At 46.5% G+C, this 237,214-nt stretch overlaps 7 protein-coding genes and 1 long non-coding RNA gene across 14 annotated transcripts; 4 read left to right on the top strand and 4 right to left on the bottom strand.

The window, feature by feature from the left end:
• The first annotated feature begins 29,632 nt into the window (after nt 1-29,632).
• Nucleotides 29,633-35,424, top strand: LOC130255016 (PHD finger protein 7-like). 3 transcript variants are annotated; one of them, XM_056495263.1, is made up of 13 exons: nt 29,633-29,874; nt 30,126-30,217; nt 30,305-30,394; nt 30,622-30,746; nt 30,975-31,241; nt 31,448-31,561; nt 31,712-31,836; nt 31,995-32,585; nt 32,852-32,943; nt 33,031-33,120; nt 33,348-33,472; nt 34,164-34,261; nt 35,239-35,424. In XM_056495263.1, exons 1-8 carry the CDS (start codon nt 29,841-29,843, stop codon nt 32,426-32,428), a joined length of 1,281 nt encoding a protein of 426 aa, XP_056351238.1. In that variant the 5' UTR covers nt 29,633-29,840; the 3' UTR covers nt 32,429-32,585; nt 32,852-32,943; nt 33,031-33,120; nt 33,348-33,472; nt 34,164-34,261; nt 35,239-35,424. The 3 variants fall into 3 exon arrangements, with proteins under 3 accessions (XP_056351238.1, XP_056351236.1, XP_056351237.1); XM_056495261.1 differs by lacking the exons at nt 34,164-34,261; nt 35,239-35,424 and having other exon boundaries at nt 33,348-33,648; XM_056495262.1 differs by lacking the exons at nt 34,164-34,261; nt 35,239-35,424 and having other exon boundaries at nt 31,995-32,943; nt 33,348-33,654.
• A 4,682-nt stretch (nt 35,425-40,106) lies between these two features.
• On the bottom strand, nt 40,107-51,807 carry OAT (ornithine aminotransferase). Its single transcript, XM_056495264.1, has 10 exons — nt 51,660-51,807; nt 48,338-48,564; nt 47,618-47,842; nt 47,404-47,499; nt 45,748-45,875; nt 44,372-44,494; nt 43,586-43,714; nt 42,818-42,931; nt 41,898-42,042; nt 40,107-41,035 (listed from the first exon to the last, which is right to left on the bottom strand). The coding sequence occupies exons 2-10, from the start codon at nt 48,534-48,536 to the stop codon at nt 40,875-40,877; spliced, it is 1,320 nt and encodes a 439-aa protein (XP_056351239.1). The 5' UTR covers nt 48,537-48,564; nt 51,660-51,807; the 3' UTR covers nt 40,107-40,874.
• An 11,890-nt stretch (nt 51,808-63,697) lies between these two features.
• On the bottom strand, nt 63,698-69,321 carry NKX1-2 (NK1 homeobox 2). Its single transcript, XM_056495659.1, has 4 exons — nt 69,174-69,321; nt 65,077-65,694; nt 64,793-65,035; nt 63,698-64,279 (listed from the first exon to the last, which is right to left on the bottom strand). The coding sequence occupies exons 1-4, from the start codon at nt 69,319-69,321 to the stop codon at nt 63,714-63,716; spliced, it is 1,575 nt and encodes a 524-aa protein (XP_056351634.1). The 3' UTR covers nt 63,698-63,713.
• On the top strand, nt 69,284-141,247 carry LHPP (phospholysine phosphohistidine inorganic pyrophosphate phosphatase). Of its 3 annotated transcripts, XM_056494276.1 has the most exons (8): nt 69,299-69,438; nt 74,162-74,219; nt 80,446-80,633; nt 81,755-81,908; nt 84,160-84,223; nt 85,085-85,177; nt 91,034-91,125; nt 140,528-141,247. In XM_056494276.1, the coding sequence occupies exons 1-8, from the start codon at nt 69,363-69,365 to the stop codon at nt 140,622-140,624; spliced, it is 822 nt and encodes a 273-aa protein (XP_056350251.1). In that variant the 5' UTR covers nt 69,299-69,362; the 3' UTR covers nt 140,625-141,247. The 3 variants fall into 3 exon arrangements, with proteins under 3 accessions (XP_056350252.1, XP_056350254.1, XP_056350251.1); XM_056494277.1 differs by lacking the exon at nt 74,162-74,219 and having other exon boundaries at nt 69,284-69,438; XM_056494279.1 differs by lacking the exons at nt 74,162-74,219; nt 91,034-91,125 and having other exon boundaries at nt 69,293-69,438.
• LOC130254594 (uncharacterized) lies at nt 138,579-140,280 on the top strand. The gene is made up of 2 exons (XR_008840771.1): nt 138,579-140,103; nt 140,136-140,280. It is a non-coding gene; the product is annotated as an uncharacterized LOC130254594 (long non-coding RNA).
• A 1,989-nt stretch (nt 141,248-143,236) lies between the features above and the next one.
• Nucleotides 143,237-187,568, bottom strand: FAM53B (family with sequence similarity 53 member B). 2 transcript variants are annotated; one of them, XM_056494274.1, is made up of 5 exons: nt 187,459-187,568; nt 170,918-171,150; nt 167,854-167,905; nt 160,660-161,300; nt 143,237-146,998 (listed from the first exon to the last, which is right to left on the bottom strand). In XM_056494274.1, exons 2-5 carry the CDS (start codon nt 170,984-170,986, stop codon nt 146,681-146,683), a joined length of 1,080 nt encoding a protein of 359 aa, XP_056350249.1. In that variant the 5' UTR covers nt 170,987-171,150; nt 187,459-187,568; the 3' UTR covers nt 143,237-146,680. The 2 variants fall into 2 exon arrangements, with proteins under 2 accessions (XP_056350249.1, XP_056350250.1); XM_056494275.1 differs by lacking the exon at nt 187,459-187,568 and adding an exon at nt 181,071-181,399.
• A 7,004-nt stretch (nt 187,569-194,572) lies between these two features.
• EEF1AKMT2 (EEF1A lysine methyltransferase 2) lies at nt 194,573-203,296 on the bottom strand. 2 transcript variants are annotated; one of them, XM_056494848.1, is made up of 7 exons: nt 202,947-203,053; nt 202,101-202,166; nt 201,460-201,574; nt 199,185-199,247; nt 198,232-198,339; nt 197,183-197,399; nt 194,573-196,428 (listed from the first exon to the last, which is right to left on the bottom strand). In XM_056494848.1, the coding sequence occupies exons 1-7, from the start codon at nt 203,000-203,002 to the stop codon at nt 196,301-196,303; spliced, it is 753 nt and encodes a 250-aa protein (XP_056350823.1). In that variant the 5' UTR covers nt 203,003-203,053; the 3' UTR covers nt 194,573-196,300. The 2 variants fall into 2 exon arrangements, with proteins under 2 accessions (XP_056350823.1, XP_056350824.1); XM_056494849.1 differs by lacking the exon at nt 199,185-199,247 and having other exon boundaries at nt 202,947-203,296.
• Nucleotides 203,297-204,430: 1,134 nt separating this feature from the next.
• Nucleotides 204,431-220,389, top strand: ABRAXAS2 (abraxas 2, BRISC complex subunit). The gene is made up of 9 exons (XM_056494850.1): nt 204,431-204,539; nt 206,309-206,399; nt 209,278-209,314; nt 211,208-211,274; nt 211,695-211,885; nt 212,413-212,532; nt 213,215-213,299; nt 214,830-214,944; nt 218,178-220,389. Exons 1-9 carry the CDS (start codon nt 204,468-204,470, stop codon nt 218,645-218,647), a joined length of 1,248 nt encoding a protein of 415 aa, XP_056350825.1. The 5' UTR covers nt 204,431-204,467; the 3' UTR covers nt 218,648-220,389.
• Nucleotides 220,390-237,214: the final 16,825 nt, after the last annotated feature.

Raw genomic sequence — 237,214 nt, forward strand, 5'->3', positions numbered from 1 at the left:
CATTGTAACTCCCAGCCCTAATAACTACAAGGTGATTTTTCATAGATTTCTAAAATTGGCAGGCTAATATTTCTTGGATCAGGCAGAAAAGAAATACTGCTCTATCCTTTGCTTATCCTTTCCTCATCAACAAGTGTAATTACAAAACCATATTTCCCCAGCCCAGGATTTCAGGATTCCCTGTCAGAGCCAGCTTCCCATCCTCCAGGAGCCAATCTGAATCCTATTACTCCAGGGGAATGTCAACTGATTCATGTCCCATCCCTGATGGCCCTAACTACCTATCAAATATCTGTCACAGCTGGAATGGATGAAAAGCAGAGATATTCTCACAAACCTAAAACTAAAAGACATTCATAGTGAGGAGAAAAAAGAGGAGTACAGACATTTTCATTCCTCCCAGAGAGAGTGGGACAGAAGAATCTCTGAACTCTGGGGAGGGAACAGAGCATCAGCTCCAGAAAAAAAATAAAAAAAAATAAAAAAAACAACACCTTCTGCTTATGTAGGGATCTGGTACCATTTACTGCTGCCATTTAATCAGCTCAGAGGTTTAACCTGCACTGGGAAACAGCCACCTCTATGGAAGTCATGAGTGCCATGTGGAAGAAAAATGAGATTCCTCAGCCAAAAAGAGGAAGGCCCTTTCCACACAAAGGTTATGGATGCTTTTAATTCCAAAGCCCCATGTGCCAGGGCTGCAATAATTGATGCTGCAACTTGACAAGCCAGATCAATGATTAATGGTGAGTTTGCTGTTTCGAACCAAGAGGTGCAGCAGAAGTTAAATCCATTTGTGCCCTGCCATAGGAGGGGTGTGCTTTTAAAAAGACAGGCAGAAATTGGCAGGATGCTTTACAAGGAGCCTGGTGGAGAGCTGGATTTTCTGCATCCTTTAATAACAGCTTAATTTCATTTAAGGCATGCCATATATTCAGGTTAGCACAAGCACAGGGTGGCTTATCTGACAAGTGGTTGTGATGGATCTCCTCTATGTTAAACACTTTCCTTCAGGAAGTGTCAAAACCATGATTGATTTCCTTTTATCCCTGTGCCGTGGGGAGTTCTGTTGCAATTCCATGAACTTTGTCAGAATTAAAACAAAAATCCAGGCAGGCAGTACTGAGCAAAATGGAATGCAGGAAAGAAGGGGTGGCACAGTTCTCACCTTTTTAAAGATCTTCACCCCCAGGTGAAGCACCCCTTGCCTGAATGCCAAGTGATCTAGGGTTTCCAACCCTGCTCTCCCAATTGTAGGATGTGAAACCAGGATCAACCCTGTGATGTTGTTTATCCCAGGTATAAAGCAATCAAGAGTTAATCTTCAAGTTCTCGCTCAGGGAAATTATCCTGTGTCAGCAGTGGGCTCCTGACTTGTGCACACAGGTCAGGATTTGTCTGATTTGTGATGATTCACACAGATGCAGCAGTGATAAATGTGTCAAATGAATTATGAGCAGCAGCACGGTGCTGGGATGGTGCCCATGGCATGTTCTCCTCTTTTTGGGAGCCCTCTCTGCCCCCCTGTGGGGCAGGACACAGTCTGGGGTGCCACCATGGCATGGCAGCTGTGTTTTAAAGCCAAGACACAAAACTGTCCCACCAAGCAGGAAACTGTCCCACTCACATTTTTACCATGTGAACCCAAAGTCAAGGTAACCAGAGCACAGACTTCTCCTTCCCTGCAGGAATCAGTGCCTGTTGCTGAAATATCTTCAACACAGTAAAAGGTTAATGTATGCATTGCCATGCATGTAATTAACACTTCTTCTCTGGTAGCACATCACCTTTTAAAATTAGCATTGCTTTTGTCCATTTGTGGCAGGAGCTGACATTTCCCTTGTTAATATTTTGTTAATATCTTTAATTTACAGCACTGTTTTCTGTCCTCCACATGTATCTGCAGCCTGTGCCCAAACCTCATGTCTGACCTGAGCTGGTTTCTCAGTGTGTGCTTTGGGGCAGCTGGCAAGGATGCTCTGTCGTGTTCCTCTGCATCCTCAGCTCCCAGAGCCTCCCTTCAGGCTCCTGCCAGTCCATGCCTGCAGCAGGAGATGCAGCAGCTCCTGTCTGTCAGTTCAGCCCCTTGTCACAGCCCTGGGATGCTTTAACCCACCCTGCCCCTCCAGCCCAGCTGCTCTGGTGACATTTTGACATTTTTGGTTCATCTGCCGAGCTGCTCCTGCTGCTGACGTGTGTCAGGGCTCCCAAGGGATCTCAGCTGACTGCTGAGCTGCAGCTTCAGCCTCTTCTGCAATGATCAAGGCTTTATTAGACCCTGACTAGGAGCTGACTCAGTTCGGGGTTGATTGAAGCGTTCAGCCCATTTAATCCCTGACTGCTCCGTGCTGGAAGTGAAGCCATCCCTCGGGATGCTGCCTGCAAGGGTCTCACTGTCCTGGGCCACACTCATCTGGGTCTCCTTCAACCCACCCATTCTGTAAGAATCAAGGACAAGACCATTTCCTGGTTGATGTTTTTTATCTTTTGACAAGTTTTTGATCAGGCTTTCAGGTGTCACCAGCCAAATGGCAGCACATTGTCTTTCCTGAATCGATGCTCATTTCCTCATCAGTTGTCAGTCCTTTCCTTTTTCTGTTCCATCTTTGTCCTTGTGATCCCAGGGCTGCTGGGACAGGGAAAGCACAGCCTGACACAAGTTTTTGTAGCCAGGAATGGAGAGGGGAACACTTGGAAGCTGTTTTATCCCATCCTGCTGTTATTTTTCCCTTCTTCTGGCCCTGCTCCTCCACAAAAACAATCCAGGCTGGGGAAGCTTAACAGCCTTGCCATGGCTTGGTGGTGGAGGTACAAAGGGGACCAGAAATGCCCTCAGGAGAGGGAGGACACCATAAAACTATTCCTTCTCCTGCTATTCCCACCACTGCATTATCCTGCACAATAGGGGCGATGAGAGCCCTGCTGTGGGAGTTCTCTCCCTGCAGACAGCATCCACCACTCCCTTCCAAGCCCCTGAGGTGTTTCAAAGCCAAAACATTGGGAGAAAGAGCAAGGAAAAGGGTCCTCTTCTATTGCAGTTTTCGGAATTATTTTTCACCATTGTAGGAAAAAAAAAAAAAAAAAGCGAAAAACAAGGGAGAAGAAGGCTTTTAAAAGACCAAAAGAAATAAACATCAACTGAAGTTCCTTTGCTCCAGTTGTCAGACTTGGAATTTTTAATACTTTTAGCATATCCAAAATGCCTCTGGAAACCCAAAGGCCTTCTTGGGGTTTTTGTATTTCATTTTAGCTCGATGAAAAATGAGCAAAAGCCCGTGTTTTTGTTTTTCCAGCCTGACACAAAAGTACTCCAAACAAGGAAGAATATCCAGGTCAACAAAGCAGGAACAGGCTGCACCATGGAAAAATAAAACATCAGCTCAGTTTCCAGAGAGGTGAAGAATCAAAGGCCTTGTCCCTGCCAGGAATTCCCATCTCCCAGAGAAACGCAACAAATTCAGAAAGACCAGCAGAAAACTTTCTAAAATAAGGGTTTATTTCTGTTGCCCATGGGAAAAGGGGATTTTACAAAAAACTGACATTTTCCTAACTGAAAGCTGGATACATTTTCAGTGTGCCTTCAGTGCTTTACAAATCATTTTGCACTTTAGACTCCCTTGCTCCCCCGCCACGGGAAGGGCTGAATTTTTGATTTATATTTCATAGGGGTAGGTGATGATACTTTAAGTCATCTTGGAAAGCTGTTAGCACAAGGAGTCCTGCTGGCACATAATCCTCTGCAAAAAGTGCCTCTTCTTGAGAGGCATTTGCAGGCTGGCTCCCACCAGCAGGGCTGGGCTCAATCACAGCCAGTCATAAAATATGACCATAAGGTCTGTTCTTTCTCTAAATTGACTGTCTTGAGGCAAAAATCCTTCAGCAGGTATTTTAGCCAGGGACTAAGGATACTTTATCCCACTTGAGTAATCCCACTCCCACTCATAAAAGTCCACATTAGCTCAAAAGCAGCCCTCTGGATTTAGTTGTGCTTAGTCAGTAAAGCCCAGCTTATTTATTTTTGTTCTTCTCCTGAAAGTATTCAATAAATTCAAACACATCATGAGAATTGCACCAAACCAAAAATATTTTTTAAAAAGTCATAATAATAAAGGGTATGTGGAAGGCTTCCAAGGATTCCTTAGGAAAATTCTTTCAAATTCATGTGCATTAAAAAAAAGTATTATTTAATTCCAGGCACACTGACTAAAAAATGTTAGGAACTAGAGCTGGAGAAAATATTTTGGATTTGGTAAATGGTGGCAGCTTTTCTTTTTTTTTTTTTTTTTTTTAAAACTGCTTCATAAAGACCAACATGTAAAAATCATTTTCATCAACAACCCTGACTGAATTACAGCCACAAAAACCAGGTAAAACAGCATCTTCCTTGGGAATTTGCAGTGAAAATGTCAGGTTAGTTCAGCAAACACATTTATTTATGCTCCACATATTGTTCTAAATTTCAGCAGTGGCCAAGCTGAGCATATTTATCCAAGGAGCTGATTCTATCACCCTTCCTTGGCTGGCATCTAAGAAACTGCACATAATTACAGGAAAATACAAGGTAGGAAGGAACTCTTCTTCCTTGGATTGAAAACCTAAATCATGACATGTCCAAAGAGCCACAGAATCATAAAATTATTTGGGTTGGAATGGACCTTAAAAATAATCTTGTTCCAATTAGGGGCAGGGACACCTTCCACCAAACCAGGCTGCTCCAAGCCCAGCCCAACCTTGGTATTGATCACTGGGAGGACATGCATGTAAACACAAAATTCATGGCTCCAAAAAAGTGTTTTTGCCCTTCTTTGCTCCACTTTGGCTGCCCATGTCCAGCTTTAAGTCCTGCTGCATCCCTCTGTAGCTGCCAAACCTCCCAACTGCATCCTCCACTGATTTCCCTCTGCTGGATCCTATTTTAGCCTGTTTATGATACTGGCAGCTGCAATAAAATATGCAAAGTCATGAAACTCCCAGGGCTGCCTTGAGCTCATGGAGTTTGGCAGAAAGGCCAGCAAAGGGCAGAAGCTTCTCCCTGATGGACAGACAGACAATGTTCCTTTCCAAAGCAGGACAGCCACAAAATGCTGCAGAAAATCCCACCAGGCATCACTGAGGAGCACAGGACAGGGCAGCTCCTCTTGTGGACTAAGAACAGTTGAGGATTGTAAACACAGGAAGATGCAGGAGGTGGGGAAGCTCCAGCCTTTTATAGATGGTCTGTAAAAAAAATATTCCTAAATAAAAAATTGTCTCTGGGTGACCTCATTGGCTGTGCTTTCATCTGTAGACACTGCAAATTGGGAACAAGGAGGCACTTCAGCAAATTGGAAAAGTCACTGAAATAGAAAGAAGAGCCAAACTGTTTCAAGCAGAACATTGTTATTTTTGTCAAGTGTTTACCAAAACACAAGTGGGAAAATTATTTTGAAAATCCATCTAACTCTGACATCACTCAAATCTCTGCGAGGGCAAGGGGGATGTGAAGTAGTTTTTGTGTAGATGTGATTTATTCTGTATTGGAGATGGGTGTAGACTGTCTGACTTCATCAGGTTAATTAATTATACACTAGCCCGAGTCAGATTAGGTAATTGCATTTCTAATTGATCAGCAGTCTTAGCAGAAGGTGGATGCAAGCCAGATATTTTAAAATATCCCCACTACTCCATTTGCTTCCAAATAGACATTTTAGCTTTGAATTTGAAGTCAGAGCAGCCCCTAACAAAGCAACAAGTATCAGTTTCTCAGTGTGGTGATGCCTTCTGGGCTTTTTGAAGTACAGATGCATTACCAGGGTGGAAATTCTGCCTCAGCAAAGAGGAGCATCACTCTGAGGCAATTATAGATACATACCTTGAATGTCAGGGACTTGCCATACCAGATCTGCATTTGAGAGTGGGGTTTTTATAAATATCGTGGCACTTGGCACATCTCCCACTGTAGAGGGAAGGGGGTGTCACACCAACATCCTCAGGGAGCCCTGGAGGATGTGCAGAGCCAGGGGAGCCGCAGGTCCTGCTGCTGGAGATGTGTTAACCAACACCCAACCTGCTGGAAAATACAAGGTGGGAAGGAATTCTTCCTCCTTGGATTGAAAATCTGAATCATGACATGCCCAAAGAACCACAGAACCACAAAATGGCTCTGAGCCTATCCTGGCTTTGCTGTAGCCAGGCAGGAAGAGCTCTGGGTCAGGAGCTGCTGCCTTCCACTTGTACCATATGGGCTCAAGAAGTGCCTGGCATCCTCTGTGGGAAATTCGGGAAAGGAGCTGGGGTGACACTGCCTGCTGCATGCTGCAAGGGCATCACTGAATTCATCACTATTTCCATGCCTCTGTGACAGGGAAACTGATCCAAGGCACTTTGAAAATTCAGCTGATGTGCTCTGAAGGCTGAGACAATGTGGGCTGAGAGCAAAGGCCAAGAGCAAATTCTTTCCGAGGAAGCTGAGCTTGTGTTAGATATGCAGGGACCTTCTAAAGCAGTGGGAAATGCAACTGCTGCAGCAAATTCCCCTTGCACACACTCTCTCCAGCATTAGGTTTTGAAGCTGGCTTTTTTCCAACCTCACCGTTCTCCTCCCCTCTGCATTTCAGCTTCTCCAGCCCTGCAAGAAAAATGGAAGAACGACGTGTTTTTAAAAAGGAAAAAACCAAAAAGAACGGCTGGCAGGAACAAAGGAGATCATCAACTCAGATAGAGAGCAATCCCCTTTAAAATGTCTGCCTTTGATATGCATCCCTCGAGGTATATTTAGGGCAGCTCCGATTGAAATTGGTGGCAATTAGGCACTTAGGTACCTCGGTGGTACCTCAGCCTTCCCACTCCCCAGCAGCCAGAACAAAAGCTTTTGACTTAGAGCCCCTGCAGGAAGAATTAGTTTGGAAAAGGGAAATGGATTTACAAGTTGTGAACTCAGACAAGGACATTCAAACAACAAAAACCTGGCCGACTCCTTTGTTCAGTCACAAAAGCCAACCACCATTTGGCTGAAACCTTTGGTTTTTCCACTGCAGCTCCTTAAATGAGCTTTTGGAAGGTCAATTTGCAAGAAGCAGATAAAACCAGCTGCCAGTAAGGAAATGCCATCTCATAGTGGAGAAAGGATGTGCTGGGAACTGAGTGCAGATGCTGGTGCTTAGCAGGACCAAAAAATGTCCCCATCACCAAGTAGGAGCTGAGTGAAGGCATGAAGCTCCTGCAGCAACTGTTCTATGGGGGAACCTGTGTCAGGGCTCAAAAAAGCACAACAAAACCAAAAAGCTCTTTTCTAAGACAAGCTTTCATTGAAGATACAGCACAGATCACTTCTTGCTGGATGCCTCCCTTCATTTCTCCCACTTTCCCCAAAAAGACACATGGTGTGAGCTTTCTTTTCACTTCACAGCTTCTCCCCCAGACCTTCTCCCTCACCCAAAACCCTGATGAAGATGAGGGAGACAGGACTTGCAGAAGCAGAGGCTTTTGAAAAAAAGTTTAAAAGAAAGTTCTGAATAGCCTGGCTGTTTAAAGGCTGAGAAGAATGTGAGTGTCTGCCTGCCTGTGTCTGAAAAGGGAAAGAATGGGAAGGAACTGTTCAAGGAGTTCCAGGAGGTTATAAAGAAAAATAATGAGATGGGATTTCAGAGAAAAATGTTCGGGCTGAATATCAAGGGGAATTTCCTGACAGTGGGTGCTTCCAGTGGTTCCTGGTGGTTTCTGAAGGAAGATTGATGGATGAGTTGTCACTGAAGGCATGAAATGGAGAAATCACTGGGAAAGGCACATCAGTCAGCACTGGGCAGGGCTGGGCAGACTCAGTCCTCTCCACCTCCCCTAAATCCTTCTTACTAACAGTGATGTTACCCTAATGCAGGTCCCCAGCCAGCCAGAAGCAACCAGATTTTTGTCACAAAATGCAGAAGCTTGTGGAAATCTCACTGAAGTGTGTGATCCATGCTTAGCAAGGTTTCTGCTAAGTTCAGTTTACTAAAGCTCCTGAATGAGGTCATAGAGCTACTCCTTTCCAGATTTCATTTGCATCAGCATATTTAGCTTCTAGTTTGAAAGTCTCACATTACTCAGAAACCATGTTTTTTTGCATAGGTACAGCAGTAAAATCACAGGCCAGCTCTGAACAATTCCAGGGATGGGGCAGCCACAGCTTCTCTGAGCCACCTGTGCCATTTTCCTTCTAAATGCAGCCCAAGGTAGGAGGCAAAGCAGGAAAATTAAAGTTCCTGCACTTGTCACATGCTTTACACACGAGATTTATGAAGCACACCATCTGCACATACACCAGCCCCAACCACATGAGAGCTGGATCCTCTCCAGTAATCTGTTCCTGACTTAGCCAGTGACCTTGAAAATCATCAGTCTGTGCATTAAAATCAATATAATAAATGTTTTTTGGGGTTTTTTAGCACTTTGCTGTCTCTCAAAGCTGTGATGGAGATGTTGGAAACTAAATAAAATTTATAATAGATTTGATTCTGTATCAAACATATCATGTTGAAAGTAATGCCAGGTTCCTGGACTAGGCATGTACCTTCTTGTTCAGAATTTGGGCCTTTACCCATGGACCTGAAATCAGATTTTGTCTCAGTCCTGTTATCAGAAGGGACTATAGCTGGCACCTCCTATTTGTGATGCACTTGTGCTGTAGGATTAGATGATAAATAAGACAGTAAAGCTTTTCTAACCCAAAAAGAGAAGACAGGTGCCCAGAGATGCTTGCAAGCATCCCTGTTCCTTATTTGAATGGTGAAACATCAGTCTCTAAATCAATAGCATTCAACTTGTTCAGAGAAAACTGGGTGCAAAGACAGAGCTGTGTGATAAAGCTGTGTCATGTTGGCTCTCCAAAAGCAAAGGCTTTTTTTTTTTTTTTTTCCCAAAGCTTGTTACAATTGTTCTGGGTATTGCATCTAATCCTGAAAGAATCCAGTGATGAAACAAATTAATATCAAAGGAGGGATTACATTTACAGTAACTTCAGAGTCTTTTCCCTGCTCATTTCAGGTGGATTTAAAAATGCTTGTTTAGGTTTCATTCACTACAGGTTTTAATCTCCCCAGAAAACAAGAGCATGTTACTTAGAAATTACTGAAATGGTGAAAATATTTCTCCTCCACACTGGTCACCAGTGAAATTCTTGACATAAAAGCAAAAGATAGAATAAGGTATTTAAGTCATTTTGCAACAGCAAAATACAAGTCCAATTAACCATATATTTTCCCTTCCTCCAACTGCTAAAAAAATGTATAAAAACGTCAGTGGTGCACAGTAAAAGTTGGGTATTGCAGTAAGCTGGAGTGGCTTGGCTGTACACAGAGTGTAATGACTTGGATAAAGTCAAAGAGAAACCAAAATTGCTCCCAGGACAAGGATGTGGGCATTCACATCTGTCACTGCCCACAGAGGTGATGATGGAAAAGCAAATTCCTGCACCACTTCTTTCTAAAAGTGTCCCAAAAAATCGTCATGCATCACTACTTAACACTTGTCCTATTAGTAAATCCGAATGTCAATGAAATGTTAATGTGACATTTTACCACAGTCAGGGCATTAATTTAATCATGTAAAGATCCTCATTAATTAGATTGTCTAATTGCTAAGTTTTTTGCTTCCTACTCCTGAAATTATTAGTTGGACCTTCATGCAATAGTTTCCATTCCAGTATCTGTGTAAACCCTCTGGACCTTCAACATTCTCCATGACCCATTTAATAAAGTGAATTACTTTCACTGACATCCATGATAGTTTGGGGGTTGGCATTGTGCCTCCTACTTTTGATAAAATAAAAAGAAAAAAAACATCTCTTAATCAGGTAGCCTGAACTAGGGCTATTCCTTGATTTTATAGAACATCTTTATAAAGAGGAAAGATTGCATGCACAACCCAAAATAAACTTGGCAACAGTGTTTTTATCTCTTTCTTGTCCCAAACTGCCTGCCCTGTCTGCTGGGAAGGTGGAACAGAAGATTTTCCCAGCCTGTTTATGGGAAATGTGTTAAAAACAAGTAGATGCTGAACAGATTTCCAGGCTTGGTAGAGGACCATGTATTTTTGTGCTTCAAATTCAGCACTGTGGGGATGTGTTTCTATCCATTAACAGAAGTCAGGTGCATATTCCACACCTAAAGTCCAACTACAGAAGCTCCCATTGCCATCAGTGACAAGGCCACTGTTTGCCTTTCCCAATAAATTCCAAATGTTCTCTATAGCAGCCAAAAGCATCATCCCAGGATAAAATATTATTTTTCTTTCACTTTAGCAGATAGATACCCAGGAGGGTGGAGGGCTGGCTTCCTGTGCCGTCAGAAAAATTCATTTCCAGCTGATGATGACAGGGGCAGAGGACTGTGTGATGCTAAAGCACCCACTTTCCTGCTCTGAGGGGCTCAGCTCCATGGGGAGCTGAGGGAAATTGGGCAGCAGGTGAGGTTTGGAGCTGAGCTTTGGGCTGTGTGTCCTTGGGGTCATCAGGCACACAAGGATCCTCTGCCCCACAGCTCCTTGTCAGACGTGCTCCAGTGCACAGATTACCATGCAGAGAGGGAAGGGACAGCAGGGATTGTCAGGAATTGCTGTTCCTGTCTGTCTGTCTGTCTGTCTGTCTGTCCTGTGGGAGCTGAGGATGTCCATCAGCACGGTGCAGCTCCTTGCAGGGAGCACTGGGGTGCAGTGGGGACACCAGGATCCGCAGGAAGAGACCACAGCCCCACCAGCTCTGCTCCCACCACCTCCTCCTCATGTGTTTTCCCATTTTATTCTTGTTCTTTCAGGTGGAAGTGACTAACTCCTTCCAAAGAACGCTGGAGAACAACTTATTTATAATGTCTCTTGCCCAGCTGGCCAGAGCCTGTGCAGGAAATGCAGGTGATTTATCAGAGGCTGTGCACAGGCACGGAAGATGTGCTTCCTGCACAGCTCAGGGCTCTTCCCCTCTTTTATTTCCTCCTCTTTTTCACTCTTCCCTTTTTATGAAGGTTTGCAAATTCCTCTCCGAGGGTTCCAGCCATTTTGCTGTAAAATTATTGATTCCAGTGACACCTAACATAGTGCTCTCCCCCTTTCAATGAATTTTTTTTCCTGTATCTCTGTTTTTCCTCACATCTCTCCCAGTTCACAGCCTGCATCCTTCATCAGTCACAACCACAGCTTCGAGCTAAATGCAGCAGAAAACCACATGAAGTGTGTGGTGATGAAATGAATTCAGTGCACATCATAAATCTCAAAAAAAGTCCTAAAAGCATCACTCATCACATACTGCACATGCCCTTTGTTACCAGGATCTCACAATTCTGAATTTAAAGGTTTCCCTCTTGAACAAGGAACTGGGTGAATATTTTCCATCAGGCAGCCCTGATGTGTTTGCAGATGACATGGGCAGCCCCAGGCTCAGCACCTGCAGGTATTTCTCACCTCGTGCCATGGCACAAATCAGGGCACAAATGTCTGAGCTCATACCCAGCAGCTCTTGCCCTCCTCAGCAAACCTCACCTTTCCCCTCCCTCCTTTGTCCTCCCACCTGTCCCCCCTCAGCAGCACCCTGCACTTTGTCAAACAAGCTTATGCCCACCCTCATTCTGGCATGCCCTTGAATTGCTAACAGGCCTGCTTCCAAAATCTTATTTTTCATGTTGCAAGAGATTATCCAGTTCCCAGTAGTGTCACATCTCCCAGCACCAGGTGTTATCACAGAGTACAGGATCATTTAGCTTGGAAAAGATCTCTAAGTTCATTCAGCCATTCCCCATGTCCCCAAGTGCCACATCCAAAAGTTTTTTAATCCCTCCAGGGATGGGGACACCACCACTGCCCTGGGCAGCTGTGCCAGGGCTGGAAAAACTTCCTGTGAATAAATTTTAGTGTTTGTTTGGAAATACTTAATTTCTCTGTAGCCATACACCTTTATACCACACAGGCAGTGCTGTCTGCTGTAGACTTGCTTCCTGGCATCCTAACACAAAGGATGCTCATGTTTCAGTGGGACTCCTCCTGTCAGAACAGCTCCCACATGCTCTGGATGGGTTCTGGCTGGTCTGGAAGCAACAGGGCTCTGATGGTGGAGAGGGAAGTGTCATGTAATTTCAGGAGCTCCTGGAGTGGAAGCACAATTCAAAAATCTTTCTCTTATTAATATTTGATGTGTTGTTTTCTTTCATCTGTGCTGGAGAAAGCAGAGGAGTTAAAAGAAGCAAAATTATTTAAACCCCCACTTTCCTGTCCTGAGGGACTATAAACACCATTTTTCTTCCTTGATGTACAGAGTGAAGTCCCTGACAGGTGCTGCATTAGGGAGCAGAAACACCCTGTGCTTTTCAGCCTGTTGTAGAAGAAGGAAATGCAAACCCAGGGTGTGCAGCTGGCTGGTGGCTGCTGTGCCTGCTGGTGACAGCTCACGTGTGAGCCAGGAAACAGCTGCACAGGAACAGGGCAGTGACACTTGTCAGGGTGCTGGTGACACTAAACTTCAGGCACAGCTGACTTGTTATGCTGCTCCCATGTGGTTTCGCTTTTATACTCTCCCTTCTAGAGTTATTTGTTATTTTTTACCAGCTTGTGGCTGAGGAGATCTGTGTGGAGCTGCCAAGGACAAAACCACCTGCACTCTCACTGCTGTGGACCCCTGCAATTCTCCCACTGCAATTCCACACAGGGAAGGACCCAGGGACAAGCCTGGAGTCCTCCTGATCCTTTACACCCCACTTCATGCCCAGACCCACAAGAGAAACACTCACACAGTGATTCCACTGCCCCTGGACTAAGGGGTTTCCAGGAAGCAGCACTGGGAGCACATCCTGCTTGCACTGACATATCTACAGGACATCTTCCCCTCCCTGGAAAAGCTGCTCAGAAAACAGGCTACACACATGGCAAGCTGCTGCTTGGCTGAAATTGTGAGCAGCTAACAGAATTTTTGATGGGACTATCACTGTAAAGTTTGAGCTTTAATTGCATTGGCTAAGTCTTTCTGCTTGCCTTGGAACCAGGTCACAAGGAAGGTGTCTAAGTAACTATGTCAGATAGTGATGAAATTATCACAAAATTCTCCAGTGAGTAGCAATTTACATAATATTACTTTATTCTTAAGGGAAAAAAATAGAAGCTTTGTGCAAAATCATCAATTAGGCCTTGAGCTGACTGTGAATAGTTCCAGTGGGATCACAGGGACTGACACCAGAGCCCACACAGAGGCACAGGATACAAATTTAACTTCTAGCAGCAATTCTATTCATCCAGGTAAATATTTAATAAAACAAGTGAGAGAGAATATTTTCTTAAATGCATTTATCTCCTTATATGGGGGAAAAAAAGGAGGGAGATTAAAAGTCCATGTACTAATGCTAATGTTTTACAATGTGTTTTAGTTTGCCTGTGCCAAAAAAACGTTCATTCAGGGTGGGAAAGCACAGCAAAAGGCAGGAAATATCCAGTGCAAACAAGATGCCAAACACCTCCAGTTTACATCCCCAGCTGCTTTCCGGCCATTTTTGTGGACACAGATCAACTGTGGAAAAATATCCATGAGAGAAATGTCCCTCCTTTCTTCCTTTTCCCTACCTATGAGTGTCTTCATAATTCTGTGTTTCCAGTAAGTGCTGGTGAGTTTTACACCTGAATAAACTCAGGAGTCCCCATAAAATGCTCTTCCCTGGGCTCAGGTCCAGCTACCATGCACACCATGGTCCCAAAGCATTTCCTATCTTTTCCCATCTCCCTTCTCCCAGGAGGAAATTCCATGGATCTATCTCTCTCCTAGCCACAAAAAGCCCAGTTTGCTTTGATCACCAAAACCTGGCTGAGAATCACCCAGGGCTGGGAGAGTTCAGAGTTTTTTTGATTATGTTGGACGTGTTTTTTCTGCATTTGGTACATGATTGTTCATGGGAGAGGAGTGTGGGATCCCTTTGTAGTCTTTAGATAGCCAAAGCTGGACACAGTAGGCAATCCACACTGGATTCCATCCCAGCCCACAGCAGGAGCTTTGCAAGAAAGTCTTATTTCAGAAAATAAGGGATTCATGCTTGACCTTCTCATGGCAGATAAGAGTTCAAATATGAATCCCTCTGCAGATTAAGATAAAAACTTCGTTTAAACTGGTCTAAAGGACACATCCTCCTGCTAGATTTTTCCCAGCAGGAGCAGAGGACTTGCCAGTAGAAAGTCTCCTTTGCCAAGCTTCTTTTTCTTTGGTGACTGAAAGAACAGATTTAGCCATTCTCCATTAATGCAGACCAGCAATTAAAACCATGTGACCCAAGTGTGATTAGAAAAACAAGAACAGTGCTAAGCTTTTATTCTTTATGACAGCAAAACCCTTCACTGAATCATGGGAATAAAGGATCCTCCTGCAAAGCTGGGAGTTAAGTGGGGAAGACTTCAAGAGCAGACAATGAGCTAATAGGATGGAATTATTTTAGATGAGTTGTCTCAGTCCTTCTCCAGGAACCACCTGGAGTGATGCTGCCCAAGCTCAGGTGGTGCTGCTGGACAGACAGACAGACAAAGGATGTGACCCCCACTGGGCTCAGCTGTCCAGCCTCTTACCCACAGAGGGAACAGAATCACTGCAAATCATCATCTTTTCCTTCAAAGGAGTTTTTGGTTTTGGCAGGAAAAGCCATCAAAGTTTTGTTTTGGCTTCCTCTTTCATTAAAAAAAAAAAAAAAAAAAAAATACAGGCAGATGGGAATATGTGTGAGGGCATAAAAAACACTGTCCTGCATGTCCAGAGAGCAAACTTCCAAACCTCAGACCACCCTTTCTTTGGGAATATATCCTTTTTAAAAGAGTAATTAGAGTCTTATCAGAAAATAAGGGATTGTTGCCTGACCTTCTTGTGGCAGCTAGAGTACACACATGAATCTCTCTGAAATTAAGACAAAAACTCAGTTTACACAGGTGTAGCCCAATCCTCTGCCTAAACCCTGCTGAACTTTTAATGGCTCTGACTCCCCAGCCTCCCCCTGTAAAAGCAAGCCTTGGGTGTCTGCCTGCACACAGGACAGGAAAGTGGGACTCCTCCAAGAAATGCTGTTTTCATTCCTCAGAAACAGCCCCAACAACTCCCCTCTGCTGATTTTTGCTCCCTCCACCTTGGGTGCCACCACCTATGGGTGCCTACCAGTGCTGCCAACCTGTCATGTGTCCAACCTTGCACTGGGGCTGTCACCTAAGCACCCAAAAATCCCCTTGACTAGAAACGACAAGAACAAACACTGGAGTGTCATCTCCCCTGCACAAAAGCTCCTCTGCCTTTTTCTTTCCCAAAAAAAAAAAAAAAAAAAAAAAAAAAAAAAAAAAAAAAAAAAGGAGCAGCCGTGCCTTTTTTAAAGCCAAGCTCTCTTCATATGCAATTGCCTCCTGGATCCTGTGGTGTGACTTGCCACATGTGAATTTTTCCCATTGTCCTTGGCAGCTAGAGGAGTCAAATGCCAAGTGGTGGAAGATATTTTCTGTAGCCACAGCATCTGGCTTCCTGGCTGGCTGCTGTGTCAGTCAGGCTGTTGACTGTGCAGCTACCTCTGTTCCTGTTTGCTGTTTAAATCCATGGAGTTGCTTCATCCCCATATGCTGTTTTCCTTTCCCACTTTTCAACTGCTTTGAACATTTTTCCAGAAATTAATACTTCCTTGCATAGTTTCCACATGGGTTCAAGATGAGAGATTTCCCTGGAATGGTTTTTCTCCTCATGTTGGGAAGGTTCTGGAGAAATCCTCCAAGTTCATCCACGGTCACATTTATGATATTGCTGAGAGTTTTCCCATGGCTTTATGACAGATGGTATTTGCTCTAAAAACAACCATATTTTCTGTTAGCTCAGTGCTGCTCTGTACTGGTGCTTGTCTCCTTTGGAAAATTACGTGCCTTCCACCCCAAATCACTTTTTATCTAAAACATTTGGAGTGCTGTTTCGTAGAAAGTGTATTAATTTGGTTTGTTCTAATTACCAGGGGTTACAACAGGCCTCAATGGATGATGGATTTAAAGACAGAGCTTTTCATAAACTGTGGGACACATTTTTTAGACATGAGAGATGCATAAAGCTATTGACAATAAAACTACTTTTTTTCACTGAAGCAACCAAGGATCAGTAGGATCAGACTCAGCAATTTTGGTGGGGTTTAGTTGGTAATAAGTTTTGTATAAAACCAGATTCTCAGCGGCTATAAATCAATATATCTTTATTGAGTCACATGTAACAGCTCAACCAGCCCAGAATCCAGCCCACTGCTTTCATATCTATTTGAAAAATATAGGAAGACAATGCTGGGAACAAAGAAAAGAGGAAAAAAAGTCTTTGGACAACATTAAAGTTCTGCTACCTGCCAAGCAGTTCAAAGGCTGGCATTTTCTGCCATAAAGGAAAGCTGCCCTGCTGCTGCTGAGCTCAGCACTGCAGAGGGCACCCAGGAAAAGTCATTTCCCACTTGCTCCTGATTAAAATGAACATTTCTGTTCCTCTGCAGCTAAAGGTGGCTGCACTCCTGACACCAGCACTGTCAAGCCACTGAAGAAGGGGAAAGATGGGCAGATAGTGACAGGACAAGGGGGAATGGTTTTGAACCAAAGCAGGAGAGATTTCAATTAGATACTGGAAAGAAATTCTCGGCTGTGAGGGTGGTGAGGCCCTGGCACAGGCTGCCCAGAGAAGCTGAGGCTGCCCCATCCCTGAAATCTCCATGACCTGAAAGAAATAAATAAGCAGCTACTACACAGCACAGCTCTTCAGCAGACAGCAATGAGTGCATGTGCATGTGAGGATATAAATTAATAAAAATCACAGTATCTTGTTAATTTTGCCCTAAGTCATGTATACCCCACAAATCAGTAGCTTTACAAACCTGTACAACTCTTCAGCATTGCAGTCTTTTCTGTTTTACACTACAACAGGGAAAACTGGTTTTTAAGGATTTTTCTTAGGTGCTTTTTTTTTTTTTTACATTATGTGGTTATGGGTTACAATACCTAGGAAATTAAGGTTTATGCTACAATGTCAATGTTACTTCAACTACAGAGGAGAAGACTGTACAATCTCAGAAGACCATCTGGCAAGAAATTGTTTTTGAAAGACATAAAAGCCAACAGATAGCACTGTTCATCAGCTTCACACCATCAGAAACCATCGGGTTTATCTTTGCACAGAGACCATCCGTGTCATCAGTCACATAATTTAGAGTGAGAAATAGATAAAGATTCTGTTCAGTGGCAATTACAGTTATAAAGACCAATAGAGAAATCATTTGCTGTGCTGTCAGCTCAGGGATTACAGATTTCATGTGAGGTTTTAGTGACCTTAGGGCATTAAAAGTGATATCCCTCTCAGCACAGTAGATTGAAAAGTATTGATGAGAGAGTCAAGATGAGAGAACAGCAGCTTGCTAAGACATTCCTCTGCCTCTGCCCATTTACTGCTACATTAATCTTTCCTTGATCTATTAAATTCCATTTTCTTGGACATTTATTCTGGGGACATGTAGGAAACGAGCTGAACCTGTATCATCACATCAGCTGGCCCCCTAAAAACTCCAAAGCCATGAACCCAAAAGGACAGGAAATATGTCACTTGGCAGTGCAGGATATGAGCTTTCACCAACAAATGAGTGAGACTGTGACTTCCTTTCCCCCCAGTGGCATTTCAACTAAAACTGAAAGTATTTTCATTCTGCCAAGTTACAGAACCACATCACAACCAACATTATCTCCAAAAATGATTCTGCACAGACTGAGTGGGGAGGTAGATTGATTTCACCAGGGTCAGGAGTCCACCTGCTTGTAGCTACTCTGCACAATGTTTATTCACATGAAATACTGGGCAAGGCATTCAAAATCAGGTGGACTCCCCATCCCTGGAAATGTTCCAGGCCAGGCTGGATGGGGCTTGGAGCAAGCTGAGATAGTGGGAGGGGTCCCTGCCCATGACAGGGATGATCTCTAAGGTCCCTTCCAACCCTCTACTCTCTGCAAGTGTGTGCTGCAAAGGCCTTCAGACAGAGAGTAAAAGTTACCAAAAAAGTAAGGTAGACCATAAGCAGTGCTTTACAAAAAATGAAAGAGTGCTGCAAACAGCTTCTTTCAATGTTTTCTGGAGGAAAAACCAGGAGGGTGATGCTCAAGCTGAGTGTAGTGTGGGTTTACCTGCTCTTGCACTGAAACTCTGATGGAAAATTAATTCACAGCTTTAGAATTGCAGCTTCAGGGTTAATTCTTGAAGAGATATTAATTCTCTTGAGGAGATTCAGTCTGATTCAGTGGTCATAAGCTTCTACCCCTTAATGCCCCTCACTCACAATGTGCTCAAGGCAGTGAGTGAGTCACCTCCTCGCTGAGATGATGAGTTCACAGTGACCAGGGGTGGTCCCTGCAGGACTCAAGGACATTCCTTTCTGTACCTTGGGGAAGTCTTTATCATGTTCCTGGTCAGGAGGAACAGAAACTCTTCTTCTGCTCCTCATTACAGCCCCCAAACCCACATGTGAGCTGTTCAGCCTGCACAGCTGCATTTCAGAGCAGACTGCACCACTTCTTCACCAGGCTGCACAGGAGCTTAGACTCCCCGAGTCACCAAAATTTCTCTGATAAAGCATTAGCAGAGGGAAAGGTGAAAATAAGTACTTGAAAATAAAACAGGTCTCAGCTGGTTAGATTCCTCGGATTTTCATCTTTAACAGAATGAAAATCCTATTTAATCTCTTCTTCAGTGGTGGCCAATGCTCAAAATTGTTCATAACTTTGTTGCTCCCTACTGAATGCTAAAGGGATGGAAAGAGAGGTAGATTTGGCAGTGATGGGTTAATGGCTTCATGCTTTTAAAAGCTTCTTCCAGCCTTAATGACTCTGGTTCCTATCCCTGCTGAGCTTCACTTGCCACCACTGATGCCATCCAACTCTCCAGCTGCACATCTGCAGGCCATTGCAGCAGCCTCTTACTCTGCAGCTCAGGGAAAATTGTTCCAATTTCAGCCAATTTTGAAGAAAAACACTGCAGTGTCCATAAGCAAACTGGGACACTTTGAAGGTGCTACAGGTGCAAATGACAGCAGCCTCAAGCCTGGAGTTACAGCCCTCACCTGTGACTGCAGGTGTGCATGGAACAGGGTGGATGAACACAGCATTTAGGGAACAAGAGGCACCTGCACTCAGCTAAAGTACTCAGTTAAGCAGATTTACCTAGCTGTGCATCTAATTTATTTTTCTTCCTTTGTACTGCCTGATTTGTATTCTCCAGAAATAGTCACTCTTTAGGATTTAGAAAATAATCTGCATGTTCTGGAGAAAATCACATTTTCTTTTCCATCTCTTTGTCTCCCTTGCTGTCAAAATCTTATTTTATGTCTTCCTCTTGCAATCCATTTTAACAATGGCAGTGGCACAGGTAATATTTCTCTGTGCTTGATGAACTGAGGGACACTTGCTTATATAACTGGGGGACAATGATTATGTGTGAGTCTCTGTGAAAGATTTCAGAGCAGAAGGGGGAAATTCTGTATCCCAGCAGCATCTCACTTATCCTCACATATAGAAAACAGCTCTGCAAACTGAAGTGTCTCATCCTTATTCAAAGCTAAAATCAAATAAACCAACACCTCAACAGAGTGAGTCCAGCCAGGGCTGCCTCACCAGGATTACCATCTCTTCAATTTTCTTTATTCCACTTAGGAAGGAGGAAAAAATGATTTCTCACCAGTGTGATATTGGGTTAATGGATGTCTCAGAACCCCTGGCTGTGATTCCTCCTGATCTTTCATGACTTTTTTGGTGTAACACTCATATCTGTGCCAGAAGCAATGGGTCCAGCTGATAAAATACATTCCAAAAAGGAAATGCAGCTTTTCACAATGTGACATCTACCTCAAAATCATTAAACTAAGCAACAAAAGCACATGGTCTAAACACATTTTCCATTATTTCCACACATAATTGTGTTTATCCTCAGAAACCAGCTTGTACAATGTACCTAGCAGAAAGAAAAGCAGAGAAATGTCCATCATACATCACAAATGGAAGGGAGTATATACTTCTACAATTTTCACTAACTGCAGCACTTCAGCTCCAGAAGTTTTCAGCAGATTCCACCACTGGAAGCAGTCATGATGCTGGGGAAATTCCAGAGAAAGGACATGCATAACCATGATTTTTTCCCTATTCACTGCATTTTTGTAAGAGCCTGAGAAGGAGAGAGATTCCAGGAATATTCTTGTGCAGTGAAATTACAGGGCTGGTCCTTGTTAAGGGTAGTGATGGCAGTGGTGAATGAGCACTGATTGTTGTTACCTCCTATAATTTAAAAGATAGTTATTGTAGATGAATAATGCATGAGCTGGGAATCTCTTCCCCAGGCACTTGCAGCCCTGAGTTGAGATGCACAGCACAGGCACATTGCTGATTGCCTTCAGTGTGCTGCCTTATTGTTCTGAAACACAGCATAATGATCCCTCTTAAAACATCAGTTTATAAAACTCACACCCACCAGGAGTGGGGATTTGTAGCAATGAACCTCTCACAGCCTCACCAACACCTCACACCAGGCTGATCAGCGCTACCTGTCAGAACCAGGACACAGAATTTGGGTTTTTAGAGAGAAATCATGCTCCTGCATCACCTCAAAGGCTGCTACGTGTCCTCTCTTTCCAAAGGTGATGGGTTATTGATCGCTGCTGATCAGGCAAATCTGCCTCCTGATGAATATGCAGGCACAACATCAGGAGTGCTCTGAGCATCACAGTGTTATCACAATGGCTGGGATCCTCACCCCAGAACTCTGGGCTTTTATTAAATGGCTCTCTTTGCAATCTCAGTTAAAATGGATTAATTTATACTCTGCAACATCCAAGAAATCACTTAAAGTTCCTTAAAAATGTCATATCAGCCTTGAAGTTTTGCTCTGCCACTGCTCTTCTTGCCAGATCTCTCCTCCAAAGGAGACACAACAGGGAGCCTGGATGATGCCATATTTCAAGGAATTGGGAAATTCAGCATCCCCCCATCTTCCTGCATAAAAATCTGCAAAACAAACAAAATCAAAGTGTCACCTTATTCCACTTTTAAACTTCTGGTCACATGAGTGCTTCTCTGGACAACTCTACCTTCTTTTCTCAGTGTTTCTTATTAAGAGACAGAGTTTTCATGGCTCACAGCAGTGGCACTGAGTGATGCTTCAGGTTTGCACTTAAGTCTTAGGAAAGTGGCTCCTCTTTAAAGAATGGAGAATATTCTCTGACCTCAAAGACCTTTTTCCTATGGGGAAGTATCAGGGAGAACCAGGAAGAATTATGGGACTTAAAGCAACAAGTGCTTTCACTGACAGAGCCCTAAGAACAGCACTGCCAAAATTACCTCTGTAGCTTGTTCAACACACAGGGCATTTTGGATAAGCATGATTTCTATTAGTGTCTCAGTTACAAATAGATGTAAAGTCAGGCAACATTAAAAGCAGTTTCCCAGCTGTTTCAACATAACAATTTCTTCGTAAATAAGGTGGTGTTATGTCAAAACAGCTGTGAAAGTGACTTTATTGAGTCACTGGGCACAGATATCATGTAACTTATCCTTTCATTATTCTGAAACTTTGTAGATTTTGCTAAGAAATAGCATGTGACAGCAGGATATTTATGGATTCCTACAGATCACCGTGTAATTACCCCTAGAGAGCTTTGTGGTGTGTGCACTGTGGAATTGTTATGTCTTTATTTTGGTACGTTGCAGTCTTAAATCTCCAAGGCATCCCCTCATTCAGCAGCATGCCTGGCAGCCTCTTTGCATTCATGTCAAGGGAGGCTGTCAGGGAGCAGACACAAATCCTAACACGTGTCTTCCCTAAAAGAATTCACTTTTGCTGTGTTTCTTATTACTCTTGTCCCTGAAGGGTAGTAGAAGTCTTTTAGATTGAAAACAACATCGTTGTGCCATGTGTGGAGAAAGCAGAGCTGGCTTCAAAAGTGACTTCAGTGCAAACTGTGCTTCTGTTTAGGTGACAACAACAGGCTCCTTATGAGCTCTGTATAAAGGGAGCAGGGATGAGAGTCTGATTTCCACAGCAGTTAAATTGTGCCAATCACAGACCAAAACAAGCAGCTCAAAGCACCAAGGACAAACCCCCTTGGTCTGGGCAGTGATATTTGGTGGGAGCATGCTCAGAAAGTCATAAAAGGGTTTAGGTTCAAAGGGACTTTAAAGCTCATCTCATTTCCACCCTCTGCTATGGGCAGGGACACCTTCCACTAGACCAGGTTGTTCTGAGAGTGGGTGACAGGTGAAGCCATCCCTGGTTTTTGGGGATATGCCAGGACTGAACTCCTCTCCTGCCCTGAGGTGTGTTAGGGGAGCTCCATCTCACCACAAATAAATGATACAAGGTCTCCAGGACTCTGCAGGTCAACAGCAGCTCTGCTGCTTTTAAAGAAGAGTCATCCAGCATTTCTGCTCCCTGATGTGAAGGGTCATGGGACTGATGTGCCTTGTTTGTATCCGTGTCATTTTGATGATAAAAGTTTGGAAGCAGCTGCTGTCAGCACTCCTGAAAAAATGGGGAAATATGGGACCCTGGAGAAAAAGTAGATGGGAAATTATAAATAAACTTGTGAGAAAATTGCAGTGTGAAAGGCATCATGTTGTTCTTTGACCGTCTGGGAACTGACTGAAACTTTAATTAAAGAAATTTCTGTGCCTAATTCTTCACTAGCTCTTCAAAATCAAGCTGTCCTTTGCTGCTGTTTTTTACTTAATATTACTTCTTCATTCATTGCTTAGTGTCATGGCTTCCAGTGAAAATATTTCCCATTAGAAATTTGCTATTAATTTACTGTGGATATTCTTCAATTATTCCTAATAAGATACCCATTCGTTAAACCTTTGAAGAAAATGACCATCATGCATTCAGCTAAGGGAAGAGTCCTGTGAAGTGACACTTGTATTATTTAGTCAAAATAATTACTGACACTCAGAAGGACACTGGGGTGTCAGTAATTATTTTGACTAAATAAACCACACTGTGTAAGGCATAATGTCCTGTAATAATAAAAACATTATTCCTGATAAAATGTTATTTGTCAATCTCCTGATTGTTATCCATGACATTTCTTTTCCAGTCAAACTAGTGACACACAGCTCCAGCTCTGGGTCAGCTTTGCCCAGAAAAAAAATCAGGAAAAAAGAAACAGAAAAAAAGCCTCACTTGCTTTTTAGCCAGCTGCATGTTTCCCAGAAATTCTTAAGGAAATTTTCATGCTGTTTTAGTTCTTTTTATTTACAATGACCTGGTAAAAGAGACCAGAGGAGGTCATGGAGATGCTCCAAAGGATGAAGCATCTCTCCACAAAGGCAGGCTGGGAGGTGTTCACCTGGAAAATGATCCAGGGACACCTGAGTCCCTTCCAGTGCCTGGAGGGGCTCCAAGAGAGCTCAAGAGGGCTTTCAAAACTTTTATGTCACTGGCCTAAACCTGATCCCATCATCAGGTCACTGGCAGCAAAGATCAAACCAAGCATTTTTTATCGAAGTCTCTTCTTGACTGCTCATTTTTACCTCGTCACCCATGAGCAACATTTCTGTTCACAACTGATTACAAGCAAGGCCTGAGCAGAATGAGAGTGGATTTTAAAGAGATCAAGCAACAACTGATAGATCAAGACTGGGAATAAGCCCTCTTTTATCTAGAAAAACTGTAATGGAAATAATTGGAAAAATGTATTTTATTACTTTCCCAGAGGAGATGATTAGGGAACCTGAAGGCAAAGGCTGCTCCATGGAATGAATGATTTGAATTTTAACTGAAAACGCTGAGGCTCAAATGAAAAAGAGAAGAGAGAGAGTTTGCCCATTTTTTTAAACTGTTTTTGTTATTTGTAGTAAATATATTTGCATAATTTGTACATCCAAAGTATCCCAACTGGGACTAATTATCCACTGTGTTAGACAACATACAAACACACAACAGAGCCAACCTCTGATCTGGGAGTCACAATCCAACTCTCAGTTTCAGCAAACAACACTTGATAAGCCAAAGTGTTCATTCTCTTTTCTTTTTTGCCCCCATTTATTAAAAAAGGGCTCTTAGCCAAACCCTCAGTGGCCCTTTCAGAAGGCAGAAGAACAAGGAAATATTGTGCCCTGGTTAGTGCAGAGGGCTGGGGTTTGCAAATCAAAGCCAAGTCTCCATACTCTGGAGCAGACTGTCTTTGTTCAGCTCCTCTGTGCCTCCAACAACCTCTCAGTAAAAGGGTAGCAGCACTCCCCACCCTCTTAGGGGCAAGCTGAAAGGGAAGGCATTAAGATTTGTAAAGAAATTCCTAGAAGAATTTAAGATACTAATATTTTAGGATTTGTCACTCTGGGACTAGAGGGGGTGCAGTTTTGTTTCTTCATGGAAGCAGTAAAATTTATGGTTTCTAGTACTAAAATTTAGCACTTGCAAGGTTGGATGTGTTTTTCCAGCCAATTTTGCTGTTCCTGGTAACACCCCTGTTTATAAATGCCTGTTCCTGCCTTGCCATCAGGTGCACAGTGCCACTCCACTGCCTTTAACCTGACACACACTCATAAAACCTGGGCTGGTGTTCAAATCCAACTCTACATCATAAGCTGAACCATCAAGAGTAAAATGCCAGCTGTAAAACTTGTGGAGTTCCAGCTCTGGGAGGCTGCAACATTCAATGCTCCAACTGCTTGTTGAGGTCAGGAATGAGAAATGAGCCAAGGAGGATTTTTATCACATACACCACCAGTTCTCTGAATGGATTTGTCCTCTTTATTCACAAAGGGCAAAGCCTTGCTGCAGGGGCATTTTCACCCTTTCTATAGCCTCCCGTTTTCTGCTTCTTATCTGGGGATACCAATTCCATATTCTGGTTCTGAACCAACCTCCAGCATTGTAAAATGTGTCCTGTACTTCAGAACAGGCTCCCCAGGGAAGGGTCACAGCCCCAAGGCTGCCAGAGCTCCCAGAGGGTTTGGACAATGCTCTCAAGCACAAGGGGGGATTTGTTGGGGTGTCTTGGGCAGGACCAGGAGTTGGACTGGATGATCCCTGTGGGTCTCTTCCAACTCAGGCTATTCCATGATTCTGTGATCTTTGTATCCTTCCCAAACACCAAATATTTGCAGTGAAATCTGTTTAGCTGATTACACTCAAACTTCTACAGCTCCTCCAGAAACTTATTCTGAAGTCAGGTTACTACTAATGGTAGTTGTGGGGGGAAACACTGAGCAAGAGGAAGGCTGCTGTGGATGGAATCTAGGCACACTGAAAGAAAGAATAATCTCTGTAAACAACAAAAATACTTAGTGCCCATTTAGAGCAGAGCAGCAGAAGAGTAGAGAATAAACCCATTACTTCCAGACCCAGCCAGACCCCTATACATAGTTCAGTTAGAACCTGTTTAATTATAGGAGTGTGGAAAAGTGCTGCCAGCAGTATTAGATTGCCAAGTATTTTCCTTTGTGAAGATATTCATTTGTTGGTTGAGGAGCAGAGCTCTGGAATAGCACATTTCTATCTCCATGAGCCAGAGCCATTTGGGCAGCACCAGTGTGACTGAAGGAAAAACAAGGAGCTGCATTTGCAGAGCCCTGTGCAGTAGGGAGGCTGCCATGGGCAGACATGGTCAGTACCAACAGCTCTGGAAGCAAATCATCTCCTTATTGGCCCAGAACCTCCCTCCAGCTCCTGGTAATTACCTAAAAGGACCTTAAAAACAATTTTTACAAAGATATTTCATCTTATATGGAAAAAAAAAAAAAGGAAAGTAACAGGAATACTGAAAAAAAATTCTGCTTCTATTAAAAGTTTCTGGAGAAAGCAAAATAGTCCTATTCAAGAGTCCCTGAATGTAATAAATTAAATCTCTGGTTTTGTTGAAAATACCACTGGAAAATGAAAGGTTACTCCTTGTGAGGTGCCCCACAAATCAGGTGTTTCAAGGAGGGCAGAAGCAATGGGATATGCAGTATCACTGCAACATTCACATCTGCTGTAAGGTTACAGGGAGGGAGAACCTGCCCCCTGAATTAAAAGTGCTTTAATTATGTGTTTGTGAGGTTGTGCTGGCTCCCAGCTCAGCATGATCTGTGGCTTTGAGCTGTGAGGAAAAGCTGCCCCCTCGCAGAGGAGCCTGCTGTGACAAGCCTCTCCTCTTCCTCAGCCAGGGGAGGATCAGAGGGAGGAATCACACAGCTCTGCACACACACAGGCACTGACATGTGGGGAGTGTTGTTTGGGTAGGTTTTAGAAGAAGCCAACCAGACTGGACTGCAAGACACTACAGCATCAGAGCACTCAGATAATGCACAGACTGGGTGATAAATTGGGAGCGAGGGTAAAAGTGCATTTATCCACTGAAAACTCTTCCCCAAAGAAACAAAACTCAGCATGGTTTCCACAAAACCCCTGCGGAGAAGCTCGTGTCCTTAGAGACAACAATACAGACATAAAGGCAATGAAAAAAATCATAATTTTCTAATTATTTTCTTGGTATCCATCCCTCACCTCTGCTCCATCACAGAGGTTCTCCTTCACCCAGATTTGAGTCCTTCCAAGCTTTGTTCATTCTGTTTCCTTGCCTGGCAATATACCACCTGTGTTATATGTACTGCCTCTTGCTTTCTTTGGGATTAGTAAAGGAAAACCAACAAACTTTAATTTGCAATTAATTTATCACTAGACCTGTTCTCTTCAGATTGCTTCACCATTGCCTCAGTAGCATTTGGCAGCCCATCCTTGGTGAGGACAAGGCTGACATGAGCACATCAATCTCTTTTTCTTTGCCCTGTAGGTCTGGAAATACCAACTACTCCCAGGCAGCTGGTGAGAAAGGAGCTGCTGTGTTGAGTCAGAACCTGCAAGCCCAGGCATTCAGCAGGAATGCTATAAATGTGTGCCATTTACTGAGTTCTGTTTGTCTGAGGGCAGGGAGGGGTACAGCTGGTTACCTGGGACTGGGGCTTTGGGATAGCCCAGATTGTCTCTTTGGGAAGCAGGATGCAGAGAGATTTTGGCCAAGGCAGCTGCAGCACAAAAACCACTCAAGGATTCTGTGAGACCCAGGAACTACTCAAGTAGCACTGAGTTTCACTGTTCATCTGGTCATTTCTTAAAACACATCTAAAACACTCCTACTCCAGATAATAAATTTTTATTATAAGGTTCTCCCCAGAAAAGGAAACCAAAACACATGAGATGTGGGAAATGATAACAGAGGCTGCAGTCACAGTGCATCCTAGGCCTGAGAGGATGCTGGGCTGAGTAATCTGTATATAAAGAAAAGAGGAAAGGTCATTTTGAGGGAAGAGTTGCATGAAAGAAAATGGTTTACAAGTAGTAGAAACAAATAATCCTTGCAAACCATTGGAGGTGATACAAACCAGCTGGGATGAGCAGACAATGGGAAAAAAAGCAGATTTTCCTACGGAGTTCCAAGAAACCATAACCCCCTCCCTGCCATCCTACCCCAGTCCTGTGATTCACACACAACTCTAGCTCAGCAAAAATAAAAGATCTGCTGGGCTATGTCACTCTAGAGTAAAGGCCACATTTTTCCTACACTGAAGAAAAAGGTTTATTTCAAAACCTTTAAGCCTTATGTTGGGGTAAACTTTCCACAGGGCAAGTCATTCTAATCATATTTGAAATAAATTTAGTCTAAAAGAGAAGTTTGACCTGGGGAGAGTGTCAGGCCATGGCATGCAAGTCAGTCTAAGGGACTGCTTCTGATGCCAGGTGGCCTCAAACAGATCAACTTCCCAAGATAACAAAAAAAGCCTGGGATATTCCTTTACCTTGTGTCTTTCACAGATTTGGGGGAGTGGAGTTGAAAACGTACAGAAAAGTGCTCCCTTTGCCCTTGAGAAAACCTGACACCGCTGGGTCTGATGGCAGGAAATACAATGCCAGCCATGTTCACTCAGTATTTTGGGATTTCCCAGACAGAGCTGCACCATCCCTGCTGTGCCCAGGCAAAAACCTGTCATCTGTTCATCTGTAAAAGCAGTCCCCTGGATACTACCCAGACATGGAAAACACACCCAAAACTACTCCCAGAGAGCCTCAAAAATGTCTGAGGTGCCTCTCCCAAGGTATTTAAGGGTATAATTAGACAGACCTTTCAGAAATTAAAGGTGATGAAGTTGTAATAAATTAAGTTTTCTTTTTAGTGACATTTAGAGAATGTAACAGATGAGGCACAGAAAAAGTGGGGAAAGAAAAACATCCTGGAAAAACCAGTCGTCCTGGAGAAAGAAGAAATACAAACAGCAGAACATTCATTCCCAATTTTCTTACAAAAGACATTCTTTCTTACATCTTCTTACAAAACTTGCTGTTGCCTTTTGCTACACAATGAAATGTTTTATTTATACTTTATACTTCCTAGAGGAAAATATGGGGAATTGCACTAGATCTCACTGGGAGGAATGATGTAATTGGATATAACATGAAGGATCACTGTTCCCATTGCTCTTACCTATGACTAAACTATTTAATCATGCCCATTACATCGCCTGTGCTGATGATGAGCTTGCTGTGAAATACAGATTTTAAAACAATTCCTGCCAACAACTTCTCAACCTTTCCTGTATCTTTTTTTCCAGCCATGGAACTGTGTCAGATAGACTCAAAACACAGATTTATTAATCTGTGCTAGGAAAAAACTGGTCACATCCAAATCTGAGTGTGCAGTGCCAGAGTTATAAAGGCATGACTGCAAGGTGGCACATAAATCAGATCACTGCATGCAAAGCCCCTGTTTTCAGCAGACCAGTAAATAGGTCAGCAGCAGTAAACAGGTCAGGAATTCAGGATTTGAGGGGAAAATGAGATTACATAGCAAAGGAATAAAGCTTATCCCCATGGAATGGCCATTGCAAGAAACACAAGATTTAGATTTTTCTAGTTCCACATGCAAGACCACTTTCACAGTAGGGTGAGGAATGGGAAAAAGAAGCTGTTTGGGGATTTCTGTGCATATCTCACATCACAAGCGTGTATGATGGCATTACCCCTTCATGTGACAAAACCTCTTTTCTCACTGGAAATGAACTCTGGCCAGGACACAGGTGCCATCTGGGCACACAGATGCAGCTCCCCACCCAGCACATCCCAGCTGTCCAAAGAGGGAACAAAGCCACTGCCTTCAGGTCTCCTGGGACTGTTGGGACTTTGAAACCAAACTCCACATGTACAATCCCCCAAGATAAAATCACATGAAAGCCAGAGTATGCAAAAATGAGGGCTACAGCTTACCTCCAAGAGTATGGAAGTCACCAGCCAGCAGCAAGTTGCACTGGTGCAGCTCAGCAGACACGCTGTCAGCTGTGGGCTCTCCCTGGCATCCAGGGATCTGCTGTCCCACCTGTGTCCCCTGCCAGCAGCTGCTGCCCCAGCCTGCTCCCTGCTGCTGGGGCTCAGGAGCAGGACATGCTCAGCCATGGCTCTACACAGCACCGTGTCACCCACACTGATTTGCTCACAAATACAAAATTCAGTGACAGAAGTTCATCCCATCCCCTCCAAACCAGCCACTACTGTGACAACATCACTAAGGATGGTTCTGGAGGAGCTCACAGATCGCTGCTGGCCATGGCACAGTGGCCCCAGTGACATCATCACCCCAGACTAAGCCATAAAACGTGGCTGAGCATCAACACAACCCCCAGAGTCGAGGAGAGGATCACAGAGAGGGAGTTTGCCCGAGGCTGCTCAGGGACAAGGGTAAGTCTGAGGGTTCTGGTGCCTCTGACGCAGCTCAGACGCATTTCTCTCTTCACTCAGCCCTGCTGCAGAAGTGTCAGGAGGAGAAATCCCAGCAGTGCTGGGCTACAGACGCTCCAGGCACTCGCCATCAACCTCTTCTGGATCCAACATGGCACAGCCAGAAACTGTCCCCAAGGAGAAAGGTGACAGCAGAAGTCTCCCTCCCCACAGCTCCCCATCACGGGCACAGGGGGTCCAGGGCAGCCAGCGAGGAGGCAAGAACGATACCAGGGCGAGGCAGGGCTGGGCTCTGGGCACTTGCTGGGGCACCTGTGCCTGCCCTGCCCTGCAGCCAGCAGGGCACAGCCCCAGCAGGGCCCTGGCACTGATCCTGCACGGACACTCGCCCAGCCCCACAGCCCTGCTCATCCTGGGCACTGGCTCTCTCCTGCAGCGTGCATGCTGTGCCACCGCACCCAGGCCGACACCGACATCTGTGGGGACAAGACAGTGCAGTGCCAGCTCTGTGTCCACACCTACTGCCAGGTGACTTCTCTGGGGCTGCCCCAGCTTTCTGCCCAGCACCACCCTGCCTTCCTGACCTCACAAACTCTGGCCTTCCCTGCTTTGCAGATCCTCGCCACTGGGCTTTTCCCACAAGAGGACACTGGACACTTCCTCCTCGAGGACACCAGGCACATCATCAGAGAAGCAGCCAAGAAGGTGAGGAGGACCTGGCAGGAGCAGGGAGCTTTGCACCAGGACAGGTTTCAGCAGCTCCTCCTGCTCCCCAGCAACGACGCCCCAGACCCGGCACACGCAGGAGCCTCGTGCACAGACGGCTCTGGGGGATCCGAGCTGGCACTGCCCACATCCCCCTCCCTGTCTGGAGATGCACTCCGGCCTCAAAGCCCCATGCTGACACTCAGGGGCTGCTGTGCTCTTTCCAGAGCTGCTTCATCTGCTGCAAGATGGGGGCCAGCATCACCTGCTGCCACACCAGCTGCCAGCGCACCTTCCACCTGCCCTGCGCCCCGGACGGCGAATGTGTCACCCAGTACTTTGGTGCCTACAGGTAAGGGCAGCCCGTCCTCACCTCAGAGCCCCCTGTTCATCTCCAAGTCCTTTCCACCTGCAGTGGCCACCCAAGGGAGGAGCCCATGGGGACAGCTGCCATCATCCTGACAGAGACAGGGGCAGAACCCACACAGTGGCTGGTGCTCCTGCACCCACATCGCCATCACAGCCAAAGGACTCCGCACTTCCTCCCTTCCCTTGCTCATCTCCCCCACCTTCCTCACAGGTCCTTCTGCTGGGAGCATCGCCCACAGCAGGCACTGCAGCCACGTCCAAGCCAGGACAACACCTGCAGCATCTGCCTGGACACCGTGGATGACAAAATCTCCTACACAACCATGGGGTGCCCCGCGTGCCAGGACGCCCGCTTCCACCGGCACTGCATCCAGAGACTGGCCCTGCACTCGGGCATCGCCTTCCGCTGCCCGTGCTGCCTGAACCAAGAGCTGTTCATGATGGAAATGCTCACCATGGGGATCCGGCTCTCCAAGAGGTTGGGTTCTCTCCTCCCAGCTCACAAGGCATCAGGCACAAGCTCAGTGCCAGCCTCGGGACTGCCCTGCCAGGCCTGGCCACCTTCTGGCCTGTGCCTCTTGTCCTCAGCTCCAGAGAGGAGCTGCAAACGGGACAGGCAGCGGGGCAGCGACTGCCTGATGCTGGCTCAGCTGGGCTCAACCCTTTCCCCTCCTTCTCTGGCAGACCCCCTTCATGGGAGAGTGACCAAGAGGTCGGACCCTCAGATCAGAGGCACGGCCGCTGCGATGCCACAACGTGCCTGTGTCCAGGAGGCAGGGAGCACGCGGAGGCAGACGGGTAAGCTGCCAAAGCAGCAAGGCAGGGATGTGAACAGGACCTGTCTCACCACAGGCTCAGGGATGAAGAACAAAGAACAAAGGCTCTGCCATGGCCATCCCTCGCTCTGGCACTTTGTCCTCACAACCAGTATCTCCTTTGCTCCTCCAGACCCTGGCAGCTGTGGCTGTGCAGCTCCTGTGCTGCCAAGGGCATCCACCGACACTGCCCCTCTCTGGGCAACAGCAGGTACACCTGGGAGTGCAACACCTGTGCTGGCACTGACGCTGACACTGGTAGGCACCAAAGCATTCCGTGCCATGGCACGGGGACGGGCCTGGCAGCAGGACCTCTGGCGCACAGCATGGCTCCAGGAGGGCTCTGGCTACCACAGTGGCCTCTCCTGCCTGCGCCATGCAGCCATCCTGATGATCCTCCTGCTGCCCCTCTGCAGGCTCCACCAGCAAACCAGAACCTGTGAGCCCCACAACTTCCAGACAAGTGCTGTCAACACTGTCCCAGGGCACACTGCCCCTCAAGAGCAGCTCCTCCTCTCGCCCTCGGCAGGCCCTCAAACGGGGCTGCCCAGAGCCGGACAACGACTCAGGGATATCGCACGGCCCACCCGCGAAACGCCGCAGGATCGACACTGGGCCGGCTCGGAGGGCTGGTGACAGCGGCCCCAGCACTTCCACACAGGCTGTGACAGGGCTGTCTGGGGCCACTTTGGTGGCCAACAGCCAAGCTGCACGGCCACCACGTCCATACAGGCCTCCATGGATCTTCCATGCATCCACGACGGATAACCGCTCCCAGCCTGGGCCTGTTCGCATGAGACACGTCCGGCGCCAACGACGGCAGGCAAAGAAGCCCTACAGCCGGCCATGAGAACAGCAGGACACACTGCCGGCCAGCCCACAGCCCCATCACCTTACCCATGAAAGATACAGATAGATATATATGAAAATTTGAAAGAAATAATATTTTTTTACACTAGGAGAATCACCACGCCTTTATCAACCTGAAACTGTCCCCAAGGAGAAAGGTGACAGCAGAAGTCTCCCTCCCCACAGCTCCCCATCACGGGCACAGGGGGGTCCAGGGCAGCCAGCGAGGAGGCAAGAACGATGCCAGGGCGAGGCAGGAGCTCCCCAGCAGGGCTGGGCTCTGGGCACTTGCTGGGGCACCTGTGCCTGCCCTGCCCTGCAGCCAGCAGGGCACAGCCCCAGCAGGGCCCTGGCACTGATCCTGCACGGACACTCGCCCAGCCCCACAGCCCTGCTCATCCTGGGCACTGGCTCTCTCCTGCAGCGTGCATGCTGTGCCACCGCACCCAGGCCAACACCGACATCTGTGGGGACAAGACAGTGCAGTGCCAGCTCTGTGTCCACACCTACTGCCAGGTGACTTCTCTGGGGCTGCCCCAGCTTTCTGCCCAGCACCGCCCTGCCTTCCTGACCTCACAAACTCTGGCCTTCCCTGCTTTGCAGATCCTCGCCACTGGGCTTTTCCCACAAGAGGACACTGGACACTTCCTCCTCGAGGACACCAGGCACATCATCAGAGAAGCAGCCAAGAAGGTGAGGAGGACCTGGCAGGAGCAGGGAGCTTTGCACCAGGACAGGTTTCAGCAGCTCCTCCTGCTCCCCAGCAACGACGCCCCAGACCCGGCACACGCAGGAGCCTCGTGCACAGACGGCTCTGGGGGATCCGAGCTGGCACTGCCCACATCCCCCTCCCTGTCTGGAGATGCACTCCGGCCTCAAAGCCCCATGCTGACACTCAGGGGCTGCTGTGCTCTTTCCAGATCTGCTTCATCTGCTGCAAGATGGGGGCCAGCATCACCTGCTGCCACACCAGCTGCCAGCGCACCTTCCACCTGCCCTGCGCCCCGGACGGCGAATGTGTCACCCAGTACTTTGGTGCCTACAGGTAAGGGCAGCCCGTCCTCACCTCAGAGCCCCCTGTTCATCTCCAAGTCCTTTCCACCTGCAGTGGCCACCCAAGGGAGGAGCCCATGGAAAGACTTGCCAGCAACCTGACGCAGAGTCTTGGTTTAGTTTATTTCCCCAGCAATACACTAATAAATGCTGTAGTTTAAGTTTGCCGATTTTAACATACTCATTTTCTGTTCTGAGATAGAATTAGGAGTAAAGGCAGCACAGGCCTTAAACTTAAAAGAGTAAAAAGAAAAACTTTATTAACAACACAAAGAAAATCATTAATTCAGAATAAATTCAGCTTTTCAGTGTAGCACCACCTCAAAACCCATCAAAGGCACCAGCAGCAGCTGCCCTTGACTGGAAAATGCTCTGGGACTGCATTTGGTATTGTGGGATTGGGGGACAGACACTGCCCTGCTTCTGCTGCACACACTAGTGCTGCCTTGGCCATCTTGGCCACCTGAGCACTGGCTGGCTCATGGATCCTCACACTGGGAAAGCTCTGGCTACTGCTCTCAGACCTAATGTCTGAAAACAAGATCTGCACAGAAACACTACACTGGTGCTGTCACCTTATGTCTTTAATGATGCAGGTATGCTCTGCTCTGAATGCAAGAGCTGCACAGGAACGCCCACCCCACTTGGCTTTAGTCTTGTTTTCATTTTCGTGCTTTCCATAGGTCCAACTGAGCTCTTCAGCTGAGACTGCACTGCATGCAGATACCAGTCCTTTTCTCACACTGCCTTTAGCCTTGATATGAAGTAACTGTTCCTGTAGGTAAGAAGGAAAAATGAAGCATTGGATCAGCAAGGCCACGGCTGTGTTTGACAGCAACTGCCTGGCATCTATTGCAGCCCAGTCAATACAAAATATCCCAATTACACAGCTCTGGTCCATGCACACACAGAGCCTCCCCTATGAACAGCCAGACCGGTTGTAGGGGCACGAAGTCCAGCAGAACTTTCATATAACAGCAATCACTGAATGGGCTTTGTGAATTCCTCAGCTCTCCTGCCTCCTTCAGTGTGGAAATTAATGTTTCTGTTCTAGTAACACATTATTCAGAAATGCTTTCAAAAGACCAAGCAATTAGCATTCAATGATTTTTAAGGGTAAAAGATGAAAAACTATTAAGGAATACTGGAAAAGAGATGTTCTTGTCCCAACACAGGTGCATGTTGGGAAGCACTCCTGGGTATCTTCTCCCTCAGTCTTGCTGTAATTTCTAAAGGGAAATGACTTGAAAACTTCCAAAGCCCTAATGGCCAAATACTTCATTGAGCAGGCATTGGCCATCTTGCAAACAAGAGCCAGATGGAATGTACACCACTGTCATTCCTCCCAGGACAGCCAATCTGAGCCATGGTTTTATTCCTTCACAAAACCAGGCTGTAGCACAGCTCATGTGAGGCAGGGCAGCCTCAGAGTCTGCTGGAAATACCCATGGCAGACAGAGGAACTGAGTGTTTAGGGGGTAATTACTCCCCTTCTCATTACACAGCTCTTCCAAATGACTGCATTATTTTGAGGATCAGGTCTCCCATGTGTCAGACCCAGGGAAGGTCTGGGAGTTCATCCAAGGTCCAGACCGTTGTTTGGTTTGCACATTGTGCCAAGGGTCAGTACTCTCCAGGGGCTTTCTCTGCAGCCTAAATCATCACAGATCACTAGGATGTTATACAGGAACGAGTAGGAGTTGCTTTCTACCCATATTTGTTTGGACTAGTGCCGATAACAGCCTGGGGATTTTCCAGACAGCACAATCTCTGCTCGGGTTTCTCCAAGCAAAACCAAGCAAAGGGACAGAAAGCTTCAAAGGAAATAACAACTAAAGAGGATTCCTGATGGTCACTCTTATCTGCACACCTCAAGGGCTGCCTCAAGGATGAAATCAAAAGCACAACAACTTCAACTGGAAATTAAAAACAAAGGAGCATTTTAACCCGTGGACTAAGTCAGCTGCTCCTCCTTGCCCTGAGCAATCCCACTGCAAGGGCCCCAATAATTCCCCCATGTTTGACAGACAAAGCAGTAAGGCTGGACTTGATGGTCTCAGAGATCTTTAACAACCTTAATGATTCCCTGAAATCTCACCACTTTCAAGCATTTGGTGACTCTCAAGATCCCTTACAAGTGATGCTCAACACAGAAGCTTCATGGGCATCAGGGTACTGTGAGGGATTTTTAACCCAATATCATTTTTTCTTTGTCTGCTTTTTCTGCTGAGGGAATGTTCAGCAGAACATCTCTTTTCACTGCACAAATACAGCAGCTCCAACTGCTTAAGCCTCACACTCAGGATGGAAACATGACAGGGAGGCCCAGGGAAAGCAGTTCCCAAATTGAATTTCATCGTTCCCTACTTAAAATTTTGTCTCAAACCTCCACCTGCTCATTTGCTCTATTTCAGTGACATGAGAAGGAAAACCTCTCTTTTTCCCCTATCAGCTGTCCCTACATCCCTATCAGTCAGAATTGCTGGGTATTTGCCACGTTAGAGGTGCAGGAATTCTTCTAATAATCCCCTTCACTCAAGATTAGCCAAAGGAGTGCACAGCACAAGTTATGCACTGAGACAGCACAGAGCTGAGACTGAAGCTCTTGTCACACCTTGGTGTTAGCAAAATCCAAAAACAAGCCCCCAGGAGTTCCCAAACCCCCAAAACTCTCCACCCAGCAGTAAACTCTCAGTTTAAAGCCGAGCTTCTGGCTCCACCTGCTGCTGGAAGGGTGGAAAAGATGAAGCAGCTGCAGATGAAACAAAACAAAATTAAGAAGAACAAAGAAATAACTAAGGCTTGCTTTTCTACTTAACTCATCCCCCCAACGCTGTTGTTAGAAGACAAACAAAACAGAGATTGTTTCATCATGGAAAATTCTAACAGGTTCAAGATGTGCAGCTCTTTCAACAGTCATGACCACCAGGCACTTGGGTCCTATTAAAAGTTACCAAAATAGATGATTTAACTTTAGAAAATACTGTCTGATGACACAAATTCATGGATTTTGTTGCTGAAAAGAACCCAGGTCAAGAGCAATGTCATACACACGATTCCTAAGACTATCAGAAAGAAGAAGGTAGAGAAGGAAACCCTGCATTTGTTTGCTTTCCCATCTCCCCCTGTTCACTGTGTGGTTCTTGCCTCTCAGTGTTCCACATGGTCCCCTTAAATCTTGGTTTACATTTACCCACAAGCAGTGTCATTTTTTCTTTTTATGCCAGTATATATATTTAACGATTTCATGCCAAAACCCACTTGCTTTTCCCTTGCCAAATTGCACAGGTGCCAGCACAATTGGGCATTATTTCCACAAACAAAGCTCCCAGTGAAGCCAAGGGCTGCCCTGGGTGCCCCAGGAATGCTGGTTTGGCTCTGGGGTGCTTGGATTACCTCTGAGTGTTTGCACAGCACTGGAGGCAGGGTCACTATTCATTTAGAAAAGCATTTCATATTCCTGATTTAAAGAAACATCACAAGCTACTTCACAAAAATACGTGCAAGTGATATGATGGAGACAGATTAAGCCTTTACAGCCAAATTCTTAAAGAAATATTCTGCAGATACATATTTGTGCCTTTAAAAAGTTTTATTGCTGTGCAGCTTTTGCTAAAGAAAACTAAGCCCTTTGGATTGGCAATACAGAGCTCTTTCAAGTGCCATTTTAAAAATAAATTTCAATTACAGCAGAAAAAATTAATGCCATTTCTACACTTTCATCTTTACCTAATTCAAACTTCAAAAAAAAATATACAAGGAAAGTTCAGAAAGGGATTGTACTTTTCTTTTTTTCACTGTCTACAAAGTTATGGTGCAAAAACCAATACATGAAACATGTATTTTCTTTGCACATTTCAGCGTGTGCATTGCACTAATTTGTAAATTATTTTCAGTTTGGCCTCCTTCAAACTAAAATTTGCTCAGCATCAGGCTTTGGCTGAGCTACCTCCACTTGAGCAATCAGTGGAACAAGTACAAACCCCAGAGCACTGGATTTCTGGCACTCAGCGGGTAAGGGCACTTTAGCTGTCTACATATTTTTGGGAATAAAAGCCCTGAAGAAATTTTCTAAGGCTAATTAAGATCCCAGACAACAAAAGCACAGACAGGTTTTACAAGCAGGTTAGTTATACAAGCAGCAGTGTTTGAGTTTGAGAGCTTTAAGCAGTGTCACTGACAACTGGCCAAATCCCACTTTAGGCTTGCCAGAAGACACAAAAACCACTTTCCATGATACAGCAAACCCCCAAAACATCATTCCAAAGGCAGACGAGCTTCCTGATAGTATATCATTTTGTCACTTTGCACAGAAGGAGGAGAGGAGCTTTGACATTCCCTTTGTCCATCCAGCTCCACCTTCTAACTCACAAACAGCTGCCAACACAGTTTTTAGGTTTTTATTGTTTCTGAAGTAGAGCTCAGCTGGTGACAGGCTTTGTGTCTCTGAAGTGATATTCTGTATCTGTCTTCACTTCTGAAATAATACATGTAATTTTGTACTTGTTCTGGCATTGAACTGTAATAAACTAAACCATCAAAATCCTCTGTCTGCTCTAGGTCTGATTCCAGACACACACCCTGGTCCTTGCTTACTTAAGAGGGCCTGAGAGCTTTTAGGTTAAACCAGAAAACTCAATTATCCCATCATTAAATAAGGGCAATTTAGGATGACTTGTCTTGGAAAAGACTACACATACTCTGATTTTCATAAGCTTGCAAAAAAAAAAATTGGACTTGTGAATTAAAACACGAGTTGAAAGTTCAGAGATTCAACAACAGTGTGCTAGAGAAAAAGAAAAAATTCTCAAGTTCTGAAAAGTCTTGGCCTATTAAAACTGCAACCAGAAATTGGGTTGGGTAAAATCTGAGCTCAAATTGATCATCAGCAGAGACTAACATTCTGAGTGAAAATGAGTAAAGCAAGTCTCAGACTTTTACATGCAATTCTTGTTTATTACACAAATAAAAAACTGGGGAGAACAACTTCAAAACTGCACTTCAGAACAGTTTCAACAACAAAAAAAAATCCTCCACGATACTGGACATGAACTACAGGACAGCACCCAAACCATGTGAACTGGTGACAGCAAGGACAAGGAAATACTAAACACAGACTGCAATCTTCTGCCCTACAGCCCCTTTTGGCTACCAGACAAACAGAGACAGAGCTGGGGCAGGGCAACAGACCTGAGCACTTCCTTCATCCCTGCCAGCCTTGAAACTCTAAAAAAAAGTTAACTTTTGTGCTGCCAAGGCTCTTGGAGGTTTATTTCTGAAAGGTATCCAGCAAGTGCTGTGGCTTCTCTCAGGTATTTCCCCCTCCTTGCCCAGCAGGTTACATCAGCCCAGCTTTCAGAAACATCAAATTTCCTCGGCAACACCTCCCTGCATTTCTTGTCTTATTCCTAATGTGCAGAAAGCCACTCTGCCAAACGCCAGTGTCCACAGAGGAGACAGGGAAGCTCTGCAGAAATCAATCCTATTTGAATTCACAGAAACCCCCCAGGCCGGCTGCCTGTGTGGTTTCCGGACGGTTCGGGGCACGCAGCCTCCTTTTATCGCAACCTCCTTTTATCGCAACCTCCTTTTATCGCAACCTCCCAGCCCCTGTCCCTCCTCCTGCCCGCATTGGCTGCGCTGCTGGGCGGGCACAGCCCAAATTCCCCATCCCTGCCCGTCCTGTTACGGGGCTGTTCCTGCCCCAGAGCCTGCCCGCTTTCCCTGGGTTATCCCGGCCTCGGAAAGACAGCTTCATGCAGTGAGGGATGGGAGAACAAATGATGCTGAGCTTTTATAAAAACACAGAGAGTTAGGCTCAATTTGCTGATATGTTTGTGTCTCCTACTAGCCCAATTCTGCCAGCAAACAGTGCCCTGCATCTGCTGCCAAAGATGAGTTCATAAAGCACCAAAAGGTTGTGCCTTAGGTGCTAAATTGCAAAATACATTTCAGAGTCATGACTGCTGAATGAACACACAGTTGTACCCTGCCCAGTTTCTCAAGTCCAGAGGCAGTTATTATCTAGGAGCTATTGAAACTCCTTTATTTCTAGTTGAAGTTATGATTTTTTGTGAAAAGCCTAAAATGTTAAGGCTGAGAATAAGCAATGACCTCTCTGCTCTGAGTATTGCACATTGTCCCAGTTCATTCTGCCTCTCCACTCTGGTGAGATCCCACCTGGACTTCTGCATCCAGTTTGGGGTCCCCAGCATGGGAAGGACAAGAACCTGCTGGAACAAGTGCAGAGAAGGCCACCAAGTTGATCAGATCATTTCTGCTATCCTAAGGATAACAATCCCACTGCCACATTGCCCCTTCTAACAAGCAGGCTTTTCCATTCATTTCCCAAGTGGAATTCAGTCTTACCTCACCCACAGCTGACACAACTTTCTGTCTCACCCAAAGCAAGGAAGGGAAAATGTTTTGTCATCCCAACCACCACACTGGGTCACTGCCATGAACTTAGGTGCCTTCCAAATCCCAAAAGATTATTTACCACTTCACAGTATGAGCATGTGACTGTATTTAACCCCTATGCTCAGCAAAGGGAACATTTTGCACTGTGTTATTAATTGGGATTTAGTTCAGCTAAAACTAGCTAAAAAAAAATTTAAAACTTCAAGTTTCTATGAGGTTTGATCTTTTTGAAGACTCAGTATTTTTATTGCACATAAACGCATTTTTTATTGCAAAATGTGTTTTAATATAAACATCCAGATGATTGAAAGTTTTATAACAGTAAAAACAGATCTGAATGTTCAGATCTATTTTACAAGATTGCAAAGCCAAACACTGAGACCAGGCTTGAAAACAGCATCTCTTGTCATACAATCAAAATATTGTACACACAGAATACAGCTCGATGCTTCTTGAGTTCACCAGCATAACACCCAGTTTGTCAAACCTTCAGCATTCAAATTTTTTTTCAAGCTGCACATGAAAAACACAAATTCTCCCACAATGATAAGTGCTTCCATCCTACAGACATCTTGCTGAGGCAAAAATTGCCAAATGCCATGTTTTGGAGAGTGATATGAGAGTGCAAAGCAACCTAAAATATATGTATATATATATAAATCACACTTTAAACTTTGGCCAAGAGTTATAACAATTTAGCAGATTTCTATAGGTATCTCCCCTCAAATATTCCAACTTAGCTGTTCAGTACATACAGAACTTCATTTCCAAGTATTCCAAGACTGGAAAGTCTTCAAAATCATTCTGTATTTTCTACAGAGCCATTATAATTTAAAGATACAGCTATGTTTTAATAGTCAAGTCCTCTCAGATAAAAGGAATGAGAGATGCTTGCTTCAAGAGCAGGCCTTCATCACCCAGATTCCAACACAGCCCTTGGCCCAGTCAGCAGGCAGCCTGGAAGAGCTGTGTTTTCAGAAGGACAGGATGGTCTTGTGGATGATTTCGATGGACTCTCTGATCTCATCCTCCTTGATGACGAGGGGCGGCGCCAGGCGGATGATGTCACCGTGCGTGGGCTTGGCCAGCAGCCCGTTGTCGCGGAGCCGCAGGCACACCTTCCAGGCATCGTAGTCTGCAAAGGGAGGGAGGGAGAACGTCAGCAGGGCACACGGGCACTCCCAGCACAGCAGAGGAGCTGGCACAGCTGCACACGTGCTGCTGTTCGCCAGCTGGCAGGGGGGTGACGTGGGCTGTTCACAAAGAGGTGACTCGAGCAGCTCTGCACAGTGACACTGCTCCAGAACTGCCCTTTGCCTCAGCACACAGAGTTCTGCTCCTTCACAGCTCACTGCTTCTCTGGTACTCAGACTTTAAAATAAATGGTAAAAGGGGAACCATGTGAAGAGGAAGTAAGGGAACATGTGGACAGGACTTCAGATAAGGTTATGTTTATGTAACCTGGATTCCAGCACATCATCGTGGAAAATGACACCACCTTCCTGCAGCACTTTGTCCTTAGATACTCAGATTTCTGATATAATTCAAGGTATTACACCCTAGAAACTTGTTCTCCATCATTAACTTTTTTCTTCTTGGTACCCTCCTGTATTCATTGCACTCCTCTAACTCTTCTGAAAACAACTAATCCCAGCCAATGCTCCCATAATCTGGCAGGAACTGGTGTTCCAGATGTGGACACCTCTTTTCCAAAGAGGAGAGATAAAGGTATTTGCTGGGAGGCAGATTCACCATCAGATTTGAACATTATCAAATCAGAAAGAGTTCAAATAATTTAAAAATAATTGTTTGGCTTTTCTTAGTTAAAAACCTCTATTTTAAATGGCACACAGTAGTTAAATCAATTTTAGTGGGTACTACAGTACTAAGCCATGTTCTGAACACAAACATCATATCTACATTCTATCCCCTACCTACAATTCAAGTTGAAAAATACTTCTCCATGCTGTGCTTGTGCAGTTGATTCATTTCCTCACCTTTGGTTTCCCGAATTACGATTGCATTTAAGAGCCCTTTTCCTCTTACAGCAGTTACAATATTAGATGGAGTCTTCATGAGCTCACTTCTTAGCAGATTACCCATTATTTCTGCATTTTTTGCCAGATTTTCCTCTTCAATTACCTAAAGAGAAGGCAGATCTACAATCAGCTGAAGGGCACTGCATTTGTTTTATGTACCAGGGGGAAGGATGGATAATGACACTGAACCTGCTGAGACACAAAAGCTGTTGCAGCCACAGTGTCCCTGCACAGGCTGTGAGTCCCAGCAGGTTGGTATTGAGCCTTTACTCATTCATGTCTATAACAAACAATAATGTCTTTGATGTTTTATTCTAAATTAACTGCTCTTTGTTTGCTGTTATTTGTAAGTAACTTCTGAAAGTTCTTCATCTGTCCAAAACTGAGTACTGGGTAATGATGAGGTTTTTTGTGTGACCTGCATCAATGTAGGTAATTAAGTCAATTAAGCAATCACAAAATAATTGAATTGCACCTTCTGGACAGGACACGGTAGTTTCTGTTTGAGATCCATACCTTTTCTCAAGCTCACAGAGCAGCAGCTTCTGCTGATACAGTAAAATAAACCAATTTCAAAATGTCTTCATTAAATTATTGATGGTATTTGACCAAATTTATATAATTGCCTTGAAACTTCCCCTTCACGAATCTTATTTTGGCATTCAATACATTAAGATCATAAAAACATAGATTAGAACATGTTTCCAATAAAAAACTGAAAATTGGTTTTATGATCTGTAGATAATCACTAACAATTTTCCATTCTTATTTAAAGCTAGATATCTACTCGTGGCATGAAAAATAATACCATTTATTTAAGCAAAGATCATGAGACCCTTTTGAATTTGGATTGCAGATCTCTATCCCCACACACAAACCTCCAGTGCTGCCATGGCCACACGACAAGCTAATGGATTTCCTCCATATGTGGATCCATGTTCACCAGGTTTAATGGTCAGCATAATTTCATCATCACACAGCACTGCTGAGACCTAAAATGGGAAGGGCAGCAGATTCACATATTTAGAACAGAAAACTTTAGAAAGCAGACTTTCCCTCAGAGCTCAGGAAATTTTCAGCCTAGGGTGATAAATTACATTTACATTCCCAGCTCTGTATATAGAACAGAAGATCTGAAAATCCCATAATTAATCCCTTAAATACACTTAGCTATAGTGGCAACATAACTTTCTATCTAGCTGAGGGGAGTTTCTCCAAACTGAATATTATTTCAAGAGTTTAAACTTCAATACTTGGTTTAACAACTCAGAAATCCTGTCAATTGGCCAAAATAGTTCAAAGCATTGTAATTTCCAGCCTAATCAGCAGGAATTTAAGTCACTCCAAGAGGATAAAATCAGCCATGCAAGCATGCCAGACAAATGAAATAAAGCCAGTTATTCAGCTATAAAGGTAATATTTGGTATTCCATTATTTTATTATGTCTCTCTCAAGTTGGACTGTCTGGTCATAAATCATATTAGTCTTGCAAACAACAATTTCCAAGCACAACAAACATCAGAGTTATTGTTGTTCCAACTGGCAGATTTTCAGTGTTGATGAGTAAGGAAAAAAAAAAGGTTATCCAACAAATGTTTGAGTAATTTGATATTACTTTAAATTATTGGTATTTCTTTGGTACTCACAGGGTATAAGCCACCAGAAAGGGCCTTTCCAAGAAGAATTATATCAGGTCTCACATTTTCATGGTCAACAGCCAGCATTTTTCCTGTTCTGGCTAAACCAGTCTGTATTTCATCAGCAATAAACAGAACCTTTAAAGAGAAGAAAAATCCAAACAGAACAGGGAATTACTTTCATTCTTGTTCCTAACCTAATTCCAACAATACAATTTTTTTTAGGTATCACAGCAATAATGAAGACAACTTAATAATATGTCAGTGTCTTCCTTTGAAGACATGTAAAGAATTATGAGCAGCACTTACAAATTAGGAATCTGAATTCCATTGGAACAGAGACCCCTGATTTTTAAATCAGAGATCACTGATAACCATTTTCCTCAGTGTCTCATTCTGTGCCCATCATTGTTACTGATTCTTGGTAGCAGTTAGGCACATCAGCAACAAAGGTCCTGGATAGCCATGGTAATTGGAAACTTATAATGTGGAAAAGGAATTAGAAGTTAAGTTAATCTAAAATAAATCCAGTTGAAGAATATTAATTAGAAACTTAAATCAGTGACAATAGTAAGAAATAGTGATAAATGTGCACTGCTAAGAAGTACTTTTTAGTGAGTTATTACCAGGAAATACAAGAAGTATCCCTGCATTATTCCACTGAAGGAAAAGGGAATTATTAAATAGCATGTGAAGTTCTACACCTTGCATAGCAGGGTGACCTTAGAAGTTAGACTAGTAGACACAGTGTGTAGTGTTAAGTGTTAAATGTTTGATGTTCCAGTGAATTCTCACATTGTGCTTTGTGCAGAGGTCCCTCACTCCTGTGAGGTAGCCCTTGTCAGGAACAATCACACCTGCTTCCCCTTGAATTGGCTCCACCATGAAAGCTGCCACGTTGGGGTCTTGAAGGGCCCTCTGCAACATTGGGAGAGGGAGAGGAGAGACAGAAAGAAAAAGCTTTTACTCAGGTCAAGCACAGAAAATACAGGTAGCAGAACCTGATTGTAGCCCTGGTGTTCTTCCTGAAAGGATGAGAACAGCATTGCTGTCAGGCAGCTCTCTCTGAGAGCCACTTCAGTTCCAATGCTATGTCACTGCTGGCAGTGTAAATCACCTGCTGTGCTTGCTTGGGAAGGGACAAACCTTGCAAAGTGCAAACCCAGACAAGCAGTTTATCAGATCTGTTCACAATCAGCTCAGAAACATCCTCAGTTTCATATTACCCCATGCAATACAAACAATTGCTCAACTCTTCCCTTAAACAAAAAAAGAATGGAGCCCCTCCAGCACAATTTTACCTTAAAGCAAAGTCCACAGGTACATTCCTGCACTATCAAGTTCAAAAAGGTTTAGAAGTCCATGAGGCACAAGAGATCTAATGATTCCCAGCATGAATTTACTACAGCTTTTCTCAGCATTGCCCCAGGAGCAGAATGAATTCAGCATTAAATACCTGCAGACCTATCCCAATGTAAATTCAAACCTGAACAAGCTTTTCCACACTGCAGCTATAACTAAGAGACCTTTTCCTAACCCAACACCAAGGAAAAAAGCAGCTCTGTCCTATAATCCCTCAATCTCCAAAGCCCACTCATTTGTATGAAGCAGAACCAACAGGTACAGAGGTTTTTACTCACAGAAATGGCACCTAATCAAGGTCCCTTCCCCCACAGCTTGACAGGATTAATCTCAGAGGACACAAGAAAATACTGAGAATCACTGGCATTTCAGGAGCTTGTGAAAGTGAAACAGCAGCCTGGCATGGTTTTAAGGATGCTGTTAAGCTGGAAATAAATATTTGCAAGTGCAGTGAATTCTAGTCATAGCATCACAGAGTGCTTTGGGTGGGAAGGGACCTTAAAGCTCATCCCATCCCACTTCCTGCCATGGGCAGGGACATTTCCACTAGACCAGGTGGCTGGGAAATTAAATAGATCATGAAGTTTTCCTTTCACATTCTAAAGCATAACTGAAAATCAAAACCAAAGCAGAATTTACCCACATTCCCTATACATAATTATAACAAACACATTCCTTATATATGTCTACTTACAGATATCTCAATGTCAAAGCATGTTTCAAACTATAAACTTCTGGTTTTCTTTGCTGTTTCCTAAAGAAACATTGGAAAATTATTTCATGCAAGAAAACAAAAAATTGTCAAATACCTCAAGAGCTGGTAGATCATTGTATGGGATCAGTTCAAATCCTGGCATGAAGGGTCCAAAGCCATCATAGCTGGATGGGTCAGTGGAACTGGAGATGGCAGACATTGTCCTGCCCCAGAAGTTGCCAGCTTGGAAAAAAAAATGGGAAAATTGTTACAAAACTGGCCAAGATCCAGAACACTTTAAAGGACATCACATCTTCCACTTGGTGATGCATTTTAAAGGTTATCTAACAAGATATTAGCATCCTCCTGATTGTTAGCATTTTGTATTAATGCCATAAATACACTCTATTGCTATATCAAAAGCATATGTCACAAAACAAAAGGAAATTATACTCTAAGTCCTGACAACTATACAAAATAATTTCCTTAAGTTTTGTTAGTAGTCTGGAAAATTGAAAATAACTCAGATAATGAGTTATTTTTTTAATGATAATGTTCAGCTTTAATGCAATTATTACTTACAAAATGTAGGGGGGAAAATAAACAACATTAATGATTTAAGTCCTAAAAATAAAGCTGTCACTAAACCCAAATCAGAAAATATAATTCTGTGCATTTCAAAATTCCAGAAGAAACTATTTATATATCTAAAAATATTGTGATTTGCACTATTTTATTCAGTTAAAACAAGAGACTCTCACTAATCAATAGTAAGGTGCTAATAGGACTAAGGAAGATTAAGGGGTCAGTCCTTCATAGCTCACTGTCCAACACAGAGTCTGTGTCAAGTTCTTTAAACTGATGTTCAAAGTCATTTCTTAGCTATCCCAAAGAACTTTTTTCCTGCCAAAATAGGGAGCACATCCCCCTTATCAAAATGAAAAAACACTTACTAAAAGTTGTCTGAAGAGCAAAATTAAATATATAGAGAAGAGAAAAAAGGAGAAATATTTGTTCAAATAATTCCTGAATGAAAAAAAAAAAAAAAATCTCTATTCATTTCCAGAAACCATGAAGAAAATTCAAGTATGCACTGCAATTTTTAAGTGCTGCCTAATGTCATTTATGGCTAGTATATGTACCAAAAGTTAAAAATAGTATTTGCAGCTACAAAAAAAGGTCAGTATTTAAATAGTAAACTTTATTCTGGGAGGTTTCCTAAAATACAGAACCATTAAACAAAATTAGTATTGACAAAATTGCTTTATCTATAACCAAGGAATACTAAATATAATATTTTTTTATTTGTATATGTTTTTTTTTTTAATTTTTTTGTTTCAAAAAATCAGAAGTCTCTTCAGGGCCTGGTAACTTCTCCCTGTTATAGAGCCAAGCAGGGCAGGCACAGACTCTTAACAGAGAATCAGGGTTCATTATTTACTTTAGCAATGTTGCTTTTACTTTCATTATATGATGGAGGCTCCAGCATGGCTTTACTGGGTTAGTGCCAGTTTCTGGAACACTTGGAGAATGCAGGATAAAAGCCCTGGCAGGTGAAGCCAACAGGGCAGCTTAACCCTATTGAGCAATCCATGAGAGGTGTGGCAGCACTTTGAGGAGTTAATCCACAAAAAAGTTATGTAAGGAACAGCTCAGAATAAAAAGTATTGCACTTTAAGTGATTGAAAGAGCATGGAGCACTGGATGTGCTTCCCCTGTAACCCAGTGTCCAGATCCTCAAGCCCTCAACTCATAACACACATTTACATACCTGCAAAAATGATTTTAGCTTTGTACTTTGGAATTCCTTTCACAGTGTAGGCCCATTTCCGAGCCAGTTTGCAGGCAGTTTCTCCAGCTTCCACTCCTGAAACATAAAGCAGCCCCATTATCAGTCTTGCACATGAAACAGCCCATCAGAAAATGTTACACAAGCCTTGAATCTCAGAGACAAGTACTGAAATGGAAACAAAATATTTCTTTACCTGTGTTCATTGGAAGAACTTTGTTATAATTGAACATTTTGGTGACCAGCTCCTCATATTCCCCAAGGACATCGTTGTAGAATGCCCTGGATGTCAGGGTCAGTTTTTCAGACTGGGCTTTCAGAGCATCCACAATCTTTGGGTGACAGTGGCCTTGGTTGACTGCACTGTAAGCACTCAGAAAGTCAAAATACTTTCTGCCTTCAACATCCCACACGTAAACACCTGGGAAAACAAACTTGTGGTCAGCACACAAAATAAAACACAAAACAAAAAAAAAGGCTCCTCAAACGTAATTAAAGACCAGAGTAAATTTAAATTAAGTGATAATATATGAACAGCCCACTTAGATAGGATAGGATTGCAATGCACCTTTTCATGTTTATATTAACATTAAACCTCTCCACACAAGGTAACAAAAGAAATTAAGTTTCTTGAAAAATTTCTTGCTGAATTATTCTGGAAATTATCTACACTTTTAATCATTTTTGAGCCTCCACAATTTTTTCAGGTGCCCTTATGCACAATGATCCAACTCTCTAAACAACAATTAGCTGACTTTATTTTATCAATAATCTCAATCCAACCAAAAAAAAAAAAAGAAGCAAAAATAACAAAGATTCAGGAATCTATCAGGTCAAAATCATTCTGCCATGATTTCATTCACCTACACAAACATATCCCACCTACAATCCTCCAAGAAAAACCTAAGTAAAATACCTTTTCCTCTTTCCAGAGCAACAGGCAGTGGGTGATAGTTGTGGGCACCATATTTTGCCTCACGTTCAAAGATTAAATCAGAGGAGAGAGATCCCTGAACGGTTTTTTTGGGAGCCACTGAGGTGGCAGAGCTCAGGGAGGAATGAAGACCCCGGCAGAGAACAGCAAGGCTTTGGGAGCGGCTTAGCTTGGAAAGCATGATGGACTTCAGGAATTTTGATACAGACCTGGAGGGGAAAAAATAAAGAAATTCATAATTAGCACTAAGAACACTTCAGAAGAAATGTCTGACACGATTGAAGTGGTTTTACTGCCAGGATTACAGGTTCCTCAAGTATTCTGCAATTCAGCCAGGAAAGTTTATATGAAGTATAAATTAGCATGGGATTAACATCAAACAAGTAATTTCTTCTGTTCTCTACAGTTACAGGAAAAAAAACTGAAACTGTGTGACTCAGCAAGTCTATGAACTAGTTACTTCATTTTTCCTGTAAATGTTCCTTTTTCACTGTGCCTTAAATTCTGATTTACTAATATAAACTACAGTAAGAAAGTTAAGTTCATAAATTTTCTTGTTCTATTGAGATGCCCATTTTCTACCAGACAAATCATGTCACAAGCTTCCATGATATTGGCTATCCCTGGAAGTGTCCAAGGCCAGGTTGGACACTGGGGTTTGGAGCAGCCTGGGATGGTGGAAGGTGTTCCTGCTCAAGGCAGAGAGTGGCACTGGAGGAGCTTTAAGGTTCCTTCCAACCATTCCGGGATTCTGTGATTAAAAAATAGACAGAAAGTAAGAATATGTCAGATATTAATGATCATCAGAGCAGTCTGTATTTTCCCAGCAATCTCCCCTGAATACATAAGCTGTATTGACACCATCTAGGGATAACCTGAGGGTAGGATTTCATGAGGCAAATGCTCTTTGATTTCTTCTCCGTGCCTGCACCCCAGTCTATATAAAGGCACTTCCAGAGAAGAGGAAGGGAGCTGGCACTTGAAAAGCTGCTTGAGGAAGCTCTTCCCACAGCAGGGAACAGCAGAGAGCCAAGTGTTCCCAAAGCTCAGGTTTCTGGTCTCACAGAACATCACACTTACAAACTGGCAAAAGGTTTAATCCCCAGAGGAGGATCACAGATGACAACAAGTGCTCTGCTTATCAAATGCAGCCTCTCTGTAACACACTCCACAGCAAAGTGAAGAGCTGAGCAGCCTGGACACTGCTGCACCACCTAACGGAAGCAGACTGCAAAACCTACCCAAAATACAGGTATTAAATACCAACAGGAGGATGCAAGGATGGCTTACACAAGGGTGCTGTTATTTCAGGCTGTTTGCAGAAGACAGAAATATTAAGTTATGGATTTATCCCTAATTTATTTTGGAAAAAAATCCACACCCTGGATGTGTTGCCTTGAACAGAGAGGCATTTCTTTCAGCAGACTCCTCAGGTATTACTTTGCTGTTCCTCACTTCTATCCAAAGCCAAAAGACTTTTCTCCATCTACTCAAATCCAAGTGTTTAGGAAGAGTTTCTATTCTCCATTCCAGCACAACTCTGGGCATGTTTCCAGCTGTTAAAGATTAGCTCTTTGTGTTAATACTTTTCAAGATTTTTATTCAAGGATTTCGCAAACAAAAAAGACAAATACTTCTCTGTGCAAGAGAAAATTTTGATGACTCAACATTTCGACCTGCTCAACCCCTAAAACGTAATTGATCTGTGACATCCTGGCCCCTGGCACACCTCCATGGCACAGCAGCTAATCCTATCACAAGCTTCTGTATTTTGGAGATTTTCCAGATATTCCTGAAATGAAAAGTACAAAGAAGTTAAACTCTTATCTGCCCTGTATCAGAGGTACCTCTCTGCATGAAGGATCACAGATCCCCAGTTTGAGGTTCTTGTTTTACTTCTTGCACATTGGAAAATATTAATCAGATTTTTTTAAAAGGGCTTTTTCCTGCATGAAGGGAATTGCCCTGAAAACTGTGCCACATCATTTTATCCAAGGGGTGGAATATTACATGGAGAAGAGCTGAGTAAAGCTGAGAATTACAGATGAATCTAGAGTTAGAAGGAGGGGGAAAATATGGGGTTAATGATCAGCAAGAAATGGTGAACACAAATTTCAGGAAAGAGGAGGGACATAATAAGGAAAAAAAACCCAAGCAAACAAAATGGAATAAAACCAAACTCATTACCAACTGTGAGAAATATGATCGTGCACTGCAGCAGGCAGTACAGCAATCAGAGGCCAGGGAATTACACCAACTGGGAGAGGTCTTGCATCAGAATAGAAAATCCACCCAAAACACAGCTGTAAAACACTTGAACAGCTTTGCTCAGCTGCTGAGCAAGATTATCCAGACAGGAGCCTGCAGACTGCACGGGTAAACTGAATGGTTTTATGTACCTGACACTGAAAAACACCCCGAGGTAAATGGGGGGTATTGTCAAACACATGAAAACACTCAGGTTCATGTTGAAGGAGCAGAGAGGGATCAGTGCCACACTGCAGCCTCCAGCTGAATCAAAGGGACAAGCAGGGGGGACATCAGTGTGGACATGCCAGACCAACAGCACAGCAGGAACAGCTCAGGATCTACTTTGGCAGACAAGAATTGCAGAATCACAGAACACTGGGGCTGGAAAAGACCTCTGAGATCACCGAGTCCAAGCTGTGCCCATCTCCACCTTGTCACCAGCCCAGGGCACTGAGTGCCACATCCAGTCCTTCCCTGGACACCTCCAGGGCTGGGGACTCCAGCACCTCCCTGGGCAGCCCCTGCAATACCAAATCACTCTTCCAGTGAAGAATTTCCTCCTGCGTCCAACCTGAACCTCCTCTGGCACAGCCTGAGCCGTTTCCTCTCATCCTGTCACTTGTTACTTGGGAAAAGAGCCCGATCCCTACCTGGCTACAGTCCCCTTTCAGGGCATTGTAGAAAGGGATAAGATTCACTCTGAGCCTTCTTATCTCCAGGAGAAAAAAAGAAAAAAAAAAAAAAAAAAGAAAAGAAAAAAAAAAAAAAAAAAAAAAAAAAAAAAAAGGAAAAGTAATAAACCCAGCGGACAAATATCAAATCCCGCTCGCCATCTCCCTGCCAAGGCCACGGTCAGAGACACTGCAGAGGCAAGGATGTGGCATCGCCGAGCGGGGCTGGCACAGGGAGGGGACGGGCTGTCACCCCCCCCGCTCCCCGCACAGCGACAGCGCCCCCGGGGCCTTGCCGATGGGGAGGGCTGCGGCGGGGCAGAACCGGGGCACGGCGGCCCGGAGAGAGGCAGGGATGGCCCCGAGGGCCGGACGGGCCGTACCTGGTGCTGCTGCAGGTGTTGGCGCTGCCGGAGGTGCTGCCGGAGCCGGAGGTGCTGCCGCTGCCGGGGCCCGCGGATAAGAGGCGGATAGAGCCGCGGGCCACTGTCACCGCTCCTCGCCCCGCCCCCTCCAGGATGACATAATTGAAATAGCGTCCTTTGATTGGCTGTTAGGGCTGATTGGCAGCCACCGCCCCCGCACTGCGGCACCTCCCCTTGGCGCCGGGGCTCCCCATTGGCGGGTGCGAGCGAGCCGGGGCCCCGCCCACCGCGTCCCTCAGGGCCGATGCCCGCGGGCCGCGCCCGCCGCATCCCCCCGGCCCTCACATCGACACCCTGGAGCTGAGAGGGCTCCGTTCCTCCTCTTCATCCCTCACACCGACATCCCGGCACTGAGAGGGCTCCGTTCCTCCTTCCTTCATCCCTCACACCGACACCCGGCACTGAGAGGGCTCCGCTCCTCCTTCATCATCCCTCACACCCACATCCGGCACTGAGAGGGCTCCGTTCCTCCTTCCTTCATCCCTCACACCGGTACCCCGGAACTGAGAGGGCTCCATTCCTTCTTCTTCATCCCTCACACCGACACCCCGGAGCTGAAAGGGCTCCGTCCCTCCTTCATCCCTCACACCCACACCCCGACACTGAGAGGGCTCCGTCCCTCCTTCATCCCTCACACCCACACCCCGGCACTGAGAGGGCTCCGTCCCCCCTTCCTTCATCCCTCTCACCGACACCTCAGAGCGAGGGCTCCGACCTTCGGTCCGGCTCATCCCGTCCCCCGCTTCCTTCACCGCCTTCCCCAATGCCTTACACCCCATCCCGTCCCTCAGACTGGGGGCTCGGCTCCCCTCTGCCGAATTAGCCCTGGGAGCATCTTTGTAGCAGCAGAACCCCACACACACCCTGGCGGAGGAGCCCCTCTCTCCCTGCGCCCTCCCGCTGCTGTCGCCGCTCGTGCAAGTCACTGTAGAAAGGGGCGAGCACTGACAAAAGTACTGAGAGGAATTGGGAAAACATTCCTGGGAATGGGAAGTGTGTGGGATGGTGGTGGTAAATCCGCTGGCGGCTGCAGGTTCCCCAGGGATTGTGATAAGTGCTCCGTGTGCGCTCACAGACCTTTCTCTTCCCAAAGGATGTGCATGAGCTTTTTCCCGATCTTTTAATATATGGCTAGCAGACAATAATTCGAAACACCAGCCAGGGATTCTCTGAGTTACTAAGGAGTTTCTCATGGAGCTCCTGTGCCAGGTGTTTTCTCCTACACGCACCAATCTCCTCCCCAGTCCGTCACGGTCCGTTCAGTACCCGTGCCCTGCCCTTTTCCACATGGAAGGGCACTGATGGAGCCCCGAACTTCAGGCTCTGCTGCCTCGGGAGAGAGGGAGGGAATGTGGGGGAGAGAGGTCCGGGGGGGCCCTCTGTGCTCTGAGCAGGAGCTTTGAGCTCCTGTCAGCTCAAAGCAAGGAGCAGGGACAGGCTGGAACGAGCCAGCACAACCCTGACCTTTCCCCGGGCTAAATTATACCTGGAGAGCATTTTGTAACCAGAAGATCTGGATGTTTAAGGGGAACTGTGTTTCATAAATAGATTGTGGTTTTATCCAAAACGTCATAGGCTGGTTTGGGTTGGAAAGGACCTTAAAACTCATTCAGTTCCATCTGTTACCATGGGCAAGGACACCTTCCTCTGTCCCAGGCTGCCCCAAGCTCCAATGTCCTACTGGCCTTGGGCACTGCCAGGAATGGAACAGCCACAACTTCTCTGGCCACTCTGTGCCAGAGCCTCACCTCCCTGACATTCCTTCCCAATATCCCACCCAACCCTGCCCTGTGGCAGTGGAAGCCATTCCCTGTGTCCTGTCCCTCCATCCCTTGTTCCAAGTCCCTCTCCAGCTCTCTTGGAGCTCCTCTAGGCACTGGAAGTGGCTCTGAGGTCTCCCTGGATCCTTCTCTTCTCCACATGAACAAGCCCAATTCTCAGCCTTTACTCATAGGAGAGGTATTCCATCCTTGTAATCATTGCTGTCCCCTCCTCTGGGCTTGCTCCAGCACTCCAGGCGGGATCTCACATAAGCAGAATACAGAATAAATCAAACAATATTTCACTTTCCATCATATCTACCTCATTAGGAAGAGCAATAAAAAAATAACCGAAAAAGAAAAGAAAAAAGCAAACCTAAAAACCCCTCAGTCTTAGCAGTGGTAACTTCTGGGTGCCTCTTGCTCTTTGTCCATAAATTGCTCTGACAAATTTATCAATGCTGGAAAAAAATTTATTTCTTCCACAAAGAAAACATGATATCCTAGTTGACACACAGAGAACTTGCATAGCTTCCCCTCACTAAATGAAGCCACTTGAAAAGATTCCTGAACCTTGTCATATCTTTGAAGCAAATTGCTCAAACCTTGGGTGTCAGGGAGCAGCACCGCTTGTGCCTTTGGAGAACAATGCCCTCGGAGAAAATTTTCCCAATGTGTAGTCAGCTTGGTGCAGCCAGGGCTGGGAGGAGAACAAATGATGCTGAGCTTTTATAAAAACACAGAGAGTTAGGCTCAATTTGCTGATATGTTTGTGTCTCCTACTAGCCCAATTCTGCCAGCAAACAGCGCCCTGCATCTGCTGCCAAAGATGAGTTCATAAAGCACCAAAAGGTTGTGCCTTAGGTGCTAAATTACAAAATACATTTCAGACTCATGACTACTGAATGAACACACAGTTGTACCCTGCCCAGTTTCTCAAGTCCAGAGGCAGTTATTATCTAGGAGCTATTGAAACTCCTTTATTTCTAGTTGAAGTTATGATTTTTTGTGAAAAGCCTAAAATTTTAAGACTGAGAATAAGCAATGACCTCTCTGCTTTGAGTATAACACATTGTCCCAGTTCATTCTTCCCCTCTACTCCACTGTGGTGAGATCTCACCTGGAGTTCTGCCTCCAGCATTGGTGTCCCCAGCATGGGAAGGACAAGAACCTGCTGAAACAAGTGCAGAGGAGGCCACCAAGTTGATCAGAGGGATGGGAAAGCTCTGCTGTGAGGAAAGGCTGGGAGAAATGGGATTGTTCATCCTGGAGAAGTGTTGGGGTGACCTAACTGAGGCCTTCCACTACCTGTAGGGAGCTGACAAGAAAGATGGAGAGACTTTGGACAAGGGCCAGGAGTGACAGAACACAGGGAATGGCTTCCCAGTGCCAGAGAGTATGTCTAGGTTGGATATTAGGAAGAAATTCCTCTCTATGATGATGGGCAGGCCCTGGCACAGGGTGCCCAGAGAAGCTGTGGCTGCCCCTGGATCCCTGGAAGTGGCCAAGGCCAGGTTGGATGGGCTTGGAGCAGCCTGGGACAATGGAAGGTGTCCCTGCCTCTGGCAGGAGAGTTTAGAACTGGATAATCTTTAATGTCCCTTCAAGCCCCAACCATGATTCTGTGATCTCTGGTGTAAGGAAAAAAAATCACATAATTTTGTTTGTTGCATGCTCACATTTCTTAATTAGCCTTATAGGACACAGTCCAGGATTTGCAATCCATGACATCAATGGGATTTTCCAGGTAAGAAATGTCGTTTTAAGGTTAGATTGCTTTTTACTTTGACATTTCATCAACATGGCAGATCATGTGTCTGTTACCTCAGGTCATGCTAATGATGCCTTCTACCTATTTAGCCACAAAAATAACATGCTGGGAGCTACATCCCTTTCATCTTTCATAGACTCAACCCAAGAGCTGCCTTTTACCTCCCTTTAAATGCTCTTATTCTTAAGCTCTCCTCCAAATTGGTTTAGATTCATACAACCATGTTCTTTACACAATAAATAGAAAAATATAGAAAGACCAAAATTTGTCCAAAGGATTAAGTAGCGCCTATCATATAAGGGAAATACACATCTGGAAATGTAAAGAATGCAAACCAAAGGCAACCAAGATCATTTGAAGTGCTGAATCCTGGGCTCAGCTCTGCCTCATGGAGCTGGAGGCAAACTGCACCGAGAGGTGATTTCAGAAACCAGACATGCAGGAGAACAGCAGATTCCTGTCTGGAAGGCAGAGATTCAAAAACAAACAAATAAACAATCAAGCAACTCTCAAGCAGGAAAAGACTTGCTTTCTTTTGGATTCGGTAAGGTCTGAAAGAAGAAGAAATACAGACATAATGTGGAATGCACAGATACTATATGTAAATGTATTTATTAAAGCTGATACGAACTGTTTCTGAGATTAAACAGAATAGATATTAAATACCCAAAACTGGAATCTAGTTAATCAAGACCTGAGAGAAAATGCCTTCAAAGCTCTGTTTAATTTAAACCTGATCAGTTTTATGCAAGATCAGTCACTTTCTTTCCTCCTTTGCTTTTGCTATTTATTATCAAGACACAGAAAATATTCACTTTTCTTCTTTAAACACTATCAAGTTAGAATTTTAAACCATTCACATCATGTACAGTAGCAGCTATTACTGTAGATCTTGGAGGAATTGCTCTCAGCTAGATGAAGTATTGTATGTGAATAAAAAAGGGAAAGCAGAAGCTTAATGTGTACTGTTTAGTTACCTGTAGATACCTAAAAGACTCCACATGACAGTAACCAAAATATGGAAAAGGGAATCCATGAAATGTTCACATTTTACAGTAATTTGCCCTGCAGAAAAGAGGAAAACTCTGACCTACTTGAAGAAAGAGGGTTATTATATTCATTCTGCTAATCCAGAAAATATAATTTGACATGTAAGTAAACCATAAAGTTATAAGAAGGAACAAGTTAAGTCATGCCAGTTGTTAGGAGTAATTCCACAGCTCTGTCTCTGGCAGAAATGCTCATTGAAGTCGTTGGGAATTAGGCATGTGAAGAGACTGAGGAATTGCATCCCACTTATTGTGGTTATTTAGAGGTAGAGTAAATAACAGGGAAGTGTGTGTTGGTTTGGCTGCTCAAGCTCAGTGCTGTGCCAGGGATTCTCATGCTGCTCGTAGGAGCAGCTCGAGCACTGGTGCCAAGGCAGGATTGCAGACCCCTCACTCGAGTTTAGCACTGCCTTAGGAATGCTGCAGGAAACAGCCAGCACTCCTCAGGAACTGATGTTTTGCCCCATGGCACTGATGTTCAATTCTTCAATAGCACAGGACACTTCCTCACAGAGCACAGGCTGGATATGGAGTTCAGCCAAGCCAGGAGGTTCAAGGTGCAAGTTCATCATTACCTAAAACCAGCACACATCTGCAGAGCTGGCACAAGGACAGTCCCACCTCTCTTCCCACCCATAGCAAAGCCACAAGGATAGACTTCACCCTTTCTCCTCCTGTTGAAACTCTGCTGCCACTCAGCAAAAATGAGAAATAGGCACTTTTCTGAGCCAGGGCAGAGCCCCCAGCCTGACACAGCTCCAGGAGCGTTCAGACAACACTCTCAGGGTGGGATTATTGGATTGTTCATAGTGCTTTGGATAGAGAAATGCCTTTCCATGGCCCATGGTTGTGTTATTCTGGTTATTTACTGACAGTAGAACTCTACATTAAGACATATCTTGCAGACAAGAAACTTTAGCCTTTCCTGCAGCACAGCTAGAATATTTCACAGTGCAGTGTGTCACAACAGAGCAGCAACAAATTGGAATGCATGCAAAGCAGATCTGCCTCTCAAGTCCACTTAGAGATTTCTCTTTTAGTTCATATCTTTCAAGATTGTTTGGCAAAGCATAGCAGAGCCTCCTCAAAATAATGCTGTTTTATTGGATGAGTATTAGTTAATCCAGCTTAAAGCACCACAAACAACCCTTAGAGCTGATATTATTTTTGCAATATCAACCTTGAGCTACAGTTCATACTTATTCTCCCTGATTTGTATGTTGGCTTATTTTACAAAGATTTCCATGATACTCTGTTAGATGACAGTGTGGATAACTGAATTACAGAATCAAAGGAATTTTAATTGCTGTCTTCTCTCAGGCTTTGCTCCCCATGTTTGAACTTACACTGTTATTTTCCTCTGCAACTCAACAAAACCTACATCCAGAGCCATTTTATTTCTGTATGAAACCTAAAGGTGAATTATAAGCTCTTTTGTTTCTTGGACTTGTAGTTAATTTAACAAGCCTTTCTGCACACAGTTCTGGTGAGCGTCACATTCCTTGGAGACCATACTAGTAAAAAAACACAAATTGGAGAGGGCTTGGGAAAAACAACTTTTTTTTTTTGCTTTCCCAAAACAGATTAAAAGAGCTTTATAAATAGCATTTTACTCACAAATGTTAAAATAAAATCCAAAGAAAATTTGAGTGAGACTTTATTTAAATTTCAGGCTTTCAAGTGCCTTGGATGTGACCTTGCTTCTTCCTTGAACAAATGTATTTTGATTTGGATCCCGAAGACCTGGTCTTCCTAACTTCCAATCTCCACTCTTGAATTTTATCAGGACAATGATTTCTGGAAAAACTCCTTTACATGCTCTCCTGACTTTGAAAATCTGACCCAGATGGCAGCTCTGAGAGCATGTAGAAAATAAACATAAATACTTCTAACTGGGTAATAAGAATAAATACCTTGTCAATTTGGTTAATCTCAGAATTGAACACTGAACATCTGGATATGCTTTATCTCAGGAGCTGGGAAACTTCTCAAAATTCCAGCATGACACATCCCCACTGGCCCTGCTGTTGCAGAATTTGACATTGCTGCCACCAGGATTGCCAACCTTGCTAAATGGTGAGCACTCAGCTCTGACCTCAGGGCTGCTGTGGTCAGACACTGGACAAGTTACACAACACAGCAGGTCAGGCTTTAACTGGGCATCACTGAGGTGAAAAATCAGCAAGGTGACCTATTGCATCACCCACTTCCTGCACTTCCCCAGTCAGGACTTTAAATGAGCCTTAGATTTTTCTAGAATATTGGATAATTCAGAAAATTAGAGGTTTTCTTGATATATCTTAGGACAAAGGAATTTGTTTCAAGACAATTTCTTTCATCATAATTGTTTTCAAAAATCACACACCTTGAGATATGGAAATATGGAAAATATACTGCCAAAAGGAAGGAAGCTTCAGAAAGACCTTGACAGAAATTGCCTACTCTCAAACTATCAAGTGCCTGTTTCTTAGAAGGGACAAATAAACTCCTAAAGAATTTAATCCATTCTTTGCTCTCTGCAGCTTTTCTATCAGAGTTCCTTGTCCATGACAGGGGGGTTGGAACTAGATGGTCTTTAAGGTCCTTCCCCACCCAAACTGTTCTAGGATTCATCAGTTGCTCTTCTGGAGCAATTTCAGTGAAATGCAGCAAATCTTGAATTCACTGGCGCTTTTGCTTTGCAGGTAATTCCATGTGGGGGACTGGATGATAAGGAAAGCTCTCAGTCCAATTGCTACCCACAGACACCACAGGAGGTATTGGATATTGAGACATCACCACAGAACTGATCTCACCTGAGAGGACCAGGTTTCAACTCAACTCTCAATTTGTTGTGCCAGGTTCTTAAAGACACACAGATACAAAACCTGACATCTTTGAAGGTTCCCATTTTGCAAAGTTGATGTAATCTCATATATTCTCTCTTTTTTCAAAATGAATGTTTAATGTGTCTTTCTTTAAACAATAGCAGTTGTTTATGATCAAAGCTACTATAATAAATCAGCAGGTGTAGAAAGGAGAAAAATCTTTTATTTGTATTGATCTTGTACATAGATCTGGTGTGGGAAAGCACAGATCTTGAATACTGCTAAAATCCCTCTGCAGTGCTGCAGTGTGCCTAAGCTCCATGGAATGTCATATTTTTAATTGCATTTTTCCTGTGGCATCATGGATCAGATTGAGAAAGAAGCCAGCTTGGGAACTCTTCAGTGTTTGAAGGGGAAAATCTAAGAGAAATGGAGTTTAGTATTTGTGGTACAGTGGAAAGCAGTGGCAGTGTTGCTGCAGGCTGCATGAATCACCACAGAGCAGCTCCTGTGAGCAACCTGGTAAAGATGCCAGCTAAAAGGATAAAGCAAACCTGTAACAAGCAGCTCATAAATTAGTTGTACACATCATTATCTTCCCAGAAACTTTTACTGAGTGCAGTACCAGAAATGGAGCCCACAACATGAGTTTACCATGACAAAAAAGTGCTGTAAAGATCAAGGTGACTTCAGATGATACAGGGTCATACTGGAAAACAAGAACAGTGTTCAAGCCTCATGATGCAAGAATATTATTATCAATTTTTCTTCAGGAGGATCTCACCCACCAAATATTTTGCTAGACGTCTCGTCTAGCAACTCTGCCTGTGAGTTGTAAAGCTGCTGAAAATCAGACTTTGCTCCCATTCCTGAGAGGTATTTGGGAGCACAGCAACATTTCTCATTCATTCCTGAGTCACCAAACACTGCCACATACCTCTCAAGCTCTGCTGCCACCAGGAGGTGAGACTCACATGCTCCACAGTGACCACAAAAATCAGTGATCACATCTCTTCTGAAGGAACTGTTCTGCCAGAAGCAGGGAGAGTAGGAGACCTCTGAGCTCTCCCTGTTCCTGGTCTTGGGTCATCTCTGGCTCTCTCTCCATGGTCCTGCTCGACTTCAGTGAGGAAAAATCCACAGGTGGGGAACAGGGGAGTCTGTTCTCACCTCAAGAGCCTGTGTGTAGGTAGCACAAATCTTACTACACAACTTCTAATAATAATGAGAGAGAGAACAAGAGAGAGATTGCTAGGAAGGAAATAGACTTTAGTTTAATTTTCCAGTCATGTATTACACAACAAATCACATTGATTTCCTTCAAGAAAAATGCTTGGTCACTGACATGTCAATAAATACATTTTATCTTTTCTTCCTCCATGTATTTAATTTTTCATTGTATTCTTCCAACTTTGCAAACTCAACTGCATGAATTGTTGTGGATATTTTTTCTTAAGTACAGATCTGAAAGTGTGGTTAAATTGACATTTCTAACATTTCCTGTGATGTCACCATGTGCCTCCTTGTACTTGTTTCATTATCAGGTTAAATGAAGTCTGTTTCCAAAGTGATTGTGTGGCTTTTGGACTCAGAATTGACAGAAATTTGGGCAGTTTGACCCCCAGCTGCTGCTGCCTGCTCGCTGCAGACACTGTCAGGTGCTGAATCACAGAATTGTTTGGGTTGGAAGGGGTCTTAAAGATCACCAAGTTCCAACTCCCTGCCACGGGCAGAGATGCCACCCACTTGATCAGGTTGCCCAGGAATGAGGGAAGCTCCTAACTTTCCTCTTCTCTCTCTCTGGAGCATTTGATTTAAGCTCTTTTAATTTAGTATAGATGCATTTTTTGCTTTTCACACATAGGACTTACTTGTGATTCCCTTTAACATCTATATTCAGCTGTGAGTAAAGTCAATTTCTGTCTGTGCCTGAAAATCTTTATTCAGAATTGTTAGATATAATGGATACTCAGTGGGGCATTTCTATAAATGTTACCAGTGCAAATGGCTTCATCTGGGCAGTGCAAAGTTTGACTGCAGTTTCTGTTCCCAGGACTGCTTGGAACCTCAGCTGGAATAAATGCCCAGTCACCACATCCCTAATGAGAATCACCCACCCAAGCAGCCCCCACTCAACAAAGCAGAGAGGGAAAGCTCTTCCCAAAGGGCTTGGGAGCATTTAGCCAGGAAAATTTTGGTAGCCTGGGATCAGAGCCACAAAATCAGCATTCCCATTGATGTGCATCTTCCTCCCAATGCCATGCAGAGGTGTAAGTCTTGCAAAATGGGGACCATGACTGCTATATTCTCTGGAAATAACTGTAAAACATTTTTGGGGGGGGGATCTGGGATAGAAGTGACTTAACAGAGTGATAGGAAAAAAGAAAGGAATCAATATTTCTTCTAAAGTTAATACAGTTTTGGCAAGGGTAAAATTGCTGGCAAAGCAGAGCCTTGAAAGGTTTATGAATAGCAAAAACCACATCTTGAAGGAAGAGACAATTTGTAACATTTATTTTGACTTGTGACATTCCCTGGGTTTTTTTTTTTTTGTTATGATTTACACTTTTCAAGGAAAAGAAGTAGCCATATGACCATACCAGGGCACAAGCCTGTCTTTTACCAGGGATCTGGGTACACTGTGAGTAACCAACTGTATCATGCTCTGGGAACCTCTTAGAGTGACAGCAAGGTGGTATGAAGACCTGTTTTTTGCATGGACAAGTGATGATAATCACAAGTAGGAGGCCATGAATAGTCAAGAAGATTTAAGTCTAGTTGGTCCTAACTTGAGGCAGAGAAAATGCACCAGCCCAATCTCCAGGAATTCCTTTCTCTCCCTGCAGGGCTTGAGCTCTTAACTGCCCATGGGTGGCCAGAGGACACAGTTTGTCAGGTGGGACCTGATGGCTCAGGCACTTGGGACTGCTGATTGCCTGGTCAGAAAGGAAGGCAGATCTGGATGCACCCCAAGCAGCTGAAATGACCCCAACTTTTGTAACTCTAACTCAAATTAGGGTTAAAAAGTTACTTTAATTAACCTCCAAGTGAACGCATTGGTACAGCAGCCATGACTTCCAAACCCGTGACCCGAGGTGAACTTTGTGTTCTGTTAATAGCTCTGCAAATCACTGAGAAGACACTGGGTACCTCCTCTCTGTGGAAAGACAACCTCATTTCAGCTGGCCAGGCTTAGGCTTGTGGCTCTCACACCCTTGATCCCTGCAAAGCTGGAAGCCAGGAGGGTGATTTTGGCAAGACAGAGTTGTCACATCAATCACCTCCTTGCAGCCAGCCTGGAGGAGATGAGGTATCACCCCCAGTCACTGACATGCAGCACAGGGACCATAAAGATCCACACCAGGTGGGCAAATAATCCACAAAGCAGACAGTGCTTCATCCAGGTACAATTAAAAACAATTAAACAGGGAATAATTTAAAAACCCTTTTTATTTAGACCAACACAAGACCTAGATAGGATTTATGAGCTAAGTTTTTTGGTTGAAAAGCCAGTGTGTACTTTAAAGCATTGTCAGGGACCAAGAGGATACAGTCTGGAATACTGTGTTGCAATAATTTGTAAAACTGCATGAGACAGATTTCTTTAAATCAATTACTTCCCATCCGTTCAGGGACAGATGAGCCCCAAGCTAAAATTCCTTTTCATTTCGGTGCTTGTAACGATGAAGATGAAATGTGATTTTCCTTCTAACAAATGCTCCAAAAAGCAAAACCAGAAAAAGCATGTGTTTCTCTGTTATGGAAAATAGGTCTCAGCATGCTGGAAATTCTGTGTTTTACTTACTCTCTACCACAAATGCCCCATTTTAAAAGAAATGAATAATGTAATCATTTTCTCTGATTTATGTTTTCTTTTCTGCCTCATTTGGCACTAATGCTGTGTTATTACAAGAACAACTGGTCTCTGCAAAACGAATGATCTTTAGATTTCTTATCCAAAAACCTGTGAAGTCATTGGGACTGAACTGCAGAGAAAGGCAGAGAGGCCGTGGACACGAGCAGCAGTTGAACACTTTCCCACTGACCAGGCAGATTTCCTTCCTGTCTCCCGATGACACGAGCTGCATTTTCCTGCGCCTTCCCATGCAAAGCTCTCCTCCGGGTAGGGTGTCAAGAAGGCGACTGGCAGTTTTCAGGAACGTTAACAAGGGAGGGCTCAGTAGAGTCCCACGAGCACAGTCAGAGCCTGGGGATGTCTTCACTGAGCATCCCTGGGATTCGACACGGCCGCCTGCACACTCATCAGCATCAGCATCGCAGCGGTGCTAACGAGTGCCACAGCTCCCGAGCCCTCCGGGCTTCAGACGTGTGCTGGCAAGCCGAAGAGCAGCGAGGAGCATCTTAACAATGAACTTGGAGAAGAATCTGCAGGGAATTAGTGTCAGGCATGTGTAAAGAGGGTTACTTTTCCCATCTCCAACACCTATAATTACATCTCAAACGTGCTAATAAAATCCAGTGGTTACAGTGGGCTTTTTTTTCTCTGTGTGTCAAAGTTAAGCATGCTGCCCTGACGCCTAGGAAAAATCAACTTTCTTACACTTCAAATGGCCACGCAACCAGCAGAAGTGATGACGGTGGGTCAGAAGGGCTGAGGTGCCGCCTCAGAGGTGCGGGGCGTAGAAGGGGCCGAGGTACGCGGGGCCCAGGAAGGGCGCGAAGGGGCCGGCGCCCAGCGGGAAGGGGGCGGCCGGCGGCAGCAGCACGTTGTTGGCGGCGTAGGAAGGGAAAGTCTGGAAGGGCAGAGCGGCGGGGCCCGGCGGGCTGGGGCTGCCGCCTCCCGTCGCCGCCGGGGATGCTGCGGGGGCCGCCCCGTCGGCGCCCGGGTGCTGCTTCTTCCACTTGGTGCGGCGGTTCTGGAACCAGATCTTCACCTGCGTCTCGGTGAGGCTGAGGGACAGCGCCAGGCTGAGGCGCTCGCAGACCGACAGGTACCGCGTGGCTCGGAACTTGTTCTCCAGGGCCACCAGCTGCTCGTAGGTGAAGGCGGTGCGCGCCCGCCGCGGCTTCCCGCAGCCCGGCTCTGCTCGCCGCCGCCGGGCGCTCCGTGGCGAGCCCGGCTCCTCCGGCCCCGGCGGGCTCCCTGTCCCGGCCCCGTCCCCGCTCGGCTCCTCCTCGTCGCGCTCCTGTCCCCCGTCCTCAGCGCCGCTCTCCGCCGGGGTGTGCGCATCTAGGTGAGATCGCGGGGCTCGTCAGGGGACAGTGCATCCTCCTCCCGCTCCCCCTCCGAACCCTGCTCCGGCATCCCTCCTCTCAACAGGAGGGCAATCATTAAAAATAAAATAAAGGGCAGAAAAATTCCGCCCGTCGTACGAGAGCTCCCCCCCACCCCCCGCGTCCCCCGCTGTGCCACCGCATCCGCGGTGGGGAGGGGGGAGCCGTCGATATGGATTTCTTACCAATTAAAAAAGAAGTTATTAAAGTCCCCTTCTGAAGCGAAATAAATCCCCGCCCCCCCTCCCCATCCTTGCGCTAATGGAGTTTCAGATTTGCGAGGGCCAGATCGATAGATGTCATCTATTAAAGGTAAGTTTTAATCGAACAATATTAGGATCAGGCCGGGGGAAGGAGGTTTGAAGTGGGCACCTGCAAGCTGCGGGGAGGAGATAGGCGGGAGTCGGTAATAGGATATCGATCACCGGGAGCTAAGGCATCCTCCTGTGGGGACGGGCTGAGCAATTACCCAGCCGGCCGTCCCGCGGGCCAGGGCATCCGACCGCTGCCGCCCCGGGGAACGGAGCGCCCGGGGGCCGCCCTTGCTGGGGGAAGAAACGCGTGCGGTGCCTCGGTAAGAGCCGCGACCCGCCCGGCGCCGGGATGGGGCGGTAGCGCGCCCCGATGTGCGCCCTGATGCGCGCCCTCCTGCTCGGGCGGCAGAGGATGCTCCGCACGCCGGGAGCCGGGCAGGGATATCGAGAACTTTTCCCTTTGCACCATCAAGACTTAAAAATCCAGTTCCAGCCCCACCTTCCCTCGCTCCTGCGGGACCCCGCGCGGGGAGCGCGTCCCGTGTGCCGGCGCCTCCACCTGCGCGCCCCGCCAGCGCCGGCCGGAGAAACTCGAGCGCGTTCCTACCATGTGCCTCTAGTTTATTCCTCCCGCTGCCGGGAGCAGCAGCGTCCTTTCCTACTTCAACTCTTCCCAAACTTTTCTCCCGCTCGCCCGAGCTGGGGGCGCTGCCCCAGCTCCCCGAGGCCGGTTCGCGTCTTCTGCTGAATTTCTGGGGATCCAGGATGTCTAAGATGGAGAAGGAGATTTTATGATGGATGGGGGCCGCCTTGGCCCCGCGGTCCGGGCATTCCGGCATGCCACCCCCGCTCCGCGCTTCCCGGAGAGCTGCTGGCTCCCGGCGCGGGCCGGCGGAGCGCAGCGCCGGGCGCGGAGCGGGGCCGCTCCCGAGCCGCACGCTCGGCGCTGGCGGCGCGCAGTGAGCGCCGGGGAGGAGGGTCGGCGGGGAGGCGGAGGGGCCGGCGGGGTGGGGGCAGAGGAGGGGGCAGCGCAGCCATTGGCACTCCGCCCCCGCGCCCCCTCCCCGCCGCGCTGGCTCCGCGGGGGCGCAGCGGGCGCCTCCCTCCTTCCCAAGCTCTGTGCGACGGGGCTTTCCCGTTACCTGCCCCGGACTGGGCGGGGGGATGTGCGGAGAGGTGGGCAGGGGGTGGCCAGGAGCCCCTGGCACTGGAGTTGGGATCTCTGCTGGAGCAGGGATGCGGCCGCACCCGCAGCCCGACGGCAGCTGGTGTCCCCCGGGGCCCGGAGAGCCGCCGGCTGCAGCCACCGGCTGTACCTGTCCCCTCGCTCTCCTGGTCAGTGCACGTCCAGCAGGGTGAGCCTCAGAGGCACCCAGAGAGGAGGGATGGCTCCTGCATCCCTCTCCTGCACAAGATCCAAGCTCCAAGAGCTCCCTGTGCCAGCAGCCACTGCTTGAGATGTGAAGCTGCTGCCTGGTCCTCAGGGAGACAGGAGCAGCTTTTCATTTGGGATCAGTGTAGTTCAGACTCTGGGCCACTCCTGCAATTCTGCCGTGGTGTTCACACTGTTCCCAGTTAGTAAAGCAGGGAAACTGAGGCCTGCCTGTGCTGGAGGAGCTCCTACCCACTAAGAAACCCCCTGATCAGCCCTTCTTGTCTTGGGGGAAAGCACTTTGATGCCTGTTTTCACCTATAACTGGGACAGGGTAGGTGACAGCAGGCCAAGCCTCCCCACTCTGCACCAGCCTCGTGACCATTTGTAGCCAGTCCTGCGTATTGAAAACATGCTTGCAGTGTATTTCTGTTCAGGGGGATGCTTTTCCCTTTCCTTGGCATTTCACATTTGTTGGTGCTTCAAATCATCAGTTAGATTGGGGAAAGGCACCCTTCAGCCAGGGAAGGCAGCCCTCACTAGGAATCCGCTGCTCCACCTGCTTCTATTCCTATGGAAAGATGCAGAGCACAGCCCTTCTTCTCCTCTTCATAGCTGTCTCAGCCTCAGCTGAGACACAAATAATTATTGGCATAGGCCTTAAGATAAGGGGAGAGCAAGAAGATGAGATGAAGATGTGCAAGGGCGATGTGATTAAAGGTAACTGTTAGTGTTAATTATCCAAGAACCCATTTGGCACCAGCCTCTGGGGTCGAATACCACAAGAATGTAGAAGAGGAGGAAGCTCAGACCTGAGGAGTTCATACTCACAAGCTACAGGTGGCTAAATCTTGGTTTTGGGGATGTGGGAGGTGGTGAATTGGGAAAAAAATCTGGTATGTGTGGGACTACAAATATCTCTGTTTGAGTTGTTGGTTCTGCAGGAGCTGAGAATGTAAACTGAAGCACTGAAATTAACCTGTTAGTTAACAAGATATTTTCAAATATCATCAGTTTCACATGCATGTACACAACAACCTACAAGCACTTCATGCGTGTGGAAAGGCACATACTCACGGATTAGTTCCAGCACTCTGAAGTTGGTCCGTTTCCCAGCTCAGGCATTAAAATTCAGCCCAAGTGCTGTCTTTAAATTGCTTTGATGCTAGGTGGGTTTCAACCCTGACCTGTCCTGACGGCAAGTGATGGCTGTAACAAGCTGTGGATCAATATTCATAGCGGGTGTCCTGGACTGATAACACTATCCAAGACAATGTTCACTATCGCAGCAGACAGCTGAGATATTGTGCCATTAGTAATGTTGTTTTAAAGAACCTGATCCATTTCTGAGTCTATTTAATGAATTTCACAGTTTAGATATTATCTTTAGGGAGAACCCAGAGGCTATTCCAGAAGCGGCGATGCAAATCAATGCTGCCAAGACTCCTCTGCTTTCCTTAAAACAAAACGCACTATAATTCCACCACAGCTCCTTATACATTCTGTGAGTCGTGCCGTGCTATTGATGGGAGAAAACAATGCTATCCATAAAGCTGAAACACAGCTGGTAACATCTTATCTGTGATTATAGATATGATGTTGTATGATGAGTCAGTGGTTTTGTTTTTTTTTTTTTTTTTGGTTGTCATGTGAATCACAGAATGGTTTGGGTTGGGTGTTATAAATGAGTTGATGTTGGGCATGGTTATTGGTTGATGTAGTGAAGTTGTTAATGAATTGTTAATGTTTGTGTTGATGTGTGTCCACTCAGTCGATCATAATTGTTGATGTTTGTGTTGACTGTTTGTTGTTAATATTTTATGTCTTTGTAAATTGTTAATACTCCTAGCTGTTTGTCCCTTACCCGGTCCCACTCTCGCATCCACACTCACCTAAAAACAACGAGCCAGTATAACATCTAAGACTGAAAAAGGGTACTCCCAGGTGGGGAAAAAAGTGGAGAAGATGGAATCACCAACCAGAGTTTTTTCGTCTTGTCGCCATGACTTGAATAGTGTTTGGTCGTCATGACATCCCTAGGCCAAGAGGCAGCAAGTATTTTCCTAGGGACTCTTGTGAGGACAGAAGCTCCAGCTCTGTCATTTGGCAAAGCTGATTTCCTCCATTGCATTGTCCTACAGGAGCAGCAGTGGTGTGTGCGACCCTTCGGGTTCCCAGCCCAATGGTGACCTGTAATAAAGGCCTTAAAAAGGAGCTGGACATTAAAAACCATCTGTTTGCACTCCAGTGCCACGGCTGGGGATGTCACCCAGTAGTGCAGTTTGGTGCACATGCAGCTTGGGTTGGGAAGGGATGTTAAAAACCCTTTATTTGCACTCCAGTACCATGGCTGGGAATGTCACCCTGTAGGACAGGTGGGTACACATGCAGCTTGGGTTGGGAAGGGATGTTAAAAATCCTTTATTTGCACTCCAGTACCATGGCTGGGAATGTCACCCTGTAGGACAGGTGGGTACACATGCAGCTTAGGTTGGGAAGGGACATTAAAAATCCTCTATTTGCACTCCAGTGCCACGGCTGGGGATGTCACCCAGTAGGACAGGTGGGTGCACATGCAGCTTGGGTTGGGAAGTGTCACGATCCGCTCAACCCAAGCGGGAGTCGTGATGGTTTGTTTGACCCCAGGGGTGCAAAAGACAAAAGCCAGGGACTCAGGTTTTGTTCAGCAGAAAGCAGTAACGCTTTATTGTGTGTAACAATTCAGTTTTGCAAAGGGAGAGAAAGAGAGAGAGAGAGAGAGAAAGTATGGGATATAGTTGCCAACAGAAGGGACACATCCTCGAGTTGTCTGATGACAGACACATCTTCAATCCGTTGGGGAGAAAGGGATCTCAGAGTCTCTTTAGGAAAGTCACTTTTTACAGTCCTTTTCCAAAGCGAGTGGCCTCTGGCCAGAAGGTGGGGAGTTGTATGGACTGGTGTATGCAGAGATCATTGCTCCAAGAAACAGGTGCTGGAACAGGGCACTATAACCAGCACCCTGCTGAGAGCAGCACCATGGCAGCACCAGCACAGGCACAGACAGTGCTGGGCAAGCATCCACCTCGGCCAGGCCAGAACTCAGCTCAGAGTGAGCGGTGGGGTCCTGGGGTGTCGTGAGGGAGATCAGAGAAACTTCGGACAGACTCTTACAGGAACGGACGTTAAAAATTGTTTATTCGCACTGCAGTGCCGTGGCCGGGGATGCCAGCATTGCTGCACACCCTGGCAAGCCGTGGGGATGGCCAGCAGCCGCTCCGTTCCGTTCCGTTCCGAGCCGCTCCGAGCCGGGGCGGAGCGCGGCCCGGACTCCATTTCCCCCCGCCCGGACTCCATTTCCCGGCAGCCCGTGCGCGGGGGCGGCGCGGCCATGGCGGGCGGCTGGGCCCGGGCCGTGAGGGGGCTGCTGCTCGATGTCAGCGGGGTGCTGTACGACAGCGGGGCCGACGGCGGGGTCCCCATCGCGGGCTCGGCCGAGGCCGTGCGCAGGTGGGCGGGGGGCCCGCGGGGATTGGGGTGCGCTGGGCACGGAGTGGGTTAAACCCGAAGGGTTTAACACTGAGCTGTGTGAGTGCCGGAGAGAAACGGGGCTTTGGGGTCAGCATGGTGCTTTTGGGGTCAGCTTGGTTCTTTCGGGGTCAGCCTGGTGCTTTTGGGGTCATCTTGGTGGTTTTAGGGTCAGCATGGTGGTTTTGGGGTCAGCTTGGTGTTTTGGGGGTCAGCTTAGTTCTTTCAGGGTCAGCCTGGTGCTTTCGGGGTCAGCTTGGTTGTTTTGGGGTCAACTTGGTTGTTTTGGGGTCATCTTGGTGTTTTTTGGGGTCATCTTGGTGTGTTTTGGGGTCATCTTGGTGCTTTTGGGGTCAGCCTGGTGGTTTTGGGGTCACCTTGGTGTTTTTGGGGTCAGGCTGCTGTTTTGAGGGCTGTTGAAGCCAGAGCCTGGCTGGTGGGATAAGGGTTTGGGCGGTGCAGCAGGCACATCACCCCCCTGGTTCTGTGTTTAGTGTTGTCACTGCACAGGTGGCAGCAGATCTGGCATTGTCCCCCCATAATGAGTTTTAAAGCATTACCCACGCTGTGAATGGAAAACTTTTCTGTCAGTTTTGCAGTGAGCTTGCAGCCCAGAAATGGAGAATTTCTGTGCTGGGGTTAATGATTGCCCAGCTTGGAAGTGACTCAAAAGCAAAGGGTGTCCTTGGTGAGTTGCTCCCAGTGCCCACAGGTAGGTGAAGGGAACTCCTTCACTTTTAGCTGGGTGATGCTGGCCAGGTAACACAAACTAAGTAACTTTAATTTAACTAACTTTAGTTAATTAGGTTGACTTACCAATGTGTCTATATTGGTCCTTCTTGACCAGAGGAGCAGGATGGGGAGAGCAGTGGCTGCAGGGACAACTTTGTTTAAAGACAAACATTGATTGTGTGGTTGTGAATTTCTGGAAGAGCCTTTTGGCTCTTTATGATGTTTCACTCTCCCACTGTGGAAAATCCAGATCTGTTTCACTTGTCAAGTGCTGGATGGGGCTTGGAGCAGCATGGGATAGTGGAGGGTGTCCTTGTCCATTTCAGGGGATTGGAATTTGAGTGTTCCTTCCAACCCAAACCATTCTGTGCTTCTGAACCCCTGTGAAACACTGACAGTGCTGCTTGGTGAACACCTCTACAGGGCCTCTGGGGCCACTCACTTGGGATGCGTGCATTATTGAGCAGGAAAATATGCAGGAAGAAATCTTGAATTCAGTAAAATTCATCGTATGAGGTTAGCTAAATATGTGCCTAAATGTTGGTGGAACCACCATGGAAAGGCAGAACTGGAGAAGATGCAAATGAAGTGATAATAACAGAACTCTGCTGTTTGCTTTTTTTTTTTTTTCCCAGAATTATATCTTTGTTCACATTTTTTAAAACACCTTAGGATGCACAGAGGATGTTGCCACATGGATCAGAGTTCCCAGTGCTGTCAGAGAGCAATATTTGAAGTAAGTTTAAGGCTTATTGAGGCTCTTGGCCAGCTTGTGGTGCTTACCTGGTTGGGAGAAGCTGCAGGTACCAGGACAGCCAAGGTGAGAGCAGCATTCCCAGGGAATTCAGTGAAACTAGGCAGAGGAAGAATTTGCTTCTATTGAAATCCTGTGGTTCTTTCAGGGGATTTTGCATGTGCAGAGCAGAGCCTGGGACAGCCCAGATCATAGCAGGGCCTCCAGGCATGGCCAAACCAAGCATAAGTAACAACAACTGCATGAACAGTGTCAGAGATCAGATATTTCTTTAGAAATCAGGACATACTCAATAATACCTGTGCTGTGGTTCACCAGATGCTTTTGACATTGTTTGTTTGCTTTTAGATTTTGAATTTTATTTTCTGTTGGGCTGCAGGCTGTTATTTAATAACCTTTGTCAGTGCATTTGCTGAAACCTCCTGGATGGAGGCAACATAAACTGCAGTCTAACTTACAGTAACATCAGAAATATGCTTATGAAACAAGCATAAAACTCTGTAAAACTCTGGCCTTGGGCTAAATGCAGGAAATTGTGGGCTTTCTCTGGAAATCCTGGGGATGTCTAAAAGCCCTTTTTGCCTGTTAGTCACAGGGAGCCCTCAGCAGCTAATCTGACCTGTCTGCCTGCCTGGAAGGGGCTGCAGGGGTGTTTGAGGAGGGTTTGGAGATGCAATCCAGCAGCAGGCTCTGGAATGCTGTGCAGGGAAAGCTGATCTCGTTTGGGCAGCATTTGGTGAGCAGTGGTCACAGCTGTGGGAACTGGGAACAGCAGAATGCAAAAGTGCCAGGAAGGAGAAAAAACCCCACCAAACCACTTTATTCAGGTATTCAATGTAAGTGGGGAAGAATAATCATTTTCCTTGGGTAAAGTCAAGTATCCTTATTTATCTGCCTATTAGGTTAGTAATTGTTCTGGCTCACACCATTTAAACTCTTTATTGACTCATTATCCTGTTGCTAGTTGATCATTAATATTTGTGTCTGCGTCACAGTACAGCTGGGTGGTTTCAAACAGATGGATCAAAGCTAAAAGGAGCTCTTTTTTAATTAATTCTTTTTTTAAATCAATTAAAGAGACATAATTGCAGATAGCAAGGAACCTTATAACTAATACAAATTCCTGTGGTCCTCTACTGAAGGAGCTGTCTAACATCTTTCAGTGCATATGTAAGTCCAACAGAAACTTTAAATCCCATTTTGATAACTCAGAGTACAGATAAGGACTGTGACATCAGAACAGCTGACCTGTTCTGTTCAGACTGTCTTGCTACATCATCTCTCCCATTACAGCAATTAACTTAGTGTAACAACATATAGTACACTCCAGTAAAAATGATAAGTAAACATATTAATTTCTCATTGGTTTCATGTGGCTGAAGCTGTCCTGACCTCCTAAAACTACATTTGCTGCATTATTTCTCGTTTTCAGCCAAATTCTGCTCTGCAGTTATTTGAGTGAGCGTTTGCAAGAGCAGCAGTGTAATTTCTGCCAGCAGAATTTGGCCTGGTTTCTGTTTGTGATGGCTGCAGAGGAGTGCTTCCCTCTTGTTTGTTTGTTTTTAGCTAACAGTACAGTCAGATGGAGCAGAAATGTGGCCAGAGAAGCTGATGGACACTGGAACACCCTGAGCAAGGTGACATTCAGTAACCTCCCAGGGCTGGAGAGACCCTCCTGAGCAAGGCACCAATAGTTGGTATAACCTGTGGTGAAACACAAGATATAACAGCTGGGAATGCTTTGTTTATTGCTGATTCACCTGAAGCCCTGATAGATCATACCTGTGAAATATTGAAGGATTCAATGTGCACTGAGAGGAGGTTGGTGGCTGCAGGCTGAGAAGGTGAACCACAGGAGTGTTTGCTGAGCAGAGCTTGTGTCCTGTGCTCAAGGGATGAGGTGAATTTGGATCCTTTATTCTCATCCAGACTGTGGCAGCCAGGCACTCACATCCCAAAGGGTATTGGCACCCCTGGAGCCAGGAATGCCTCTAAATTCTCAGGAACTCTTGTTACCTTTAGGTGGGGATATTACAGCAGTGGATGGCTAAAAAAAGCCAAAAGTGCTCGATAAGATAATTTATCCCTTTAAAACTTTTAAGACATAATGTTTCTCCATTGTTTAACTTAACTTGTTTTGAAAAAGTTACATAAACCCCACCCATCTCTTCCCAGCGTGTGCAGCTCACTGGCAGATGCTTTGGAGCAGATCAGAAAGGCCATCGGTGACTTAAAGGCTTCTCCTGGAGCCGGCCCTAACAGAGCCTCAGTGCCGTGCTGTTCTTGTCTTAATCGATTTACACAGCATTGACACGAGGTGAGCTAGCTGCTTTTTATCTTACAAATAGCAGGGAGCTGGTCCCTTGCAAGACTGAAGGTGGTTAAACACCCATAAAAGATGCTCAGCCTGTGCTCTGGCATTTGCATTTACAGCTGTGTGCTGATAGTGTGTCCATTAGCATATCCATATGAAAAGCACACAGTGGTTGGACCTTTACAACATCCTGTTGTTGGGCTGGGATAGTGCATCTGTTAGCACAGCTTTGTGCAGAGCCCTTGAAAGGGGCAGCGGAAATCTGGGGAGCAGGGAGGCTGGGGAGCAGCTGGACAGTCCTGTTCAAATAAAATACCTGGAGAGCCTGACAAGGAGAAGATTGTGAGGAGAACAAGCGGAACTGGGACTGTAAAACAATTCAGGGCGTGGGGGTTCAGACGGGCTGGGAGCTCACAAAGAGCCTTTTGGAAGAGTGTGTGCCACCAGGAGTAGGGAATCTTTGTTGTCACAGCAGAGAACGTGGCTCAGCACAGGCTGTGCAGATGTTCAGAGTTCCAAGGCTTGCTGTGCCTTAGAAAAGGAGGCTGTTCCTCCTGGAAAGAGACCTTCAAGTAAAGTATACAGACTCTTGTGTAAATAAATATCTGTTAGTTTGTTTCTGTGCTTGACTCTTTGCACTTTGTACCCAAAGAAACCCGGTGACCCAGATGTCACTGCCCTCCTGAAGCAGCAGACACACAAAAAATGAAGATTTTCTGTATTGTCATGTCTCTGTTCCCTGGCAGAGCCAGAAGGGGATCCAGGAATTGATCCTCAATGGATGCAGAGTTGTCTCAGCTGCTCTCCAGTCTGTAACATTAGCTGTGGTCTCAGTTTTCTGAGAGCAGTGGCTGTTCCTAACCAATATTTGCTTTCCTAATCAGCAGTGTTCATTATTTCTTCAGAAAGATTACTGTCCCTGAAGTTGTGGGTGCTCACCTGCTGTCTGCACAAATTGCATGAGTAAGTGCTTGCATTTCTGGAGTTTACACATCATTAACTTTTAGGGTCTCAGAAATATAATTCCTTCTTTACAAACAGGTGCTGTTTGTGTACAAAGTGAAAATTCAGCCCTGTCAAAGATAACTTGTTTTTGAATTAATTTTTAATGGAGTAATTAGCAGCTTCACAGAATCATAGAATAGTTTGGGTTGGAAGCAGTGTTAAAGATCATGTACCCCCATTTTGCACAGAATAAAATTCACTATGTTGTCCATAAAAATATTTTGCTTAATGCAAATAAATATATCCCAGACCTGTTCATGCTAACTGAATCCCCAAAGATCTGTTTTTTTTTCTTGACAGCTTCCAAAGTGGGGATTTACCAGCTATTTAAGGTTTGCCAGAGTTTACTTATTGAACCACTTGCAGTGTGGTTAAAGTCTTTTAGGTGTAATACATTAAACTGCTTTGGTAATCTGCAGCCTTAAATACATCTTGTTACTGAACTTAATGGACCAGAGAGATTTTTTTCTTATATTCTGCTTTGTGCTTTCTTTCTGCAGATTCCCCTCAGAAGCACGTGTTATTTTGATTAAATAAAAAATTCTGGATTTTATTGTTGTGGCATATTGCTGCTTACAAATCTGTATCTTCTTTGCAGTTCAGGGAGGTGGGCTATGATTTATGGTGTTGGATAATTTGTACATTAATTCTGGTATCCAGCTGTATTCAATGGCCTTTGTAGAGAATTTAGGACAAGATGGACTTTGTGTTTGTTTTAGTCTGCAACTTCCAGGATTTCTTTCTACCTCAGAAAAATTCTAAGTTATGAAAAATACCTAAATAAAGGCATTGGTGGATTTTTAAAATTTGCTTTAAAAACTTTAAATTTACTGATTTTTTTAGCTACAATTTAGTGGGGATTTTTTTCAGTTTTTACTGTCAAACACTGTCTCACAAACACTGTCTCACAGAATCTTTGATTATATAGCTGTACCCTTCCTTATGTCCCCTTTGCCCACCCTTAAGTAACATTGGCTTCTTCTTGTGGCTCCTTCATGTATTAATCTGCTTTTATTAATGTGCAAAGGTAATGCCCTCCCATTTTTTAATCCCTTTTGCAATCCCTCCTTTGGATTGCCTCCAAATTATCCCCTTCTATATTTAGAGAGAGGTGAACCATCTGGGGCTGGAGAGGAAATTGTGCTGGGGAGATAGCAGATGTAGAGATGAGTTTCAGGCACAGGAATGTGAGAGGGACTGGGGCCAAAAAGTGCCATGTGTAAGGATTTGTCAGGAAGCAGAATTTGGATCACCAGAGAACCAGGGGTTTAATGAGCCTGGCTGTGCTCAGGGCCAATGACAGGGCATCAGTGAAGGGAAACACCAGGAGGTCAGGGGACAAAAGTGACATCAGAGATGTGACAGCAAGGTTGAAGCAGTTTGGGTGTGCTGTGGTGGCAGAAATCAGAGAAACAGAAAATTTTGGGTAGTGAGATAGAGAAGGGAAATCCTGACATTTTATCCACAGTCCTCTGATTCCATTGCACCCACCAGGTTGAAAAACAACAGGGAATTCAGTGTTTCCATGGAATTAGGAGAGGTTTGTACCATGTAAGGATGGGCACAGGCACTTGTGGCCTCCTTCAGGCTTCTGAAGTAATGACTTTGCCTGTTGTTATGGCAGAAGCTGAAATACCTGCTGGAATGGCAGGAATACAGATTTACAGAGAAAATACAGCACATTTTTTGCCAAAAATATACTTTTTAAGCAGAGCAAATGTGTTTTCCTCCCACCATGCATTTCCACAGCTGGACCCCAGAAGGGGTTGTTGCTCTGAGCCAGGAAAACCCTTCTGGATCCTCAGGTGTGTGTGGTACTCCCAGGGAAGTTCTCCTGGGAAAAACCTGCAAGATCAGAAGAGGTTTTACCTGGAGCACCAGCACCCTGGCCCTTGCAGAGGGCACAACATGAGCCCTGCCCAGGTGGGAGGATGGTGTTGCTGCACAAATCCTGCTTTTGCTTTGTGATTTGCAGGTGCTGTTGATTCCCTGTGTTTCAGACAAGGTATCAGAGTGCTGAGAGGTTTACCCTGGAGCACACTCATATTTATCCACTGATGTAAAAGAGTCAAATAGCAAAAGTGCTCAGCATGCTTTCTTTTAAATAAAAAAATATCCCCAAAGCAGTCTGAAAAACCAAAAGCAGGATGAAAAGCCAGTTCTGGGAATCTCATGTAGTACATTTCCAAACCCCTTTGATGCTGGGCAGTCTCCAAGCTCAGGTTTGTTGCCTCTTCCAGGGTTTTGCTTTCTGCCCCACTGCCCATCCAGGACCTCTGGCTGTGGGCTGGGCTTTCCCCCTATTCCTTACGAAAAACCTTCCCTGCAAAAGACAGTGGGAAAAGATGGGAAATCTGAAGTTTAGCCTTCTACCTTTCCCTTAGTTGTTTCAGCCATGTGCAGGAAAATGTGAATTTAAGTTTGATGATTCCCAGTCCAGATTCCAGGACCATTGCTTTTCCTACGAGTGTCACAACCTTTACATCATCTGAAAGAACAGATTTTGTGTTTTATGTGCCCAAGGGCTGCCCATAAAGGTTGGCAAGGGCAGTTGGCTAAGTCTGCACAAGGTCAGTGAGGATGTCCAATAATTGTCCTAACACTTTACCTGTTATGGAACAATAATGAGAGTTTTTTTCATTATTTTCGGGTGAGTGAGCCTGGCAGATGCTGACAGGCAGCAGATGTGGAAAGTTCGAGGTGATTTGTAAGGGACTGGCTCATCTGACGCATGGTAATTGCATTGTGGGACATTGTCACTCAGCCCCGTGTCCTGCTCCAGCAGAACGAGGTAAAGGTCAGTTCAAAGAGCTGCTGAGGCGTCAGGGGTGGCTCAGGGCTGAAATTAAACCCCTCACATGCCCCTCTCCCCTGGGCAGGTGCTCTTGGTGTGCCTGGAGCTGAGTGGGTGCCCCAGGTGTGGATTTAGGGATCATTTGGGTGACCAAGTGGTTGTTTGGATCTGGGGTGGGCTTAAATCCCTCCTCTTGTAAGGCTGATGTGGTAGCTCAGTGCTCATCTGTCCACTTTTAATTTGGGGTTGGAAGTTTTTTTGTGACTTTTTCCTTGTGCCTGTGTGCTGTGGCAGCTCCCTGGCAGAGCAGGCAGTGGCAGCAGAGCCTGTGGGACACAGCTGGAGGGGACAGTGGCCTTTCCATCTGCCTGCTGCAGATCTCTGTCCTGCCATCCCCTCCAAAAAGTGCTCTGACAGGTTTCTTTTGCCACTTGAGCTGAGTTTGGTGTTTGTCACAGCCTGAAAGGTCAGGAGCTGCTCTGCCTCACTCAGGTGAAGCTCCCCTGCTCCTGCTCTCGGGCATTAGGGGTGCTGTGAGCAGTGATGTTGGAAATGGAATGGGTTTGTGTGATGCTGAGCCTGCTGATGGCCCCAGGCAGGGGGGAGAGGCAGCCTTGGGATGTCCACAGCTGCCTGGACCCTGCTGGGTCCTGCAGCACAGAGAGCAGTGCTGCCTGTCCTTGGGCTCTAATCAGGATCGATTTTCCTGGTGCTTATGGAGTTGGAGTGGGATCCTTATCACAGCCCGATGTGTGGAGTCAGCTGAAGGCTGATTGACTGGGTGTTCTGGGTGTGCCTGTGCTTCTGTAATGGACCTGCTGATACATCTGTAACACTGTAATCTGTAATCTCGATAAAATGTGTCTCTTGTATTTCATCTCCTGCTGCCTCGTTCTTCTGCACTTGCAGGCACTAATCCCTTCCTCTTTATCTTATAAGACATCACATTACACATCTTGTTCTTTATTCTTCTCCTGACATCCCCACACTTGCCAGCAGTGGCAATTGCAGTTCCTTGCCTTGCTTTGCTGGGAGTGTGAGCAGTGGGTCAGTTCAGGGCTGGAGATTTCCCTTGAAGCTTTGCAGCCCTGGAGACTCACTGAGCAGAGCATCACACCCATGACACACAGACCTTCAGGCCACTTCTTTTAGTCTCTCCACGTCCAAAACCTGCCAGACCAGGGAAACTGAACGAGAGTTTTGCATTAAACATGATTTGAGTCAGGCTTTCCCCCATGCAGAGCTGCTGGTGAAAGTTCTCCTTTATTATTTAAGCTCTGAATTAAGAGTTTGCTGGCCTTCAGGCTCCCTCACCATCCCTGTGCTGAGCATCCAGTGTGGGATACTGAATGTACAGGTGAGTGTGACTGTTCTGTGCAGGATTGGGCAGAGTTTACAGGGGTCTGGTCAGAGATGCTAATTGGGAAGGAAAAAGTGACTTTTCATTGGAAAGCTATTTTTGTAGAAATAAGTCTTCTCTAGAGTTTTGTGGATTTTTGTTTCATTTAGTGTTCCAGGATATTTTTTAAAAGTCCTGTGTCACGTGAGGAATCCATTTTTTTGTCCAGCTTGGCCTAAGTCTTTGTAGGCCTGATCCTAGGCTCATTTCCTGAGCTCATCTGTTGGGGTGGCAATTGCTGGTGGCCACGAAGGCATGAAGCAGTCTGGGATGTGTCCAGACTCCTCCTGCTTTGCTCAGCCCTTTCAGCAGTGTCACTCTGCTTTTCATCCAAAATGCTGAGAAAGAAGTGAAGTTTGTAGTACAGGAAAACTGAATCTGTGCTTTCAACAAGCTGACCTGTCTGGTTTGTCTGTTCAGGTCTGTGGTTGGTTTTGTCCCTGGATTCATTATGTTGACCTTTAGGAAGAGAAAAAGCAGATTCTCATTCAACAAATGTCTGCTTCCACGCAGTTGGGAATCATGGGATTTTTTATTTTTGTTTTGAGTGTGCAGGGAGGTTTTGCATTTAAAATAATTTTTTTAAACCATGGAAGACTCTATTAAAGTTTGTTGTGTATCCAAATTACACTGCTTTGCTTTTTAACTCCGGCTGAAACCGTGTCTCGAATAACAGATGTGGAATATTGTCATCCCACTGTCACACCAATTGTTCATTGTTCTGAGAAGGTCACATCATAATTCATTAACAATAATTATTCCCTGGGTACACCCTGCACTTCTTCACTCAATTGCTTCATTAACTTGAGAGTGAATCTCACATTCAGTGTTCCAATCAATGAAGATATATTTATAATGTACAAGTGGATGCTATTAGTTACAATATATTAACTGCCTAATTTAAAAGAGAAAAGCTATCTTTATGAAGGGCAATTAACCACTAAGTGTAATTGATAATTCACATATCTATGATTAGGAAAGACAAATAATAAGAAAGAAATGAATCACCAGCATTATTAAAGAAGACACTGGCATGCAGTTTTGATGAGCAGAAGGGGCTCTCTGGGTCAGGACCAGATTTCCAAGAATCCTTTGATGGAAACTTCATCATCAGATCTGTTGTCTCGAGGTGGCTTTGGTGTTTGCACCACCCAATTGAGATCATCTTCCCTACAAAATGGACCCAGCATGAATCAGTGCAGGGCCTTCCTTAATAGAAAAGTCCTTTTTCATTTTAATACAAAGGAGAGTCATATTTTTATAAGAATTTATAAGCCTGGTTCCAGACTTACCAGACTTACCTAGGTATCTGAATCTGTGTGTGCTCAGGTTCTCAAAAATAATTATGCACAGATTCACACAAAAACTGACAAAAAGTAGGTATTTTCACATGTTAGAGGAGATAAGTTATAGCCCCTTAGGCAAATGATTATTTTTTAATTAATTGTGATACATTTTCAGTGCTCATCCTTGGGGAAGTGTTTTTTTGGGGCCATCCACAGCATGTCACCAGCTTGGGAAACAAAGCTGCAGGGGATTCACAGAATCGCAACATGGTTTGGGGTGGAGGGGACCTTAAAGACCATCTAGTTCTACCTCCTGCTATGGCAGGGACACCTTCTACTGTCCCAAGCCGCTCCAACCTGGCGTGGGACACTTCCAGGGATGGAGCAACAACACAGCTTTTGCAGAGTACCAATCCACAGGAGCCATGTCCTTGGCTCTGGACACTCATGGCTGTGTTTCCCCCCCCTTGAGAAGCCATTTACCTGTAAACATTTATTAATAAATCATTTAAAAAGCCAGATTTTTCAGGATGATTCACCAAGTAGCAGCACAGGTGTTTTATGGGAGATTTAATGACAAATGTGACTACTGATAAAACATCACTGATCTACCTGGCAGCTGCAGTGCCCAGTCAGGATTTCAGGTGCATCCTGCACCTTCACCTCTCCTGTCTCACTTCCTTCATGCATTTAACCCCTCTGCAGGATCAAAGCCTCTGGGCTGAAGCTGCAGCTCTGCACCAACGAGACGCAGGCGACGCGGGCGGATTTTGTGCGCAAGCTGCGGAACTTGGGCTTCGACGTCTCGGTGGCCGAAGTGACGGCGCCGGCGCCGGCCGCCTGTCACCTGCTGAGGGAGCGTGGCCTGAGGCCACACCTGCTGGTGCACCACGGTGGGACAGCTCTGGGGACACAGGGAGGGAGGGAAATGCTCTTCTTCCTCTTTGTTTTAGCAGCACCACTTATTAGTGGCTGTCTTCTTTTTTCTTCTGCCTTCACTCAGTCGGGGCTGAAGCACGAGAGATGGATTTTCATGTTTGGACTCAGTGTTTATTAATTCTTATCTATAGTACAGTAAGTCCTACAGCACTTCTAGCCAACAAGCTGTATTTGTTCTGGTTTAGGGCAAATTTGGGAGAAAACATTTGAATGGGGTTCTTTTAAGAAACAGATTTAAGTAGTTTTTCTCCCATGTGGTTCAGGGAAATATTTTCTCAGAGAGAAGTGGAAAAAAAACCAAACCTGTTTATTTAACAAGCAAAGTACTTTTCAGAATAAAATGAGCAATACTAAGCAACAAAACTGCCCCCTCCTTCACTCTTGGAGCTAGTTTTAAAGCTGCAGAACTCAATATTCAACACTAACAGAACAGATTATTGGGGATACAAGCATCATAAAAGTCACCCCGAGACACAAGCTAAAGGTGAGGAAATGGAGCCATATCTTGCTCATTGCACAGTCTTTTAAAGGCAAACAGTCCAATTAAAAACTAACATCTGTATTATTTATACTTTTGACCCAATGACCAAACACCTGTGACCTGCACTGCAGGATTTTCTATCCAACCAAAAACTACTGCCTGAAACCAAGAAGAAGAAGGAACAAAAAGGAAGAAAAAGACAATGCCCTAGAACATCCATGTTATCCCACACCTGTTACTGTATTCTAAAACCCCAAATTCCAAACCCTTCACCATGTGATATTACACACCTCTATTCAAACTACACACCAGTGATCCCAACTGCATCACTCAGATTTGGAAGCCTTCTCTAGGTCAAAAGCAGTGTTGTTTTGAGGGTCAGTGCCAGAAAGCACAGAAGGTTCAAAACTCCCAGGCTTTAGGGTTCCAATAGGTGTCTGAAGAACACTTGATTCAAACCAAGATTGATTTATTTTTTCATGTGTTGTCATGTGTGAAGGGAAGCACAAATCTGGGGAAACACCATCACTTCCACTGGATCTGAAATGGTGAGGGATTTGTGTTTTTTTTGTTTTTTTTTTCCTTCTCCTGTAGATCTTGTCCCTGAATTTGCTGAGATTGATAAGACAAACCCAAATTGTGTTGTTCTTGGAGATGCAGCAGAAAACTTCACCTATGCAAACCTTAACGAGGCTTTCCGACTTCTGATTGGGATGGAGAAGCCTGTTCTGATCTCCCTTGGACAAGGGTGAGTTCAGCTCTGGTTTTCCCTCAAGTCTCTGCATTTTTTAATGCTGTCTTTAATGGAGAAATCAGTGTGGGCACTCCTGGTACCAACTTTGCAGTTTTTCATCTGTGTGCCTGGGCTGAGAGCCTGATCTGATCAGGTGTCAATGAAGAGGACTTGGTGCTTTAGGAGAGACTCAAAACCTCATGGGAATCATGGAGAGTTTGGATTTTGATGTGTGTGACCCCCAAGTGGGTATTTAATAGCTCAGAGGTGAGAACTGTTGGTTTAACTGCTGCCTGTAGCCACGTGTTCCTCTCTGAACTGAATATAAATGATTTTTCATAGGGAAAGAAACCCAGAATTTCCACAGACCATGCCTGGACAAAGAGCTGTTGGTGTAGATTTGTGATGCAGTTTGATGCTTTTGAAGTGGCAGATCAATTGTTTTGGTAGTTTTAATGTCAGACAGCATTTTTAATTATTCTCTGCCCATTAAAGGTAAATTTTGACCACCTGTTTTGACACACAGGAAAAAATCCAATCAGGGAGTTTGAATGTTTTCCTGAAAATAATCAGTTTAGATGTATTCTGAGATTTTAAACAGGACATTATTAATTCCTGGGATGAATAATGACAAATCCCAACAGCCTCCAAGGAGTTATTCTTATCTGTTGTGGGATGCATGGGTTTGAAAGAAACTCTGCATGTTTATCTTGGGGAAAGTGCAGTCACAACTTTGCTCAGTGGTTCAATAGACTGTACTGGGCATAAAAGCCCTTCTTAGTTTGTGAGTTATTGATTGAGATGGGGAGAATTTATCAGTGGGAAGGAGCAGTTAAATTCACTGTGTTGCCTTACCTGACACTCACACTCTAGTCCTCCAACAGGGGTGAAAAATCCTTGCTGCTGTTTCTCAGAAGGATAAGGAGAAAATGTTAAGCAAACAGGAGAATGGCTAATGTACATAAAATAATCAAATTTTGTGTTAGGTAATACCATATTTCAAAATTAAATATAGAATAAATCTTTGCTTAGGAACAATACTGTCATCAATGCAAAAATGCTTTGTAGCCTCTGCATGTAAAAATATTTATTTGGCCATTCATGGATAGAAACAGCTCTTTTTTGTCACTTCTTTAAAATACTACTTTTTGTTAAAAAAATAAAGATTTTGGGATGTTCAGAGCTCAGTTTTCACCAAAAGCATGTTGTTTTTTAATGGCTGATCATTGAGGTAATGTGAATACAAGTTCTCTGGTGAGTTCTCTGACTCAAAGGAGGAGGATTATAAATGATGAGAAGTGTTTTCCTGACTGGAGCAGCCTCATTGATGCAAAGGGCCAACTTAATTTTTAATTTCATTTTTAACCTGCAGAACCAGCACAGCTGGTGGGCCTTAGCAAGGTGCCTGCCTTGGGCCAGCAGGTTGGTTTTGGTAGAAGTTTTAGTTCATTCCATAGAAAACAAAAGTGTCAGAGTCACTGAAGCAGAATGCCCTGCTCCTGGAAATGGAGTGATTTACATTTAGCATCTGTTTTGGGCTGAGAGTGGGAATTGGCTTTGTAATTTCTTCTGTCATGCCCCTGTCAGAAAATTAAGCTGTTTACACCAGACTATAGAAGGTTAATGGCTGTTCTAGCAAAGGTCAAGTGGTCATTTTAAAGGAAGGCTGTGCTGAATAATCGAAAATGGCAGAAGGATAAGGCATAAAATCTTAGCTGACTGCTCATCCTGCCTTTTTTTCCTGTCATATAGAAACCTGTCTTTGCTCTGCCCAGAGCTTGGAAGACCTGTGTGAATGTGAATTCCTCTTCCAGAAAAACTCTCTAAAGACAGCTTCTAATTCCATGAGCTTCATGGCAATGGGAACATTTTTAGAAGGAGTAAAATTGAGCTTGGAGGGCTTTCTTAAACAAGGTGTGGGAGGCTGAGACAGCAGGGATGGCCCTGTCTGGGTGCCAGCCCTGATTTTTGACCTGCCAGGGGGATTTTGTCACTGTGCAGTGATGCACAGCCCAGTCCATGCTGATCTCAGCACCTGAAATCCCTTTGAACCAGTGAAGTTATTCCCAGATGGACACCTGGGATCCTCTCCCTGAGCCTGTCCTTTCCTTAACTCCTAAACCAAGGCCTGGGATTTTCTGATTACTTGCCTTTTTATGCAGCCATATGGACATCTATAAAGGCCCAGAAATAATAAAATGTGGTTTCTTTGTCTTTAACTGCCAGCATTTTCATTTCATGGGAACTTTATCACTTTCATTTCCAGACGCTACTATAAAGAAACTGATGGTCTGAAACTTGATGTTGGAGCATATATGAAGGCATTAGAGGTATTTTATAGCTGGAATTATGCTTACCCACCCTTTGCACCTTGTTAAAAGAGTAACTGGGATAAATATGGGTCATCCTCTGTAATTACTCACCTTGGTGGAGGGAGTTTCCACACACTGAAACTCATTTCTGCATTCTAAACATGGGTGGATTCATGTCTTTTCTGCCTTTTTTTGGTTTAAATTTGTTTTATTTAAACTGTGAACTTTTCCCCATTGTGGGACCTTTATTGCAAGTGAGGCCCTTGAAAAGAGGAGTCAGACAAGAAAAAAGCAGAATATTGTGTGCAAGGTACCCAGGAAAACCTGAAGGTTTTTATTCGTCTAGGAACTAGCAAGAAACAATTTTTTTCAGCATAGCACTGATATTTAGTTGCAGGAAAATGTATCTTCTAAAATCTGCTTTTTCAAATGTAACTTTTCAAAACCCTGATTTGAAACTCTGTTTTTCACTTGAATCATTAAAATTATGCCCAGTGGTTGAAGAAATCCTCTGTATCTTTTAAGGCCCTTCAGTACTTTTGGTAGTTTTGTATAAAGGATATTTGTTATGTTTCTAAGAGTGATGGTCCTTAAAAAATGAGCAGTACTGGGACAAAGTTAGAAGATTTCTCAGTGATGGAAAATGTGAAAGATCTGTACCTTGAAGTGTTTCAAGAGCATTTTCTCTCCTGCCAGAGAACTTTAAACACTTCTTGTTATCCAAATTCTCTGATATTCACCTATACCTGCTAATCCATTGTGATATTTAAGGGCAAAAATCAGTAATAAATAAACAAAGGTTTTTAGCTGGAGTTATGGAGTTGAACAAATCATTTTCCAATCAGTATTTTGTGTTTCTCTTCTTTTTTTTCCCCTCAGTATGCTTGTGATGTCCAGGCTGAGGTGGTGGGAAAACCAGCAAAAAGTTTTTTTGAGTCAGCCCTGGCAGAGCTGGGAGTTCCAGCAGAGCAGGTAAGGTTGAGGTGCCATTACCATGGGCTGTGCCATACATTTGTGCCCACTGGTGTTTTTTCCTGCTTTGCTATGGCTTTGAGAAGTTACAAAAGAGGCTGAAAATTGGTGCCCTAATGCCTGGCAGTCTGCTTGGAGACTGGAAGCTGCAGAGGGATGTAATTGATCCCAAAATGTCATTTATTTCCTGTAATGTCACACTGACTACCTATTTTTTTTAGTAAAAGGAAAAGGCAGAAGTAAAATATTTTATAATTTTGGGTGAATAGGAAGCACTGATTGACCCCAAAACCTCCCCCTGTGCTTCTGGCTTTCCAGAAACATGCTGAGTGTGTTGTGCTTCCTCAGTACAGCCCATTTTCCCTCTCTGTAGTTGTTCCCTGCTCCTCTTTATTGATTTGTTGCTCTGTCACACAGGACATAAGGATGAGTATGAGAAGCCTCACAAACAGCAGTGAATTACAGCACAATAATTCCATCAGGGGGGTTTGGGTGACATTATAAACAACAGGAGGGAAGTTTGGGGTGGCTTGTAGGTCCCTGGAGCCTGGAGATGAAATTATGGCCCTGTAATTCAGTGTGTGCTTGGGTTTGCTTTATTATAGAGTGGGGAGATGGAAAAGACCTAGTGAGCCATCTAATCCATCTCCTTCCCCATGCAGAAATGTTCCCTGCTCCACAGTATTAATGGTTTGTCCACAGTAGTTTCCAGAGAGCCAAACCACTGTCAGTACCCTGGGGATGGTGTTCAGCCCAGTGGGTCTTGTGAGAAGGCAGCTTTTCCTGAGATTTACCAGGATATTTCCCTTCTAACTGCATCCCCTTATTTCTAGTTTTACTCCAGTTAACAACCAAAATAACTGCTTGCCTTCCTGGATATTTTCCCCATCCAATTATCTCTAGACTTGTTACCATTGCAGGATTGATTTTTATAAAAACTGTGTGGTTTAATTCTGCTGCTTCCCTCCATTCAGTCACTCTCCTTTTTTCTGTACTCCCTTCAGTCTGTCCATATCTTCCCAGGAATAAGATAGCTCAGTCTGGACTACCCTGGACTATCCCAGGTGCAGAGCTGCTGCCTCTAAATCCTTGCCCCAAGAAATCTGGTGTGATGCATCACCAGGCTGGCAAAAATGGTCCCATAGGCTGAGCCCTAGTGAATGATTCCCATCAGCTTCAGCACCATTTTTTTGGGCACAGAAAAGCAGGAATGGTTCCCAGCAGTGATTTTTTTATTCATTCTCTGCTGTTTGTCATGTCTGCTGCTCATGCCTAACTTTATATTTGTCAGAGTTTTGGCTTTTTTTTCGTATAGTTTCTGATATTCAATGCCACTAGTCTGCTGTAGTGATTTGTCTAGTTTGTAGATGTAATATTTTATTTTTAGAGAGTTTGGAGATGAAGGGAGTGTATGCTTAACCAAGGAGGAGGAGTGCAGCAGACACCACTGGATAATGACATCAGCCACTCCATGCTTTCCATCCTGGAAAAAACAATCCACACTGCTGGAGTTAAAGCCTGATCATGATTCACAAGTGTAGGAAGAACAAATTCCAAACTGCCTCAATTCTGGCATCTTTTCCTAAATTTTGAGTGCTCAACCCTGTGACTTTAATGTGCTTTGGGAGAAGGATTTGCAGGTTGGTTTAGTTCATAGTACACAGTAATAAAATCTCATTATTTTCAGTTTAAAACCTCAGTATAGTCACTTCAGTAAGTTCCTGTAATGCACAGCATTACATTTTAATCTGTCTCCTGAAAGAACTCTGCATTTGTACTGACATGACAGGGGCTGGTTTTACTTGCCTTTGCTTTTACAAAATGTTTATTCCAATAATTTATTCCACCTGTGGAATGCATTTAATCCATACCATCATTAAACTATTTTAGATGAGCTGTGCTTCTGAAAACATATGACAATTTTCTTTCACTTGGCTTTTAATGAAAAATACCTTTTTAATAAAGCTGTCTTACCACAGTAATTTGAGACAGTGGCAATTCTGAAATTCCTTAAGCTGCTTTAATCAATAAAGTTATCACCAGTCATTTCCCTTGATAACTGCTTCTTACTGAGACCCTGACTTTGCCTTCTGCTGCTGAGATGTTTTCAGCCTGCACTTAGAATAAGAGGAGCTCCCTGAAGTCCAATTTTCATTTTAACCTTTCCTCAATGGCCTAGAAATAACAGATTGCCAGTATTACTTTAATAGATTGGAAATTTAAACCTCCTAGAGGTAACCAGACCTATCTTACAATTCAGTACTATGACAAAGAATAACACATCTTAAAGGTTACTGAAATGTCTAATTCATGTGTTTCAAGGCAGCTGTAACAGTGGATGATTTTTACAGCTTTACAATAAAACCTAAATAATGTTAAGGTTCTGGTAGTTTTATATAATCATAAAAAGTTCTCTCTGTAGCAAATTATCCTGCTTTAATGGGAGTTATGGCAGGTCATACTAGAGTCCATAAACTACTGGCAGTTAAGCAATTCCCACTGCTGGCACCTGCAAGCCTCAGGTAGGAGTTAGTGGTGCATGAGAGCAGGGAGAGGTCACCCAGGGGTGGCACAGGGCACCTGCTCCTGTGCCAGTGTCCCCTCCTTGCTCACCAGCCACAGCAGGGCAAGATCTTCCCTCCCAAAAGAACAGTGGCCAAAGGAAATGTCAAGCTTCAGTCCCTGAAGGCATAGTGAGAACTGTCTGGCCCCACACCTTTGGAGTTCCACACTAAGAAAGAAACAAAATTAACATCATGTGGGATCCTAAAGCCTGGGGTGTTATTCCTTGGGTGAAGGAGAGCAGGGAGAAAAGTAAATGTGTTGTAGTTCTTGTGTAAAGGGGTTTAATACATCAAGGTTTGGTGTATAGGCTTTATTTCCTTATGGTCCTGACACATTTAGCTTGGTAAAGGTTATTAAATCTATAGCAAATAATCTGTTTAGGCATAAGTATAGAATCATTCTCTGTGCTCAGTGCTCTGGTGGAGTTAGCACACTGCCTTCTGTGCAACTCTGCATCCTGCATGGGCTCCAGCCTCCAAAATCCCCCATCTGAGCTCGTCCTGGTAAACACTGCCTGCAGCACAACCAGGGCTGGGGCAGCCAGGGTATTCTCTTCTTTCTGCCTCCTTCATTTCCTTGCTCTCTAATTCCTTTTCTGATCAGACATCTTTCTGTGATCAGTTAATGAATGCTGGAACTCTGTTTGCAGGCAAAAACTGCCTGAGGTTCCCACTCACCACCCCAACAGCATCTCTGAAGATTTCTTAGTTTTGGCTGCTCACCTGCATTCAGCTCAGGATCTGTCTCAGGCAGCACCAGTGGCTTTGCTGACTGTGGGGATTGTATTTTGCCTTTCCACCCCAAATTCCTGGGGGTCATGTGGACCTCTGTTCTCAGTGCCCCTCTGGGCTGTCTGATGGGAACTCATTGAGAGCAGTGTTTTCCCTCAGCTTTGGCACATGTGCTTTATTTACTGTGTGTGTACAACCACAAACCACCTCTCACCATCTTAGGGAAACAGAAATTACACCCATCCTCCTCCTTTGATGATTTGTTTTAAAACCCAGAGACTCACTGTATTTTTTCCCTTCTTTTTAGTTAATTTGTAGCCAATCTAAAAAAAAGGAACTCTTGCAGAAGGATTGAACAGATTAAAGGTGTGATCCCTGTGTAAAATGTGAACACGAATGGGGATCTTTTAATTCCTGCTTTCAGTGGCTATGTGACCTTTCAGTTTTATATCTTTCTCTCTCTTCTTACCATATTGCAGCCAGAGAGGAAGTTAAACCCAGGTTTGACAGGTAGAGTTTTTTTTATTTCCCTTGACAGTGCACCTTTTGACCTCTATCTTCTTGCCAATGATTTTTTAAATCCTAAATGATTTGGGAATAATTGCTCCTCCTTTAGTGATTATTGCCCTTCACCGATAGTAAATCTGTGAAATCCCTGGGGGCTGGAGCACATTTTTGTGTGTGTGTGCCACAAGCTGGCCTGGACAGGCATCACTGCTCAGCTGCAGCTGCACTTCCAGAGCTGCCAGAGTCTTGCTGGAAAACTTCCCTGGATGGGGTAAAATACAGCCCTGATGAGCAGGGGAGTGCTTGGTGCTCTGCCCTTTTCCTTTGGCAGAGGAAATTCTTTTCAGGGTTATTAGGACACAGGGCTGAAATTGTCTTTGCATCCTGAATGTCAGGGTTTGAGCTGAGCAAGGGCATGCATGTTCCCTCTCACCCTTAGGGAGGTGTTGGAAGGAATTTTGTAAGAAAAAGGAATTGTAATCTCTTAAAACCAATAGTTGAGAATGGTTAAATATCCTGGAGCAGTTGCTAATGGGATGGAGTTGCCAGGTTCTTCTAGCTCTGCACACAAAGTAGGATTATTCTCTTTTCCTTATCCACATTTACATGCTTTATTCACTAATCACTTAAATCTAACCCATCATTTTCTCCCCATTTTGTGCTGAATTGCTGGTTTGGAAGAGCACCAAGGAAAGGTGAACTATCTACAGGATCTATTCCAGATCCACTTGTTTGTAGCTCAGTTTGGTTTATGAATCCTCTCAAAAAATTTAGGTATATCCTTAGATTTCCTTTACATTCAGTGTAATACATGGGAGAAGATCCTGTTGCAATTAGATAATTCATAAAAATAGCTCAGGAGGTTTAGTATTTTTATTCTTAAGCAAAACAGATCTGGGCAAGGGATGGAAATTCAGGCAGGAATGTCTGGAGCTGGAAGGTACCATGGTTGTGAAAGCCAGGCAGTTAAATTTATGAAGCAAAAAGCTGATTTAAAAGATGAAAATAAAGATGTAGCTAACTCTGGATTAGACAAAATTCAACTTTAATACAAAGGTGAAAAAATCTGATTGATAAATCACATTACAGACTTTCAAATCTGTGCTTCTCCAGTTGTAGGTGCTGCCTCTTCTCTCTGCAGAATAATCCAGAACATTTTGGGGGGGGTGTAAAGCTGATTTCTTGGTTCATTAATGGAAAATTACTGTTTTGTGTTTATATTGGGTTTTGTTGAAACTATAAAATGGCATCCCCCAATCATTTTAAATTTGAAGAATAGAATAAATATAGTGATTCTGTAATGCAGGATGATACACACTTGAAATTTTGTAGATGTGATTGTCAACAGAAAGGATGCCTTGGTTGATACACTCTGATCTAATAAATATCTTTAACAGAGGCAGGAAAGTGCTCTGTGCACTCTTTTTATCAAACACCAGACAAATCTTGGCACAACCAGTTACTTTTTTGGTAATTGACTAACTTTTGTTTAGCAATCAATCAATTAATTCATTAATTAAATATTTAAATTAATATTGGCATAAACTGGTAGTAACACAAATGGTGCTAGGCCTGTACACATTGTGCCATACTGTGCAAAAATGAATAAATTCCATTTTACAGTGGTTTCTCAAATTTCTATATCAACCTAAGAACAGGTTGGGACCAAGCTCTCAGTGATTACAAGCTTAAGCTTTTGACCAGCCTGTAGAACAGCAGATTTAAGAAGTTAAGCTTAATTTAAGCTGCTTGGAGCATGGCAGGAATGGATTGTTAAGAACAGAGGAGGCCTAATTTCATAAAACTGACCATTTTCTTACAACTGTGCCCCAAATCCCTTTGATTTCTGTGATTGATTACAAACTGTACAGGTGTGTGCTGTGCCAGTGAATTACCCTCAGGGTGGGATGACTTCTAATCAATACCACGACAATATTATCTTGTTTAATTTCTCCAGTGGCAGCATTAGACCTCAAACCAGGCAGTTAGTTATGTCAGGGGAGGGTGACAAATGGCAGGAATGAGCTCTGGCTGTGTGTCTGTGCCCTGACAGGCCGTCATGATCGGGGATGACATCGTGAGCGACGTGGGGGGAGCGCAGCGCTGCGGGATGCGCGCGCTGCAGGTGCGCACGGGCAAGTACAGGTCAGTGCACTCCCTGCCCCAGCCTGCCCCATCCTGCCTCAGCTGCTTCCAGCCTTCTGCACACCCTTCCCCTTGGGTCACTGGAGGCTGCCATTTGTCTCTCCCTGTGCAGCAGAGACTTGGGTGGATGGTGATATGTTCTTTTAGGAAAACACTAGAAGTGTGAAAGTAGAAGGAAGGGGAGGGCAGAGTGTCTTTGATCTTTTGAATAAATACTTTCTGCTCAACTCCTGCTGTATTTTTTTTTCATCTCAGCACATAGAACTGGTGTATTTCCTGGGGTTTGCTTGTTTTTTTCCTGCTGCTGCATGAAAGTGTTGAACACTTGATATAAGATGGGTCTGAAACCCGTGGTAGGGTCAGGGTTATAAAATTAGACTGTTGACTCAGCCATCCCTGTGGGTCATCTCTCACAGTTTTAGGAAGGGCTCCATATGTCTGCCCTTCCCTCCAGACACACATTCAGCACTGAGGTGTGTGAAACACGAGAGCCTTCCCAGAGTGCAGGGTCCTGCAGGGTCACTCATGGCTCCAAATGCAAACCCCTCCTTGTGCAGGTGTCCCCATGGTCCTGTGCTCTCTCTGAGCTGTCACAGGTCCAGCTGCTGAGGGGGGCTCTGTGTGCACCTGCACCAGGACATGACCAGTGCTGGGCAGGTGTCTGGTATTGGGTTTGAGGTCAGCTCAGGGTGACTCCAAGTGCAGTGCAGAGATCTGTCCCTCCATTTGCCATTCTGATCCCAACACTCAAAATCTTGTTTTAACCATCTCCTCTTACCCAGAACCTGCCTCTGTCACCTGATGTCATTTGTATTTTCAGTTTTTCTTCACTTTCAAATACTGAGACTGTAAAAGAAGGATGCTCATTTGGGGGGGGATACAACACGTGAAATCATGCTTGCCATAAACTATCTGAAAAGTTATTTTGTTCATTTTCAACTCAATCTGTTCCTCAGTTTTCCTTTTTAGTTTATGTAAGGTGATAAAATAATACACTGTGCCTTAATTCTAATGGACCAGTAAGTGATGGTTTCTGAGGAAAAAAAGGCAGGTAAGAGTGTATTGTGTTTTCTATGATTTTAAGACAGTACATCTAAAAATCAGATAAGTATCTGAATAAAGCTTGGGAAATCCCAAAGATTAAAAATGTAATTATATAGTTTGTGCTTTTGGGATTATTTGTCTATAATCTTTGTAGTCCCAGGAGCTGGACTTGATGATCCATGCAGGTCCCTTCCAACTCAAGACTTTCTATGACTCTAATCTTACTAGGTTCTAACAGAAAAAAAAAGGATTCAGTGGTTGATTTTATTCTGATATTAATGGGATCACTTTGCAAATCCATGTTTTGTTGCCACATAGGTATAGGTGCCAGTGAAGAAGGTATCTTTGCACACAAAGGTGAATTAGGTCTTTGCTACTGACCAGATCTCTCCTGTTCCATACTTTCCCCATCATAAAATATGTCCCAGGTGATGTTGCACCCACACTGTTCAGGCACATAAATTCTGTGTACACAAACACCCATCAATATGCATTTTCTTCTATCAAGTTTGAGTCATGATTTTGCAGCTGAAATGATTTCACAAAGCTGAAAGCCAGCTGCTCTAGATGGGGACAAAGATTGTTTCCTGTTTCAGTGTGTGGTTGGTGTTTTCTCAGCTCAGCCATTCTTGCAGAGCAGTGAAATACAGATGAGTGTCTCTCTCAATTCCCCATGTCATGGCAGGCCTGCTCTCAGCAACTGGCAGTAAAATGAAATAACTCCTGTTTGCCAGGAGAGGTCAGAGGTGTATCTGTATTTTTAAGAATGACTTATTTTATACACTTAGAAAATCCAGGCACACAGTGAGGAGTGACAGAAAATAAACAAGTGATGGGCAGGATAAATTAAAAATGATCAAAATGTAATTATTAGTGGTGGGGTTAGTTTAAAATCTGATAAATAAGATATACAAAGGTGCTGTCTTTCCCTTTAGCCTTTGATGACTCAGAGTTCTGTGTTGCACCAGAGCACCTCTGGATGGCATCGTTGGCTCGTGCACATCCCAGCCTGGGGCTTCCCCAGCATCCAGGGCTGTTTGTCCAAAGGGCTTTGAAACACAAAGCTGTCAGGGTTTTGCTGCAGGTGGAGTGCTGGAGTGCTGGGATTGCCACAGGTTTCAATAACAGAACCACTGAATGGTTTGGGTTGGAAGGGACCCTGTTGTTCTCCTCCTTCATCACCCAGACATTCCCCAGCACTGTCACCTCCAGTGCACCAGGGTGCCTGGGGCAGCTCTCCTGCTTTTGGGGCTCAAAGCAGTTTACATGAACATTTCAGGGAAAGGTTCTTCCCCCAGAGGGTGCTGAGCACTGCCTAGGCTCCCCAGGGAATGGGCACAGCCCCAGAGCTCCAGGAGTTTGGACAAAACTCCCAGGGACACTCAGGTGGGATTGTTGGGGTGTCTGTGCAGGGCCAGGAGCTGCACTGATGATCCCTGTGGGTCCCTTCCAGCTCAGGATATTCTGTGATTCTACAGTTCAGTGGTTTCTAAGATCTGCAGCCCACCCAGGTTCTGCAGGGATATGCCCTGGGGTTGCCTCCTCCCCAGGCTCTCACCCTCCTGACCTCTGCAAAGTATTCTCCACTGTTGGCTGCTCCCAGCATGAGATTCCAAATGTGCATCAAACTGCTGAAAAAACCACTTTTGCATCACCTTGCATGGAGTCCTGCAAGTTGGCTCCTTTGTCTTGTTTCTCTTGGATCCTTAAAGTTGATTAAAATCTGTGCAGCCTATTTCCTTTAATGTGACACCCTTTGCTCCTTGATCTCAAATGTTGAACACTTTTTCTGTAGCCAAAGCAGGCATGCCATAGATTAGTCCAAGAAATGCTGTAAATCCTGTCTGCAACATGGAATAAAACTTCTGCTGGCACAAGTCAGGCCAAAAGGGGGAAGGTGAGGGGATAAGATTGGTGTGTTGGGGTGACGTGGCACAGGTGAATTGTTGTTGGCCAAGTGTAGCCTTTCCTAAGTGTGAGTTCCAGATGCAAAGGGTCAGTCTGGGCTGCAGGTTTCTCCTTTCTCAGTTTGTCCCATGTCCAGGACAGAGATTGCTGCAGGCTCCTCTGAGGGCTGTGAGATTTGTCAGATTGGGAAATGTGACACCAGTTCCAGAGTTTCTGTGCACACCTGGCCAACATCTTTCCCATCTAGGGAAGAACATGTTCTTGTCTTCCTGCTCGGGGTATGTGCTAATTCCACTTGCAGCTAATTGGCCTTGACATCAAACCAATGATTCCCACAATAACTATTGATTCTGCAATGCTGTGTAATATCCTCACTCATCTTTGTAGCCTGCAAGTTAGAGCAGAGAAAAATGACTTTGAGGCTTTTCCAAGTGTTTCCCTGTACCTCTGGAAACAGCTTCCAGGTGTGTCAGATGGCAGTTGGATCTTGGCAGGGGTAAGATTTGCTTCCCCCCTTCTCCTTGTCATTTACAGCCTTGGTTTTTAAATAATGGATTTTCCATTGCTGGTGTGTGGCAGGAGGCAGGAATATTCATGGCAGTGGTGCCCTGCTCACCTGTGAGCTCTGGGATGGCTGTGGAATGTGGCAGTGTGGATTTATCCCCTCTCAGTGCCCACCTGGGATTTCTTTCCTCTGGTTAGGGATTTATCTCATGGCCATGGCTGATACTGACATCAGAGTCAACATCCCTGAGCTGCCTCATTACAGACATCAAGGAATCTCCAGGGATGGAGGATAAAAGGATGGAGGCCTGTGAGAGCTGCCATCTCCTGCCAGCTCTGCCACTGTTCTCCAGGAGAACTGGGTCAAGTTACTTCATGTATCCCTACTTTTTAATTATCCTCAGAGAATAATTATCCTGACTTCCTTAATAAAGTGGCTTGTGATCTGTTCCTCTTGCCTGATTAAAGAAAACACACAGAATTTGCAGTAAATTGGATTGCCAGGAGAGAAGTCAAGATGTGACCAAGACAAAAGTTGGGATGGAAATCTTTTAGGCTGCCATCATCAGCTGACTAAGGATGGGAAAAACAGATTGTGTCATTAAATGAAGTTATAAAAGTATTCTGAAAAAAACCTTCACACATAGATAAATTCTCTGCTCTCACTGTGTAATTGAGTGAAAGCTCATGACAAGTTCTGTGAAGAAATAGTCACCTCTTGCTTCTCTGCAGAGGGAGCATCTCTCCACCCTCCCTCTCTTGCTCCCTGTGTTACCAACCCAGCCAAGATGAACAATTTTATGAGTTCTTTCCCATCTCCTGGGTACCAGCAGTGTGCAATGAGAATGAGCAGGCAGAGGCACTCCCTTTGTACAGAAACACAACCAGAGACATGCTTAGGCCCTCACATCCTGATAATTAAGCCTGTTACAAGTGGAAAGAGTTCCAAGCCATGTTTGCACTGTGAAAAGTTGTATTGTAATTCATCTTGGTTGATGTCTTAAGCAACTTTTATTGAAGCTGGTGTCAGTGAGTTGTGATAGCTGACTGCAGGCAGTCCCAAGCATAGCCTTATCACCCTTTATTGCATATTCAAATTATGTTTGCTCTGTCTGTGGGAGGCTCTTCACATGTTTTTTTATCAATTTCTTGACCACAGTTTGGTTACCATAATGTTTGAATCAGCTTTGTAGAGGAAGCTCAGAGTAAATCCTGCAGTGCTTTAACTTGCACATCTGATCACAGCCTTCCATCTTCCCAGTATATTCCAGTGTTCAGTCACAGAAATTAGTAACTCATGCATAAATTTAATTATCTTCAGTCTAAATGAGAAGAGTGAATTTGAGGGGGGTTTATTAGCAGGTAATTTATTTATTGGTAGCATGATAAACCTCGAGGGAGCAGTGTGTGCTCAGGACACAGCCATGTTGTGTGCTAATGTGCTGCTCTGAAAAAAATTAGTCTAACTATCAGAAAAGAGATCAATCTGCAATGAGAGTGGGATAAATAAAGGAGGAATGGATCAGGTGAGTGATGAAAAACAATATTACTCAGGAGTCTGATGAGAATAGGATAAATAAATGAGGACTGGATCAGGTGAGTGAGGATAAGCAGTATTACTCAGGAGTCTGACAGTTCTGCTCTCTGCCTGTGCAGTGACTGACTTTTCCTCAGCAGCCCCAGTGCAATCCACTCTCATCTCCTTGGGAAGGGAGGCACTGTGCACTTGGCAAAGCAGGGGGCAGTGACCACATCAGCTGCAGTTTTGCTTCCCCTCTTGCCTCACATCCACCCAGCTCATGCAGCAGCAGAGACAGCTCAGGTTTCCATTTCTGCTCTTGTGCAGCTGGTGAAGGGCTGGAAGAGGAGGAGCTGGTGCAGAGGCAGCAGGACCTGGGCACGTGGCTCAGCTGGACCTGATGTATGGCACTAAACCATTTCCAGGCCCTCTGACAGCATCCAAAGCTGATGGCCTTTATTCTCTCCTTCCCTTCTGCTGTGGTGCCTCCATGTCTTGGCAGGACAGGCGCTGGCAGCCACCCTCCCTCCATGGCCACGTGTGCTCCTGCCCTGCCTGAGCAGCTCCAGAGCCCCTGGCAGCTCTTGGCCAGTGTTTGCCTTTCCCTCCTCCCTGCAGACACAATTCCTGAGCTGAGGTGGTGCTGGTGGCAGGTCAGGGGTTGTCAACTCAGGACACTGTATCAGCTGTCCAGCCTTTGACAGCATTGATGAATTCCATACCAATGGAAAACCACTTTATTTCCCTGAAAATGCAGAGGAGAGTGCTGAAATGTGCTGCAGAAAGGGCAAAGCTGGGACAGCTGCACAATTTGGGTTTCACTAGAGATTTCCTTTTTTTTAAAGCACAGGTTCCTCTTCTCTGCTTATTTTTTCCTGTAGCTAAATATCACCCAGGCTTTCTGGTGCATGGAGTTGTATCAGAGAGTCTGCTCTGATTGATACAACCAAGGCAGAGTGTGGTTTTCAAAGTTAGAGAGAAGCAAACGAGAGAGACAGGCCAAGTCAGCTGCTGATGTAACTCCTTTGAAGCAAATGGTTCAATATCTGAAATTTGATCTGGCTTGGGCTCTTGCTTGTGCTGTAAACATGCTCAGGAGCAGCAGTGCCAGAGCAGTGCCTTGTGCTGGCACCCTGCAAGCACAGAACACCTGAGCATTCCTGTTTTGATGCTGTTCTGTGTGCCCATGGATGCTGGAGGGTCCCTGCAGGCTTAGCCAGTGACATTTATTTTTTTCTCTATGAGTAGGTTCAACCAACAAAACCACAGTGGCTACCTTCCATCCCTGGAAGTGTCCAGGGCCAGTTTGGACAGGAACAACCTGGGATAGTGGAAGTGGAAGAAGTTGGATGGGCTTTAAGGCCCCTTCCAGCCCAAACCATTCATGGTTCCAGCAGCTGCAGAGGGGATGCAGACAGGTTTTGTTGGGGTGCTGAGGACAAGGGAACAGCCCCAAGACACAGGAGCTGCTGCCCTCCAGCACCTCCCTTGGGGAGGTGGGATGAAAAATCAAGCAGCAGCAGTGCCAGCTCAGGGTGTGCTGCAGGCTGGGATGTGTCTGTGTGTGAGTGAGTGAGTGCCCGTGTGCTGCAGTGACAGAGAAGGGATTTGGGTGCAGGGCAGCTCCCAGCACTGCAGCTGTGACTCACATTCACACTCTGCCCCAAAACCACTGCACTTCTCACTTGTCTGTGGCTCTCAGTGGCTGTCAGCAATGGCAATGGTCACACCTCAGCCCTGCTGAGATGAGCTCACCCAGCACACAGGGCTGGGCTGTGTGTGGGATCTGCATCCCATCCTTTGAACTCCAGCCACCAGCCTCCCTCAGACACAGGGGTGTGTGTCTGTGAGGAGCAGAGGAAGAGCCTGGCTGCTCTTTGTGGAGCTGCAGCTCATCTCAAAAGATTTTCCTTCCTTAACTGATTTGTGTGTACAACACATCACTTTGCTTAAATGGCCACAGCACAGCACAGGCATTGGCTGACCAAGCATTGCAATTAGGGAAATTATTGCAATGAATGTGATGAGGAGCAGCTGGGGGGGCTCAGCCTGGAGAAAAGGAAGCTCAGGGGGACCTTAATTCTATAACTGCTTGAGAGGAGGGTGCAGCCTGGTGGGTGTCAGTCTCTTCTCCCAGGTAACAACAGGACAAGAGGAAATGGTCTCAGGCTGTGCCAGGGGAGGCTTAGTTTGGATATTAGGGAAAATTTCTTCACAAAAAGGTTTGTCCAGCCCTGGCACAACCACCCAGGGCAGTGGTGGAGTCTCCATGCCTGGAGGGATTTAAAATCCGTGTGGATGTGGCCCTTGGGGACATAGGGCAGTGGCACTAAAAGGTTTTGGGGAGCAAAGTGGGGTGATGGAGGTGTCAGAGCCAGGTGGGGGGATGGGAGCTCACAGGCTGCAGCCACAGGTCCCCTCTCCATCCCCATTCCCTGTGCAGACTGGAGGGAACACGTTTCTCACCCTGAATTTCTGGAGAGCTCTGTGGGGCAGAACACAGCCAGCAGACTCATGGAATAAGGAGAGCTGTCCAGCTCAGCTGTTGGCTGCACAACACTGAGTCCAGGCCTAAAAATAGGAGGATATCTGACCCTGAAGTGAAGGATTTTCACTTGAAACCCAGCCTGGCGCCTGCCCAGGGTGACATCATCCAGAGGGGAAGTTGGAACAGCTTCCAAACTCGTTGCTTTATGTAGAGAAGTGCTAAATGCATGTGTCAGCAGATAATCAAGCAGCACATTTGCTGTGGCCATGAATCAGGGGAGAGAGGGGATGGAGAAGGAAGGACCTGAAGGGGGAGGAACAGGATTGGAGCTGCATGTTGGAAGGAGTTTTGGGGGTGTTGTCTGTGTATAACTGGAGGATGGATGGTAAGGTCCCATTCAGACTGAGTCAGTCCTGCAAGGTGACACTTTTCTTTCCTTTGAAGTGTGCTGGAAGTTACTGTGCTGCTCTCAAGGTTCTGACTGTGAACCCACCCAGAGGTATTTGGTAATGTTGGCCACAGTTGTGATTTGATTCTGCATGATTTGGACTTGCAAGTGCATGGATACTGCTCGAGGTGGCCATGGAAGCACCTGAGATGGCCAGGTACTGACTGACTCCCTTGGTTTTGGCTCTCTGATGTTTGAAGCAGCTTTTCCCAGACCAGCCTTCAGGGATTTGATCCAAATCTGTGCTCACGTGGCATGGATGACCTTGCTGTTGTTGTTCTGTGCTTGAACACAGTTCCTCTTGCTTCTGTGCTAAGCTGCTTTTTCTTCTTGAAAAGTGACAGTGTGTATAAAATGTGGTGGCAGCTTTCCTCTGAAACTTGACGTCTTTTCCCCCTGGATGCTGCCAGGCAGCTCCTGTGCTCATCCTCTAACGAGGACACCTTTCCCTCAGTGCTGATGAGCACATGCTGAAATTTGTAGCTCTTTTCAGATGATGAAAGCCGAGTGTGATACAGAGAGTCTCCTTTATCTGTTTTCCTTCTGCCTTTTAAATTCTCATTATGTATTTATGATGCTGTTACAGCAAGGATGCCTGGAGCACAACCATGGGCACTGTTTGGTCTCTGGGTCCCCAGTGAAGCTGAAAAAGCTGCTGTTGCTGCGTAAACACCGTGTCAAGAGCTGATTCCATGTGTGCTGCTGGGCATTTTCACCCAACTCTGATAATGAAAAGAGGGAAAGAGTTTAACCATGTCAATGTAGACATCTGATAGGAAAACAGTTCATTGGTTAGAGACTGAGAGTAGGGTTCAGGCATGCCAGCCCTTCCTTCTTGGGGTTTTAGCACCTTTAGATCATCACAGCAGTGAAATTTCTGCAGACAAGCTGCTTTGTAGATAGCAACAGGCACTGATGAGCTGCTTCTCACTTTGTCAGCCTTGGGGAGGATTTGTCTGAGTAAGCACGGGGATATTTCTGGTTGTCTGCTGGGAAATGACGTGGCTGCAGTTGCAAAGGTGCAAGGTTGGCATTGGCTGAGCCTGTGGCAGGCAGGTCAAGAATTTCCTTCCCATGCCAGCATCAAATACATGCCCCAGACAGGAGCTTGAACAGTTTTGCCATGGTTTAACCTTTTTCTGCATGAAAGCTTGAAGCCTCTCTGACCCAGGGACAAATCTCTGCTTGCAGCCAGGCTGTGAAACCTCTTAGCTTTTGATCCCTGGCACTCTTTGTGAGGCACAGCCCAACTGGAGCAGCTGGGTGAGTGGCAGGGGCCTGAACCTGAGCAGCTGGGATAAATCTGGTGCTCCAGCAGTGAATGCCAGTCCTGCTGCAGCTCCAGCACAGGCCCTTCGTTTCACTGAGCATTAGTGGAGCTGACAGACGTGAGAGTGAGCACACACTGCATGAGCCAGCTCTCATTCCTGCCGACGGAGCACTTTGATTTTTCCTTGCTGCTTGAGATGTTCTAGCAAACACTCGACTTCCTTGTCATCCTTAAACTATGTGGAGAGGTGGGGAGTTGCCTTTTACCCAAGCAAATGGACTTCTGCTTTGAAAAGTCCCTTCCTGCAGCTTTTGGCATGACTGATCACTCTGTTCCAAACAGCCCCTGAGCTTTGTGATACGGTAGTTTTGTACAAAGCTGTATTTTTATATTCATAAGCTTGTAGAGCTCTGTGCAAACACATCCCTAGATGTGTGTCCTGTATTTTAAGGGAGAGTTGGAGATGGGGCTAGCTTGGGAGGGGGAGTGGGTTCTGGGATTGTGAGACAATGGCCAGAGGTGCTGGCAGATACACACTGCTGCACGTAGCACAAGCTGTCAAATAACACTCAGATAAAAATACTGCATAGTAAGAGACCATTACAGCATGCATTGAGCCATATTGTGCATTACTCTGAGGAGCAGTGCTTGATGAAACACTTGCATCCCCTTCCCTGTGCTGAATCCTCATCTCCCTTCACACACTGGTGGGGAAACTCACAGAGCATTTTCCCCTCTCCAGTTGTGTGTATTTTTCTGCCATGGCTTTCAGCTCGTTAAATATAAACATTAATGCTTTTATTTCTGGAGCAGAGCTTGGAAATCCTTCCCTGTGCACACAGGGCCAAGAGGCACAGCTCAAAGCTGGCACTGGCCACAGGGCTGGGTGCTCACGTGCTCAGCTTGAAAGGACTCGAGCATTTTGTGCAAACATATGTTGGAAATGCCACTCGTGACCGCCCCAGGGCCATGTGTGGGCTCAGCCCTGCTGCAGATGGAGTCCCAGCTGGCCCTGGGCAGGCACTCAGAAAACCCCAGGGCACTGAGGAAAGCCTGGGAATCACAGAGGAGCAGTGCTGTGGCAGGGCAGAGGGAGAATCCCTCTGTGGGGCAGCACCGACCTTTCTCATCACAGCAGCATCTCTGTCTGCTCCAGCAGGCATCAGTGCTGATCTCCTCTGGGAGCTCACAGAGGCTCTGCTGAGGAGGCTCTTCCCAGTGTCCTGGCTCCTGGAGGGAGTGAGAGGGCAGGTTTGGGCTGAGGATGTGGAGGCCGGCTCCTGTTCATACAAAGTGGGTACAAAGACCTCAGAGGAAAAGGGGGGGAAAGAAAACCTGTCTGCATTTCAATCAGCCTAATTAAAGTGGCTTTTTTGTAGGGGCTGGCAGGCCCAAAGTGATTTGTGCAATTAATGCCTTTTGTGTTTGTCTGGTGGGGCTTTTTCTTACCTCCCTCATTTATCACCTATGTGTAATTTGTGGTTTTAAGGTTAGAAATAAGGGGCTGGATCCTCAACTGCTCTAAGCAGTGGAGAAAAAAGAGTGGAAGAGCTCTGCTGATTTACACCTGTGGTGCTCTGGATGCCTGAAAATAGTTTAGCAAGTGTAAAAGGGAAATAAAAAAGGTTTCTCCATCCATCTGGAACACATTGCATCCATCAGGGGAAGGAGAGGCATTTGTGAGAGTGAACGCTTCATTTATCAGTGTATGAACTATTGAAAAGCCTGGATGTAGCTGGGATAATTATAACCCAGATTAGTCTTCTTGAAATGGAAAAGTAATGACAATCCTAATTTTACCAAATCCTCTGAAATTTATTGCCTATTTGTTTAACACCCTGGACCCTTTCCTACAGCAGGGGATCCAATAGATTTATGGAGGTGCAGTTTGATAATCTAAATAAATACTTGGGAGTTCATCTGCCTGGCCCATGGGCTGCTCTGGTTGCTGTCACTGTCACCACTTGGAGGCCCTGGGAACTGGGGATGCAGATGGGAGCACAGGGGAGGCACAGGCCAGACATCAGCTGGGGTCACTCAAACCATTCAACAGTGCAATACAACAATTCTCCTTCCTCTGGGCTCTGCAGGTGAGGAGAACCTGGCCAGCTTCAGCTGTGAATAGAAGGGAGCAAAGCTCCTTCCTTCCCTTCTTCAGGACCTGCCCATTTTTCTTCCCTGAATATTTTTTTTTTTTTCCCTGCATATTTCCCCCATCCCTGGAAGTCTCCAAGGCCAGGCTGAATGGGGTTTGGACAACCTCTTCCAGTGGAAGGTATCTGGGTTTTTAAGGTCCTTTCCAACCCAAACCTTTCCATGATCTTCTGTAAGGAGAGGCAAGATGTATTCAGAAATTCCCCATTCAGGGTAGGTCAGAGTGTCAAATATTTGGAGAGCAGACTGCAGTTACCCTGTGCCAAGCCATGGGTATCACCTGTCCCTCTCAGAGTCTTATCAAAACTGGAAACCTCTGCTAGATGCAGGAGGAAAGAAGGAAAATCCCTTTGGGACAAAACAGGCTTTGTTAAAGAGCAGAGGTTATCCAGGATCTGGGAAAAGGCAGGTAAAGGAGCAGAGCTCTGGACCTGGAAGCTTCATTTGCTGCTATCATTTAATAATAAAGGAAAATGCCTGGGCTGGGTTTTAATAATTGTTTCTGGTTTTTTTCGTAATAAGTTCATAACTTTTAGGCCTGTCTGCATTTGTGGCTTTATGAGCTGTGCTGCCTTTTGGCTGAATATTTACTCTTACCACAAAGGTCAGTGTCTTTCCAGTGCAGCAGGAGCTAAAACACAGTCTTGATTTCCTGTTCAAATCTACAGCATGTGAGATTTTAGAGTTTTTGCAAGCCCTCACAAACCCCCAAACAACAAATCCTGAAAGATGAAAATGATGGTCCAAAGAAGACAGAAGGAAAATTTCCTTTGCCTCCTTCTGAGCTGGGTTTAGTTCAAGGGCTTTGGAAGCACTTTAGCCCTTCGTGCTTCAAGACACAAGCCAAATTCTCCCTAATAAAGTTCAAAAGGCATTTTTCCTTTAGGGCACAAATTCTAATGTAAAATCTCTCCCATTTTCCTAAACCACTGTCAGAAAGTGGCCACTGTTGAAAGTGGAATGCACAATTAGCTCAGGCTTGCCTGTCTGGGCTGGTGCGGAAGCTTTTTCCTGCTGCACCTTCCATAGGAACACACAGAGGGGACCTTGTCACCAGGATTGCTCTGCTGTCACTGGGAAGTGACACCAGCTCAGATGGGACAGGTAATCAGGGAGACAGGAAGGGCTGGGATGTGTTGGGGGTGTATCACAGCCTTCAGTGTCCTTGTTGCCCAAGCTGTGTCTTCACATCCTGTGCTCCCAGCTCCTGTGCTGCCATCCCTTGGTGCCTGACTCCCATTTCTGCAGCATCCCAGTCCTGGAAAGTTTGGGTGAGCTGCTGGGACTGGTGGTTTATGGGGGAACATCAGTGTTTGTTTACAAAACAGTTGGTCTGAGTGAGACAAAGGAAGGAATCTTTGCATGTGCTTGTAGAAATGATGGGGCAGTAGCAAAAAATGAACTTCTCTTTGTGCAGAGCAGAGCAAATCCCCTCAGTGCCAGCTCTGCTCAACCTTTAACCCTCCTGGAGGCAGAGTGCTGATCCTGGGAGCCAGCAGCAGCTCCAAGGGTTGGGAAATCAAAGTGACTTCCTGAGGTTTTTTTATCTGCCAGGTTTCCTGCTGCAGCCTTGGCACAAGATGGTGCCAGTGAGGGATGTGGCAGTGGCTGTGGCTGGTGCTGCCAGCTGTGCACAGCTGTGCACCAGGGAGTGTTGCCACCTGCACGTGGCAGCCTGGCCAGGCTGGAGAGATGAGCAGCTCTGGTCCCTCCCTGTCTGAAGCCAGTGGGAGCCTTTCCATCATTCCTGAGGAGCTGGAAAATGCCTTGCACCCCCCAAATGTATCACTTGCTTCCTGTTCTTTTTTTTTTTTTTTTTTTTTTACTATTGAAACATCACGCCCCACAGTCACAAGAGGCAGGGCTGTTCTTGAAATCCTGGCCTGGGATTGTTTTCAGCTGCAAAATGTTGTGGCAATATTCATGTGTATTGGGAGAGGATTTTCATGCTGAGTAAACAGCACAGAAGTCTCAGAAGCTGCTCTTGGAAAGTTTTGGGAAGTGCATTATAGGACATGTTACATAGGATGGTTGAGGAGGGTGGGATGGAGTAACTTCCTCATCTTCCATCAGTGCCTTGGACCCTCTGTTCCAGCTGTAGGAAACATAATTTAGCTCCAAAGTGCTGCCTGTGGCACCCTCCTCCCACACTCTTGTGTGGCCACTCCAGGGAGCTTTGTCCCTGCCAAAGCACAGCCTGTCACCAGGAGGAAAGGACAATTAAAAGCAAGCAGTGGGGTTTGCCATATAAAGGTTTAAACCTTACCCAGGCTGAACAAGAATGCAGAGTGTCATTCCATACAGACAGATACTTCTGGATTGAAAGGAGCCACTGGATCTGATGGGAGGGGATGAACAGCTTTGCAGCTCCCAGTTTCTGCAGCTCAGGTTCCTGATGTCCCAGTGACTGTCCCTGCCTGACTGCAGGTGGCTCAGGGAGGGGAGTTTGTGAGCAGCCCAAATCCTGGTTGTTGAGAGTGTGATGGAATTGTCTGTCCCAGCATGGGCTGTTCCTGCTGGGTTCAGGGAGGGTATGCAGAGGCACATCACCAGTTCCAGCAGCTCCTGCTGCCTCCTGAGACTGCCTGCCTGCTCTTAGACACACAAATCCCAAATCTTAGCAATCCCTGTTGTTTTAAAGGGCTTTTATTTCCAGATAAGTGACTTTCTCAGGCTTGTTTTTCATTCTTTTTGAAAACTCTCAGTTCTGCTGCTTTGTCCAAGTTGTGCACAAGCAACAAATAGTGATAAAGAACAACCTATTGGCATGGGAATGCAGGGGCCAGCTGGTTGGACTGTGTGTTTATTGGACTGGAGATACTTTCCTATACCCTTCTCCTGGGAGCAGAAATCATCTCTCTGGCTCTGGGCAAACCAGGGAAATCAAAACTCTCAGTCCCCTCTCTGATGCTGGCATTGTGCCCTTCTGCCCTCCTTCCCAGACCCCTCCTGCACAGGGTGGCATTGCTGAGGGACTCCCCTGGCTGATGGCTGAGCTGTCCCACTCAGTCCCTTCTGTGGGGACACCTCACATCCCAGGAAAAGCCAGGCTCTTCCAGAACCCCCAGGGACTGGCTGTGTTCACCCTCCTGACTTCACCTGGGGAACGTGCCTGTGCTGCCAGCTCCAGGGAAAGGCAGGGAGACATTTGGGGAAGAGCAAGGCAAGCTGGGCTCTGTAGGTGGAGAGGAATTCAGGGCTGGAAGCAGAGCTCTGGCCCTGCTCTGAGCCAAACCCACACACACACAGAGCCAGGTAGGTTTTATCCAAGAGAGCAGCACGCAAGGAAAAACAGACAGAAAAAATTGAAAAAATTGTGGTGCTTATTCCAGCTCACGTGCATCCATGTTTTCCAAATTCTGGAATTCTGTGGACAGTCCTGTGGGAGTGCTGGAGACAAACCCCATCCTCAGCCCCCTGCACAGAGCATCCTGTCCGTGCTGTCCTGACAGCCAGACACACTGACTCGTCCCAGGTGGCCATCCTTGGGAAAGGGGCTGAGTGCCAAGTAAATCCAGGAGCTGCTGCCTTTATAGGAAACTCCTAGAGGATTGACAGGGCAGTAAAACAACAGTTTTCTGTAGCAATTGCTCTGTGGGGAATTTGGTCAGATCTCTGTGTTGCAAATGTACAGAACAGCCTGCCTGTAGAAATCCTTGAGAGTGTGATAGGATTTAATCAATCCCATTTGTTTGGATGGAGAGGCAGCCCAGATCTCCATGGCAGATGCCCAGGAAATGCTGGAGGCAACAAAACCTGTTAAACAGGGCTATGTGTGGCCCTGTGAACAGAATATACCAAATTTGCCTTTTTTTTTTTTTTTTTTTTTTTGACTCACTCAACCCCTCCCCTTGTTGCACCTCAGGTGAGTCCAGTCTTTACTCAGCCTGTCATTTCCTGTCATCCTTCACTCATCCTGTCATTTTCCTCATTTTTTTTCCCTTCTCTATCTCTTTGCCTCAGATGCCTGTTATGTATGTATGTATGTATGTATGTATGTATTTATTTATTTATTTATTTATTTATTTACAAAGTGTGTGCCTTGATTGCCTGTTATTTTTCACTGTGTGCTGGGAGGCCACAAGAGGCAGCTGGATGTGATGTTCTGCAGCCCTGCTCACTGTGGGACACAAGATGAACATGCTGGGGGTCCTGCAGGTTCCCAGGAATGCTGAGCTCTGTCATGTCCCTTCAGGAGAATGTGACATGCTGCAGAATGGGCCCCCCAGCAGCAGTGGGCTTTGGAGGTGGGTCCTGTCCTTGGGACTCACCAGTGACACGCAAATCCCAAATCCTAATGATCCCTGTTGTTTTAAAGGGCTTTTATTTCCAGATAAGTGACTTTCTCAGGCTTGTTTTACATTCCTTTTGAAAACTCAGTTCTGCTGCTTTGTCCAAGTTGTGCACAAGCAACAAATAGTGATAAAGAACAACCCATTGGCACAGGAATGCAGGGGCCAGCTGGTTGGACTGTGTGTTTATTGGACTGGAGATACTGGCAGCATGGAATTATGAAGATCTGCTGTTAGTTCAGGCTTCTCCTCTATCTGGTTTGGCCAGCTGTCCTTTCAAATAGCAGGGAAGTTTCATGTAGTTACAGGAGATGGGAGGAAAGTTTATTCTCCTGGCATATCCAAGTTTGCAGTTTGCTCTTTGTTGTTTGCCACCACCTTTACTTCTTCTCCATGGCAGCCAGTTCTTTCCCTGGCTTTGTTTCCTGGATCTTTTGTGCAACAGAATGAAGGAGGACCTTTCCAAAGGCCACAGGAGGCTCAGCACAGGGCTGATCCTCCCTGGAGCTGCCAGGTTTATGGAGGAGCCAGGCCACGTGGCTGTCACTATGTTGTCAAGCTTGTTTTGGGAGGTAGTGTGGGAGAAATGTCCTTTATCCTGAGATTGCTGGGTCTGCCATCCAAGGGGACACTCGTCAGCAGTTTCCTATCTGCAAATCATAATTACTGGGACAGGGAGAAAAACAACCTGGGGCCAGTCTTGGTCTTACCTGCTGTGGTTCTTAGAGAAAAGGCACAACCTACTGTAAATAATCACCCTAGGAAGTGAAATCTGGCATTTAGCATCTTTCTAGAATAGCTAGCATTCAAAAAGCACCCAGGTGTTGTCCCTTTGTTGCAGAGTGTCTGCATGAAGCAAAATCTGTTGATTTTGATGCTGTTAGAGGGGAAGCAGCCCCAGCACAAGTGAGGTGAGCAGAGATCTGAGCCTTGCTTTTCCTGTCAAAGCTGCTCTGGTGCACTGAAGGGCACATGGGGAGGAGGAAGGCTTAGGTGGTGCTGTGCAGTGACTTGATGGAGATTGGCCCATCCTCATGGGAAAATCCCAGGGATTTCTGACATTCCATCCAAATCTTGCCCCTCCTGTCAGTACAGGCAGCAGCCCAGCCTTGTGTGATTCCAGTCTGGTGCCTGCACTGGGCTGAGCTGGGAATGGAGGAAGCTCTTCCTCCTTTAAAGAGCTGCTGTGTCCCTCCTCTCCTCTCCTCTCCTGGGAGTGTCACTGTCTCCTGTGGATCGAGCCTTCCAGCATTCCTTGGGCTCTGCCTCCCTGCCACCTTCTCCTGGACATTGTGGCTCCCAGGACCAGCACAGCTATTCCATCTGTGGCTGCTGCAGAGCATCACTGGCCTGGCAGCCTTTCCAAGCCTGTATCCCACTTGCAGCATCCAGCTTCACATGGGAACAAGCCCTGATTCTGTGTTCTCCAGCAGAGCAGCAGGTCCCACGCCCTGGAGCCACCATTCCAGTAGATGGCATCAAAGACAGCTCATTCCTCTGCTGGATCCAGCTCCAAGGGCTCTTTTCCCACAGTTCCAGTCCCCACAGTCTCACTTCCCAACACTCTGGAGCAGATATTCCTGTAAAAAAAGTAACCTGTGCATTGCTTTTCTTTTCCTTCAGTGTTGAGTGACCTGTCCCATGTCACACATGCCCAGTTTTCCACCCAGCAGTAGGGACTGGGTGCTTTTTGCTCACCTTTGGCCACTCAGCCATAATCTCCCCTGAAAAATGCATTGAAAAATTAATTATAGACCTTCAGGTGCAGGTTTTGATGTCTGAATTTAGTTTACTTTATATTCATATGTGTAATATTTGCATATGTAGTGCCCTGCGTAGTAGGGAGATTAAATCTTCCTTTTTCTTTATTTATTTATAAACTGTGAGCAGACCTCATAGTTGCTGGAGGTCATTGATCTACCAGACATGAAGAAATCCCTCTTCTTGTCTCCAACCTGTAGGATTTCCCACGATCAGCAGGTCTAGCACCCAGGCAGACTTCAGCTGACACATGGCATTGGAAAATCCAATCACTGCTGCATCACATCTTTAAAACTGGATCACTGACTCACCATTATTTCTGATCTCCTGGGGACTATTCCAAAATCAGGCTCCCTGCATTTGCAGAAGGAGGTTAGGGGTAGTGAGTGAGTACAGGAGGAGGGAATATCAGTGTAGTTTTTGCTTTTAAACTTAGACCCCTGTGACTTTTAAATGTAATGATTGTAATATACCCTGCCCTTGGGAAGTGTAATCTAGCTGCCTCCCAGTGCTTGCATTAGCCTGTAGACTTAGCAGGATTTTATGGATCTATTTTCAATTAAAAGGAAAGAGCTGGAATTTCTTCCCACTGGATTTGTCTTCTGCTCTATTTGTAAGTTCAAAAAGAAAAAATAAAATGACCTTTCCTTCTTTACTAGGCCATAGATACCACATGTACTTTGGGCTGTGCTCTTCAGTCTTCACCTGCTCAAGGTGACTTTGGCTTCTTGAGGCTGGGATGGGCAGGATTTGGGCTGTTGGGTGAGGTTTGAGGGAGGCAGAGTGTGGCAGGCACGTGGCTGGATGTCCTGCTGGAAAAACCTATTTCCAGCCAGAATTTCCAAAGGTAATTGGAGGATTGTTGGTCTGTCCCAGGCAGATTTTTTTGTTCTGTACTCAGAGCAAATCCACTGCAAAAAATCTTGTGTAACAGAGATGGGACACAGAGCTTTGGTGGAGCTCCAGGAGAAAAGCAAATCTGCATAATGCATTTGTTGAATGGATTAGATCTGAAAGCAGGATTAAGCCCTGCTGAGGGCTTTGAGGTGGCAAACAGAAAGCTCAGCTGGGCCAGTGGATGCTCCTGTGGCATGGTCCCATTGCAGTGCTGAGAGTGGTGCTGGCACTGGTGGCACATTTTGGGGGGTGCTGGTGCCTTGGTGACCCCTGGGGCTGCAAGGGGCTGCCAGGCTGATGGCCACAGGGCCAGGAGCCTCCAGGTGTGCCCCTGCCCCCACCTCAGGTGGGAGCAGCATCCTGCAGGATGAGCAGCCCATCAGTGCTGCTCTTAAAACATCCCTGCTGCAGAGCAGGGAGGGGGGGAATCATTGCAGGTTTAGCAGGTGGCTTTTAAGGCACAAACAGCCCAGAGTGGTGGCAAATCTTCCAATACCAGCAGCTAAATCCCTTTCCCAGGGTGAAGCTGGACTATGTTTTCCGGGTGGGTTGTACCACTGTGCTGCCCAGGGAAAAGATTCCTTCCCAGGAAAAATAATGCAAGGTGCCAGTCACTGGTTGTCCTGTTCCCTGGGAATGAGTGAGCCCAGCCTGAGGAGCAGGTGCTTTGGGGAGAATGGGGATTAAAGGAATGAAGCTGAAAGAAAACCAACTCTGTGCTTTGCAGGAAGGGATCACAGTGCCTGGGGCCATTCAGGTGTGATCCTGGTTACAAGAGCTGGAAAGCTGAGAAGAGTGAAAGGAGAGGTGGGAGGCACCTCTCCAGGTGCCACTTTGTAACTTAGAGATTTATCAGGCACCTGAAGTCTACAAAAAATACAGAATTAGTAATTTTGCTGAGAAGGGACAGGTGGGTGTGCTCTCAGAATACTGCTGTGCAAGGGCAAAGCCTCTGTCCCAACATATCCCTCCTCATCTGTAGTTTCAGGAAGGGTTACACAATAAAACCTCACTCAGCAGTACCTGGGGTCTTCAGGGATCAGTCCCCAGCCCTTGGGACATGCAGTCCCAAGAGAGAGGGAGAGTTTGGCTTTGCCTGCACTGAGGAATGAAGGAATAAATAATTAATTCTTCCTGGCCTCTGCAATTCACCATTTATAGTCCTGCAACAAAATCCTGCATTCTGGGGGCTGAGCTGGGAATGGAGGAAGCTCTTCCTCCTTTAAAGAGCTGCTGTGTCCCTCCTCTCCTCTCCTGGGAGTGTCACTATGGGGAGAGGGGGATTCTCTCCATCCCTATTGTGGGGAGCCTTGTCCCAAACATGGGACAAAGTCTTTTGGGGAAAGATAAAAGGAGCCTGTGGTCTACAAAAACCACGTGGAAGTTGTCCAACAGCAGCTCCAGTTTGGCTTATCCCTGTCTGGTTTCTACATTGTTCCCAGATATATACATCTATATATTCTGAGCTTCACAGATTTGACCATTGGTTTAGGGGAAATCTGGAAAATCCATCTACTTGTTTCAGCAAAGGCAGCACATTTCCTGGCTGGGATGCTGGACATTGAGAAGATGCTGCTTTTTTCAGCCTGATTGGAGCAATCTCCTTTGCATTCCAGATTTTGCAGAGATTCACATGTAGTTTTGCTCTGTGGTGGTGCCAGGGAGTGCAGCAAGGGGCAGGAGATGACTCAGAGCCAGATGGTTCCTGGTGGGGTGTCAGGGGCACAGGGACATGTGAGGACAGAGCCCAGGCACAGCAGGGGGACAGAAGAAGCTGTCAGCAGATGTGGGGGAGCTGACCTGGCCCTGCAGCTCCCCTTCCCACCAAAACTCCACCCTGAATTTGGCCAGATCTGACCATGCCATGCTGGCTGTAGAGCCCAGCCCAGCCCAGCTGCTTGGGGAATAAAGGGGGGCACTGTGGGCTTTGGGGGTTTGGGGCCAGCTGCTCTCTTTCCTAAGCAACCTCTAAAAACTGAGTTTAGCTGGGCATGAGTTAGGGACACAAAATAGAGCTTGAGATGGGTCATCATAAGGGAGAAAAGCCTCACTCCCCTCATCACCTGCTGTGAAGGACAGGCACACAATTAAAAGTTTTCTGTAAATGCTAATTAAAATGGACTTGGCTAATGACTGATTGGTCTTTTGATTGCATTAAGATTCTAAGTGTAATGAACTTAACTGAAGTATGGATTACAATTTCGTTCTAATTAAAACAAAAACGTGTAACACATATTAGCACATATCAGAAAGAGTTTTAATGGCTGTTTGGGATCAAACTGTTGAAAATATTAATGTGTTGTCTAAAGCCTGCAGCACTTAATTAGATTCTTCATCCAAGTGGAATTCAGGGTACTTCAAAGGATGCATCCAGATAAGATTTTCTTGTGCTTTCTGAAACAGAGAATAGAGGGAATATAAATCTGGATTATGACTTCCATGCTGCCTCTGAATCCTGACTTCCTCAATCCCCTCTAACCCTGTGGAAGAGAAGGGGGAGTTTGTAATTCTGAGCCTTTTGCATATCTATTTGCTATCTAATTTATAGATATTATATATATATAGTTATTATATATATAATGATTATTATATATATAATTTTTATATATATGGGGGTGTGTGTGTATATATCTATTAATATCTAGTTGCTGAGCAAGAAGTACCATTTTCTGCCCTGCTTTGGGCACAGGAGGTTGCTGTTCCCTTGCAATAGATGGACAGAGGTTAAACAACACACTTTGCTACCAGCAGCCACAGGGAAAAGGTGTTTAGTGTTGGTACAGCAGGAGTGGCCAGGGAAAGCTGTGATCAGGTTGAAATGTCAGGAATCCAGGGGGTCAGGAAGGGCTCACAGCTCTTGTCTGGGCAGTGCTGCAGCTCTGCCTGTCACCTTTACAGCTCTAGAGGAGCTGACCTGCTTTAATCCAACTTTTTAATGCCAGATGAGGAAGGGGGTTGCAAACAGGGTGTTCTCCCTGGAAAGCACTGGACTTAATTTCTTCCACTCTTTTGGCAGCACCTGTTTCTGCAATTCTTTAGGACAAAACACAGAGCCCTTTCTTTTTCTCTGGATGCTGCCTGGGCAGGAGAAAGCCATTTGCTGTAGGTGATGTCTCCACTCAGCTCCTACCAGAAGTTTGGTATGTTTGCAAAGTCAAAAAGTCACTGCTTCTGAGGCCTCTCCAACCACCAGAAAAAGTATTTTTTAGTATCTTGTGATCCCTTTTCTCTCAGCTGTGACCTTCAGTAACCCTTCCTGTTTCTAAACCACCTGGAGGTCCTTGGGAGGGCAGATGGAATGCAAACTCACCTCTGAAGGGGAACAGGATCCCAAAACTAGCAAGACTCAGGCAGTTAAGGCATTGACAAACAGTGCATCATTTCTATGAATTTGGTGTCAGGGTTTGATTTTTGAGGAGCAGCCCAGCAGATGTCAATGTTCCAGGTGCCCCCAGTGTGGTCAGCTCAGACTGACAGGTCAGAAGGTGGTGGAAGGGATCTGCTCCCTAACCTGGCTCCCCCCAAAAATCAGATCTATGGGGAGAACTGGGAATGTGCAGCTCCCTTGTGCTCTTCTGGCCATGAGGAGCAGGGAAGAGGCTCTGTAAGAGCAGCAGCTGCTCAAGGGCAGGAGAGGAAAATGTATGAGCTCAGGAAGAGCTGTGGTTATGAGTCAGGGTGTCACCAAGCAGCTTGTGAGGTGACACTTAGACCAGTCTGAACTAAATAAAGGCTTCCTGTCTTCAGAACCTCTCATCTGGGTCACACTTGAAGCAAACCAAGCTCAGCACAGCCATGCAGCAGCTCAGGACTGAGGTGTGGCACTTCTTGCAGCAAGTCTGACACTGCAAACCCTTCTGGTCTTGGTGCCACAGCACCTCCAGTGACACGTCTGGAGCTGGGGCCATACAGCTGCCCCCAGACTGTGACACAGCAGCATATCACTGGTTTTATGGCAGCTCTGGTCACCTCTCTCTACCCAAGTCACTGCCTGAATGGTGAATCTGGGATCATCCCAAATCCCCCTGGCACCACTCTGCAGCTGCTGAGCCCTGCATGGCAGTGGCACATCTGGGAGGTTTGCAGTTCCAGGATAATCTCATTTCAGAGATTACCTGGCTGTGTTAGCCCAGTCAGGAGCTGGTGTTTACTCAGTTTATCAAGTCCTTGACTGCAGGCCTGGGTGTGCCCTGCATTGATAGAGGGAGGAGATTTTACACTAGAATTTGGAGGTTGATTTAGGAATCCTGCTTGCTTGATGTCCAAGTCTGTGGTATGAGTTTACAAGCAAGGCAGAGAGGGTTTGAGCCCAGTGAGGGCTGAATTGAAACCATCACTTCTGCAAAAACAGGTCCCCAACCCACTGAGCAGAGAGGAGGAGTAGCACTGAGTGAGTAAACCTAATTGTGTGCCAAAGAGGTTGCCAGGAGCTGGAGGGACAGGAGATGCTGTAAGGTGAACTCATTAGCATAAGGTAATGTCACTCTTGTGGCAGCACAGAGAGGAGAGAGCCTGCAGCCAGAAGAGGCCATGTCCAAACACTCAACACCTGAAATAAAGAGAAGTTAAGGAGAATGGGACAGGCTGCCCAGGGTGGTGGTGGGGTCACCATCCCAGGAGGGATTTAAAAAATATTCAGGTGAGGCTTGGCAGTGCTGGACTCTTTGGGGTCTTTTTAAACTTAAAAATGCTTCTGTGATTCTGAGGTGATTCAGTCTAATTCAAGATAAAGACAGGATTTTGGGACATTGAGAAGCCTCAAATACATGTGAGTGTGTGCAAACATGGCCATTTAACCCTGGGGACTACAGTTAGCAGGCACCTGAGAGCAGGAGGATGCTGCAGCTGAACTGCCTGAATGTGATTTACTGAGAAAACTCCAGCTCTGTGTTCCTCCAAAAGCCACAGATTTTGTTTCTGAGGTTTCTGTGCCATTAATCTCGTTAGTGACAGGATTTACATCTTGAGATGAGGAGAGGTAAAGCAGGGTTAAAAAAAAGATACCACAGATGCTACTTCATCAGCCCCAGCTAATTTTCATGCAATTCTGGTTTCAGATAAAGAGCCTTCCCCGGGTTTTTGTAGGAGAACAGCAATGCAGGCTATTCAGAGGGTGATAATACATGGCTAAAGCCTCCTGCTCTCTGAACACACATCCTCAAGGAGCACAGCAGGGAGCAGGGATGTGCCTTCAACCACACTGCTGCCAGACTCAATCTCTTCCAATCTCTTGCTCTGCTCCAGCTTCAGGGCAGACAATGGGAGAAAAATTACTTTGAGTGAAGCCCTCGCTAATTGCAATTTGTGCTGAGAACCAAGCAGGAGCAGGCAAATTTATTTGGTGTCATGGCTGTTTCAGGGAGTTATGGTGAACACTGAACCCTGCACAGATTCAGGAAGGGGCAAGATTAAGGCTTTGTTAAAGCAGAATAAATGCATTAGAGTCCCACTGAAAACAGAGGAGCTGTTTCAACAGAGGAATGTCTTCAAGTGTTTAACAGAGCTGCAGCCAACCAGTATGGCTGTTTTCACAGATCCATAAACTAGATATTATAAAAAAGGAAAAGAAAAATAAAACAAAGGAAATCCACTTTAGCTGAGATAAACTGAGCCTGGACACATGTGCAGGTCCAAAAGAACAAGAGGCACCTCACAAGGCTAAATGAGCTCCTCGTTCCCTAGAGTGTCAAGTGTGATCATCTGCAAAACAGGAATGCAAGCCAATGTTTCTTTTAGTAAAAGAGTGAAATGAAATGTTAGTTTTGAAAAGTTTACATAAAGTTAAGTGAGCAGGATAATCCCATTTTTTTACAACAAACCTCTCACACTTGACAATGCAAGAAGGGAGGTGTGAGCAGAGCTCTCTCCTCACGTGTCCTCTATTGTGTGTGCCTAACTCATGACCAGCTAAACTCCTTTTGTAGAGGTTGATTAGGAAAGACAGCAGCTGGCCCCAAAACCCCAAACTCCACAGTACCACCCATCCTCTCCCCAAATATCTGGCTCAGCTGGATGGAGGCACTGTGGTGGGCTGGACCAGCTGAGACCTCCCCAGCAGCGTTTTGGTGGAACTATAGGGCCAGTCCAGCTCCCCCCATATTTGCTGACAGGTTGTTCTGGCCTTCTGCTGTGCCTGGGCTCTTGTGGATGCTTTGTGCCCATTATCACCCCAGTGCAGGTGGGATTTCTGCCCTGTGTGCAGCATCCTGCAGGGACACTCATGGAGAAGCCAGAGTGATGGGCACATCCCTCACCACGGTTTGGGTTGGAAGGGACCTTGAAGATGATGTAATTGCACACCTTGCACAGCCCAGCTGTGTCAGGGGCAGTGCTGGCTGTGTCAGGGGACAGGGGCAGTGCTGGCTGTGTCAGGGGCAGTGCTGGCTATGACAGGGGCAGTGCTGGCTGTGTCAGGGGCAGGGGCAGTGCTGGCTGTGACAGGGGCAGTGCTGGCTGTGTCAGGGGACAGGGGCAGTGCTGGCTGTGTCAGGGACAGGGGCAGTGCTGGCTGTGTCAGGGGGCAGTGCTGGCTGTGACAGGGGCAGGGGCAGTGCTGGCTGTGTCAGGGACAGGGGCAGTGCTGGCTGTGTCAGGGGCAGTGCTGGCTGTGACAGGGGCAGGGGCAGTGCTGGCTGTGACAGGGGCAGTGCTGGCTGTGTCAGGGGCAGGGGCAGTGCTGGCTGTGTCAGGGGCAGTGCTGGCTGTGACAGGGGCAGTGCTGGCTGTGTCAGGGGCAGTGCTGGCTGTGACAGGGGCAGTGCTGGCTGTGTCAGGGGCAGTGCTGGCTGTGACAGGGGCAGGGGCAGTGCTGGCTGTGACAGGGGCAGTGCTGGCTGTGTCAGGGGCAGGGGCAGTGCTGGCTGTGACAGGGGCAGGGGCAGTGCTGGCTGTGACAGGGGCAGGGGCAGTGCTGGCTGTGACAGGGGCAGTGCTGGCTGTGTCAGGGGCAGTGCTGGCTGTGACAGGGGCAGTGCTGGCTGTGTCAGGGGCAGTGCTGGCTGTGTCAGGGGCAGTGCTGGCTGTGACAGGGGCAGTGCTGGCTGTGTCAGGGGGCAGTGCTGGCTGTGTCAGGGACAGGGGCAGTGCTGGCTGTGACAGGGGCAGGGGCAGTGCTGGCTGTGACAGGGGCAGTGCTGGCTGTGTCAGGGGCAGGGGCAGTGCTGGCTGTGTCAGGGGCAGTGCTGGCTGTGTCAGGGACAGGGGCAGTGCTGGCTGTGTCAGGGGCAGTGCTGGCTGTGACAGGGGACAGGGGCAGTGCTGGCTGTGTCAGGGACAGGGGCAGTGCTGGCTGTGTCAGGGGCAGTGCTGGCTGTGTCAGGGACAGGGGCAGTGCTGGCTGTGTCAGGGGCAGTGCTGGCTGTGTCAGGGGACAGGGCAGTGCTGGCTGTGACAGGGGCAGTGCTGGCTGTGACAGGGGCAGTGCTGGCTGTGTCAGGGGCAGGGGCAGTGCTGGCTGTGACAGGGGCAGTGCTGGCTGTGTCAGGGGACAGGGGCAGTGCTGGCTGTGTCAGGGGCAGTGCTGGCTGTGACAGGGGCAGTGCTGGCTGTGTCAGGGGCAGGGGCAGTGCTGGCTGTGACAGGGGCAGTGCTGGCTGTGTCAGGGGACAGGGGCAGTGCTGGCTGTGTCAGGGACAGGGGCAGTGCTGGCTGTGTCAGGGGCAGTGCTGGCTGTGTCAGGGGCAGGGGCAGTGCTGGCTGTGACAGGGGCAGTGCTGGCTGTGTCAGGGGACAGGGGCAGTGCTGGCTGTGTCAGGGACAGGGGCAGTGCTGGCTGTGTCAGGGGCAGTGCTGGCTGTGTCAGGGACAGGGGCAGTGCTGGCTGTGTCAGGGGCAGTGCTGGCTGTGTCAGGGACAGGGGCAGTGCTGGCTGTGTCAGGGGCAGTGCTGGCTGTGACAGGGGCAGGGGCAGTGCTGGCTGTGACAGGGGCAGTGCTGGCTGTGTCAGGGGCAGGGGCAGTGCTGGCTGTGTCAGGGGCAGTGCTGGCTGTGACAGGGGGCAGTGCTGGCTGTGACAGGGGCAGGGGCAGTGCTGGCTGTGTCAGGGGCAGTGCTGGCTGTGTCAGGGACAGGGGCAGTGCTGGCTGTGTCAGGTGCAGTGCTGGCTGTGACAGGGGCAGGGGCAGTGCTGGCTGTGACAGGGGCAGTGCTGGCTGTGTCAGGGGCAGGGGCAGTGCTGGCTGTGTCAGGGGCAGTGCTGGCTGTGTCAGGGGGCAGTGCTGGCTGTGACAGGGGCAGGGGCAGTGCTGGCTGTGTCAGGGACAGGGGCAGTGCTGGCTGTGTCAGGGGCAGTGCTGGCTGTGTCAGGGGACAGTGCTGGCTGTGTCAGGGGCAGGGGCAGTGCTGGGAGGGCAGCTCCAGGCACCCAGAGAGGCTGTGGATCTGAGGAAGGCAGTGCTGGCTGTTGGCCGAGCCGTGGCAGCAAGCTGTGCCTTTCTGCACTGGCAGCCCCTAGATCTTCCCCAAAATTGCTTGTCTGCAGATAATGATGAATAGTCCCTTTATGCACAGTAGCTGAGGAGTACTGGTGTCGCCTCCCTGAGAAAAATCAGCCACTCTATTCCAAGGGATGGAATTACGCTCCTTTGGCCATACACAGACCACATAATTCACTGTAATTTTATTATCTCTGTGCACTCAGAGCTACACCACATGGCTCTTCTGTAAGTGGTGAAGGTAAGAGGCTACACCAGCATGAATTTTCTTTAATAAGATTACACCATGATAATAGGCTCTTAGAATAATTCAGCTTCTGATGATTTTGTTCTTCCTTGCTTCCACATGATTAAGGGCAATGTGTATTAAAGTTGCTGAGGCTTTCTTAATTATGGAGTAGTAAGTATATATTTTATCTATCAGCTGCAATATTCAAAGGGAATTCTTGTTTTTTGTGGGAAAAACTTATTTGGTGTTGCCATTTTCAAGGCTCTCTGTGTAAGCATGTGGAAGCCTATGATCAAATTTCTGCAATATAGTTGGTGGTGTTTTTGTGGGAAAAATCCAAGTGTTGAAACACAATGCAGCCAACCAAGCTGTCTGAAAGGGGATCAACCTTGTAATACTTTAATCTGATTTAAAAAAAAAAAAAAAAAAAGAAGTAGTAGTAAAAATTATAAATTATTTCTTCATGCAGATGAGCTGCCTAACATCAGGCATGCAAACTAGGAAAGGTTGGCTCAACTCCCTCGGGCTCTCAGTTTCTCTTTCAGTAAAACAAATGAAAGAGTTGTTGGCACTTTCAGACCTGCCTTGCTGGGTTATCCCAGCTGGTTTGTACTGCACCCTGGGAGCACTGAGAGATTTGGTTCCCTGATGTTTGTGAAACTCTGAGATCTTTCAGGAGCCACTGCAAAGCTTTATTTTAACATTCCCAGAGGCAGCTCTGGGCAATGGCTGTCCCCAGATTACAGCCAGTCCTGGCAGAGCAGGATTTTATCCACAGTCCTACCTGGCACTGGAAGCTTCCAGCCCTCCACACTGCAGCTGGCTTGACCTTCAGTGCTATCTGAACCTGCTCTGCCATGTGCCAGCCTCCCTCCAGTCTCTGCTTTTCTGGATGAAATATGGCTCAGCGTGTTGTGAACAATGGCTCCTCAGTTCAACCCATATCAGCATCATTCCTGACACAAGTGGGGAGGGTGGAGGCCCAGAGCCACACTCTGTTAATCAGGGCTGGGTGGCACTTTGCAGTTCAGAGATGGTTTGTGCAGAAGGAAGTGTTGAGGTTTGTTCTGAAAGACTTGTCACCACTCGTGACGTGCTTCCCCACCCCAAGGCTGGGTCTTGTTGGCTTGCACAGAGTAACCAATTCACACCAGTTGTGGTGAAATTTGTCCCTTCTTCAAGGACCTGTCTGATCCACCTGGGGAAGGAGGGAGACAGATGTCTCTGCATCTCACAAGCTTTGGAGTTACACAAAGAATGAGGAGGATGTGCAGCAGATGGGGCTTGCACTGGAGTTGTTTGATCTAAAGCTGCTTACCACTTGGGCATGGTGGTTTTCACCTGGCCATGGTGGTTTTCACCTGGGAGTAGTAGCAGGAAACTTAATCCAGGTGGGACTTGAGGGTCAGGGTTGGAGGAAGAGCTCAGCCTTTCAAGCACTGCTTGCTCTGCTGGCTGGAAGAAGGGTTGTGTAACCCAGCACTGTGAAAATCATCAGCTCTGAGCTCTGCCTGCACTGGGTCTCTCCCTCCTTTCCCAGCAGAGGGGAAACAGCAGAGTTTTTCCAGCTAGATGAGGCAATGGAGTTGGGAAATGGGAGAGGATCAGGTGAGTTTTCCTCTGGTGGCAAAAACCTTTCCCCACTGCTGTTAACCAGGAGGATTAAAGAGTGAGTTCTTCAGACACTCCTCAGCTGTCGACCCCAAGCTGAACCCTTGGGTTAGGAGCTGACTTTTTATTTGGGACTGACAGACTTGCAAGCTAAATCAGAGCCCAGATGGCTTAGAAAAGCCCAGAGAGCTCCAACCTGAGAGCAGCTCTTGCCACGCACGTTCCCATGCTCTTTCAACAGGCCGGGGCTGCTGTGCCAAGTGTGATTTCAGAGGAAGCTTGGAAAGAAAGTCCAGCCCCGTCTGTCATCCTTTTTTTTCAGAGAACTTCTGGTGCCTTTGCCATGTGCAGAATAGCTGGGAGAAAGGGCTTTTACAAAGCTCAGAGCTGGGCTTCTCTGTGTCCTGCTTCCCTTCTTCCTAAGATGTGTGCTCTTCCTCCGTGACTCACCCCGTGGATGGGAACAAGAGACTTTTTAGGGGAAAGGAGACAAAATAGCAGAATCTGGCTCTTCAGAGGCCATTTGTCCGTGGCTCTGGAAGCATCTGTCATCTGCAGCCCTGGGGGATCAGTCCCAAGGCTGAATTCTCCGTGTTTGTATGTGTGCCAGTGGCCACCTGCCACCCCTCGCCCAAGGTGGATGTGTTTCAGGGGAGAAGCAGTTTGCACTGATAAAAGTACTCAGTGCCTGTGGGTGAGCTGCAGATTGGGCTGTTAAAATATTTCCTGGACTTTGCTGAGCTCTGGGGTTTGCCTTGTTAGTGGTGAAACAGCACTGAGGAGTCCAAGCTGTCCTGCCATGGGGACACTGCGTGTGGCCACGTCCCAGGGAGGTGTCTCTGCTCTGACATTGCTCTGCAGGGACCCCTGGGGACCTGGTGAGTGCTCCCTGCTCCTCCACAATGTTTTAGGACTCCAGACACTCCAAAAGTGGCTTTGCAGGTGTCCATCCAGCCTCCAGCTCTGTGTGCCAGGCAAGCACACCTTGGCTGAGCAAGCACCCCTGCTGCTGCTTCATGGAGCTGCGAGCTGGAAAACTTCTAATTAAAGCCAGATTATTGGTCTTGGCCCTCCTTGTTAGTGTTTTGATTTGGGGTTTTCTGTTTTAAGTCCCTTTAAGATGTCTGGATAGATGATATCAAGGTTAATTTGTTTGTGATGGAAGAAATGTTTTCACATGGTGGCTAAATGTTGTTGGAAAAGAGCAGAATTAATAGCTGCTCACTTAATCCTGATTAAACTGGCAGCTGGGAGATATTGATCAGTGTGTTCACAGCAAACTATCCCTCTCTAATGCTTGGGGTAAACAAGCCTAGGACTGTGGTTACCTTAACCCTTCCCACATTGGCAGCCTCATGTACTGGGCAGGACCTGAACCTGTGCATCCTCCTGCTCCCCAGAAGGGCTTTGCCTGGGTTAGCTCCCTGGGGTATAGCCCCAGAATCTCCTGGGATTGCAGAGCTCTGGGTGTTCCTGGGGAGCCCTCTCTGCTGGGTGCCCCCACTGCCACAGCCATCACATGGGAGCAGATCAGTGTTTCACAGAATCCAGAAAAGCTGCTCAGGGGGTTAGCAGCAGCTGATTTTAGGAATTTAAATAAAAAAACCAGAGCTTGGCCAGAGTGGGCACCAGCTTGGAGCTGACCCCAGCTTTGCTGATGTTCCTGAATCCTGCAGTTCCACCACTGTCAGTCATTTCTGACGATATCTGGGGACAGATGGCAGGATAAACCCTTGCTCACCTCTCAGCCCACCTGTTTGGTCGTGCTCTCACCCCAAAGTCATACACCAGAAGCAATCTTGAGGCTGCCAAGAGAGGGAAGGAGGCTCAACAGCCCCAGCTTTCCTGCTCAGGCTTTATTGCTCTCAGCAAACACACGTTCCACATTCAAGTCTGTGCATTCTTTATGCATCCACTGCCAGGCTGGCTCCAAACAACACAAATTGCTCTGGCTTGGGTCTGTCTTCACTATTCACAAGGTCACTCTGTGTTTTTGCACCTCTGGCTGCTGCACTATGGTTGATTTCTTGTTAACACAGATCAGGTCTGAAATACCTAGAACTGTCCTCAGCCTCCCAGGGAATGAGTGGGGCTGCTGGAGTGGATGGAGAGTAGCATGACAAGGAACAGCTTTACAGAGAGCATTCAGAAATGTGCTTTTCTCAGGGAGATGAGTACTGCAGGGGCTCAGTCTTATCCTTGGCAGAAATTCCATTTAGAAGAGCACAATTCCTGTTGGAGGTACCATAACCAGTACTGGACCTGGCCAGAATTAATTCTTTGTGGTAGATCTTTGTATTGATCCACTCCTCAGTACTTCTGGAAAAGATCAGTGTTTCTTTTGTGAATGTCAGATAAAGTATTTTTCCATGGGGTGAGTAGGAGACACAGAAGGGAATTGACCTCCCTGATCCCTTGGGCAGCATTGCTCCCAAAAAACAGCAGCTGGCTCTCCCCACCCTTGCTCTTGTCCATCCTGGTGCTCCTCTCACCTCACACTTGGTGGGATGAAGGTTCCTCACCCTCCCAGGTATCCAAAGGAAAGTGTTTCCCCAGATGTCCCTCCTCACTGGCAGTCTTAGGAAGGTGCACTGTGTGTTGTAAGGACAGGCACTGTTACAGTCACTGACTCTGGGCAAGCAGGCTCAGGCTCCTTTTCTCTTGTTACCCTTGTTCCACCAAATGTTTGGTGCATCCACACAGTAGCTGACTTCAGCCCACTCCTGCCTCCTGTGTGCTGCAGCCTGGCTGATGGATTCTCTCCAGGGTGCAGATCAGCCTTCACCAGGCATTTCCTTGCTGACCACAGGGCCAGCTCATCCTCCTTGCAGCCAAGTTTATGAGGTACAAAGCCATGGCAGATGAAACCCATCTGCTGTAGGTGAGTGAGGCTATGTTACAGCTGAGGGAGCAGCCATAAATCAAACTGGGGAAATTGATGGAGCTCTGGTTTTATTGCAGGGGCTGTCATTCTCTTTTTCACACAGGCAGGAGCGTTGCTGCTCCAGGCTGTAGTTCAGTTGTACCTTCAGGCTTCAGTGCCCTTCCTGCACTCCCTGGGGTCAATGGCATCACTCAGCTCTCCTTTGGGCACAGGCTTAACTCCAGAAACCTCAGTGTTGGCAGAGGCTCATCCTGCCACTCCCCAGGGGACTCAACTCCTGCCAGTGATCCTTTGGTGTATTTGCATTTGGATTTTCTTCATTCCAGCCTGGGCACATTCGGGTTCTCTCTGCTGGCTGCTCAGCCACCAGGCCCACTCAGGACTGACCACAGCATTTTTGTGCTCTGTAGGATCCTTTCAAGTCCCAGGGAGGTGCAGGGTGAGCAGTGGGAGTGTGTGAGGGCATCCAGAGGGATTTCATGCCTCGCACTCATCAGAACCTCTGAGCCATGAACAAGAGGCTGCATTTTTTCCTCAGCTCCTGCCAAACCTTGGTCCTTTCTTCCATCCTCCATATGCTGCCTTGTTGGCCCGAGCAGCCATCTCTTAATCTAAGTCTGTCTTGGAAGAACCAGTTAGTAAAACATGCTTAGTTAACCTTGCTGGGTTCAGCCTGAGAGCAAAGCCCTGCTGAGGTGCAGCTACGCTCGTGTCAGCAGCTGCTCCCATCTGTAAGGGAGAAGACACAGGTGGTGTTTCTGCTCAGGAGCTGGGATTTGATGTGCCTCCCAGTGCTGCTGGAACAGGGGAATCTCCCATATCCCCATCTCTTTGCTCTCCTTTGGCTTGCAAGAGCCTTGCAGTGGCTCGCTGTGTCTCCTCCTCACTCACTTAAAAGCTGAACCTGCAGCACAGGAGGCAGAATTGTTTTCCTGTTCAGATGCAAGAAGGGTGGGAATTTGTGGTCATTCCTCAGCAGCCCATTTCCCTTGAGTAGGACAAGAGACTCTACTTTTGGGTTACTTACCCCAAACAGCATCCCTGTGGGAAGCCTGGTTCTCTTCCCCTCTTCTGGGACAGAAACTGGGATGGGAGATAGAAGGGTTTGGCCACATGGATTGAGATTTGGACAAACAAATGAATACATGGGTCAGTGGGCAGATAGGTATTTTACTGTTTTATTATTTTAACATCTGTGTCAAAGAGAAATGCTGCCTTTTATTATTATACCTGGAGACATGGAGCAGAAGACTCTTCATTGTTAAGTTAGGAGATTTTAGGGTAGGTGCTGATTCCAGCTTATGTTTGGAAAAATCTGGTGGAGCCACAGAGTGGATTTGTTCACAATAAATGAGACCTAAGACAGTGGAAGGTGGTGGGTGAATTACCCATCAGGAGGAACAGTGCTTTTGAGGGAGAATGAAGAGGTTCCTGCTGTGACTCCTGAAGTCAGTGCATTATTTCTGTGTCTGAGTCCTCTCCACCCTGCCTGGAGCAACGTGTTCTTCATGGCCCTTCAGAGAAAGCAGCTCCTCCTTCCATGCTCACTGCCTGCTCAGTTCCCCCTTCCTCATCTCACAGCTCAGGATCACTGGTATTATGACAGAACATGTTCAGTGCACAGAACTATTAAAAATGTAGCTCATATGGTGCTGATGGGAGGCTGACATCTCCTGAATAATTTATTTTTACTGGGAAGATTTGTAACACTTAAGTGTTAGCAGGACTCTTGGTTTTAACTCTTGCTGAGGCAGCTGCTTGTTGTGATTCTCTTGTTTGGGCAAGTGGCCTTTTTGAGACCAAAGCCAAAGCCACCTCCCTCAGGGGCAGCCAGACTGCTGCTCATGGTCCCTTGGAGGCTGGAGAACTCCCAAAGGAAGCTGAAAGTGTTGGAAGAAGCATTCTGTTTTTCTCCTTATGAAGTTCTGAGGTGCTCACACAAAGGAGCAAGGTGGTGTTATTCTCATTTTTCAGTTGTGAAGCCAAGAAAGGCCAAGTGATGTACCCAAGGCCACACACCAGTGTCAGAAGCAAAAGTAAGTTGTCCATGTCCTCTGCTGCTTCCCAGCCTCTCATAAACCCAAAGAGCAGTAAAATGAAACAAAGGTTCATAGCAAAAAAATGGGATTGGAACCTGAAGCAGCCCAAGATGAACTGTGTGGCTCAGTAGAAACCCTGGAGTTAATGACCTTTGCAAAACTGATGTATTTTTATGCACTAAATTCAAGAAAAAGTTAAATCTTTATTAATCATCAAGACATGAACTTGTAGGAGAGAAGAGCCAGAGTCTTTATGTCAGATGCATCTAAATCCATCACCTAACAAAAATTTATATTGCAAATAAATACACCCTAGAAACCAGTCCAATCAATTTTTCCTATTGAAACAAGTTGTCTTCCTGCTTTATGTAGCATGTTAAAGGCAGGTAATTGAATATAAATTTTCTGCATCTACAGAGAAATAGACATCCAAATGCATGTATGTATCTGTGAGTATCTGTGTTTTGGGGAGAGTGCTGACATCTGTGTAGGACATGTTGGACTGAGTCTGACTGACTTCAATAGCTCTTGGAGTGGAAACCAGCACTGATCTCCAACCTGGGGAAAATTCTCCTCAATTCCAGCTTCTTTGTGCATTAGCAATTACTTTCAAATGTTTGAAACTCAACAGCAGTTGCCAAAATCTGCATTGCCTCCCAAGGAAAAACTTAATTTCTTCGTGTTTAGAGGCCAAATATGTGGCTAAACTAAGCTTGATGATAGCTAGGGTTTGGTTTTGGGCAGATTCTGAGTCCATGTACTGTTAATGCCTGGAATATGGACACAGCTGGGACTGTGCTGGGGCTGTGTCTGTGGAAATGTAAAAATATTGCTCTTAAAAAGAAGTTAATCTTTCCCACATTTCCTGCTATGGTTAAAGGTGATTTTCTCATTGTTTTGTTCTCAGCTGTCTCAGTGCTTTGAGTCTTCCTGCCCAAAAGTCTCTCCTTGCAATCATTTTGCAGCCTCATGTGTTATGTGCACATGAAATATGGTTGGTTAAGAGGTTTCTTGGTTTCAACCAGAAAAGAAGTGCATGAAGTCACTAGAAAGCGACTTTTGTGAAGAAAAGCTCATATATCCTCATATAAAATCAACCAGATTGAGCAGCTCTGGCTGTGAACAGAAGTAAACTGGTCAATTTTACGACTTTATGTTTTAATTCCAAGTGCCCATTTTCCCTCCCCTGGCTCCCCTCATCCTGTTTTACAGCACAGGGTGCAGGCTCAGGGCCACATTAAGTTGTCAGATGCAGGAGGATGTTTCCTGCAGCAGCACTGCTTCAAAAACTGCAAGGAGAGGGTTATAAAATTATCATGCTTGTAAATTCCAGATGCAAACCATATGATTGCAAAGCTCTGCTCCCCATCCTTGTTTAAAATGACTTTTTCCTAAGCTTCCTTCACATCTGCCTGGCCTGGAAGTGCAGTTTTCCCTGTGCTCAGTCACACACTCAGTGAACACCTTGTGCTGGGACTAAAAGGTCTTTTAAAAAAAAAACAAAACACTGTGCAACTGATGAAGTGTTTGCTTAAGATTAGGTGCCTTGGTTAATATAAGCATTAAAAATGTCTCTGGCCACTGTCCTGTGTCACAGCAGCCTCATATTTCCTCTCCTCTGGAGACGGATGTACATCTGGTTTGAGTGGCTTTTGTCCTATTCCCTGGCCACAAGAAGAAAAAGGAATAACACTGGGCTTCTAAGGATGGAAAGTTCTGCTGCAGTGCTAAATATATCAGCATTTCTTGGAGCTGGACCTAGCGAGATAGGCTGTTCCAGCAACACTTCCAGCTTTTGAGGGTTTTGTTTTGGAACAGGGAGGTGCATCCACGTGTAAGGGCGGTGGCTTGGGGAGCTGGGCTGTCCTTGGGAAGCTGCATCCCGAGGCAGGGCTGAGCCTGGGATGTGCCTCCTCTCCCCCGGAGAGATCGAGTTACAGCCCTGAGCTTTGCCATAGTAGCAGAGGAAGGGGAGAGTACAAAGGTTATGGAAAGCAAAACATTAATTTTCGGGACCAGCTGTGTTACAAGCAAAACTGCAGCTTTATTTATACCCACAGCATAGTGTCCATAAATCAGGGCTGCTCTCCAGCAAGGCATTTAATGAGAACTATTAAATGATTTCATGATGTACTCATTGTTACCATCTGATAAAAACCAGCGTTCCCTCCAAGGACCAGGATTTTGAGTTGTAGCTTTTCATGGGGAAGGAGGTGTAGGGGGAAGCCAAGCCCTCAGCAGTGTCAGATGAGTTCTGCAAACCCCTCTGGGCACTTGGTGTTGGGAGGATCCATGGGCTCAGCCTTCCTTGCAGGTTTTAATTCGGGACATGGAGTGTTGATGTGAGCAGTCTTTGGAGTTTATGTGACTCCTTTTGTAGAGAAAATACCTGATCTGACCTCTCCTCCACGTGCCAGAGTCAATCCAGCATTGCTGTGCAGCTTGGTGATGCTCTCCCAGGGCTGCATGAGGCTGGACCCCAGCCCATGGAGTCACAGAATAGTTTGGGGTGCAAGAGACCTTAAATTAAAGCTGATTTAATTCACAATTTGCTCCAGCTCAGGGGCTGGAGCAGGGAGTCATCCACAGAACCAGGCAGAGCCTGCCTGTCTCCCATCCTGGTTTTGGCGTTGGTGGCAGTTCCAGAGGGATCATGCCCGATGCAGTGTGGCACCCTGGGGGTTCCCTGTCACCCTGGGGCTTGTCCACACGTGCTGAGGGGGACAGGTCTGTGCACAGCCCTCTGGACCTTCCCCCAGGTCTGCACAGAGCCCCGTGAGGCTCCTTTGTCACGAGCATACCCCAGCGCTAAAATCAAGGGATGCTGATTTATGCAAGAGGGTTTGCTGTGAATCAGTGGGGAGGATGCTGTGCCCACAGCCTTGCTCCTCTGCCAGTGCTTAATTGCTAATCAGAGGCTGGATCCAGCAGCTCCCATTCTCTGGCACTTTCTGTCTCCATCAATAACAGTGGAGAGGCTCTTGCTTTACAACAAAGATGTTTATCTTGCCGAGGTTGTGGGAAGCTGTAGGAGGCTGTCCTTTCTTACTGCAGAGCTCTAATGGGGTAAACACTTGCTGTTACTTAGTTTCCAGCCAGATTCTTTTCTGAATGGGGGGAGGATTCCGTAATTAATCCTTTGGGAAAGTGTTTGGGACTCTGGCTTGTTGTTGTGGGTTTGTATCTAACTAGCATCTCCCGGATGCAGAGTGAAACCCAGGTCCAAAAGTCACCTTGCATTTCTGCATCCCTCTGATGGGTAATTTTTCTTCCTCCTTCAAGCCACCTGCCCCTTTCTCTGGGATGGAACTGTATGGTCTTTAAGGTCTCTTCCAACCCAAACCATTTCATGGTTCTGTAATTTTTTTTTTTCCCTCAAAAGAAGGAAATGCCCTTTCCTGGGGAGGAAACTGCTGTGTGTGAGTGGCAGCATGGTTTAACATTGACTAGCTAATTATTAAATTCAAATATAAATAATCATAAAACCTGCAGAGCATTGCATATATAATGAGCTGCTCAAGCAACTTGTACCAAACACAGGTGGTATTCTGAAATGTTCATTGCTTTCTCAGGACATGCCCATTTGCAGAGACCTCAGACAACTCCAGGCTGCCTTGCTATTTTTTTTGTCCATGTGAGAGTATGAAATGAGAGTGAGGTGCATAAACAGGTCTGGAAGAAGGTTTTCCATTAGCTGCAGGTAGTAATTTATGGTGGGAAAGCAACAGGCAATTAAACCCTTTACATTGCTGAGCATTAATGTATAGTGCTGTAAGTTAGAACATTTCCTTTAATGTTTTACTTGATGAAGATGAAGTCTGTCCCTTTATGATCTCCTAAAGCCCTTTCCGTGCAAGGGCTTGGGTGGTTTCTTTAAAATAATTCTTTATTATATTTATACATATATATAATACTTATATAGGACACACCCCCCAAGCCACTGCTTGATTTTAGACTCAGAAAAAAACATCAGAGGATTGATCAGCCCTCCACAGATTGCTCTGTGCTGCTTTGAATGCAATTTGGAGGCAATTGGGTTATTGTTGGGCTGTTTTTAACTCCATAGACAAATATCTCCACCCTGAAATGCCTTTGGAATTTAGCAATATGTGCAGACCACAGTCTTGGCTGTCCCACCTCCAGCACAAAGTAGATCTTTGAAGTATTTTAAGTATTAGGTTTTCTCAAAGGTATCGAGCATGGTATGTAAATAAACTTCATTTAAGCCAGGTTGGGTTACAGAAGCACAGCAAAAACCAGTATTATGGGCTGTTCATTATGGGCTGTTCATTCTACAAAGGATCAGTCTTCACTTGAAGCTGATGCAAAGGGAGGAAACTGGTCTCAACCACAATGCTCAGATGAAAGCAAATACTGCAGATACCAAGAAGGTGAAGCAGTTACCATGCCACTGCTCTTGTTTGTTTGGGGTTTTTCCTTCTCTGTTCTAAAGCTGTTAGGTCTTTGTTATTGATTTCATGGTTAAGAAATGTCCCAGGTGAGTCTGATCCTAAGAAATGGGGAAGCTTTGCCAGCTGCACTGGGGGTGGAGAAGCTCCTGGGCACCCTTTTCATTCCAGCCCTCCTGGGGCTTGCACACCCTGATCCTTGGCTCGTGGAGCTCGTGAAGAGCTGGCTGAGAAGCCATCTCAGCCCTAGGAGGGTGAATGTGGTAGGGTTTGACAGCAGCAGTGCTGCCTGGTGCTGTTCTGAGTGTGCCAGGTGTGGTACAGGCTCATCCTGCTGGATGATTTTGTGCTTCCAGGCTGTGGTTTGCACCAGCAGTAAACTGCCATGGGAAATGTCCAGTCAGTCCCACAAAAGCTAACTTTAAAAAGCTGTTTGGAGGTGGCTACAGTATTGGTTAACCATTGTATTTATGGAAGTGGGAGAGACTGACAGAGGAAATCATGCACAGGACACAGAGCCTGTGGAACTCCCTGAACTGAAATCAAGCATCCCAAACCTGAGTGTTCATCAAATTCAGGGTTATCTCTGACAACACACAGCAAAATCCCTGGTGACAGGACTGGGACTTGGTGTTTGACAAAACTCTGGGAGGGCTTCAGGGGGTTGGCTGTGAGTCTGCACTGACACACAAGCAGCCTCCATGCAGGGAGCTGGAGCTCAGGGCTGGGAGGAGCAGGTACAGCCCTTGGGCTGTTCCCATGTCCAGCCCAGGGCTGGGTGCCAGGAGCACAGGGATTTAATCCCTGCACTAACAGTGTTAGTTCAGTGCACTTTCCGTAATCCATTCTTAAGCACGAGCCTAGATGTGGTTTGACACCTTGAAAAATGTGCTCTCTGGCTTCCCTCAGCCCCTGCTGGGGTGGAGGAGAGCCAGGAGGAGGAGGAAGAGGCTGCAGCCATCCCTGCAGCTCTGTGTTTCCAGGGCACAGTCTGGATCCTCGGGCTGTGTCCTTGTCCCACCTTTGTGAGCCTCATCTGCAGAGGACATCCTGCCTTCCTGGGGGAGCAGCCTGGCCTGAGCTCCCCATTGCATTAAAAAATGAGAGGGATCCAGTGGGGGCTGGCAGTTGCTTTTCATTCAGAGCTGTATTTAGGATCTTAGTCCTCAGCAACCCCATTCAGTATCCTGGAGGCTGCACATGGTGGGAAGTTCCTTCATTACCTGCTCAACAGCTCAGCAAATCTGGGTTTTTTCTTCTGTGAAGCAAACCAAAAAGCAAACCTGATCAGCTCCATCACTTCATAGAATCATGGAATGGTTGGGATTGGAAGGGACCTTAAAGCCCATCCAGTGCCACCCCCTGCCATGGCAGGGACACCTCCCACTGTCCCAGGTTGCTCCAAGCCCCATCCAAACCTCTTGAACACTTCCAGATATTAGTAAATATATCTCCCAAGCAGATGAAGTTTCATTTCCTTGGAACTGTGGACATGGAAGGGAAGGCAGGCAGCCATTCAGGCCATGCAAACTTCCAAAGAAGAAGATTGTGAAGATCTCATTAACAGAGCTGCTTAAGCAAATGAGCCATAATTTGGAATAGCTGTAGTAAAGTTTCTGCTTTAGAAGGGGCAGGAGTTTCTGAAGAGCAGGGCTGAGTTCTTTGGGTGGCTCTGTGTGCTCAGGTGTCTCTGAGCCCTTCCAGAGGGCATAAATCATGCACTGACTCAAAGCCAAGGCAGAACTCCTGGGGTTTAGCCCAAATATATATTCCCTTTTTGTTATATCAGTTCAGCATGAGCACATTTAGAAGCTGGTGGGCTCCTGACATCCTTGAGGGAGGTTGGATGTAATATTCCTATCTGGAATCTGATCTGGGAAGAGAAGTCAGACAGACCCCATGCTGTTGCCTTGTCCAGGCCCAACAATTTTTCAGAAAAAAATATAAATTGTGCCTTAATTTTGCAGTGTAGGTGCCTTTTTGGCTTCCCACGTGAGAAGGGGTTTGGAGCAGGGTGGTGCTGGTTCCCAACACGTGTGTGACTTGGCTGTTCCTGCCCTTTGGAAGGAGTACTGGCTGCATGTCTGTCTGCTTGGGTTTCCTGGGAGTGGCACAGATAGCTCATAGTTTCATTCTCATTTAAAATTAAAGCTGATTTAGTGAGCAGCATCTGGAGACAAATATTATTCTCCTTAGGGTAGCTCAAATTCTTCTTTGGTGAGAAACAGTCTTTTAAAGCTGAAACTTGGAGTGTCTTGTCTCCAGGGTTGCATTATCAGTGCCAATCTGGCTTAATACTTTTTAAGTCAAACTTCTCCACACAGCATTTGAAACCTTAAATTAAGACTTATTTCTTTTATAATCTGCAAAGCTCCTTTCTTGCTAGAATCTGCATCTGCCAGAGTTCTGTGACTTAAATCTCCCTGAGATTCTTTGCAAATGCAGAAGCCAGCATTCATTTTACACCTTTCATAGGGATTTTGTAAGTGATGTATTAAAGGAAAGCAATGAAATATTCTCTTAGGCTAAGGTCTTTAAAAGTATCTAACAGAGTAAGATGTCTGAGCACCACTGAGCTTTACATTCAACCCTTGAAATTAATCTTTCTCACTCCTGTATAATATTAAATCTGATTAATAGCTAATGCATCAGCTCCATTTAAGATGCACATCTGTTTGTGTGTATGCACAAAGAAAATATTTATGTCCAAATTCTTTCTCAGGGGCATTTAAAATTATTTTCTACTGAATTGAGTAAGGTCATCTGGCAAAGCCAAGCAGGTCATCAATAATTAATCCAGGCAGGCAGAGCTGAGTCTCAGGGTGCTTGCAAACACCCTGTTAGACTGGATAGTTTGGCAGAGCAGGGGCAATTCTCAGATTTTCTCAGAAAACAAGCAAATGTGCATTTAGCTTTTGAGGGGGAGAGGGAGGCTTTGCTTTTATTGGAAACATCTGTGCTGTGCTTGCACTGCAGCACTTGGTGCATCCACATGTGCAGAGCTTCTGCTCCCCCAGGGCAGCCCAGCCCAGCCAGGGGGTCACTGCACTGACACCACCATGCCTGGCATTCATGGCTCATTTCCAGTGTGTGCAGGAGCACAAGGGCTTGGATTTATCTCACTAAACTTAATCTAAACTTTATGAAAAGTTAGATTCTTTACACCTAACTCTGGCTGTCCAAGAACTGGCTCTGGGGTATGAGCTTGTCATCTGGTTTAAATAGAATCAGTGGGGAAAAGAATCATCTCTTCCAGAGGTTATTTCCTATCCAGACTTGTTATCTAAGAAACTGGGATGAATAAGAAGGGGAAGAAAGCTGGTGAAGAGTCTGGAGCCCAAGTCCCACAAGGAGCAGTTGAGGGATCTGGAAAGGGGCTCAGCCTGGAGAAAAGGAGGCTCAAGGGGACCTTGTGGCTCTGCACAACTCCCTGACAGGAGGGGACAGCCGGGGGCGTTGGGCTCTGCTCCAGGGAACAGGGACAGGAGGAGAGGAAATGGCCTCAGGCTGGGCATCAGGAGGAATTTCTTCATGAAAAGAGCTGCCCAGGGGAGCCTCCATCCCTGGAGGGGTTTAAGGGGCCTGTAGATGTGTTACCTGGGGACATGAGTGACCTGTGGAGTGACCTGCCTGTCCTGCAGTGACTCCTTCCCACCTGTGTCTTCTCAGGAGTCAAACCCAGCACCCAGCATGGAGCCAACAAGGCTGCACCTTTGGATTCAGGACTGGATGGGACCTCAGCAGCTCAGAGCCCCCAGGATACCTGGATTATGGGCAGGGAAGGAGGGAGCAGAGCCCCTGGAGGCATAAGGGGCTGGTTGGGTGTCCCCCCTTCCTGTGCCCACCAGGTTCCAGCTCTCCTGCCATGCCAGCTGTTCCCAGGACACGTGTGCAGCTGTTTTGGGATTAGCAGGCTGGGAACCACTCCAAAACCAGATCAGGCATGAGTGCTGCTCCCTCTCCTCCACCATAATGCTGCTATGCACACTTCTAATGCCTGGCCCCTGCTGAACTGCTCTGGCTGTGCAAGACGAGAGAGCTCTGCAGTGTGACATGAAAATTGCTGCCCAGATGCTGGAACACCAGTGCTCTGCTTGTTTAAATATTTGTTCAAACCAGCTTGACTTTCCAGTGCATTTTTCCATGAGGGATTTTGGAGGTAAGGGAAAGAAGTCAGCACTGATAAAATCTCATAATGACAGGGAACATTTAACTAGGAGTATCCGCTGTCCCATCACCATTCCTTCATGCCTTTTTCTTACTGTACAGATCTGTGTATCTCCTCTCCACAGACTTTCAGGACTTTTAATCTCCAGAACACTTAATCTGGCATGTTCACATGTGCTGGGTTTCCTGAGAGAGAAAATACATAGGGATGGGTGAGGAAAACAGCTGCCATCATCTGCTTCCTCAGCCCTGTGTGCTCAGAGTGGAGGGTGCACTGCATCCTGCAGAAATGCAGGAATTGGGATTGCTCAAGGGTTAATTTGCAATCAGCACCAGTAGATGTCATGCCTGTGGAGAGGAGTATGGGAAATACTTGTGCTGACTCTCTCCCAAGCTTTTTATATGAAACCCATGGAATTTTGCTCCTGCCAGCCTCCAGCTCTTGATCTGTTCTGTTCTATCACGTCTGGTCATTTAACTTCTTTATTTTGACAAAGTCATACTTGCTCTCCTTGAACCTCTTTATATCTGTGGTTACAATCTCCATTTCCAACCTATTCCTTGCTTTCTAAAGTGATGTCCTGCACCAGATCTTGGCAGTTTAAAAAGACCTGATGGAAAACTGGTAGAGCAGAGTGCAGCAGGGACACCAAGCACTCCTCATGCACCTCTTTCAGCCCTACCAGTGCTCTCAGCACCCTCTTCTAACCAGTTATTTCTGAAATTGTGTATCCGAGATCTTTGGTTAGAGCATCTCCATGCAGCCAACTGATTAGAAACTAACAAATCAATTAAATTTACAGCACATGTATGTTTGAAAAGTACAAGTGTTCACCCCAAGAAGTGTGTTCAAATTCAGAAAAACAAGAATCTGGGGAACGGCAAGCTTCCAGTGCCTAAAGGGGCTGCAGGAGACCTGGAGAGGGAATTTGGATGAGGTATGGTGTGACAGGATAAGGGAGAACAGCTTCCCACTGCCAGAGGGCAGGGTTAAATGGGATTTTGGGAAGAAATTGTTCCCTGTGAGGGTGGTGAGCCCCTGGACAGGGTGCCCAGAGCAGCTGTGAATCCCTGGAAGTGTCCAAGGCCAGGCTGGACAGGGCTTGGAGCAACCTGGGACAGTGGAAGGTGTCCCTGCCCATGGAATAACATTTTCTTTAAGGTCCTTTCTAATACAAACCATTCCATGATTTTGTGATTTCTAGCATTTAGCAATTTAATTTAGTTTAATTTTTAGGTAAACTATGCAGAAGGATAACTCCCTGTGCCCTCAATCTTAGTATTGTCCACATGTTGAGATACATGATCTGGAGAAGTGTTGGACTTCAGCTGGTTTATTCTGCTCAGTTAGAACTGCAGCAGTTTAACATAAATGGGAACAATTAAGTCTCAAGCCCACAGACTTCCTTCAGGTGTTAGCAAACAATTTGGCTGTAATTTCTACCCGTTTGTGGATGCTTGAATTTAAATGAGTCACAATTAAACACAATTAGTGGTGTGTGAAGTTCTGGGAGGCAAGAGAAGAGCAGTGGAGGATGCTGGTTTGCTCTGGCACAGGTTTGCTTTGCTTGGAGCTCTCTAAATTCCAGTTTTTTAACCACAAAAGCCTCTCTTCTATCCCAGGGATCTGTCCATGCCATGAGAGGGTCCAGGTTTGGGGTTTTCTGGAGTTCTGGGAGCTGCTCCAGCCCTGGGTGCTGTTACTGACTTTGGTGCAGGCTTTTCTCTAATTGTATGTTCAGGAAATGTGCTTTACAGCCATCCCTCAGCTGTCCATCAGGGACCTGTCACTCACTTTGATTTATCTGGGTTTTCAGTGCCAAACTGATTAAATTTCATGTTTCACAAAAGGGAAAAAAAAAAAAAAAAAAAAAAAAAAGAGCGTTTCACTCATGGCACCAAGTCTAATTATTGCTTCTTTCCAAAGCAACCAGCAAAGGTTACAGTGTCTGTTTGAATTCCTCATAAAGAAAACCTTGTTAAACCCAGTCTTGCATATTTTACGGCCATGGTGAGAGCCCCTGAAGAATATGCTGTCAGGAGAAATGGTCTCAGGCTTCTTGTCTCGTTTTGTGGAGCAGGAGTTGGTGCTGTTTAGTCAGGAGTTGTTGGGAAGTCTGGATGGTGGCACAGAGATCCCTGGTCAGACTGGGTGAGCTGTGGGATGGGGTTTGCTGTGTGCCAGGAGTGCTGGGAGCCCAGTGGGACAGCAGAGCTGGCATCAGGTTTGCCACACGACTGCAGCTCTGTGGCACTGCAGTGTGGGATCATTTGTCCTTTTCTAATTCACTTTGGTGCCTTGCCTTCTCCCTGCTCAGTGTTTTTCCTTCCCAGCCCGATTTCTGGAGGGCTGTGTAGGAGCTGACTTTAGCCTGTGATACCAGTCAGGTGTTGATCAATCCCCATCTGCTCCCTCTCAAGTCAGGTTTCAGCAGGTCCCAGACTGAGCTGGATCCCAGTGCTGTTTCCATCCCTGTGTCCATGTCTATCCAGTGTCAGCCACCTCCACCTGGGCTTTTCTGTGTTCAGTATTTAACCCAGCTGTTTCCCTTTTGTTCCCCACGTGGTTTGGAGCAGAGCACAAGGGAGGTGCTGAGGCCATTCCAGCTGCTGTGGGAAGTTTCCTAGGACAGCCTGAGGGAGGGCCTGGAGCTCAGGCTTAGCTCCTGGTGGGATGGTTTGCTCCCAGCTCATAGAGACACAGTCACATTCCACCTTCTGCAGCAGTGATTGCCTGTGACAGTGCCATTGGAACTGGCTGACAGCACCATCCAAAGCTCTGTTCAACACCAGACCACACCTGGCATCCCAACTGCTGTGGGGAACAGAAGAATTAACTCAAAGTCTGTGGCTTTGGGGTCATCTTTCCTCTGTATTTGCTTCCAAGACTCAAGTAGTGCCTGAAAGGAGCAGGCAAGCCAGAATAGATCCCTGCATCCCTCAGAGATGTTCAGCTGCCTCTGGGTGAACATCCCAGAAAACTGCACAGAAGTTGGAACAAGACCATTCCTGATAGCTGAGTCTGGGCAGGGAGTCCAGCCTGTCAGAACACCTGGATAGGTGGAAATCTGACCCCCACAGGAAATCAACCTTCTAATTCTTGCAGGAGCTGATTTTTTAAAGTTTGGTTTTATGCCTCCCCAGGAGGAAGCCATCACTTTCTAACAGACAGTAGTTCTGAGACTGGAGTTTCCCTGAGAGCTGGAGCTTCTCTCCCCAGGTGAAGAATTAAAATTGCAGAGCCATTTCCTGCAGCACCCTGCTGCTTTCTGATGTCTCCAAGTGCAGCACTGATCTGAACTAAGCAGGTCAGTGTGGGCTGAGGCTCTGGCTCAGAGCACAAGGGGCCAAGTGGTAAATGGCCCTGGGAGAGGAGGATGTTCAGTCATCTCCTGGGGAGCATTTGATGGACTGGAGCCTCAAGACCACTGTCTGAGCTGCAGCATGTTAAAATAATTCATATTGTTCATGTGCTGTGATGTTCTTTTGAGGAGCACATTCTCCTAACACCACCCTGTGTCCCCATAAGGACCACCCTGGATTTCACAGGGGTCCTGTGCTAAGCCAGTCCTTCCCCTGGTTGCCACCAAAGGCAAGGCAGGAGTATCACATTTCACAGTGCCATGCCAAATTTGGGCTGGAAAACTGTGTGCACTTCCAGGCCATGGTGCTCAGCCCCTCCAAGGAGTCCTGCTGTACAGAAGAGAGTGTTTCCCAAGGCTGTAGCTGATTTTTCACAAGCAAGTTTGTGCACTGGCCAGGAGTGCTGACAGCTCAGTGTTCAGCTGCAGTGTATAATTTTCTGTCATTTTGATTTATGCTCTTCTCTGCAACCAGAGTCCCATGTGAGAAAAAATCGGAAGGAGTCTGTCCTAAAGTTAGCTCAATGCTAACTTCTTCAACTGACCTAGCAAATATTTTTAGATGTGTTATTTATTTATTTCTGGAATATGAAAGAATGAAGTATTAACAAGTAACCTTCACTGTCAGTTGTGTGACCTGCAGTTGCCATGGGGTTGTTGTCACTGGGAGAGGAGCTGAGCTGGGCCCATGGGACCAGGATCTGCTCTTGGCTCATCTTCCACCTGCAGCCAATGACCTTGTCCAGGGAGGCTGTGACACATCAGAGCAATGCCCAGGACATCAGGGCTGAGCCCCAGAGCTCTGCTTCACCTCAGGGCATCTTCAGAGTCTCAGTGGCTGGTGTTTCTCTTAGGAAAAAGCCCCAATTGCCCAGAGAACAGGCTGTGTAGAGCCATGGTCTGTGCTCCCTCTGGACAGCAGAATAAGGGCTCATCCTCCAGCATCTGGGTTTGCCCAGAGGTTTTATGGCACAGCTCTCTCTTTTGCCTCACTCTGGCACCCAGACTCGGGCTCCTGAGTTGTTTTGCTGCATTTGGAGCTTTGTTTCCTGGCAGTAGAGTCTGGGGATTATTGCTCCTGGTTCCCTTTCGTTGGATGCTTTAGGAGCAGCTCTGAGCCAGAGGGGGAACAAACCCATCCCTTGGCTGCTTTTGTGAGCCACAAAATGCTGTGAGACAAAGGAAGGGGCCACATGAAACAGGAATTGTGGTGGCACTGACAGGGACAAAAGCTCCATGCACAGCTCTAGGAAAAGGCAAGAGAGCAGGGAAGTGTGTTTATTCCAGCTCTCTGCTTTCCTTATTGTGTTTTAATATTAATTTCAGTGGAGCCAGAAGTGTGTTGTGATCCCATGGTACTTGGGCAAATGGGTAAAAATACCTTATTTCATATAGATATATATATATATATACATACACACACCCCCTTTTCACAGGACACATGAAGTGTATACAGGACTTTTCCTTGATGACTGGCATTTAGCAGCTGAGTTACAGATGGATTTCTGTGTAGTCAGCACAGATATTAATCACAAAATCCTTTTAATAGATCAAAGAGTGCTGTGTAATTGAAAATTTCTTGTAGAAGCACTCGTTTCAAGCAGTTCTTAAAATTTTCTCCTAATGTGTAATCTAGGAAAAGAACATTTTTCAGAGTGTAAAATGCACAGAGAAGTTCTGTTCGTTGCTTTATTTAGTTCTCCACTCAAATGAAGGATTAGTGACAAGAAATTGATATTTTACTGTATGCCCAGAGTTATTTTTGTGTTCATCAAAGCCACTTGGTTAAATCAGGAGTGAGCAATAATTACCACTGAAGGGATGGATACACACTGGCTTTTTACTTGCTTTATGTGTGAAGATTTTTCTCCATCAGCAAACTCTTTTTCAGTTGAGAAAAATCTAAAAACCATCATCATTATTATTCTCATTGCTCTCTATAACAAGGTAGAATTTGGATATTTAAAGAAAAAAACCCATCCACCCTTTTGGTAAGATGCACAGTCTGTTTCATGGAGATGATACATGGAAAATATTTTATTTTTCCTAGTTCATAGCACAACTTTGCAGCAAACAAAACCTGAAGCACACAGTGTGGGCTTCCAAAAGAGGCCATGCTTTTGTGAGGATGGGCTTGGACGTGAGGAGCACAGCTGAGAAAAGAGCAGGAAGGGAACAGCCCTGGGGAGCTTCAGTGCTGGGACAGAAATGGTTTGGTGCTTGTACAGACAAGTGCTCACCAAATCCTGCACATCATTAATAATAATAATCATCATCTCTCTCATCCAGTGGGAAATGCATTTTCCCCAGGGAGAAGCTGTGCTAAATAAAGGTTTGTCCTTCCCAGGGAGCAGCAGAGGTGGGAGGTGGACATTTGGGCTCCCATCTCTTTCCCCAAGGAAGGTCATTAAGCATACAGAATACATATGTTTTCCCTTCAGCAGCTGTTGGGTTTCTCAGCCCAAGAGCCATAACAGGACCATGAGGTTTGGAAAATTTCTGCCTCCCACATCTGCCCCTCCTCCTCACCAGCAGTGCTGCTGAATCAGCAAAATGGGATTGTGCAGCTGTGCCTCGTTAGGCCAGTGCTGATAATTAAATATTGGCAAAAAATGGCTTCAAGTCACTCTGCTTTGGGGTGGTGACTTGGTGGAGGGTGAGACTGAACCTTCTTCTGGTGGTGTTTCAAAACACCACTGCTGGGTTTGCAAGGGATGGTGGTCATGCAAAACTAAACCCAGGCAGAACCTTCCTTTTCACTGAAGTGATGTGAAAACTTTCTGTGTCTCTAGATTGAAAGGGAATTGTTCTTTTCACGACCTGTTTCTAGATAAAAACTGTGGGAGAATAATTATTTGTAATTTTGTAGAGTTCAGGCTTGCAGTGAGGTGGTGCTGCCATTGCCTGGATGAAGAAGAGCCATGTAAAATGCAGTGCATGGACTTGAATTAGTTAATTAACTAATTGGAAATTCTCTTCCACTTGAGGATTTGCAAAGTTTTGCTGAGCTCATTTGCACAAAGGATGTAGGATCCACCTGTGGGAAAGACCTGGGTGTGGGAAAGGGGTAAAATAAACAGAAGAGGGAGGGATGTGAACATCAGGGGTGCTCCACTGGTGCTGCCTGTGCTCTGTGGGCAGCAGGATGATCAGGGACATGGCAATTCTTAAGAGAGAAATCAGAGTGCAAAAATTAAATTAAAGCCTTTAAATAAAATGAAGTATATTAAGCCACTCACACATAAAGTAAAAGTGTAAGTTTAAGTTTTAAAATAAGTAAGTGAGTCAATAAGTTTTAGTATGAGCTCTAATACTTTTAGTAAGTAAAATGTTTAAATACCAAAGTAAAAGTGCAAGTTCTAGTGAAAGTTAAAAACACTGATGTTTTCAGTAAAAGCTCCAAAACCATAGTTGGAAACAGTACTTAAACATAATAGAGCTATAGTCAAAATATTGCTTACATTTTTCAAATAAAGTAAGTTGTATGCATAGTCTATACATAACCTAGCATGTTAAAAAACTAGAATTTAATAAGTTAAAAAGGAGCAGTCAGAGTTTGTGTTTTAACTTGTTAAAAAATTCTATATAAAAGTATGTATTGAAAAAAAATTCTATATAAAAGTATGTATTGACAAAAAATTAGTACTTTTTGCCATTGCTTTTTCTGCTTTTCCTACAATTGCTTTTCTTTTTACTTTTACTCTTCATCATCAGTCAACACCCAAAAAAAAATAGAAGCTACTGCAGCAATATCAGCTTCCCAGGACCTTTAACAAGAACAGCTTCTACTTCTGTTTAGAACTTTATACCAAAACTTAGCATCAACTTTAATGTCTGTAACTGTGCCTTTTAAAACTAATGTCCTTCTGCAATAAATAACCTTTTAGCAACTATTAACTACATTGCTCATTTAAAATAACCTGAAAAGCTGGTGCCTAAAACACCAGCAGTATTAACTCCCATTGCTCATCTCTGTCCTTCCAGGCCATCTGATGAAAACCACCCCTTGGTGAAGCCTGATGCCTACGTGAACAACCTGGCTGAGGCTGTGGACATCATCCTGCAGCAGCAGCAGCTGTGAATGCCAGCAGGAGCAGGATGAGCCCTCACATGCAGCCCCTCCATGGAACCACTTCATGCTCTCCCACCTGCATCTCACCTTAGCAAACCCAGCCCAGCCTTGTGCAGGGTGGTGGGCACCCACCTTAGGAAATGTTTCACACCATGGTACTGAAATCATCTACTGACCTCTGATCCCCAGGAATACCAAACCTGCTGTGCTCTGGCAGGTGTTGAGTGTCCTGCCCTTGGTGCCTGGCAGGGGCCTCAGCCCCCCCTGGGTGATGCTGGGGGGCTCTTCCCCCTTTTTGTCTTTGCTCACACTGGGGACCCAGCCTGGAGGTGGGAAGCAGGGAAGCTGGGCACCCCCTTGTGAGTGGGTTTACCTGTTTAACCCCCATGTCCTGTGCCTTGTGGGGTGCCTGAGATGGGCTGGGGGAGTCCTTGGGGCTGATGGAGGCCACCAAGCCCCAGGGTCCTGTGTGTGCCCTGGGGAGGGGACAGCCCCACGTGCCTTGGCAAGGCAGGAACTGGTTCTGCCAGGATCAGCCTGTCTGGAGCATCCCTGGGTGAGGGCACAGGAATCCAGTAACACTGTAGGGAATAACTGCACCATCCTATCAGGAATAAACCCTTTGGATCTGGCCTGTTTGTCGTTGTGTTCAGTTGGATCAGCACTGGCAGGGATGTTTACAGGACCTGAAATGCTTTTCCCTGCCTGGAAAAGCTGGAAAAGGCCGTGGGGCTGATGGTCTTTGCCTTCCCTCTGCAAGGGGATCTTGTGAGCAGCCATGGCTGTGGGAGGGGGTGTGGATTTCCTGCCTCTCCCCATTAAAATCCTGGATGTGCTGTGCAGTCCCTGTGCCAGGGAGTTCTTGGGGCTGAGTTCTTTCAGCTCCAGCTGAAAATGGACTTTTCACAAGGGAATGCACTGATAGATCAAGGGGGAATACCTTCAAAAGGATAGCTCTAGATTGGATATTGGGAAGAAATTCCTCCCTGTGAGGGTGGGAAGACCATGGCACAGGTTACCCAGAGAAGCTGTGGCTGCTTCATTCCTGGAAGTGTCCAAGGCCAGGTTGGACAGGGCTGGGAGCAACCTGGGACAGTGGCAGGGATGGAATAGAATGAGCTTTAAGGTTCCTTCCAGCCCAAACCATTCTGAGATTCTGGCATTCTGTGCTCACTGAACATCCCCTGAGACTGATCCTGCCCCACATGCCTGCTGAGAATCTGCTGCAGCAGCTCAGCTCCAGCTCAGCCCCCTCCTGCTGCCAGGAGTGCTCAGCACATCCAGGGCCAGGACAGGCATGAGATTTGCCTTTTTTCCCTAATCAGAATAAGGATTTCTAAAAGGACCTGCTCTGTGCAGATCTGGGCTTTAACCTGCTTCAGACCTCTGAGGGACCATGGAAATCATGTAATTATGTTTGTGTTACATGTATTTCATATATATCCATACTCTCAGGCAGCATGTGCTGGCCACTGTCTGCATTCAGCCACTGCTCTCTGCATCTGCAAGCAGGAGGTAAAGGATCATTCCAGCTCTGTTTCCAGCAGTCCCATCAGCTGAAGATGACCCCCTCTGACTGAAGGACACCAAAATGATGCTCCCTGTTTCTGGAGTGTTGGAACACTTGTTTTTCAGAGCTATCAGCTGGCCCTAGAGCTGCATAGCTTCCCTTGGGGACAGCAAGGGAAAGGGGGCTGGGAATTAAGTTCTAATAAAATAAGCTACATCTGGGAAAATGACCTTCATGCAGTTTTTTTTTTGGTCTGTTTTTGCATCTTTTCTCCTCTGGGTAGTGGTTCAGCCAAAGTGTATGGTGCTGTCAGCATCCACACACATGGAAGGATGCTGTAAACCCTGGTCAAACGTTCAGGCTGTGATGGATCACTGAGAATTTCTTTTTTATCCCCTAATTCTTCCTTTTTTGTTCTATTATACTAAGCCTATCACTTCAATCTGATTAAGTTTAGGGAGATAAACATCCTGCCATCTGTCATGAAACTTTTTACACTGTTTGCTTGCTGGAGGAAGCGCAGCCGTTTTCCTTTTTGGGTTACAAAGGCTGCAGGGAGGTACTGCCCTGTTTCCCCAAGAACTTATTCAACACCCCCATGTGCCCTTGGGCTGCTGGGGGCTCTGAGTTTAGATTTGAGTTTAGATTTTATTTTAAGAGGCAGATATGTTTGTCCTCAAACACAAAGAAGGAGGTGCTACTTGACACTTCAATTTGCATTTTGCTGTTTGTATCTTTGGCTGGGGGGGCTGGGGGGCAGGCATGGGAGATGTCCCCCCACCACGGGGAGGGTGTAGTGTGTCTGTCTGCATGTGAATATCACAAAATGTCCTTTTTTTTGTGCAACCCGTGGCCGGGACACCCTTCCTACACAGACACCACAAGGGAGGGTCCTGCTTGAGGGCTTTCCTGGGATGTTTTGGGACATCCCTTCCCAGCACCTATAGAGATGTGAAGGAGGTGCAGCCAGGAGAGGAGAAGAGGGAGCTCCATCAAACTCCAACCCCATCAAACTCCAAGCAGTGGCACCACCCCGAGGGCAGCGATGTCCCCAACCCCCGGACCCACAGACGCGCCCGGCCACGGGGACAGCACAGAGAGGAGACACGGGGCTTATTGAACCAGGAAGCTTTATTTACACAGTAAAAGTAACAAGCAATTTCCTGAGATTGAGCTGCTCTAGTGCAATCAAGTCATGGAGGGGGCAGGAGCAGCCTCCTCCCCGCCCGTGGAGGGGACGCCTCGGGAGCCCTCCGGGACACGCACGGCCCGCGGCGCGTGTGCAATCGCCAGCCAGGCTTGGCTACTACAGGTCATAGCTTCAGAAGGCTTGGGTTTTATTCTTCTTCCCATCTTTTTTTTATTTTATTTTTTATTTGGCCATCCTCTTCTTTTTCTTTCGTGAACACCGAACCCACACACGCTGCAAAGCACTGCTACAATCCTAGAACATCCTACGTCAGTCTGCTGGCTGGGCAGCCAGGAGCTTTAAACAATGCACTTGAAACACAACTTTATTGGCCAAACAGGCTATGCTAGCACGTGGAAAAATTACAATCTATTTTACAAATGCTTCTTTTCCTTGGTTTCTTTTTTTTTTTTCCTTAATGTACTCTTTCATAGGACAGGCTCAAAGAGCTACATCTGCAAAACACACAGCAAACTCTTGTGTGCCTGCTAAGACTTTCTGTTTTAAAATCCTATTTTTTTCAGGATGAAGAACCGTTATTGCTGCTGCCACAGCTTTGGTGTCATCCCAAATCAGCTGCTGCCCAGACTGGGTCACACCTTGGACAATCCACTGAGTCCCTTCACTATAATGAGCCTATTTTAGCTACCTAGCAAGGAATAACATCCCTTGTCTGCATATTACTTCAGTATCACATTCTGGCAGCCGGCAGGGGTGTGCCGGGGGGTTTGGGGGCTCCCAAAGCATCTGTGTAACAGGTGAAGTTCTTTACAAACCAAGATCAAGACCCCCAGGGGATGCCCTGCTCTCCACTGTGGAGGGGACAGATCTCCTGACACCAGGGGAGCAACGCCACTTCTGACTTTACAATCAACAGGATGTCCCCTGAATCTGAGGCACATACTATATTATATTTAATATTTTAATTACTTTATTTATATATATATTTATATATATATAAATCCACAAATGTTTTACCTCTACAGAGAGAGAGAGAGAGAGAAAAAAAATTTAAAAGTAAGGCTTTCTTAAACTGAGAATAAGTACATGAAATCATAAAAACCCAACAAGAAATATCCAACAGAACACCACTGTGGCCTCAAAACTGTCGCTAACTGTAGTTGTGCCTACGCCAACGTGCCCAGTGTAAGGCCATGACTCATTGGAGAAGCATTTTTAGTAAGGCAAACGGGTTGTGCTGAATGTAAACTGAATGCTACGGCTACAGCCAGGACAGCTGGGCTGTGGCCCAATGGCCACCAGGTCCAGGACAGCTGGGCCGTGGCCCATTGGCCACCTTCCCACTCTGGGGGGTTAGCATGGCACCAGGAGCAGCCCTTGGAAAGAAAAGAGAAGCCCTTAGGAATTCCAGCCCTGGGGATGCCCACGCCAGAGCCCACCCGGAGCTCTGTGGTGGCACCAGACATGGATTTGGGTGCATTTGCCCTTTTTTGCTCAGCTGAGGAGGTGCCTGTGGCCAGCAGGAGCTGTGTGCTCCGAGACCAGGACATGTCAGTGGTGGGGAGAGATGGATGGAACATCAGGAAGACTCAAAGCCAAGAACTGTGCTGTGAAGGTGCCACTGCAGGGGCACAGACAGAGGGGCAGCAGCCTGGGAAAACACTGGCATGGCTGGACCCTCCAAAACAGAAGAGATAAAAATTAACCCAAGATATATTTTCTTCTAAGTGATGCAACAAGTGACACTTTAAAAGAGCTGGAGGGTTCCCCAAAAATAAAAGACATCCCTGTCATCCCCTCCCCAAATATCTGGGGCTCATCCTGCTTGCCTGGAGGGAGTGGCCACAGCCACAGCCACCAGCAAAATCTCTGCAGAGCCAGGACAGGGGTAACAACCAATGGGTTCCACTGTGGAGGGAGATGCCACATGCATCCCAAACCACTGTGGAAAAAAGTGCACTAACATAACCAGAAATGATGAATTAAACCTGTACCAGCAGCTCTCAGCCTTTCTGAGTTATGGACCCTCAAGGCATTGCCAGCAGGGGTGCTGAACCCCTTTAAAAATGTCCTGTCTTCAACTGCTCTTGGTATCAAAGGTTTTTTTCCTTTCTCATGTTTGCAAAGCTCAGGAAGTGACCCTGAGCTTGAAGGAACCAGCAGAAGGAATCCAAAAGATGCTGGAAGCCATTTGTACAGCTTTCCTAGAGCTTTAAACAAACAAACAAATAATTAAAAAAAAACAAAACAAAACAAAACAAAAAAAAAAAAAAAAAAAAAAAAAACAAAAAAAAAAAACAGAGGGAGAAAAAAATATATGCGTCCTTCTAAACCTGTTAGCAAGTGACAGCTTATTTTTAGCAAAGAGAATTCATATCGTACAAACATAATGGTCACCACTTTATCTGTGCTTAAAAAAGGCACAGGAAGAGGAAAAGCTTTCAGTGCTGCTACCTGGATTTTCAGCTTCTTGCCAGCTGACTTTGTCAAGTAACCCCTCCACGACGTGCCTTGGGCAGGCAGCCCTTCACAGTAAAGCCAAAAAAAAGAGGGTGGCAGCAGTGCCCTGGGTAGCAAAGTGGGCACAGCTGCTGGTAAATGGGTAAACAGCCCAGCCCTGCTCAAAACAGGGTGTTGGGAACCCAAATGAGGGTGGCACTGAGCCTGAGTAGGGTTTTTTTTCCCAAAAGAGTTGAGAGAAAGGAAGGCATTTGAGCATCCCAGTGCAGTGCCCAGCCAACTCTGCTATGGATGCTGCCCCACATGGGCCAGGGATCTGTTTAATTCCTCATCAGGAAAAGGAAAACTAAAAATAAAGGAGTAAAAATCCAGCTCTTGCCATTATTAAATTGAAGCAAAACACTCCACTTGTGATTTCCTTGTCACAGCACTGCCAGGGACATGGGGAATGAGGAGAGAAAAGGAACTACGGCCACCCTGGCAGCCACCAGCCAGTGCTTGGTTTGCAAATCTCAATATTCTGCTTTTCCCTCCCCTTCTCCAGCCCCAGGGGTGGTGGTTTCTCCTTGTGCACCCCTTTCTGAACTAGCACAGGTGGGACCTGTGGGAACCTGGCCAGCTCCATCAGCTCCCTATCCTGGAACAGCCATTTACTCGTGGATTCAGAGTTTTTGGAGATCCCCGTGCTGGTTTCCCTGTGGGACAGGCACTTTCCTCCCACTGGCTGATCTCTGGCTACAGTAGTTACAAAGAATTTCAAGATTTACACACGCATGCACACGAATTCCTCTAAATACCTGATGAAATTTTGGCAAAGCTGCTTCGCCCCCTCCAGCAGGCAGGAGGGGAGCAGTGACAGGACCCCACAAGCTCGCTGGACACGAGGAGCCCTCGTGGCTCTGCTGGCAGCCCCCAGACCCCAGGGCGAGAAGAGCTGCTGCCTGCTCAGTTGTTCTCGATCTGCTCGATGTCGATCTCTCCGTCCAGCTGGAAGAGGCTCTCGCTGCCCGGCCCCCCGCTCCTCCAGGCTGCCCTGTCCTCCTCCTTGCCGGCGCTCTCCTCCTCCTCCTCGCAGCACAGCTCATCCCTGCTGGCCTGGTGGCCAGGCCCGGCCCGCGGTGGCTCCGGGACCGGGGTGCAGGCGGGGGTCCTGCCCGGCATCACCTCGGGGGCCGCGGGCCATGGCTGGGGGCCCGGGAGCCGCTGGGAGCCCAACTCGGCCGTGGAGCTAAGGCAGCTGAGGCTGTTGAAAGTCTGGCGGTTCTGCAGGGGCAAGGGAGAAGCAGCTGAGGTAGGGGTTGGGATGGAATCCTGAGGCTGGGATGGAAGCTACACCAGATCAGCTCAGAGTCTTCCCAACCCCAAACCCGAGCTCCCAGCAGAAAACAAGCAGAGCAGCAGGAACGCTCAGCAAGCCCCCAGATGGACAGATGCTGCAACTCCCCATCTCCCCATCCATGGCAAGTCCTGTGGCCACCCTGATGCCTAGAGGAGCTGGAACAGAGCTTAGAATTAACAGGAATAAAGTGGATATTTACTGAGAGGCCTTCAAAGGTCACACCCTGGCAGTACCAGTGACACAGTCCCTGCCTGGATGGCTCCAAGATGGAAGCAAGAGGGCTTGGTCATGAGATCTCACATTTTTGTAGGTTTTAGTCCATTTGCATGCAGGAGTCAATTGTCCAATCAACAGCCTCAAATCATGAAGTTTCATCCTCCTTGCTTGTTTGCTTGCCCACCATCCTCTTTTCACGTTGTTTGTGCTTAGGGCCCGAAGTTTGAGGAGATTGTCCTTGAGTCCCCAGCTGGAATAGGACTGTTTTGTCTTCACCACCCAAGCACAACAGAAAAGCACACCCAAGCACAACAGAAAAACTTAATACTTAAGGCATCACCCTGCCCCTACAAAAGGCAATGGCATCAAAGCCACCCCCAGCTCTGGATCCGTCCCATCACCATCTCCACCTCATGCATCGTTCCACATGTAAGGCAGAACAGAGCTCACCAAAAACGAATGGACATTTCTAACGACTCCCTTTATCAGCCAAGAGAAACTTCATCCCTTTCTTTAAGAAGCTGGAGCTTGTGTCCTGCTAAGCCCTCCTCCTGATGGCTCATGGCTGCTCCCCTCACTAAAGACCAGGAGAGCACAGTTGTCTGAGTCTCCATGCCTGGTTACCTCGGCCAGAAACTTGATGTAGTTTATGTACTGTCACGTCTTCTAAACAGTTTCAAACTCTGGGAAGGACAAGGAGCATGCAGGCATTCCAAACCCTCTGGAGCAGAGCACACAGAGCCTCCCAGGGATGCAGTCTGGCCATGAACGTGCCCACCTATCAGGAAATGCCTTTAGCCCAGGCTGGTTTTTAAAAGAGCAAACTAAACCCTGATTACTGATTACAATGGAAATAATGAGGCCATCCCAGTGGCAGAGTGTGTGTTCTGAGAAGGAGGAGGCTGAAGAGGATCTCAACAGCTTGTGGAGCCTCTCATCAAGCCAGCAGAGTGTGATGGTGCATTCACTTCTCAGACATTTGGCCTGGACACATCCCATAGGATAGGCCTGAATGGGAATTCAATAAATACCTCACTAGCTGGAGATGTTCACCTGTTACTGGTCAGTTTTGGGTCCCTCATGACAAGAAAGAGGGGCTGGAGAGTGTCCAGAGAAAGGAACAGAGCCAGGGAAGGGTCTGGAGCACCAGGAGCAGCTGACTGAGCCAGGAGAACTTCAGTACCCAACAGAGCATTGGTGACACAGAGTGACAGGGCTGCTGCCTGTATCTGCTCTGGCTGGCCCAGTTCAGGACCAAACACACAGCCTGAAACACAACCTTCTCCAAAACATCCCCACTGGCATTCCCAGGGAATTAGGCACATTTGCTTGAGGGTTTTTTCATTCAAATCCAGGTAAGCTGGGAGCAACTCCACCAAAATAACTTACCCCAGGATGTAAATGAAGATCACCCATTTACACAGCCCCAGTTAGTTCTTAACAAATCAAATGGCCTTGTGCTGAGCTGGACCCATGGACCATTGCTCAGAGGCTTTGGGTGCTGCACTACCCTGTGCACACAAAAAAAATGTCATGCAGAGGCTGCTTTATCTAAACACAGAAGTTTCTGCTGCCCCAGGAGGAGCTGACCACAGCCCAAGCTGGGGGAAGCTACATTTCACATGGTCTTCAGTTCTGAAACCTTCCAAACCCCACAAGCCCCAAGCCCGTGTGAAAAAAAGGGCATTTGTTCTCTAATTATGCAACTGCACCCAGTCCTCACGTCATCTTGGTCAGATTTTTTTTAATCCCAGTGCTGAGCATTCAACAGCTTCAGGCAGAGAGCTGCACACTGTGGTTAATGGACAACTCATAATTACCACTGGAGAAGGCCTGAGGACATAGTAGAAATATTTTCTAAGCACTTCACAAAATTTGCAAGCATATTTCCAACAGTGATTTAGGGACTTGAAAAGCCTAGGTCTCCTGAAAGTCAACAGCCCTCTCAGAAGTGCAAATCCCTTCTACAAACAAAACTCTGGCACTTTTGGGAATGTTAACTTTTCTCCTTAATCGAGCTCATCTCCTGGGTCTGGCACTTCCCAGGGTGTGGAACCCAGGTGTGGACATGCTGGGCTGCTGCAGGTGGGACAGAGCATCCTGAGAGGATGGGAGATGCTCTCCAGTGCTTCAGAGGAGATGGGTGATTCCTGTGGTGGTGAATAAAGGAGGATGCAGACTGGAGAGTAACTTAAGAGATCCACAGCACATTCTTCTCATCCAAAAGAAAAGCATTTCCAAGTTTGGACGTGTCTCAGGGAACAGCCATGAAGTTACTCGACCTTCAGGGAAATTCTGCATTTTATGGGACTTTGGCAAGACAACCAAGGCTCATTTTCCCTGCTCAAATCCACACAAGCTGCAACCCTTGAGCCATTCCAGGGAATGCAAGGGGATGGAAAACCCCTTCTGATGGTCCCGGTGCTGCCAGCGCTGCGGCAGCTGCTGGTGGAGGAGGGCCATGTGCAGAGGGTGCAGGGCAGGGACGCTCCTCTGAGGCACGTTTGGCAGCTCAGAAAGCAAGATTTCACAGGCACTGGCTGCCACAAAATCCCACAGCTCACCTTGCCAGGGGCTGGGGTCAGGAGGGTCCCCCCAGTGATCACCAAGCCAGTGGTGATCCATGGGCTGTGGAGCAGCCACCACCATCAATGCAGTGCTGTCTGCAGCCCTTCCAGAGTTCTTTGCTCATTTTTTATTTACTGGGTGAGTTTAGCTGAGGTGCTGAGCTAGCAAAATTGGGCAGCCAGGCCCTCTACTGATGTCAGAAAAGAGCAGGTTTGGTGCACAATGCGGCACTTGTTCCTCATGGCCAAGCAGCCCTGGACCCCTCCGAGCCTCTCCACAACCTTGACCTCCAGTGCCAGACAAAAAGAGGTATCAGGCACCTCAAACCCAGGGAAACTGTGGGAATCCATACCATGGCTTTTGGAAGATGTTTCTGGCCATCCTGGCTTCACCCAGTGATCACCTGTAATGCACATTACACACAAACCACCCTGAGGGTGAGCACAAGGACCCATTCTTGACCATTTGAGCTGCTGCTTTTTCTTCCCCCAACCCTTCCCAAACCTGCCTTAATCCAGCACTCTGGGAAAGCCCTCTGAGAGAAAACGAGGCATTGCTAATGAAAGTACTTGAAAAATCATCTAAAAATAACTAAATAAGAAATTCTTGGTCACTTGGAATAAGCTGCAGGGTTGCTGCAGAACAAAGCCCTTCCTGCATGCTGGTGACCAAGCTCTCTTTCCCACAGCGTCTTGTGATGCTCCACACTGTGCAGGGAGCAAGGCTACAATCAGAGAAGGCTGCAGAAACCAACTCACCCCTCCCATCCATCCTTTTCCTCAGGTTTTCCCTCCCCTTAGGCACGTGTCCCCATCAGGGACAGGGCTGGAGGCTGCAGGGCCCTGACAGCAATCAGAAATCCCTCAGCAGCATTCTTCCATCTGACTCTTCCCGTGCAGAACACACAGCTGTGAGCTCTTCCCCAAAACACATCCCTGCAAACACTGGTGGCTCTACCAGAACCAATATTAGCAGGACTGTGATCCCTGCGGTGTTTTGCTCAAACACATTTTTATTTTCTGCACCGTGCCAGGTGATTGTCGCAATTTTCCCAGGAAAGGTGCAATGCTACAAGCTGTCAGCAGCACGGGCCCTACCTCCCAAGCTGTCATCACCTCCTGTTAGCACACTGGGCTACAGTTCCTTCAGAAATCTGAAAATAACCCGGTGCCAGAAGGGAAGGGGGAACGGGCAGCGAGCTCCATGCGGGAATGAGGAGCCTCTGCCAGCCCTCCCGAGCCAGCAAAGTCACCTCCACTGGGGGATTCTCCACCTGGCTCGGGTTTAAATCACTCTCTGAGGCAAACATCTCCTGTAAAACACCTTCAGCTGAGTTGTTATCTTTAGATCGTTGTGTATAAATGCTCTGGTTGTTTGCATGGCGGTAAATCCTGCCTGGCATTAGCACCAGGGAAAGAGCTCATCCGTGCTGCTGGGGAGGAGGGAGAGGTGCTTGAGACTGGAAAATGAGACTGGAATATGGGCTAGATTTGGTTTTTAAACTCTGCAGAACTTCATTATGGCAGCTGCTGTGATTTGGGCCATGCACACACACACACACACACACACACACACATATCACTTGGGTTCAAAGCTCTGCACTGCCTTTAAGGCACCCACAGTCTTCTCCAGCTCCATCCCCAGGCTGGTGTCCTGGTGAGTGGGAATGGCAGGGACACAGGGAGGGATATGTAGCAAGCATGGCTTAATCCTCAGGCTCCAAGAACCAATTCTCCTCTTTCTAACAAAGGAGCATCTCAGCAGCTTTGCCAGCAAGTCCAGGCTGCAGCACTGGCATAAGCACATGCCAACTCAGTGATGCCCCAGTCCCACCAGTACCTCCCTTGCTGCAGTTTGGCCTCCCCAAAAAGAGGGAGACACAGCCACCTTGCCCCAAGGAACACTGGGGACCACTGCCCCATGTGGCTTCCAAAATCAACATTGCCTCTGGGGGAAGGTCAGGGGCTTGCACTGACCCTGTCCTCCCAAAGAAGGAACCTCTGAGTGATGAAGTGTTGGGAAAGAAATACTGGAATACCTGAGGAAGGAAAACACAGGAGGCAGTGATGGGGAGTGTTAAAAGCAAAAGGAGCCCGTGTGCCTGGTACACAGCAGGCTGGGTTAGATGCAGTGTTGCCATGTCAGGGAGCTTAAACTCATCTGCTACACTATTTTCTTTAAAAATTTTATCTATGGAGGCATTGAGTAGTCCACAGGCAGCCCCACAGCCTCCTCCAGGCCAAGGTGCTACAGAACGTGCCTGCAGCAGCATCCCAGAACAGGGGATGGCTCCCTGCCCTGCTCCTGGTGGGTACCACATTCCTGCCCTGGTTTTCAGGGTCTGCCTTCCCAGCTTTTCCCTTCTCACTCACTAAAGAACAGCCTTTACTCAGCCCCAGTCCTCATTTTGCAACAGGCACCAGTGCTGACTTGGTGCATTCAAAGCTTTAGCAGATAATTTTGCTTTTATTCTGTTTGGTGTGAAAACAAGCTTTCATGAGCAGGCTCAGAAATATCTATTATCCTCCCAAGTCACTTCACACCACACTATTAAACAAACAAAACCAAAAAAGCAAGAAGGAGGCTTTAGGTCATTAGTACTGATGCTGCCTTTGGAGCCTGTGGTGACAATTTGGGTTTACTCACATCTCTGCTCTTGTCCTTGGAGTATGTAGCTGCCTCAGTGCCAGTGAGGATGTTCAGGGAGATTCCATAAGTGCAAAACAAAAAGCTGTTGTATGACCCACCAGTGGGAATCCCTCTGGTGCTACAGAACCCCAGGGAAATGCTGGAGAGATGAATCCCAGAAATCATGGAGGAATACAGCAGGCACAGCAATGCAGGGAACCAGGGAGCAGTGAACACCACTCTGGGGCTCCACTGTTCCACCCAAGCACAGCATCCCACACGTGGGGACTCAGTCCCAGCACAGCCTCCCAACCCATTCCTATTCATAATAATAATTGGAGGAAACCCTCATTTCCTGCCAAGAACAAATATTTTCCCTAACAGACACTGAACCCTTTGGTATGAGCTGGAAAAATCCATTTGTACAGACAGGTCATTAGTGATCACTGGGTTTATTTATTCACAGGTTGCCCTTCCCAGCCTTTCACCTCTGCCTTCTCCTGTGCATCCTCTTGGGATGCAGATCCCTGGAGCAGCACTCAGCACTGCCAGGAGCCCAGTGGGGACAGTGGCAGGGCTGCTCTCCCAGTGATGGTTTTGCAATGCCATGAATTTCAGTGGAAAAGGGTGAACCTGAACCTGACTCATTCCCAGAGCTGCCAAAGCTCCAGGATTTGGAGTGGCTCATCTTTGGGGAAATTCAGCAATCTGACTTGTTCCAAGTTAGGATGAAACATCACTAATACGGAATTATTCTTTTTTCCCAGCCCTATTCCATTTCATACTTCATCATTTCCAGCATAGAAGTAACATTTCTGTTATGCCACTGTGGTTCTCACTTCAAGGCCTAAATTATAAGGCAGAACCTTATAAAAATTAAAACCAAACTTCATGCCACTGTTTCAGCAGCACTGAAAAGAGAATACCAGCAAGTAAAGGGATAAAATCACACTGTGGATGACCAAAAATCCAGTGTGTGGCACCTGCACTCACTGCACCCACTTCCTGCAAATCCAATGCAGACTTGAAATACACCTCACTTTTCTGTCACAGCCTCAGCTTCAGGCTAACTCTGAGCATCTTTCTCTGGAAAGGAAAAATGAAAAGCCCTTATTTATTTATTTGTTTGTTTATTTAGCACCATTTCTTGAAATGCTTTGCCTTCCTGAAATGCTTTGGGAGATTTTTGCAAGGGAAGTGGTTCCAAGTAACTCCCAGTAGCTCCTATCTAACCCAGTAGCTCCTAGAGTGCTGGGGTTTTTTTTTTGTAAACCATCATGAAAAATCCCTTTTGACTTTTTTTGAGCCAAAATGCCACTTTTGAGCATGCTGCCTCCTTCAAGGGTGAATCTCTGTGCTTTCTCAAAGCTGTTTTTAGGAGTCACACAGCCTACAAGCCCAGGGACAGGAGGGTTAATCAGCACGTGGTGAATCAGATGTGCATCCTCGGGATACAATTGGATTTTGTCCATGTTTGGGACATACACTGCCAAGCTTTGTTTGTGTTCCCAGCCCTGTCCTCCCATGTGAGTGCCAACAACTCAGCCCTGCATCCCTGGGCCTGGTGGTGGGATGGAGGATGGAGGCAAGAACAGGGGACACAGCCAGGAGCAGGGGATGGAATGGGATGGGACTGGGAGAGATCTTAGAGCCCCTTCCTGTGCCTGAAGGTGCTGCACTGGAGATGGAGAGCGAATTTAGGCAAGGGAGTGACAAGATAAGGGGGAATGCCTTCATACTCCCATAGGGCAGGGTTAGATGGGATTTTGGGAAGAAATTGCCTGTGAGGGTGGGGAGGCCCTGGCACAGGGTGCCCAGAGAAGCTGTGGCTGCTCCTGGCAGTGTCCAAGGCCATGTTGGATGGGATTTGGAGCAACCTGGGACAGTGGAAGGTGTCCCTCCCACCTTCAAGCCAGCCAGTTTCTTTTGATTCTCAACCAAAGGCTTTTTCCCACCAAGCCGCAACCTGACCTTTGCAGACTCTCATTCCTGTTTATTTAAAAAACACTGGGGCTTGGAAGCTGGAATCTCTCTCAGAAGTTACATCAATAGCAAACTATTTCCTGGGATACGTATGGAATTTAAAACCTCCAGTTTTTTGCCTATCACTACATTTGGAAATATTTGTCACCGGCTCGAGTGGGTGCTGACGCCAACCAAGATCACTGTACCTCTCCTGCCCTCTCCAGACAGCCTGAAAGGTGCCAAAATTTCAACAGAAAGTCTTCTAACATGAAAATTAGAGATTTTTAACCTCAAGGAAACACTTGGGCACTCAGAGAGGAGAGGTCTCTTCTCCCACCGTGCAGTTTGAAACTTTTTCCCACTCAGTGCCAAGACCAGCCTGAAGCATTTCAAACCGGTGGGCTGCTTACTTCAGCTCTGGGTGTGTACAAATACCTTTGTGCATGGATGCTCATGGAAACTGCCAGTATTCCTAAGTTTGGGAGGAGAAACAAGGCAGAGGGGCCAGCCAGGCTCCCAACCATCATTACACACTGCACTGTGCCTGGAGACCCCCTGGATCTCCAGCCTGGGCTGGAGCTGATTTTAACCCTGAAAAGCACAAGAACAACACATGTTCATTTCAGGGGGATGCTCCTGTGATTGCTGGTGCAGATGACTCCATCCTCTGAAGGCACGTGCTCCTTGTAGGGCAGTGAAGTCACCCTGTGAAAGGCTCTGTCTGTCCAGGCAGCCAGGGAACAACGTCAATGGTCCCCTTGTGCCCAGACCCTTCCCACAACAGGCACAAAGTCCTCTCTATAACTCACCCTCATCAGGCACACTCAGGGCTTCACCCTCACCACCTCCTCAGCTGGTGCCCACTGCTGCCAGCACCCTCTCATCCCTCACAGGGAAGAAGCTGTTTATGAACTCATAACTGTGGGATGCTCTCCATAAGCCATTGAGGTGAAAAGCAATATTGTATTTTAATTGCTTTGTTTATTCTAGAGTAGCTACTCTCTGTCTCATAGACTGCAAGACATTACATAATACAGAGCCTCACAGAAGAGAGGTACTTTGACAGCTGCCTGGGAATTCTCAGTGTCCATGGCCACAACCTTTGTAGAAAATTAAATGGATATTAGAGAAAACTCAGGAGGAAAAGACCAGGAGTGCAGTATTTGTTAGGAGAGATGCAGCTCTTCAAACTGCAACTTCTCTGAAGGCTCACAGAGGGACTAAAACCTTGAGGAGCCATCAGAAATTGGGTACAAGAGCAACCTCCAAGCCTTGATTTGCTACCAATACACAGATCCTACAACTGGGATGAACCAGTATCTCCTCACATCTGACAATTCCTGTCAGCAGTGCAACGCCTTTCATGCCACTGAGATATCTGTGCCTTTCTTTTCATGGAAAGTTGTATTTTCAGACTCTACAGCACCATCCTCCATTTCCAGCCAGGGCTACTCCTCTTTGGGGTTTGTGCTGCATGGAACATAGCTGGGTTGAACAAATACATATACACATTAAAAATCAGGAAAACAGAATGGTTTGAGTTGGAAGGAGCTTCAAAGTCCATCACGTTCCAACTCTGACTTGGGCAAGGACACTTCCCACTAGACCAGGCTGCTCCAAGCTGTACCTAACCTGACCTTAAACATGTACATATATATATACATATATAAAAATAAATTATTAGCCATTAAAAAACCACATCTGTATAAAGGATAACTGTGTTTAGAACTGCTCTAACACAAATTGAAATCTCTCAGTGACCACCACATCAAAATTTTACATGGCAGGAAGCAGAATGGGGAAGAGATAGTGAGGGCTTCTGTGGCCACAGCTGGGGATTACTGCAAATTCCCACTGAGGGTGGCAGTCACTGTGTGAGGGACGTGTCATGTGTCCCCTGCAGCTGCCCAGAGCCTGTGTGAAGGAAGGCAAGCTGCACACACCACCAGCAGGGCTGGCCCATGGCTCAGCTTCCCGTCAGTGACTCAGCCAAGCCACCAAACCAATGTTTGTGCTGCTGTGAGACGTTCGGGCACACAACGCCCAAGATCCCAGGAAATGTTCACACCAGGGTGTCAGAAAGCAGCAGATGTGGAGGTGGGACATGCCAAGTTCCTCTGGAGAAGAATCTACCATACCATGGGGGAGGAAAACCCACCAGGTGTCTCTCCACCACATAGCATCCCTGGCAGAGTGTGATTTTATTTTAGAAAATCCATCTTCTCACCTAATTTACCCAGATGCTTCTGCAAGTGACTTGCAAAGGGTAAAACCACACATTCCTGCCAGAATCAGCCCAGCTAGGAGGACTCCTAGGGTCACCTTTGTGACACTTCTCATCTCCCACTTATTTTAGATTCACCCGCATCAGAAAAAGAAAAAACAGCTCCAAATAATGGAAAAATCTGATTTCAACCATTTCTGGTCATGGCCTGCCAGTACAGATACAATCCCTGGGGTTGTAAGGCCAAGAGCACTGTGCCTGGAAAAGAGATTCATTAACACTCTGCCAGAACAACTGCTGGGATCAGGGAGTGGGACGTGCCCTCTTTGGGCTTGTGCTTCATGTGGAAAGAAGGAATAAAAGCTGAGGCTGGAAAGCAAGCCCAAACTCTACACTGAAATGAGAGGACAGCTCATGTCCTCACATTAAGGAGGTTGGAGATGCCAGGCCAGGTACCCAAACTCTCCTTGACTGGGGTGAAGAATAGAAACCAGCTTCTTCCCACTTCACTTGCCTCCAGGCTCAGGATAATTAAATGACACCTCGTAGTCACTCATTCACCTGACTGAGAACCCCCTGGATCATGCCCAGGGGGCATGAAGGCAAAGAGGCACAAGGCAAAGAGTTCATGTGCATTTAAAAGGAGCAGAAGGATTGCCACGGTGCCTGTGGCTTTTAAAATTTGTTGCTATTTCAATGACAACCATGTGCATGGTTTGGTTTCTGCCCAAAGTTGAAGCCTGTCTGGTTTGGTGCCATATGAGCAAATAATAAAGGGAGGGATAAGGGCTCACCTTCCCTCTCTGGGCTATGGGAATTGCAGACTGAAGAGACACATCCAGGATTTTGAGGAATGAAAGGCAATATTTTCCTAAGTATTTTCCCTCCCAGTCTAACTTCAACGTTTAGATTTCTCTGTTAATTAGCCCAGTTATGTAGCCATGTAATTGCTTCCAGGAGCGACTCCTTCCCCTCCTGCCTGGCCTAAATATTCCTCCCAGTAGGAAGAAAACATTTCTTTCAGGTCAAATTATTTTTATTTTGATTATGGTGCCAGCTTTCAAGCCTACAAACACATGTGGTTACCAGCACAAGTGAAAAATTAACCAATCTGCTGCCAGAGCCAGATACTGATCCAGTACCCAGCACCTCAAAGCTCAGTTCCCAGTTTGACATTAGCACCAGGGACTCAGGGAAAGCCCCATGTCTCATTTTCCCCATCTGAAAAGTGAATACTTTGTGGATAACTAGAAAGTCCAGTCTGGACACTTGGGCTGTCCTTTGCTTTGCCCATTGCACATGAGGTGTTTTTACCTCATATAAACCCAGACTTGAGCACACAGAGTGCAGCCACACAGACATTTGCCAATATTTCAGCTCTTCCTCTGAGATCACCCAGCTTTGCAGTCTCCTGGGCTGGAAGCATCAAAAGCAGCATGGGGGAATACTCAAAAGTGCAAGGTTTTCTCGAGCACATTTATTCCTGCCGAGGAATTAGCTGGCTTTCCTGGCATTCTCATCCCAGGGAGGGCTCTGACCGTGCTCCACCAAAGGCAAGAATGCTCCCCATGACTTGCCTCATCCTGCTCGTCCCTCTGTGCCAGTCCTCCCACGCTGAGAGCCTGCCAGAGCTGCTCTCCAGAACCCCTCAGCTCTGAAACCCTGGCCCTTGCCTGGCTTTGCTTTCTTCCCACGCTGCTCCAGCCCTGCTGCCCCACACCCAGCAGCACATCCCTGCCTTGGGGATTCACCTGCTGCCATGGGCACCTGAGCCCCGCTGGGTTTCCTGCCTGGAAACTGAAAACATCCCTGGGATCTGCTTGGACTGGATCCCATGGGGAGTTCCTTAGTGATGCTGCTGTTGGTTGTTGGTTGTAGCAACCGCAGTGGCTCCGGCCACCCAGCCTGGAGCAGAGGGACAGGAGGGGCTGGGACAGGGGGTGCCCACTGACATTAGCAGAGATGCTGCACCAGGCAACTCCTTCCCCAGTCCTACAGAGCTTGTGCCACACAGTGTGGAGCTTCTGATCCTTTCCTTGTGGTAACACTTCTCCCATAGGAGGAACCGCCCCAACACTGAGCAATGCTGAGTGTTCAGGCATTGCTTTCTCACTTTGGAAGATGTTTTGATGTGGAGGACAGCAGCCAGAGAAAACACAGCTATTCCTCAAGCTGAGGGTTTTCCAGGAACATGGACTGAGCTGCTTTTGGACATCCAAATGATTAGATTTTTTGTCATCCTTGGATCAGTCACCGATGTCAAAGCCACGGTCATCCAAATTATAAACATGTGCCTGGGCTCAGCATCCACTGGAGGGAAAGGGAAGCTCCTGCTCACCCTCAGGATCTTCTTGGCCAAACCCTTTTTTACAAATCAGCCACCAAACTTTTCCCCTTGGACTGATGCAATGGAGAAGCTGCCTTAAAATATCCTCACAGGGCAGCAAAGGTCTGTCCAGCCAGAGCCTGGGCAGTCTCCTCCTTCCCTGTCCTTCATGCCAGAGAACCACAGAATGGTCTGGACTGAAAGGATCCCTAAAGCTCATCTCATTCCACCCCTTACTATGAGCAGGAACACCTTCTACTGGACTAGGTTTTCCCAAGCCCCATCCAACCAGGCCTTGAACACTTCCAGGGAGTGAAATGATGCTTGTCTGCTTGTACAGAGAGAATCAGGGGGCAGTTGTGCTATTCTGCCCTGTGGCTAGTAAAATATAACAATGCATGTATGTGGTTTTTACTGTCCATCCAGCTTATTATCTAATAAAATAGGAGTGGAATAATAAACATTGCTGCTGTGATTTATGAAAAGACAAGAGCAATCCTCATGTTCTTTGCCTGATCTCACCCAAATATGTGACTCCTTCACCCTTTATATCCTCTAAGCTCCTCTGGAGGAGGAAAAGATGATCTCTTCAAACACCCTCTGCACTGCCAAGCACACAACACCATAAAATATCATGTTCTTGTAAGGCAAAAATGCACACACAATGTTGGATCTCACCCATATGGTGAATTTCTCCCAGCAGTTTCCCTGCAGACAACAAGGGGATGCCTTGCACCAGACAGGCTTTGCTGGTTACAAAACACCTTTAAGGCAAACACTCCCAACACAGGTGACTCTGGGATGAAGCACAGCAGGCAACCACATAGAACTGAAACCATGGGGCAAATTTTAAGGCCAGCAAAAGGTGATGACTACCCTGGGAAGTGGCCAGGGTTCCCCTGCTCCCACAGTGAGAGCCCTGGGGCCTTCATAACCCCATTACTTTCATTCCACACTGAGCTGATGGTGTCATTGACTTTGTGACTGTAAATTATTGATGTGGGAAATGTCAAATCATAAAACTGCGGGAAATCTTATGAGTGTGGAAGGGAAAGTTTGTCCTTCAGTGCAGCCTCTTGCTCTGTCTCTTGGTACTGTCCAGTCACTTGGGCCAGCAGGGAGAGGACCAAGGAGCAAAATTCTCCCAACAGATCATGCTTTAGATCTGTTATCTGGCCCTGTGCAGAGGATCGAAGAGGGAGGTTGTGCTCTGTGTTTGCAACTGAAAATGAAATGTGATAACATCTCCAGAGTGGAAAATTACAGAGCCTAAGAGCAAGTAAAGCCTGTAGCAGTGAGAATTCAGCACCTGACAGAGCCAGAGCTGGGTGCCTTGGGGTGCTGCCTTCATCTCAGCATGGCAGGCCCAAGGCTCCTCTCCCCTGAACTCAAAAATGTGGAGTTAAACATATTCCTGCTCAAAACCCATGCCAGAAGGAAATGACAACAAAGGACAGCACTAGGCCTGCAAAAGCCAGCATGGAAGAGAATGCATGAATTTGTCAAAAAATCCAATTAGGATCCATTTAGGAGGGAAGGGGTCATTCTGCCTGGACAGAAGGATGTGTTTCCCCATAACACCCACACTCCTCTTCAGCCCCTCCCTGGAGGCCACTGAAGGCTCTTGAGCGAAGCAGAGAAACCTGAGCCCCTCTTACCTGGGTCATCTTGGCGAGGTCCAGCGAGGGCCGCTGCTCCTGCAGCTCCTCGGGCCTCCTGCGCTTGACTCCCACCTTTTTGTCGTTGAGGACGCAGGGCTGGGAGCGGCTGCGGGCCAGGCCCAGCTGCGGCCTGCAGGCCGCGCCGTACTCGGAGCACGAGCAGGACAGGGACCTCTGCATGTCCCCCCTGTCCCCGCCCTGCCCTCCAGCCGCCGCTTTCCTGGGCTGGCCGCCGCACAGCGGGTTGGAGCGGGCGGGCAGGCTGAAGCTGGAGCTCCTCTGCATGGTGGCCGCGCCGTTGGAGTAGCGCTGGACGCTGCCGCCGCTGTAGCAGCGCCTCTTCTCCACCGGCGTCCACACCTTGGAGCCCAGCGGCCTCCAGGAGGTGCCGCAGCCCGACATCTCGTCCGAGAAGGACAGCGAGCGGCACTGGCGCTTGCTGGGGGGGGCGCAGGGGTGGCCGTGGGGGTCGCTGAGGCTCAGGTCCTTGATCAGGTTGGTGACGGAGCAGGTGGCGGCCGCATCCCTCGGCCACCGCGAGCCCTCCTCGCCCTTGTCCAGGCAGTCCCAGATGCTGGCGGCCGGCTGCTCCAGCTGGAGTGGACATTTCCTGCTGAGATCTCTCCATCTGTCATTTTCTGGTTCAGAAAGGAGAAAGAAAGGAAAGGGGAAAAAAAAAAAAAAAAAACAAAAAACAACACACACGCACGGGCATTAGCGTTAATTAATTCTGCGACTCGCTTTCGACGTCCATAAACAAAAAGAGTAGCATATGGGACGTTTTCCAGTGCAAATTAATTAACTCTTGGAATATGGTTTCCCAAACTGCCAGCAGAGCGGGCTGTGTGGTGTAGATGGAGAGAGAGACAAAGTGACAGTCCCAGCAGGAGCAAAACTGCTAGAAGAAGATAGAAACATGCCTCTGAATATTCCAGGTTGCACTAGCTAAGGGGAATTCAGTGGTGTAAAATGTTGTGGCTATTGGTTATCTCTGTGCTAAACCATGTGTCAGATGTGTGTGGTTTGTCCTGGGCTCCACAACTGACAATTGCCTGAATTTACATCTGAATTTAAAAAACATGAATCACAGAATGGCTGAGGTTGGAAAAGCCCTCTAGGATCATCCAGTCCAACCATTAACCCAGCACTGCCAAGGCCACCGCTGACTCACGTCCCCAGGGGCCACATCCATATGGATTTTAAATCCCTCCAGGGATGAGTACTTCCACAACTGCCCTAGGGCTGCTGTGCCAGGGCTGGACAACCCTTTCCATGAAGAAATTTTTTCTAAAATCCAATCTAAACCTCCCTTGGTGCAACTTGAGGCAGTTTCCTCTAGTTTTGTTACTTTTTTTACCTGGAAGGAGACTCCCTATCTCCTGTCAGGGAGTTGTGGAGAGTGAGAAGGTGCCCCCTGAGCCTCCTTTTCTCCAGGCTGAGCCCGCTCAGCTCCCTCAGCTGTTTTTATCAGACTTGAGCTCCAGACCCTTCCCCAGCTTCCCACTGGGAAGAGAGGATTCAGGAGGATGATCTCATTCCCACACACATCCCACTGCCAGCAAAAGAAGAAAGCAAAGCACCCTCAGGGCTGGGCTGCCCTGCAAAGGCCAGGGCTCTCTGCAGATCCACCTTCAACGCTCAACAGGAAAACCATGGCAGGACAACCCCGCCGGCTGCTGCAGTGGAAAAAGTCATCAGCCAACAGCCTCTCACCAGTGCCTGTTTTTGTCGTTGGCTGCTGCAAACAGAGCCCAGCCGTGCTGCCAAGTTTCACATGATTGTATCTAAACCATGAGATATTTTGGGGGGCTTTTTTGGGTATTTCCACTCAGGCAACTGAAGGATGAATTAGAAGCCGTGCCCAGCCCGCAGCTGCAGGTACCAGCCTGGTAGGGAAGATGCAACGGTGCAGAACGCTTCTGACAAAGGTTTCCACTCAGGAGGTCAGATTTGGGGCTCCCTTGTACCACTCTTGGAGGATTTTCCCATTTCTCCCTGCCTCCAGCTGCTGCCATAACAGCTCCAGCCACAAACAGCCTGCTCTGCCCACAGGAACCGCACGGCATTTCGGCTGTGCTCTCCTCATTTTAATACACACAATGAAAAGTGAGAAATCTGCGCTAGACAACTCCATCTATGTTTAGATCTTTATTATTTTTCCTCTGTACTATGCTGCCAGCAGAGAGATTTCTTGGGTCAGGTCAGCAGACAAAAGGAACAGAAATAGAAGCCGATTTTTCATGGCAAGCTGCCACGATCCTCTGGCCGGAGACTGTACAAAAGGCCTTGGTGAGGAGGATACGGGACACCTTCCTCTTTCACCCTGCTTCAGCACAAACAGCTATAAATCTTCCAAAGCTGGCAAAGAAAATGGTAAAAGCACCACTATTCCCAGCTCCAGCTTGGGGTTATTTGCTTTTCCCCTTGCACAATGTGAGCTGGCACAGCCTGGCCCCTCCAAGTCCCCAGCAATCACTGACCAGTCCCAAAATACCAGATAGCCCAGAAAATGGGTTTTTAGTGCAAATAGGAAGCAGGTTGCCCTGAAAACATTGAAAATGGAGTAGTCTAAGGGCCAAGGGTATAATTAAAGAGCTCTGGAAAGTCTTATTGAGGAAAAGCAGCTGGTTTTCTGCTCAGTTTTTAGAGACTAAGATTCCCATCCTGTGCACGTTGATAACGATAATTGCACTGGAGCCATTAATTCTGCTGCAGTTAAACATGTATTAATTTTCTTAAACTACAAACCTCAGCCTTACCCTGAGGCAGCAATTTGTTCCAGGATAAAACCCACCACGAGAAGCCCTTGGTCTGCAAGTGAGCTGCCTGGCTGGAAAACTCTGCCTACTGGAAAACAAAAGGACAACCAGAGCATGCTGTAAGTGCAGCCTGAGGGGCTCTTGCCCTGCTTAAACAGGTCCTTCTTGGCTGTTAGTGTCCCTGGATGAAATAGTTTCTGGATTTTGACTTAAAACTGCAAAAATAAACACTGACACCTTCACAAAACTCAGCTGTTCTCTCACAAAACCTTCGCCACATCAAACAAATCCTCGTGGTGCTTGTGGACTGGAGTCACATCCCAAAACTGGGGAGATGGGTGCTGTCCTCCATCCTTGAGAGCTTCGCACTGCCCCAAGGAGAACAGGAGCCACTCTCAGAGCATCATAGGCAGGTTTCCAAGGGCTGAGCTGCAGGTTTTGCAGGAGCAGCACACAGACACATCAGGCACTTTGCAGCTCAGTGATGGCCCTGGCTTTTTAAATGACTGCTGTGCTCCTCTGGTGACACAGAGTAAATTTTAACGACCACTCATAACCACAGAGAAGGGTGTAAAACCAAAATGCTGACACAACTTTAACTACAGCCACACAAATGTGCTGCTATAATATTTTTACAGTTCCTTTTTATACATAATGCATGATCCTTCTGCTCAAGTTTCCCCTACGTTCTTTTCCCATGAAATAATTTACATTAATACATAATTTACTATGGCAACTTGTAAAGCAATTAGGAGTTTCAATCAATTTTTCTTATCTTTTTTGGCAGATAAATTCTGTTTGGAACCTAACCCAAACATTTGTCTGCACACAGGTGCACATCCAATTCCTTTTTTTCTTTTTTCTGTGTTGTTCAAGTTGAATTTTGGTCTCACAGTCCCTGTGCACAGGGGAAAAGCCAGCCTGCATTTTCCACTGCCCTCTATTTATGTTCAGGAGATAATTTCTAAGTGTGGAACACATTTAATGGTTGTAATTAGCTGATGGCAGTGCTAGGGAGCTTTCCTAGTGCAGAAATGAAATGAAAATACGATGGGCAGAGCTGTGCTTCAATGGAAAATGAAAACAACAGCCCCAAAATCTACTCTGGAGATTAAACACATCTGTGGGCTGTGGGCTCCTTGTGCCAACAGCCTGCACAGGGGAGGGAAATCCCCGAGCTCCACAGAGAAACGTGCCCAGCTCTTCAAAGGGATCCTCTGGAGAGGTGTCCCTGCTCCAGCTGCACCTCACCAGAATTCCCCACACAGCTTTTTCTCTTTGTAGGGTGGCTGTGTTTGAATGTGCACCAAGATGTTCTTCACTGGTGGCTTTCCAAAAAAATCCCAAAATTCCAGAAAACCCTGGGTCACAGAGAGGAGGCATGCAAGCCTGACAGGCAGGTGCTTTCAGGATGCATTCATCACCAGCACGAAGGGTTGACAATCTTGGAGGTCTTTTCCAACTTTAATGATTCCATGAGCAGGCTTTTCTCCTGGTTTCACCCAAGGATGGTGAAAAGCCACTTCCAAGAAAAAGCAGTGCAGCAGTGAGCCCAAGGCTGCAGCCCTGCCCTGGCATGCAGGGAATGATGGCATTGCCAAACGAGGTGAGGAGTGACTGAGAGTGCCAGAGCACAGACAAGCTGAGCTGTGTGCCCATCCCTGCTCTGCTGCAGCACTCTAGGAGGACAAACTCTGAGAGAGCCCTCCAAGGGAAAATGGAAATGGTGGCTGCTTTGAAAGGAGAACTTCCCAGAGGATGAGTGCAGGATCTGTCCCCAGTGGGCTCAAAGCCATCCTCCTCCTCCTCCCTTTTACAATCAGGGCTGGGATCCTGCATGTGCAAGCACCTCTTCACTGCCTCAATAAAACCCTGCCTGCAGCTTCCCTCAGAGATAATTTCTTGCTTACACAGAAAGCAGGAGGTCATGGCTGTCAGCACACGCCTACTGAGCTTCTCTTACTAGGTCAGGTTGGACACTGGGGCTGGGAGCAGCCTGAGACAGGGGAAGGTGTCCATGACATGGCAGGAGGTGGAGTGAGATTATTTTTAATGCACCTTCCAATCCAAACCATTCTAGGATTCCATTACTTTTGACTTCCTATATTGGAATTTTTCTGTCTTTGGGTGTATAGCAAAAGACATGGGCAGGGACACCTTCTGCTACCCCAGGGTTCTTCAAGCCCCATCCAACCTGATCTTGAACATTTCCAGGGATAGGGCATCCACTAGCCTGTGCCAGGCCCTCAGCACCCTAATGCCACAATTTTCTAATATGCCACCTTTTCTAGCACAATCACTGATATTTTCACTGGGGACCTGCCACAGAGACTGCTGAGGAAAAAAAAAAAAAAAAAAAAAAAAAAAAAAAAGAGAAAAAAACCCCAAACTATCCATCAACAGGACAATTCTTACACTCCTGGGTGTTTCAAGGACCCATCAAGGAGAAGGGAAAGCAGTAGTTGTTGAATTTATAGTTTTAGGCATTTCACCTTTACTCTTCCTCCAGGCAAAGGGCTATATAAAGATAAAACCCAATCTTTTTCATAATATTATCATTTCACTGGCAGAAATATTTCTCACAAATCTAAATACCAGAAGATTATTTAGGTCATTCTGAGAATTGGACCTAGCCACACATCATCCAATATATCAAGTCTTTATAATGTTTACTCAATATACTGAGTTTGGTTACAATCTATAATCCATTTCCAGATTCTTGCAGTGTTTAGTACCTTACAAGAAAAGCTCCAGGGTTTTTGGATGATGCTCTCTCTGGCAGAGGCTGGGTTTCCCTCTCCTCTGCTGTCCCATGGCCATGAGGTCCAGAAATAAGCTGCCTTCCTCCCAAAGCTGCCCTCACCCCAAAGGCACCAGAAAGACTCTTTTCTAAGATCATTTTTTGTCTAAAACCCCAAAAAATCAGCCAACTTCCCTCCAAACCTCCAGCATGGATAGCACTGTGAGTCTTTGCCTCATGTTGTCTGTGCTAGCAGTCCAAACTTCTCTGTGTTTATTTATCTCAATGCTTTCCACCAACAGGGACTTGGCCCTTTGACTTGAAATATTCCCCCAGTTTGGCTTTTCAATAGTAACTTATTTAAAAAGACAAGCAAGTTTCCACACTGGATTAGTCTGTGATTGTTGCCCACATCTGGGGACATCAAGAACACTCAGAGAACATAACTAAAATGAAACCCAAGCCCAGCAATGCCCTCACATGAGGGAAGGACAGGCTCCCCTTGACTGGGCAGGACAGAGACCACAACAGGGCAAGCTGAGGTCAAGGAGGTGACAGTCAGTTCCCTCAGAAGGAGGATAATTTGGCAGCACAGCAGCACTATGAAAATGAAGAATGCTCTGTAAAAGCTCTTAAAGACAAGCTGCTTCTCAATTAGGCAGAGACTGTGTATCTGCTGAAGAGCCAGTGCCACAGTACAGGACAAAACCATCTAATTTGGGTTCTTTGTTCCTCACTCGTGTTTGAAAGGCAGGAGAGAGGGGATGGGCTGTCTCTACCCCTTCTTGACTTTGGAGCTGGTGATTTTTATCTGAAAACGACCACAAATGCTCTCCATCTCCCCACACTTCCAATGGCTGGAGCTATCAGAGAGCTTGGGAGACATCTCCTGTCAGTGCATGTGCCCAGCTCTCATTAACACTAATGAGAGTTGTGTCCATGAAGAAAAGGGGCAGCCTCTTTGTCTGTGAAGGATTGGCTTTCACAGCAAGGAGCTTGGCTCAAACTTGACCTACAATTTTAATTGGGTTTTGAGGCCTCACCCAGTGATTGGCTCCCCGCTAGGAACGCCAAAGAGCACAACACAACAGCACATCCTCTGGCACTATCAGCTTGTCAGGATCATGGGCCAAGGCACCAATCCTCCATCCATTTTGGGGGCTGTTCAGCATAGAAAATGATAGCAAGCTCTGACATAAAAACTATCAAACATATTATATCATGATTACTGTCAATGGCAAAAACGAGACTTTTTCCTTCTTGTTTGAGGTCTGTCCAACCACTTAGTGCCAGGTGTAGAACACTTCAGTGATAAATGCTGGTATTTATTGCTTGCATCATGCAAACAGCCAAGAACCACAGTCTCAGGCTGGATACTCAAACACAACCTCAGACCCCAAAGGTTTATAACCTCAACTGTAAGAGCAGCTCTAAAAATAAACAGATGTATCAAAGGGGAGGGAAATGGAGATAAGCAATTCACTCAGCAATGGCAACAGGGCACAACAAGCACCTCTGGGGAGGAGAGGCACAGGTGTGGTGGGGTGGGCACCCACAGCAGGGATGGAGGGATGCCCACCCCAGAGTCTGCAGGGGAGTTTTGGAGACATCCAAAAGTCAGGACATCTTCCTGCCCATCCCTGTGAGGAAGCAGGAGCAGAGGAAACACAGAGAGAAGTTTTTGTTACTTACCCATCACGCCACAAGAGAAGAGGGTAGGTCCTTGACTCATCTTTGGAGTGTGCTGCAAACAACCAGAAAAACTATTCACTTCTCTCAGACTGGACCTGGCACCACCCTGCCTCCAGCCTGGGCAAAGCCTTCCATGGCTCTGCTCCAGCAGGGACCAGGGGACAGACCCAGCCACCTTTCCTCAAGGAAATCAACTTTAATTAAATGCTGTGCAGAGTCCTTGCCAAAGCCTGAGCTTTGGTCCTGCAGCCAGTCCTCACCTCAGGGACGAGCTGCAGCAAGGTCCCCAAAACTCTGGAGAAACTCAAATGGGAGCTGCAATTCAGTGGTAATCCTGGATTGGGCAAGAAAGGAGCAAAAGTGGTATCTTGAACCTCATCCAAGCCCATTAAGGCTTTCCCATCTAGGTACAAAGCAGCTATTTTGCTTTTTTAAACATATAATGTGTTTCTAAGGCAAGGTGTCCCCACCTCAGCACTTCTGGGGAGTCTGTGCTCAGATTGCGCTGATGTGCACTAAAAATAGGGGGAAATGCCTCTGTATGGGTACAAAATAATCCTGGTTGCTTCTCACACTCTTTTTTTTCCAAGAATTTTCCTCTTGACAGTGTTAAGAGATACCATCAGACTTCTAAAAATGAGCATGGATGGGTTCACATATAATAAATCAATATGTTATCCACAGCTGCATGCCATTTCAGCTATGCCTGCAAAAACACACTTTCATACTAATTGTTCCTTTATTACCCCTAAAAATATCCATATTCTGGCTTCTGAAGTGTCTATCCTGGCAGCACCATCTCATCTGACTGAGGCTTTACATCATCTGAGGGAAGCACCAGCACAGCCCCCACGTTCATCTGCACTGCCATAATTGTGTTTTATCTGGCATTAGGCCACTGCACTCATACCTTCCCTGCTGATCCATGTTTTACATGTTGCCTGCTCACACAACTATGGAATCTCAGAATGGTTTGGGTTGGAAAGGACCTTAAAGCCATCCATTTCCACCTGGGCAGGGACACCTTCCATGTGTCCAGGCTGCTCCAAGCCCATCCAACCTGGCCTTGGACACTTCCAGGGATCCAGGGGCAGCCACAGCTTCTCTGTGCCAGCACCTCCAGTGCATAATGAGGACAACAGTAATAATAATAATAACAACAACAACAATAATGTACCAAATGATGGCACCCCACTTCACATACAGAATGCTGGAAATACTGAGTGTAGGGAGAGGAAATACTGAGATAAGGAGGCATAAAACAAGTACTGGGTGTAGATGTGGAAAAGTAAGTAAGGGTCAGTCACCTTTGGAGCATGTGCCACTTTTCTAGGTGAAGGAAGGATATCTCCATCTGCCAAGCCCCACCTTATGATCCATCAGCAGAATTAATCAGGAGGCAGAGAGGACAGGCAGCTGTCTCCAAGGAGCAGCCAGACTGGAGCAAAGATGGAAGTGGGACAAGCCCCAGAGAAGGCAGGAGCTGTGCCAGTGCACATCTGTGTGCCTGCCCCAGAGACCAGACACTGTCTGCAAGGGCAGGAGGGAGACTGACATATATCCCACACCAAGTATAATTACCATTTTGTAAGAATTTTGTCTTTATACCAAATTGGGAGCTGAACCAAACGAGCCCACTGGCTGTTGGCAGGTGATCCTGCCCCAGTGTTCAGACATGGACTTCCTCTGGGTTTTGCTTTTTGGCCTTCCCCATGAAGCCAACAGAAAAACTCCTGCCTTCTTTAGTGGATCAGCCTTCTTGTGATTGTCTGTCCCAATTTAACAGTCCAGGCAACCCAGCAACTCACCTTGTGAGCCCAGGACTGTCCCTGCAGTCCTGCCCCAGCCCCAGAGCTGCAGAAAGCGCTCAGCAAACAGCAAGAACAAAGTTTTGTGTTACAAAACTGCATCTCCACCACCTGCCATCAGACACCCCGAGACCCAGACCTTCTCTGAGGAGCAGAAGAAATTCCTCTCCCCTGCCTCCCTGCAGCCAGCTCCCCTTCAGCTGCCCCACACACTTCCCAGAGCACACTGAATGTTCAGGCTTCCCCCTTCCCACCCTGAGCAGCAGCCATGGGAGATGCTGCCTTCCCAGCAGGAGATAACACTACAGCAAGGGTAGTTTTTTAACATATCAATATCCTTCCCAAATTTCACCCTTTTAAGGCAGGATTTTCCACTGCCTCTGGCTTGCTCACCTTCTCCTCTGCCTTTCACTGCCAGGGCAGCCTGCCTCCACCCCAGCACACTGTGCTCTCTGCCTGGGGAGCTCAGCTGGACAGTTTGTCATCCTCAGCAAGCCCAGGCATTTATATTTCTTTTATGTTCAGAATGCCCATTTATGGCTCATCCTGCCAGATGCTTCCTGCTGTGTTCTTGCACACCCTTATCTGAGACTCTCAGAGCACCCTGCTTTTTGGTCAAGTTTCTTCTCAGACCATGCCCATCCATCTTTCCAGGAGAACAGAGGGGCAAATGTCCACAGCCAGCTTTGCTCTGATGGCTCTCCATCACCAAACATTTGCTCTGACCCTGCCTCCAGCTGTGCTGCCCCTTATTTCTCCCTACCATAGGTACATTCAGCCCTCACAGCATCCTTTAGTTTGTTTGCCACCCCTCATTTGTTTTTTTGTTGCTGCCTGCTCATTCAGCATGGTGGGTTTGCACCTCTCCAGGCTCACAGAGAATTAAGTACCACAGCACTGCCCTTCACCATCTCCCACTTAATCCTGCTTCCCACTTGCTCATCCTCCTATTAATGATGAGCATCTGTTCACTGTCGGTGAAGCAACTTCTCACCTGTGTTATTCACAGCATTGATTTGATTTTTTTTGTACTGTTTATCCTATTGAGTGCTTACTGAAATCCACATATACAAAAGCCACAGTGCTCCAATCATTTACTAATCACCTGCTCCTTGGATATTACTGCAGCTTTGTAGAAATCAGTGCTACAAACCATCTAAAGATCCATCCCTGCAGGAAAGAAAACCCTTATTACAAAGCTACAGCAAAGTTCTTGGCAGAAAAACAGTTTTGAACAGAGATTTCACAAAGCTTACCAGCTCAGTCCTGCATGTTACAGAGTCAGCACCTTTGTTTTCCCGAGTTTTGGTTAAGATCATCACCATGGTAATGCAGTCCTGCCTCTGAGTCCATCAGGGTCCAGGCAAGGGGTGCTGGCAGCTGGGGGCTGGCAAAGCTCCTCTTTCAGTCCATGTTCCCCCAGGAGAGGCTGGGCCCTGCCAGCTCCTCTGGGGATGTGCAGGGGCAGCCTCGGCGTGTGGAAAGCTCCCTGCACAAAGAGACACAGGAACAGCTTTAGGGGACTGCCCTGGAGGGTGGATGCACTGGGCAAGGGGCAAGCACTGCCCAAAGAACACCCTCAGGGTGCTTGCTTGAGGGGTGTGCTTATTTTAGGATCCTAAGCATCATTGGTGTCTGCTCCCCATCAGCACAGAGGTGTTTCACAGCATGGGGCACTCACAGGAGCTGCTGGAAGCACACAGGGTACACAAGGTAATCCACAGGACACAAGTATTTCAGTCAAATTAATAAAGTTTCATCTGAAATCTTCTTTAGAAAAGGACACTAGCATCCCCTATATTGAAGATACCAAGACACTGGAAGAAGAGATTATTAAAGCTCCAGGATTGATCTCACAGAAACCCTTTGCCCCCAGACCAGCTGGGAGCAGATGTCCAGCAGAAAAAGCCTCTCCAGCATCATTATGGCTGTGAAATCCCCTGGATACACCTATCCATGATTCCCAATCAAAGGGCTGTCTGCAAGGAAGGAGAGACAGCTCCTTGCCCTGAAATCCTAAGGGCCACACCATGCCTCTTCATCTTCACCTATTTCTTAGGTAGTTTTAGGTAAGAAAAGCTGAGGCTGGACAACCAGGAGGCTCTTGAAACACAAACCGCAAGCCAGCTCATACAGCACTGCCCAGCCCTGACAATGAGCCCTGCCTCACCTCCTGGCATCCTCCCCAACAGATTTATTCCCTTGTAAAGCAGACAGATTGCAGCTCAAATCTGATTACTGAAATCAGCGTTTTCCCCAAATCACTCCCCTAATCCTGTTTCGTTATTTTGCTGCTTTGCAGTTAATGCAAACAACCAAACCCACCATTTGCCAATCCAAAGAGCATAAAACACTGATCTTATACCATCCACTCAAAGCCAATTGTGATATTTAAGGATAATAGATGAAAATACTCCACTAAGTATTAACCCTTATTCTGAACTGATATGGCTGCTCTTCCCAGCTCCCAAATCATCCTGTCCATGTTTACTTGGATTAGAGTGGTGTTAAGAGTAGCTCATTTAAAGGCCAGCTGGCTGCTAAAGAAAAATCACCTTCTATTACTTTATGAGGACAAAGTTCATCCAGAGTGCAAAGCCAAGATTGGGAATCAATACATTTTCCGAAGATTTACTGTTCCCAAGGGTGCCTGGTACAGTCTCCAGCTTTCTATGGGATATCACTAAAATCATAATTTACAGTTTACTGGTAACTGCACCATAAACCTCTGGGCAACCCAGTGACCAAATGAAAACTGTCAAATAGAAAAGTAAACATTTCAAAGTGTCAAAATGACACATAATTTGTGAGCAGGGTTAGATGGGATACTGGGAAGGAACTTGTGGCTGTGAGGGAGGTTAGACCCTGGCACAGGGTGCCCAGAGAAGCTGTGGCTGTCCCTGGATCCCTGGAAGTGTCCAAGGCCAGGTTGGATGGGGATTGGAGCAGCCTGGGACAGTGGAAGGTGTCCCTGCCATGGCAGGGGGTGGAATGAGATGTTCTTTAATGTGCATTCCAAACCACATCGTTCTGTGATTCTGTGATTTCTACCTCTCACAATCTTAGCTGTCCCTGATCCTGACACAGTCAGAGTGCTTGCTGCAGTGACAAACTCACTGTGCTGGGAGGACACTGGGGCACAAAGATCAAACAGGGGTTCACAGCAGCATGAAAGCAGGTAAGCACATTCACCAGGTATGATTCCTTCAGGAATAATCACCCTTCCCTGAGGTGATGGTTAATGCTGCAGCAGCAGACTCGGGTACACAGCTGGGCAGGAGCAGCAGCAAGTACAGGCAGAGGCTCCCTGCCCTGGATGAGCACACACCATCACACCTCCCTGCCCCTCTGCATCCCCTGCAATTAGCACAGCCCTAATGACAGGCAGCACAGCACACTGCTGGCAAACAGGCAGCCACCACCACCCTCCAACGCTGGGGCCAGGGCGCACTTGCAGGTATCAGCAATTTTAATCACTGCTTGGTTGGGTTTTGGAACCATCCCCATGGAGAAACTGCAATAAAAAGGGAAAATTCCCAGTGAAACGTGATCTCTGGCTCCCCATCCTGCCTCACAGGGCTCCTGACGCACGGTCCTGCCCTGTCACATCCTCTCCATGCAAACAAGTGCCAGGGGACACAGACTGCAGAGCCAGGATGGACCCTGTTGATGCTGAGGAGGAAACCACTGTGTATTTATAGACTGGGCTCTTTCACACACACACATGCTAATAAAAAGATACTCTGCAGGGACCATTAATTACTTTAAGAAAAGTATTTCCTCGTTTGCAATCAGATAAGGGAACTATCTTCATCATGATGTCAAGGTTAAGTTTAGACTCGAGCCATGGCTGCTGGGATTGACACAATCTCCTGAGCTATATGAAAAGCCCCTGAGAAACTCCAGTGAACAGAAATCCCCAAATTTTAGCAAACTTTGGTTTCCACATGGTTCAAAACTCAGACCAAGTAGAATATTCTCATGATCTTTGCAGTGGCAGAGGTGGGAAGACATTTCTCTCAGAACTGCTTTTTGGACATGTCACAGCTATGGAGTGTTGGGCTTGGAAAAAAATGAAGTGAAATGATCCAACTCTCATCCACAGACTTGAAATGTAAACTCTGGGGAGCAAACAAGGCTGTACAAGCACAGCCTTGGAGCTGCTCATGGGGAATAAACAGCCCTTCCCTGCAGGAGGTCTCACACACGACTGATGTTAACACAGCAGGCTCCAAGCACCACTCACAGCCATGCCCTGCTCACCTGCTACATGGACTGCAAGGAAAAGACACCAAGATTCAGCAAAGTGTCTGCCAGGTGCTCTGCCATGGCAGGAGTGACCAGCATCACATCCCCATGCAAATGGTGAAAAACTTCCTCACAGAAAGGGTTACCAAGCCTGGAGTCCCCATCCCTAGAGGGATTTTAAAGGCCTGTGGATGTTTAGGGACATGGGTTAGTGGTGGCCTTGCCCATGCTGGGGAAACAGTTGGACTCCATGATCTTAGAGGTGTTTTCCAACCCCATGATTCTGTGGTCTGACCCCCAGAAACACTCCTTGTGAAAACAACTGAGGACCAGCATCACAAAGATTTCCACTTGCTGTGGGATCACCACCCTCTGCACAGAAAACATGAAACCCCTGTCCAGCTCAATAATCCATCTCCAGACACACAGACTGACAGAAAACCTATTTACAGTGGAAAGGGCACAGGGGAACGAGGAGCTGGAGCTGTATTTTGCATACTGATACACCTCACAAGCAGAACAGTGAGAATTCTCTCAGAATATAAATCACCTGCCCCTGCTGAATTTTTAATGCTGATCAAAGTGAAGAAGCAATGACCCAAGCAGGACCCCACTCCCTACCCCTGCCCCAGCACCAGTCCCTGTGCTGTGCTTGAAGAAAATGGCTGAGCAAGGAGCCACTGCTATTTCTGGAGTTTATTCAATGCAGCTTAGACCCACAGGTGTGAAGAACAAACCTAATCTCTCTGGGCCAAACTCTGAGCATGATTCCAGGGCTTCACCAGTGAAACAGAAATTCCCTCCACTATGCACATCTTGATTTCTCCATGCAATTAAACCACTGTGGGGACCAGGCATAGCACAGCCGGTCATCCCCTCCCAAACCCTACAAAGAATTTGGGGAAATACCCAAAACTGGTGACTGTAATTGAAAATTGTGGGGTTTAAGGCTTTCTGTCAGCATAGCACGGCAATATTCACCCAAAATAAAAATCATGCCTCTCTTCCCATCCTTCCACTTCATAGAAGTGATGTGGGACTCATTGCACAGCCTGTCTCATCCTCAGGGCTTTGGACAATGCCAAGGAGTCCATATTCACTTTCTTGATTTATTGTGTTATGAATTTGGAAAAAATCCATGGAGTCTATCATTTGCATGTAGCTAAGTTTGGGTTTATTTCCTCACCCAGGCAATAATTTGTCTTCTGCAACAGGGCTGAGTAGGCTCAGCTCTGGGCAGTTTGTTCCCCTTGCCTGAGCACTAGTCTATGCCATTAGAGAATAGTGAGTTTATTTATGGGGTAAAAACCTCCAATAAATGTGAAAGATTCCATTCAGGTCCTGAGATGAAATCTTTACACTCTGAAAATGCCCCATGGATAGTCCTGAGCAAACAGCATCATGAGTCAGTGCACATGACTTTCAAAGGACAAAATTTCCACGGAGGCAGATGCTTCAGGATTGTCCCCTGGGACTCTGTCAAGAGCCAAGAGCTGCCCCAGGATGCCCAGCCTTGGGAGGAGAAAGGCTGCAGCCCTGCCCATCTCACCCTCAGCCTGCAGCCAGCTCCTCCTGCTCCAGCTGCTGGCAGGGCAAACACCACCCAGGACACCACGGCTCTCACACAGGGCTCCACTCCTGCCTGGCAAATACCTGTGCTGCCCCATGCTCCAGGTACTCAGAGACTACCAGCCAAAGAAAAGGAATAAGGAAATGTCTTCCTCTGCCTTCTGCTTGCATCCAGACTTCCCCAGGGCCAACAAGACAAAGACACACTTTCAGCACTGATTAGTAAGTAAAGGACTTGCCTGCACATAACACAGCAAAGGGGGAAGCAGTGTGTGAGGTGAGCACGGCTCCTTGGGTCTGCACAGCTTCAAGAACCAAACAAATCATCACCTCAGTGCTTCTGACCAACAGCTTCACACAGGAACAGATTCTCACCAACACAGCCCAGAACTCACCTGTCCTGCCAGTGCAGGACAGCCTGGATGGAGCCAACATCTACAGCCACCTAGTAAATCCAGAGCCAGAAGGAGACTGAGGTCTGCCACGACAGCTCCCATCTCACAGGGCCACGTTAGGAACCAAAGATGCCACGTGCAGCCACCATGGATGGCCTCATGCAACAGAGCCTGAGATTAGCCCTCACTACCAGGAACAACAGACACACCAGAAATGAATTACCAAGCAAATAAAACTCTATTATTTCAATCCCATCCCCTGCTCCACATGCCTGGGTACTGCCTCAGCCTGGGAAGGCAGAGGGTCCCCTGCACTCCAAGCCCCAAAACACACATCCAAACTCCCCCAACTACACAGAGAGCCTGAAATCATACCCAGATCTACATGCTTGGGCTGAACCTGAGCTGCAGGCAAGCTCTCACATAAAAAGAAGGAATAAGAGGAATTAAGGAAAACTACACACCATCTACTTGAGTAAAAGGTTTATTGCCCTCATGCTCTTAGGGAATAGGAGTGGCAGGGGAATGAGTCCTGTACACACCAGCAGAGGAAGGACTGAAAGGACAGGGCAGGGGCAGAGGTGCTTTGTCTCAACATCTTTAGCTCGAAGGAAATGGTGCTGGCAGTGACTTTGCCTTTTCCTCCCTGGCAACTGAAAAGGAAAAGAAGAAAGCAAAATTAGTCATCACAACAGCGGCCAGCGAGAAGGAGGAGCGAGCAAGGAGCCTGGGAAGTGGCAGGACAGAGGGAATGGCTTCAAACTGAAAGAGAGCAGGTTTGGATTAGATATTAGGAAAAATTCTTCCCTGTGAGGGTGGTGAGGCTCTGGAACAGGTTTCCCAGAGAAGCTGTGGCTGCCCCATCCCTGGAAGTGTGGGCAGACAGAGCCTACAGCACCATCCCAGTCCCAGTGACCACAGAAATTGCACATGTTCTTTGAGCAAACCTGTAATCGTTGCCTATTCCACTCACTAGGGAACTGCTTCCACCTTGGAGCAGTATTTCCATGGATATTGGACCAAAGGTTGTCTTTGGAGAAGAGCAGCTGAAGCCTGCTGGTCCAACAAACCATCTCACCTTTCTGTGGGTTTCCCCCACCGCCCCAGTTGTGAGATTTATTACAAGAATTTGCAGTGGTCTGGGAGACACTGTGAGTGTTGGCCACACTCCCAAAAGCTGAGGAATTGCTGAATTGAGAATTGCTTTGGCTGCTTAATCTCAACAGCTAGGGATGCTGAACAAGGCAGCAGAGTCTGGGTTTACTTTTAATCACCGCTCAGAGCATGCTGCTCTAGTAAACAAACACAAAAAAACAATTCTTGTTTCTTCTTTATATTCTCTTCTCATATACAGGCTGAGATGTCTGAGCTGAATGGCCCCACCACATTGCTTTTACTGACTCACTTCTCAAACATAAACAGCTTCAAATAGCACATGAGCCCCTCAAAGTACCTGTCTGTATGAAACAACCTCCCTCTGCTTACAGACACATCCTAATGCTCTCAGGGCTAGAATCACTGAATGCTTTGGGTTGGAAGGGACCTTAACTCTCATTTCATTCCAAACCCCTGCCATGGGCAGGGACACCTTCCATGTGTCCAGGTTGCTCCAAGCTCCATCCATCCTTGCCGTGGACACTTCCAGGAATCCAAGGACAGCCACAGCTTCTCTGGTCAACCTGTGCCAGCATCTTCCCACCTTCAGTTAGGGGAATTCTCAGCCAGCCCAGGCTTCCTTGCTGGCTCCAGAGCTCTCAGGGTCCCTGTGAGAAGCAAATCCTGTAGAGGCAAAGCAAATTCAGCGATGCAGCACCGACTGTAACACTGCTGCTCATCAGTGACCACTAAAAATCCACCCAGATGAAGCAGGAGCAGGATCTGGGACATCTCACTGTGTAATTGGGGAACACTTGCCAAGAGCCACAACACCATCATCGCTGTCAGAGCCAATCTGGATGCTGATTGTAAGCCAGATTTCTCCCTTCTGCAAGGCTGAGATGGAGAACAGGTAGAGGCTGACAACCCTTATGGATGTGCCTGGATTTAGAGCAGGAAAACACTGGATGTATGGATCAACTGCCAGACTCCACATTTCCTTCTACCACCTCTCCTTTATGGATAAATACCTTAAGACTACAGAACCCCCACATGAAGCCCAGCAAAATGATCACTTAGAACCTTCCAAAAATTGAAATTCCCTCCCTGAACTCAGCAGGCACTCTTAAAAGAATTTCAGATGCTTTTGGTGACTGTGCCCACACAGGGTGACACATGTACCTGCTGTCACCTGCACACCCCACACTGTTTGCATTAGACCAAAGTACTTTGGCTCTTGGGCAGGCTCTGGGGGTTCATTCCTCAGCTGAGAAATGGCTTTCAAAGAGCCCCTGGGCTCCTGAAAGACGAACCTGGAGCCTTTATTAATCCTCCTAGCAGCACTTTTCCTGCTGTTTGTCCATCCGTTGCCATCAACACCAGCAAGGGGAAGGCAGGGAGGAGGGAGGGAAGGAGCTCCAGGGCCAGGAAACCTTTGCCCACACTGCCACTTCCGTGTCTCCATGAATTTCTGAGCCCTGCACCTTCCATAAATCTCTCTAAGGAAGGAGCAGCCAAACATCTGTGAGTTGTCTGAATGAGCCTGAGTTTGGCAGACGGAGCTGCAAACTCGCATCGCCCCGCAGCCTTCGCCTTCCTTGTTTTCTGGGTTCATTAAATACACAACAATCTGTTACCAGAACACAGCTCCTACGTGCAGGGGCTGCCAAGGAGCCAGGTTTGATGGCCCTGGTGGAGATAGGAGAATGTGTGATGAGCAGAGGGGGGCTCTTCTTGGTGCAGCAGGGCAAGGAGAGGACAGGCTGCACCCACCCTGCCTCCCCCAGTGAGCATCCACAACGTGGCACAGGTTATCTCTGTGCCAGAGCCATCCTGGAGGTGATTTTGGGAAGCTTCAAGGGGAACAGAGGAGAAAAAGCAGGAGGAGATGCCTACAACAGCCAAGGATGTCATCCTGCAGCATCACCCCAACTGTGCTGCATCCAGATGGAGAAACAGGCTCTGCCAGGGTTCTTCACACCATGAGCAGAGCCCTGGGCAGGGGGCATCCCTGATCCTGAGCAAACTGGGGGGTTCCCACTGCTGCTGGCCCAGGCATGCAGAGAAGGCACTGCCAGCAGCCAGCCACAGGCAGCCTGGGCTGATGCTGTGCTGGGGAGCAGCACAGGAGGCTTTGCCTTCCCTCAAAGGAAGTCTTTCGCTGCGAGGGAAAAGTCAAAGCAAACACCCACTCACCGTGTTTACCCGCCTAAATCAAAGCCAAAGCAGCACTGAAACGTGCCCAACAGCATTTCCACAGAGTCATTCATGGAGAGCTTGCACTTGGCTTTCAGCTGGTGTTTTTAATATCGCAGGGAGACGCTTGCAAGGTTGGGATAATGCAGAATCTGTTGCTGTAACACGCTCTGGACTCCTGTGAGGTGTCAGCAGCACGTAGAGCCCAAACCTGCTGCAGGTTTGGCTCCATCAGGGCATCCCTGAGGGCCAGCAGGGAGATGCTTCCCATGCTGGAACAGCTCCAGCAAGCCCAAGGTACCACTGCCCCAAAGCAAGGTACCCCACCAGGGGATTGCCCAGCTGGAGAAGTAACACCCACAGAGGACAGTTTTCCCAGAATTGGGATGCTTTGTCCCCAGAGATGCCCTGATTCCCTTGGAGTAAGGCAGGATAAGCTCCACTGTAGCTTAGCAGCTATAAAAGCCCAGATTTTGCAGTCTGTCTCAGAGGCAAGGAAAATTTTTAAAAAGTAAGTGGAAATGCAAACAGCCCCTGGTTTTATTTGGGCTGGCAGGAACACAGTCCTACCCTGCACTCCTCGAGCTCATTTATGACAGTGTGAATAAGCAGTAATAAATGGGAAAAAGAAAATTCAAATCTGCATTTTTCCACCCCATAGGTCTCCATCGCTGGATATTCTCCATATATCCCTCTTTCTCTCATGCCACAGGTGAAAATCAGCAGAGAAACAGATTCCCCTGTGCCACAGAAAGGGGAAGCCCAAAGGACAGATGGGTTGGCCCCACCAGCAGCGTGGTGTGAACCACAAAGGCCACTCCTGAACAGCATCCTGAGGAGAACTGACCTAAATGCTGCATCCCATCCCAGCTCCAAAGCTGCCAGGAAGGGAACCACGCCAGGCATTCTGTCAGTGCACAAACATGAATGATTGCCCAGCACAAATAGGGCAGCAAAAAGGTCCACCTTCATCACATGGAAAAAACATGTATCAACTTGTAACCCTAATGAGCAAAGGAATTAATGAATCCTGGAATTCGTAAATCATTATGAAGTCCCTAAAATAATGCCAGCACCTTAAATGAATGAGACTGTGAGTTAAACAGCAGGTTCTGTTAGAAAACAAGATACAGGGGATTTTATAGACATTAAGGACAATAAGAAGTTGCACTGACAACAACAGAAAGAATGGTGGAAACATTAGTCAGGATGCAGAAAAGGAAGAAATAGACAATATAAACATTACTGCCCTGAGCAGAAAGGAAAATGACAGAGCCACATTTGTCAGGAGTAACCTGGGATGAAATTAAACAGCAGGCACTAAATATAGATCCTTCTTCAACAACAGCTCCAAATAAATTTACACCTTCAATTTTACAAGATCATGCCAAAAAGTCTTGTGAGCCATCACCAGTGATGGCCCCTGAGGACAGGCACAAGCCAGCCTGGTGAACGTGCTGGGGGAGACCTCGAGCCCAGCAAGGCTCTGGTTTCAGTGCAAGGTCAGGGAGTCAGGAATCACAATCACACCACCAAGGAAAGAGCTCTCCCCTCACCTGAAGTCCTTGTGCAGGTGAAAGGGAGCACTGGTAGAACACACCTCATTCAGGTGCACAGGAGTGGATGACAGCTCCTGATAACACTTCACTGGCACACCTCAAACAGACCTGCAAGTAACTGGTGACACTGGCTGCAACAGAAACCACACTGCCACCCTATGCCATGCAGTATTTCTGGCAGTACTTGGGGAGGAAACAGGAAAACCAGTGCTGTGTAAGTGACTGGAGACCAGCAAAGTGCTAAATACAGAGTGGCAATGCAGAACAGAGAGAAGCAATCAGCCCAGCTGGTTACAGAGATGTTAAGATACACCCTAAAAAACCCAAATTGTTCAAAAGCCACTCACCTCAAAGGCAGGGGCATGTGCCCAGGCTCCTGCATGGTGCAGCAGATTACCCAGGCATGCAGGGATATGTCCTCAGGCTGGGTAAATTTGGGGTCTCCAGGAGGAGAAGGGATGGGACAGCCTCTATGCTCTGCCCTCTGTGGTCACCTGGAGCCTCCTCCCACCTCTAACCAAGGTCTGGAGGGGACTCCAGGAGTAACTGGAAGGCTTCAAGACTCAGGTACAGTACGAGAATGTTGAGTGGTAGCTGCTGAGGATGAGCTGGCTGCCTCAGGGAGGGCAGGAGAAGCTGAGCAGGTCCCTCAGAGGGAGCAGACCAGCAGTGGGACACCTCCCAGCCAGGAAGCTGGAGCTGTGCACATCCAGAGCAAGGGCAAAGTGCAATTTTTCCCTGAACAACACAGACAATAATCATTGCAATAAACTACAACACCACAAATGACTGCATGAGGCTCTCAGCCAGAGCTACAGCTTTATCTCTGCACTGGGGGGCCTTTCTAAAAGACACTGAATCATAGAGTCATTAGGTTGGAAAAGACGTTTAAAATCACTGAGCCCATGCTCTAGCAAGAATGAGCTCAGAAAACCACTAAAACTGGTGACACACAGAGCAGTCCCAGGAGCAGGGCTCTCCTGGCTCACTGCCCTACATCCCAGAGGAGCTGCCCAGCAGCCCCATGTCCCAGGGTGGGATGTGCAGGATCAGGAGGCTGGACTGACAGAGCAGCTCCTCCACAGGCTGGGCTGGCTCCTGTCCAGCCCCTCTGGGAGCTGCCACCTTTATGGTGTGTCATGGGGTTCACAGGACAGGCAGAGGCACTGACAGCACAGCCCATCACACTGCAGAGCTGCAACTTTTTAATTAAATCAAGTTTCAAGTACATATATCTGAAACTCCACAGGAAAAGTAATTTCTACCAACAACACAAACCATGCACAACCGAAAACGTGGGTGAGAGTTTCTAAATGAAACATTTACATTTTGGCAATGTACATCTTCATTAACCACAAAGTTTTCACTCTGAGAAGTACCATCCACTGCACTGCATTTCATTTATAACACAGCTGATAATCCAATAATCACAGAATGGCCTGGACTCCCTAAAGAGCATCTCATTCTAACCCCCTGCCACGGGCAGGAACACTTTCCACCCTACCAGGTTCCTCCAAGCCCTGTCCAACCTGGCCTTGAACACTTCCAGAGATCCAGGGGCAGCCACAGCTTTTCTAGGCTTTCCTTTTTCTCTGTTTTTCTGAGTTAACACAGAGTCTACAAACCCAAAAATATATATTTTGAATGATTTCTGTATCTTTATAATTATAATGGCTCTTCAGCTTTGGTACACAATTGTAGCTTTTGGCACCTAGTTCATAATATTAGAACTTTTCCTTTCAAAAATATTACACAATATTCATTTGTATCAGCTGGGACAAAAAAAAAAACCCAAAGCACTTGGTAACAGGGATGATAATAATATATGCATTTGAAGTAATTTCATAGCACTGACAACTATTGCCCAGCACACCAGAAGGCTGCTCCAGCAAGGTTAAGGCAAGCACAGAAACACGAAAATCACAGTTATTGTGAGTTTCCCACATCACTTGAAATAAGAAATTACCAACTACCTGGCCTAACTGTGCTGTCCTAACAAGAGAAGACCAGTTGTCTGCATTAATTCCTTTCCCTTGCAATTAACATTTCCCATTGGTGCAGAATAGTGGTGATGGCACTTGTACAACTGGGGCAGACGAGCACAAAGGCTTGTCTGGGGTCACTGCAAGAGTCACCACAGGGTAAGGGACAAAAAAAACACCTTAAATGCAAATAAGTGACACACTTTAACTCACCCCTTGGTTTAGGAGCAGGATGAGGGATGAGTCTCTTGACCCCCTGGTCCAGACCAGTCGCTGAGACCAAAGCACCTCAGCAGCCACATCCCTGTGCACCACCACCTCCCCAAGCCCTGCTTCTCCCCAGCCATCCAAAGGGCTCCTGGTCCTGCCTTCCAGGGGCTGCTTTTGAGCAGAGAGAGGGGGAGCAGGTTTTCCAGCTGCTGGATCAAAGCCTGCCAGATCCCATTTTTTACAATCCCTAGGAGACATAAGGATTTGAAAGCACAAAAAGTCAAACTCCTCTTTCACCACGGCCCCGTACCTACCGCACAGCCAGCCCCGAGCCCTGGCTGCTGAAAGCAAAAGCTATGGCCAGGAGCCACAAATACAGGGAATGATGCAGCCCAAGGGATGCTTCAAATGGACTACAGAGGAGGGACACCAATGATGCTGCTATATTTAATCCTCTAAAAGCAAAAACCATGACCAAGTCTCCCTTGGGTACACTTTTAGGGGGGAGGTAGAGAAACTCAATGCACCAGAACAGATTTTTTTGCACTCACTCAACCAGTTCTTAAAATATTACCCAAATGAAGTGACTACTGAGCCAAACTCGCCTGGTACTTCCCACCCATCCATGCAGGGACCCACAGCATGCAGTGCTGGGAGCAGCCATGCTTCACACAGGGTTTGGTGCTGCTCCTCCAGGTCAGTTTAATGCAGTTTACTCCTCCCTGCATTTCAAAGGAACTTCTAACATACCAAATCTTATTTATCTTTCATAGCATATGTCAGATCCATAATAAGCAATATCACACATACCCAACACCACAGGCTACAAAACTCATGGATAAACCACCTGAAACCAGGAGAAATTCTGGCTGGAAATTAACTGCACCACATTTCTTAATTTTCAATCCCCACCCCACCTGTTGATGACTAAAGACCCACACATCCACAGCCTGTACTGAGATGCACCGTCCCTGCAAGGCTTCAGAAACAAGCTCTTGCTTGGGAAATTTTGTCTCTCTAAAAGCAGCCAACTCAGAAAAGTTTGGAAAAACAAAACAGCCAATGGATCTGCTCCCTCCAGTTGCCTGTAGCAGAGCCACGTTCTGCATTGCTGCTCTACAGAAATCGCTGGGAGCAGCCAGGCTGCAGCTGTGGGTGCAGAGTGTGACCTTGGAGAATTCCTTTTTCACAATTACAACACGGCCACTGCTCCTAGGGAGACTTGTGGGCAGAGCCAGAGCTCCAGGGCTCAGCTCTGCCAGTGTCCTGACTGCTTCCAAGGAATTTACAGAAGTGTCATCCCTAAAGAAGGTGGTGGCACTCCTCCCATGACATTCTGGGGATTGGGGACAGGAGTTTCCCCAGGGAGGAGCAGCCCTTAGGGCAGGCTGGCAGGCACAGTAGCATGGTGGAAAATTCCCTCCTCTTTGCCTGATTAGTTTATATTTAGCTCTCTGAGGAACAGCCTGTTGTTGTGGTGATATTTTTGCCCAGCCCCACAGGGACCCCTGCAATGGGAGCTGTGGCTCCCACCACACGTGAGACCCACGGCACTCACAGCCCTCTGCTGCTCGGCAGACCTGCTTTTTTTTTTTTAGTTCTGTTTCCCCGAGTCAGCAGGCTTGCTTCCTCTTCCTCCTCCTCCCTTTTTGGGAGAGAAAGGAGCAGAAAACAGCCAAGAAGAGAGTTTGCTTGAGGAGCTGCCGTGGAGCAACATCCCAGCTCCTCTGCTGCCCTGGTCCCCCACAGCCATGGGAATAAAACTTGTCTTTCTGAAGGTATTTTCACTCTAGGAGAGCGTTTTGGTGAGTGCCAATCTGACACAAGGCTCTGCTTGCCCTCTCCCTCCCCTGGGATGAGGGAAGGAGACTGGGCCCTGCCAGGCTGAGCTCTCCAAACAGCTACGAGCATCCCTGGCACCTCGCCCCGTCCCAGCCCGTCGGTCCAAAGTCTGCCCTGCCACAGATTAATGTTCATTAGGACTATTTCCCAGCAACATCATTTGACAAACCACATGACACGGCAGGGGGAAGGGAATAAAACCAAAATCACCCTTTCAGCTTGGGGTGTCCTCTTTCCCATCTAAGGTTTTACCAGGCAAGTGCAAAGCACCTCCATCCTGACAAATGAAAAACTCTGTGCGACATTACAAGAAAGAAAGAAAAAAAAAGGAAGAAGAGTCTCAAACCACAAAGCTGCCATTTGAGAAATCAGAAACTAACCAGCAATAATAAATACACAAATGGGATAAAGCTCATTCCTCTCCCCACCCATCAGGACACAGCCCATGGTGTCAGTTCTGCACACAAATCCAGGCGTTTTGGCAAAAAGTTGTGTGTCTTGTTCTGCCTATACTTTTGCTGAAAGTGAAGCAAGCCTTTGCTACTACTGCTACAAAAAATTATTGCATATAATTAACCAAAGCAGATTTGAGGATTTTATTGGTATTTGTTTGTCTATTTGCATGTGTGCATATTTATACAGATGTATTTATTTATGCAGGTATCCACAGCTGAAAATTAAACTCTACACTGGTGCTGGCTCTGTCCCACAGTCTGCTTGATCTCCATATACAAAAATCTGGATCTCACTCGCACAAATCAATTATCTACTGAAGTGATTTGCACAGATTTTCTATGCAAAGTTTTGCATTTGCAGCAAAAGGCCATCTGCTTTCTATAACCACTGTGGTTCCTGGACACCTCGGCCCTGCGCAGAGCTGGAAGTGGCAGAAGTTTCCCTCCTCCCTCCTCTGGGCTGGAGCTGGAAGTGAGAAAGTCTGGAGCCAGGGATCCAGCAGCAAAACCTCCGGCACGCGTGGCCCAGCTCCACGTGGCTCTGCTTGGCAGGGTGTCCTTCCCTGCTCTCCAGTGGAGAGAAGGAAGAAATTCCACGGCAGGTTGTTTTGGCTGGGTTTTCCCCCCCACTTTTGGAAGCAAGGAGGCTGAGTGCTTCTCCCAGTAAAGTGCCTCCAGCCCTAATCCTGCTCCCCTGAGCACGGCCGTGCCAGAGCTGGGTGTGACACACCCACCACCACAAGCATCCTCAGGCTCCACGGGACTTTTGAAAATGAAGAAATAAATCAGAAACTCACTTCAAACTGCAATGAGCCACAAGAGGTAAGGACAGAGCAAACTGCTCTGAAATTCAGGGTTTTACTATGACTTTAATTAATCTGTTTCATGACCCACCCCAAATATTTTCTCTAGAAACATTATCTACACTGTTTTGGGGTTTCTTTATTTCTTTTTCCAGCCCTCAGCCAAGCCCTGGTAAATATTTCTGCCCACGGCAGAGGCAGGCCAAGGGAATCTGGGCTTTGTGATGGCAGCAGCATCTCCTGTGCTGGGAGATACCCGACACTGGGCAGAGATGCTCACAGTCCTCTGTGTTTTTACTGGATTATCCCAAAACACTGCTACCTCTGCAATTTGCAAGTAGTTTTTAATCTGTCAAAATAGACTTTTAGTATTGCTTGAGGATTCAAAAGGAAAATATGCACATCTGGTTTCAATCGCCAACTGAAGTTTCGTCTATCAGCCTATTTCATAACAAATTACGCTTACTTTTCACTCCAGAGGATTTCCTAAGGAGGGGATGAGCTGCCAAGGTACACCAGCGTCTGTGGAGACCGCACGGCACCGAGAGGCAGCGGCACAGCTCAGTGACAGGCTGGTGCAAACTCTCTCTGTGTCAAGGAAATTCAAATTATTGAGGAAAAGCCCCTTACCCGTGAAATCTCTGCGTGCAGCTACCCCTGAAACCTTCACGTACCTTAGAACCTGATCAACCTGACGTCACTGAATGGAGAAACAAGACTTACAGGCTTTCTAGGACAGCCCCACTGCCAGGGCACTTCACACAGTGAGGCGCTGCCGTGTCCCATCGCAGCAGTGTCGGGTGCTGGAGACCCCCCCGGGGACCGGCCTGTCCCCCTGTCCTGCTGCCCCGAGCTACCTCACAGTGCCAGGAGCGGAATCCGAGGCACGGCACGGTGGGCAGGGTGAGCCGGCCCTGGGTAGCCGGAGAGCATCTCTGCAGGGATGCTCCGAGACCCCGAACGCGGGGAGTTCTGCACCGAGCCCGAGTTTCAGCGCCCTGGAGCAGCACTCTCGGGCCGGAGAAAGGAAAGCACGTGTTGATCCTTTCGCAGGAAATAATTCCAGTGGCAAAGGCAGAGCACTGGGAGCGGGTGAGGACCGCTCGCCAAACTCCGGAGAGCCGCCCATCCCATCCCCGCAGCCGGGCTCAGCATCCCGCACCCCCTGCCGCTCCGGACACACATCCCACCGCTCCACGCTCCCTCCGGCCGCCCGGGCGGCTCCTCCGTGATGCCCCCCGCTCACTCGGGGCTGGGTGAGACCCGACAGCACAAAGGCGGACATCCCCAGCCCGCTGCGCGGGGATGCGGCGGCGGCGGGGGGTACCACCCTCCTACCCCATCCCCTCCGAGCCGCCCCGTCCCCGGGCAGGGGGCACGGCCGCCCTTTGTCCGCTCCCCCCCCGGCACCCCCAGCACCGCTGCGCTCCGGGCATCGCTTACCGAGCGCTTCCCGCGGTGGCGGCGGAGCGGCCCGGCCGGGCCGGCTGTGGGCGCCGCTCCGACCGCGCTCCGCTGCCGCCGCCGCCGCCGTGCTGCGGGCGGGGCGGGCGGAGGGAGGGAGCGAGGAGGAGGAGGAGGAGGAGGAGGAGGAGAAGGAGGAGGAGGAGGAGGAGGAGGAGGAAATGTGCTTGTCACTTCCTGAGCGGAGCCAGCGCCGGCAGAGCCCGGCCCGCACCTGCGGAGCGCCCGCCCCGGGGAGCCGCGCACCGGAGCGCTCGCTGCGAGGGGAGGCGGGGGAGAGCCTGGGCTGCCGCCCCGAATGGGCATCCCCGGGGTTAAACATCGCCAGAAAGAGCCCGTGTGAGGGGATGAAAGTCCAAAAATAATACAAAACGGGGATTCTGGCAGCGGTGAGGCTCTGCCCGCCGGGGCTGGCGCAGGCAGCGCTGCCGCGGCCGCTCCGCCCGCACACGGCCCCGCAGCCCGGGATGCTGCGGGCGCGGCTCGCCCGGGGCTCCGCGCCCGTTCGGAGGCCGAGAGTGACTCCTGGTGGCACGGCCGGCCCGGCAGGAGCAGGAGAGCTGGACTCAGCCAGCAGCTCATTGAAGGGTCCCCGCAAGAAGTAACGCTGAAGTTTTGGCACATCACAAATGGATAGCAATGCGCCCCGGCACCCACCAGTGAATAAAAATCCCGCTCCTTAATTTTTCTCAGTTTTTCACAGAATCATTACTGGTTTGGGTTGAAAAGGACCTTTAAAGATCATGTAGGTCCACATCCCTGCCATGGGCAGGGACACCTTCCACTACCCCAGGTTGCTCCAATCCCCATCCAGCCTGGCCTTGGACACATCCAGGAATCCAGGGGCAGCCACAGCTTCCCTGGGTACCCTGTGCCAGGGCCTGCCACCCTCACAGGGAACAATTCCTTCCCAACATCCCATCCAGCCCTGCTTTCTGTCAGTTTGAAGCTGTTCTCCCTTGTCATCTCAGCCCAGTCCTTTGTCCCAAGTGACTCTTCAGTTCCCTTGAAGCCTGTTCAGGAAGGGGCTGTGAGTCCTCTGCAGTACTGAGGGTACATCTGCTTGTCCTCACGTGGCAATGGCCTTTAGCAGCTTTACCGAGCTCTCAGTGACATTTTCCATCCACCCACCAGGCTGCACCGCGCACAGCACGCGGGCTCCCAGCGTAACGAGCGAACAAGGAAACTACATGACAGCTAAAAGGAAGATTTAGGACTCATTACAAAACAGAGCCCAAACATTAATCTTAAACACATGCGAGCAGACAACACAGATGCCATCAGGAATGAATCTGGGGCTGAATTTCATCCAGCCGGGCACGGTGCTGAGGATGGCGTGTAGGGACAAGTAAGGGCATGAATGGCAAGAGAAGCTGTAGCTGAGAACTCTGCAGTGCTCCTGGTGTCCTGCCCTGCTGCTGCACAGCCCAAATTACAAATTACTGTCGAGGAAGACTTATCACTATTCACTTACCGTGAAGAAGCGAGAGGGAATCAAGCAGAAGTAACAAGGGAGCAGTTGCCACCAACACAGTGAGGACTGATCTCAACAAAAGTGGCTCCATGCATAAAATTAAGCAGGAGTGGCCAGTCTGAGTGGGTGATGAACAGGGAGAAGGGTTTGATGATGTGAAGGGGCTTTTGCACTATGTTCCTCCATCCCACTCAGTATTTGCTTTTCTTATCACGTGTTGAGACTGGTAGCAATAAAACACTTGCTAACTCCTTTTCCAGAACTTCAGGAATCAAGTCTGAAAATGTTTTTTTATGGTTTCCCAGTGGAATATTTCAGCAATAAAGCTCAGAGCGTAATTGAATCCATTCCCGTGGCAGCCTTGGGCTCCAAGACTCAAGCAGAAAGTTGTTTTCTGTCTGCTTCTGCAGCTCACTCCAAACACAGCATTTTCTGCCTCTCATCCTCTGTGCTTCCCAACAGATGAACTGGCTGTGGAGAATTCCCAGCACGTGTGAAAGCCTGTTGCTGAAGCACAAACCTCTTTTCCACAGACAGTATTTTCAGTAATGTTGTTCAAGTAACTGGCTGCCCATAGGCCTTTGTTCTGGACAGTGCTTTTTGCCTTTGTCAGAAGGGGGTGACAAAAAGAAATAACTTAGAAGCTTTAAAGAACTGGCCAAGAAAGTTTAGTCTTCATGAGCAGAAAATTAATTCAGTTCATTTGTGAGCTGATTTAATTTGTGTTTTTGTCTCAGATGTCAGTGCCTTTGCTACCCACTGACTGGGAGCCCTCCTGATGGGGATGGAAACTGTGGATAGGAAAAAATCTAATGATCCCCACAGTCCTTCTGAAGTGATTCTGGGGTCCAGGTCATTAAGACATGTCAATGTAGCAGTGCTAAGCCCTGTGGGAAGACAGCATTTCCTTCACTTCCTGTACACAGGATCTGGCTGCAGTTTCAGCCTTCTTTCCATGTAGCCTTTCCAACTCTTCCCTGTCTGCTCCAGATTGTTGTTATTCAAGTCATATGCACCAAGGTTACCAATAATTTCAGAAGTTTGTCCCTTTCACAAGCCCTCTGTGCTGTCCTTCTGAGCACCTGAGCCATAATTATTTATTATCCTTCTGCTTCTCCTGCCAGGCAAAGAACACAGGCAAGGGGCTCACCCAGGGCCAGGGAGTCAGAGTGTCCCAGCCCCAGGCTGATGTCCCAGCTCCAGACTGATGTCCCAGCCCCAGGCTGATGTCCCAGTCACCCAGCTGTGCTGGGCACCTCATACTCACAGGGACATGTCAGCTCCACCAAAGATCTCCAGGAACACAAAATGGAGACCAGCTTCAGAGCCACCCTCCAGTTTCAAGACAAATCCTCAAATTCACAAAATCCTAATAACAGCAGGCAGAAGTATTTTTAACATATATTTCATGCCCAGGGAATGAGCATATCTGTGTAATATGATCAATGTGCTCTGTGTCAGAAAGTACCTGAATCACAGATGCCCTAAACAGGCGAAGCATTGCTGTGCAGAGTGTTGAGATGAGGAGTGTAGTTAGCACACAATGGGATTTCCACCAAACTTAAAAATACTTTTTTTATGTCACAGACCTTTTTTATGTGTTTGCTGCACACATGCAACAGTTTTGTGTTTTCTGCCTCTCTCCCTGCCTTGGCAGAGGGTGTGCCACCTGATCTGGGTGCCCCAGACTGGGAGCAATGGAAACATTGATGGATAAAATAAATAGGCCATGAAATACATATGTGAGCCTTTCTCTCTCCTGAATGTTCTTATCACTTTGTCAGCCACATTTGGGTCTGAATTGGTTCAAGATAAGCCCAGAGTTATTTGTCCATTATCCACAAAGCCAGAGGCAGCTGCAGACATGTACCAAAATATCACCCTACCTTGGATAAGCAGCAGTGCAGCACTCATGGAATTGAGGAGCCCAGGAGTAGGGCAGCAGCCAGTGAGGCTAATTACTACTGAAACTTGGGGTGAAAGATCCTTCTGCTTGAATTTCAGCTCTCAGCCCTATGAACAGCTAAAATTTCTTGATATATGCACACTCTCCTCACCTCTGCTTGACACATGACACTGTCCATGCATTCCTGACTGCTGCAGTGACTGTGCTGAGGTTTGTGTCTGTTCCCTCACTGGGCTCTATTAGCTCTGGTTCTCCAGCACGGGCTCATGCACTTGTGATTACCCAGAATTTATGTGTTACCTGGCAGCAGCTGGTTTGCCTGACAGCACTCAGCTTAATTTCCAGTAACACAGAAATGGGCTCATTTCAAGCTATACTGTTACCTAACAAATGGAAATTAGGCCACAGGTTGGCTTGTTGGCTTTTCCCTTATTTGTGTTAAACAAAACATGCCAGGGTTCCTTTTCCTCCTTTGTCTGGAGGCTATAACACCTCATCCCCTTTCACTGAAAGCCCTTGGTAGCCATTAATTGCTCCTCAATTTAGCTGCTACCACAAGGGTTAGGTCATGCTCAGTCTACTTGCAGCCAAAGCATGGGATAGAGGCATGCACCACCCATTCAGCCCGAGCAGGTAACACAGGGCAGCCTCCCCCTCCCCTTATCCCAGAAAACAGCAAGCAACAGGAATTCAAAGGCAGAACTCCTTATGGCTTTGCAAAGCCCTGGCCCAATTATTTTCTTTGTGCTCTCCATGTATTTTACAGGAGATGAATCCATACATTAAAATGCTTGGAGGCGCTATAAAATAAAGCAGCTATTGTTGCAGCAAGCCATGTTCTCCACCTCTCGGCATGCCAAGATCAGGGAAGCAATCCTAGTGCCAAAACACTGAAAATTTTGCTGTATCTTGCTAAATACCACACGTAAAGATTTTGTCTGGTATGAAATAACATAAAATTTGGCAGTCTTATACCAGGCACCCTGGCTCACAGCAGAACAGACATAGCAGAGTATATGCACAGGCAGATTTTCCTCACAATGGCTACAGTGCTGCCAGTGCATTCCTGGAATGTACAAATACATGGAAGCCACTGTCAGCGATGAAGAGAAGCATGCTGTGCCTAATGCACCAGAAAAGCTATTCAAGAACTCATCCTTACATAAAAATAACTCCACAGAGGCTGTGTCAGCTCAGCTTTGTCACTTTGCAGGTATCTGCTTGCTGTGCCCTGCACACCTGGCCTCACCCAGGTACAAACCCATTGGTTCTAAGCGAAGGATTTCAGTTCACCCCCTCATTTGCCCTCATTTGACCCTTTGGGCTCACAGATATCACAGCCAGTGCAGAACTGAAATAATTTTGATACAAATGAGATCTGTGTGGTGGGACATGCAGTTCTTCACCCAGGTATAACAAGCTCTGCAGTAAACTGCAACTGCAGGTTTAAAAACCCAAATATCTGAAAGTTCCTTTTTAACGCCGGTTGGAAAGGTACAAAATAAAAAAAAAAAAAAAACAAAAACAACCCAACCTTGGATCTCCTTTGTTACAGGTGTTAAATACCTCAAATCCTATGATACAATCAAGACAGCTGGCTGTTTCCAGATTTCAGAAATGGTGTTGCAACAGTGGGTTTGAATTCAAGGTGAGCCCATAATACAGACAGCTATTTCAGCCTCAATAACAAGCTTTGCAATGATGCCCTCAATGATGATTTGCAGGAATATCCTCCCAATGGGACAGAGAGCCTGTAATCACATGCTGCATCACTGCTGGCCCTGTCTGGAAAAACAGCTGCCATAATTCTGCTAGTGTTTCTGATGCAACCCAACAGCTCTTAAAAAACAGCTCCCAGAAATCCTTAATGTTACACCCCTAAATTATACTGAGTTTCAAGAACAGAATATTAATTTCATATCTTCTAAGCCTTCAAAAAAGAAAAATCAACCTTTAGAAAAACAGCCCATGGACAGCACTGCAGTCCAGGTTGGGGAAGGTTTTGGAGTAACTTGGTTTAGTGGAAGGTGTCCTTGCCCATGGTAGGGCATTGGAATGAGATGGTTTTTAAAGTCCATTCCAACCCAAATCATTCTGGAATTCCATGATTATTCCTGCTCCTTAAGGAACATCAAATGAACATGCCTCTCTTGCAGATAATGAGCAGGTCACCAAAAGGGAAGTCAAGGAGTAAGGAAACATTCTCCTTCCCTCTGAATCTTCTGTGTTCATTCAGCTGTGCCATGATTTTAATGTCTGGCATTTCTCACTTTTTAATCCCTATAAAAATGGTTATAGGAGTACTTATTTCAAGAAAGTATTGTGATGCTGAAAGGGCAAAGCATTTCTGTCTTGAGAACCCATTTACCTCACTCTAGCAGAGTCCCATGTGTAGAAATTCTCCTAGAACAGACATTTCAAATCAATAATTATTTCATTAACACTGCTTGTTCACCTCCCGCAGATATTTCATCCTGACAGTTCAGTTCTGTGATATGCCCCATAAAATTCCAGTGTAAAATGCTCCAAGCTCCTTCAGTAGCACAAACCCTGCAATGAATTCAATGGCCTCTCCCAGCAAATGCCTCAAAGGAGAATCTCTAAACACAGTTTTCTTGTCAATAGGAGGAATCAGGAGCCAGGTTTGAGCTGTGCCAAGCACAGATGTTGGTGGAGGTGCTTAGTTTGGGCTTAGGCACTAAAAGCCATCCTCAGTCTTCCAGGAATAAAAGGTCAGTCCTGAGAGATTTCATCCTTCAGCATGCTGTCAATGAACCAGGGAACACAAACCCTTTCTGTTCTGCCCACGTTCTATGCAAAACCACTCCAGGAAGGATGCCAGCTCCACAGCATCATCCAGCCTAAACTTGGTCCTGCAGGAACTGCCTGTGGGCTCAGCCACCTCTGGGATCCATGGAAGATGCTATTTTACTACCCACAAACCTCCTATTTGACAGTGAAATCACAGACAGCTTTCAGATAGCAAAACAATAGGAGTGAAATGTGTTTCAAATGCTGTATTTATGCTCCTGCATTTAGTCTGACTCTGCAGCTGGAACCAAGAGTCACACAGCTGTGTAGTCATGAGGATTCCAGCCCTCAGGAACTATCATGGAGCACGCCCCCAACTTCCAGCAAAGACTTGCTACTCCTAAATCACTACTTATTCCTCTGCCTCTTTTCCTAAGTTTTTTCACTGAAATGCATCAATATTTAGAGATCACATCATCAAGAACCTCCTCCCAAATCAAGGACAGTCTTGGACAAGTCATGTCCAAATCCATTTTCCAAGTGCCAAAAATACTCCATTGCCTAAGTCATTATTTGAGCAGCTACCTCGACTCCATTATCCAGAAAATGTCAGGTTTCCAACAGAGCAGATTTTAAATAGTAAGCCTTTGGTTACTGCTGCCTCAAATAAAGCTCCTAAAACATGTTTTACAAGCATTTTTCTGCTCTCCAGTGACACCTGCAAGTGCTTGGGACTGAAGGGAATATGCAAACTACAGATCAGATGCAGAAATCCTTATTTTCAGGCAATTTCAAGAAGCTTATTTTTTTAGCTTTACAAGTTATATAAAAATATACCTAGAGAATAAGAACTAATAATAATAAATTCTGTAAAGAGGAGAAAACAATCCCTGCCCTGACCCTTACATATCTTGTGGAGTGGGAATCTATGGTTAAATTCCAACTAATTGATTAAAAGAAAATCCATGACAGTCCTGATTTTATTTTCATCCCATGATTAAATACACATCATGCCTTCATTAGCAAAAATTACAGATGGGACTAAAACAGATGCCCAAAACACATCCTGCCAGAGTCCTTGAAAATTAAAATTTCCTTGTATTAACTCTACCTGATGCCAAAAATGTCACAGGCTTTTTACAGAGGCTGTTATCAGTAGTGTACTTTGAATCCTTTGTACTACTATGCTAAAAAAAGTCCTCTGTTTGTATTCCCAGTTACATTTGCTAAAACAAATCCTCTGTTTGGATTCCCAGTTACATTTCCTAGCATTCCAGCTGGCTGCTGGGCTGGGGCAGAACACAGGACTACAACAGTTACCCAAATGGTAACAAGCCCTTGGTTTTGGCACCCAGGTTAGAACCCAAGTCTGACCAAATATGCAAAGAATTATTCTGGGACTGAATTTTTTCATCACTGCTGATAAACCATTCTCCCAATTGAACACATTTCATTTTGCAAAATCATGCAGCAGTAGGATTCCTACCTTGAAGACATCAACAGATGGATCACAGAGGGAGGACTCACCACTGTACAAAATAATGCCTTGATTCCTATCCTGGGAAAGGACTGGAAGTATTTATTGACCCTTAAAGATCTCCTCAGCCCTGGGAACGAGGAGAAGCAATTCCCTGATAAGCAAACATGACCTTGCCTGTGAAACAAAACCTGATTGCCTAAGAGGGCCTCCTTGATGTTTGAAAGAACAAGTTTATTGTCACCTGCAAATGTGTTTGTTGAGGCATGAAGAAATCTCATTTTCCTGCCTTTCAAGCAACAGCAATATTCTGAGATTACAAAACAGAAGAAATGAAAGCAACGAAATTGAGCAAAAGAAGTCCACACTGAAGGTTAAAAAAATACATACTAAAAAAAGGAACAAGGAATGGCCAGTTATGCTTTGAATTCTTTTGGATTTATGCAGTTAAAATTCATCCTGAGAAATTTACTGGAAAACTTCTTATCATTGTGGCTCTAAAGACATTCCTGTATAGGAGGTTAATAATGAAGGAGGCATATGTCACACACCAGAGGCTGCAACATCACACCTTTATGTATTCATAAGATCAGGGAAAGGAACTGACCAGGCATGAACACACTCAGGAAAGGGAGACTTAAAAACACTCTCTCTGTGGGAAAAGAGCTGAGCTACTTCAGAGGAGACACAATTATGCTGAGAACCTCAGAAAATCTGAATATAGAGTATCAACTGGTCCTTTTTTGAAAGTGCTGTGGATTTTGTATTCATTTCCCTCCTACCCTCATGTTCATTAAAGATCCAGCACTTACATTGCAAAAGCTTGTTCCCTATTCCACTGCACAAACAGAGAAATGAGATTTTTGCTTTGTAGGATATATTTACCTCTATAGGTCACTGCTTACCAGAACAGAAATTAAATATCAGATAATCTTTATGTTTCAAACAGAAATATCATTCAGTTATATTGGTCTCTGTATTCAGCACATCTGATTTCCCTCTCTCTTACAAACCTGCAGCTTCCCTAAAACAAATGAGGTTGTAGCAAGGACATAATTTATGGGCAAATTATGCAAAGCTGAAATGTTTCTAGGGCAATGTTTTATAGTCCCTTAGAGCTCCATACATAGTATTTTACTGTGCACTCAAAAAGCATTTATTTACACACGTGTCTGAGGTTTTCTGTCAGGTTTAAAGTTCAGACTTTTCTCATCTAATCTAATTTGTCCAAGATGGATGGCCTCACTTTTTTCCTTTGGAAAACCAATGCTGTTACACTGTTTCCAATTCTTCCTCCAAAGCAAAACTTGGGTGTTGGCAGCTCCTCCAGAATTTCAAATCCTGCCAGACAGAAATTGAAATGCTTTTATTAGAAGGAAGTCGTTTTATTCGCCTCTTGGATAACCCTTTGCAAACCATTCTTTATTTGTCTGGAAAACTTGCAAGTCAGTTAATCTGTGAGTTTATAGGACTGTATTGTTACACTGCACCACTGCTTTATACAGCTGAAACTTTTCCATGGATAATAAAAATCCTAGCTGGCTGACTTGCACAAATTAATGGCAGAAAAGATGAGAACTTGCCAGTTATTTCGGTTCCCCAGAAGGGATGGCTGTTTCAGATCCACACTGAGTTTCAAGCCTCGGGAATGAGGTTGAGGAGCTGACTGGCATGAAAAAAAAAACCCTCCTAAATGGATCACAAGGGCAGCAGGGGAAGTGGTAGAAAAGTCACAGTCTTGCCAGTTCCCCTAACCATGGGTAACAATGTTTCTCCGATTTCGGAGCAATCAAAGTGTGAACTGGGTCTAGTATCAAGGACCCAAAAAGTATCAGCCGACCACACCCACTCCCCCAGGGTCATTGGAGAGAAATTCCCAAAGTGTCAGGAAACCTGTCCTCCCTTGGCACTGGCAAACACAGGAGCTGTAATTCCCGAGGAAAATAGAGGGAAGACAGGCTGGAGCATTTACTACTCGCTTCACCTCCTCTAATCCTGACCTGGGAAAGTCAATATGCTAATACATACATTAAAATTCCCTCACGCCTTCCTTCAGCAACCCCACGTTGGCAGAGGGCTCTGTTCAGCTGCTCACCTTCTCTGAACTCGTTCAGCAGCTCCTCCTTGGTCCAGTTGCAAGAGGTGATGAGGAAGAAGCCCTCTGGTTTCAGCACCCTGCCCAGGGATCCCACGTACAGCGTCCTCTTCCCCGCCGCGTCACTGGGGTCCAGGCTTATGGCATCAAAAGTCCCCTTGTCAATGCAAATGTCAAAGCCTGACAGCTCAGCTGAGGGTGCCAGGAAGTCTTCTACCTAAACCAGAAGTCTGCAGCTGTGAGAACAATCTTCTACTTGGCAGCTCCTGAATCTTTAATGCAAAGCAAGACTTTAGGGTACAAAGTTTTGGGTGTGCTCAGGGAAGGGTAACTCACAGTGCCACAGCAGCTTCTTCCTTCTCTACACATTGTGTGATGATCTATTTGCTGCAATCTAAAGCTCAGACTAACACACTTGAAGCTCATCCTTTAAATCATTATTTGTACTTTGATCCCTGCCATGTGCCAGGCACTGCACGAATGTAGAAGAACAGACAGAGCCTGCCACAAAGGGATTTTACAGCTGACAGACACACAGGAGCAGAGACATCACACAGGTACAGGAGGGGAGAACAGAACAGCAGAGCTCAGAATGACAGGTAGACATAGAATCCCAGTGTGGCTGAGGCTGGAAGGAGCCTTTGGAGCTCATCTGCTCCTAGCCCTGCTCCAGCAAGGCCTCTCAACCTTCCTGCTGTTCAGCTACTGGCAGGGATTCTATCACTTAAAGATTTCTTCCTCTACCTCAAGTCTGAAATTCAGAATGTAGCAGCTAAAATACAGAAGTTGCCACTTGGTAAACCACTACTCTGCTGCCTGTTCCAAGCAGGGAAATCTTGTTAGCCTCAATGACTGTTACAAACAAAAAACAAATAAACACAAAAAAATCTTCCCATAAATAGATTTATTTGGGTAGAGTTCTCTCACAAATGAATCTCAAAAGATATCACTCATTTAGTACACTGAGTACATCTGAATATCAATTAGCTCATTTAATCTTGGGCTCAATTGCTTTCTATTTCCTCAATTACCCTTCTCTCAAGACTTACCTTTAATTTAATGTTAGACATCCCTTCTTTCTCTCTTACTTTTTCTGAAAGCTGTATTGCAGAAGGTGAATAATCAATCCCTGTGAGATTCATGTAGCCAGACTTTGCCTAGACAGGAGAGAATCTTAGTCAGTGTGCTAGCAATTGTTTTTATCCAGCTAGTATACTCCCTACCTATAATCCATCTCATCTCTCCTCCTCTCAATAGCAGGAAAAAAACACAACTCACTTTTAACTCATTTTTATACCTGTTACCATGACAAGAGCTCAATAGCTGAATGAGCTGAAATAACTTTATTCTGCCCAAAAACCTCACCCAAAGAACTTGTGACTGAAAGCTGGTTTATGTCAAGGGGAAAACTGAGCACAACTGTGGAAAGTAACACCCTGGAGGGGAACAGGCTCTCTTATCTGCACCAAAAGTAACTTAGAAACCAGGAATTTTCAGTGATGACATGTGACAGATGCTTCAAAATATGCAAAAAACTTCTCTGACATGTAACATTGGAGATTGAGCAATTATTTAGTTTATAACCCAAATTTTAAGAGTCAAAAGTTGTAATACATTGCACTAGGACAGAAATCCACTGCAAAATCATACATTTTTCTAATTATTCATGCTAATGTCTATTTGAATACAACTATTTGCATGCTGCCAGGTGTCTGTATCAGCAATTTTCAGGCAGGTTATGCACCACATATAATAGCACACACAGACTTTGTTAATCTAAGTTTGTTGGAGATAAGGATAACTCAGCTTAGGGAACTCAGTGAGATCCCAGCAACCCTTTGGCAAAGCAGGTGGGCTCCTGGCATCAGCTGGAGCTGGGCACATGGGAGAGGAGCAGGGACACACATCCTTGCTCTGAGGGAGAAGCTGAAGGGACCAGCTTGGGGTAGAAGGTACAAGCTCAGGGTATCCCATGTGTCAGTGGGTCTGGCAAGATCCAAACCTGATGGAAGAGCTCTGATCCTCTGGCCAGCTGCAGGCTGTCACAGCAGACACAGGGAGGAGGCTGAGGTTTGGAAAAACACATGGAGTGGTGTTAAGCAACCAGCTGCCTGTCTGCTTGTTCCAGAGGCTGACACCTCAACTGCCAGGAAAACGATGAGGAGTTTCCACAACTGTCCTTCCTCCTTGCAGCAGCCCCCCAGGCCTGAGCTTGGTGCTCACCAGCTGTTCTGAACTGAGGGCTAATTGCAGCTGAACACAAAGACACTGTTGTTTGCATGGGATGGAGAACATTTATTGCTCAGGCTCCTGCCCACGTTCCTCCCCAGAGCAAAGCAGGCTTCCTCAGATGCCTGTGCTGAAGGTTTGGGGGTGGAGGAGTAGTTCCCACAACAGCTCCTCTGTTTGCAAAGGAAGGGCTTGAGTCACTTCAGGGAGTTCCCATTCACTCCTCTAGTCTTGGGGGCAGAGAAGGAAGGTTTAGAGATAAACAACATTAAATGCTGCAGAACCTGTAGGGCCTGACTGTGACAGGAAGGGATCCTCCACTTGTGCCAAACGTGACCACACTGCACCCTGCAGCTGGCTGCTGCCCTGGGGGTGATTTTACAGCACTCTGCTGCTGCTTCTTGAAGAAGCAGATTGAAGTGCAGAAGGAGCTTGGAACATTATCAGTTCTGCCCTGTGTTTAGGGCTGACACCCCCTCTCTGGTGAGCACTCTCCACTTCAAACAAGTTCCACATTACTTATAAAAATAAGAGGAGGTCAGAGCTTTCTGTGGCAGCAAGGTTTCCTCAGAAGAGCAGGAATTTTTGGAAGGCAAAAGAATTTTGTCACAAATCCGAGCTACCAGATCTCTGAAGCTCACAGGGGTAGAACCACAGCCTACCAAACATATAAAAACAGCAAGGGGTACCACTTATGTAATACTTATGTAATCTCAAATAGTTCTCTTGCAGAGAGCTGCTACCACTGTCTTCCATGACTGAGTATTTTCCAGTATTGCCATTTCTATCTCATGATGGAGTCCAACTCCAGTGGCAGAACAGTCTTGTGGTAGCTGCCAAAAGAATTCCAACTTGATTTACAAGCCTTGCAGCTAACTCACAAAAAATTCCTTTTACATCAACTAAGCAAGTGAGATCCTGAATTATTTAGCAAAAATAAACAAGGTAATTTTTGAAGCCACTTTTCAAGAGGGAACTGGACTGAAAATTTCCTATGAAAGAAACCACAGTACTGTGAGATGCTTAATGTAAGGGAGGAGGGTGTTCTCACAGGAGTTAATACTTCTTAAAAGCTATCAGGCTGTCATATTCCCATTATAGTATGAAAAATCAGTTTCCCATTTGCAAGTGGAGTCAGTATAAAATTGAAGTCTTACAAATAAGATTTTTCTGTTGGGTACTTTGACCATGATAGAGCTATCAGTGCACTCAACAATCATCATTATCAGGCTAATTTCTCTTAGTGAGATGAGCAATTTCTGCTTTTGCTGACATAAAATCTCCTGTGCTGTGGTATAGCAGCCAGTCTCCATAAAGGCTTTAAAGTTTTCTAATATCAAAGTTCTGGTTAAAAAAAAAAATTCCACTTCAAACATGACTTGGGCTTTCAGTCCTTCCAATTCCTACAGGAACTAATGGAGCCAATGGGGAATGCAAAACAACAGAAGCTGAGACAATATGACAGCTACTTTCTTTACAAACTCCCCTGCAGTATTACACCAAAAAAATCAATCAAAAATAGGAAAAAAATACTGGAGCTCCTGAGCATCTTGTCCACAACAAAAACATTACAACACTTCAAAACACATCTGATCAGATTTCCCATTCTGACCGAAATGGACACTTCCTTAAAATAAATGTTAACAACTTTTCGAGTTATTTGCATAAAAGCCCTTGGGTTTACCCACTTCTTTATATCAATAATGAGTGTTATTATCAGAAGTGAGTGCAGAGAAAGGGTCTGGTTTTGTACATGAGGGTACTTTGTGAATTAGTCAACTTCATTTCCTTATCTAGGGGAGTTTACACAACAATGGGAAGAAATGCAGTTTTAAATGCAGGGAAATAGGAAGGTAAAGTTGACATAAGGGATGCTTAGGCTGACTGATTTACAGAAATACTTCAAATTTTGAAGCCTGAAGTACTGACACTTTCTGTGTTTCACACAGATTACAGCTCCCCATGATTATCACTGCCACTTGAGAGAACTGTATTTAAACTGCTCTGATTCTGAATAAAAAAATACACAAATTTTGCAAAATACCAACCAATTCAACCAGTAAAACGCCGTTGCCAGTCCCAATGTCAAGGACAGAGCTGTCAAGGGGGACCTTGTGCTTTTCCAACCACCTGATTATGCGCACCATGCTTTCTTCTCCAAACCTGGAAAAAACAAGGGCTCAGGTCATTAAACCAGAAAAAAATGTGCAAAAAGTACAGCAAGTTTATTTCATCATTCATTCTCTCCAGCTTTTGCAAAGCCCTTTTTACTGTTACTAAAGTAAAAGCTGCCATAGCTCATATTCCATGTTTGTTCTGTTCAGATGAAAGTTAATCCCTCAGTCTTAAAATTCACTGAAACACCAACTCTGGGAGGTGAAAACATCTATATATTTAAAAAGGAAGCAGCAAGGGCAACTTGTGTAGTCCAACCAGAGCTCAGGCATAAGAAGCACATTTGTCAGTAACATACACCTCAATTACCAGCTCAATTTCTGTGTAATGACACTTGTCCAAGTGCAGCTGAGCAATTTTCACTGTGAAATTGGGCAAGAGAGGAAGTGTTGGTTTCAATGGTAAAACTCCCCATCATTTTGTCAGCAACTTGTCGAATTGCTGGCTGTGGTTTTGTAATGTCTTTTACAGTAAAGAAACAACAGAAACATTTTGCAGGAGTTATTTTGTTTACCAGATTTCCCCGGTATCTCCAATGTCTTGAAAAGTTTGCAGTTCTCTTTCGTACGCAGCATCCCAGCTGGAGTCGGGGTGGGGGAAGAGAGGAGAGGATATCATAATTAATACTGGGAAATATTTAGATAAAAGAGGGATGGAAAGAAGAATTGTAAGATAGATTTAGGCTACATATTTGGAAGAAATTGACTGTGAGGTGGTGAGGCACTGAACAACATGAACATGTGGGAGAGAGTCCAGGGATTCACCTGGAGAAAGGCTCCAGAGCCCCTTCCAGTGATTTAAGGGGCTCCAGGAGAGCTGGAGTGGGACTTGGGACAAGGGATGGAGGGACAGGACATGGGGTCCTTTAAGCTGAAGGAGGGGAGATTTAAATGGGATATTGGGAAGGAATTCTTCCTGTGAGGGAGGTGAGGCCCCGGCACAGGTGCCCAGATTTGCTGTGGCTGCCCCTGGATCCCTGGCAGTGCCCAAGGCCAGGTTGGACATTGGGGTTGGAGCAGCCTGGGACAGTGGAAGGTGTCCCTGCCATGGCAGGGGTGGAACAGGATGGGATTTAAGGTCCCTTCCAACCCAAACCACTCCGTGATTCTATGAACGGGTGAGACGCCTCTAAACTCTGTGTAGCCGTGCCACTTAAAAAAATTACAGATTCTCCAAACAAATAAATAACATATAAACCAGAGAGCGGCTCGCGTTGAGAGAGGACCTTAAAGATCTTTTATTTCCACGCCGCGCGCCGCGGGCCGGGCCCCCTCCCACAGCGCGGGTGGCTCCGAGCCCGTCCCGCCGTGCCCGCCCCCGGCGGGGCACACCCGCTGCCCGCCCCGAGCCCGGCACTCACTGCTCCCTGGTGCCCAGCACCGAGGGGCTGAAGGGCTCGTCCCCGGCCAGCGCCATGCCCGGCACGCCCCGGAACCAGCGAGCGCTGCGGGCGGAGCGCCGCGGCCGCTCCCGGCGGGAGGACCGGGCTCGGTGGTGCGGCGTGAGGGGGCACGGCCCGCTCCGAGACCTGCCGTGTTTTCTGATCTTTTTAAATCCCCGCGATTTTGATGGCTGTGAGGGGAACCCGGCCCGCTCCGAGACCTGCCGTGTTTTCTCTCTTTAAATCCCCGTGGTTCTGATCGCTGTGAGGGAAACCCGGTCCCCTCTGAAACCTGCCGTGTTTTCTGATCTTTTTAAATCCCCGCAGTTCTGATCGCTAGCATCACCGAAAATCCCGTCCTGGGCGTGCAGCGAGTGCAAGGTGTCGCTGCCCACGGCAGGGGTTGTAAGTAAATGGTCCTGAAGGGACCTTCTAATTCAAACCGTTCAGGTTCCATAACAATCAGTGTTTATATATTTAAGAGATCTGCGATAATAAAAAGAATATTTATCCTTTTCCATATTTATTTGTTGCGAGTGTCGCAGGTGTTACTGCAGTTAAGGTTTATTGCAAGGTGTTTTAATAATAAGAGGGATAAACAGCACTGCTGCACAGTTACCTCCGTGTGCAACTCCGTGTGTGCGAACCACGACATTTCTTCCCAAAATCCCACCCATCCCTGCTCTCTGGCAGTGGCAGCCATTCCCTGTGTCCTGTCCCTCCATCCCTTGTCCCCAGTCCCTCTCCAGCTCTCCTGGAGCCCCTCTAGACCCTGGAGGGGCTCTGAGCTCTCCTTGGATCCTTCTCCTGTCCAGGTGAGCACCCCCAGCTCTCCAGCCTGTCCCAGAGCAGAATGGCTCCACCTCCCTCAGCGCCTCTGTGGCCTCCTCTGCTCCAGCACATCAATATTCCTTATGATGAGACAGACTGAGGGGCTGGAGTGTATCCAGGGAAGGGAACTGAGCTGGGAAGCGGCTGGAGAATTCCTGAGGGAGCTGGAAAGGGGCTCAGCCTGGAGAAAAGGAGGCTCAGGGGGACCTTGTGGCTCTGCACAACTCCCTGACAGGAGGGGACAGCCGGGGGGATTTAGGATCTGCTCCAGGGAACAGGGACAGGAGGAAGAGAACTGCCTCAGGCTGGGCAGGGGATGCTTAGGGTGGACGTGAGAAGGAATTTCTTCATAGAACAGCTTGTTAAATGTTGGAAGGGGCGAGGAGTCCCCACTCCTGGAAGTGTCCAATGAACCCCTGGACGTGCCACTCGGTGCTCTGGGCTGGGTGACAAGGTGGTGATCGGTTACAGATTGGGCTCCTCGGGCTCGGGGGTCTGTTCCAAACTCAACAGTCCAATGTCTCGCTAATACAGTTTCCCACCCTTCCCGTGCAGGTACCCACTGTGCCCCCAGGACTACACTACCCACGACGCCCCGCGGCGCCGCCGGAAGCGGGCGTGCGTCCGGCGCGCGTGCGCCGTGGTGGCGGCGGCGGCGGTGTGTCCGTCATGGCGGCGTCCATCTCCGGCTACACCTTCAGCTCCGTGTGCTACTGCAGCGCCAACAGCAGCGCCGACCACGTACGTGCCCCCCGCCGCCGCCCCGGGCCCGCGGGGTTCCCTCACGCTGCACCCCGGCCGGCGGCTGCGCTGCGGAGCTTCCAGGTCGCGCCGCCGCCGGTGGGGCCCGGCCGCGGGTCACAGCGGGCGGGGGCGGCCACAGGCAGCCACAGCGGGGCGGGATGTGGGCAGTCCGGATGGGATGTGGGGCGTCCGGGCGGCTCTCCGCGGGATGTGGAGTATCTGGCATGTGGGGTGCCCCGGATGCTCCGTGGGGTCCCCGGAATATGGGGTGCCTGGTTTGTTCCTTCCCGTGTAGGATGGGGGGTGTCCCGCTGCTCCCTGGGATGTGGGGGTGTCTGGAGTGCTTCTCCCGAGATGTGGGGTCCCCAGGATGCTCACCCCGGGATGTGGGGTGTCGGGGCGGGATGTGGGGTACCAGGGATGCTGCCGCCGCCGGGATGTGGGGTACCAGGGATGCTCCCTGTGGGATGTGGGATGTCGGATGTCCGCGCTGTTCCCCGGGATGTGAGGTACCAGGGATGCTCCCTGTGGGATGTGGGATGTCCGCGCTGTTCCCCGGGATGTGAGGTACCAGGGATGCTCCCTGTGGGATGTGGGATGTCCGGGCTGTTCCCCGGGATGTGAGGTACCAGGGATGCTCCCTGTGGGATGTGGGATGTCCGGGCTGTTCCCCGGGATGTGAGGTACCAGGGGTGCTCCCTGTGGGATGTGGGATGTCCGGGCTGTTTCCCGGGATGTGGGGTGCCCGGGGTGCTCCCTGTGGGATGTCCGGGCTGTTCCCCGGGATGTGGGGTACCAGGGATGCTCCCTGTGGGATGTGGGATGTCCGGGCTGTTTCCCGGGATGTGGGGTGCCCGGGGTGCTCCCTGTGGGATGTCCGCGCTGTTTCCCGGGATGTGGGGTGCCCGGGGTGCTCCCTGTGGGATGTCTGGGCTGTTTCCCGGGATGTGGGGTGCCCGGGGTGCTCCCTGTGGGATGTCCGGGCTGTTCCCCGGGATGTGGGGTGCCCGGGGTGCTCCCTGTGGGATGTCCGGGCTGTTCCCCGGGATGTGGGGTGCCCGGGGTGCTCCCCGCGGGGTGGGGCTCCCGCAGCACACGGACTGTGGGAGGAAAAGGCTCCTGTAAGAGCTCCATGAGCGGCTTTCCAGCAGCTGCGACTGACCCCGGGCGCAGTGCAGAGCCGGGGTGTTCCCGAGTCCCTCGGCTTTGTTGGCACTTTTTTAGCCTGAGCTTGCTCTTTTCCTCTGCACCTTGTGCCAAAACCTCCTGATTCCAGCTCAGTCTCCTTCTTCATTTTGGGTAGGGATGGAGAATAAATTAATCAACCTTAAAATTGCCTTACTTTTAAATTGTCTTCTGGGTTTTGCAATCCATGGTGTTGTTCAGGGTCCAGCTCAATCTCCACGCTAAAATTTGTGAAGTCCTTGCATCTTTAAACTCCTCTTCCCTTGGCTTTGCTGAGCATCAGTCTTCTCTTTCCCCTGGGGCTGGGGCAGAGCCCTCCTTTTTGTGATGCATTTGCCTTGAGTAAGTTGTGTGTAGAATGTTCTTTTTGGACAATCCATCCCTGTAGTGTTGTAAAAGGATGCTGGCAAAGTAGAAAATCAGCTTTGGTAAAACCTCAGGGCAGTTTATACCCACTGCAGCTCAGATGTGTCTTTCAAACTTCATCTTTGTTTCAGTTTGAAGCTAAGAAAGTTACAGTAAACGACTATTATAGTGGATTTTTTTTTTCTATTTTTAATCTTTTTCTTTTAAAATTGCAGGAAGGATTTCTGCTGGGAGAGGTGAGACAAGAAGAGACTTTCAGCATTAGTGATTCACAGATCAGCAACACTGAATTTTTACAAGTGATAGGTAAGTGATGTAACTTTGGGTCATTCTGAAATAGGCACTGTTCAGGTTTCATGTTTTCTGGAGGTTTCATTAAGAATTGTTTCTTGTGTGAGACCATCACAGGGAGTGTCAGACTTTCAGGATCATGATTGCCCCAGTGTCTGTGTGTTTGTGGTTGAGATGTGAGGGAAGGAAACAAATCTTTTCAAGTTACAGAGGTTTTATGGGCCTCCTTTCATTAGGAAGAAACATTCTTTATTGAAGATATTTGTCTGCATTCCATGATGGAGAAATTTCTGTGGGGAATTTCCTGCTTGATACAGTTGCCTAAATACAGCATGTGCTCAAAATAAAATTAATTCATTGCTTGATTTACTGTTTCTGAAAGGGGTGGATTTTCAGTAGCAGATTTGGATGGATGGCTGGGAGTTGGTGACATCAGAAAATGTCACAGCAGGACTGGACAAGGAATATTTGTCAGACAATTTGTTGATAAGCACAAGTTCTGTACAGCTCATGTGTTGTGAAAACTGAACAAAGATCAAAGATCTTGCTGTTAAATGTTGGTTGAAGATCTTTTTAGACATGAGTGAGAAGCTGTTGCATGTTTGGTTCACAGAAAGTAGGAAAGCCCTGGAAGAAACTGCCTTTATGGTTCTGAATATATAATCAGCTGTTAAAATATATTTAAACCCCCTTAAATACCTGGCTTTGTGAATGTGATCCCAGATGACAAAGCAGGGTGTGCATAAAGCTGAGTGAAAACACAAACAGCTCTGGGTTGACTCTCAGCTGTTATTCTGACACAAAACAGGTGATCTGTGAACATGTGCAGTGGTACCATGTTACATCCCAAGAGATTTCTCACCTTGCAGTGGTGATGGTTTTGTGCTCTGGACTCCAGAAGGTTGAGCAGTTTCCTGTTCTGGTTATTCCTAAGAGAACATGGGTGGTAAATTGACTGTGAAGTGTCAGATATGAGCTAAATTACAGAAGATAAAGGCAAAGCATTTTTGTGTTTGCATATAATCACTATCAGAGTGTTGCTGATGGCTCTGTGTGTTCAGACAAAACTGACAGAGCCAGTCATTTTTAGGTTTTTTAATGAGACCTTGCTCTTCAGTGGTCACTGATCTTGGTTATTGTTGGCAGTGATGTCACCACCTGCAGCCTTGGCCTGGTTTCCTAAACCAAGTGTTTATGGTGATAAAAATTGCTCCCTTAATCACCCCTTTGTCACATTATTGGCTACAGTGACTTTATGAAAATGGAAATCACCCACTCCTGAAGACCTTCTGGATATTTTTTTAAATTTGCCATTTTTACTTCAATATTTATTCATCAAAATTAATTCTTGGACTCCCAGTTCAACTCATGAGATTGACAGTTTTGTGTCACTGTTGTCACAGATGACTTTTAACTTTCTTTTGTGTCTCCTTAGTGGTGGTGTTTAAATATATACATATATACATAGTATGAGTACTGGATACATATAAATTTAAAATGTTGGTTGCTTCTTGGGGTCTGAGCAGGAGGGGGAAGAGGAGGGTTCTTGCTTCCTGTTTCTCAAAACACGAGGTCTGTGTAGCAACATCATCACCCAAGAATCAAGGATGTTGTTGCATTCAGTGTGTTTGCTGGAAGGAATTGTTCCAAGCTGGAGTAATTGTCCTTACAGGTTTTGTTAGCAGATTGTTTCCATAGATGCCTGCATGATGGTGTGAAAATATTAGGGTTAATACAATTTTATATCAAAAAAAGGGAGTCAGTAACTCTAACAGCAGCATCCTGAGGAGTTGTTGCCAGTGAGAATGTGCAGTTTCCCAGGCAGTGTGCCTGGAGTGGCTGCTCAGGGCCTTGTTGTGATAGACACCAAACAAGCTGAGATGTGGATGTGTGCTGGCTGCTGCTGTTGGGGGCTGTGATCCATCCCCTGGTGCCTCTGCTGGGATGGCAGCCCCGAGCAGCAGGTGGTGAATCACTGCAGGGAGGCAGAGCCTGAGCAAAGTTACTGCTGAGCAGTGGGGTTCTGCTGGAGGAGCTGGGAGTGTTTGTGCTGTGTCATCACAGAGTCCCAGGATGCTTTGGGTTGGAAGGGACCTTAAACCCCATCCTGTTCCACCTCCTGCCATGGGCAGGGACACCTTCCACTAGACCAGGTTGCTCCAAGCCTCTGAAAAAATAAGTCATGCTTGGTGTTGGCAAGACAATGCAAGATTGCATTTTTACTCTTTTCTCACTCTCCTTTGAGATTGCTGGCATGTTACAACCTTTGCTGATTAAATAAGCATCTTAGCATTTATCACGACCTTTTCAATGAAAAATCACTGCCTTGACTTTTTAATATTTTGTATAACAGAATTATAAACTGCAGCTAAATGTTTTGAAATTGCTTTTAACCTCTTTTCTCATTAGTGATTATATTTGCCTTGCCTCTTGAAACACTACAATATATAATATTTCAGTGGTTCCCTTTCCCATCCCCTTTGTTTTTCTTGCTGCTGTAAAAACAGTGTATATGGATGCAAGTAAGCTGTTGTGGAAAGGTGTAGAAAAAAGAAAACAAAAATCAGAAATGAGGAGTCTGTAACTATCAAATAATATCAAAAGTGTGCATTTGAGGCTCAAATAAATCTCTGTGTATCTGAACAAGTGTATGCCTTGCTTATTAAAATAATTTTCTATGTAAAAGGACAAATTATAAAGTGAAGGCAGTTTTCTGAGTATGGTGCTGTGTCATCAAGCGTTGAGACATTAAGGGCAGTGTGTGGTCTGACACAAATGTTTCTTGCTCAGTAGTTCTGATGTGGAAAGTTCATGCAAGATCTGCCACTGTAATTTCTCTTTGCCTGGAGCAGTTGGACATATGTCACTTTTTTTTGTTTGTTTGTTGTTTCAGAAATCCATAACCATGAGCCTTGTTCAAAACTCTTTAGGTAAGCTTCTTTTGTTGTCTTGCTGTGGTGGCTGCAGAATATAAAAATAGGGAGCTCCCTGCAATATATTAGGATTTCAAATGTCCCTACCAGTGTTTGCTTATCTGATGGTTTTACAGAAACACACAGAAATGGCACCAACCACGACAATCAAAGTAGGACTCTGCAGTTTTAGTGTAGCTTGGAAGGGGTTTATTTCTCTCTCTCTCTTTGGCTTTCCATCTTGTGTGGCTGGTGGAGGAAGGCAGCAGTCAGGTCAGCTCATATCACTCTGATGATGAGGATGAATGTCAAAATCAATTTAAATTATTGTAATCTTAGGCTGGCTCTGCCTGAGCTTGTGGGTCAGCATTCCTGTGCTCCCTAACCCAGGTGACTTGCTGGGTTAACAAGCTGGTTTGTGCTTAGTGCTACCAGCCTGCACCAATTAATTATTGTCAAATTTTCAGCTTTCTAGTTATTTTTGCCTTCTGAGCTCCTGAACTCCAGAATTTAAATTAAATATGGTGCTAAATATTCTATTTTACAGCTTCCATCTATTTACATGTAGATTTTCTGTAAAGTCTTCACTTGTTACACAGTGATGGCTTCTAAAGCACTGTCTAGAATTCCTTTTGAGAAGGAATTCCCAATTAATCTCCTCTTGTCTTGAGAGATTTCCAGCCAATTAAGAAGACACAGTAGCTTAGACATTATGATTGACACTGGTTGCATTAAAGAGAAAAGCTGCAGTCAGTCCCTTGCTGGCTGATAATTACAGAGAGGATGCTCTTAACCCAGTGATGTGAATGCTGCAGACTCCACACATGGAGGTAATATCCAGTGTCTGGTCAGCTCCTCCTGGATCCCAGGGATGCTTTGTGCAGCACATATCCACCCTGATCACGTTCCCTGCTTCCCCCAGGCAAGGAATTGGTTGTTAGTGCCAGAGCTGATGGAGGAAGGGGAGCAGGCAGCACTGCTCAGGAAAGCTGATGAATTCATTTACTGCACAGCAGCAGAAACTCTCATAACTTGTACACTTTTTATCAGGATCAGAGTGTGCTGTTGGTTATTCCTATAAAGCACACACAGAGAAAGTGTTCAATATCCACTGTATACCAGGATTATAAATAAATACTGCAAACAGGAATTGAAAAACTTGTGCAGATATTACATAGTGTCTCAAATTTGTCATTAGCTGCAGTCTGAGTTTTCCCAGCAACTTACACCGTGAAGCAAGTAGTATTTCCACCCTTATTTACCAGCCAAGCACTGAGCTCAGGATTTGGTGGTGTTTTACCAAACCCCCCAAAAGTTGAAGTCATGGAGCCCTAACCAGAGTGTTTTCCTGCACTGCTTTAGGTGTTAGTGTCAGCTCCTGAAAGAGACCAAGGAGGAATCTATTTTCAAATGTTTTTCCTTTTATCATGCACTCTGATCTACCTGAGTTTCTAAACCTGTCTGCATAGGTAGATTTATAAATTCCTAAATTTGTCATGTCCACAGACTACAACATGCCAGGGTTTGGGTTCAGCTGTGGAAGCAGAACCATATGGAAAGACTGTGATACTTTGAATTATTGCTCTTTTGGCTTCAAGAATCCAGCCATGTGAGTGCAGTGGCAGGATTGAAGCTCAAGAAATTGATTTGGAGTTGCATCTAAAATGGTTCTGTTTTCATTTCTTCTGGGCTGCTAGGCTTCTAATTATCAAAGCAAGGTTTTACAGAATGCAGGTCAAAATACAATTGCACAGTGCATTTGTGTTGGTAAGAGTAAGGCTCTGAAAATTGCTTTGTGTTGTCTAGAATGCCATCAACTTGTAGAACACTCAAAGTATAAATTATTTACTTTATGTATAATATGTGTGTATAAACTGTGTACCTACCTTTCTCTCTTCCTTTTTGTTCAAGCTTTTATGACTATGCAGGCAAAGTTAATGAGGAGAGTTTGGACAGGATTCTCAAAGACCGAAGAAAAGTAAGTTTTCTATCTTTTCCTCCTGTTGTAGGCATTAGAAAGAGCGAATTTGGAAAACAAATTAAAAAAAAAAAAAAAAGGTAGTTAACTAGAATAAATACTTTCCTTCACAAATCTGATGGTTTGTTTTCATCCAGGGCTTATCCTGTACAGAAGTTGTTGGATTTGTGGTGCTTAGATTAAACTGGGGGCAATGTCTAATTTCCCTGAAGAAATGCAAAGGATTTAAGTGTAGGTCTCCAAAAGTATAGGGCTGTATTGACCATCTCAAACTTAAATCTCCAGGAATTCAGTTTGTTTTGTTGTCCTAAAGCTTAGGGGTGATAGTGATACCACAATTTCAGCCCCTTTATTCTCAGAAGGTAAATCTGTGTCTCTCAGGTAACACTGTGGGTTTTTCCTGATGTACTTTAATTTCAGAACGTTATTGGGTGGTACAGATTTAGGAGAAACACTCAGCAGCAGATGTCATACAGAGAGCACATCATCCATAAACAGCTGACACACATCCTTGGAGTGCCTGATCTTGTCTTCCTCCTCTTCAGCTTCATTTCCACTGCAAATAACTCAACACATGCTTTAGAATATGTGCTTTTTAGACCAAACCGAAGGTAAGCACACCAGTCCTCATTCTTTGTTCTGCTTTTTACTGCTGTTCTTTAAACTATTTAGGAGTTTCTACAATTGCCCTTAAAGAAAGCTTTGTGTTTGTCTAATGGTGTCTTGGGATGCTTGTTAATGATGACAGTTGTTTTGGGGTTTTTTGTGCAAATAATCTATAAATTAAAATTAGTGTGAGCAAAAATTCTTTTTAATCTCTAAATCATCAGACAAAAAAATCTATTTTAAGAGACATCAGTCGTCACTACCATGTTTCTTCTAGTGGATCTGAATGTATCTCTGGTAGTTTGCACAATATAAAGGTTCTGGGAGGTGTAGAGGTAGCTCTGTATTAAGGGTTTTTGATCCTGCACTTATTTTGAACACAACTTGTAATATTCAGCTACTTTTATAATAAACCTAATGCAGAAGCTTTAAAATTAGAGTTCTGATCATCAGAATAGTGGGATAATATCAAGGCCTTTGTAATGAACCTTTTTCAAATTAATTAAGAAATCTTTTTGAACTTTCTCTGCAGGTATAATCAAAGGGTGTCACTTACTATTCCTAATCTAGGCAACACTAGTCAACAGGAATACAAAGTTTCTTCAGTGCCAAATACTTCTCAGAATTATGCCAAAGTTATTAAGGAACACGGGTAAGGACTTTTCCTTTTTAAATAAGTAGTCATCCAGCTCTACACTCTGTACCTCAGAGAGAACAGTACAAATGTGCATGTTCAGCAGCAAAGAACCAGTTCTGGAGGAGAGCAGTCAGTTCCCAGTGTGTTTTTTTTTTTTTCTGGTTAGAATTGGATCTTTTAGAAGAACCAAGGGAATTCAGTGCACTCTTGAGAAAAACAGAGTTGGTGTGGTTAGTCCATTCTGGGGCCCTTCTGGCTGGAAGCTTCTGACTTGATTTCCACCCACCTTCCCCAAAGAATTCTGTGTGCACTTCAACTCTGTCTCAGAAGCATGGAATTCTTGATGTTTTTCTTGAATATTTTCAATTAAATGCCATAAATTCAAAGTAGCTTTTCTGGCTGTTAACAATGAAATTATACAAGCTTAAAGATTTTGACACAAGTTTAATCTCATTCAAATGAGGCTTTATTGTTCCAGAAGGAATTTTGGTATTGAATATGCTGCTGTCCAAATTTTTGTTTATGACAGTATGGTACATTTTCAGCAATATACTATTGCTAAAATAGCATATTAACAATAAGATACATTTTAAAAATACAGTGATAGACTGCTTAATAGGAATTCAAAGACAGCATGAGCTAGAAACCTGTATTTTTTTTTTCTCACTAATGATTTCTGCTTTGTTTCCATTTTTAGTACTGATTTTTTTGACAAAGATGGAGTAATGAAGGACATCAGGGCTATCTATCAGGTTTATAATGCACTTCAGGAAAAAGTACAGGTAACATCCTTTACTCCATATTGGTCCATATATGTGGCATTTTTTATTCATCCTTTGGTTAAAGCAGGAGTGGAGGAGATGGAGATTTCTTGAGCTCATAAACAGTTATCATGAACTGTAGGAAAATAAGACTGACTTTAAAATTAAATGTTTTCATTTCTGTTTAATGTGAGCATTTGCAGTGGTTTCTGTGAAAGTGGTTGGTATAAATAGCACCAATTTTTTCTCTTTTGCAAGTAAATGATTTAATACTTAGTGATTTATGGGAAGTGTTAGTCATTTTTAAGGGTTAGCAGTGAAGAGAAGCCCTGCTGAAGGCTGTAGGGATTTGCAGAGGTTTAAAAATGACTCCTGGCTCTGGGTATGGAGCATGAGCAGAGCACCATCTGTTAGTTAAAACTTGTGAACATTTTGTGTGGAGCATGAGTGAATCCTGCTCCAAATGTGCCAAAGCATCTGAAAATGCCTCGAGTGTCAGCTCAGCTCATTGTGAGCTTGTCAGTTCACAGCTTGTGCTGTGTGAAGAGCAGTGGAGCTGTGCTGCCCCGGGAGCTCACACATCTGCTAATTGTGCTGCAGTCACAGCTTGTTCCCAGGCTTTCCCTTTGCATCTGCCCTGGGGGGATTCGTGTCCCTGCTCCAGCTCAGCTCTGCTGCCTGCCTCCTGGAGCAGGGAGCAAGGAGTCATCCCTCCAACCATCCCCTGCTCCTGCCTGCACACGGGGAGCTGCTCTTTCTCACTGGGAAGTTGCACCTTCCAACCTCCTTTGGAAGGTGGGTAAGGCACACACGGCAGCTTCAGGGAATAGAACAATTTCTCTTCAGAGATGTCTCCATTAGCTAAAGGCCTTGTTCTGTATTGCTGTTCTTGCCAAGAGCATCCTATGTGCTCCTGCTGTTGTTTCAATTACTGTCTGGAAAAACGGAAATGGGAGAAAGCCCGGAGAAAAGGAGGCTGAGGGGAGACATTGTTGCTCTCTTCTCCCAGGTAACAATTCACAGGAGGAGAGGAAACCATCTCAAGTTGCACCAAGGGAGGTTTAGATTGGAGAGGAAGAACAGTTTTTTCCCTGGAGCTGTCAGGCATTGTAACAGGCTGTTCAGGACAGTGGTAGAATCACCATCCCTGGAAGTGATCATCATCAATACTTAATTTCACAGGATGCTTTGGGTGGGAAGGGACCTTAAAGCTCATCTCATTCTACCCCCTGCCATGGCAGGGACACCTTCCACTGTCCTGGGCTACTCCAAGCCCCATCCAACCTGAACAATTCCAGAGATGGGACACTAACCAACACATTTTATTACTACGAATCTTCTGTCATCATGAATTATTTGGAAATGCTTTTCCTATAATGCAGCAACAGCCAGTAAAGAAATCAATCTTGAGGTTGAGTATTTCTGCTACAGTTCAATCCTGCTTTTCGTTTTGTGCTTCAGTGGCTTCTTGTCTGGTAGTTCTTAATGTTGTCCTGAAACTATTTCCTATATTTTTGCCCAATCTTAGCATATCTTACATTTTTCTCCCAGGCAGTTTGTATAGATGTAGAAAAAAGTGAACGTGTTGTTGAATCTTTTCAAGCTGATGTAAACAAGTTAAAAAGGCAAATCGCACAAAAGAAGAATGAAAAAGAAGAAGAAATAAGTAAGTTGCCTTTTCATTATTTTTTTTTTCCAGAAGCAGATGTTGTGAGAAGAAAAGGTTTTGTGGAATTAAAATAATTATTGTATTGCTGATAACTCATGGGAAAAAACATTCCATTGGGAAGGGCAATGTGATGGATTTATGTTGAATGTCCTGAGCTGTGAAAATGTGTGTTGCAGGTATTTCTGCTGGAATCATCCAGTGTTAGCAAGCTTAAAATATAGGAGGACAACACTGTAAAGAAAGAATGAGCAATTCAGTTCTGGAAATAACACAGGAGGAGATCAGTTGTAGGAAAAGTGGGAAAAAAAAGCTAAAAACTGAAGAGATTCTTTTTGAAGGAAAGAAGCAGGGTACTGTGCTGACAGGCCAGGAGCTATCCATGGTTTTATAGTGTCTTTATTCCCACTCCCATTTGCTGACTTAGTGGTGAAGATGTTCAGCACTGAAATACCACTTTTAAGTGTTGAAGTAAATCTTTGTAGGTGTTGTTAATCTTATTTTGCTGCTTCATAATCTCCTGAATCAGTGGGCCTTGCTATGTGAGCAGATTTGGCTGACTGTCACACTGTCCCTCCTTCCTAAAAACGGAGTGTGGCCTCAGGAGACTTTGGTTTGCAGTAGTTAGGTTTTGTGAAGCACTTGGTTCTTTCCAAAGAGGCACTGCTGATCTAATTGAATTTGTGAGTGCAAGGGAAGACTGAAGGTACAGGGTAGTGGCAGAGAATAGGCAAATGGGAAGTAAGATAAAAACCTAAATGATTCATAAGCAAATGACACATTTCAGCAAACACTGCCTCTTTTTACCCATGTTTTGAAATGATAAGCAAATAAGGAAATTTTGTCATTTTAGCTGTGAGGTGTTTTTTATTATTTCTGTATCCTGTTACCTAAAGCAGTGTGTGACAAAAAGCTGGTTTAGGTGGGTGAACACCCTAAACTGTGCAATGCTGTCACTGGAATTTAATTTTCTCCAGGCAGCAAGGCACTGTTATCACATGAGCATTTTAGTGCACAGTTTGATCTGTCAGTCCAAGTTCTTCTTTCTCTGAACCTCAAAGATAAGGTAACAGAGCCAGGATTAGCCCAGGACCATTTAAAAGGTGGAAGTAAATGAGTCACTGCTGTTTCCTGCTTGGCTGGAGATGAAGTAGGCAGGGAACTGCTACTATGGGGAAGCAGAGGTGGGTATTTAGTGTGACTGGAGCTGGTCCCAGCACAGATGGGAAAGGCTGGGGGAGGAGGAGGAAGAGCAGTCAGTGCTCAACTCTGGTACTACCAGGGAGATGCAAATGCTGGACTGAGAATTCATGCCAGAGCAGAGAATCATGTGAGAGGGCTGAAACAGGAAAACATGCAGCTTGGAGCTCTGCAGTATTTTTAGATGTGAGTAGTTAATTACTGAATCTGGCCTTCTGTTCCCTCACTTGCTCAATGCTGGGAGAATTTCCTCAGTTTTAGTGAGGAAAAGGGAGAGTTTGATTCCAGTCCCTGTGGGACTGTTGTGTGAGAGCTTGGTGTTCTTAAAAACTTGGGTTAACAGGTTATGGCTGAAACACTCCATTATAAAAGGCAGTTGAGACTTTAGTTGCCAGATCACTGAAATAGTTCTGTGATAGCAGGATGTTCCAGGCTTTGGTGAGTGCTGTGCACTTCCCAGATGCCAGGAAATCTCCCACTGCAGTTCTGTTGTGGCCCAGAAATGGAGTGCTGTTATGCAGCCACTTGAGGGAATATGCTCTTTTTATTCCCAAGAGGCATCTCAGTGACTTGGTTAAAGGAACTCTCACCCTCCATTTGGGGTTTGGTGTTACAGTAATTAGAGCTGATCCCATTGTGTCCATCACCTTACACATTCCAGTGTCAGATCTGGCAGGTTTGTTGGTTAATAACCCCTTAGGAACCAGTCAGAAACTTCAGTCTCTCCCAGTGCTTAGCAAAACTTCCTGCCAGGAAGTCTTTCCTTGTATCCAGTGTATAGTACTCAAATTTACCTTTCTGCAGCAGCCTCTTAGGCTCTTTATTTAAGAATAAAATCGTTTCTTCAGTCTTCCCTACTAATTCCAGTTATTCCAGCCTTTCCTCTTAGGTCATGATTATTAAATCTCTGACAAGTCCTTGTATTTTGTAGCATTTCTCCAGTTTTCCCTATTTTTTAAACTGTGGTGTTCATAGTTACATATATTCTGGTGTTTTTAACAACTACAGTGAAATGATGCATACCTGCATCTCCACAGCTGAGCACACCTCATGCATATTGATATTTATAGTTTACATAAATCAAGTTTCTTTTCTGCAGAACGATGCAAGTGTTCCTCATTCTGCAGCTTTTGCAGTTCTTTATTCCTGTTCATGTCTTCCTCAAATTATTTTCCAAATCAGCTCATTTAAGATGACTTTCACATTCCTGTTCTGATACCCTGCTATATCCCAGCTATAATCCCATCATTTAGATTTTTAATGTGAGTGCAGTTTTTAAAATAATAATTTGAGGGACATGGTGATTTCTTTGCAGATGTTATGAGATTGTCCCCTAGCACAAGGGGCACTGAAAGAGAAAGTACAAAGTGATATGTTTAAGATACAGTATCAAATATCAATTATCGTGGATGAAAAGTGAGTTGAGTTTTACTGAACAAGACACAGGTGGAGAGGAACAGGCAGGCTGAGCCCTAACACAGGTGCTTTTTGGTGTGAGAAGGAGCTGAAAAATACAGAGAAAAGATGATGTGGAAAAAGCAACAGGCTGTGGAAACATCCTGTAGCTGTGTTTTTTGGGTGCTTAAACTGGAGGAAATGATCCGTACAGGATGACTGTGCACATGAAAGTGTAGCATGTTTGCACTTGCATAGTTTATTTGCTTTCTGACTCATTTTGGGTTTGAAATGGGATCAGTGGGATAATTGAGCTGTGCTGATCCTGATGAGGCTCATGGCTGCACTGCCAAATTTAGGGAAGTTTGTCACGCTCAAAGAGCAGGATGCAGTGTTAACCAAGATTTGATGTGGTTGTCAGGAGTAGTGTATTGAGGACTCTGTAAGCCTAAAATCAGAATGTGAAATATGAGTAGAGCAGTCTGAGAGGACAGGATCCAGTGCTGGAGTTGGAAAGCAGTGCCAGGGCTGAGCATTTGATAACAAACAGAAAGAAAGAGGAGAGGGTGGTCACAGCTCAGGTGTGTGGAGCACGTTGCCAAGAAAGCATTAAGTACCCGCTGTTGTTTGCTTTGCAGGAATGCAGCAGGCCATTCTGAGCAGGCAAATGCCAACAGATAACGTGGAGCCCATGTTTGTGCCCCGGGTGTCCTACACTGGCTTTGCTGTGGAAGGCTGCACCCTGGAAGACTCCGACGTCTCGGATCCTCCCCCGCCCTACTCGGATTTCAGCACAAGCACTCAAGACAGTTCTGGCAGCCCCGGGCTCCTGGAGAGCACCTGCATCTTCATGCCTCGGCCTCAGGCAGTGGGTTCTTCCAGTTATGTTTCCACAACTGCAGGATTGAAATATTCTGGCAATGGAGCATCCATGCCACCTTCCCAAAGAGCGCTCGCTGACAATGCTGACGAATCAGAAGACAGTGATTATGAGAATTTGCTTGAACCCACAGAGTCCTCTGACAGTGAATACTCACAGACAAGGGAGTCACGACCTTCAGCACATCCCGATGGTGATTCCAGGAACACTCAAACTTCTCAGATTTGATAGAGATGAAAACAAACAAAAAAATCCACATGACACTGTTTTTTCATAATTGTTACCGAGAGATTTTGGGGATTTAACCCGGAGGAAATGAACTACACAGGATTACTGTGCACACAAAATGTAGAAGACTTGCACTAGATGGTTTATTCACCTTGTGATACATTTTGCAAGTTTTATAATGGAATCATTAGGATAATCAAGTTGTACTAATACTGATGAGGTTCATGGATGTACTGGTAAAATTAGGCAAAATGAAATTTATAGAGATCTTGTAGCTTTTGTTGCCATATTTTCTTTAAGACAATAAATTGGGATGTAGTAACTAAGCACAGTTAGTCTACAGATAATGTTCTCAAATCAAAACTTACCTCTTGCACTATCATGCCTTGAATTTTAATTTTTGAAAGGGAATAATAAATATATCAGCCGCCTTCAGAATAGCTTTCTATGGTAAGCCAAATTGGCCTTTGCAAGCAAAGAAATCTTGATAATTCTGAGAAGCCTGATTGGAAAAGATGTGGTCAGCCTCCTTCTGTGGGCATGCCCTCATCAGAGCAGGGGTTTGGTTCGACCTTTTTTAAAAACAGAATGTGTCTCACTTCAACTGATGGTTGCCTTTTTCTCTGTAAAGGGTGTGGGGGGGGTGGGATGCCTGGTAAATCATCCAGATGAATGTCATAAATAGAATTATTCTGGTTTCACTGGGTTTACAATGACTTTACGCCACACTAGCCTCATTTATTGTCTCATGTGTTCCTTTAGCATAAATATGAAGTGCACATACAGGAGTAAATGACCGACAGAAGTAGTAAATTCCATCATGATTGGACTTTGGAGTCTGCAAATTACAAACATCAGAGACTGCTTCTTGCATTTTATTTGCATCTGAGTATTGGATTTATGCTTCTAGATGAGTTATTTTATGTGATAAATAGGGGATAGGGTAGGAGAAGATTGGAGAGTCCCCTGGGTTTATTACCTCTTTTCCTCTGGGTGAACCATGTAAATGATTATTTTAATTTGAATTACAGCTCTTGTCAGAAAACTGCCGTTTGGGATAAATGAAGTGTGGTATATTTAGAGAATTTCATGTTTGGATGCACTTACTTTTATTTAAATACTGCTTGTATGCTAACGTTGCCCAAAATATGTGAAATTGTGCCACTAAGAAGTTTGTATTATTGGACTTTATCCCTGATGTGTAAATGAGAAAATACACCTTTTAAGATGAGGTTATCTGCAGCATTTATCACTTTGAGGTATCAATAGCCACTTCTTCTGTTTACACCCAGAACAGCAAAGCAGTTGCATAAAAAATTTAAATATCTCAAATTTACAGAGTGAAATTTTAGTCTTCTGGATCATATCCATAGGTAAAAGTCTGTTCATTACCCTCTCCTTACCTGTACTAAATTAAGTGAAATAGCTTTGGGAAAAAATGAGATGTTAAATTTGCCACTCTTCTACCGAGTGTTTCCACCTTTAAACATCTAGTGCTCTGGTTTTAACTATTTTACATTGTTCTCATTAACTGGATGGATTTTTATTTTGGAGTGTTGCAATCCCTGGAACAGAGACCTTGCTGTGGAGTCACCACCTGTGAGCACCTGTGGCTGGATGCTGGAATCAGAATTGACAGGTTGGCAGCCACCGTCTTCATTTTTATTCTGCACAGAAACCTGCAAAATGTACATCTCTGACAAAGCAGTTAAATGTGACAATAAAATCTTATTTAATCCTCACATAGATTTTAATGCTTGTCAGGTTCCACCTTGGTGGAGGAGCTCACTGGGAAGCAGAAGTGCAGCTCAGAATGATTAGTTCAGGCTGGTCTGCTTGGGGGACTGAGGGGATGTGGCAGAGGGAGTATTCCATGCCTGGCACATGTGCTTATGTTTATACAAGATCCTTGAATTCTGGGGTTATTTAACAAAAAATGTTGAAAGTTCTGCTTGGTTTTCCATGCACCATGTAGGTGGGACAGGTGTGTCATTGTGCCCTCCAGCCAGTGCCTATCTGCAGGTATTTTCATTTACTGTAACTGCTCTCTCATAAAAACAAAGGGTGTGGCTTCATTAATTTTTTTTTTTTTTTAATGTTTGTAATATTCTGGTAAAAAAATACACCTGCTTAGACTTTGCAGTTTTCATGACAGTCCTGTTAGAAACAGCAGTGGTGGGTTGTGATCCATGGGGAGCATTTAATCCTGAATTTAATCCTAAATTGTGGAGTTTCACACCTGAGAAAAAACAGGTTTCCACTTTTCTGACTCCTGGCCAGTCCCTGTTTGTGATTCCCAGAAGCAGGGCCTGTAGCTGTGCCCTCTCTCTAACAGGGAGGGCAGCATTGAGGAAAAGCTACTGAAAATCCTGTGTCCTGTTCCAAATCCTGGAGCTTTCCTGGTACAACAAATTATTTTCTGGTTATTGTGAGAAACTTGGAACTGCTGTTTCCTTTATTTCCAAATTTCCCCCTCTGACTGTTGATAGTAAGAAGAACAGGGATGCACCATATGGGAAGCCTCAATGAATTAGAACTATCACATATGCTTACAAAAGGAAGCATCATCAAATATTTCTGAAATTAGCTTGGATTGACACTCTGGGAGTCTCCAAGTCCTGTCTTTGCTTATGGGATGGAACATGCTGGCAGAAGGACTTGTGAGCATTGTTAATTTTGGCATATTCATGACTGCAGGTTTGGAGTTCATGTCTCATCTCTGGGGACATTTCACTGCCTCTGACATGTCCTGAGTTAAAATGTAAAGAGAAGCTGTTACTGTTGGTGTAGCATCAAGATAAGAGAAGCAAACTGATAAAACTCCTGTTAAGTGGGAAGGTGCTTCTGAGTACACTGAATGTAGCAAGAATCAATCTGAAACTGCTTTTTTTGGTGCTGCAAGGCTTATTTAAAGGTTTTGGGGTTTTTTTAGGTTTTTTTTAATAACAAACTTGCTTTGCTTGGTGGTTCTGTGGTTCTTCCTCTGAGCAGTCTAGATCAGCTAAAAGATGTTGGTTTCTGGCTTCCTTTGAGGTGAATCTTCCTCTGACTTTCTCTTTTCTCTCCAATATCTATGGTTTCTCACACACATTTCTCTTCATGTTAGATTTGTGGGAGTATTTGCATTTACCTTTATAGTGCTCTCTTCTGCAGCTTATGGATTTGAGAAGAAAACAGAATTTAATTGGGTTTCATTAGTAAACTGGTAAGTACTTGGACACCTTCCAGTGCCTGAAGGGGCTCCAAGAGAGCTGGAGAGGGGCTTTGGGCAAGGGCCTGGAGGGACAGGACACAGGGAATGGCTTTAAGCTGAAGATGAGGAGATTTAGATGGGATAGTGGGATGATATTGTTTCCTGGGAGGGAGGTGAGGCCCCGGCACAGGTGCCCAGATTTGCTGTGGCTGCCCCTGGATCCCTGGCAGTGCCCAAGGCCAGGCTGGACATTGGGGCTGGAGCACCTGGGACAGTGGAAGGTGTCCCTGCCATGGCAGGGGGTGAGACTGGGTTTAAGGTTCCTTCCAACCCAAACCATTCTGGGATTCTATGAGCTGTCCCAGCCTGTAGTCAGGACAGTGACAGGAATATCCTGTGGCTCAAATTCCCATTTGTCCCCCTGGGGGTCTCCTGTAGAGGTCTCACCACTGCACCTGTCACACCTCATGGAACCAGCAGCAAGAATGTTCAAATTGTTCATTCCTGGGTTTTCTTGCTTTTCACTTTTACCTATAAATAACCTTATATTGTGTAGCAGCATCTTGTCTGAAGTTCCTAAAAGAAGAAATAAAGGGGATTCCTTTGCTGTGAACAGAAATACCTGGATTCCCCCCTGGTGGAAGCAGAGAGGCTTCAAAGGCAGGGAGAGCAGGGGTTCAGGAGACCTGACTTTACCAGAGCTGCAGCCTGGGAGATTGTTCTCTTTATTCTGAGAGAATTTCAGGCAAGCCCTGCAGATGAAGATGGATGTCAGAGCAGGTCAGCCAGATCCAGTAAGAGTTACCTCCAGGAAAGAAGGGATCATCCCCATCGCATCAGCTCCTGGTGTGGGTGGCTCAGGAGCAAATCCAGCAGCAGCCTGTGTGCCAGTGGAAATCTAGGAGGTTTTTCCACCTAGGAAAGTAGTTTTTCTTCTTTCTGAATTTAAATAAGTTGGTAACTTGCACACCCTTGTCTTTTCCCTAGGCATCATCCATTATTGCCTTTTCCAGGCTTATTAGGGAGAGGTGCCTGCTGAGCTCTGCAGAAGGAGCTCAAGGCCCCCAGGGCTGGGAAAGCTGCTGCTCTGCAGCACTCCAGGTCACTGCAGGGTTTTGCATTAATTATTTCCAGCTCTCCTGAGATCCTGTTCCCTGCTCCAGCCTCTCCCAGCACCAGGGCTCTCAGCACTCACCTGGTATTAAAGAGTTGTTGTTCCCCTCATGTGGATTATTGTGCCATGTTTTTATTTCCTCTGGCTTTATTGGAGAAGGTGTTAGGAAGGGAAACCTAAAAATCCACAAGAGACAAGTCAGTAATAGAATAATCACACAGGTGTTTTGAAATTCTTCCATTGTAAGCAATATTAAAAAAAAAAAACAAACTTCTGCTGAATTTATTTTCTTGCTCAACCTTTTGCTTTGGGCAAATGTGGCTTTTTTTTCCAAAGGAGGAAAAATAGTACTGCTAAAAGTTTTCCCTTCAGAAGGCCCATTTCTGCCATGGGGATTGTTCCAACAATTTTTTTGTGCCAGTTTGTGATTTTTTAACACATTTTCAAGAGCGAGAGGCTGCTGTAGCTGTGAGCAGGGATCATTGGTGGTCTGCAATATTAATAAGGAATAGCCAATTTTAGCCATAATAAAATGTTCATACTCAGCACTTACAGAAAAAGCCCTTTAAATTAGGTGATACCACCCAAATGCTGTGGCTGTAACTTTTTAGCCTGAGCAGTTCCCTGCTGAGAGGTAGCACTGATGGCACTGCTTGGTGTTCAGCAAAGTTTGTATCTTGAACCTGCAGAGAGGTTTGAATCACAGAATATGGAATGTTTTGGCTTGGAGGGGATCTTACAGCTCACTGCCTGCAATAATCCAAGGTTTTGGCATGCAGGAAGGCAAATGCTTTGCTGACCTTGGCACATTAAAGTAGCTGTCACTTGTTAATAACAACCCTTAATGCAGGGATGTTAAATTTAATACAGCCTGGACACTTGGGAGAACAGAAAGCTGAACTTCCCAGGAGTGCATCAGCCATGCAAAGTAGGAGTTTGGATTCCCACAGAAATGGAACCTTGGTTTCAGCAGGTGCTGTTGGGCAGGTCCCTCTATTTTCTCTGACATCTTGGCTGCACATTGCATCCCTGATGGACCTTGTGCAGTCCCAGAAAACCTGAGGAATTCGATATCCCTGCTCCTGAGGGCAGGAACACAGGGTGGAATTGCAGACAGCTGCACCAACATTGTCACTGTGCACAAAGGGATCTGCCCCCTCTGTGCAAACAGGATTAGAGACAGGATGGAGAACACTCCTACTCCCTGCACCTCGGGCTCTTCTAATCCTAGATCCTGCCTTGAATTTCTAAGTGCCCTACAATAAATTCCTGAGCAGAGAATGAGGAGAAAGCCTGAGCAGAGGGACCAAGGGACTGAGCTCCATTCCTGGAGCTGCACATCCCTCACACTCCTCACCCTGTTGGAGAAGTGCTGGTAGGGATGTGCCAGTTATCCTTATAAATGCCTGATCCAGGCATTTTGGTGGGATTAAGGTTATGAATTTTAGGGATTAAGGCTGTTATTTTAGCAGCAGGTTTCTCACCTATTCCTGGTCAGTCCCTTGGCTGCTGGGTGGGGGTGGCTGAGGGGGGTTTGCTCGTTTTGTCATTTTTATGTGGTTGGGAATTGTCCAGAACCAGGTGAATTATTGGCTTTGGCACATTTAAGGGATCTTAACCCAGCAAGACCAAGCACAGTGCCTTTCCCTATTATGGATGCATGAAGCCCAGTGCTGTTATTTCCATTTTCAATTGTTCTCCTACAGGTTGCTACCAGGGAATGTTTGCTTTCTGAGCTGTTGATTTTGCACAAAAGTCCTTAAATCAAGCTTTTATACCCAAATTCAAACATTGCCTGTGGAGCCCATCTCCAAAAATGTGTAATGTATCTGTGCCTTGCTGCTGGAAGAGCAGGGAGCTCCCAAGGATAAAGGAGCAGGAAAAGGGATTGAGGCTTTAGCAGGGAGTCAGTGAGTGCTGTGAAAAATCACCCTGTTAATTCTGGCAGTTCCCACTGAGCTGTTCACCCATGGAACAGAGAAGCTGGGGAACTTCTCAGTTCATTTATCAAAGCACTTGCAATTCAAAGCAGGTGAAGCACTAAAAAAATATCGAGCAGTGAGAGATCATTTCTCCAGCTTGTGTGGATGCTCTGTGTACAATCAATGGGGACAGGGGCTGGGGCTTATCCTGGGCATTTCTTCTGTGTTGATGTTCCTGTGGAAGGAGATTGATTTTGCCAGGCTTAAAAAACAGCCTTGGCCTTCAGTGTTGCAGGAATGGTAATTTCAAATCCAAATATTTGTTGATGGTGTGGAATGAACCCCCAGGTTTTGGGGGTCTTGCCTCCCTCCCACAGTGGTTTCCAGAGCCTAGGAGCTCCCAGTGCAGACCCAGCCCTGCAGTGAGTCCCTTTGTAGCTGCAGTGACCATGGCAGATGAGGCAGAGATGTAGGATTGTTTGATCTCCAGCTTAAACTGGCACAGGTTCCAGCCTGTGTCCTGGAAATCCACCTTTGTGATACCCAGCATCACAGGAAAGCTGAGTGATTCCCTTTAGCCAGCTGTCCTAGAAACTCCACTGCAGCTTATTCCATCCTGGCCCTTGGGAATCACATCTGAGAACTCCCTCCTCAGCAAGGGAACTGGGTCAGCATCGAGTCCCTGGTAACCACGAGGTCACAGCACGTGGCTTCTCCACCTGGCTGGAATTTCATTTTCTCTGTTCATTGCTCATGTCTTTGTCATTAAGTACAACTGCTTTGATTTTATTTCTCCATTTTGTGGTTAGGTTTGATTTGAGGGCACTACAAAATCAGATGGGGCAGCCACAGCTTTTCTGAGCACCCAGGGCCTCCCCTCCTGGGATTTTCCCTCCTGGGGACCTGCAGCAAGCACAGCCACTGCTCTGCCTGACATTTTCTTTATTTCTACTGGTTTTGGCAATGCTCATTTTTAATACCTTTGGGTAATTCTGAGCTGTAAGTGCACAGTCATTGTGGGGGGGGATGATAATCTAAACGTCTCTGATTCGAACACCCTGTGCTTTTCCCTTTTCCAGAAATACTCGTGCAGACTGACACCTGCTATTGTGCTGAGGCTCTTTTTGCTTCACCAAATTTCTCTGCAGATATTTAATCTGCTCTTTTTTTTTTTCCCAGTTGCAGTTACAAAAGGCACTGACTCAAGTCTTTCAGAGTTGTCATCTCAAAAATGGATTCAGAATAACAACAAAAAAAAGAGGGTTTTTTTCCAGGGGAAGGTGAGAGAATGCAAAAGTACTGAAGTTAGGCACAATTTTTTACAGGTGCTGGAAGAGGAGATCTGCACTTTTATCATCCCTTCAAAATCCATAATTCAGGATGTTTCAGGCAAGGATAACACCTTGAGGAAAACTAAGCAGTGTTTGGGAAGAGCTGGTGCATGTGCTGCAGTCAGGGTGGAGGAAAGGCACAGAATTCCATAAATAATGGAATTATGGAGGAGCTGGGATGGCAGGGAGGTGCTGGAGGAGAAGCAGTGGGAGCTGGCTGGGTGCTGGCTCTGGAGGGTGCACAGAGCTACTGGTGGGACATGGTGGGACAGTGTGGGACATGGTGGGACACTGTGACACACCGTGGGACACCATGGGACACCGTGGCCGTGGCTGCCAGCCTGTCACAGCATCTGCCAGGGAAATGTGATGTGCTGGTTGCCATCTGGAAAGCATCGCGTGACCTGCCCCCCACTTCAATCAGAGCCTTGACAGCTGCTGTCTGCAGCAAGGCTTTGGCTGCCTGCCCTGGGGGGAGGCTGCAGCACTGCAAAGCATCTTCCTGAAAACCCACTCCTAAAAAAGAATGAGAGGTTTTAAAAATATGTTTTAAACTGTTAACGTCCTCTGTTTGCTAAAAAATCCCAGCTGCAGGGTTCATGTTGTTTTCTATGTTTTAATAAAGTCTTCAGAGAGCACTCAGTGCCAGCAACAAGTGTTTGAAGCCCAGGGAATGGGATTTGTTTGAAGACACAAAGGCTGAAGGTCAGCTGCTGGGACAAGGTAAGGTCCCCACGTCACTTGGTTTGTGTCTGATGAAACATAAATGGATCTTTGTTCTCAGAGTGTGACCTGGCACTTCCTGATTTGGTGGCTAGAAGGATGGATGAGCTACTGAGTCCTTGGGCAGCTTCACTGGTCTCTTCTTGGAGCTCCTGATGTTTAGGGGCTGATTTAAGGGCACACTGTCCCAGTGCAGGTGGAGGAGATGATAATGTTCTTCCCTGTACCCTGACACCAAGGGCTTGGCTTTACTGGGATGCCCAAAAGCACAGCAGCTCTCCTAGCAAGACATGCTGAGCACAATGGGGGTTCAGCCTGGAGAGCAAAAGGCTCTGGGGAGACCCTGGAGCCCCTTTCAGCACCTGGAAGGGCTCCAGGAGAGCTGGAGAGGGACTTTGGACAAGGGATGGAGGGACAGGGCAAGGAGGAATGGCTTCCGTTGAGGGTTACATGGGGTGTTGGGAGGGAATCCTTCCCTTTGAGGGAGGTGAGGCCCTGGCACAGGTGGCCAGAGCAGCTGTGGCTGCTCCTGGATCCCTGGAATGTCCAAGGCCAGGTTGGACATTGGAGCTTGGAGCACGTGGGACAGAGAAAGGTGTCCCTGCCATGGCAGGGGGTAGAATGAGATGATTTTGAAGATCCTTCCAGCTCAAACCTTCTGTGATTCCATGAAAAGCAGTGTCCTGACACCTTGCCCAGGTCCATGGGGTTCCAGGGAGCCCCAGCCTGGTGAAACAGCAGGGACAGTGAGAGGCCCTTTGGTGACACAGGGCCCAGGAAGCAGCCCCAGCAAAGGGACAGAGCTCCAAACAGGTGAAAGGCTCATTGTTGCTACTGGCAACATCCCTGGGCTGTGTCTGATGAGACGTGGGAAGCAGGAGGAGGTTGGCTCATCCATCTCCTGCTCCTGTAGGATGGGAACGTGTCTGCCACCCATCTTCAGCTGAGCTCATCATAGAATCTGAACTGGAATTGATCATAAATTCTCCATTCAAACCATTCTGGGAGAAAAGCCCTTTCAGTCCACAGTGATCCTTTCCTGCCATATTTTCACATTAATCAACAGTTTTCATCCTTTATGAAAATTCACAAATCACATGTACTCCCTCCTAGTGCAGTTCTCTCTCACTTGGAAACCTTCTCCATCCCTTCTATTTTCTGAAGCAAAACAATTAAAATCAGGGGTTATTTTGCATTCCTGTGTAGCTATTTTTTAATGTTAACTCAAAAAAAATGGCATAGATAATTTTGCCATGGTAATATTTTAATATACACACTATTTTTCCCCAAACAAGGTATTATTTCTGTCTTGCAATGGGTTTGCTGAGCTTCCCATGCACTGGGGTGGTGCCATCCCTCTGGATTTGCCCTGGGAGCTGAGCAGGGAGCTCAGCACTGCCCCAGCACATCCTTTCTCCCATCCTACTTTCCCCCTTCAACAGCTCATCCCATCTCCCTGCCAAGCATTCCCTTTTCCCCAGAAAAGGGGATAATAATGCTGTGCCATGCATGAGGATTAATATTTTAAAGTGGGTTGAGGTTAAAGGGTTACATGGGTCTGATCTGTGCTGTTGGAGGTCAGCAGAAGCTTTAGGATAAGGATGGCATAATAGTACTTTAAAAAATAATTATGGTTTATTCTTTTGAAATCCAATTATTTCCTGGAAGAACAGCAGGTAGTTTTAGTGTAATGGCCATGGAAGTTGATTACAAGGCATGCAAGCCCTGCATGGCTCCCAGCCCCTGCCCAGCCCTGGTGCCTTCCCTCCCCAGCAGAGTTCTGCTTGCAGAGGAGTTTATAGTAAGCTCTATTAAAACATACAATCAGATGATTGCCCACATGTTGTATTTTCCTTGGCAGGGATGGATTTTGCTCTCATGGGCACAGTGTGCCATGCAGCCACCCCAGCCCACACAGCCCTGGGGGATTTGTCCCTGTAACTTGTCACACGTTTCTGGGGCTTGGACATCACTCCTGTGTGGGTACCCGAGTTTGGTTTGCAGACAAATTCCCAGACATGGAAAAAAGAAGCAGCTGCCTCCTTGCTGGTCCTTCAGCCAGGCAGACTGATGGCCCATGTGCTGGGTGGCAGTAATTTAGTGCCCTTCTTCCTTCCCCACCATTGTCTAAGGATCCAGGTCAGGATCCTGTGTAAGGATCCAGGTCAAGCTGCAGGTGTGCACTGGATGACACCTGGTTAAAGAGCCAGGGATCCCCCACCCCAGCACACCTGAGTGTGCAAACACAGCTCCTGTGGAGTGGATCCCTCCCTGCTTTTATCCTGTGGATGCACAGGCAGCCCTGGCCCTGCTGGTGTTCAGTGCCAGTTTGTTGGAACACACTGCCCATCCCCTCATGGGATGTGCTGCATTATTCAACAGGGAGATGAAAAACTGGAGGAGCTATTGTTGGTCCTGTTTAACTCTCCATTCCTGCAGCATTGAAAGGAGCAGTCATTACCTGTCTCCTCTTTCAGATCCAATTTTCAGGATGCATATTTCCTGGGAAGCTCTGTAGGGCTCCTCAGGGCCAGGATGATTTATTTATAGGAATGACCTTACAGCCACTTGGAAGACTGTCTGCTGACATTTGTGCATTGTAGAGTACTTGTGGCAAGAAACTCCCTGTGTTTCCAATTCCACATCCAATCTGAAAGAGCTTTTGCAGCCTGTTTTACTGTTGAGTAAACCTCTGGATGTCACAGCTGGATTCTCTGGGCTCACTCAGATTCTTTGCTGCTTTCCACACTTGTGTTTTCCTGTTTCCTCTCAGATGCAAAGCCTGGATCTCCAGATCCTGACCAGCTGCATGGATCAGCAGTGCTGTGTTTTCCTGCAGGCTGCTGTGGGATGCACATTCCCCTTGTGCTGAAGCATTTTCACCAGTTAAGCTGGAAACGTGGCCAGGGTGACCCAGCATTACCCAAACCTGCTCTGGCTCTGACCAGATTATTATTATTGTGATCCATGACCCATGGGCTTGGCCACACAAAGCTCCAGGCATGTTCAGGAGTCCCTGAGCTTCCCAGGGCAACGTGACTGAGCTTTGTGTCCTGTTTATAAACAGCCAGGCTGGGCTCACCCAGAAGGGTTTTGTTTGTGCCGGGCTGTGAAGGGCTTTAAATAGCTCCTGACAATTATTTTAGGATTTTGAACAGAGAAAGAGCTGGTAAATGTCTTTGGAAAAGTCTGATTATTGCAGAGGGAGAGCAGGGACAGGGAGAAGGAGCTGTGGGTGCAGGGGGATGCACGGCTGCCTGAGCACAGTGCATGTGCAGTGAAATGACCCTTCTGACCACTGCTGGCTATTTGGGGGAGGCAAACAGGGCTGAATCCTCTGCTGAAGCTGTTAAAATTCTCCAGTTTGGGATCTCTCTTTGTGAACCATTTATCACTTTATGTGGCTGCAGAGAGAAAAACTAATTACCCTAAAACTCATCACTGGGCATGGATTAGAATTTGGCATCTGGTGCTCACCTCCATTTTGGGGATCCTGGAAGTGTGAGCACCTGGGCATTTCCCTGAGACTCTTCACCAATCCCCTCTGTCCCCAGATTCCACAGGCAGCCTGAACAGTGCTTGCACCATGCCTGCCCCTCACTGGGCAGACCAGAAACTCAGCCCACTGCTGCTTCAGCAGGGAACCAGAAGAAAACACTAAAATCCCTCACAGAAGGGTGGGAGAGCCAAGCAGATCCCATGTCCCAAGCTGCAGCTTGGTGCAGCTGCAGAGAAACACTGAGCATGGGGCAGGGGCTGGTGGATCCCATCAGTTCCACCTGGGAATAAACACATTCCTGCCTGGACAGCCAACCCCTCAACAGACTTTGGGCTTCACGCAGGGAAAACATTGATCTCTGCTAAGCAAAAGCCTTAAAAATGTTCCAGGAATAAAATGTGGTTTATTCCTAGGGGCAGGAAAGGGAGAGTGCAGCAGAAGGGTGCCAGGGTGGCAGGAGGGCTGTGGGGAGGTGGTGGCAGGTGACAAGGACACCTCATGGAGCAGGGGCAGGGCTGGACACTGATCTGGAAGCCACATGGGCTGTGCTGGTGCTGGCACTCACTGCAGCTGCCAGGGGAACGTGGAGCTGCAGCATTCACTGTTTATGGAGTGTTTATTGCCCCAGTCCCCACTCTGCTCCTGCAGGACTGTGTTGGTCACCTGAGCTCTTTAATCCTCTACAATCTGCTTTGGAATAGGGTCTGAGGAATGCTTCATTCCATCCACAGATGAAAAAGGACCTGTCTCAGAAAGGTCCCCTTCAATTATTTTCAGGTATTTGGTATTCTGCAGCAGAAGCTGAGATGGTCCAAGAACTCTGAGACATCTGAGTGAGAAATGATGGTGATGCTCCATTCAGATGAGGCAGATACTCAGCCTGGCTGGAAACTTTCTGAAAATGAGGTGAACTAAACAGTTAACAACTTTTAAAGTGTCATAATGATGGAAGGATTATTAAATCCTGAAGGTGGGACCAGGTCTTGACCCTCATCTTGGGTTAATTGTTTTCTGTGGGGACAGTCCAGGACCTGGTGCTTTTCAGAGGGTTGTTCCAAGGGAGAAAAGCTGCTGATCTGCCACTTGGACCAGGGGTGGGAGTTATCTGACAAGCTGTAATTTGAAATCTCTGAAGTCTAGAGAGAGCAGTCCTTTTAAAGTCTCAAACTGGTGGCAGTTCCAAGCTGGGACATCATGTGCCATTAGGGAATGGAAATTCAGTCATGCAAAACAGCCAAACATAACAACTGCTAAAAGAGAGCCTGTTTTGTGGAAGAGAATAGAGAGACTCAGCCTATAAATTTATTCTCTCATGTCCTGCATGAGGGTTTTATACAAAGTAAAGGTTAACCCCTGGTTGGGAGAATCCCTAAAACCCTGCCCTGCTCCAGGTCTTCCCAATGCCTCTGTGTGGTTAAGGGTTAAATCCTGAAACTCTTCTCTCTACCAAGTATCTCAACCACCTCCAAATCAGGTAAATTGGACTTGGAACCTGTCTTCAAGCTCTTCATCAGAGAACAGCTTCCATCTTATTTCAGAGAATTTCTGCTAAAATATGTCACCTTGAAAAATTTTTATTACTGCAAATCTGAAAATATTATTTCCCCCCCAGTTTGGCTCCCAGAAAATACCAAAGTCTGGTGTGGCCTTGGCCACACACATACTGATGGGGTAAACAAGGAAAGTTTATCTCACATCTGACTGACCAGGGGCTGTGCTGACCTACCACAAGGTTTGTTTGAGCATTTTGCTTTTCACATGTTGTAATTTTGTTTTTCCCCTTGCAAAGCTGTATCTGTACTTGAGAAAACAAAAGGACAGAGGCACAAATGTGAGTGTACCACAGAACCTCCTCAGCAATCCCTGGTTCCCAGCTTTGTGCAGATCTTTACATTCTGTTCATTTCCAGCCCTACAAGGGGGTTTCCATAGGGTTTCCCACCTATCTACAGAGGAGAGGGGAATTTTCCTCCTAGTAACAAATATCTGTTATTTCAGCTTCTGGTCACCACAAACACTTATTTAATGAATTTTAACCACAATTTTTTTTTTAATTTTTTTTTTTTTTTTTGGTGCCAGACCTCCTCCTTTCTTCCCCTTGCACCGATTTTTCATGCCCACATATGATTCATTTAATCTTTCCCAAAAGATGCAGGAAATTAGAATAATGAGGCAAATTAACAAACCAGTGTAGCTGTGAGACCTCATACACTTTACTTACCAAGTACAGCACATCATCCTTCACTCGGAGGCTCAGGACAAGTTATTAATGAACAGATTTTGCCATCCTTGGTGCTGGGGGGCTGCTGCCAGCCTGGAAAAGCCAGGGGAATTTGGTGGCTGTGCTGGATGCTGAGGCAGTGGATGGCCAGGGGAACCGAGGTGTGCTGAATCCCTGCCAGGAAATGCTGATTTTATCACAGCCCATTGTAACCCGGCCACAATGAAGCCATTAGAGCTTGGACCTGAGCCCGCAGCGCTTGGCAATGTGACAGACCTCACCTTTGTGGGGACGAACAGCTCGTGGCTTTATCCATCATCCCCAAAGTGATTTAACCTCCCACAGCCTAGCTGGGCTGAGTTTGGGGCTCTGCACCTTCCTCTGAGGTTTGAGGTGCTCTCCATCATCAGAGAGCCCAGGGCTGCTCTCCCTGTTTCCCTGCCGAGGGCAGGAAAAGCACAGCCAGGAGCAGAAACTCTCTGTGCTGGGCTGGGACAAGGTGGAGGATGCTCAACAGGGTCTGGGGCAAGGTGGAGGATGCTCAGCAGGGTCTGGGGCAAGGTGGAGGATGCTCAGCAGGGTCTGGGGCAAGGTGGAGGATGCCCAACAGGGTCTGTGTCAGGGGGTCCCTGAACCCCGGGGATGCTGAGAGCTCTGGACAAGCTCACGCTCCCTGACAGGGCTGGAGCCCGGGATCCTGATATCGATCTGTGTTTAATTCAGTGTATTAAGCAATTTAAACAGGCTGCACCTGGCAGGGCTCCTTGGCAGGCAGCCCACGCTCTGGGGAGCATCATCTGCTGGCTCTGCTCTGCCTCCCCCACTTCAGCTCTGGGAGAGGCACAGCAGGTGGGGCAGGAGCAGGGACCCTCTGGCTGAGCCCACCCCAGATGGCTTCTCTGAGCAGAGGCACTGGGAGATTTCTTTTTTCTCTTACTAGGGACTGCAAGATTATTTTATTTTATTTTATTTTATTTTATTTTATTTTATTTTATTTTATTTTATTTTATTTTATTTTATTTTATTTTATTTTATTTTATTTTATTTTATTTTATTTTATTTTATTTTATTTTATATTTTATTTTATTCTCTGTTGAGTTTTTTCCTGTGATGGATGGTTTTCAGGTGCAGAGGGAACACCAGGGAAGGCAATATTCTGACAGGCTGCCTTTGCTGACTGAGGCAAGGAATGCTGAGAAACAAGGAGGAGCACAAATCCAGATGAGATTTGGCTTTTCTTAGTGGCTTTCTTGCAAAGTGCACCTGTGTGTGTCTGGAACAGTTTTAGAAGACACAGATCTCGAGCACAGGGGGGTGGGATAGAGCAGGGGGTCCTGTGTGCCCTGTCCCAGGTGGTCTCTGCAAACCTGGAGCTCCTGGCCATGGGAATGATGCTGTCCTGATGCCCTCAGCTCTCTGGATGTGGGGCAGCCTCCTTGGGAACCTGGGCATGGCAATGCCATGGAGCACCTCCTGGGAAGTGGTGACCTTGGCTGTGGTTTAGTCAGACTAAGCTTCACCCCTCCTGGATGGAGACAGAAACATTTATCTCATCAGGGAGAGCAATTTCTGTGCATCCTTTAATCTGGGAACCCCACCTTCATCAGGGAGAATGGATCCAAGCACCCAAGAGCATCCTGGAAAGAGAGCAGACTGGATCACTGGAGCTCTGCCAGGTTTGGGACTGAATGTCTTCCCAAGTTCCTTTATAAGCAGGGTTTTCTACTTGTTTATGTCAATTTTGCCCTGTGTAATCTGTTTGGTTTGCCTGGAGGAGCAGCAGGACACTAATTAATTAATGATCACAGGATGACTCACTTTCCTTGTGCCCTCCTGTGGCACCTTCTTTGTCTCAGGAGGAAGCAGGAGCACAGATCCTGTCCCAGGCTGCTCTGACCTGTCTCCTGGGGAAGGAGGGCAGCAAAATATGAATTTACAGTGACAATGCAGCATCTGTCACTTGGCCAGTGTCACCACAGAAGCAGCAGCGTGGTGTGAGCCTGCTCCATGAACAGCCACTCAGTGTTCCTGAGGGAAGATGGAAGTGTTGGGATTTTAATAGCATTGGGATTAACTGCCTGCTTAAATGAGGAAGGCAACAGCTCTGTAATTAGTGTGACTTCCTGAACAAAAATGGGGATGCTGCTTGCCCTGCTGCTCAGGGAGGGGGCTCAGCCTGTCCCAGGTAGGAAAGCTCCTGCTTCAGGGCTTGGACATCACCACTGCTTCCCCAAAATGCCACAGCCTGTAGCAGCTCCAACACTTGCACAAAGGCTGCTGCAATCTCCTTGTGGAAATCTGTAAGGGTGGGAAATCTCACCAGGATTAAAATTGTCCCTCCTCCCCACAAGCTGTGGTCTAGCGAGAACACAGAATTAACATCGTGTTTAGGACCAAATAAAATTAATCCAGATTTGGCCACCTGTTGTGGGAGAGGAGAGAGACAGGATGCTGGAGAGCGGGGAGAAGCTGGGAACATCATGTGGAGGGTCAGTTTTATTTGTGAGAGGGTGAAAAGTTCTTTGTTGTGGGCAGGTCCCTTCCCTCAGGTCATGCTGGCTGTCACCAGACGTGGCTGAGTTCTCCATTCCCAAACAAGGCTTGGTCATATCCTCTTATGACAGCTTAGAGTCTGTCATTACTGCTCATTACCAGATTGACAGAGCAGGGCCTGTCCTTGCTGCCCTGCCTGCAGCCAAAATCATGGATGCAGGAGTCAGGAATCCCTGCTGCCATTAGAAATCATTAGAAATCCTATAAGGAAAAAGCCTCTGAACCCCAAACTCACAGCCCCCAAGGTCACCGTGTTAAAATAAAACACATATACATATATTTGTATTTTTTTAACTGAAGGGAAATATTTCCATGTTACAATATTGAAAAACAGCCTGAGGAGTGGCTGATTGAGCTCCTTGGTGTTCCCCTGTACATTTCTTTTTCTTGCCACACTGTATGAATGCAAGGTTGAACATCACACAGCTTCCTTTGGCCCCTGGCCAGGCAGAGGTTGCAAAATAATTCATTTTTTTCAGACATCTTTATCCATCTAGAATGTATATGTTTAGACATGAAGGATGTGAGTACTCCAGAGAAATTGATGTCCAGTAAAAAAAAAGCCCCACTAGGTACTTGCCTATTTTCCTAGGGATATTATTGAGAAACTTCAGGTGAGCTGGAAGCAGCAAAGCACTGAGGTGAAAGCTAAACTGGATGTTTACTTTCCTCCCACTTCCATTTGTGATCTGTAGCTAGGAACTGTTCAGTTCCCTATTTATTTAATGGCAGATGATAGAATATTTCAGGATACAGCAGCCCATGTTCTGCCAATTCATAGGATAAACAGACAAAATGTTTCCTGGGGTTGATTTGTCAGGAACAGCTGTTCTTTAGGATGTTGTAGGTATCTTTTCCCTCAAACTAATTTGATCAGGACTTAGAAAAACCTTCACAAAATAAATACTCCACAGTTCAAGCAGACTCTGCAGCTGCTTGGTGGGGAAGGTTTAAGTTATGGAAATAGGGAAATTTCTACTCCACAGGAAGATGGGAGCTAAATGTTTCCTCTGGCATGGGAAGAGTCGTCAGGGCCATGAGAAACCAGAGCACCCAAGGAATGGGGACCACAAGGAAGGGCAATTAGTGACTGGCAGATTGACATCATTTTCCTGTCTAAACCCTTGGTATTAACACTTGAGGACAAACAGGGTCAGGACTCACCTTTAAAATATTTTCTATACAAGGAGAGAGAGAGAATGTGTCTAAATAGCAAAACATCTTCCTTTAACACTGTTTTACCTTTTCTTTCCTTTTTGTGGCTGAATGTTTTAATTTGTCACCAAATACAGGTTTCCTTCCATACCATGGAAACTCCCCTGTGTTTTCAGTTTTAAAACTGTACAGTGTTTCTGAGACCATTTATTTAAAAAGAGCTTTTAAAATGAAAGTGGTTCATAGCACAGAACCCTTGAGACAACTGTCAGGACTGCTGCATAAATTACAGCTTCTTCTGCTGACCATTTAATGCCAGGGAGATGGAAAAAAACAGCATGCAGATGATGATGAAAGTCAAGAGCATTTTTCAAAACTCAAGGTCTTCACACTAATAATAAAAATTCCTTGTATCTGCTGGGGGTGACCTTGTGAAAAGCAGCTTGCATGTGCATCTCAAAACATCAGGACTAAATTAAGTCTTCATAAAGCAAGTGTAGTCTGAACTAGAGTGTTTGTATTCCCCAGAGGGGTCAGTGTGCCTGGAAGGTGACTGGCTCAGCCTAGTTCAGATGCAGGGAAAGGCTCTGAGATGTGTTCAAGTGTGGTGAGCTGCAGGTGTTGCTTTCTCCTTGCCTTGAGAAAACAGAACAGCTCAGAAGAGCTCACAGGCCAGTGGCTGCTGCAGAGGTGGATGCTGGATGAGAAGTGAAACTCTTCCTTTTAGATGGGAAATGTTGCTGGCTGGACAGCTTCAAAAACAGAGACGTTGTGGTAAATGCTGGGGTGCTGAAACCAAGCTGGCTTGCACAAGCTCAGGAGTTCCAGCAGGTTTCTGAGCTGCACTGAAAGTGCTG

Source organism: Oenanthe melanoleuca, chromosome 6 (assembly GCF_029582105.1).
Source record: "Oenanthe melanoleuca isolate GR-GAL-2019-014 chromosome 6, OMel1.0, whole genome shotgun sequence".
In the NCBI taxonomy this organism is placed as follows: domain Eukaryota; kingdom Metazoa; phylum Chordata; class Aves; order Passeriformes; family Muscicapidae; genus Oenanthe; species Oenanthe melanoleuca.

Bases quoted from the DNA above. Each gene is read 5' to 3' on its own strand.
- NKX1-2 (XM_056495659.1), bottom strand. From the start codon at position 69,321: ATGGCCGCGCCGCCCCCGCGCACGGGCTGCCGGGAAATGGAGTCCGGG. The intron at 65,695-69,173 runs GTGTGCAGCAAT...CCCGTCGCACAG, and splicing joins CATCCCCACGGCTTGCCAGG to AGCTTGGGAAGGAGGGAGGC. The intron at 64,280-64,792 runs GTAATTGCTCAG...GATCTCACCTAG, and splicing joins CCCGCGGGACGGCCGGCTGG to ATGCGCACACCCCGGCGGAG.
- LHPP (XM_056494276.1), top strand. From the start codon at position 69,363: ATGTCAGCGGGGTGCTGTACGACAGCGGGGCCGACGGCGGGGTCCCCA. The intron at 80,634-81,754 runs GTGGGACAGCTC...CTTCTCCTGTAG, and splicing joins ACACCTGCTGGTGCACCACG to ATCTTGTCCCTGAATTTGCT. The intron at 91,126-140,527 runs GTCAGTGCACTC...CTGTCCTTCCAG, and splicing joins GTGCGCACGGGCAAGTACAG to GCCATCTGATGAAAACCACC.
- FAM53B (XM_056494274.1), bottom strand. From the start codon at position 170,986: ATGGTGATGATCTTAACCAAAACTCGGGAAAACAAAGGTGCTGACTCT. The intron at 167,906-170,917 runs GTAAGCTTTGTG...GGTTGTTTGCAG, and splicing joins TAACATGCAGGACTGAGCTG to CACACTCCAAAGATGAGTCA. The intron at 161,301-167,853 runs GTAAGTAACAAA...TTTCTGAACCAG, and splicing joins CTTCTCTTGTGGCGTGATGG to AAAATGACAGATGGAGAGAT.
- OAT (XM_056495264.1), bottom strand. From the start codon at position 48,536: ATGCTTTCCAAGCTAAGCCGCTCCCAAAGCCTTGCTGTTCTCTGCCGG. The intron at 42,043-42,817 runs GTTTGTGTGTGG...CCTTCTCTTTAG, and splicing joins TGGCCATGGCAGCACTGGAG to GTAATTGAAGAGGAAAATCT. The intron at 41,036-41,897 runs GTGAGGAAATGA...CTCCCTTTGCAG, and splicing joins CGTAATTCGGGAAACCAAAG to ACTACGATGCCTGGAAGGTG.
- LOC130255016 (XM_056495263.1), top strand. From the start codon at position 29,841: ATGGCACAGCCAGAAACTGTCCCCAAGGAGAAAG. The intron at 29,875-30,125 runs GTGACAGCAGAA...TCTCTCCTGCAG, and splicing joins AACTGTCCCCAAGGAGAAAG to CGTGCATGCTGTGCCACCGC. The intron at 31,242-31,447 runs GTTGGGTTCTCT...CTTCTCTGGCAG, and splicing joins GGGATCCGGCTCTCCAAGAG to ACCCCCTTCATGGGAGAGTG.
- ABRAXAS2 (XM_056494850.1), top strand. From the start codon at position 204,468: ATGGCGGCGTCCATCTCCGGCTACACCTTCAGCTCCGTGTGCTACTGC. The intron at 206,400-209,277 runs GTAAGTGATGTA...TTGTTGTTTCAG, and splicing joins TGAATTTTTACAAGTGATAG to AAATCCATAACCATGAGCCT. The intron at 213,300-214,829 runs GTAACATCCTTT...TTTTTCTCCCAG, and splicing joins CACTTCAGGAAAAAGTACAG to GCAGTTTGTATAGATGTAGA.
- EEF1AKMT2 (XM_056494848.1), bottom strand. From the start codon at position 203,002: ATGGCGCTGGCCGGGGACGAGCCCTTCAGCCCCTCGGTGCTGGGCACC. The intron at 199,248-201,459 runs GTTGGTATTTTG...TCCAAACCTCAG, and splicing joins GCGTTTTACTGGTTGAATTG to CCTCCTCCCTGTGTCTGCTG. The intron at 196,429-197,182 runs GTGAGCAGCTGA...TCTGTCTGGCAG, and splicing joins GCTGAACGAGTTCAGAGAAG to GATTTGAAATTCTGGAGGAG.